A 288358-nucleotide genomic window follows, 5' to 3' on the forward strand; every position below is an offset into this window, starting at 1 on the left:
CCGCTGCGCCGCTCTCTACACCTGCCTGTCGGAGCTGCCTTGTGTGTCGCAGGTGCTGTGTTGATGCCATCCCCGGACGAGCAGACGAGACGAGCAGCCTCACGGCCCGGCCTCGGGAGCTGCCCGGCGCGGGCTGACGGCGGCTGCCCCGCGCTCCCCCTGCAGCGGGGCCGGTGCGGGCGCGCCGGGCTGGGCTGGGCTGGGCGGGCGAGGGGCGGTGGAGCCGCCGGAGCCGCCTCCTGGGGCGGCCGCGGGGCGGGACGGGCCGGCAGCGGCGGCGGCGGGAGGGCGCAGCAGGGGCCGCCGCGGCCGCAGCATCGCGGCGCGGTGGCGGGGATGGAGCCCTGGAAGCAGTGCGGGCAGTGGCTGATCAGCTGCAAGGTGCTGCCGCCCAACCACCGGGTGACCTGGGACACGGCCCAGGTCTTCGACCTGGCGCAGACCCTGCGCGACGGCGTCCTGCTCTGCCAGCTGCTCAACAACCTCCGCAGCCACTCCATCAACCTGAAGGAGATCAACCTGCGCCCTCAGATGTCCCAGGTGAGGCCGCTCCCCCAGCCCCTGTCCGCGCCCTTGGGGCTGCCTGCGGGGTCTCCGCGTGCTTTGCCTTGCGCCTTGTGGCGGCGCGGAGCGGGACCCGCGGGCTGCGGAGCGGGATGCGCCCGCTGCCCGCCTGCAGGGCGGTGAGCGTGGGTCCAACCCGGGGCAGTCCTCGCCGGGCACCTTCCCTGCGCCGTGCGGCCGTTCCAGCCCGGGCTCGGCGCGTCCCGTCCCGGCTGCTGGGACAGGGCGCAGCTGCAGCGCCGGGCCGGCGGCTCCCGAGAGCTCCGTGAGGGCTCGTCGCCCGCAGCCGGAGGCGGCTCGGCAGGAGTCCCTCGGGGCCGTCGTGGGGTGGCCGTGCTAAGGAGAAGTTCCCGCAGTAGTCCCAGGGTCACCATTTTAACATCTGTGTGCGTTACTGTTTAATGGGAGCGGTTACAAATCAAACGACCTCTCGCTTGTAGTTTTTGTGGCTACTCCTAGGGACATTGGTGGGGAGGGAGGGCGGCCGAGGACGCGGGGCCGGTGCGGCCGTGGAGCTGAGCCCGCCCGGAGCAGCCAAGGCAGGGCAGGGGCTGTGGGAAGCGGCGGCTGTAGAAGCCCTGGTAGCTCCAGTCAGCTGCTCTTCCCAGCTTTTTGTGACTTAGAATGGTCAAGTGAATGGAGAGGACTGGTGAGTAACGAGAAATCGTAATCTTGATAGCTGGTTGCCTGTGTAATACTGTTTTTTTTTTGTTAATTCATGCCCTTTTACTTTTGGCTTTTTAAGTTGATATTTGGAATCATTATTTAATACCTAAGTGTAATTCCTAATTCTGCCCTGTTTTAAATGCGTTTTTTTTTTTTTAGTTTGGACTGATGTTTGTTACTGTGACTCATAAAGTTGGCTTCAGATATCGAGATAAGATTATATTAATAATTCACGAAGAGACTATATATACTTGACTTCCTGTCACTGCTTCATGCACACCTATGCGTCGGCAGAGATGGTGGCAGCCAAGCAGATGTTTGGAAGGAAACTAACTTCTGAGCCTGTCATGCGTTTTAAAGCATTGAGAAACAGATACACTGTAACATTTCAGTGTTGTGGTTCTCTTTTTGATTTATAGAAATACAAATTGCCATTCATGTTTATGATGCTAGCAAAAAGCAGTGGAGTGAATCATACTACATTGTCCATGTCTCTGTCGATGTTTGCTTACAAACCCAGTTATTTTATTTCTTACTAATTCTTTCTTTTAGCAGCTATGTCTTACTACTAAGGCAGCGTTTTCTGGAAGCTCAGAGTACAAAAAGGAAAAATGTAGTTCAGCTAGTCAGAGTCAAAGCTCTGAGACTCTTGCACTAGATGTGAATGGTACAAAGGCTATCTCCGTGTACTTGAGAGCTCAAGTGCCTGCTTGAATGACATATGCAGAGGCAATACTTCATCTGAGTGATGGAGCACAAAGGATGGGCCTCTCTGAATGGTAGAAATCCAGTTCAGCTTTTTCTCTGCACCATTACAACTTGTGAGTTTCAGCATTTGCTACACCAGAGTCTTGGTTTATATTTGTGTTTTTTAATGAACTAGAAATGTGTTGTCATGATATTTTTGAGATGGCCAACTCATTGCATCAACTTGAATTCTAGATTAATATTGATTATCTGGACCACTATTACTTAATTTTATTTTTGATGAATTAAAACCATGGTGGTCTCCTGTCTACTGTATCTAAGTTATCAAAATGCTCTGTCTGCTTTGTTAGAACAGTTTTGGGAATCAAGATTAATATTTATTTCTCTAAGTATGTTTGAACTATGGATTATCATTGTAGATCTTGGATTATTTACAAGAGTTGTCTGTCTGCTGTATGCCTGAGGTACCTGCACTGCACAGGGCTGCAGACAGTTCTCTCCACTGGTGCATTTCTCTACCCTACACTGATTTTACCCTTTAAACAAAGGGAACTGTTGTTGGATCAAAATCTATAATGGATAACTCTGTGTAGTGTTGGATTTACTGGGAATGTTACCTTTGTTCTGCGAGTTCAAAATTCGGTGATCTTACTGAGGTTCTGTGAGCTTTTTGGAAAGTGGACACCCTTTCTGCTGGAAATGATCACTCAAGTGTAAATTTCAAAAATTGTTGAAATTTAAATTCTGCCAGTTGCTTGTAAATTGCTGCTGAGAGTGTAAAGAGCTCATAGTAATATCTTCTGGAGAAGTCTCAATGGCTTGAGGATTGGTCAGTTGGTGAGATCTGCTTGGAGTTGTGCCCTAAGCCGTGAGTTTTGTCAGCATAGTACTTGTCAGTAAACTAATACTGCATCAGAGTAGATTTGCATCATAAAGTTGCTGTATCATAGGATCTTGGGGTCTTATAGAAACACTAATTAGCTCACCCTTCCTTGTGGGGTAATGAGTTATAGGCACTGGAGGCAGAGCAGGGTTGGCATTGGGATGGGAATTACCAGAGTCTGTCTGAAGGTGCTGCTGTGCCTGTACTGCTTAGCTGAGCTGCTTGAGCTTCATAGGGCCCTTACCCCTTGTCTTCTAGAACTGAGCTGCAGCTCCTGTACTCCTTGATCTGATGTTGGTTTGTCCCACTAAGTCTCAGAATGGGTCAGGGGACTCTTAGTGCACAGTTCTCAATCCATACAGAGACTGAGAAGGGTGGATGAAGGCTTTGTGAATGGGCCTTATTGAGGGCAGGCTGTTTGATTTTTGGCCTTGTCTCTTACTGCAGTTGATGTTTGTCAGGCCTTGCTCTATGGACCAAGTTTTCATGTCTTGGGGGCTACTTACAAATGCAGCAGTTCCAAAGAACAGGAAGGTGAGAGGTGATGCCTCAGGCAGACCTAGGAGTAGGCGTCAGTCATCTGATGAAAGTATCAAGTCTTTTAGATATTTATTTTTTCAGAATAAATGTGGCAGATTACACATCAATGATCTGTCAGCTTTGCCTGGTAGCCCTTGGTAACCCTTTATAAGCCACATCAAAAGTGCAGAGGGATTGTGGCTAGTGCTGTGGTGCCAGATGCTGCTTTTTGGTGGAGCCTGGTTCAAACAGGTGTGCTGTTGCTTTGCTGGGGCAGGAGCAGGAACTGAGATTGATCAGCATTGCAACAGAATGTGCTTGACCAGATGGCATGGGCTGTCTTTTATGGGCTGGCTAGTATGGGGAACCACATGCCTTTGTCCCATCACCAGCCATGCACCTTGTGCCATAGTTGTTCTTGTGAGTGGGCTGTTTTATGTGTTTGAGATCTGTGGATTCTGCCCCTTTACCTTTTTAGAGATAATGCCTGTACAAGAGAAATGTCTCAGTGGCTTTAGGGTGTAAAACACCAGGGTTTGAACCTTTTGAATGCTTGCTGTTTTCATCTGCATTACTGTATGTTTATGAAAATATGTATATTTCTTTGGTGGAAGTTGTCCTTTGAAGAGCTGAAGCTGATTCAGTCAGTTACACTTTCTAGGAAGAGAGCCTCAGATATTAAAAGTATAAACCTTGCATATATAAAAGCTAAGCAACATTGAGTCTTTCTGTTCTGGATTGCTAACTCAGTGCTGCCAGGCTCCTGTCTGAGAAGCTGATATGTCTTGGAGAGGTCCCCTGTGAAAAATTACACATGGGCTTTGTATGAGGTTGGAAATTCAGGTTCAGGGACATGCATGTCCAGGGTTTTTTTTTTTCACTTTGAACAGAACAAGAAAATGTTGGTTCTATTAAGAAGGCTCAAACTCACTTTGCTGTTTGAGCTCCCACAAGCTAACAACTTGAGTTACTTTAACCTGTGCACGTGTGCCATCAGAGAAGGAAATGTAAGAGATGGATCAAATAATACCTTTTGGCCTTTTACTGTAGGGGAGCCTGCCTGGTTCAGTTAGTGTTGTGAAAGTGCTGTTACTGCAGGCACCAAACACTTCAGCACTAGCTGCTGGGAATGGAGCTAGAAGAGGGAATTTGCTAAATGAGAAAGGGAGGTGTGACTGTTGTGCTGGCGTGTTGCAAGGTTCCCCTGAAGTGGAGCATCAGTCCCTGGTGACAGAGGATGGAGCACTGAAGCTCAGTGTCTGTGTCTTCAGAGCTGTTCACTGTAGTCGTTCACTTGCCTCAGATGCTGTCTCTTGGCAATGTAGGCTGGTGAAAGTTATAAAAATAGAAGTGATCCATATCAGAAAGTACTAATCCTAATGTTTAATCATCATCAGACAAGAATTTAAGTAATTGATCACCAGAAATGTAAAACCTAAACCAATGGATTATGACAGATTTGCGGAAAATGTCATCTGTTTAATGCTTATCTTTTATCTTTAATACTTTGCAAGGTAGTTTTGAAACGGTTTTTGCAAGGCATTTAGTTAACTTGTGAGAGATTGCAAAACAGGAAAACAGCACTTAATGCAATACTGCCATGGGAGTTTACCTAAAGGGGATGCTGACATAGATTAAATATCAAAAATAACTATTTCTTATTATTCTAATAAAAATAAACAAAATACCCCTCACTTAGTATTAAAAGTTCAAATACTTTCTAATTTTAGGGAGTTACTTTTTTGGTGTGACCCTATTGTCCAAAGGAAGTTGGTTATCTTGTCATTCATGTCATAATTTGGTGGTGACAGAGCTTTTGTGCAGGGGTTTACTTTTCTTGATTCCAGTGGTATCAGATAGTCTCAGGATGTGGGTGTGCTGTGTGAGACAAGCCTCCCTGTTTCCTCTGATACTGCCTTTGCCTTGGAGCTTTCCCTTTCCCCCCAGCTGACAACCCTGGTCTCCTGCCCTGAGTGTGGACCCCCTGTGTAAGCTCCCTGCAGGTGGCTGTGCTGTGTTTGCTTGTTATGTTACATGCTAGGAAGTACCACAAAGCAGCAGTTTCAGAAAAACTGTGTTAATCTAAATGTAAAACTTCTTGGGCTTGAACAAGGGTTTAGAAACTGGTTCAGTTTTGTCAGTATTTAACTGCCCCCTATTCTTGAATTCTTTGAATCTTACTGTATATTCACATACATTTAAAATAATTCAGTTGTTTTAAAAATATTTTTTTCACTTTTCAAATGTTTTCAATCTCTTTGCTTACTTACTGGTACTCTGGTCCACTTAACATCTCCATCACATTTATTTTTATGATTCATTTAAATGAAAACTACATTGGCTGTAAGATATATTATCCAGAAAAGGTATATTTATCATTGTGTAAGTTATGTGTACATATGCATATCTTACATGTGTTGGACTTGGTAAAATATTTTAAATAAGTATTTGTTCAAAGCAAAACCTTAATATGACCTCTGTTTTGTTCTAAGAAAAGACTGATGAAAAAGTAGTGACCTGGTTTTTCTAGGTAATTCTTCCTACCTTAAGAAGGTGAGGAAAATAGCTCTTGAAAACTGATGTAATGATTTTAATTAATTCACATTGTTTCTTTTTTGTCAGGGGGAAGGGAAAGCTGTAGTTGTACTCTATGGTAAAGCTTATTTTACATGTTATGTTTATTGTATAGTTATTAAATGCAGCATATGCATCTTGCCAAGAGGTGTCTCAAATGTTCCCTTCTGCACAAAATTTTGGTGTGCTGACAGCTATGTAATGGATTAATAGAAAAAATATTAGTGCTGGTTTCTCACAGAGGCTGTAGCATCTGCCAGCAGTGGATGATATGAATTAATGTCTGTGTATGGCAGGCTGCTGTGTCATGTGGGAAAAGCCAAGTTTTTTTCAGAGCCTTGTCTGACAAAGGTGGGAGACCCATGACAATGGCAAGTTGAAGAACTGCTTATGAAAAGAAGTGAATCACAAGGGTTAGAGAAGAGAGATATGTATATAAAAAGTAGGAGGATATAATCAAGGGAAACAATATTAACTACAGAGAATGGTCAGTCATAAGAATTTAGGCAGCTGGTTTGAAAAGGGTATCAGCAAGCAAGACGCTTAAGAATTTTGATATTTATTGCAAGATAAGTACAAAAAACCAATCTGGATATGCTGTGTTACTCTTCAATGATAATGGCTAATGGCTTTATCAATGCTGGCATGCCAGTCTCTGCTGTAACATGCTGCCTTAGGCCTGTGAGGTGCAGGAGGTTGTTTGCCAGGCTGCAGCACTGCACATCAGGCTGGGTTAGCAAAAGCCAGCAGTACAGCTGGTGCATTGGGAGATAGAGGGTCTTGGGTTTCTCACATGCATCTCCTTCTGCTCTCCTTTGAAGGTCAAAAGAGTTGATGAAGTCATAGTTGTAAAGAAGGAAATACAGAGTGAAAGGAGAGAAAGGGCTGCAAGGCAGCTGCAGGGGATGGGGGGCAGAGCCTGCAGGGAGAGTGTGGTGCATCCATCCTGGCCATGGCAGCAGGAGCTGGCATAGCTGAGCCTGGCTGGCACTGGTCTGGGTGCTGGGGAGCAAGCAGGGTTAATGGGAGCAGCAGCTGGCAAGCTGGTGAGAGGCACGGGCTCCAAGGGCTTCCAGAGCACGGTTTGATCTTGGTGAAACAGAGGTGACCCTTCTGCTGAGGTAATGCTGGCTCCTGGACCAGCAGCTGACCCAGAGGGGAACAGGACAAGTGTGTGTGGCTGCAAAGGAAAGCCGCTGGGGTGTGCTCCCTCTGTGTGCTGCCACATGCTGGGGGACAGGGCAGCAACTGGCCAGAGCCGAGTGTGTCACCGAGTGTGTCACCGCCTGGAGCAGGCAGGGAAGTCCTGGCTCGTGCCCTGATTGTGTGGGTGTCTGAGTACAGAGGAAAATGTACTGTTTTATTAGGTCACTGACAATTTAATCTTCTTTAAGTTTTACTGAGGTGCCAGTTTTTGCACTTGTTCCCACAATACTGAAATTGTACCTCCAATTCTTTAAAGACCAAGCTGAACCAAGTCCCCCATCAGAAACCTTTGATTTTTTTCTTTCTGTTGCTGTGAAACAGCATTGCAGTACTTCCATCTCATTCCATAATACTTCATAGCAATGTTTAGCACTACCTTACATTCTATTATTTCAGTATTTAAAAAATTCAGTTTCACAGAGGAATATGAATTGATGTGCAGTTTATCAAATGGCTCTTAATTTCTTCCCCTGCACTTTTTAGTGTACTTGGCATCATCTGGAGCTACCTTTTCTTTCCTCTTATTTTCCTTTGACAAGTCATGTTTAAGACTTGAGGCATTGTGAAATACCAGCTGTTTGCTAAGATTTATGATGTGTAAAATGCAATCTGAACTGACATCTTTGATTTTTTATATTTAAGAGAAAGATGTTCTCTCAAAGCTCAGTGAGTGCTATTGGCTTCAGTTACCACATTGTCAAGTGAGAATATATCTTTTGGAAAAATATGGGTCAATAACCCTTTCTGTCATCCTATACTGAATGTCAATAGTGAATGTCTTGGTAACATGAAACACTGAAGGACTATTAGTAGGATATTTGTTTCTTTGTATATTCATAACATGAAACATTAGATACAAATTGCATACTATGGAGGTATTGTAGCAATTTGTATAAAAGCCACTCATGTATTGTTTAAAATGTTCTTGCAGACCTACTGGTATGGTTCAGCTGTCTTATATTACAGTCCAAAATATTTTTGGCCTTTACTTTCATTCATAATTTTATTTTATAATTGGTTAATAGGTATTCAGTTAATCTGTCAGTACTTCTTTTTCTGCTCATTCGATTCCTGAAACTTAGTTTAAATCATATAGAAATTATAGTATGATTGCCTTGCAGAAACAAACAAGGAAAAAAAAAACCAACAAAACAAAAAAAAGCCAAACAAATAAAAAAACCCACAGAAAATACATTGTTGCTTTAATTGAATATTTTCTGGAAAAAACTCCAATTAACCCGAACCAAAAACTACCAACAAAGCAAGGCATTTTTAAAGCATATTTTAACTGGTAAAGCTTAGCAGAACAAGATTATTTGTATTTCCAAAATCCTTAGATATGCCCTTTAATCCTTGGTGCCATCAAATTTACCTACTTGTTTCTGAGTTGTGTAATGGTATGTGCTGCATAATCTGTACTTAGGGTGTTTTGTACCATTGCTTGTTCCTTCATTCACACTGTTTCTACATGGAAAGAAGCCTGAGAGTCAACTAAAATAGAATGATTAGAACTTGGCCCTTAATGTTAATTGTCAAAGCAGTCTGACTTCACTGTTTTGCAGGAAATTTGATGCTTTAAGAGATGAACATGTTATTCTGCTTGCACATGGTTGAAACTAAGATACTGTAATAATTATAGCATCATCATAGCTTGTATAATTCTTTGTGCTCTGCTTGTGTATTAGCAGCCAAAATTTAAATTGTACTTATGTACTCCAGTGAGTGACTTTAAATTCCCATCAACTTCTGCCTCAGGTAGCAGTGATGCCTTCTATCAGCTGATAAAAGGCCATGAGGGCCATGGTATTTTTCCCTCTGAATTGCTCAGGATCTATGAATAAGGATGTCTGATTCCAGCACAGAGAAGGTTAAAGGCAGATGGAGAACCACACCTTCTCTGCACTAATGTCCCCTCAGATTTTAGGTGTCTCTGATGGAGGAATGGTGATGACATAGTGCTACCATGTGAGTTGTAACTTGAAGTGAACGCTCATTAATCCCACTTAACTCTGTAGGATTTAGATCAAGATTTGAATTTCTTTTTCCTGGAAAAAAGTAGTGTAGGAGAGAACACCAGAGAGAATGTTCGAATTATTGCTATTGCCTGCAGCATCTTTCACTCTCAAAATAGAAAGAGTGAGACTCTGAAATACCCTTTCAGGCTGCTGCCTTTGGGCTTATGGTCAGTTGATGTGTGGTTGGTTGGAAATGGATTTCTGCCAAGCTTTTAAAACCTAACTTATTTTGAGGCAGCTATTTTAAAAGCCTCTTCATCCTACTTTGTGGCTCAAATTTTGCATTTCACACTAGTACTAGTTTTGCTAAATTGTGTGAAGTTGTTTCCGGAAATATTTAGGTTTCACTTTGTCTTAATGGTTTACCCTTTGCGTATGCGCACAAAGTGTGTCAGGTCAGCCCATGTTCTCTTCTGAATTGGGAACTTCTTATTTTTAAACATTGTTGAAAAGTTCTGCTGAGCGCTGACTTTCCACTTTGCTTTTTTCTCTTTTTTTTTGTGTTTGGATCTCGCTTAATTTTTGGATGCTTGATTTGAAGAAACAATTTTTGGGCCATACCCCAGAAGGCTTGTTTGGGATGTGTGTGTGTCCTCTTAGCAGCAGTGTTTGGTTTGACTGAATTCTTGGAGTGTTTTTAAAAGTGCAGAACATGTTAAAATCTTAAGTGATTTTTAACAGGTGTGTCATGTCCTGAGGTTTTATGGGAGTCCCAAGCAGGGTTAACTTGAGCCATTTGGTTTTGATTTCTGCCTGTCCTGATCTTTGTTCTCTCCATCACAGAGGGCAGTGCACATTTACCCACCACCACTGTGCCTTGATGTTAATCACTACAAGTAGTCATGAGAAAGTTATTCAGGGTCTGTGTTCATTCACTTTGCATTTGTGGTTGGCAGCACTGAATATGGTGATGCATCTTCTCTGTGGATTGTGCTGAGGCCGCTGGTTTCACTGCAAGTATGCTGAACAGATGGCACTCTTTGTAAAGCTGAGGTTTAACTCCCCAATTGTTCTCAGTGATGCCTTCAAGCAATATTGTTGGTTAGAAGGACTGTGCCTCAGAAGGTACTGGTAGCTACTGGTACTGTGCTGTTGCAGGTTTTGTGAAGCTCTTTGGAAGTGACTCCTGTAATCCTATTGGAATGCCTCTGTAGTTGTATCATAGCCCTGTAGTTTCCCTTTCTGCTGAAGATCCTGGTGAAATGATGAGCTGAGATGAAAGGCTTGTGGGTGATGGGAGAGTGTGGATTCAGGGATAGCTGAGCCCTGCTGGCTACAGGGTGGGCTGCACTTCATGAGAAGCTCCTGAGAAGCACACTGGAAGGTATTTCAAATTTGTATGTCTTCCCAGCTATAATTGCTCAGATTCATAGACCCCTGGGGAATCTGCTTAAATTAAGCAATCTGCTTTCTCTTTTCTGAGAATGTGGGTTTTTGTAGCTTGGAAGCCCCATAGTGCATCAGGTTATTTCAAGAGCACAAGCTCTAGCAATATTAATGGAATGTGAATTATTCTCTAGTGTTAAAAAACCTGCTATGAATTTAAAAAAAATTATGCAATTAAAAAAATTATGAATTATTTGCCATGACCAATGGGAGAAACATAGGAAAACAACAATTGATTAACAAGTCCTGAAACAAGAGGGGGAATGTACTATGTAACACTGTCTCTTAGCACACCTTACAAGAAATAAACCTGAGGGGTGGATCCTTCCATCAGCAGTATTACAGTACTTGTGAGTGCATATGGCCTCTGCTTAGCAATGAAAGGCTTAGACATTCTTTTTTGGGGCAAAATTGCTGTCTTGGTGGGGTTTGTCTGTGTAGGTCTTCTAAAGGTAGTTGTTACATTAATAAAGGACTTGTTCCCTCTGGCACAGAACCTGTGTCCATTTCCATGCAATGGAACGGCTTTTTAAAAGTGTCTGTCTAAATCTGAGGCCCAAAATGCAGAACCACAAATATATTTTGCTAAATGTTTAGGTTGGAAATAACTCCTAAGTTATGTATTTTTTAATTCCAGTGAGAAACAAGTGATTTCATCTAATCTTCTGTCTATTCTAAAATTTGTGGTGAAGCAGTTCAGCAGGAAAGTTAGCCCTGAAAATGCCGTTCTTGGAAGATGTTTTTAAAACTATTTGGAAAAGAAATGGAGTAGTATTCAGCTTTTTTTGTTTTGTGCTCATGAATATTAGAGCTTGACCTCAAAATCCAGTGTTTCAATAAAGTCATGTTAAAGTTTAATGAACTTAAAATGCCTTTCATCTTGATTTGAAAGGATAGCAGAATTTGAAATGTTAGGGCTTCTGTAGAATATTTCATTTTCCTGATGGGTCTGCTAGTGACAACCTTTTTCCGATCTTCCCTGTTTCTCATATTTTTCTATCTTGACTCAGGTGATGTGATGTCACCTATCAGAAACCCAGACTGCTCTGTGATTATTGAGAAGTACTGCTGTGATGGGTCTGGGGTTTTTAAAATTATTACTGTTTTTCCCACCTTTCCTTCTTGTCTATAATTCTCATTTGTTTTGACTCGTCTGTTCTGCAGCGTGTTTGTGCCCTGTCCTCTCAAACTGGTCTGTATTACTTTCACCTTCTACATTTGCCTTCCCCTCCCACTTGTATTTTCTTTTCCTGCCAGTGCATCTGTTTCCTCCTTCACTTCATTCCTGATGCTTTTTCTTCCGTTCAACTGTTTCCCCTCCCCTTCCCTGTTGTCTCTGCTGTTCCTGTTGGCCTCATCCCTCTGCAGATTGTCTGAAATCTGTTTCCTACATGGTTAAGAGCGCGTCTCCTCCGGAAGCTGCGTGCATGAGGGAGCTGGGCACAAAGGCTCTGGTGGAAGTTGTGCTTTTAGGACCAGTGAAAATGGGATTCAAGGGACCAGACAGTGCTTGACCAGCCATCTCATGTTGGGCTATTTCAAACTGCTTTTCAGTGACTACTTTTGGTAAATGGTGATTGCTTTGCTTTCACCTGTTATTTTAAAAGTTTCTGCTGCCTCCCTGTTGGAGTCAGAGCTTTGCAACATATGTGAGCGTGTCCCCAAAATTATTTTGCTTTGTTCCAGGTGTTTTGGGCAGATCACTCTGGTGGAGTGATGAGGATAAAAGCTAGTGCTGGCAGCCTGGAGGGTGAATCAGACTGCAAACTTGTTCTTTTCAAAGGCAGAAGCTCTTGATTTCTGCCCTTGTCACCAACCTCTGGAGATTTGTGCCACCACACCAGTGCTTAAGCAATATTATTCTGTGGCTGTGTCCTGAGGAGCAGGTGGGGATGGAATGGTAGTTATTTTTAACTACTTCTCAGATTGATTTTCAAGGTTGCTTGCAAGGCAGAAATAGCCAGTCCTGCTAGCCAGCATGTTCATCCTGCATCTCCTTTGTGTTGGAGATGTCTCCTCCTGTGTTGGACATCAGTCTCAGTGGTTTCTGTGTCTTTCCAGTGAGTTCCACTCACTCTTCAGAGGCTGATAGACATGATAATTATGTTTTTGCTTCCCAGACTCACTATTTACATTCAAAGTGAGACAACCACTACACTGAGTATCTGTATTGTGAGATAGAAGCTGCTACACAATGATGTCCCTGAGGGCTTACCTTCATAGTAAACAGTTTGTTTCTTCAGGTTTCTGGGGTCTTGCTTGTTTGTTCTCCGTGGATAGACACAGTCTTCATATCCCTGGTATAATTCAAGGAAGTTGTGTGCAGGAAAGTGGGTGATGCCCAGCTGGTTATGCCATGGAAGTGGACGTGCTGTCAATGAAAGCTCGAGAAGGTCAAGGCATCGGTGACCAGTAACTGTCCTGTAAATGTGCACCTTCTGTCTTGGTTTGTTCATGTATTTCTCCACTTGAGGCTGAAGCAGCTCAATGTTACCATTTGTGATTTATTTTTTAAAAGCTTCTTATGGGACTATATGAAATTATTTTCATGCAGTTTCTTGGTTTAATGGAGAACATACATTTGAACAGTAATTACTGTCATACTCATCCCTTCATGCTAGCTGGTGTTATGGTTTTTCATTATAATTTGAAGTACTAGAGCAGCTTTAAACTATTTGTTTCACAATGAGATACTGATGAGAACTTAATCCAGGTCAATGATTTTTGTACTTTAGTATTGGATCTTAATCCAGGTCAGTGATTTTTTTACTTTGATATTGAATCTTTCATAACTTGTGAATAACTTGTCTCAGATACCTTTTCAGAACTGAAACATGCTGCTGTGAGGAAGTGGCTTTTGCTCAGTTTTCTATCGTGCTTTCTTCATTGTGAAGTCTAGCCTCCTCTTTTATGCTTCCTTTAACTTGCTTTACTGTATGTAATTGTGAGAATGACTTTAACTAGGGAAATGCCTTTTAAAATTTGTTCTCTAATCATATTCTTTTTCAACCATTCTAATTTCTCTGTATTTTCTTGCCAATTATTAGTGTTCCCAGTGGAAAATAAACTAGGGATCTTGAGTGTTTATAGAATTCACTGTGAGGACACATGATGAGCAGATAATTTGTGTGTGGTGTTTTTTTCTCTCCCTCAACTGGCTTTGAAATGGGTAGGGTTTTTTTTAATAAACTTTCAAGTTTTCATAATAGTAGTCACTGAGAAAAAGTGATTTCCATATTGTTCTGTTAGGAGGTCCTTGGATTTCCTGTGCATGTTCTTGAGTGTCCTCTATTGCAAACAAAAAATTACCACATTTAGTAGACAGTAACTTGACTTGTTTTGACAGATAAGGGAATGGGACAATTTACTTTTTGCTAGTTCTCTGCAGCTGTCAAAAAAATTAATCAGAAATACCCTTGAGTGGCAAGGCATACTGGTATTGAAAAGGGAATGTCATCTGAACCGCAGTTTATTGGTCCCCCTGCCATGCTTAGAGAGTCATTTTCTCTGTGAATTACAGAGAGCAGACTTGTGCAAACTTCAGGTTGTGTTTATTGATGGCAGGGTGTACTCCTGACAGAATTTAGGAGGTGTGTGGGTGCCCTGTGTCTCCTCCAGAGAGAGGGAGAGAAGAGCTCTGTTCTGCCTGGGGAGACTCTGGAACCAGCTGGGAAGATGTGAGTAGAGAGGCCGTGGGAGAGTTTGTCATGAATTGTGTGTGGAGGTGTTTTTGTCCTGATGGGGTGGGCTCTCACTGGTGGCAGATCTGGACGGATTTTGGTGGTGCTGTGAGTCATATTTGGAGGCTCTCTTGGGTCAGTTGTGTGTGGCACAGCTGTTTGCAGCGGAACAATGAGTCACAGGCTTGTGAGTTTCCAGTCCTTGCTGAAGAACGTACCCACATAGCTGCTCTTGTGGTTTCATTTAGAAATAAGTGAGCAGTGCAAGAGTTGAATAATTAGACTGACTAGGTCAAGTACTTACTGTATACTGATTTCTGGGGTTTTTTAAGAATACATATTGAGAAGTGGAATGTTATTGTCATAAATAGAAAAATGCTTGTTTCTGAAAAAAGTGAACAGGATCTGAATACTAATATTTCCTATAGCCAGAAAATTAGTTGCAAGGGTCTATTCTAATTGTTTTGCCTAATTACTCTCCTGTCCTTGTTTCACATAACCTCACTTACTCTGATCTATTAAAAGACTGTTGCTGAATATTTTTTCTGTCTAGTTGTTCACACTAAAATATCATCTTGCAACAAATCAAACAAGTTTGTCTTCTGCTACGTGGACTCCATGCTGCTATTCTGCTCATCTGGCTTAAAGGCAAGAATTAGCCTTGCAGTGTTGTTGTGTCCGTTTTTCTGGAAATCGCTGTCATTGCTTCTGCAGTGCTGAGACCTGTTTCCATAGAGAGGCAGAGAAAGATCTGTCATTGTTATAAATTCCCAGTTACAAATTGCATATGTATTGATTTTGTTTTTCTTTCTAATCTTGTCTCAATAAGCTATTATGCCTTTTAGACTATAGTCACTAATCCAGGATCACACTGTTTTATTTAGATTTCATTTTATTTAGCTGATTAGTCTGTAGAACAAAACAATACTAAACAAAACTAGACATAAAATGAGGTTTTCTAGACAAAATCTAGACATTCTTACAGCTTAGCTCCAACATTTACATTCAATGTTATTTTAAAAAACCACCTAAGGAACCATTTGTGTTGAAGTGATGTTCTGTTAGGCAATTAGTAAACTGATGCTTGTGCAGAGGCCTGGAAGCATGTTACAGCAGCTGCTTGTACTGCTTCTGTATGTGTCCTTTTGTATAACAGGATAGAAAAAATATTTGCCTACCGCTCGCAGGCAGATGCTTTCACTGTCCCTATATTAGATTGTATGTTTTCCTTTATGCATGCATCAGTGCTAAAACCAGTTATGGGTTACTGCTCATGCAGAAACTTTTAGCCGTGACAAGAGTGACTGTTGGTTTTTATGTAGATTTGTGTAAATAGCCAGTATCTTGCTGTGATTTTGGTGTGCCTCTTTAAACTGAATGTTATTGATGATACAACATTTAAGATGACAGGGACATATTTATACAACCAACTTAAATTGTGTTGTGCTATCACTCACACACTGCTGCTAAATTATAGAATATTTAATTAATTCTACATGTATGAGCATCTTAGATTTTAATCGGATTAATTTTATGAATAAAACAGGATCCAGCTCTCTTCACTAAGTTCAAAAGACCAGCAGAGCACTGAATGAGGACTTCCCAGGTTAGTGGTTCTCTGGTTGCCTTGGTAGATTAGTTTTTCTGGTACTGTTGTAAATTTCTTGTAAATTTAAGGGAAGTGAAAATACAAGTGTGAAAGTAATGGTAATAATTTACACAGCCCTTCTTTCAGGAATGAGGAATACCTTTTACAGGTGTTTTTAAAATGCTTCAAGAAATGTGCTTTTCATGAGGTCACCAATATGTGTAGTGTTGTTCTGAAGTCATTCAGCTGTGAGTCAGTAGCATAAAGACTGGGATGAGTTCTTCACTTTACATTGATCCTTAACATAGTTCGTCTACGGACACTTGGAATAATGTGCCAAAACTCAAAGCACATTGTACTTTAATAATTAAAATTATTATTTTGGTGCAATATTCTGTAGTTCTCTTCCCAAGGGGATTGTGAAGCAAGAGTGGAAACATGTGTGGCAAGATACTTGTACTTGACAAGGTATTGGTGGCAGGGTGCCCTGGGTGGTTATTGAGGTGGGGTTTTCATCTTCTGCCCTGTGCTCTGAACAGCTCCTCCTGGGCTCCATCAGCACCCCACCATTTTTGCAGTCTAAATCACAGGAACTGCCAAGATACAGTAACAGCAAAGCTTCTGCAGTATGGCTGGGGGCCTCTTGCACTGCTGAGGGGTCTAGTCTTTGTGGCATCTGAGGCGTGGGGCTCTGGGGAGACACTAAGCTTGCTCTGCATCTTGGGCTTCATGCTGCTCTCTTGTTGAAAAGGCAGCTTTCCTGTGTGTTTTTTCATGGTCTCCCATGGACTTTACCTGCTGAAGAGCAGCATATCTAGTCACAATTGCATTGGGCTCTTTACTGAGCCTGCCTTCATGTTGTTTATAATGAGCTGTTTGAAACAACCATCTATGTTATGGTTATTTAAGAACAGTTTTCTTAGTTGGATTGTAGAAAAATATGATATTAGTATCTTAAGACTCAGCACATAGTATTGTTCAGTAATGCAGACTTCTCACTGGTGCTTACATACTCCATTTGAAACCCTGTATCAAATTGCTCAGCAGACTAAGAGTCCAGATGATGCTAAATTATCCTCTGCTGCTCAGGTTCCAATGTATTTGGTTTATTCACAATTTGATTAATTTAGGCTATTACAAATACTCGTGCTCTAGGATTTTAATTTTTTTCTTCTTTTCATATTTTTCTAAATCCTCATTCTCATGAGACCATGCTCATTTTTATTTTACTCTGTGAGATTCCAAATTGACATTCTTTGAAATGTAGTTTGGGACCATTTCTTGGTGTACCTTAACTGTTATTGTGAGACCAAGGTATCAGTTCATTTAGCTGTCACATGAAATGGGATACATATAGAGGTGACAGATGAATTTCTATGAGCATCCACTTGCCTCTGCTGGGATGATCACAGCTGTTAATTCATTCTTGTGGAAGTAGGTATTTATGCAATTTTGACACATCTCCCACACATTTGTGTTGCCTTCAATGATGTGTTTCATTTTGGCGGGCAGCTTGGAGTGAGTGAATGCAGCCTTTTAGACAGCAAGTGCCTATGATGGTGTACAAGTGGAATGTTTTATGTCCACTTAACCTTTCTTTCACTGTTTGTCAGCCTTCTTCAGGAAGCAAGCCTACTGCAGTTTCACAAAGATTCATCTGTTTTTAAGTTGGTGGTGTAAATGAAGATTTTAAAACTTACCAATTCTTGTGTTATACAGATACTTCACTTCAATCCCCTAATTAGGAGGGTTGCATGTCACTGAACAAATGAAGTGCAGTTTGCCTAACACTAGCTGGATTTCAGAGTGTCATGGTGGGAAACAGTTGTGGGTAAAAAAAATGTTAGTTCTAAATTTTTAGATGTGTATTTTAATTGCCTGTTCCCTCAGAATTTTTGGGAGTTGAGAACTCTTAATGGTTTTGTGTGCTATTTATCACAGGAATTGCAGCTGTGGATCAAACCACTGTTTCATCTACTTCACCATTGGCATCCAGACCAGATTGTTCAGAATAGTAGTCTGTTCCCATAGGGAGCAGTGGAGGATGTAGTAACCCAGGGAATTTTGCAAAATGCATGTGCTGAAGCTTGTTTGTGCCCCAAACATTCATTATGCTGTTATGGCTCATTATGCCATTGTAGTCTGCTGCATAAACCACAGTACTCCAGTAATCTGTAGTTGTGGTCTTCTGTTTTAAGAAGGATGTAATGAAATGAAAGACGTTCAGACAAGGGCAGTAGAGGTTTTCGATTGTATTAAACAAGCAATTGAAAATGAAGAATTTGTCAGCTTTTGGCAAGAGGCAACATAGGGAGGGAGACTAAGAGAGGCCTAGAAAAGCGAAGATTATTTGCTATCCTTTCTAGTGTGGAAACAGGGGTTGTCCAGTGGAAGTGCTAGGTAGCACTTTTGAGATACCACTGTATGGCACTCAATGCAGGAAGGATGGCATTTGGTGGCAGGTCAATATGTTGAAGCTCCAGAGAACATCTCAAGTAAATCTAAAATGTAAAAGGGTAGTCAACTACACTATCCAGCCACTGAGTTTTCACCTCCAATCCTGCAAATTGACTTTTGGAGTTTATTTTCAGTTCATGGCTATTCCCACTGGTTTGTGGTTTGGGCTTCTGGATTTATCTGTTGTACTTAATTGACTTGCAATCCTTGAAGTATTCTCTGAATATATTGGAAACCCCTGTCCTTGCCATGGAGAGAATGGTCTAATAAACTGCAAACCTGAAGTGACACACCAGCTAAAATAGAACAGTGGGTTTTTAAAATAGGTAACTAGAGGACAGCTAGATTCATATTGGGCAATTTGTAGAGGGCTGTACTTGCATCCTTAAGGTCTTGTAGGAATTTATTCCATGACCTTAAGAGTTTGGAAAAGAATACACATATGCAATTTGAGAAAACATTTCAAGTATTTAATGAATGATGCATGTTAACAGTAAAGAGTGTTAATAAGAATATTGTTCCTTCCTCGTGGAAATCAAAGACCTAGTACATTATCTGTATCTGCTGGTAAGAAATGCAAAAACATAGGAGTTATTTGGGCTAGATTTACCTTTAATAGGAGCTGACAACCCTGTGTAGGTTGTCAGCACCCCCCTCCCCTCCCCAGGTGTGTTGAATTTCCATGCAGGATTTAGTGCTGACAGCTTTTGAGAATCCAAGTGCTCAGAAAAGAACAAGTTAGTACATGCTAACTTAAACATGCCCTTGAACCCACACTGTAGGTGTTTGTAAAGGGATTACATAGTCGAGGTCCAGGTCTGGCTTGTAGGGGCTGTGTTCAGGGCACTACAACCACAAGTTATTCACCAGGAAGATCCAGCTGAGATGGTGAATTCAGTGGTGCTTACTTTTAGGTGGGGGGTAGAAATAAGCAAAAGGGATTTTGTTCCTGTAATGGAGCTGAAGTCAGGTGTGGATCCCCCAGTGAATTCTCTGCCTTTAGCCCATGTGTCACACCAGGCAGCTTTGTGTCACACCTTCATAGGGCTCCTTCAGGACTCAGCCCAACATTTATTTCCCTTGCACAGGTATAGGGAAAGTAAGAGGTTGTCTTGTGTTGTTGTGCTTATGTTAGAGACTTTGTAAAACCAAGCACAGTCATGAATAAAAGATACCAAGATACAATGGAAGCAGCTCTTTCATGTGCCAAGCTAACATCATGGAACAGATTTGTTGGGTGTTCTCTTGCACAGATGTGAAGATCTGTGTTTCATACTGTTGCTGTAAGGTTTTTCATGGTTTCAGTGTGAATATAATTTTTGTTTTGTCTGACTGTAAAAGTGTTGAGAGCTAATTAGTTTGAGGCTTTGCATTCCTTTTGCTGTTTAATGTATTAGATAGGCTGGAGGCTTTAGGGTTCCCCCTGCCCTACTATAAGTTGAACTCCTTTAGGTTTTGGGGTTTCTGAAAACTACTAATTTTTCATCAACTAGGTTGAAATGTTAAGTGTTTAGAAAGCTTGTGTTGGGACCAAAGACAATACATCCAAGAAGGAAATCAGTGTCCTGAACAGTTTTGTCATTTACAGAGGCAGTTTTCCATGTCACAATTTTAAGTACACCTTATGGGACAGTTACTACGGTCTTATTTTAAATGGCACTTTCATAAACAGTTTTGCCTGCAGCATTTTAACACCAAAATTTTAACACATTATTTTCTTGTGTTTGGCTTTTATTTCATGTCTCACACAATCAATCAAGTATTTTATTATTTCAGTGCTCTTTGCTCCTGGATTTCTTTTAGTCTATTTTGATTTTCTTTTTAAAGCTTTTTAGTGGTGTCTGCCCTGTTCCTTTTCCTGGAGTCCTCTTTTCATTTCCTTGTTGTTGTCTTCCTCTTGAGACTATTTTCCATGTTCCCTTTCCCCTCGTTTTTGCATTTGCTTGTAAAACACTCAGATCTTTCTTGTGCTTCACGTGGTTAGTACTGTGTTCCAGCTGCTGTTTTTTTGACAAGATACTGCAGAGTAGATTTAGTTAAGTCTTGCTAGTGGGGAACAGAGGGCTACTCTAAAAACTGCTCTTTGCAACACGGTGTTGTCCTGAGTTCTCCCATCCTGTCTCTTGCCAATTACTCTTAGGGAATTCCTTAGTGGGGGCTTAATGGTCTAAGTATTCCCATATATTGCCAGTTTCATGGCTTGTGGGAGCACTTGACTTCAGGGACACAGAGAATTTCAATGTTTCTTTGCTCTCACCAATGCTTTAATGCCAAGGGGAGAATTAGTAATGTATAAAAAGTCTTGAACTTCTTTCCCTGCCCTCTATTCACTCTGTATCAGTATTAATAGAAGTGGAGCATCCTTTGTGCTTCCTCAGCTTTTTCCAAGTTTCAATTTCCATTTTCTTTCTTTGAAGCACAGAGAAGAGCAAACATACATAAACAAAACTTCATACTCAAGCCAAAATGCAATAGACACAATTGAATAGTAGTCAGTTAGGAATTTTAAGAGCTCTCCTATGAATATTTAATTACTACATTAATTGAGCAAATAAAGAACATGCTATTAATATTCACACAGTGTTAGCAGTGGTTCAGAGGAATTTTATAGTTCATGCAGCATCTTATGTTGTGCAGGCCTTCAAAGAATCCCCACATCTGGAAGGGTAATAACACTATAGGTCTCCCTGGCTGTTCCTTAATCCTGTGAATTAAGGTCTCTCTTCTTCTTTGCAAAGCACATTTCCTAATTTCCTAGTAAAATGCTTCAGTTATGTAATGCTATCAGAACCTCAAGCAACTCTACAAAGAGCTCAGTGTGCTGTCTCCTCCATATTTATTAGTGTACCTGCTTTGTGGCTTTTTGAGAGCAAAGTTTGGGAGGTATTTAACATTTGCTTGGCTTGCTTCTGCTTAGGGCTTTAGAAATATTGATCCTCTGAATGATTAAGGTGGTTTGCTGAGCAAGAGGTCAAATGCAGAACGTAAAACTGAATTCCTTTGATGTGAGTGACGTGCTCTTCCTGTGTGTGTTAGTTTCTTTTTTAAATGTAATTTGCAAGTTAATAGATTTTATCTAAGAGTAAGAAAAAGAAGAATGCTTACTTGCCTGCTAGCTTCCATTTGCTTATTGAAAATAGGAGCACTCATCCTCTTGTGTTGTCTTGCTCTGTAAATTCCTTATGGCCCTTTTGCCTTCATTTAGTAAGACTCTGGCTTTAAAGGTTTTTCCAAGAAAAGCTGCACACACATGAAGAAGAAAAATGTTACAAATGCCATTCCCGAGTCTGACATTGCTCTTTTCTCTCTTGCTGGCTTATGAAACGACATTAATAGATGTTGAATTAAGACTTCATCAGTGGGTCCATACTTCATTCACTTAGAAATCATTACAGCTATTTTTTACTGCATATAGTGATAATTACTCCTTTTGGCAGAGCAGAACTAATCTAATGTACTTTGGCTGCTGAAATCTGTGAAGAGCCAGGAATGATTTCTGTGTTGAATTGTTAACCCTGACTGTACAATTCTGTCAATATCCCAGTGGGGCTTTGTCTGTTTATCTAGTAATCTGGTGTTAATTAACGTACAGATAGTAGAAAGAAAATAATTGTGACATGTAGTAGAAGTATAATGTGCTCCTATTTTGGTAACCCTCCTTTGGGGATTGTTCTGTCAAAGATGGCATGTGATGGGGAACTGTCCAGCCTGGCTTATGGAAAGGAGCTCTTGATATACGAGCAGCTGTATCTCTAAGTACCTGATTTTCTCCCTTTATGGGATGTGCCTGAAAGAATTGTAAGGAAGCTGGAAGCTTGCTGTGCACGCACACTGTGTAGGCACTGATGAAACCCTTGGATCTTTATCTGTAGTTACTGTTGCTCTTTATGTGTGTAGGTTCAAGGTACAGTTTTGGTCTTGCTGCTGTGTAACATTGGCTTGGTGTGAATAGAGGTGATGGTGCTGTTTGCTCACAGTAGCCAGTTCTGGGATCTCTCTCAAATTCAGACTCAGCAGGATTTGAACAGTATTTTAATGAAGTTCATGCTGTTCCTATCAGCACAGTTGTTGCAACAAATACCAATGCAAATGGAACAAGTGAGAAGACAAGAATCTGCAACCCTCAGGGCATGAATCAACTTCTTGAAGGAAATTTTGAGGAGACAAGTTCTGTTTCAGTGCTTTCTTTCACTGAAACAACTTGCACTTATCAATCTTGGTGACAGAATGTACAAAAGCAATTCTTCCAGTTAAATCCATCATGGAAATGTTCACATTTCTCCTCTTGCTTAACAGGTATAAGTGCAGCATTTTCCTTTTTGCATGTATTCTCATGAACAGAGTTGGGAAAAAAAAAAGAGATTCCTAGCTAATCTGTTCTCATCATCATTCCAGGAACAGATAGGAAAGGTCAGGAGCTCATGTTTTGTAGTAAGTGCTGAGGGTGTATAAAGTGCATTTAATTGTTATGGCAATGGCTTGCTCTTATGTTCTTCTGACTTCTATTCTTGTATAATTCTGCTTTTCTAAGAGCATAAATAACCAATAGAAAAATCTCACATATTCACAAACATGAATATGCTTCCTTGCATGTAACATCAGTATTTCACAATTGAAAAAACAAAGCAATTGTACCTTCTGAGATGTGTGAATTGAAGCCAAATTTGCTCCTCTCATTGCTTCTTTATACATGTGTTTCCAAAGCCTGGCCTTTCCTCAGCTATTTTTGCTGTAACATGCTGTAATGTAAAATGCCATTACTTTTTGGTTTTGCATGTAAGGCTCTTTAGAGACAAGGCAAAGACAAATTGCTGCAGCTGTGTAGTTTGTAAAGTGCTGCCATTTAGAGGAGGAATAGGAGGGGAAGATTTCAGGACTTTCTGTGGTTGGCATGCCTTGTTTCATCCACAGGGTATGAAGTGTATTTAGTGAGAAATGGGCTAAGAAGAGTCCCTTTTCTATGTTTTTACTCTTTTATTATAGCTTCTACGTGATGGTGGCTAGGAGAAACTGGTCTCAGTCTTTTTGCAGTTATTGGGAGCCTCCTGAAGTCTGTGTGGGGCTGGGAGCACAACATGCACAAAAACCTGTGAAATGCGGTGTTGAAGGGATGGGTATTCCATGCCAGAAAAAGTGAATCACAGTGGGGGGAAAAAAACACCTTTCCTGTCAATAAGTGACAGTGATCCAGTCTGGATTTAATACCCCTTATAGCCTAGCATCTGTTTAGATTGCCTTAGATAACTCAGGCTTCAGTATGTTCCTAGTTTGTCTTAAGGCAGTGTGGATGTCTGATCCAGACAAGGGAGCTGCCAGCTTCCCAGGCTTGTGACTGAATATCTGTGCTTGTGACTCAATCATCATCATAAGAAGGAGGTGGAAGTTGAAACAAATACAAACAGCTTTTTTCCTCCTTCCAACTATTGGTAATTAAAATAATAAAAAAAGTGAATTAAAACTCTGTCTTTGCTGAATACTTGTCATTTCTTGGCCTTTCAGTTTTCACTTGCCTGATGTGTGTTGCTTTGTTGGAATTTCATTAAATGTCTTGTGGCACAATTTGATCTTCAGAGCTCTTTGTGTTGGTATCTGAACGCCTGTAGAAGTGCTTTTAGTACAAAGGATACGCCGAGTTATTGAGTATTATGGTCTGTATCAAAAAGACCTTTATTCCATTGAAGTACTTCAGTGCCCAAATATTTTTTGAGAAATACCTCTTAGATTATGGGCATAGAGGTTATATGATTTTTCCCCCTTTTTTTTCTTTTGCATTTCATCTTTCACTTCATTAAAGGTCTGGTTTGAGAAATCCTCCTTCCCTGTGGGCAGCTTCAGCCCTGCCTGTGCTTTTAGTATCCAATTAGTCATTTCTATTCAGTACCCTTTGTAAAATATTTCTATGCATTTCTGTCAGTGCACATAACAATGTTCTGTGTGGAAAAGCCTCAAATAAATGGTTTGGTGTGAAGTGGCAAATATAGTGGGAGAAAACAGTGTACTATTTCTGTGGGACCTGGTATAATTTGATTTGCCCATTGTCTTGTGTTTAAGGTTCAGACAAACACAATCCAAATTATATAAACCATACCTACTTTTTTTTTCAAACTTGCTTGTCATTTCAATAAATGCTTTGGTAGTGCCTCTTGCAAAATTAGATTCAGTGCAGAACAGACCAGAGGCCACTAGAACCTATTCCATAAACCCACAGTGATTTATCAGAGGAGTTACACCATTTCAGCAGCCCTGACAATGGCTGCATTATGGGTTTGTAGTGAAACATGAGGATGCTTTAGAAATGTTTTGATAATCTATAGCTGTTAATACTGAAAAGTGTGTTCAGGCTCCTGAGCCCCTGTCACAGAATCACAGAATGGGGATGTGTTGTGATTTCTGTCCATCTGTCTCTGGTGCTGGATATAGCCTCCTCTTTTGGCATGTCTGTGGATCAGCAAGAGAGAAGTGGAATTTCTTGCTAGTGTCAACTTTTTTGTGCTCATGGCTTATACTACCCTACTGCAATATTTACTGATCTGTGTACTGAGAAGTCTGGACTGCTGTAGTTTAAGCCATGTAAGCCATGTAGTTTAAAAAGGGGTGAAAAAAAAGCATCATTAACTATTCCAAGGGAATGTTTTTAAGCTATTTTTTTAATGGAGGATGAGTTCTTGTACTGGAAGACAATGTTTCCTGTGGAGGAGACTTTGAGTGAGGTTTAGCTTTCCTTGCATCTCTGAAAACTGGGTACCCAGCTTCTGTAATGATCTCCCTTGCGGTGTGCTGAACTATAATGTTTTCTTTGGAAAAAGAAACACAATAATGCAGTAGGCTTCCAAATATCCTGAGGACTGTACTTACTAATGAGAGGCTGCAGAGTGATGGTGCCTTTTTCTTACTGCCAGCGAGGAAGGTTGTCTTTTATAGAACTTCCTAGATTTTAGCAGTATGCTCTTTTTTAATTTGGAGGCTTCTCTTACTAATCTTTACATCTTCATACAATAACCACAGTGATAAAAACCTTTGTTGTCAATGAGGCAAACTGTTTCTTTAGAAGATTGTAGTATAAAGTTTTGGAGAGAATTCTGAAAGTTTTCTGGGTAATATAATAAAATAATTTTTCTGAAACATTAGCAGCACATAACAAGGGGTTTTTAAAGACTCTTTTCATATATTGTACTGCAAAATGGATTCATTAAAATATGAACATGCTTTTGGTTCCAGTAGTTTTGCAGCTTTATCCTTGTAGCTGCTGTGGTTAGCTTAATGGTATTAAGAATTTCATTTTGATTTTACAAGAGAAAACTGATGGACATGGAATCATTATAGGGCCAACTCAAACTCACTAAGCAGTCTTTGAAGTTGCAAGGGGTTAGACTGTGATGTCAGGACACCTCTCCTGCTGAAGGCACTGCCTGGCACACACTTGGTGATGGTGTGCTCCCATCTCAAGCACAGGCAGGTTTGACAGATGCTTACCATTGGTTTCTAGAGCCTGCAAGACACGTTATGTGTTATATGGCTATTGAATCTTAGATCATAATTAGCTTAAACCTGCTTAACATAATGATACATGCCAATCAATTAGTATTTAAAAAACAAAAAAAGAGGGGCAGAGGAAGATGAGGAATTAGATTCTTACTGTTAGAATATTCCAAAGAATTTCGTTTACTACTTAGAGTGTTGGTGCATTAACATTTCCTTGGAAACATGTGGGCTTGTAATTTCTTGTATTATGCTTTCTAATCTGCTTAGCTATAATTCATAGTAACAATAATTTAAACAAAAGGCTGATGTCAGAAAATTACTTCAAATTTCTTTAAATTTAGAGGCAACTAATAAATCTTGTTGGAAAAATGCTGCCATATTTATCCTTCATTGTAGGAGATGTCTGTTAAGAACAGTTGGAGAGGTTTTGCAGAAGGGAGAGGACATCTTGTTTGTGAAAAACTGCTGATCCCTTAAATGGTTCTTTTAGCTATATTAAGAAGCTAAATGCAACTCACTAAAATGCTCTTTAGGAAATCTAGGTCAGATTTTAGGCCCATGACAGCTCCTGTCTCTCCCTTAACTTCTTGTTCCCTTTAGAGGTAAACAATTTAATGCAGCTGTAAGCTTTGTTTGCACTGGGAGACTTCAGCACTAACTAATACAAGCTCAAAAGTTAGGTTTCAAAAAGGCAGCTGAATTTTCCAGTGGCAATCACTGGAAAATTTGAGAATTTTGATATAAGAAAATAGATGGGTATGCAAGTTGAATCAGTATTGTGCATTGGACAAACCTAGTGGCTATTGATAGCTTTTAAGAAAAATAATAAAAAATATGGGGAAAAATACAGCAGAAAATGATAATAACTTGTTATGTGCCATCTTGTTTCTAAAACTCATTTTAAAGACCAGCTCATTTTCTGATTATTTCTGCCAATGTGATGGAGGAGGAAGCACATATGTTGAACATCTGTGGCCTTCTAACCTTGCAATTTTGACTTCAAAATTATAATCACTGCAAAACCAGATAAGCTTGCCACATTGACTGAGCAAGCTAGACTGATTCTTAAAATTGTACTTGGCATAAAAGCAGTCTGGCAGCGTTGTCCTTGGGCAGCTCAGTGTGTAGCCCAGTGATGACTGTCCCATGAGAGCTGGGAGGTGCATGCTGGAGAGGCTCTTGGAAAGGGGGGAAAAAGGTGGAGGCTGCAGGTCCACCCAGCACAGCTGAGAATCCTTAATGTTGGTGAGGCCTTGGTCAGTCACAGGTGCTTTCCTGACAGCTTTGGGTTGCACAGGGATGGTTTCTGAGCAGTTTGGCTGTCCTAATGTCTACAGCCATTGACTGGAGCTGTCTGCTCTTGCAGCATCTCTTGTTGATGAGTGCTTTCAAATGTGTGTCCTTGCTGTAAATCTGGTCTATCAGGTGCTCTGCTGTTCTGTCTCACTGGGTAGCTCTGGAAGATGTGAAGTAGGGCTGCCTGTTGAAATGGTACAGCTGTGACACTCAATATCAAAAATACTGCTTTGATCAAAACAGGAAGATGTAACATAGCAATTCTATAATCCATCCTAATGTGAGTGATCCTCATGAATCTGCTAAAACATGCCCAACTCTGTTGTAATACTGAGTTGCTCTGTCAGTACTTTTAAAATGCATATTCAAAGCATGGTGCAGGGTCCTTTGAAATGCTGCTGCTTATAAATATTGTATTTGCTTTTTAGCTGTGGTTCATAAGACTACAGCAGCATCTTTAGGAAGCTGATGTCCTCACAAGGTCCTAGCACCTCATGGAGCTAATTGTTATCAAGAGTGCATATTACCCTTTTTAGCTATCCCTCTGAAGTTACTGATGCTCTTGACAGTTACTGTCTTTTGGCCTGGTAAAGTCTGGCAAACAAAACAATCCACAGGAAAATGCATTAAAAGCCTTTTAAGGAGATCATTGTGGCAGAGGCTTTATTCTTTTTCAGACTCAGATGATCATTGATGTATGTGGATAACTTAGAGGGAAATAGCCTTTGATTCAGTATGGAATTCAAGGTGGTCTGAGGATCTTAAATCTCTGCTAGGTAAATTTATATGACTTTACTGCAAGCTTCATCTGCTCTTCTACGCCAGATGGAGAATATGTATTCATCAAGTCTTTAGTGTGTGAAAACAGTGCACATGCATTCCTTAAACATTCAAACTAGAATTTAACCGATGAAATGATTGATTTATACATGAATAATAACTTTAGCATAATTTTTTTTAAGGTAACTTATTTGTTTTGTTCTGTGCTGTCTGTAGGGAGCTGAAAAGTAAGTCTGTCTTTAGACTATTATGTATTTAGTTGCACCTTGTCACATCTTTTTGTTTATGTAAAAAGAGGGAAAGTAGTTCCTGTTTACAAAGTGTCTACTCAGAATTTGGTTAATTGTGATTCTGGAGAGAATTCAGTTTATGGCTGAATTAGGACCAGTGGAGGATCACAGCATAGAGAAAGTGCTGACTTAGAACTAATTGTATTGCTTAATTATATGGTGTGTTTGGGACCAAAGTGAGCATGTATATTGCTAATTTACACACTTGACACTTAGCATTTCTGTTTTCTTTTCCCTAGTTTCTCTGCTTGAAGAATATAAGGACTTTTCTTTCGGCATGCTGTGAAATCTTTGGAATGAAGAAAAGTGAACTTTTTGAAGCATTTGATTTGTTTGACGTGAGAGATTTTGGAAAGGTAAGGATGCTCTTGATGGTATCCCAAGTAACACCTTTGTTCTGCTGCTTGCACAGAAAATACTTTTTTTGGTAGCTGTGATATAAAAGTTGTGCATAATGGATGAACATTAGTTATGAAAAAATAGTGGGGAAGAATTAGGAAAGCAGAAAAAGTAGGTTTGTATTGGAGGGGCTAAAAAAGGGCAGGGAAAAATACATGGCAGGAAAGTTCTGAGCATGTGAGAAGCCAAGATAAATGGTTTCAAAGATGCTGAGTTAAAGGGAAATGAAATGGAAGAAGATAAGCTGTGGGTGAGTGCTGACTGGTGAAATCACTTGGGCATAAGTTGTGTGGATTCGGAAACCCTGGGCCTGTACACTGTGAGCCCATGTGGCCCAGAACATGTTTCTGTACTCTCAGGTGCTTGGAATTCACCCAGATAATTTGCCCTTGTACAATTATTTTTTGACAGTTAGTTGTTTATTTTCCTTACCTGCTGTAAAGCTCAGACACAGCTATGATAGGTTAATGTGACTATTCTAATTTACACAGTATTTACAGTATATTCTCTAAGTCTGACTACTTATTCTACATGTAATGCTTTTTCCAGTCTGTTGTTCAGCCTCCTACATATCTGTTTGATCTGTCATTGCCAACATGTTTAGTTCAACTTCAGCTTCTGCTTTTGAGTCATAGTATCATTACCCTAATTTCACAGGAAAATGTCTAAAAATAACCTGAAGTAGCACTAAAAATAGTTATTTATTCAAATTTAGTGTTATCTTAAGCATTTTTTCTTTTTTTAAGAGATCATAATTTTACTATCTGATTTTTATAAACTGTTCTTTTTATAAGTAGGCATAGAGGTAAAGGTGATGTAAGAGTGCAAGAATGAATCAGGGCTGCAATGTGATTGTTTGAAATGGGTCTGTGATTATCACTAACCAAAATAGCTAATTATTTTTCTCAATCTTTTGTCTGGTTCTAAGTCTTTTGAGCATTAAATTAGATAACCTGGTAATTGCACCTGTTCTTCAGTTTTGCTAAATGTCTTGTCTTCATAAATCATATATAAGACAAAGCTTTTTGTTAAAATATGGTCCTTTTGTACAAATTTGGCTCATTAAAATGAGATTTGTTTTTGTTTTGATTGTGCAAGTAGCAGAGGAATTGAAAATGGTTGGATTTTATATTTTTTGTGTGCACTAGCCATGTCCTATTTAAGGTATTTGTCATATCTCAAAGCTTGATTCAACCTTTGATACCTATGCCTAAGGAATTAATTATAATATTGCATGTTATAATTGCTTGCTGAAAGTTTCTCATTTTGTGCCATGTAAAGATATCCTGTTTTTAATACAGTCTAGTTTTAAAAAAAGATTTTACAGTGAAAATTATTCTTGCTGCATCATTGAATACCCAGCAAAAACAGTTTCTGAATTAATGGTAAATTTAACCCAAAAATATTTCTGGTACCCTTAATATGTAATTTTAACAGAATTTATTTTGGAATATGACTTTATTTAAATAGAAATAACTGGTTAAAAAAACCCCTGTATTCCATCCATGTTAGTATTTAATTGCTCTTCCCAAGTCAATTTGAATGTCAAGACATGGATTTTTTTGCTGTTTGTGGCCTCCATATAGCACAAATAGACTAATTATCCCTGGAACTTGTTTTCCAGTTTTAGTGCATCCAAGCAATCATTTCTCTAGTCTAGGTCACCTTTATTGGAAAGCTATCAGGTGAAACTGCAGTGACAAATTTGAGAGTTGCTGCTGTGTGGGATTCTCTCATGAGATGAGCTCTGTGCATGGGAGCAGCTGCTTGAGCGGAGGTGGAGATGCTGAGTTGAACAGGGCTGTGCAGCCCTTGCCATGCTTGTGTTGGGCAGCTTTTAGGTGCCTGATGGCTCTGCTGCTGAGTTGAACAGGGCTGTGCAGCCCTTGCCATGCTTGTGTTGGGCAGCTTTTAGGTGCCTGATGGCTCTGCTGCTGAGTTGAACAGGGCTGTGCAGCCCTTGCCATGGGCAGCTTTTAGGTGCCGGATGGCTCTGCTGCTGAGTTGGTCCCACTGGGTGCTTGTGTGCAAACTTGCCATGCACAAGTGGAGCTTGGCATAGGCAGAGTTCAGAAGGGCTGAGCTGTATGTTTTATAGCCTGGGCAAATGAGTACATAGTGACCTTCTGAAAGGGGCTGTGAGTTTCAGGCCATCTATGGAAGTTGAAGGACAAATGGTAACTGTATTAAATTAATAAAATTGCAAGTAGAGAAAAGGTATGCTGAGTTATTTGTGTTCCTTTAAGTGTATTGTTTGTACAGTAAGCAGAAAATATCTTGAAGTGGCATGGGATTTCAATTCCATATCTAATAATGTATTTGCTACTTTGGAAATTGTGAGTGTTAGTAACAGTGGTGAGAATAGGAAAATGTATCTTTTTCAAGTTGTTCTTTGCTTTTCACTTTGCTTTGAACTTTCCCTTTCATTATATTTTCCTGTGAATAACAACTGTGATACAGCTGTACATGTCCAGCTTCCTTGAACAGAAGTTGTATGTATGCAAAAAGCCAAAAAAATAGTGCTGCAGATTTTTCCTGCTACTGCAAGCAAGTCATCCTGCCATTTCTAAAAAAGTTATTTGAACTGCTCTCTCTAAATGTGTGCAAAATATGAATGATCTTAAAATGATTACCGGTGTAAGTAACCAAAGAGGGGAGTATGATTTTAAACCACTGTTTTCTAAACTCTTGCTCAAATAGGTGATGCGATGAGTGTGTGCATTACCTTTTATGCATTTCAATGCACTGGAAGCTCTCTTCAGATGTCTTAGTTCTGGTGAGATATAAATAAACTGTTGCTGAAGTGTCTCTGTAACCCTTATCTGGGACTTTTAAATGTTTCAGTTTAGTTTATAAAGAAATTGCAATTGAATTTATTATCTTAAGATGGGCTTTTTTGTTTAGTATGGAGACTTTAGTGACTATTTAAACATGCTAGTGGAGGGAACAATAGCAATGTGTCAGCTGTAAATGAACAATATGCCTTCAAGGAAGTAAGGTTGAAGGGGAAAAATAAGGTGAGAGACCTGGTGAGGGCAACCAACTTTTTTTTTTTTAATATTCTGATATTTTTCAACTCTTAAATAAAATGGCAGACAAACCCCTGAGCATTGTAGAAGTAGCAGCTTTATCCTGCCAATATAGTCATAATACTTTTAACAGCCTTTTGAAATACTGGTTACAAAATGTTGTAATGGTGAAGCTTGCACTTAGTAGTTAGAGGTAAATGAGCTGTTTCCAGATGCTTTGACATAGTGTATGGAAATTTGACTTGAACTTTGTGCTCCACTTTTCAGAGACTTTGATCTCTTACTGATTAGAGAAAAACAAGGGTGTATGTGGAGTGAATGGGAATCAGAGGTGAAGCTGAAGTAGCAACATGTAAATAGCTAAAGAATAGGCTAAAAAATGGAAGCAGGTAACCTCATGTGTTTTTAATGTACATTCTGTATGAATATTGATATTAGCTGTTATAAGATTAGAGTTTTCATCTCTTTAAAATATAGCAGCACAGTTTCTTAGTTTTAGACAGTGGTTGAAAAAAGATGGGCTACATTACACAGGAGTAGGAAGGTTCTTTAAATCGTGCTTTTAAAAACTATATATAGCTTGGTTTTCTTGGAGTTCTGTGGTATTCACCCATTCCCACTCATTCACCTTTCTATCAGTAAATTTCAGTGTTATTGCATTAAGTTCCTGACAGAGCATGAAATGCTCTCCCACACACTGGAGGTGCCAGACAGTGTTTTCATTCTGAATTCCATGCTGGAGAGTCATTTTTCACTACCTCAGGGCTGTCAGGTTCTTCCTTTCTACCTGTGTGCCAGAATAAGCAAATACTGTTGGTACTTGTTCTTTCAGCTCGGAGCCCTGCACACTTCTCCAGCAGCAGCCTTTGTTGCTTGCTGCACCACAACAAATTGTTGCTATCCCTATTCTCTGAAGGAAGTTTGTAACTAATGTGTTGCAGAAATGGGAATCTGAGGATTAGTTCTGTTGATGTCAACAGATGCTCCCTGGATTCAGAGAGCTGTGTTTGGGGTCCTGTGGGGGGAAATGGTGTCCAGCAAGTGTCAGAAAAACAGCCTCAGTGTGCTGTGCTTTTAAATTTCCTAAAGAATGTGTAGCTGAGTGTGAAGTGTTTTCATGATATAACTGATCTAATAAAAACATAGAAATCCCCCTTGTAGGGATACTGCATTAGATGTCTAGAAATAATGTACAATATTCAATTGTGATTTTTAAAAAGACAACAAGGAGATCAAATATCAAGTGCCACCAATGAAATAAGTACCTAATTGTTTAAAAGCATGTAACAATGCCCAGTGTAGCTTACTCTGACACTTAAAAGGCTGCTTCATGTAAAAACAAGCAACTGCTGTGAAAATATTGAGTTGCATATACTCCAGTCACGTAGTTGGTGATCATTTCAGTCACTCCCTTACTGCAAAGGAAATCTGGGCAGTGATGCAGGAGAAAGTCATGCTGAAGTTGAGAATCCTGGTGTGTTAGAATTCCCTCAGGTTTAATGGATTCCGAGAAGATTGGACAGATGTGCATGAAATACACACACCAAAAACAACACAACAAAAAGCAACTGTTATAAAAATTAGACATCCTTCCAGGAAAAGTGTCTAAAAAATCTTCAGTAAAACTGAAACAGTTGTGATTATCGGCAGTTGTTTCATGCTTTGTTTGCAGAGTTTAATCAGTGGGATAATAGAGCAAAAGATGATCACTTCATGCTCATAGAGTTGTATCAAAACTGCAGAACATGCCAAAACATTGTAGTATATTGCTGTAAAGATACTAAAATGAAGAAAGACTGAACTGATAAAAACAAGCCTCTCATTAAATGCAGAGCTCTGTATCTTCACTGTCTGAGCTCTTTCAGTTGTAAAATAAATGCCAAAAAAATCTTAGTGGTTTGCTCAAGAAGCTAGCTTGTTTTCAGGAGTAGCATTTCAGTGAGATGGACTGGTTTGGGGTAAGTGACACTTGAACTTCTCCAAGATGTACTTCTGTGTGTGGAGGAAGGAAGAAACAGAAGAAAGGGACAGGTTTCAGCTTTCTTCTCCATGGAGATGCTTTAGACAAAATGTACAAGAAGATACTAGCCTGTTGCAAAACGGCTGAAATGCTTGGTATGCAGGGACCTTTTTTGTTAGTTATCACTGCTGTTTCTGTAGAAATAAATAAAATAAAAGTCAAGCACTTAGTAGACTCCCTAAAATCATCCTTTAAATGGTAAAAAAATCACTTCCAGCCCCAAAGAACATGAATCATGGTTTTGGGCAAAGCAGTGAGGTGGGTGAAAAAGTGGGATGAGTCATGGTATAGCTCATGAACCACCTTTTTGAAATGTCCCTGAAAAGTTGCAGAAATGGTTTGCCATGGTGTAACCAGGGAGACTATTAACAATGCTACATAAATTTAGTGTCATTAATTGTAACACTGGGTTGCAGTGATCATTGCCAGGTAGTCTACAAGTGTCGAGGCATTTATCTTCAATAAGCCTAAGAGCATTAGGAAGAGCTTATAGCTTCTGCATGAGCATGTGTATTTAGGCCAGAATATTTCAGGATTATGGTCTTGCATGTTTCTGTTCTAGAATACTGGTGGACTATCACCTCACTGGTCTTTCAAAATGGAGTTTTATTAATTTCTTTCAGGTCTGTCACAACTTTTAAAGTTGCATTGTTGGCTTCCAATTGATGAAAAAGTTAATAATGTTTGTGTTTGACCATATAACAAAGCATTGAATGCAGCACAAATATTTGATCATTAACAAAAAATTCTCATCCAAGGGAGTGCTTGGGATATTTCTCTTCTATAATGTAGTCATGTTAGTTTTCCAGCAAATGTTATCAGTTGCAAAGCCAAGGTTAACAAGAAACTGTTAATATGAGAGAATAAAGCTGAGTTTCTGTGCTCATTTCTTTGTTCTTAAGACCACCTTGTCCAAATGTTCTGTGTCTGATTGACCTATCTTGAGGACGCTGAACTCATAACATTGAATTCTGGTAGTGTAGATTTCGTGTTGAGGTGAAAGTTTTTGAGAAAGAGGAGAGTTGAAGCATGAGTAGCTTTAACAGGTTTTAAGACTTAAATCTTCTCACACATTTGTTTATACAAATGTTTTTAAACTTTATTAATTCCTTGTAGTGCTTGTAATACAAGCATTTCAGTAACCAGAAGGTGGTGAAACTGACATCTAAACCCAGACTTCCTGAATTTACAAGTACTGGTCTAAATAACAATAATATGAACTACAAATAAAAAACCAGAAGGTAATAAATGAGTGATTTGTAGAGGAAGTTCATATCAACTTTGAAGAGGTTGTGTGTGTATTTTCTTCTGTGATTGTGAAATTGTTCACTGCCAAAGAAGGGTAGGAAACATTTTTTGTCTTGAGATAAGGTTGTGTGCAAGATATAGTAGGATCCTTATTCAAAAGCAGTAGTAAAGTGGGCACCCCATTTCAAATGGGAAATGATTTTGTGCAGGATCTAAATAAAAGGTATTCAGTTTCTTTTTGGTTTATCCATGAAGGGGTTTGAGTATATCAAGCTTAGCTTAATTACTGTGGTGCTGGTGAACTGTTCTTTGCTAATGTTCAGTGTGGTTCCTCTGTGCCTGGCCTTTTGTCTGAACAAAAGCTGACCCAAGCAGCACTGTGGATTACCTGGAATACAGAGTTTTGCACTCTTCCCTGCTTTTCTAATTGCTTCCTGCAGTTCACTTTGCATCTTAGCTGACTGTATCTTGCAGGGAAGTGCAAACAAATGAAAATGGTGTTGAAAACTGAACAACTCGAAATATTTATCAATCCCCATGTTGCTTGCCAAATGTCTTCTGTTGTATTCATTAATGAAGACAACAGTAGTTCAAGTAACTTGTTATATTATTATGCATAGTTATAAAGTAATGATTTTATTACTTTTATTACTCTGTTCTAGAAGGAAGAATTTAGAGAATTACTAAGTAAAATTGCTAAATTTGGTTTTTTTGCCTCCTTTTTTCCCATTGGAATGATTTGAAGTACTGAAAGATGCCTTCTAACCATCCTCTCTCCCCTCTGCCTTTCTTCCCTCCATCTCTTCTATATAATGGGTTTCAAAGATGATTGAAGGGTGTCTGTGCTAAACCTCTACCAGAGAGATTGGGCTACTCTTGGGCTCTCCCTCAGAGGCACAAATTGGCAGGTAGGGGGATGTGGTTTAAACCATCACCTAGCCAATGTTATTTTCTCTGAAGAGTCAGGCATGAGGAGCATTCTCCAAGAGAAGATGGATGCTACTGACATCCTGGGCCACACTTGGGAAGTGTTCCTATGCTGGGGGGAAAGCCAGGCAGGCCAGGATTTCTCAGTCTGCAGAGATCCCCCTCTTCCTGCAGGTAAGGGGGTGACTGCCTTCAGCTCTGTACGGTTGGGAGGTCTATGGAAAGCAGGAGTGCACTTGAGTGGAAAGTCCAGTAGTTGCTCCTTGTTTCTTTGTAAGTATAAAAAGCTCAGGGTTTGTTCAACCAAGGCATGCTCTGGTTGTTAGATTGCTTGCAAATTCATTCACTGCCTTTTCTGTCCAGCTTCAGTAGAAAGTGAAAGCTGCAGTGAATGGTTTGCAGCAGGAAACATGGTTTGAGTATTTCCTAAAAAGGAAATAGGTATGAATTAATGAGAAATGATTGCAAACTGTTGGAGGTGGTGGCAAGGCTGGAGAAGTGTTTGCTAATCACGAATTGTGTTCTCTGGTTCTTAATTCTGACACAATAATTGTGATATGAATAAATGTCAGCTGCATGCACCTTTAGAAAGCATGAATACTTGAATAGATGGGTAATGGAAAAATGTCAGAAGAGTGTATTACAATTTATTTATCTATAAATCTGAAAAGCTTACATTGTATTTGATGAGATCACAACACTATCTTGCTGAGAAAATTAATGCATCTTTCTATGTAAACACTGAAACATTTAGGAAAATGTCTTTTCTTCTTTTCAAAATGTATTATAGCAGAAATGTGGGATCGTAGGTTTTGAGTCTTAGATGTTGTTTATGAAACTTTGATGTATGAAATGAGATTTATTTAGAAAAGTTCTATTAAAGAGGTTGTTAGCATTTTCATGCCTTTCTTCATGAGATTTTCAAAGTGAAACATTGGTAGTTGAACACTGAGGACTTAATTTCCAAACCAACCATTCAACAACTAAATCATTCAGTGTAAAATTTTATGATGAATCTGTTAGCTGATAAACTTGGCCATGTGTTTAAAACAGTTGTAAATAATAACAGTTGCTAAGTAGAAAGTAATATTACAGAGGAAATAAAAGTAGTGGCAAATAAAACTGTTAGCAAAAGTGAAATTAAATGGCACCCTTTAGCTACTGCTAACCTCTACAAGTAAATAAGGCCTTAGTATTCATCCAGTTAGAGTTTACAACTCTGATATGCCTGCATGGGTCTCTAGACCAGCCTGTGCAGAGCCTTAGGCAATAGTTAGGCTGTGTAAGGCAGCACCATGCTGAAGAGGCTGACAAAATGATATTGCTTGAATTTTTGGAATGTACTATTCTGAGCATATTCTCATACACAAATTTTAACTGTAATATGATAAAATTGCCAAATTAGAGCTGTATATAAGTTTGAGTAGGTTGCATTTAGGTCTTCAACTGGATCCCATTTTGTTCTGGGAACATGTAAGGAACACTTCACAGAATTACTTTGGAAAAGCCAACTGAGGGCTACTTCACATAAGTAAAATTTATTCCCCAAGTCAGCTTTAAGTTGCTGGAAGGTTTAAGGTGTTTTTCAAGTAGAACTAATTGCAGCAAAACTCCATCAGTGACACTGTGGAGGGACATGATGTGTGTTTCCTGCAGTGGCTAATTGAAATGAGCTGCATAATTCAGTGCACTATGTAATCCATTTTTTAACCAAAATATGTAAATTACTTGAGGGAAGGTTTACTGCCTGTGCTCTTGAAGAAGAGTAGAGCAAAAAACTGAATGTAGGTCACTGGTGGGTTGGGGAGTTTTACACTAATTCCCATTCAGCCTTCACTATTGTCCAAAAATCACAGCACAGTTTAAAGAGATGCTGTTGATTGCACAGTGACTCAGTAGGGCATAATATAGCTTTTTCCTCCTCCAGTGATAGACAAAAATAGAATGATCTTCCTGAGTGGTATGAGGCATAGCCCCAGCTGTGTGCCCTCTGACTGATGTACCTGAATATACTGTGGGAGTTGTGTCTGGGCTCAGGGAGATAACTAGGAGGTGACAGAAGCCTTGGAGAATAAAACATGGCATGAGGAAGGGACACAGTGCTAAGCTTGTGGCAGCCCTGTCCAAACAGTTGACTTAACTTGTCTAAATATTATCACTATCAAAGTCCTGATAAAGGGTTGTAGTTGCCATGCAGTGGAATGATCCCCTGTGATGTATTCATGCCTTCAAAAACAGCAGAACAAGGAGTAGGACCCAATTTCTTAATATCTATTTTACCTTCAAGTTTTCTTTCAAATGCTTTCCTCACTTAGATAATAAATAATAAATTAATAGCTGTTTGAAACAAGTGGCTAGCCAAGAATAGCTGTGCACATTTTTAAGACTGTTTACTTGGCTGTTGCAATTTCTTCTGAGTTTATCATATCTTTTGGTCACCACCAGCTTGTTTGAAAAGTATTATATATATATGTGCATAAACATCTGTTGAAATTCAAGCACTTGTGTATATGGCAGCCTCTTGTAGAACTTGATTTGCTCTACTAAATATTGTTGAGTGAAGTAGTTCTGGGTTTATTCTGAGACTGAATTTTAGTGTTTTGATTTGGGGAGGACCACCCTTAGACTTTTTCAGCTAACTAAAAGGAAAGTTGAGACCAACTGAGTACCTTAAATAGTGGTTGGACATTGTCTGTGATCTGTGAGAAACAATCTGGGTATTAGTAGACAAGCTTCATTATGAATCTTGAAGTTCAATTAACTCACAGAAGTTAATGCAAGTCCTTAAACCACCTGATTAGAAATGTCATCATACTGTTTTCAAAGTGGTGAGGTCTGCATTTTTTTATATGCTAACTTGGAGGATGGATATAAGATGGTTTTTCTCAGTTGCAAAAACATGTTTGTTAAAAGCATGATCACACCATATTAGAAAACAAACAGGTTTTTCCTGGCCAAGTTAGTACAAAGTTGCTTTAAATTAGGATAAATATTTTTATTTATATTAATATTACTATCAAATTTGATCATGTTGTTTTGTCATGGATAAAGTGGATTCTAGACCAGACATCTGATATAAAATTCTCAACGCTGTCTTTCTTTCCATGAACATTTTCTTATAAAACCAAACAAATTGGAATATGAGTTAATCTCTTTTTCAGACCACAGGGGAATAGAGTAGTTTTCCTATATCTTGCAAGCATCTAGCCAAAACTTAGTGAGAGAATTTGAATGCTAGAAACTTGAGCATAACATGTACTTTGATTTTTTTGAACTTTTGCAAGGTAATTGACATGTAGGTTTTGGGGTTTTTTTTGATTGTTTGCCACCCACAACTGGGTGGCATGAATTTGGAATCTGTAGGAGTCACAACCGAACTGATTTTAAATTTTGCTTTGTGTGTATTATTAATTAGATTAACCATGCTGATGCTGGATACAGAGTTAAATGGGAGTGTATGAGAATGTTTCTATTCAAATTGTGGGGCTTTTAGGTAATTGCTTATGTCTGTTTCTCTTGTGGAAGTGACTAATCCACCTGTGTCTTGAACAGTCTGCTAAATACTAGAAAAGGGTGCCACTTTCAGACTTAACAAAGCCCCATAATACAGCAAGTAGCAGAATGCTCTGACCCACAGAACTGCTGCTTTCATTTTTCCACGCTTGCCTCTTGGTGCTGCCCTGTGCTCACCCTTGCCTGACACCCAAAGAATGCAATCTGATCATTCCTACTTTGGCTTTCATCACTTAATGTTTAAACTAATTTTCTGTGGTTAGTTACTATTTACTCTTCATTGCTGCCTTGTCTCCTTTGCATTCCTTGCCTTTCTCACCACTCTGCCCTGCAGTCTGCTCTATGTCCCCATCCCTGCAGTTCTTCTTGGGCCTTTTCCATTCATGCATTTCAGGTTTGTTGCTGGAGTTTTGGTTTGTCTCTTGGTTTTGCTAGAAGACTGGTCTTATTATTCCTGTGCTTTTTAAATACATCTTCAGATTTTTTTGCATAGCAGACAAGTACACCCTACTCATCAGAGGGAGACTATGGCTCTGTTGAAATTCCTGCAGTTTTTTAGAACCTGAATATGAGAGTCTCTTCCTTAACTTTTCTTTTCTAAAGAAGAAGTATTCGGTTTGGTTTCATTGGCTTCCTCTTGCATTTTATTCAGAGCATATTTTTTGTATCTTCTCACTGTACAGTGAGAACAGTCTTTGTTGTCTTGCATTACCAGAACTCAGGAAAAAGAGTTCTTAGTACTGATATTTTGATGAAGTTTTATTTCCTTTGTCTAAGCAGAACCCCCCTTCCACCCCAGGATGAACTTGTGAGAAGGAACTTAGAATTTTGACAGCAGTTGTTCAGTAAAATTGCTTTAGGATTTACAAGCTATAAGATATTGTCATTTATTTGGAAACTGTTGAAAGGAGGTTTTAACTAAGCTGTATATTTTATTTAGAACCATATTTTCTTGAAGAAAGTTGATATTAAGCAGTAGTCAGTTTGTAATGCAACAGACAAGTGTTTAGGCAAGATTATTCATATATCTGTCCATGCTTCATCTATTGTTCTGTAATGTATTTGGATCAATATATGCATATATGAACTGCTGGGATGTCTCAAGAAATCAGACATGTGGACCTGTACCAGATTTACTTTTCCTCAATGTCTCAGAGCTTATTTATCAAATTCCAAGATGAAGTTAACTGATTCCTCATTTAAAACTGAAATAAAGAACATTGAGAGGAGGGCTTGACTTTCTATTTCTTACCAAATCAGTACTCACAAATGTGCCTAAAAACTACTTGAGGTGTTTGAATCCAGAAAACAGGGCTTGTGTCAGAAAAAACAAGGCAGTAAAAAATTTGAGCAATAGCACTTTTTAGAAGCCTGGATTATGAACTCCAGAAGCTGATCAAGATGAGCAGGCATTTACTTTGCAGAGTAAATTCTACATAGAAAACAGCAAGAGTCTTGTGCCAAAACACAGCTCTGGGCTGACCCAAAAAATGCCATGCAAGGCAGGGAAGCGCAGTGTGCTCTATGGTGTGTTCATGCTTTTATAGGGCATTTCTGCTTGTGTGTGTTTGCAGAAGCAGAGACTCAGGGTAGTGCTGGCAGTCTGAGCTGTCTGAGGCATAGAAAGGTCTCAAAGACAGGTCTTCATCTACTGTTGATGTAGGTGGAGTATGTGCAAATAAACCAACAGGAAATGTTGTCAGGATGTTTCTGGCTATGACTTAATGAAAAGATGTGTCTCCTTTAGGAAAGTGAGCACAGGTTACTGAGCATAGGCTTTTTTTCTCCTTAGATTTTTCTGGGAGTCATAAAAGATGCTTTATTGCACTACTCTATTGAGAATGCAAACCCAAAAAGCTGAATTATTTTCCAACTGGTTGCCCAGAAATGGAAAATGCATACAGATGCTGTTTTAGAGGCAGTTGTTTTCAGAAGCATTTGAGAGAAAGTATATTTTGTCAAGTAAAAATAATATAGGCTCATGGAGAAATTGAGCAGCTTTCTATGCTAATTCATGAGATTATGTGGAAAAAAAGATCAGTCCTCTAATACAAAGAAAAATATGAAGCTTCTAAATCTAAATTTACTAACATGAACTCTTGTTCTGCTCTTTATGTGCACATTGAAAACAGTTTGCTCAGGCAGTGAAATTGGTTGCTTTGGTACGTATGGTACCAGAGTAATGACTGCTTCTTTGCTTGTTTGCAAGTGTAGAACTCTGGCTATGAAGGGGAATTCAATAAACTTGTTTCATAGTGTAAGGTAAAATGTTAAAAGCAAAGTCAGCGCTCTCAGGCATGTCGTGGTGACCTTGTACCTTGGTTTCAAAGCTGTTTGGCCAGTAGGAAAGAATCCATCTGACAGGTGCCTCAGACCTTTTGATGGCTTAAAACTGATCCATCTTAGTTCACTTGGCAGACTAAAGTCTTAAGGGAAAAAAGTGCCCTTTCTGTGCAGCTTCTCATAGACAGAGGAGCCCTGAAATAGCAAGGCAGAGCTATTTTCATCATCAGAAGCTATTTTCCTTGCCTGCTCTGTTGGATCTTAATGAGCTGTAGTAGTTGTTCTGAAGATCTGTGGTGCGTGTTCTGAGTGTCACAGACAGTGAGAAACCGGAGTACATCAGTAATCAAAAATCCACTGAAAACTTACAGGCCAGCAGTAGCCTGGCCTGTTTGTTATATACGTAACATGTAATTTTGACCAACAACTAGGCCTTCATCTTAATATGAAATCAATAATTATCATTTGTTGTATGCAGATCTTAAGGGCATTTCTCCATAGGCTAGAGTGTAAAATTATTGGATGAGGGTAGTTTGTTTATGGCTGTATTATCCTTGAACAGCAGTAATTTAAAGTTTCCAAAAGCTAAGTCTAAATCTAGACTGTGTCTTGTCCTCATCCAGACACCTCACAAAGTCTCTGTTGTGTGTGCTCTGCCTGTGGTACCTCAGCCAACAGTGTTATTGCAGCTCTCAAAGTTTCTGTTGATATTTTTGTTCCTTTTGGTGGAAAACATGGATCATCTCTTTAACATATTACCATGGACGAAACTCTTATTTTCCTTGTTCTCATTTTGTTTCATTTGCTTTACAGGTTCTGTTTCAGTTTCCTTACCTTGTTTTCTACTTTTTGAGGTGATGTTTCTGTAATCTCAAACCCCTTCAGAAGCTGACTACATTAAGTCTTTTGAATTCTATTTTTTGTCTTCCACTAGTGCCTTGTTCTCCCTCCTTCAACTTTCTCACATCTTTCTCCTGTTGACATCGCTCTTATTTCCTGAAACTTCTATCTCTCTATAGCTTCTGACTTTGCTGTTGTCTGAAGATTATATTTCATGCATCTGCCTCAGTTAAGCTGTTTTTGATGCTGTTTCATTGCTACTATTTTTGGTATGAATGCAGTAAGGGAATTTTTGTGCTGTTGGAAATACCTATAAGCAGTAAAATGAGTGCCTGACAAGTAAAAAGGAAGATATGTTGAGGAACACAATTTTAAGAAACATTACAGGTAGTGTTGGATAAAATTACAAGCTGTAATGGTGAATAGCTTTTAAAAAATTGAGCACTGAGGCTGTTTCACTCAATTTAATGTTCATCAGCCTGTATATATTTTGACCCTGGTTTTAGATTTGAAGTTTGATGTAAAAAAAGAAGGTAGAGGTGTAATTCAGATTACTGCTGGATATGAATTGCAGCTTTCCATTTGAAATCTCCCCCACAATATTTGACCGATAAAAATGTAACACTCTTGCACAAATAGTGGCTTTCATTGAGACCATAAAATCTATGACAAAATGCTAGAAGAATGTTGGTATTGGACAAGAGTTATTTTTTATGTTGTATGTGTGATAAAACCACTTATGCAATATTGCTTAATTGAAATGGACTTTTTCTGAATTTTATCTCCCCAAAATGCCTTTCTGCATTGACTACAAATGATGCGAGAGCCTTTGTTTTTCACAAAGCATGACCTTTTCTGGTGTGTTTTCTAGGTGCATCTGCTTGCCTGCATTTGGCTCTTGCATTTGCTCACTGTAGGCTGGCTGCTGAGATGGACTTGAGCAGGACTAATAATGCTTGGGATATTTGGCTGGGTTGGGACTCACTGTATTGGACTGAAATGCCCAACTAAATTCATGTCAAGAGTTTCATTGTACTCATATGTGCTACTGGTGTTTTTATGATAAATAGTGATGACTGAAGTTGGCCTTAGATGAAGCTTTTTGACTTGCTACCAATCTGGGATGTGTTCAGTCCTGTGCCCTTTCACACATGTTTTGAAGCACAATTCCACAATAAATATTTGGACATGTCTATAAATGCTAGAGCAAAACTTATATAACCTAGAAATATAAAACCTAGAGCAAAAGTTAGGTACAATGCTGTGTGCGTCAAGAGGCAATATTAATGGCAGAGATTACTGCCTCTACCGTGGCAGATTGCCTCTTGAAGCAGCAGAGCTGGGAAATAAGCAGTGGACCTTACCTGCCCTTCAGAATAACATGCTAAGAAATCTGTCCCTTCCTCTGTCTCTGCCTGCCAATTCTCACATGTAGTTTATGACATGACCATAGAGTTGGGTTAGAACAGTGGGTGAAGAGCACAAAGTAGAGGACAAAAGTTTCTGTAGTCAGCAGAGCTGGTGAAATTCCAAGAGACATCTTAATAGTAAATATGACTATATGGTGAATAATAGGTTATCTCCTGGTATGCTCTTATTTACCACAGTATCTACATGTAAAATACATACTATGATCCCTGTCACAGACTTTAAGAACTCAAAATGTTCTTTTCAAGATCCAGACGAGTGAAAGCTACAGATGCGCATTTTTAAAAACATTAAAAAAGAAAGGAATCAATCCCACTTTCTCTTTACTTCTGCAGTGGCATTTTGGAAGGGTAGCATATAGATAACACAGCCTGCAAGCTGCTGCATGTTTTTAGTAATAAGACAGTAAAAAATAAAAATAGCAAGTTAGTTTCTTGCGTTCATTTTGTAATTTTCAGTATAAGGATCCAGCTCAAGGAGAATTGGGTACAAACATGATGGGAATGTATTTTTCTGCATATTTTCTTCCACTACTGCAAGTGTACTTAGTTTTTCTTAAATCTAAGTGAACATATGATTAGGGAGAAAAGCAAACCACTGCTCTGACCAAGTTTCAATAATAGAAGCTGACAATGCCACTTCCGTTGCAGCATGTCCTCCCAAGTTTAATTTTTTAAAATCCTGTATCAAATATGATGATTTTTAAAATGAGTGGAAGACAGTGAAATGTCAGAGTTAGGCCATCCTGTTGACTGTGTATCTTTTTGTGGTGTTGGAGACAGGTGCTTCTCTGTTGGGCTGATGTAATCCCTTGTCTCTTCTGGTAGAGAGATCTCCTAGGAGTGTGAGGCCTGAAAGAGTGCTGTGGGCTTTTGTGAGCCACTGTGAGCGAGCTGAGGTAACTGCAGCAAAGAGAACAGCTCACTTCCCTTTGCACTGTAACAGAGAAGGGTTTTTTCTTGCAGAGTATAAGGAGATATAAAGTGTGTAATTATGCCTACTAAATATTCCTATCTTCATTGATTAAATGGAGTAAATTCAATGCATGGTTCAGGTGTGACTTGTGTGTGACTAAGCAAAGGCACACACTAGTTAAATTTATGTAGTCAATGGTTAAAGTAAACTCAGAAAAGGGAGAAGTGTGGCAGTGACTGGCTCACCCAAGACAGGAAGAAAAACTCTTCCTCTCCTTTTAGCACAAAAGAAGAAGAAAAACTCCATTATACAGCCTCCTCTGAGTATTGTTCTTGAAAGGGTCAAAATTGACAAAGAATCTGTTTAAATATTAAAGTCAAATAACACAGTGGGAGTGAGGAAACCACATGCCATTTAAACTGCAGGATGCATACTTAAAACAGTATTGGAGGTGCAATCAATAATGAATATGTAAGCACTAATTTCCTTCTAAAATATCTGTATGCCAATTTTAAACATCCAAGGTCACAAACACCCAAAATATATATACGAAGTGTACAAACTGGTGGTTGCAGTTTAGAGAATTTGCTTGTTCTTTTTGAAACACGTAAAAATAGTCATCTGAAGTCTGTCAAAGGGCAGGGGCAAAATAAATGTAACTTTGGAAAACACACAACACTGATTTCTGTCCTTTCATATTTAAAAAACCCCACATGTCCCCACTTATCCACTTATACCTTTGATAATCTCCCTGTTCAGTCATTAGGGATTTTAAAAGGAATGCTTACATTTAGGTAAAAAAAGAAATTGTATTAAAATATTCTATTTAAAATGCAGGAAAAAACCCCATTTCTTTCATGATTGATTACTGTTATGACCTATATAAAATATGGTAAAAAAATTATGGTATCATCAGTAAGTGTTCAAAAAGCATTGAAAACAAGCACTTGATCAAAGCTGAATACAGCTTGAAGCTGAATACAGCTGTTTCTAAGTCTATGTTACCCTGTAGTGCTTATTCTGAAGGGAACTGGAATGACTTAATAGCAGATAGGTTTTGCTGTACTGTCCTAGGAATATCCTTTTGTGTTCTTTTGCCCTTCATGCAAAACCTGAAATGTAGTGCATGCACCAGAAAGGACAAGCTCCAATTCCACGTTTAGAAGAGCTCTGAGGCAGTCTGCGCTTTTGCTGTGAGTTGCAGTGTTGATAACACAGCAATGCTTAAAGGTTGTCATTCTTTAAGCAAGATCTTAAAAAAAAAGAAAAGAAAAAAAAAATCAAACCCAGCCAAAAAACCAGCCTCAAATTTAACACCCCAGAAGGCATGGTGAGGGCTGAAGGTATTCAAAGAATCAAAACCACGAGCTGCAGACAGGAAGCAGCTGCTCCAACTCCTTCCCTCCGAGCTTGCGTTAGGGAGTCTCTCGGCCTTGTGGACAAAATGAACCAAGGGCTGAGCAGGACTGTGCTGCTTGTGCAATTTAAACCCTTTTCATTTCCCTGTAAGAACAGAGCCATCTAGGGAACCTTTCTTGCTTTTGGATTAATGAGTGTAGCCTCATCAGAGACCTAAACTTTGAAAAATGGTGTATTAAATACAGTTTTTAAAACTATATATACATTTGTGTCCATTATTGGATATAGATTAGTCAAGACTTGCTCATTATAGTTCTAATAACATGATAGTGAATTTTACAGATTCCCAGAGAGCATTTGATTTTGCTTTTTCCTCCTTTAATGTTTAGGATTCTCATGTGCAGTTGTCAGCCAGTCCCATTGTTCTAGTTCCAGAGTTTGCATGACCAGAATCATCACTTCTGATAAAAGGAGTAAAATGTTCAGTGTGCAAAAGAGGGTAAATATTCTTGGCATCAACCCGTCCTTTTGGACACAAGGTCATCTGTCCTCACATCTTTGAGTGGTTTGTAAAAATAATGTTCTAGAAGCTTTGCCTGCCTTCCTGGTTCCAAACTGCCCATCTCTCTCCTTTTTAGAAGACTTTGGAGAAAAAGTTGCATGTTCTGTAGCTGTTGATTCCCTGGGGCTTTTGAAGTCCCAGCGGTTTGCGTCTCTGTATTTAGCTTATCTACGAACAAATCAGCAACACCCAGAAGGTTTTTTGTCTTTGCTATTTTTTTTTCTTTTTTTTTTTACTATGGAGGAACTTTCCTGCTGTGGAGACACTAACACTAGGGAGAGTGCATCTGAGATGAGACTTCCCTAGGGCACTGCGTGTAGAGTATGAAGGTCTGCATGCCCAGAGCCAGCCAGGCTTTCCCCTGCGGCACAACAGCACCTCTGAGCTCTCTTCTTGCAGCTGGGGCTCAGAGGAAACGTGCATGACTGCCAAAACCAGCTTTTACAGCAATTGTACCCTTGCTGCCTCTGCATGAAAGCATTTGGCACCTGGTTTCAAACCTTTTTTCACGGTTGCTGGCAGGCTTCTGTCAGTCACAAAGACTTGGCTCGGGGTTGTGGATTTCTCTGCCACGGTTCCCTGGGACGGTTGGTCTATTTTCCTTACTGCTCCCATGCCAGTGCTGAGCATTGATGGGAAGGAAGGATGAAGTAGTCCTCAGATGTGTTTCCTTAGAGTATAGTTCAGTGGAAATGGAAGAATGGACACGGACAATGAGACAGCCAGGATCAGGATGGCTGAAGGTGATGCCAGTGAGAAAACTGACAGCATCCCACAGCTGGTGATTACCCCAGTGGAAAGTAAATTTGTGCCTTTCCTTTGGATTGCACCTATCAGTGCTCTACACCCAAAGCCCGGATTTTGTCTGAATGAGGTGAAGATCAGGAATGTGAAGCTGTGTGTAATGAAACACAGATGACATTTCTACCTGCTGAAGGTCTGCAGTCTGTCCTCTTCCTAAGGAGGTGTTGGTGCAGGTGCCAAGGCTGTAAATTGTCTTTCACAGCTTTGTGTCTATATGGCTTTGGCACTTCAGTGCATGCCACAACAGTTATTTAGTAGAGGCATATTTGCATAGCTGGCATTTAAAAATTGGGGTTTTTATTTTGTTTTTAAAGGATGTGTTAAGATGCCAGTATGTGAAACAAATGTTTGCTTTTAGGTCAGGTTTTTTCTTCTCTCTCTCTTTTTTTTTCCCCCTCTTTTGTCTTCCCCCCCCATCTTTCCTTTCATTTTAAGGCGTTTTCATTCATTTTGCCTTTTGGAAAAGCCCTCATCCTTTCTCCTTCTCTAGAGGATTGTGGTTTGATTAAAACTAACCTGAAGCAACACAGACTACTAACAGGGTACCCGAACAAGGGCAGATGGAAAGAAAATGTTCAATTTAGCTTATGAACACGCTTTACTTGGAATAATATGCTCATTAGATCAGCAGCTGTGTAATCATCCTGGAGTTGTCTGGCTTAATGTTTGGGTTTTTTTTCTTTTTATCTGTTAACCAAGTAAAGTGGAAATGTAGGAGTTCCTAGAGGTCTTCTGGTTCACAAGTTAGTGATGAATTAGTGTACAATATTAATACATATTAATCAATATATGTATTTCAACTTCCCCCCCCTGTGCCAAATGAAGTATTGATCTAGGGTTGTCCAGAGGCTGGTAAATTCTACAGTAGCAAAAGATAAACCTTTCTTCATGTGAGCAATTTGAGACTATATTTATGTATAGCATTTTCATCTTGTCTCTGAGTGACAGAGACACAAAATGATGTTTCTCTTTCCCCTCCTCCTCGCTAGTCTGGTGAATGAGTGAAAACAGCTTCATGAGAACTCACTCAGCATGTGGGCATGACTGGCAGTTCTGGCTTTAAAGTGTCCTGGAGATGAGGCACTTAAAGTTGGCTTCATAAGAGCCTCACCCCATACTGCAGAGAATGTATGGTGTTGTGTTCTCCAGAAACATTGGATTTCTATATGCATTGGCTTTTTATTTTTCATGATCTGCCCAGAGCTCTGACTTTTACTGTGCTGTAGGAAAACACAACCTGATAGAAGTGCCTGCATGGAAACAACTGGTTTGATGATCCAACAAGTGAATCTTTCTAGGTTTTATTGGCATAAACTATGAAACTGATGCCATCAATATTTGTTGATCACTTAACATTTTCAGTTTAGGTAAATATCAGAAATATAAATATGGGCATAGTTGTTATAGTAGCTGTCAGTAGCACAGAGTTATTGCTTGTTTGTTGAGACAGAGTTGCAAAATCATTTACTTCTGTTTCTTCTGAAAGTGGAAAAATACTCTTAAAATGTCCCTAATCTGTTCTTTAATTGCATAATTTGCAAGTTCTTTTTAAAGAAATGAGATTAAAAAGAGACACAACTAAAATACCTTAGAAAGGGACATTTTAAACTCAGACACACTAATGCTATGGAAAGTTGTAAAATAGTCCCTCTAGTGTACTACTGCTGCTGTAAGCAGGCACAGGAATATCTGATGTGATTAACTGAAGAGTATGGCTGCAGGAAATTACAAAATAATGTTTTGGCAAGGCATATTAAAGTTCTTATGTAAACTGGAGAATCTGACCTACAACTGGAAGTCAAGTCAAGCCATAATAAATATCAAGCAAAAAAAATGGTGTTAGAGTTCCTAATGAAGTAAAGAGTTAATGATGTACAATGTGAGACTATTGCTCTTGCCAGCAGTGCCTGAAACATGAATGAGGAGCAGAGCCACTCACCAGGGTGTGGGCTGAGGTGTGCTTCCTCTTCCAAAGCTGTAGATTTGAATTTTGTGTCATATTTTGCATAAATTGCCTATGTACTGAGAAACAAACTTGGATGTTCACATCTTCTTGAAGTGAATGTGACTTTGATGTGACTTCTAAAGACCTGCTTAACCTCTGTCTCGTGGTGTTAGGCAGTGCAAAGGAGCTGTTCTGGGGTGGTGCAGTGAGGCTTCCTTTTATGCCTGGAAGCCTCTTGCTAATATCTCCCAGTGTCAGGCTCCCAGCAGGCAAATCACAGAGCTATTGTGCTTTTCAGTGCGAAGGAATGTATTCGTTGTGGGATGTTTTGGAGTATAAATGTTTCTTTTTTTGTGTGTTGTAGCTGGCCAGGATGTCAATGAGGAATCTTTACTGAGTACCTGTTTTTTGCGGACTGCTCCTGCTGGTCTTGTGTGTGCAAAACTCTGCAGCCCTTTGTACATTTGTTTGTTGCAGAGCAGCACCAGGCATGGAATCCCTGTTGTTCTGGACTTTGTACAGGCAAGGAGTGCTACTTTTGCACTTAAACTAAAATCCAGTTAAGCCTTATTCAAATTACAGGAGCATCTGTCAGAGTCCTTGATTTGGAAGAGAGCTGGGTGATCATTTAGGGTTAAATGCATAAAAGGGATTAAAGCTCTGCTGAAAGGAAGAGAGCAAAGCAAAAAAAGCACATGCAAAGTGCTAAATTGCATGTTAGGGACTTTAATGTGTATGGTACGTTGTAATTTTGGAGTTCAGAATATTATAGGTTTCCTCGCATCAACTGTATAGGGCTTCAAACAATCACTGTTAGGTTTCCTCGCATCAACTGTATAGGGCTTCAAACAATCACTGTTCTGAAAAACTCCTAAATCTTTCTTTTGTCAGTTATGGAAAATCGGACATTTTGCTGCATTTAAGTTAGTTTTGCTGAATGATTATTGAGATTCTGTTTATCAGACAATTCAGCCCATACACAACTGCAATCATCCCCGTGGACCTTGACATTTGGGAACTCTTAGTTGTTTCTGTAGTGTCTCAGAAGCAAAGAACTGAAATTTCTTGTAGAAGGAGAATCTTGCTTTGCCCCACCTTTTGTTGGAGCAAATACATTTACACACATGTGATACTGGGTTAGTGTGTTGACCAGAAGTGGTAATTCCATGTGTGATTACTGGTGTAAGTATTCTTGACATTTTCTCAGAATTCTTTAGGGAATCCGCAACTGCAAGAAAAATGCCTCTCGGTAAATATGCTTCTGTTTCTTGATAGAGCTGTTTTAAGCTGTGGTTTAATAGGAGTGGTTCAATGGGTAAGCATTATCTTTTGTTCTGTGGAAGTTGAATCTGTGTTCTAATCTTTACTAGAGACTGGAATGCTTAATGGTTTCTGTTCTAAGGGCAGGGAAGACTCTTGTAGTCTCCTGTTGTCTCTAGTCATACAGTTCCTTTCTCCACCCTTTTCTCTGCACATTTTCTGGTAAATGCTTCTCTGGCTTCCCCAGTGTGTGTGGGTGTCATCGTGGGCCTCTGTGCCCGCCCCCTCCAAGTTTTCACATCAGTTCCTGAAAAAGTTTTTCTATTCCTCTAATATATAAATCTTGCTTTTGTTTGTGTACATAGTGATAGTTCTAAAATGTAACTTGGCAGTGCACTTTGGGAACCATGTTTGCTAGTTACCTACCTAAAATTCATAATTTTATTTGTACAGCTTTTTTTTTTTAAATGTGATCTTGAAGGAGCTGTAATTAGCTGTGAAGAGTAAGCCATATGTCTACTGGGTTTGATTATGCTAGATAAGTGAGACTCCCTCTAAGGAAAAGGGTCTGTGTGGGTGGAATAGTTTGCAAGAGATTTTTGTATGCTGGGAAATATCATGTTCAAACAAGTAAGGGATATTCAGTTCATCAGACTTGCCCCTCTTTGTTTGGAGAACCATGAAGCCTCCTCTGTTTTTGCCAGTCAGTGCCCACCCATGCATCAGGACAGATCATTTAGCCATTGAATCCCACAGCATCTTGTCTTGTGTGGCTCAGGGCTCCTTGCAGCTGCAGGTGTGCAGGGGCAGGCTCTGGTCTGCTATGGAAACCAGAACTACCCTGACACAAAGACTTGGAGTCTTTTTTCCCTTTTGATCTTTTGATTAATATGAAATAGCTTTTAATTCATTTTGTCATTTATTTAACCAACTTTTATTCACAATTTCTAAAGCTTATTCTAGACCATATTGCATTTCTTCTGTTCAGAGGGGAAATATGTGCCCCCATCTTTGATTATGTTAATGGCATATTTATTTGTTTTTATTATTCTTTGCTGTTAGGCAAAACAAGATTTTTTTTAAGGCATTTATTTTCACAGCTGTTTAAATGAACTCCAAATATTGCTTTCACAGGATTAATCTAACATTAGTTCTTAATTTTGCTCATCTGCCTATGAATTATTATTCACTATGGAGACTTTGTAACTTCAGTTTAAGCTATAGTTTGTGATATTTCCCTGTGGTTTTTACTTTGTCATTCTCCTATGTAAACATGTGATTTTCCTTCCTTTGAGAGATGCACTTTTAACTCTCTTTTATAGTCATGGTAGTCTTGTAATTAAAACTTCAGAAATAAACAACTGAAATTGTAGTGATTATTGCCAAATGCCTGTGAAATGTAGAAATGTAGAATTGCTGTACTGAATTTTGATACTTCTGATAAAAAGCTTCTTTTGAGATTTCTCTTCAGCTTAATATGGTTTTTGATTTGAAAAGATACAGGCTGAAACTTCTGAGGAGTTCAGAGGAAACCTTGTCACTGAAGTGTGGACATTGAGGCAGGGTGTCATTTTGGGTCATTTTCTCTCTCTAGCAAATAAGACTCGCATGTCTGTGCATGAGTAAACAGTAATGATGGAGAGGGCTGGCCAGGCAGACTCAAATAGGCCTTGTATGAATTCAATTGCCAGCAGAACAACCTCATGTATGTGACCTTGTGTGTGTGTTCCACCCTTCCTAATGCTCCCCCTCGCTTTGTGTGTAACCTCGGCGCTTACAGGAGGTGTTCTCGTAGGATGAGGTTTCCCAGGCTGCTGCCGTATTCCAGCCATGAGGAAGAGCTCCGGGCTCCTCTGTCCGGCTCTGTCCGATGGGAGCGCTCAGCTCTGGCCCCGAGGTGGCGGAGCTCTGGCTCTGTGTCGCCGCTCCGCCACCCCGCCGGGCCCCGGGCTTCTGCTGCCTCGGCCTCTGGCTCCCTCTGCTGCCCAAACTCCTCCTGCTGCAGCTACCCAAGGAACCCAAGCGGTCTTAGTTAGGACAAAATTTAATTCCAAGCGCATCCAGGTCCAATTGCAAACTGTGTTTGGCACAGCCAGATTTTGTCTCTGTTTATATAATTTGACTTGAAGTAGTGCTGCTAATGAAACAGTAGAGAACAAAATGTTTTATTGCTTCTGTTCTACAACTAATCAGAGTTTGCTTCCCTCTCCTGCAGGTGATAGAAACACTTTCGAAGCTTTCCCGCACTCCCATTGCACTGGGCACAGGCATAAGGTATGTTCTTGCTATTGGGAACGGTGGCACTGATGCCTCTTGGTGGGATGCTCCTTGGCAAGGTTGTTAGAAGCAGTATAGTCTGTGTCCCCCACTAAGGGCTTCTCCAGCTGTAAGCCAGGGTGCCAGGTGGGCAGGTGTGCAAGGCTCTGGACCTCTGAGGAGCTCCAGAAGGTGTGTGCTGCCTCTCGCTGAAGGGCCTGAGTGGTGTGTACTGCTCATGCTGAAACAGGAGGTGAACAGAGGAGCAGCAGTTCTGGGATTGCAGAACTTGTGTGATAATTGTGACACAGGGATCAGAAGTCAAGCTGATGGAGTGGTGACTTATGTAGAGACAAATAGGGTTTCTTTTCTTTCTCGCTTCTAAAAAATCAGCAAAATTGGCCAAGTTTGTGAGATTCTTGTTTTCAAAAAGAAACCAAAATAACCCCCAATCAGACCTAACTTGAAAGTTTTGATCACTTTTTCCAGTTGAAAAATGTCAATGGTGTGTATTAGTGGTGATTAATAACAACTGTGCCCAGTAGGGTTTTTATTATATTAAGTGTTAATCCACATAATGAAGTATAAATACGCATACACTGCTCATCAGAGAAAGGGGGGAGCATATAAGCACATTAGTATACAATAATCTGTGTGAAAACTTTGGAAACCAAACAGAAATCCACTATATGACTAGGCTTGTGGTGTCTGTAATTAATGCTATTTTTCTTTCTGTAGGCCCTTCCCTACAGAAGAAAGTGTTGATGATGAAGATATCTACAAAGGTCTTCCTGATTTAATAGAGTATGTTTTAAATACTAATTAATATTAAACTGTTAATATTAATCTGTAAATTAATTACAGATTTTGGTCTTTCAGTTGCATGCTATTGTTTGTATTGTGTTGTAGAACATATAGGTTTAATGAGAATGGGGTATTTATTTAATTAGTAAATATTTTGTTAGTTATTATGCTGACCAGGAAGAATTCATTATGAAAACTTTTTTGAATTATTACACTACATTTGTGTATATAAAGCAGCATGTTTCACAGAGGGTGCTTGTAGCAAAGGAAATAAAGAATGCATTTCTAAGTTACCTGTCAATACTATGAGAATGCTTTCAGAAGATTGCAATATCACTTGTAAGGAAATTGTCTTGAGCTAGCAAAGAAAATGAATGTTTGGATCATAATTCAAGTGTATCTTTTCCTTAAGTCAGTGAAATTCTTAATGTGAGTGCATTTACCTCTTCTGGGTAAGTGTTTGCAGGATTGTCAGGATACTCTTGTGTCTTATGGCTGGGATCTCTCAAGATCCATGAGGAATCATGTTGGACAAGAGCCAGGTCAGAGCTCACTGTTCCAAGGCTCAAAGTTCACCAGCACTCCTTGCATGTTGCTTCCTGCAGTGTGGGAAAGAAGCTGCTGTTCACACCAGGGATTTGTTTCTTCAGTGCCTATAAAGAAGGGAAACCTCAGTGTGATTGGCATTGCTCAATTTACCACTTTCCCTGCAAAGCTTGTCCTTGTCTCTGCAGCTGACTGACTGTGTCATAGATAATTGCTTTTCACTCTGTGTAGCAGAGCATGCAGAAGGCAGGAGTTGTAGTCTCCTCTGAGACCCAAGTGGGCAAGAGGTGATGTCCTTATCTCTTAGATGTGGTGGCATTATAACTGTTTGAAAATATTTTCACCAGTTCTTAAATGGGTATGTAAATTCAGCATTGTGAGACAGCCTTTCATTAAAAAAAAAAACCTAACAAATCATACCAAAGAAATGGATTTGTAACTCTTCTTGTGTAACAAATTATGAAAATTATTAACAGAAATTTAATAGTTGCATGCTGTCTCATTTGTGGAGGAAGCAATTCAAGAATAAGAAACAAATGTGCCAGTGAATAATGCAAATAGCTTACATTTTTTAGTTTCCCTCAATTATCAGTAAGTTTGTTTGAAATTGATTTAATTTTCCCTGAGTTTAAATGGTGTCTAAAGAATTTAAAATTAAGTCTTTTTGTCAGAAAGAGCTGTAGTAGCTAAATGTTTCTATCCTTACTCAACCTTTTTGCCAGCTTTTGTTCCCTGGAGCAGAGGTGGTAGAATGCAGTGTGTGCTGCATCTGACAGCTGCCAGTGTTTAATGCTAAATGCCAGCACAGCATCACTGCTGGTGGGAACTGAAACGCTGGACTAACCTGTTGGTTTTTACTCTGAAGGGTTTCAGTGTTGTCTTCCAATAGGATAAACCTCAAAATTCTATATTGTTATTGTGACTTGACCGCTTTCAGTATCTTTTAGAGTTTTTTTGTAGACTTACCCTAAGGAATAGGAGTGAGAGTTATTATAGGCTTGATGCAGCCCTAGCACAAAGCAGGTAGCACTCTAGCAGGGCTGACTGTAATGAAGCTGAATTAGCTGAGGGCAGAGTTGAGCACTGACTTTCTGCTGTATTTTTATGGTCCCGGTAATCGCAGGGCATTGCTTGCACATACTTGGTTTCGTTGAACTGTCTGATTTTCAGTTTGATTGGTTCCTTTGTTCATTTTTGTGTAGCTGAAGGGTGTGTGAGATAATCCAGATTCTGGTTTATGATGTGGAGGTACAGTGCCTCAGTGCTGGCTCTGCAGTCTCTGGTGTATTTTACCCTGGCTCATCCTTTCTTCAGACAGGGAGAAGACCTGTAACAGTCTCACATCCCAGTGCAGTGTAATGACAGGCAGCTCCTCTTCACTGGATGTGGTGGGGAAAAGGTCAAGGAAAAGAGGGCAGCTGGATTGTAGCTTGTGACAAAACTGTCCTGAGGTTTTGCTTTTGCTGCTGGTTTAGTTCCCATGTAGTTCTAAATTCATTAGTCTTCAGTATTTTGTTGATTCTGTAAAATTTATTTTAAATGAATTGAGAAAAGAAAATTAATTAATGGACCTAATTTCCCTTAATGAGTTATTTTCATTAGCTATTCTATTAATTATTCTATTTGTTTACTGTAGAACCTTCTCCTATGAGTAGTCCCTTGCAGTGCTGGTGGTACTTTGTCTGTGCTGCACATTTTTTTTTCTTGTCTTATCTTTTCAGTGAAACTGGTGTTGAGGAAGATGAGGAGTTGTATGATTGTGTCTATGGAGAAGATGAAGGTGGGGAAGTTTATGAAGACCTAATGAAAGATGAAGCAGCACAGCAACCTGTATGTTTTCCAGTTCCTAGCTGCTTTGGAACAATAGCAGTTAACTTTTTGAAAGTTGAAATGATGTCTTTATAGATAGTTTCACTGACCCTCCTGCTCAGCTGCATCCAGAGTTCTCATGTGCAGAGTATCATCTGCTATGTGAGACTTTGCAGGCTTTTTGGGTAAAGGGGAAAACATTAACTATAGTAAGCCTTAAAAAAAAAGTGATTTTTAAATGAAATACAATAATTACTTTGATAGTTTTGAGTAGTAAAATTTACCAGCTATTTTAAGAACAGTTAATTGAATTGCTTACTTGAAAGTGTCCTACCTTCAAATTTGTTATAACTTTGTGAAATTCTTGTGTATAATATTATTTCAGCCATAGTTTAGGTGACTAGCCTAACAAGGACAACTCAGAATTATTTCAAAATAATGAATTTCCTGTTTATTCAACCATGTAGATTTATGTTGCGAAGTAAACTATTCCGCTAAGTTTTCCCTAGGTGTAGCTGAACTCCAGAGGCAGCTTTTCTTACCTGTACTGGTATCACACATCATTTCTTAGTCCCTCTTTCCTTTTATTTATTGCACTCAAATTCTAGATGTTTGCAGTGTGGATAGAAAAATTGGTATGTCAATTTCTGCCAAAAGTGTCTGTGTTAGTGATCTCTTTGGGTTAGGTGAGCACAAAACTGAAGTGAATGGTTTTAACTGGAATGCCAGGATTTGTTTGCATCGCTCATATAAGTACTGATGAACAACAAATGCCCAAGTTTTGCAAATGGATATAAACTATTGAGTATGGCGACTTCTGTAATGGGGCAAATATGCAAGCATTTTTTGGACAGTATTGAGCTAAAGGTAAAAAATAGCTGAAAGTCTAAATAATGTCAAATTTTAATATTTTATAGAAATTACCTACAGTTAACTGTGGCAGTGTCTTCTTCCCTGAACAAAAGAATTTGGGAATACATTTGAGATGAGGGTGACCATGATGATGCTTACAAAGCACAATTCTTCTGATAAGACTGCATTTTTGCAAAATGGTTACTTGTGTCTGCATCTGATAAAGACAGAATCTTACTGTTCATTGTGGGAAAATGAAGAACTGCACAAATTGGGTTTTCAAGAGTAGTTTCTGAAATGTTAAAATTTCAGTCTAGAAATTCTGCTATTCCTAGATAAATCTTTTGTTCAAAAGCTAAAGGTAGTTTTTCTGAATGGAAAGAACTACAGTGCTAAATTTCAACACCTGACTCTCTCTGTATTTGAACATCATCTAGTCATCTGGTCTGTGTGCAGCATAGGAATTCTCTACATTGGATGAAAATAAGTAAGATACAACCAGGGATATGCTGAAGGGTGTTGCAAGTTGATCAATAGGCTTCAGAAAGTATGTTGTAGTTCTGTTGCTTGTTAAGATACTGCTTCTTGTTGTTGGAGAAAACATTTTGGATTAGTCACTGCTTCTAACTGCAAAAGCCTATCCAGTTACTGTGTCAAACCTCCACGCTGACCTCTAATGTCTCCAGAGCTTCTGTGCCTTGCTTGACATGAACGGTTCCATATCATCTTCCAGTTATTTACTCTTCTATTTGAAATAGGATTTTATCGAAGCTGTAATGCTGTAAATCCTATCTTGGGTAAGAGTGCTTGTAAACTATTTTTATAGAGTCATGTAATTACTAATAATTACTTCCATGTCCTAGGAGTCTGGTGGTTTACATGGAAAAGTCCAGGGTCTTGTTGGAGGCACACACATACATATGCAACAGCTGAACTTTGAGGTCACTGCGCTTCCTGATCTGAGAACATACTCCTGTTGAGTCTGAAGAGAAAGCTCCCCTTGAGAAATAAAAGGGGAATAACTGTAAATAAGTACAAGGATTAGACTGAATCCAATATTTATAGCAATGCAAAGTTGCTTAAGTGATTTAGCCACATTAAGTTTAATAAAATTATTAACTGCTGGGTATTTTAAATAAGATTTCTCAGTCTGGATGTAAATTAAATGTGACCTTGTATTTCAGCTTCCAGAGTACATGCTGATACTTCAGTGTTTTATGTCTAAACATTAATTTTTCATAATTTACTTTGATTTTGATTTTACTAAAGTCATCATCTAATTGAACATTAAAATATTCTTGGTTATTTCTGTCGTCTTTGGAGGCTGCAGTACTCAGGGAAATTCAGGAAGCAGTTATCCTAATTGTGTAATTCTAAACAAATAAAACCATTTCTTATCCATTAGGTGCCTGTTAATGACTTAAACTTGACTCCATTGTAATTGCAGAAATGTCCTGAAAATGACATAAGAAGCTGTTGTCTTGCTGAAATAAAGCAAACTGAAGAGAAGTACACTGAAACCCTGGAATCGATTGAGAAAGTAAGATGCTGCTTACAGACTTGTAACATGCATTTTTTACAGCAGTCTAGAAGAAAAATTAAGATAGCCAATGTATATATAATTTTTTCTTTCAGTTTTTCATGGTGCCATTGAAAAGATTTCTGTCAGCATCAGAGTTTGATACTGTTTTCATCAACATTCCTGTGAGTAATTACATATTTAATGAACAGACATGAGGTTCATAGCTGATTGTGATATATTGGTGTTAACGTGTTACTGCACAAAATGATTCTTTGAAATACAATGCATGGTGTGTTTATGTGTATATTAGTTCATTAAAAAAGATGTACACTAGCAATTTTTTTTCTTCTGCTTGAGGGAATAAGGTAAGATAAATATGATTAGCATGTGAGATAGTGAATTGTTATAAACTGCAGTATTTTTGATCTTTAAAAGCTAATAATTTCTAGAAATGGATTATCTTCTAATAAATGCTGATACTTTAATGATGGTACGAAGTTGTGACTGCTAAGTTACCTGTCGCTGTGTACTGACTATCTGTAGCTGCTCTGCGATTCCTTGTAGCTGCCCTGGCTCCTACATCATTGAACACACTTGAAAGTTAACTCACAATTTTGGACTCAGAATCTGGTGCTGAAAGGATTAAGGAAATCTCTGTGAATCATCTAGGAAACCTCCTATTTGACTGAAACAATAGTGGTGCCTGTGATTGCTACTTTGTGTCATTTATTTTCAGCTTAATCAAAACAGTATGACAGTTTACATGTATTTTTAGTTGATAAGAGATCAGCATGTCTTTACTCAGTCAAACTTTAAAGAAATTGTCTGAGCCTCTCTCAAACCAGACAAATGAAAGCAATGTTCTTTTATGAGGCCTTTTTAAAGAAAGGGTCCCCAGAGTGTGGCCCATGAGCCACATCAAGCTATTACTGCTTGTAAAATATCACCTCTGGTTTGGCCATACCTGGCATGTCCAACAGGCTCTCAGGTTATAGGAGGAGGTGTTGGGGATTTTTTTCTGTTCTGCGAGAACCTGGCCTGTTGGTAAAAATGTTTTGGTTGCTGTTCCAGCATCATCCTGATAGCAGGTAAGTTCTGACAGTTATTATGCGGATGATGCCTGACCCCTCGCCATGTTTTTCCCTCACTGAAGTTTTTACTCTGCCTCTTGATTGCTGTCATGTCCTCCACTTTAAATATTAGTCCAAAACACTGTCACAGGTATCAGTAACTAACTTATCTTCTTGAATTACATCAGCTCCCCACAGAGATCCCTTTGCTTTTGAAAACAAATCTATATTCTGTCCTGCATTAGTGTTTCTTAATCATTGCAAATAAAGCCATGATGTGCCCTAAGTTACTGTAAACCTCTTTCCTAAGGCTCTGTGTGCCCAGGCATATTGACTTTTTTTCAAAGACCTAATTCCAGTCAATGGAAACACTGCACAAGGGTACAGAAAGGGCTTGAATGCTGTTAGCACAAGCAGGGAGGTCAGCCCACTCACTACTAGTTAAAGGATTGCATGGGATCACAGAAGATTAAAAAGAACAAAACCTGTATATTTTAGACTAGGGAGACACATAGTGAGCTTATATTTTGGTTGTTTTCTATTGCTTTTTGTTACCAGCATTCAGTATTCTGCTGTTAGAAGATGCTGCTTATTTCCAACTCCAGGAGCATTTCATAGGCATCCAATAACCTTAAAAGAAATACAGGACTTGGCTAAGCCAAAAATATTTGCAAATGCTTTGTCTGCTCAGGCCTTGTCTGTGTGGCAGTTCCTCAGCAGGAAGGCTGGAGGGCAGTGGAAGCTTGCTTTAGACTAAAAATAGCTGTTACACAGAGCTCTGCAGCAAAGTGAGATGTGAAGAGCAAGTGCTGTGTTCTCAGAACAGAATGGATTTTCTTCTGTTAAGGGGCTGTGGTGAAGGATTGTTTCCTTAGAATGATGTTATATTCCTTAAATAGACTCTAAAAGATGCTTGCTGATATCAAAATACTTCATTTTGAAGAAAAAAACCAATTACCCCGAATTACTCACCAGTCTAAAGAGAGTGCCTTTCATTGGCAGACATATAAGTTCTGTTCTTTTAAGTTAATGTATGGCTTTATATTTGCATCTGTATAGGTCTGTCTATATTGTGTATACATGCATTTGTATGTACATCTATGTGTGCACCCACATATAAATGCACTTAGAGGTGCACCTGTGCATGCCTGTGAATTATATATATGGACATACTTTCATCTCTCTTTCTCTCTGTATGTGTAACAGATACTGAAGTGTTGGAATATTCATTAACTTCAAATGATGTTAACATTAGTTTAGTTTAAAACTTAAATTGAATTGGAGATGGCAACCCAAAAAGACCCATTGTTCCCTTAGCATTAAGCTGTTTTTCAGGGGTATTGCTTAGCTGAGTCCCTGTGTGCTCCTTAGAAAAAGTGCTCCTGTTCCAAATAGATTAATTGGGAAGCATTTCTGTAATAATGTCTGTGTACTGCAACTTAAGATTCTGAGGATAAGGCCATACAGTTGCTGGCAACTAAATTTGATCTGTTTCAAGATTCTGCACCCTCATCAGTGATGTGGTTGACCTTGTATGTACTGTTAGTTTTCATCAGTGTGAAGTGAAATGTTTTAACTCAATTCACGATCAATGTTGAATATTATTTTTGTAGTGTATAATTTCTTGAATTAAATCATCTTCAGTGGCTTGCTCTGTTAAACAGTCCTGTTTTTCATTCCAATGGTCTATATACTACTTACAGTTACTCAGATTTCAAAACTTCTTAACCTGTTTTGACTTAATTTCTTATGAATTCTCTGACAGTGTCCATACAGTATTTAAGCTGATGCAGTCTCTTACAGTTTCTGTATGATGGTGTATAACCAAGGAGAGTTGCAACAGTAATCAAAGAGCAAATATTTCTGCAGTATTTTCTCTCAGACATTAGCTGCGTGCTGTATTGGGAAACTCGTTATGATTGCAGTTAATTTAGCATTAGGACATCACTAATCGACCAATGTAATGTACAGAACTAATTTTTCACAGCTCAGGGACAAGAATCATTACTTCAGCTTGTCACTAAAGCATTTACTTGACTTGCTTAATTTTAAAATTATCATTATAAAATAAAGGTGAATTAACAGTGCACGTTCCAAGCTAGAATAAATTAGTCTCTAATAGGTAGTTCTTGGAGTTTAGCTGTTCTTGTTGCAATATAGGGAAGATATGCCAAACCTTGAAATTAGATTCTACTCTCAAATAATCTGCTTTCCAATTTATTGAAATTAATGAGTCAAACATAATATAATTTATTTTTGTATTCAAAGCTTTAAGCCATTTTGTTTTCACAAAGCTTTTCCCCTCCCCATTACTGTTTTTAAGGATTTGGTGAAAATTCACAGGAATCTTACACAGGACATCAATGATTCCATTGTTAACAAAAATGATCAGAACCTATATCAAATATTTATTAACTACAAGGAAAGGTAAGATTTAAGAATTCTTACTAATTGTGCTGATATGTGCTCAGTTTGGTATTTTACTGTATTTTTATTTGATGAATATTTCTGAAACAGGGTTAAGTTCAAAGTTATCAAGCTAGTTTTTGTGTTTTGAGCTGGAAGTCACAATGCCACTTATTGTTTTATGAGCCCTCACTCTTGTTAGCCCAGCTTTGGCAATATTTCTACTTAGACAGGTAACAAATATATTTTTAAGGAAACTTAAATTTTTACCCTTTTTTTTCATGAACATAATCCTAGATATTTTATAACATGTACTAGTATTGTTTAAGAGATAAAATAAAGGATACTTATTAGGGATATTTCAGATTAAAGAAAACAGAAAAGGTCATAACTGGAAAGAAGAGGCAGCATATGTGAAAGAGAAGAGAGCAGAGACTATGGTCTTGCTTTACCCTGAGTCAGAGGTGTGATAGTAAAGCAAACACCCTTTGCCTTCAAGCTTTGAAAAGCAGCCAAGCTGATAACAGGATAGCTGGGGCAACATGCCATACCCTGTGGGCTAATTGCCAATTTTTTACCCACCTTTTCATATTGTTCCTTCTGCCAGCTCTGAACAGCTGTTGGACTCTCCAGATGAATTTATGTGCCTGTGGTACTTGGCTGAAAACACTTGTTCTGTTGGCTACATTGCTGACCTACCTTAAAGTAACCTTTGGGATTTGGTTGAAAATTAAGTCCTTCTGGGAGCAGAGTCAGAGCTAACTGGGTTTGCTTCAGGGTGAAGGACGATTATTGCAGTAATAATTAGTGTGTGAGAAATTGGACAGCAGCATCCCAAGGATGCTAGATGGGACAGTTTTCCAAGGGAGGAGGGTGTCCCAAACTGCCCATAAACAGTCCTGCCTTCAGAGACCCACTGTCTCAGCTTCTGGTTTGGAGCAGGACGTGGTTATTTCCCAGGCTGTTACACTTTCTGCTGCTGTAGGAGGGAATCAGGGGACAAGGAGTTGTTCTGGCAAATGCTTATCTTTCTAAAGTTGTTCTGAAATGTGTACTAAAAGAGGAACAAAGGACACTGAGAAGAAATACCAAGTTGATATTAGTAAAAGAAGGGAACAGAGATTGACGCAGTGTCTGAACCATACAGTGGTTAAAAGTAATCAGAAATGATAAGTTTTAAATCATTGTGATCGCCTTATTGTGAAAAAAAGAATAATAAAAGGGTAAAGGTTAGGTGAGAGAAGAATAAATTTGGGACACTTCAGTGTAAGGCTCATGGGAACCCACCAAAAAAGGTTTGAAGCATACAGAAGAAATCACCTCAAGAAACAGATGAAAAGGTGAAAGAAGGGAGCACTCTTGGTGCTGGGACTAGCAGAAAGAAGCCCTCCACAGAGAGGCAAGAAATTCCTGTTGTAAAACCAGGCTCCTTCAGGAAGCATTGCTTCACTTGACATCTATTGAAAATTTCTTGAGATTTCATACACTATTATTTTGATCTGAGAGCTCAGACCTGATAGAAAAAGTTGGAGATAGATGAGTTTGGATAACCTACAAGTTCTTTAAAGGATGGCTGTAATTAATCCTATTAGGCCTGTGCTCCAGCATTTATTCATTACAACCTTGGAAGTCTGCATTGCTGTAAACACTATAGACTGTTCTGTTCAACAGAAATTTTGCTGCTTTTTAATGAATCTTGTGTTTATCAGAACATATTTATATATATGTGACTATTAAAGGAAAATGCAATGATTTTGGACTATTTTGAAAGTAGAGCAAAACTGTTCTCCTGAATAGTATTCATTCATTCATGTTGTCCATTGAACACATGGTTAAATTCTATCCTTGCTTATATAGGCACTGCTCCTTTTGAAACAAGGGTTGTGAAAAAATGATCAAGGTTTGTTGTTAAATAAACAAATGTTCCTTTCATTCTTTCTCTTGCTTTGATTTAGGTTGGTTATTTATGGACAGTACTGCAGTCAAGTGGAGATAGCAATATCATGCTTAGACAATATCTCTAAGACAAAAGAAGATGTTAAATTGAAGTTAGAGGTATCAGTATTTTTTAACATGTATATATATGTATACACCTTATACCATGTGTTTCTGTGACTATGTGCTGCTTTCATTGAAGTCAAAACCTTTATGATGATGAAACTAGCTGGACTGATGAGTCTATGTGTTTGCCTTAATTATTTTGGAGCCTCTGATCAAATGAAAATGTGCTGCATGTACAAAAGTGCACCTCCTGATGCTGAAGTGAAGGGAGCTTTGCCCGGACATGAGTAGAGTTAGTGTTTTCTCTTAGGAAGTGACCATCAGTGGTACCCTTCCATTTATCAGTGTGTTTCAGCTGAACATAGAATTGCAGGATCAACAGGCTGGGAGGGGCCTGTAGGCTGCACAAGCCCTTGTCCCATGGCCTCAGGGTTGTCAGCCGTGATCCCATGGTGCTTTCTGCAGAGCTGCTGCCCGTCTGCTGAGCCCTCAGGGTCAGCATGTCCCTGGCTGGTGCCTGTGGGATGAGGAGCTTCATCTTTGCCTGGTGGCCTTCATGTGAGCTTTGTGCTGAGCCTGCCCCGAGCGGTGCCAGCTGCACCCTGGGCTGTGCTGCCTGCAGCCCTGCTGGGCTGTCCTGTGTCTTCTGCTGCAGGTCATTGCCAATGGCACTGAAGGGGAGGGGGCCTTGGACAGAGCCCTGAAGAGCTCTGTTTGCAGCTGTCCCTCAGGGGGTGCAGGAAACATCAGTCACTGCACTTTTTGAGCCTCATAATGCAGTCAGATTTTCATAGACCTGGAGCATAACATCCCAACCTGGATATTACTCTACTGTGAGAGATGAAGCCATGGAAAATTCAAGGCAGACTGTCCCCACCCATTTACAGATCTAGTCACATAGGTCAGGTATTAACTTACCTGTGGTAAATGCAGGTTGGATATTCCCATGCACCTTCCTCATGTGCCCAGATATTGATGCCAAGAGGACTTGCTCTGCGAGTTTTGCAGTGAAGTGCTGAAGTGAGACTGATTGGCCTGTAGTTTCCATGATTACCTTCTGCTTCCCCCTGCCCCCCCCCATAGGAATATATATTTTTTTCAGCTGTATGGAATGCCTAATTTCTGTTGCCTTTGTTCTACTCTCTCATGCATGTTGAAACATCTGAGAACATGTAACTAACATGCAGGTTACTTTTGCTTTTTTTGGTTTTGCCTTATCAACTGTTTTTCTTCCTTTTGTTGCTACTATTTGTCACAAGCTTAAGATAGTTGCTTCTATGTCACTGAGTATTCATATGTATCACTTGAATAGGTTTATTTTCTAGCTCTATTGTCTTATTCTTTCTTCTGCTTTGAACTAGGAATGTTCCAAGAGGGCCAATAATGGGAAATTTACATTGCGGGATCTCTTAGTGGTTCCCATGCAAAGAGTGCTGAAATATCACCTACTGCTCCAGGTACTTTATTTTTGAAATTTAAGGGGGCTGGGAGAAAAATTGTGATTGTTTATCATCAGTGGGTTGTGAAAATGAAAGCCAAATGTCTTTATCAAAGGAAGGTGATTGACGCTTCCCTAGATTTGTTAAGAAGTAAAATTGAGTCAAGTGCAGGGTTTCTCCCAGAGATAATTCCTTAGAGCTAAAGCATATCTGGGGAAAATAAAATAAAACATGATTGTTTCCTCAGTCCCTGGACCTTTTATTGTGGTGTGTTTAAATTGGTTAGTAGTACCAAACCATAAGCATGGCACTTGAAATGTGTACCATTACCCTCCAAAATAGGAAGCTGGGCCATACATACAGGATACTTTTAAGATACTTCTTCGCTGTCATAAATTGCAATTAAGCCATATTTATTTTGAAATGCTTCTTGTTATAACCCACAAAGCATTAGCTTTTGCAGTTAGTCCTATAATAAGGGTGGAGAGTCTTATAAATTTAATTTGATAGCTGTGCCAGGAGACTCATTAGTTCAGCTGAGAAGAAATGTATTACTATATTAGACTGTCAACCTGCTGATGCTTGTAAAATGTCATTTTAAAAAGATCTACTACTTATATAGGGAGCATAATTTTTACTCTGCAGAACAACATACATTTTGTAATATTAAATTTTTGAAATACTTCTGTAAATGAGTCATCAAGATATTGATCAATGCAAAATTGGAAAAAACCAAAATTAATGGTACAACTTCTTAAAAAAAACTTATGAGATATGACTCATGATTTTATAGTCAACCTGTATATTGTGGAAAGATGATATACAATGTCACTATGCTCTGTGTAACAATATCTGTTGTACAAGAAAAATATTTTATAGACTTGGAAAGAAAATGAGGAAATTATTAGAATTGCAATGCAAATATAAGAAATAATTATTGTTAGTTGCAATATGACTATTAAAAATACTATTCAATTTCTTATGATTTTACTAAGTTATCTAAGCTGAAATGTATAATTATTGTCTCAAATTATAAAGAAGAAATGGCCTGTTTCCCCAAGAGGTTGCTATTCTACTTCATAAGGCCCCAAAAAGACTCTGTATTTTCCATATAGGAAGTGGTTAGAAGAATTCTTTGAACATGTAAATTTGATTTCAGTATGTTTTTTGAGTCAGCTTCCTCTTAGGTATGATGAGACAGTGACTTTTAAGCTGTGTACACTTCAGCTGAAGTTTCACTGCCAGCCTGGATCCCTGTCTGTGGACAAGTGCGTGCTTTGGAATAGATGAAATACCATATAGCAATGTGTAAATGAACCTGAGTGTTGTTTACCTGGGCTTCCAGCACGCACATACAGTAATGATCTGATTTGGCAAGTTTTAAGTGCTAGACAGACCAAATTCACTTCTTGTGATGGTTCATTAGCAGCTAAAGTCAGTGTTTAGGCTGTGCAGCAATCATTCCTAAACACTTGCCCATTAACTGTTTGCAGTAGTCTGCACTCACTGATGGGCTGCTCACTCTGGGCATGAAAATGCCTCTTCTTGGGCTGTGTTTTCTGGTTTTGGCTTCTGTATTTTTTGGGGGCGGGGATGAGCAATGATGATTTCAATTTATAAAAATGACAAACAGTGGGTGGAAAGTTCTAACTGCTGTGTCCACAGGAGCTGGTAAAGCACACTACTGATGCCATGGAGAAGGCAAATCTAAAGCTGGCACTTGATGCAATGAAGGTGAGTATTTAAGGGGTGAAGTATATATGTCTGGTGGTTAGAATGGTAACTCAGAATTCTATTTCCTGGAGGAGATTATGTTCTTCACAACATTTCAAACATGTTTTCACAGGTTCCTGTGAGCTTTGTATGTCATGGCAAGTATAAAGTTGAGGGTTTTGCTCAAGTCTGGGAAACAAGTTCAGTAGTTTTCTGCAGCAGAGGGCTTGTGAAATGGAACTTCCCCATTTTGGGTTACTTTTTCATCTGCTGAAAAACATGTGTTTCAGTCATGTTGGTCTTGCTTCTGAAATTTAGGAGTATTTCTACTGCTGTAAGTCAATTTGAACCAAGATCAGTCATTTCCCAGTGAGATGGAGAGCTGTCTTTGTTTACAAGACCTTTTTCTGTTATCTTAATATGATCTCTGTGGCATTACCTTTGAAAGCAGTAGTATCTTTCTGGAGGTAGGGTACCTGTCACTATAGATTCACCTGCAAGTGGTACAAACAAATGCTTTATAGAATAACTGTGCTGCCTTGTGCATAAGGTAATATATTATGTGCTTTGCACAGCTTCAGAAGCAAGGCACGGGTCTGCTTCAGTTGCCTTCATGGCATGAATGGTGACATTCATGTACTGGAATTGGGAAGTTTTTTCTGTTCTCTGTGGAGAAAGGAGCCAACATGACTTAAATTATATCTCCTGTTGTAATCTGTATGGTCCACAGTAGATGCTGAAGTCAGGTGAAGTTAGTTTTGGGTCACACAGCTATCTCATATTTTATGGCTGCCTTGAATGCCTGGAACACAAACCAGCTCACAAATGTGATTTTTAGTTCCCTTTTTTTGTTATCCATTTTTGTGCAGTGAATGTAGAGGCACCATGATAATTTCCCTCAGAAAGGTGCCTGAAAAGAAATGGCACAGTGTTCATCCATCTAGTGGCAGGCCATGCATCCTGGTTGCTGCTAATTGGCTTGGAAAATAACTCTGTTTTATATTCACCCCTGCTTTTTCTTTCCAATTTGCTCGTTTTCTTCATTGTTGGTGTCTGTTGGATGTAAAAATCAAAGAAATCTCCTGCCAGAGTGGCTGTGGCAGATATGCACTGACTGGCAGGCTGTAACCAAACGAAATACCACAAAATCTCACCCTCACCCCCTCCAAACCCACAAACCCCTGAGATATAAGTGTCTTTCCTTAAGGTTGCAGCATTGTTCCCATTCTGATTTACTGTAGCCCCTGGTATTGTAGTAAAAATAACAATGTAGCACTGGTGTTTAGCTTCTAAAAACCCTGGTGTGTCTCACCAAGAGAGACAAAAAGAAAACGTCTTTGGAAAAACTGCTAGCAAAGTGGTAGTAGCCCCCAGGAAAGAAAACTCTTGGAAGCATGATGCTGTTGGATTTATTTTGGCAGCAAGAAAGGAGGTTATTTAATTGCTAACCCAAGCCTTTTAAGAATGACGTGAATGTATCCTGCACAGATCCATTTGGGAAGCTAACATAATGACTGCAGCTATTCATAGATTTTGATTAAAAACATCTTAGGGAGAGGATGTGTTTTCCTCCCACCCTCCAAATTTGTGACCATATTGAAGGGATACTGTAAAAGCAACTTAGGAAGATCAGAATGCCTTTTCCAACTGCTGCTCTCAGCATTCCTGACCCTACCAATTACCTCTTCTGCTCACTCCTCATCTCTAGCCATAAACACAGAAGCCCCAGCAAATTGTCACTATTACTCAGGCATCTTCAGAGCATTTTAAAGGCTTTAGTAAAATGTGTACAGTACATGTTCTGGTAAAGGGCACAATAATGATCTCACCCCATGACTTCAGGTAGTATATCCCTTCAAAAGCCCCTTTTAAAATCTGCTGTGTAATGGCTTCTCTCTGCTGTGCAGCAGTAAGAGCAAGATCTGCCTACTGGGGCCATAGATTATAGACACCCAGGTTTGATTAATTTACACCTTACATTCTGCTTTTGAGCTGCCTTATATATGTTTTCTGCTATATTCTCTATTAACCTCCTGTTTACCTCAGAGGTTTGATGTTGACTGCTTTTTCAGTAGAGAGCTGCATAAATTCCATTTCCATCTTTAATCTTGAAAATAAAACACTAAGGAAATTGAGAAAAAAAATCAGCTCTTTTTAAGAATTCATTACTTGTTTCCCTCTTTCTTGATAGTAAGTTCATGTTCCAATAGATATCATGAACAGTGTTGTAAAGATTTGAGGATAGGCAGACACTTTTTTCCTTCTTTATTTAGGCATGCAAATTGTTAATTCTTGAACGTTAAAGAGAGTTTCAAAAGAAATTACTAAATATGTAGATAAGACAAAGATAACATTAGAATTAAACTTGTCAAAATAATCTATTACAGCAGTCTGTTATAGAGAAGTTATTCTTTTCCTCCCTTTTGCTGTTGATACTCTAGGACTTGGCTCAATATGTAAATGAAGTAAAGAGAGATAACGAAACACTTCGGGAAATTAGACAATTTCAACTATCAATAGAGAATTTGGTACGTGATTTTTTAATTTACATATAATTTAAAATCACTTTTGATCAAACATATCGATAGATGTATTTTGTCCTCATTTCATAGGAGTTTATAATATTCTTGATAATGTTTAAGTATATTTTGCTTGGTTTAGAATGACATGCATGTTAAAGTACATATATCTTGCTGTTCTGATTGTTGGTAATTAAATATGTTTGTGTGTGTGTAGTGACTCTCAGATGTTTCTGTAATGGGCAAACCTTTCCCATTTGAAGACAAATATAGAATGGACTGATTCTTTATAGTATCTAGTTTCTGTTAGTGATGAAAAGATGTTTACTGGTCGGAGAAGTCCTTTATTGGGGTAAAAGGAGTGAGTGGTCTAACATTGGAATGTGTTGTTATCTTCACACTGTTGCTGTATGGAATCAAACATTTTACTTCTATTTCAGAACCATTCCCTCTTACAGTATGGCAGACCTCAAGGTGATGGGGAAATAAGGATAACGACACTAGACAAACGTGCAAGGCAAGACAGGTGATGGCATAACTTGTGGTGTTTGCTATTGAAAACCTGTGAAGTAACTCTTGCTAGAGTGGAGGTTGGCTTACTGATTCTTGGGGGCTTTCCATTCCACTGGGCATTCACAGAGCCTGTCTGCCATTGACCAAGTGAATGTGCAAAGTGATGAATGGAAAATTAGTTATTGTAATATTGTCTAAGATCACTAAGTCCCTTACAAGGAGTTGGTCTTAAGTACTCAAAAGAACTTTCAGTGTTGGTTGTTTTATTAGCCAGTAGTTTAGTTCTTCATCTTCAAAATTTAAAGTGCCACTGGCAAAAGTGTGTAAATTAAGCCTTTTTGGTGTTAGCTTTCTGGAGTGTTTTTAACCATCTCTGTATTGTATTTTCATAGGCATATCTTCTTGTTTGATCTAGCTGTCATTGTTTGCAAACGGAGAGGCGATAATTATGAAATGAAGGAAATAATAGATCTTCAGAAATACAAAATTACAAATAACCCTACTACTGATAAAGAAAATAAGAAGGTAAGTATTTGTTTCTAATTCGCATGAAATGTTTATTTTTAGCAAGAATTTGAAGCCTTTTGTGGGAGTTAAAAATGTAAATACAATTTCTTTAAGATGTTTTTCATTTTAAATATAAGCTGGAGTGAATATTTAGATTTCAACTTTGTTTATTTTGAGGTAATTAAAATGTTTGAGTGAGTCATTCTAAGAGAACACAATAAAGTAGCCTTACTGTTCCCAAAATTAATGAATTAAAGAATATACAAATGCTTTGTTATTTTTTAGAGTTTTTCCCCCCGTTTTCTGTTCTTCATAACTGATGACTTTTGTATTACCAATCTTCTTATGCAGTGGTCTTATGGCTTCTACCTCATTCATATCCAAGGTGAAAATGGTTTAGAAGTTTATTGCAAAACTAAAGACTTAAAGAAAAAATGGCTTGAACAATTTCAGATGGCTCTGTAAGTATATTTTTGTTAAGGTAGAATCACATTCATCACTCATGTAAGGATTTTGCTTAAACTATACTGAAATTTTTTCATGTTTTAATACAGTCTAGTTATCTATTTTATTTGACGTTCTGAGAAACAACTGATTGACATCTTCAACAGTGTTTCCCTGAAATTCCTCTTGGAAAAGGAAGAGGGCACTCTAGGCTATGTAGTATTTTCCAGCCTTGCTGCTAAAACTGTTTTAGTAATGCTGTCTTAAGCAACCATGGGGAAATAATAATTATATTAACAATAAATATCTATCAGAATAGTGACATTTTTCCTATCCCATTTTAATTTTGACTAATTGAAGTATGTTTTTGAAAGGTGATGCTGGTGGTTTGGGAGGGGGATGCTGGCATCTTTCCTGGGGATTTTATCTAATTTATTAGTTAGCAGCTGAATCAAGTTGCTTGGCATATTAGATTTAGTTTCAAAAGGCTGATTTCCTTTTTATGTTTATAAGTGAGAGGAGGTTGCATTAGACTTATTGAAAAGTGTTCAGTTGCAGCACTGCAGATTACATTATTGTTATGCAGCATGAACTTTATTTCCATTTCTGATTCTTGTCAGAAAGACAAACATGATTATTGACACTTTGGGTATTGTGATTAAATTTAAAGCATGCACCAGGGATTTGGATGACAGGTGATGCTTGCTTTATGGAAAGAAAAAGTGTGAGGGGGAGTGAGAGGCTCCCAGTGAACACAGCATTAGCAATGGTGGGTTTGGATGTGGTTGTAAATGGGTGTGGATTCAGGAAAAAGGCTATTGTGAGCTGATTTGAGTGAAACCTCCTAAAACATTATGTATAAATTTTTAAAAACCTCAGTATGATAAGTGTTAATGATATAACAGAAATATATGGAAGGTGAAGCTGAGCTGGACAGATACAATAAAGCCTGTTTACTAGGTTTCCCATCTTGCTGATTTTTATTGAAGCAAAAATGACATGTGTTTTGGCCAAAATTTCTGGGTGGCATAATTGGGGATGGAAGGAAGTATTTATTTGCATGTCTACCTCTTTCTGGTCCTCTGCTCTCCCTGCTGTGCTTTATGTAATATCATAATTATATTTACTTAACATGTGTGTGAGAAGTGAGGCACTCAGACTTATCAGCTTCAGCATTGTGACTCTTTATCACCCTTCAGGCATCCTGGCCCAGTGCCCCAAAAAACCAAACAAACCAGACGTCAGGCAAGGAGCTAAGAAGAGTGGGAAGAGCACTATGATTTTTTCCCCAGTTCTTCCCAGCCATGTCTATGCTTGTGTGCAGGACCATTCTCCCCTGCCCCTCCTCGTGTTTCTGTGTGAGTGCAGCTCTGCCCTCACTCAGTGCTGGGCACCAGCCAGCACTGCTCAGCTGCTGGGAATGTGGCTCTGTCACAGGGGTTATGGTTGCTGCTGGCCTGTGGGAGCAGAGCAGGCAGAACCTCCATGCTTGGCAAGTTCATGTGCTGCTCTTTCCTCTCTGGCAGATGGACTTGGTCTTTGAAATGGGTGGTGGTGCATTGCATGGATGTTTGTCCTTCTTGTACAGCCACACCTCTAGTTTAACCTCTGTCCATGTGGTTAAAGGCACTGAGGCTGGAGCAGCAGGATCAGGGCTGAGGTGCAACATGGTGCAATGGCATTATTGTTTTATCCTTTCTGGAGTTCTCATTGCTTATCCCCAACTCTGTTACATGGCCTTGACTTCACTGCGTGTTTCCCTCAGCATCTCTCCCAAAACATTCCTTGGTGCATGTAGCAATGATGATCATCTAGTGCATGGTGAGACACAAGAGTTGGAACTTAGGAACAAACTAAGCCAAGTGCGTTGAATGGTCACTTGGTTGGTTTCATTTGTAGTTTTTCAGGATTCTCATTGTCTACGGTGTAGATTAACTTTTCTGCTCTGAAAAGTAGCTGTGATTGAAATTGTGCTCTTATTCATTGCATTAAATATAATTACTGCTTCCATGGGCAAAATACTTCTCATTATTTAAAATTTTACAAGACTGCGAACCCAGCACAATTCAAGGGGTGAGTAACTTTGGGTTTTGATTATCAGAAATGATATTGTTTACTGAGTTCCAGGCAGAAATTTCAATGCCTTTCGGATAGCAGTGTGTTGAAGTCAGGTTTGTGCAAGTGTTAATCTAAGAACATAATGAGAGAACAAACTAGGATCTCTCTTATTATTTTTAAAGTAAAAATTAACCTTGTTGCTACTAGAACAGACTAAGAGGCATAATTATTTCAGCTAGGCTGTAATTTCTCTTTTTTTGAAAGAGGGAATGTAGATGTTTATACTGGTGTATGAAACTGTGATGATAGTTTATTTGCTGAAAAAGCACCTATTGTTGAGATGCTGGTTGAAATGAGTATTTGCCTCCAGATATGAGGAGTTTATTGATGAAGTATGAAATAGAGGAGAACACTGCTTTGCTGGCTGGACTTGATTTAGGTGCAGAGGGCAGGAATACATTAGGCATACTTGGTATGGAAAATCCCTAAAGGAAGGCTTGATGAAACCCCAGTGCTATTTCCGGAGTGTTACTTTTCAGAGTAGTAAATTTCTCTTGGAAAGCTAATTTCAAAAACCTGTGAAAATATTCTACCTCTTAGTCAGCTCTGTTAGTGTAGTGTGTGGTGAGTTTTGTTTTGAGGGAGGTTGGAAATGCTGGGTTACTGGTCATAGGAAACTGAGTAAATTGTTTTTATTTATTATATTTCTTTATTGTTTTATTTATGGCAGCTCTGTTCCTACAGTATGTGTTTGCTGTTTTCCTGAGACTATTGCTTTATTTACAAAATATATAATATATCAAACAGCACAATTTCTTTTTCTCCTAAGAATTTCATGGGTGTTCTTGGAAGTCTCTTCATACAGCATTTCCTTATACAACAATGATACTGTGGTCTAGCTGCACTGAGTTTGATGCTGTTGACCTAGACATAGTAATAGTCACAGCTGCTAATTTACCCATGGCTCCCCCAAAAAAGTTTACAGTGTACAACCCAAAATTGCTGCTTCTTTTGGAGAACTGGATTTTCTAGATCACAATAAACTGAAGCAGGACACTGGGGCAGCATAGTTAACATTGCAGTCAAGCTCTTAAAGTGGAAACTTTGGTTGGTGGATTGGAGAAGTTTTCCTAAAGCTGTCTGTCAGAAACCACTGGAGGATGTTTTAAGAGGAGCTATCATTGCCAGTGCCTGAGTTCTACCTTGATGTGCCTCTTCTCTCACTGCTGTGAATGCACATTCTGCATGCACAGGAGGGTGTAACCTGCTTATTGCCTTGGAAGAGATGTGGGGCTTAACTGTGACTGTGGCCAACTTGAGCAGTTGCTGTTTTGTTCTTGCTATTTTGTTCTTGTTCATAGCAGTGGATGAGCCTTTAGCTGCAAGGGTAAATTAAGCATCTTTTCAAACATAGTGCTGCAAAGACTCCTGTACCAGCCATGGAATGTTTAAATTTGGTCTAGCGTGTCAAATAGCATTGGTTTAAATGCTAAGTCATTCCATATCCAGAATAATACTGATGGAAGTGTGCAGCCAAATTACTGTTCCCATTCAGCCAAATTAGAGGCATCATGTATTAAATGCAAGTTTGTCACCAATGTGATAAAGTGCATGGTTTATTTGCCTTAACTAGGTCATTTAAAACCTCAAAAACTGATTGTGTGAGACACAAATATTTTATATTTTCTAGTAGCACATCTTGTCTAATTTCTTTCCTCCTCTACTGAAAACACCAGAAGAATCAGAACAAATATGTAATACTTTCATGTTATTTAGCTTATGCTAAAAGGTGGGAGTGTTGATTGATATTTTTATTTTATATTTAGGATATTCATGTCAATGAATTTATGGTAACCATTCTTTATAAAAAGAAAATGTTTCATGAAAGGTGAAGTGTCCCTCCTCTGTTGTATGCATATGTACATATTCTATGTATGTACCTCAGTTATATTGGTACTTGGCTGACTAATTGCAAGGCTTAATTACTTATTATAGAGCAACTGCTTTTCTCATCATTGTTGGGAAGAATTTAATTCTTCTATTTTCTCATGAGATGATAGAATAAATAGTGAAAGAAAATATGTTGATTGTTCCTACATCTATCTCATGCTGACATTTAACACTCCCTTCCATCCACTAAATACTTTATGTGTAGTTTGTTTCTTGATCACAGCAGAGCATGAGGCAGGTGTGTGTTCTCATCACCACAACAGCAGAGATCTTTCCCATGAAAGGCTGCAGATTATATTTTCCCACTGACAATATTTGAATCCATTAGTGTAATATGACATGTAATATCTTATGCTGGTTTGTGCTGAATTTATTTTGTCATTATGTTGTCCACTTTCCTAATTAAACTAAGCCTTTCTCAACTGGGTTTTGTAATCCACTGTAAAAATGACTACCAGCAATTTTGAGTTGAGTATTGAAACATCTTAGACATAAATGCAATTTAAAGAAGCATTTAGGTTGGAAGAGGTGTGTAGAGATTTTTGGCTTCAGTCTTCTGCAGGGCTTATGTTGCTCAGGGCTGTGTTAGCTTTAGTCTTGCTGGATTTCAAGATGCACAGAACCAATATTGTGAAGTCTCTTGCAACAGCGTTGTAGCACACCTTTTAATTAGGCTTTACTCAACAATTTCCTTTCACAAACTGAGAAATTTATGAAAAGATCTTGCAGGCAGAGGAACAGTTAAAATTTCACCTTCTGAAGTACTATGCTTGTAGTTGCTGCTTTGACATAGCTGAAATAGCAATATTAATGTCATGTCTAATTAGTAATGCCTGAAAAATCAGTGGGAAACAGGTTCATTATAGTGGTTAGGGTATGCATTAATTGTGTGGAGTTAATGAATCTGATTTTTCTTTTAAATACCCAAATAAAAGATTTCAGACATGAAAGCTGTACAGCCTTCACAAAATAGTGGTTTTAGTTTTAATTACACTGTACTTTGTTTTGGGTCACTAGAGAGTTTGTGCAGCAGCTCAGGTAGAGTCTAACATGTTTTTGAAAAATTGCTGCTTCAATTCAACATAAAGTCACACCTTGCAACTCAAGGGACACAGAACATATCATCTGATAGTGAAGAAATAATCCTGAGATTCAATGATGATCAAACCTGGTAAGTGTGTGAACAACAATTTAGATTAGGGAAACTACATAAATTGCATCCAGAGCTCATTGGTTTTCTAAATTTTAAAGAAAACTAGTACAAGACACAAGGTAGGTGCAAAGTGTCCTCTTACCCATTATCATTTGTATTTTCACATTTGCTTTGCACTCTGTGACTAATGACATTGGTCAGATTCCACTGCAATAGATCTGTTCCCTCAGATAGTGCATTAATAATGCATGTGCATTAAGCTTTCTTCTGAGAGAATATTTGAGCTCTGACATATTGAACACTGGCATATTAAATTAAAGCTTTCTTATCAGAGCATCATAGAAGCTTTAAGATGTCTGCTGCATTTTTTAAATAACCTGCAGAGGTGTTGCACTTGTACCAACGTCATACAGGTTACCAAAGCAATAAACAAACATGTCTGTCTGGGGTTTTTTCATCAGTATAAGTACTGCAATACTGCAGAAATGAATGCCAAGTTCATGTCTGTTAAAGAAGAATGCTTGCTTGTTCTTTGCTGTGACTCCAATTGGTTTTGATCAAATGTTTTTCAGGGTTATAAGCAATCATTCACAACATATTTATAGTTATAAAATTTCTTTAGATTATTCCAGACACAGCAAGAGCTGTGTGAAGATGCTGGATATGATTAAGAGCACAGTGTAAGGATAGTGTAAAATGTGAAAGCAAACCAGAATTTATGCAAACAGTGGGTAAACACCTGAAGATGATAAATATACTTCAGTATTATGTCTTCCAGTTCACAAAACCCAAAAATATCCCAATCCTTAAGTTTCTACAACTTACCTTACAATATCTGAGGAATATTCCTATGAAAATTAGTGCTTCTTAAAATTCAGTGAAATAAATTTGTAATGACACTACATCATAAAAATAAAGTACTGCCATCTTAATATTGGCTTTTTTTGTGCAAGGAGTTTTTTCAGTGTTAAAACATGGAATGCTGCATTACATGTTTGTCTTGATACTCTGGTTATATGAATAGATTTCACAGCTTCTCCCTGCAAACCAATGCTACCTTTTTTCTTAGCACAGGTAGGTATTTCTCTAATAATTTATAAGTTAATGGCTGTATAAATCCTGTACTTTCAGAGTTTTTGACTCCAAAACACAGATTTATTTTCAGATAAGTGTAAATATGGAAAAATATTTAAAGCTTACCAATACAGGCAACTTGGTAAATTTGGATTTGTAGGACTTAGAACTTTTGCAAATAAGGTTCAGCCATTGAATATAGATGTATATAAAGTATAGATGTTCTTGATTTGCAAATACTGATGTGTGACAGAGCTTTGTTCTTAGCAGGTAGTGTTCAAAAATGTTATACAGGAATAGATTAAGTCAAAGCAGTTCACCTCCCATGTTTTTTGGGGAAGTAGACTGATAAGAAAAAGGAAAGCAATTATCTTATTTGAAACAATGCAGTATGTTTCCAAAAAGTTAACAAGATTATTTCCTTGATCTCAAAAAAGCCACTCATCATATGATCAAATAAGCAAATTTCCTAGCAAATTCTTAGAAGTTGCGTGTTCTTGATCAAAAGCAAAATTTACTTGTGATATGGTTAATTTAATTTTATAACACGTCTTCTTGATGAAGACTCTTTGATGTGACAAAACAAAATGTTTGAGTATTAGCATATGGAGAATTGATTGATTGATTACTTCAGTAAATAGCATTCTCAAAGATGATTCTGATATATAACAGCTGAGCTGGAAAAGAGAAAATGAATTAGCTGTAAGTAATCAGCATTGCTCCTGAGAAGAGAAGGTAAAAAAGTAGCTGCAAATCATCCTTTGTGAAATGGCATGCTTACCACTAGTGAGAGTATCCCTTAGGAAAGCCTTTTTATTTATTTTTTGGTAAATAACAAAATCCTTGTAAAGATTCAAAAAGGAATACTTATTTATATTTTACTTATTTGTAAACTACTTATTTGTAGCTTTCTCTCTGCCCTCTTACTTTCTTGTTGAAGAAATGCCTTTCTATTAGATGACAGCATGTTGTGTGACCAGTTGAAATGGCGATAGTTGCACAGAACTGAAATGGTTGGAGTGTAAAGTAAGCAGAATGCAAATGTAAGGCTGGCTCTGTTTGTAGGGACTGGGATCCTAAGGGTGAGTCTGCTGCATGTTACAGCAGGGAGTGAGGGCAAACATGTCTTGGGACCAACTTTGCATGAAATTCTTCATATGAGGTTTGGCTGAGAGCTTTTAGCCCTGTTTGACAGTAACCTATTGTTGTGGGGTTGGTGGACTTTTTGGTTTGGTTTTTTGGGTTTTTTTTTTTTCCACTGTCTAGGTAGCATTTGAATATGTGGCAATAACTATATTTTAGTGCTGGTAAAGTTTTCCAAAACTTTCTGAGATGGTTAGTACCAGTTGTCATGACTGAATCTTAAGGTGCTTAAAGTTTTGAAAGGAGGTCACTTTGGCACAAACTAGGAATTTTAACTTAGGATGTCTTCATAAAAACTTTCTGTTAACAGCTAGTATTTTAGAAATAGTTACATTACATCTGGATTTACTGATGCATTTTCTGCAGTGAAGCCAATTATTTATACAATAAGTAAACCTGGAATAAAAACTTCCAGTATCTAGAGGTATTAACCTGTGCTGTTTCCTTTACAAGCTATGCTGCATGAGTACAGCATCAGATTTCACATCACATACACTTGAAAATGATCTTCAGCAGTTCGTGCTCAGGGTGTCCATAATTCTGAACAGTTCTGGATGGAGCATTTTAAATTATTATAAGCCTAACATCGAGTGTAGAATAACATCAGCTCTGAAATATAAAGGTCTAACTTGAGGTTGAGAGTTGAGGAGAGTTCAAGGTATGGAGTTTTATCAGAGCTCCCTGTAGTATTTCTTCTTTTAATACTTAAAACAATTGCAATTCACTGCAGACTCTTTATCTGATACTTCATGCATCTCCTTATTTGTTATGCTTCTGGGCTCACAGGTGGGCATACATGCATTAACTATTCTCTAAAGCCAAGTTTAAATTAAGTGAAATGGCTTTTCAGTTTCAAATATAATGCATTTCCAAAATGATGGACATTTTTCAAACATGTACATACAACTGAACCTTGCATAATTTCTTGTGACACGATTGCATTTCTTGGAGAAACTAAGGTGGGAAAATGATCTTTGAGACCTGACCTAAACAGTATTTCTGTGAAAAGAAGTCAACCCCAAAAAGAAGCAGTATAATTAGAACTTCCTAGCATGTTTTTTTTCCCCTTTTGGGGAGAACTGCCAACCCCAAAGGGCAGGCAGCTGTGGCACTGCACTGTTATGTAGAGGCCATGGCTGCTCCACAGCCTGTTTCCAGCCCAAGAAATTGCTGCTGTTTCGTGTTACTCAGAAAACTTCTGTGGAATTGCTGCTGGGGGAAGAGAAGGTTCCTTTGCTCTCCAAGATGCCAGTGCCACTGAGCTGTGGCAGACTGGAGGAACATCTCGGGCCTCAGTGATACCTGAGAGGTTTTTCATCAGTCCTCTAAGAACTACTTGATTCAGTCAATGTTCACAAGGCCTTTGCTTGCTCTGTATTTAACAGCAGTGATCGACCCAAGGTTATCTGGCTCAGCACCTGCTCTTGCTGATAACCCTCTTGTTTTGCAGCCAATTCACTTTTGAAAAGAACTTTCTTGATCTGTTTACAAAGGGTTCCTTTTGCATTTCTATTTGTGTGAAACATTCATTCCTTGTTTTCCTCTACACGCTGGGACTGAGCATGGATGTGCTTCTCATTTGCATATATCTGAGGAATACCAAACTTTTTCACAAGATTTTTTTCCTTCCTGTAATAAGTTTTCCTTTCCAGTTTAGGAAGAAAAACAAATTTAATTTAAAAAATATCTGAAGTTAGGGAAAGAGAAGTTGAGTTTTTAATTAAGTACTCCAGAGCAGCAATTTTTCAACATTAATTGAATTGTTTGTAGTGAGTTTAAGCAACACCTTTTCAGTGGCCTAGACCCAGGGAGGGGGAAAATCTGTTAAGGTCTTAATTGCTAAAGTCAAGCTGGTATTGAAAAGCTGCCTGGGAAGCAATAAAAAGAAATGGCCCTCAAAATACAGTGAGAAAGATAGAACTGGTCACTAGTGGAGGATAGCACTGGACCTTGCAGGTTGTTTAAACTGCAGTTACTAGTGGGCATTAAATGCAATGGTAAATAAATTTATAATAAAAGTAAGAAGTATTTTCCCTTGTGCTGTGTTCTGAAGTCTCCTTCCTTTAACTCCTTTCTGGAGGTGAAAGCCATAAGATGGTAGATTTGCAGTGCTCTCTGCTGCTGAATAGCTTCTTGTTGCTTCTTGTTGCTTATTTTGTGCTACAAGATTGACATTCCTAACCAGGAGCCAAAGGCTTCATGTTCTATTTGCTTCTACTCTTTGCATTTTCATGATGCTGCTTTTTCTCTTTTGTGCACTCTTTTTCAGTAAAGGCCCTGTGGTTGCAATTTATTAATTTCCTATTTAATATTTAAACTTGCTGTAAGGATGTAATTAATCTAACAAACGTAATACTTCATTTTATCCCTTGATTATATTTCTGTTAGATTTGGCAGCCTGTAAGTTTTCAGTAGTATGTTCATGAAAGACAAATGTGAGCCAATAGTTCTTGGTCTCCAAGGCTAATACTGAAATATCTGAACTGCTAAACATTCAAGGAAAGATATACTCAGTATAGAAAAATTTATAAAATAAGACTACAATACTTCTTTAATTTATAATAGATTCAGAAAGATGTCTTTTCTGGAAATGAAGACTTAATGGGATTTTAATATATTAATTTTCCACCTGGGAAAATAGGAGGAAGGTGCTATATACTAGGCTATCTCTCAGCCTTTTATTTATTCTCTTGGGAAACATCTGTATTAATTACATATTTTGTAGAAAGCATTGAGTTTTGTGGCTGAGTGTTCAGTAATTTTCCTGGTGCATTTTATTTTGTAAGCCCTACCTGTGTAGAGGAAGTTAAACTGACAGTAAAAGAAAGAACATTTGTGCCTACCCCCCCTGGAGATGATGTAATTTATTGGTTTATTCCAACCTATTGTGGAAGGTACTCTGTATAGTTTTCCTTGTAGGAAACAAACAGAACTAAACCCTAAATTGTTGCTATAAGAGAGCCAAATGCCTGTGGTATTCTACTGCTCTTCAGACACATGCTGATTTAAATGTCTTCTCATCAGAATATGGTTTTGTTATGTAAGGAAATTACAGTAACAAATCTTATCTAAGTTGCTTGTTACTAATGATGTACACTTCATTGCATATCATTGGCAACACTTTAGATCAAAGATAATCAAAGTTCAGAGTTGTGAAATAGGGCATAGGATTTACAGAGTTGGATATGTCAAGATTGCCAAGGTTGTTCTTTTTTTTGGACTTAAGTATTTGTCTTTTGATTGTGACATATTTGTGTTTCGAGGGTTAAGCAGGAGTTTTAAGTCTTTGATGTGTTATCCCAGCTGCTAGTGTGAGAAAATTGTAGTGTAAACAGTTTGATTTGTTTTATATGAACAATTATTTTTGGTATTTTGAGGCAGGCTAGTCAAGAGAATTTATTCCTTGTTCTATAGGCATCGGAATAAGCTCCTAGATGTCCTGTCTGACAAGACAATTTTGGGCTATCTGTATCATTAGTCTGTGGTCAGCTGTGCCATTAATCTAGGCAAAGATGATTACTGGAATGGATTTTGCCTGCAGAAGCTTGTGGGGGCCGGTTGATAACGTGACACTTCCTGACACCATTTATAAAGGTGTTGTATTATGTGGGTGGGATGAGATTGGCCTATGATCAATTTACTCTTCTGAAAAGAACAAGCCAGTAGAAAGAAATGGCACTGCAAATGTGGAGAGAATATTTTTAGAAGGGGAATATTTCATATGCACAAGGAGTGCTCCAAAGGCTGATGATATGAAGGGCAACTGAATAAGATACCTGGGTAACTCTTTTCTACATTGGACTTGCAAAACTTGAATGACAAAGGGACTGCTTGGAGATGGAGGACTGACTGAGGAAGGTGGCCATTCTGCCCCTGGAACCGCGGCTCCGTGCGGAGACAAGAATTGCATGTCCAAGTGACAGAGACTCGTGAGATACACACCTGCAGGTCTCTGGCTTGGTGGTGTAGCAGTGAATTGGTCCCAGTGGGACTAATATTCTGGGAGTCAATTGGAAAGAGACAGCTTTGCTCAGAAGGCTCAGGGGCAGCCCAAGGACATTGCAGTAGTGACTGGAGTAAATCTGGTTATGGGGTTCCAGCAGTGTGCAAGAGAGGATGCTTGTGGTTGTCCCTTATAAAACCTCTGGTGCTGAATTGAGGAGAGAATTGGAAAAATTGTCCTAATAACATATTCACATTGACATTTTGTCTCTGCTAGAGTGGAGAAGTTAAAACTGCCTGGGGAGAAAGTAGAAGAGAGGGAAACTACTTTTCCTCCCCACATTGCTGTTGCTCGTAAAAAAAAGTTTTACAATAGAACGAGGAACATATTCTGTGTCACTATTTACTTCAGATTAAGTATTTCTGGTGTGTGGGTAACTTCCTGCTCTGGCCACTCATCAAGATTGTTTGACAGCAAAAATAGAAAAATTTTTTTGCTGCCTAGGGTACCTCATAATAGCAGTGGTTGTGGTAGGAGGGACTGAGGAGTCTGCAGGAGGGCTTGGCTGTCCCACTGTGATAGTGGAGAAATCCAGTGTAAGACCCAAAATAAATGTTGTTAATTGTTTCAATACTTTTGAATTTTGCTAACAGTTACATCTGGCTTTCTTTTTTTTGTCTCCAACAAGAAATCCTTCTTCTAAAGAGGAAAATAATATTAGGCTCAAAATTAATATTGACATAAATACTCAGGGTTTTTTCTGTCTTGCAATATGCCCGCTGGTTGGAAAGTAGAAGAGAAAAGATTTGAGAAGGATGAAATGTTCCCTTTACTGTGTTGTGAGAGCTCTGCCCTCTCTTTTGAGGATATCAGTGTAAGGCTTCCATGCCGTAACCAAAAGAGCTTCTTTATGGTTGGACACGGCTTTGAAAAGTTGCGTGTTATGCCATGACTCTTTCACATTGTCAGCTTTACTTGCTGTATTTGAAAACTCGAAACACAGTGTGTAATTTTTAGTTTGAAATGTTTGGTGGGGAAAAAATTCCTCTGGTCCTTGTGGTATTTGGACTTAGTCACAGGTGAGTTGTGCTTCATCTCTAGTTGTAAACTTTCACATATTAATAAAGTTGGGTTATTTTTGTGTTGTATTTGATTTTGGAAAATAAATGTATTGAAAATTAAAATATTAAACCCACAGATTCATTAAGTTTTTGACTTTACATTTAAAGGCTTAGTGCTCCATACATGCTGCTATAGTGCCGCATCTCAGCCTTGTCTGATGTGACTACAGAGCTGCTTATTTGGCATAATGCAGCATTACTGATCTGGTAGCAGAATGTGCAAGAGTCTTCCTGCCCACAGCACTGCACTAAGTGTTCTTCTACAGAGCTTTCCTTATTCTACACTTGGAGTAGACAGCGCACATTGATTTTATTTTCTGGGTGTTGTTGTATCACTAATTATCTTTCCATGTTTACAGCACTCTCTCTCCAGAGCAAGCATACAATTTCTTACTTTGCTCTGTTCTTTTCAAATATTGCTTTTAATATAAAGAAGAATGAATACAGTGTATCATCTTTGTTCTGTTAAAGTAGGTATATTTTGAGTAGTTCATGTACTTGAATCTTTGTGGAACATAGCCTGAGAGAAGAATGAAAGAATTTTTACATATGGAAGAAAGTTGTGTAGTCACATTCATGTGTTAAACTACTGTCTATATAAGGTTGTAATGTTTTTTTCTTTTGATCCACTTGTGCTTATTATTTTTCAAGATTGATTCTGTTCTAATTAAATGAATGGAATTTTTTCTTTGGTTTGTTCTTGAAAAATGGTCAGGTTGTTAGGTTTAATTTGATATGCTTTCAATCTCATGAGTCTTGCACTTTTGGCTTATACTTTTGAACACAGTTATGCAAGATGTCCTGGTCTAAACAAAATGGTCAATAAAAATGAGCTTTTGTTGGGAGTGAAGTACTGCAACTTGTTCTAGGGATTTTTCAGGGTTGCTTGGAGTGTAGCCTAAGAAGCTTTGGCAGCCCTCTGGCAGGCACATAAAATACAGGCTGCACCGAGTTAACAGCCAAAAATAATAATTATTTTTCTCCTGGTTTGAAAACTTCTTGACTTTGAGATTAATTTTTTCCTGCTCCTGTACCTTCCTGCTGTGGATGGGTAGTATGCACACCTGCTTCAGTTAGCAGGAGTTGTGGAATTGACATCTTGCCTGTTAGAGCAGAGAGGGAGACACAGGTGAAGTAGTTAAAACAGTACTGATTGTAAGGTTATTCTCAGGCATAGAAGAAAAATTCCTTTTGCTTTTTGAGTACAGTTTCATTTTCAGCATGTTCATTTTCAGCAGGTGGATTTCAAGATGGACCTTTCTGACACTGGGTACTTAAACAGATTCTTTGAATGCTTTTTTGTAAGCCTTTTAATTCCATCCAGGAGGGAGTGATGCTTGCATAGTTATCTATGTTTCATTGCAGTTTGTGGCTGGTCTGTATTTTAGTCTGGAAGTTATTTATAATACATTAGAATGAAACTTATAAGTATCTCCAACTTTAATGGAAGAATATGTAATTTTCTATGTTGCAAAAAGCTTCTGGTTTTTCCTTTGAGTACTGTAGATTCTTGCATTCCTGCCCTCATTATTTTTTCCTATTTTAATTCCTATACATCATGCCTTGCTATGTTTTTGGTAGAAAAATACCAGAAATTTATGGAGTCCTAAGCATTCTAATATAAATAATAGTAAAAAATTAATTAACCCATACTATATTTTTTTATTGTCTGATACAGTCTAGATTAATATTATGTACCTAGCATTTCAGCATTACTGATTTTGACAGTGTTAAGCTAGTTTAGGGATCTTCTTGAATTAAAAAAAAAAGAAAAAAAGAAATTAATTGAAAATGCCTATTCTCCCATTCAGTCTCAGAAATGGGACAGATGACAGAAAAAATTGAATAGATTACTTAATACAATTTAAATCTGAAAACAGTCACTGTTTCAACAAATGATGAGTGGTTTACATTTAAATTATACTCCTGCTTTTAAAAGGGATCAGTAGGGAAGGTAAACAAAACACAAGTACAGTAGTGGACCAGTGCTTTGTATATAAATGTGATTTTTGGAAATAAGCCTGCTAGTAGTGTGTTGGTATCTTGGCAGTGTGAATAGTGATGTTTTATTTTAATTTACTGTGTGCATCTACAGCTGTGGGCACTGTGCAACACGTTTAAACAAGACTAATCAAACCCTGGTGAATATTTTCTTATTGCTTTGGAAGCACTCAGGTTATCCAGTATCTTGCTGCATAGTTATGACCTAACTGTGCTAAATTTGCTGCTAATGTTTTCAAATATGGTGCTTCTCAGGCTGTGAGCTGCTTTTCCTTGTGCATTCACATGCTAAAATATTGTTGAGAATGATCCTAGTTACTCAAAAATAAAAACCAGATGTTTAATTTTCTATTTATTGTCACAGCTTAGGTAGTTATAGGGTATATTTAAGAAGTCTGCATAATAACATAATCCAGATTTCATTTCAAGGTATTTGGTAAAGTCCATACTTCTGGTTCTTGTCAGTGAAAAGCATTAAAGTATAAATAAAACTAGTAGTTTGGGGATTAAGGTTTCCTGCTGTGAATGTTGCCTCATGTTCTAGATTTCATTTAATGCAAATTTTCAATTTTTGTTTTTAGGTCAAACATCCGGCCAGACTATGCAGACACAAGCTTTCATGAGTTCAAAATGCACACCTTCAGTCGGGTGACATCTTGCAAAGTCTGTCAGATGCTTCTGAGGTATTGTAAACATTTTTTTGGGTGCTGGTCTCCCTACTTCCTGCCCCTATAAGGTCACACTGGATGGGGCTTTAAGCATCCCAGTCTAGTGAAAGGTGTCCATACCCATGGCAGAGAGTTTGGATAATCTTTAAGGTCCCTTCCAACCCAAACCCTTCTATGATTTTATGTTGCATATTGTTGATAGTCTGAAAAATGAAACCACGGCATTTTAGCAAGGGCATTTGAGTGTGGGTGGTGCCTTTAAGTACAGGCATGGAATAAATGAACTTCAGGTATATTCCTCCTTGTCATAAATTTTTTCTTCCTTTAGCAATGTTTTCCCTGACTAGTCAGACTGACCTGTATTTTCAGAAATTTTTTTTTAAATTTTTTCCCCTCGATGCAATACAGTCTAAGTGACTGTGAACAGTGGTGCAGACCTTCTAAACTTAAAAGTCAGGAGGGCTGATTGCTGACTTTAGAGAAGTGCAGTTGAGTTCCCGGGTCTGCACCAACTGCTGATGCTGTGGAGCAGCTGTCTTGCATTCAGGACTCAGCCCCCAGGATGCTGCCTGCGTTCTCCATGGGCCACCAGCTGGGTATTCCCAAGTGCCACCCTGTGGTACAGAGACAGAGGAAGTAGCAGCTCTGAATATTACCTGAAGTGTCCATGATATATGTGTTTTAAAAACTGCACAAATTTAAAGTCAAGAATATTTGCTGTACAGCCTAAAAACGACTTAATGCTTAAATAGACATTCAAACTTAGAACTCTCTTGAACTGGATGCTGTTCTTCATGGTGTATAGGCACATTCCCACTGAGATGAAGTGAGTGTAGAACTGTAGTGGGATAGATGCATAATGGTACAATTTCAAGTGTACTGTTCTGAAGTAGCTTTGGCTTACATGAAAATGGAGGCTATTATTCTACTGGTAGTCTGAAAGAACTGTCTGGTTGTGATTTTTAAATGGCTAGTAGTGACAGAAAGCAGATGAGCTGCTTGTTAGTCAGTTGTCACTTTTTCTCAAGCCTTTAAGGACTATCATTATGCAGAACAACAAATGACTTCTAATACCTTCTGCCATGTCTCTTATGTCCTTTATGTGTGGAATTTGTCACCTCTAATGTATCACTACCTAATTTTATTTTACAGGGGAACATTTTATCAAGGCTATTTATGTTCTAAGTGTGGAGCTGGAGCACACAAAGAATGTTTAGGAAGACTAGACAATTGTGGCAGGGCTAATTTAGGTGGTAAGTCATTTTAATTGTTAGAATACCATTTTTAATTAGGACATAAAACTTGCTAGATATAATTAAGGTTTAATTTACCTCTAATTTGTGTTTATTGTAACATGCATACTTGTGAAGCTACCATTTATAAGCACAATTAGAATTGCATTTAGGATTCATACAGATTTTTATTGCTACTAAATTGAAATGTTCCAAAGCAGGAGAGGACTGTTACAGGTCAAACCAAATTTCTTCATCAGTGTTGTGTACAACAAGGAATTGCTCTCGTTTCAGTTGTGGACTGCTTATATATAACCCCTACAGTACAGCACCTCATCTATCATCCTTGTACTTCTCACTTTATGTCAATTTTTGTGTTTTCCTCTCAGTTCCTAAAGCTGTTTGTGTTGCCTCAGCTTCCTCTTTCATCTCTTTGGTTTCCATGGTTTCTGTCCACTCACAATATTCACAAAAAGGTGATTGATGGCTCTCTACTTCCCACACCTAAGAACTATATTTTTTCTTCTTTTAATCAATTGCTCTGTGAATTTCTTCTCTGGCCACTGTCACTTTGCACTTCCCCTGTTGTTCTGCTCTTTGGGACCTTAAGGAATCTTTGATTTCAACTACCATTTGGCCTCCCACAAATAACTCCAAAAATTTGACATCTTCCCGTTCTGCTCAGTATTATACCTGTAAATCTCTTTCTGACATCATCTGGATCTCTCTCTGCTAATGCTCAGTGTTAGCCCCCAGCACTGGCCACCCTTCCCTTCCCTGTACCTGCTCTGTTGGTGACAGTGAGTTTGTTACACTATTGCCACAGTCATAAAATCCTCGTGCCATTTTTGACTCTTCCCTCTGTCCAGCTTCTCAAATGTTCTTTTTTATAAAGATTATTTTGAATTGCTGTTGTGTTTAAAAAAGAAAAGCCATTGGGGGCACATATTGATTTCTGGAAAGTGGAGTTTTCTATGTTGGGCAAGTTTCTAGTCATGTATCATTCTCACTTCTTTAAAACCTTTGCATTCCTTTTCAGAATTATTTTACTATAATTTGTCAAGTTTCTTATGTCTCACATACTTCACATAAGCTAATGCAACCTCTTCCCTTGGGTTTTTTTCTTTTTGACATTAGTATCTACAATCTTTGTAAAATGCTGTTGCAGAGATGTTCTCTCTCCCACTTTTGAATTATGTGATGACTTCATGCACTGCTCTTTATTAAGCTGCTGTTTCCGAATTTTGACTCTAGCTTGTTCCTTTCAACATTGTATAAGCTTGTTTCTGTCATTGCTCCTGTGTGCATTACTTCTGACTTCTGCTTGGCTTTTGGCTCTCTGTGCTAATTACCTGTCCCAGTCTTCCATGAAATCAACAGGATGGCAGGCCCTGAATTTTGCTGGAGTCAGTAAACTTTTTTTTCTCAGCTGCTTTTCTATGTTACAAATCTTCCATGCTATCCTCCAAGTCTGAACTCTTTACAAATCATCTTTTTGTAGATCTAAAAACCATAGAAGCAGTCACAGTATTTGTGACTGAAACCCTTTTTGGAGCACAGACTTTTCACAGAACCTCCTGCAGATATTCCAAGGAAAGTAAATATTTAACATTATCTTAAAAATTGAATGTTTTAAAGCAGTTACTTGAAATTAATTGAGTGGAAACACAAACGCATACTGTTCTTTCCAAAAGAACTGTCTTCTGTGGTACAAACCACCCCTACTTCCATTTTTTTTCTTTGTCTTGCTCCTTTTCTTTTAATCACTTCTGTATTTATATTTTAATTGGATAGCTGGCACCCCAGGAGGCAGGAGCTTGTCTTTCTGTTCCTCTGTAAATATCTGTGGACACATATGGTGCAACACGCATCAGTAAGAATGACCATAAATGCCTAGACAAGAAAAGGTCTGATTTCTTTTAATGTTCTTGCATACTTAAGCAATGCTGTAGAGAGAACAAAATAATGGTAACATTCCTCCTTTTTAGTGGAATAAATTATAATTTTAAAAATTGAAATAAGCAGAATGGTGTTTTGAATTTTACTTTAAATCATCTTCCTGATGTTAGTAGAATTATACTGTACTGAAATTGCAAGCAACTGGATTGCTAAGATCCTTTTTTGTGTTATGTGTTTTGGTTACATCCAGATGTTCAGCCCCCTGTCCTCTCTTGAATCTTCACTTTTTCTTCTCAGTCTGTTTTTTCTTCTGTGCAAAGACTCTCTGATTGCTGCAGCTCTCATACAAGACAGGGCAGTTGTTTATCTCCTACCTGCTCCTGAGGCAGAAGGACAGGAGGTGCTGAGCTGTGTCTTTCCTTAGTCTGCTCTGTGATCAGAGCTGCAAAATCCAGCTCTGAAGTGCAGCTGTTGCTGTACCTCCCCTTCCTTTAACAAACAGTGAGCATGGAAAGAACAAGGGGTTTTGCTTACCTGGCTGAAAATGTGTCATCCCTCCACCTGATTAAGGGACTTAGGCCAATGAGTAGGAAAGGTCATCCTCAGGTTTTTCTCCACTGCTTTCCACTTTTACTCTTTATTTGCCTTTTTGAAGAAAGAGGTGTTGATTGAGCAGTGCTGGCTATTCAAAATGTGCACAGACCAAGGAATGGTTTAAGGAGGAGCTTTACTAGTATCTGCTTCCCTATGTGGGCCTGAAAGGGATGAGACAATAAAAAAATCTCTAAAGTATTGATTAGTGCAACTTCAAGTTTCTTTTGGAGCTGTTCCTTTAACTATTCCAAAGCTATACTGAGAAATGAGGTCTCCCATAAATTATCTGTCATGCTATGCTATGAAATGTCATTAAAGGCATGCAGACATAAAGATATAGTGTAAAATTCAACATCTTCACTGCACTATGTGGAAGAAGTATGCTCTAACACGTTTTTAATTTTGAATACTTTTCTTTTGAAATATTTAGAGAAATTAATTTGTAATAAATATAGTATTTTTTAGCAGTGTCATTTGCAGCTCCTGTGGGGAATGAGCAAAGGCTTGTACAGCAGCAAAATGCCTGGAACACTTATTGTATTGCTTTGTTTGGGTTGTTGTGTTGGTTTGGTTTTTTTTTCCCCACATTTTTTTCTAGGGGACTATTACAGCCTTTTCCACAAGGTATAATGTACATGAAACTGAATTCACCCTTTTGGGAAACTGGACATTATTATTCCCCAGTCATGTGGTATTAGTTATGGCCACAGACATGGAATATCTATCTATCTATCTATCTATCTATCTATCTATCTATCTATCTATCTATCTATCTATCTATCTATCTATCTGTGTGTGTGTGTGTAGATAGATGTATTTTCTGTTTAGTCTGGTGTTCTGTCATTCTGCCAGTGCCATTCCAGATGCTTCACAGCAAAGTGCAAATCCTCTGTGTAGTAGACAATGTCCAGGAATGATGCTCCTTGCTTGATCCTGTTAAACTTTCTACCTTCCTTTTTTGGTGTTTGAAGAGTTTTTGCATCTTGCTAATGCTTTTGCATTTCCCTTTTTGGAAATGTCCCACTGCAATTCAGAGTGTTAGAACAGTGAGTTCTCTGTGAACATGTTACTTCAGGCTTTTGTGAGAAGTCTTGACTGACTGCTTCTCTATGATAAATTATTTTGACTTCTTAATAGTGTATTCTCTATATGGAACAGTTTCATTTTTTAAATTATCTTTCTATAAGTGTAATTTTTTCTATTATTCAAATATTTTTAATTCCTATTCTGTAAACCTCTTGTACTTCTAGAGGCTTATTTGAAAAAAGGTCATCAGAATTCAAAGCACTGCAGTGGGAATATACCATTAGGTTTCTTAAAGGCTTTTGAATTTTCCTCAGCATTTTCTGGTTTTGTAAAGTTTAAGGTTCTGTTTCCTTTATAGACCATGAGCAGATGTTTTTGCCAGCCTTTCTGAAATGATGCTTAGAACTTTCCTGAGTGGATTAAATCTTTTTAAATTTCATTCCAAGTTGCACTTTGAGAAAATTCAAAAGATAGACATCCAAAGATAGATGAAACCTTTTGAATGACAAAATTATTAAGTGTCAGATTTAGATGATACACTTATGAGAGAAACATTGACAAAATCTGAAGATGAATTGCTGTGTTCTCATACTATGCTTTATACACAAACATATGCCAGTTCTTCAGATGTTTTGCTTCAAAGAAGGCCAGTTCAGCACATTGTAGAAATTTTAGTGATAAAAGATGCAGAGTTAATCAGTTGAATTAATAAACAGAACAAAATGTTTGCATTTAGCCCTAGGGTTTTTTTGGTTGCTGTTCCTGCCCTTGCTGTTCTAAATTAGCAGTGCTGGTTGAAGTCTTCTGTGCTTGTTACTGTCATTATTGTTTTAAGTTTTTTCCCCTCCCTAAAATGCTGTCCTTCACATCTTCAAATAGTCCTCTACATTTTTCATGTATTTTACTTTTCTGCCCTATCACTTAATTTTTCTGTGGTTTGGAATCCTTGCTAATGTTCTGATGAACTCCTTTGAGTCTTCAACAACTATATGAAATCCTTAAACACAAGGATTAGAAAATGGATGGACATACTTCTGTCACAGGCCATTTATAAAGACATATGTGGTGTTCTTTCCTCTGCTGACTAGGAGGGCATCTCCTCTCCCTTGTTACATCTTCTGGCTTTTCAACTGCATTCCTGAGTCTCATTTCATGGCCACAGAGCAATTTGACTCCTCTGGTGATGCTCTCCCACTGTCTGGAAGGGTTTGTGTCTGGGAATGCTTTAGACTGGGGCCTTGGGTAAGCAAGAATGAGTAAGACACACCTTTACTAGCCAAAGGGAGAAGCTGTATCCCTTGTTGTTCCCACTTCCATTGTACAGTCTGTTCTGTGTCACTTGCAATTTCTTCAGAGGCCTCATAGGATTGATAGGACAGTATCACTCTGCCCAGAACACACTGAAGAACTCTTCTGTTTCCTAGTCTAAACCAGCAGAAGGAACAATTCATTTTTATTTCCAGACTGGAGTTTTTCCAAGTCCGTCAAATTACGTTGAGTTAAGTATTTTCAGGCAAATGCTTGCTGGTTCTACTGACTATTGAATATTTCAATTAGAGAAACCGCCAATGATTCTAGAATCAGAAAGTGTTTTGAATATTTTAAATATAGTGCCAAACCCACAGAATTTTCTTCTTTATATTGCTTTTCCCAGGGAATGTTAAAGGCGTGTCTCATCAGGTCATAAATAGATTAGAAAAACATTAACTGGTCATTTTTATAGTAAATCTTACTTAACTTATGCACGATTTCTTTCTCATTTGGATAATTTCTTTTGGAAAGGTTTTATATTTCTTTCGATGGAAAAGAAGTTTCGTCAGCTGTGAGATGAACTAAAAGACAATGTTGGCATATGAATGGGTTAAGTTTAGAATTGCTTTCATACAGTAATGTGCATGCCCAGTGATACAGTCCATGCTGTTCATGTCCTAATTGCTTGCTACAGCACATTAGAGATTATTCATGAAAAGTCTGTGGTCTTGACATCTCAAAAGAAACCAGCAGCTTTCACTATTTACATTTTTGCTGACTTAATCAATAGTTGCAAAGTTGCTGGCTCCCCTCCAAACCTCTTGTGTCAACAGAATTGACAAGTAAATGCTCAAATCTCACAAAGTTCATTGGAGTTATAGCACTTCTTTAAAAACTGCAACAGAGGTTGAGCTGTATTGCTTAAATAATGATTCTTCCTCAACCTGAAAAAAAGCCATTTAGAGCACTTGATATTTTTTAGGGTTCTACAGTGTGGTACATCTGGGTCACATTTCTAATTTTGTTCTGATTGAGTAATGACTGGCTAAATTACTGGAAAGGAACATATAGTCCCACAGCTCCTTCCAAGGGATTTAGTTTATAGCTCCTGCATTTTAAATATTTTGAGTTTTGTTTTAAAATAGAAAGGTGAGTAGTTTATTACATACACTTTTTATTTACACTCTGTTTAGTTAGCATGTAGATCCAGCTGCTCTGTTGCATCCCTGAAGAACAGCTTACTCCCATTTTCTGAGCTCTGTTCCCTCACTTACTGGGACCAGCTGCTGCTCCTCTTGCTTCTGTAGTAAAATATAATTATCAAAATGTGACCCAATGGTAATGTGGCCTCAGTGAATAAACAAGAAAAACCCCAAAACTGTACTGAACTATGGCATTAATTGACTGTCAGAACTGAGAACTCAATGATTTCATTGGCACACTGGTGCTGAGCAGAAACTTTAATTCAAGTTGTCATGTGTAAAATATCTGCTGGTAGATATCCTCAGGCACTACTTTTTTTTTTCCCCTCCTAAAAATAGAAACGAAGGTTTTCTTGATCTTGTACTCGTGTAATGTTTGGAAAACAGGTCTTTCATGAGGACATGATACAAATATTTCAATACAGAATATTCCGAAACACAGGCCTATTTAAACTGCAATGAAATAACAAGTCTTAATTTTTTGAATAGGCTTTTAGGTGGAAATACAGACACTGGATATTGTTTTCTATTCCTGAAGTGTTTACAGGGAAGCCACAAATGGCCTTTTGGTCCATCAGTTTTGGTTTTCTTTTAATCCAAATCTCTCACTTCCCTTTTAATGAAATTTATGTTACCTGAATGATCAGGAGTATTTGTTATCTTCTTATGTAGTGATTTCTTGAACTCAGTTATTCAGTTATTTAAAGTTAATCACTGAATTTCCTAATTATTTATTATAAAAACCTTTGGGATGCCATGATCACCAGATGGAATTTGGTCATCTAGTTGGATTGGGGATATTTTCTAGAGGTAAAAATAATATTCAACGGCAATGTTTAAAAATCAGATTCATTCATTCCCATTGGAGGATAGAACAACATTACCATTTCAACTTTTTGATAAATGGTCTGCTGAAATTAATGTAAGTCTTTAGAATATAGAGAAGAAAGAAAACCTATAAGTCTCGGATAGATGTTTTGGCCTCCTTTGCAACTGCTTACCTGTATAATTTGCCTTCATTTCAAGTCATTCATAGTGCTGAGATCAAACATTCAAAAGGGGAGATTTTGGCAAAAATTCTGAAAGGAGTGTCAGATTGTAAGATACCAAAATTTCATTGAATTTCAGCAGCACTTGGGCAACTAATTCCCTCAGGCTGCTTAGAAAACCTCAACAGACTACGTGCATCTCCTCCTTTGGGCAAGCTTATTTTTCCTCTCTTTGCTCACTCTAGAAATGCGAAGGGATCCCTCTGGAAAGGTGACAATCCCAGAGGAGCTCTGGGTGGCGGTGCTGGCGCGGCACTGCGGGCGTACGTGCGCGCAGCGGTGCCAGCACTGCGGGGCTGTGCCCGCCCAACCCAGCGCGCAGCCGCGGGCTCGGCCCCGGCACGCCAGGGCTTCTGCTTTCCCACACTCACTGCCTCATGGAACCTTTCTTTGTGGAACAAAAGTTAAAGTTTATTATTTGTTTTACTGTGGGCATGCCTTCCTGTTCAGAAGTTAGTGCAGTAAAAGTTTTCCACTGTCCTGAAGTGCACAGAGACCAGGAACGTGCAGCTTGTGCTGGGCCTCAGCAGTCTGTGTACTGTGAGAGGCAGACACAGGCAAATACAGCTGTGTGTGCTTTGGTAAGGCACCAACCCAACATCTCGAGTGCACCCAAATACCTGCTATCAGATTAGACATTCAAAGGACATGTAGAAAAGATATTCTCTTTTGTGCCTTTTGTGATGTGTGGTGGTATGTATGTACTGAAGTGTTACTGGCTTTATTCGGTCTTTCTGATGTCCCTCAGGACTTTTTCCCTAATTTTTAAGTAGTACCATAAAATTTATAGTAAAAGCAAACAAAACAGCAGTGGTGTCAGTCTCTGGTATACTAATGCAATGCTGTATTGAACATGAAACATAGAACACTTTGAAGCTAAAGGTATACATTTAACCTTGATGCACCTTGTCACACTGTGAAAAGACAGGAGAAAAAAAAAAAGGCGTGAACTCGACTTGCAATCAACTGTAGCTTTGAGTTCCCAACGAGGCAGTATTTATGCAGCATTTTTGCAGTGTTCTCAGGGCTTGTCAGGGGTGGTGTCCCGGCCTGCCGTGCCGCTGCTGGAGCGTGCAGGTGCCCTGCAGCCGGAGCCAGCCCGGCCATGGGCGCAGCCCGGCAGGGCCAATGAGCGGCGCGAGCGCGGCGGGGTTTGCACAACAGCACCTGGCGCGCCCGGGCTCTGGGGCGGCTGCACGGATCAGGTGGCAAAGAGGCAGCAGGGTTATCTGGTACACGCCGCACAGGCTGAGATTGCTCTGTAAAAGGTGCACAAAAAAATTTGCAATCAACAATAATGCCAATTTTTACTTATGTTTCAGAACACGGAAACGTGAAACATGAGGTAAGGATTTATTTTCTTTTGCATGTGACGTTTGTTTTGTTGGTGACATAAGAGCTCCATATTACTCTGTGTACATGCTGATGGAGAAGGTATGTTTTTCTTCTGGGTTTGCAAACAGATTTGTTTAGAGTGCTGTAGAAGTTGTCTAAGCAACAAGGTATTCATGATTAAATACAGATGTCTTCTGCTCCAAATGCGAATTAAACTTGCAGCGAAATGACAGTGCTGAGAGCACTGAAAAGGGTGGAGATGCTTTTTTAAGCTACAGGTAAGAAAACATACATTGCTTCACAACTGGTGGTTAGATCCTTACTGTTCCTAGACGAAATCTGTCTATAGAGTTAAAAGTATTCTTTTTTTTTTCCTCTGCCATGCCAGAGAACTCTGGGGTGATGAAGGATTGGCAGGGCAGTGCTTGCCTCTTCATGTGAAAAGGCTATGTTTGCAGAGGTATCCTGTGGTATGGAGTTTATGTAATCTGGAGAGATGTTAAAATGGGACCTGAACAGAGGAGCTGCTGTGATGCACATAGTGTGGCTTGCTGTCAGCCTAGGAAGGCTGCAGGCCACCCGGGGTTATTTTTTCGCCAGCTCCTGGGACCTCTGCATTGTTTTGTCTGTCCCATCTGACAAAATAGAGGCAGCACTTCAGACTTGAGAGCATTATAGCTTCTAGCATGTATTTTAGATCCGGTGTTGATGGTAATTGCTTAAATGCCATGACAGTTATGAGCAGCATGTGAGTATAAATGTTGCTGCTCTCCATAAGCATGGCTGTGTTTGATGCTGTTACAGATAGGGGTAATGGGAGGATGTTATTGCTGACATGGCTGGTGCAGGGGTATCTGTTTGCAGAGCTGACCATGGCTGTGCTCTCTGATGTTTGAGCTGTTTGGGTGTCACTGTAGCCCCAGACAGCAGTGGGGCTGAGTGAGGGCAGCTCTGCACCCTCTGGTGAGCTCCTGGCATGTGCGCCCCAGGTGGGCTCCTGCTCCTGGGATCCTGCAGGGGAATCGTGTGGTGACAGGGGAGCTCTGGCAGAGGAGAGGGGTATGCTGCCTGTGCCCTGGCTGTGCCTGCTCTCCTCACTGCATCCTCAGCCATACCTGTGGCCAGGTCCTGCCCAGTCTGTCATGTCTCTGCCTTGACAGATGTGCTGAGTAAGGGCACTCTAAACTTTGGGAATCACCGTGTGGTCCATTTGCCTGATGCTTTTCCAGTCCTGCAACTGGCAGGCATGGCTGGAGAGCTGTGAGCAGATCATCTACTGGGTTTAGTAGACAAGGCTGCCAGGCTTCCTAAAGCTAATTGTGGTGACCATACTGTGTCTGGATGAAAAAATAGGTCTACTGTTTTTTTTCTACTTAGGAAAACTAAGACCTCCTTTCTGAAGCTATTGATTTGCTATTGCCTGTTGAGTTGATCCAAGACATCAGGATTATATTAATTTTTACCTAAACTCCTATTTAGGTGCCTGCTTTCATTCTCTCTGTGCAGAAGAAAACTTAAGCATGGATGAGGAACTGTCATTTTGAAAAACATAGATTTAGGTTTTATGCCAGTAAAGAATCTACTGGTAATTTATTATGTTTAAGGGTATTGAGCTCGTTTTTATACAGCTCAAGAACCATTTCCTTGAAACCATTTTCCAGCCAGTCCTTTGGTGTATATGGCTTGAGTTGTCACAGTCCCTCTGTTGTTTTTATTTCAATTAAGCATTTCTCTCTCTCCCTTTCCCTTTCTTGTGCAAATCTGTGGTTGCTCACCAATCTGCATCAGTCCATATCATAACATGGCTTCCATCTATAAAAAACAATAGAAGATATAACTGAGCATTTTGCTTTTATCTAGTACTATTATCTTCATTGTAGTATCAGCTTTAAATTTTTATTCTATCTACTACAGATAAAGCAAAACGTGTATCCTTTATTTAATTAGACTTCTGGGGTACAAAGAGAATACGTCCATCGACTTGAGAGTTTGAAAGCCATTTTCAAACCAGGCTTTTGATTTTGCTTGTCTGCTACAGGGTTTGGTAATTGGGTTATGCCTCAGGTTACTGCTTTCTGGCTTGCCTTGGTGTGTGTCCTGCATCAGCTTATATCAACGGCGAGTAAATCAGAGCAACCTAATTGTTCCCTTTGTTATGCAATGTGCCTTTCTCTACTTGGTTTGATTAAAAAAATAAATAAATGCATGAATCATCATGCAAGTTACCAGATAAAACAAGTTTGCTAAAGCAGATGAGTGGTTTGCAGATATGCATTATTGCACATTGAAATTTCCAGGGATCCATAGTAAGTGTCTTAGTGTTTAAAATATAGAAAATAAATTGAAATAGTTTGAATCTTGTCAGAGTTTCTGATTTCACACAACTCTGGTTCCTCCAATTTTACAGAGACAGACAAGTTGCTAAATATATTTAAATACGTGCCCAAAAAATAAGGAGATTAAGCATTCCAGGGGGAATTGTAGTTACCTTCAGTTAAAGTAGAAATAGTGAAAGTTTCTACCATATTAAAGTAATGAGTAATGCAAGTGGCTTTGACTTTTGTGTTGGTGGATGTTATCTGGGGCAGATAATGCCAGACTGCATGTTTTTCCTGTATCCTATTCATAAATGATTAAAAAATACATTTGTTCTCAGTATCAAAAAATGCTGATGTATGAACAAACCTTCAATGGACTCAGGCTCTTTCAGCCTAGTATCAGAAAAAATGGTATATATGAAAAAGCTATCAACATTACTAAGAATATTTTTCAAAGTGTGATCTTTTGACGAGATAAAGATAATTGTGTTGGTGGTTGGGGGAAATATCTTAAGAAAACCAGCTTTGCCTAGTAGATTGTGGTAATGAAAGGATTGCTGTGAGCCTCCATGAAAACATGTTTATTCATATCCTTGATTCTTATTTTTGCTCTGCAGAAACGAACAAATGGAATTAGAAGAAGCTCTAGACATGTGGACCCAGGTTTGTGTCATGACTTTTTAATTCTTAAACATTAAATAAAAAGAGTAAGAAAGCTCTAACTTGTGTTGTTAAGTTGCATTGTGACTACTATTGCCATGCACACAATGCTGAGAACTTGACTGCTGGAGTCAAGAAGGTCTAAAGCGATTGCTCTGTTTGTGATTTCAAAGATAAGGTCAGCTGGTTGAACTCTTAATTTTTTTTCCCTTGTTTTTTCTTTAAGTAGAGCTCTGGTTCTATTTGAACAACAAAATGCCTCTGGGCTTTCAGTTAACATGATCCACCCTACTGTACTCTGTAGTTTTATAAGAAGTAACTAAGGGATGAATAGCAGACAGTTGCTGATAAAGTTCAGGTTCTAAGTCTTCACGTTGTGGGTATTCTCAGCTCTTAACTGTAGTGGTGCTCGGTGTTTAACTGTTAGAGTTGCTTTTCTGAAAGGCATAAACCAATTGCAGTTTTATATTGAACTTCAAACTGATTTTATTTTTCCTGTTATAGTAGATACTTCTGTGGAATCATGGCAGCAGCAGCCCTTAAGAAAATTAAATGCTTGGTTATAGGTTGTGTACTCAAGTGGGTGAACATTTCCTCTGGAGACCCATTATGTGTCTGTATAAAATATTCAATGTTTTTCAGTGTAACTCTGTGATATTTTTAGTATCATTTTAGTGTCAGTAATTACATTTCTGCCCTTTATGTTTCTTGTATAGTTTAATTACTGGAGATTTGTTATGCAGATATTATTTGGAATAAAAGTAAGCTGTGGATTATTAAATATTTCTAGATGTGGACATCTAAGAATAGTTAGAGTTAAACATTAAACAGGATGGCAATTCTGTACACCACATTATAGCCTGGCAGAGCTAAGCACTTTTTAAAAAGTAGGAATGCTGGTTGTGCCACTAGCATTGCAGCTGCCTTGGCTTGGAAAGTCTAAATGTTGTAACTAGCTGGAGTAGACCACACCTTTCTTACTCACGTACCTTTGACATGTTTTGGAACACGTATCGTCACTTTGTTCCCTCTAGCAAAATAAACCTGCTCCATGATTCTAGAAATTGTTCTGTGTGTTGTGACCACTGCAGCCATAAAAGCGAAAAATGAGCACCCTGTAACTCTGAAAATTAATACAGTCAGAGGGGAAAACATCAAGGGTAGGAATTAAATAATGCAGAAGGGGATGATTTCTTCCAAGTGTTTGCTAACAAGACTGAGTTCTTCCCATTCATTGGTGCCTGTTGCAGTGAAGTGTAATTACATGCTTGCAGAATAGTCCTTATAGGTTCAGTACCTTTAAACACAGCTGTCTCATGCAGAGCCATAGAAGGTCAAGTAATTTAACTTTGAGAACCTTTTGAGCATGCTGGTGATTTTACTTGCTGTTGAAGTCTGATGGAAGTATTTGCAGCATCTTTATATACAAGGATACTTTAAAAGTAGTTTTTATTGAAGACTAAGTACCACTGAAATCACCAAAAATGGCTGAATTGAGTACGTGTTTAAAAGTTGTATGTAGCCAATGCCTAAAATACAGTTCTGCTTGCCCCCTGCCTTGTCCATTTACCTACACAGAACAGTTCTTTGAGTTGTTGGGATAATCTTGTTATGGAGTGAAGTTCTGGGTCCTCATATTTTGGAAAGCCAAAAGAAATACAGAATGTTTGCATGAATTTTAAGTCCCTTTCTTAGAGACATGGCTCTAGAAGAGTTCTTACAGAATGTCTTCTGAAATTTTAAAGGTTTTAAATAAATAATAATGAGAAATATATTACATACTAATGTGCTCTGTACGTATACCACATACTGTCAGTTTTCAAATGAAATGAGATTTTTGTTTTGCATTTTGTAAAGATAGGCATTCTGTGTCCTCCTGTAGCTCAGTGGGTATAACTTTTAAAGTCTTTGGTAAACTCCTGGCATCTATTTTGCATAATCTAAGTCCTACTGTTCATCAGATTGCACACTACCTTGAGAGACAGATGCTATCCAGAGGGCAGTGCTTGGAAGAGATCAGGCATGTCAGGCATACATTACTGCATTGAGCCTCAGAGCTTTCCAAGAGCACTGACGTGTGCAGTTCTGAAGAGTCTGCGTGCCAGGATGCTCTTTTTGCTGAGAGAGGTGGTCAGAAGGTTGACTGCCAGACTGCTTTGTCTTTAGGAGGTTTGGCTGGCTGCTGCTGCTGCAGCCAGTGCTGTGATGGTGCTGGAGCTTGGTGCCAGGCTAGGGAGCTGACACTTACTGTGAATCAATAACCAGCACCTGCAGTGACTAAATATTGATGGAGTTTGATATCAGCAGTAAATGCAAATATTTTGGGTTGTAACTTTTCAAGATTGTTCTGTTATGTCTGTCTTGGCTATTTTAGTAAAGAATGATGAATAGCATGGTCAAGTTAATGCATTGGTGCTTCTCTTTTTATGCTTGAAGTCAAATTCAACTTTTGCTGACCCAGCTTAGCCCAGAATGAAAAATCATTCAAATTTGATGAGAAGCAGTGCAAGTTGAAGGATGGTCTAAACAAAACAATGGGAGGATTCTGGATTAAAATATCTTGTTTTCTGCAGGTAAAGCTTATTGATGAAGGAACCTATTTAGCTGAAGGTACCCTAAAGGCAATAAATTAGTTTATAGCTTTTTTATTTTTGTTTCTTTAAAGTTGGGTTAAAAGTTTTGACAGTGACAGTCTCCTCCTTGAGATTTGCTTTGTGCTGGATAAGAAAGAAAGGTAGAAGAAAAAATGATTAATAGATGATGAGTCAGAGAAATTCCCATGAAATGAAAGCAGTGATGAGAAAAATATGTGCACAAAAAGAGCACTGTGCAGAAACTGTACAGGTGAAGAAAAGACTGGAAATCCTACAAAATTGGGCTTTGTCTTTACACTATGCACTAGGCCTTCAGCCTGCAATCCAGTTGCAGAGAGCCTCCTGATTTACTTCATCTACTAAACTTTAGTGGGACAGGTTTTAAATAACCTTGCTTTTGATTAAGCAGGAGATAATAAAGGCCATCGATGAAATGAGCTGGTGAATACACCTGCAGCTATAAATCCAGGGAAAATTTGGTCTACAGCTTGCATGTGACTGTAGAACAACATGATTCTGCTTAAATACATTTGAGAAGTGATCAGACTGATGTCAGTTTTTGCATAGGATGGGCATGTGAAATTATAATTGACATTTTATGCTCATGTAGGGAATATGTTTAAGCATGGAAAATACACCATTGGCTTAAATGACCAATGAAGCATTCATATGTATATTCATAAGCACCAATTATTGTGTGAATTCTTGAGAAGGATGATGCAATCTGACCAATGTTTTTAATGGAAATAACTTTATATTTATTTTAATATGAGTAAAAATTACTGTCTTTCTCAGCTATTGAAATAGTACAGTGTATGTTTGCTGTTGTCTTTTTTTTTATGGTATAAAGAGTCTAAATGTGATAGATTCACAGCTTAGTGTTTTTGAAACTGGTTTTACCCTAAACACTTCTGCTAATATAAACATGGGAATTTAATCTCTAGAAGTGTGAAAGTATATTTCATATCCGAAGGATAAACTTGGTAAAAATAGAATACTTGAAGCCTTATAGTCAAGATTCATTGTAGATTAAACTCAAAATCTGATCTGTGAAAGATCACTGCTGAGCATGTTCTGACTTCTTAAACAACTGATTTCTTTATAAGCAAGGAATAAAGATTAGAAAGCTTCAGTTCTGAACAGAGGGCCAGAACCAATATTTTTCCCCTCACAGAAAGTAAAATATTTAGTAAAATATCCCAAATATAAGTAAAATATCCCAAATTTTTTTGGGATGCAGGGAAACAATACTAGCAAGTCATGTATACAGTGCAATAGCTCGGGAAAGTGTATCTTTCAGCCCACAAATTCGAAGTTGAAATAATAATTTTAAAAAGAGGTATTAATATTTCTGGTTGCTGTCTGGTCCATACTTGCTTTGTGAATCCTCTAATATTGGGTTTACACAGATTATTAAAAACCCCTTGGGATCTGAAGAGAGTCACTGGTTTTAGGGCCTGAAGTATATGCATTAAACAAGCAGCAACAACAGTCTGTGTAGGGAGAAGTACAATACTGGAGCTACGTTTATTTCATTAGATGTAGTGGGAAATAAGCTACTCTGTGCTTCATATTTTGTTGAAGTTGGATTTTGGAATCTTTTAACTAGGTTGTGTGTGATTCCTAAGCAGTGAAACAATATTTGGGGGTTTGTGTAGTGTGGTAGTGTTTGCATCCTGTCTTTGGAGTAAAAATTAGGGGTAGTGTCATATTGGCAGTTTAAATTTTCTTTTGTTAAGAATGAAGCATGCTAGACTGAGATATTTGCACAAATTCTTACGCAGTGTGCTCTGTGATATGCAAGTCTAACTCTGATTTCCATTTCAGTGCTACTCCAAGTGTATGCCCAGCCAAAAGCAAAATCTGGCTCAAACTCAAAAGCTGGGATATCCCAACCAGCAGATAATTCTTTGGCAAGTATGCAGTTGTCATAGATAAAGCTACCCTTTAACTAAGAATTTGAAGCATGTCACCCATTTTCTTGTTTCATTGAGCTATCCAGGCACATCCTCAGTAGTCCTGATTGACTGTTGTCTTCTCATTCAGCCCAGTATAGAGAATAGCCAGTTTCATGGATGAGAAAAGATAACGTTCTGCAGCGTGAAGCCCAGTGCTGAAAACAGGCATTCAGGAATTTATTTCTCCACTTGTACAGTGGCAGCAGCTAGCTGGGAGTCTGGCTGTGGTTTTGGTGGCCCAGTATTAACTAACTGGCCATCAATATCAGTGTTGAGAGCAAGAATTTATCTTGGTTTTAAGCCGTAGAAAAAGGTCTACCTAAAAAAGCATTAAATAAGCCCCCTGTATTTCATGAGGAGTTGACTGATGTAATTTATAGTATCTCCTTATTAGGATTGTCTTCATCAGGATGAATTAGACCAAGTAGCATCTTTTTGCTTTGGTAAAGGAATCCCTGTATAGACTCAAGAAATCCCTTGATTGGTGTTTCTCATATACATGTAATACTGTTATTTAATTACATTTCCTGTAAATAAAATGTAGAAATGAATAGCAATCCCTCAAAAACTTGAATATACATATGGCATTCTTTCCAGCTTTAGATACTGTTTGCATGGAACATGATGTGTTTTAATGGCTGGACAAAATGAGTGTGACTGTAAATTAAATTGAGGAAAGCCAGGAGCAATACTGGAGCAAAGAGAAATGTTTCACATAACTTCCTCTAGTGAAGAAATAGTTGTTTGACAAAGTTTGAGGTCTTCTATAATGTTTGTGGAGCATTAGATTTACGGAGTAACTTAGGACTTCTCTGCATGCTAATGTTTTAAGCAAGCTACAGAACAAGGTTTGATTTTACATCTACGTGACACAGGTTTAACTTTTGGCTGGGTTTTATTCAGCTAGGGATACTTCTTCCTTTTTTACACAGCATCTAAGCACTTTGTTCAAGGTGCCTCTATTGTATCCAATACCTGTCTCTAGGAATCTTTGTGGAGCAGAGGAATTGCAGGGTCAGAATGGGTTTTAGGGGGGCAGCTGGGAGCACACTTGCTGCAAGGAGGGCGCTCCTTGGCAGGAGGGATGTGCTGCTGCTCACTGACACGGTGTGGAATCCTGGAGCTCTCTGAGGGACTTGGATTGCAGCTCTAGCCTGACCATCTCTTGGTATTGATAGACATGTTTGAGCATGTTTTACATCAAGTGGCTGGGATGGGGGTTGGTGTTTGAGACCAGAGTCAGTGAATTTCTTTGTGGTCCCACGTTCTCTCAGGTTCTTGCAGCTGGGCCTCAATGGCTGTGAATTCAGAGACATTGAATTGTGTAGCCTAATTTGTGAGATCAAATTAATTTATCTCACATATTTATTAAAAATATGTATTACATTTAAGATCTTTGCTTTTTTTTTTTCTTTCCTCTGCAGTGCTTCACAAAATAATGAATTCATCTTTGTTGTGTTACAAGAAAGGACATGTCTAATGTTTTGCACCAAGAAATTTTCCACTAATATGTTTCTGGAAGGTGAAGCAGAGTTTTGTCTTCCAATGAAGCATTTCAAATGCAGTTTAATGATTTTTATTTGGGTTGTTTTATTTTAAACTAAAATTATTTTTATATTCCTGTTGGGGAGAGGTATTTGAAAGGTGCTGTCCCCTTGGCATCTCAGCAGTGAGCTAACATTCAGAGAAGAACATAGCCTTTAGCCTTTTCTTTTAATTAAACATCAGAAGACCCAGATGCCAAAGGGTGAAATGTATTTATTTTGTCAAACTCTTTCATCCTTGTCGGGTTGGATTGCAAGATTAGTTCTTAGTTGAGTGATTTAAACTCTTTTGTCTTACTGGATGTGTTTTTGGGACTGTCTCTGTATCTTAAGCAATTAATATTTCATTTTTCTCTTAGAGAAGTAATGGTGTTCAATACATACTTAGCCATATACTAACATAACTTTTAAGCTGAGATGGATTAAAAATCCTTCAGTATCTTTCTCCTTTTCTGCATAAAAACACTCAGCATCAACTATTTAAGGAAAACATCACGGTTCAGAGATAACTGCATGGAAGTTGTCAGGAAGAAAAAAAGAAAAGGTCAAGTAGAGGTGGACAAAATGGGCATACAAGTATGATCAGTACAACAAAAAAATACACTGTTTTGTGTTTTAAACACATACAAAAGTAGTGCAGTGCAGCACTATTTAAAAAAAAGGAAGAGACCTGTGCTGTGTGGCCCAAATTTGCCTTTACTTACCTTGGCAAATGGAAGTGAATTGCTTGGTATTTGGTAAAATTTATTGGGACTTACAAATCTCTTATTCATCTTCAGGAGGACTATTGCATTTACCCATCTATTTTCATATCTGATTTTAATCTTCAGGGTGTTGTAATTCTCAGAAGGCAAAACAAAGATAATAAGGCAATGAATGATTAAAAACAGTCAAAAGTAACTGAATTTTAACAGTACTCTAAAGCATATGGTTTCTTTTTTTGTGGCTCACTCATTTAACTAAATCAGTATTTGATCACTACTTCAAAGTAATTCTCACACAAAGAATTTGGGAAACATTGTAAAATTGAAAGCAGCCATCCCATGGGAGAAAAAAGACTGCTGAAAATTCACACAAGAGAAGCTCCCAGAACTGCCTCTGCCTTTTGCCTGAGGAAGGTTTTAAAGCTTCGTAGGAGAGGCCAGAGGCAAGATCCTGAGAAACTGATGCTGCTTTTCAGGAGACTTTTTAATCTGCTCACCACTTTGAGATTGCCAGAGAAGGGAACAATGAGGCTGAGCTAGGCTGCAGGCCAAGCTAGCTCAGGATCCCTCCAACAGCAGCCAATTAAATGGATGCTGAAGGATGGAATTTGGGGTAAGGTGCTGTGGTACCTCCCTCCTTACCTTGTGTATTCGTTCCTTAGCTCTTAATTTTCCTTCCATGTATTCCATCCTTCCATCTATTTTCATTAGCACTTTTTTAACCAATCTAAAATCTTCGCAACATCCTTTAGCTGTCACTCTCATAATTAGTTGTGTGAATAAAGCACATCTTTTTGTTTGCTTTTAACCTGCTACCTATTGCTTTGACTCCTGTCTATTTTTGGCTCAAGAAAAAGATTAATAAATAAGGAAATAATGAATACTTTTTCCCTGGTCGCTATTATGCCACTCATGAGTGGTCTGTCACATCCCCTCCAGTCATGTGTCCTCCAGCCTGAAGGGCTATTGTGTGCTTCATTCTGCTGATACAGAAGCTCTTCTGTATGTCTGACCATCCTGTTTGCTTGTTTGTGGGCTTCTAGGTCCAAGAGTTGTCAGTCTTTCTAGTTCTGTGTCTGCCGCAAGAAATTTCTTAAGAGTTGGTACGGAGCAGAATCCGATTATGATATTGAAGAACTGATTGTAAAAAATACTTGGCAATTATTCTGAGATCTGTCGTCTCTGTGATGATGCCTGTTTCACACTCCATCATTGTGTCTGAGTATTCAATCCATATGTTACTTTAAGTCTTTTATGAAGGTGTGACCAAGTGGCCTCCAAAGATCCTTCCAGCCAGAGTTATTCTCTGATTTTGAATCCTGTTGTTCATGAAATCTTCCTTCAATCCTTTGCAAGTAGTGTTCTTTTTAAAGAAACACTTTTGCACCTTTTCTAAGACTTAATCCACTTACTACCATTTTAATAATGCTTATTAAGTTTTTGAACAAGGAAGGGCCAAGCACAGATTCCTTTAGGTGACTCTTCTGGACACTGCCTTCTATTTGAAAAAAATACTGTTGTTCCAGCCTTTTTTGTCCTGTCCTGTTGTTGTTTATTTATTGGGGGCAGGGGGGAAAATTTCCCTCTTATATCATGTAAACTGGAAGAGAACCTCATTGTGAGTCCTGTTAAAATTAATTTGCTAATCCACATTAATATATAATCCTACTTCATTGTCTGCTTTAAAGAAATCGAAACAATGTCCCTGACTGTAATCTTTATATTATCCATATACTTGTAAATTGTTTCTATAGTAGGCTTTACCAGTCTGTCTTGTACAGCTGTCAGATATTTGTGTTGAGACATCTACTGATTACAACAGAGTTTCTCACATATAACCACTTATTTTTATGGTACAGAGTTGTTTTAAGAAATAGCTTGCAGATCATAATTAGCAGCTCGGCGATGTAATGTTTGAATTTATTCTGTACTTAGCATGTTCAAGTAGTGACATTATAAGACCTGATCTGATGATTTTTCAGTAGAATCTATTTATTTGGTTGTTTTAATCCTTAGATGTGGTTTATCCAGGAAAAAAGGTAAGGTGCTTAGGCATTAAGTGAAAGAACTTGGAGTTCAGCCCTCATTGTTGCTCTTGCTGACCTGCAAATAAATAGAAGACATGTTCAGTCTTGCTCTTCTTAGAACTTGTGTTTCTTAAGCTTAAGTGTGCAACAGGGAATTAAAAAGTAACTTCATTATCTGATACCTTGAAAACGAGCCTCAGTCCCTTAACCGTAGAGGTTATTCTTTAACCAGCCTGTTTGGAATGGGGCATGTGGAGAGGGGGCAGCATGAGGCACTGTCTTGTAGTTCAGACAATAAAGTGTGATGTTTACTCTTCTTGAACTTTTTCCTTAATTGGGTTTGACAGCAACAAATAGCATGAAATATGGTACAAGAAGAGCTGCATGTATGGATCACAGCTTTCCTTCCAGAACAACATTACATTTCTGGCAGTAGCAGTCTTCTTGTGACTGGCAGGGATCATTTAATACTCTGGAATTCACTTAATGCTGGTATATTTTCAGCATTTTTTTCTTATTTCTTCTTTACAGAAGACCCTACATGTTGCCCTATAATTTTCACCCTCCCCTTTTTTGCTTTATCATGGGGACAAGAAAGGCTGAAAAGGAAAAGAGTATGAGGCTTAATGATAGGGACTTAAAGCTCTGACTGCTCCTGTGCATTGTATGCCAGTTTTGTTATTTGTCCTTTTCTGGAGGTATTGATTGAAACCCTGTAATTGTGTGTTGCTCTGCACAAGGCTCAGGCACCTGAGAAACACTGAAGGATCAACTAAGCTCAAAGAGCCAATGCTGGGACTTAAGTGTCTGAGGTGTATTCTTTGTCAGGGCAGTATTTTGGGAGAAAGAACTGTCTGGGTGTTCTGCTGGTGTCAGTTTGATCTCTGGTGATTCTTTGATGTAACTACAGGCTATTGCCACAAGGTGTGGCCTTTTTTCCCACTGAGGTGTCCCCTTACTGCCTTTCTTTTGAATCTATGGATCACCCAGTCACAGGCTAAATAACTTCAGTAAGGCAATAGCAAACTGGTCATGGGGGGCAGCTGCAGTGAGGAGATAAGTGAGATAAGTCAGCCTGACTTACCTGAGATATCAACCCATAGAATTTATTGCTTTTGGGTATGGTTTCTGTCTTTAGAAATCTCATACTTTGCTGGAGGATATAAGCCACATTCAGACTGGAAACAGAAAGTGGAAGGAGAACCTTCACTATTGTGCAGATATGTGAGGGTTTCTTGACAGGGAAGGAAAGAAGCAAAAATATGTAAGATGCAGTGTGATTATTATGGCAGCATTGATGTCTTGACAGGGACTAAACTTGATACCCATCTTTATTGCCTATGATAATTTACCAATAATGTCTTGATTTTGCAACAAAGATCAAGTGATGGATTATTTTATTGTGTTTTCATTTCTGCATTTAAAAGAAGGTCCTTTTACAGCTTATTATTTATTCATCATGTAAGCAGTCTTCAAGTTAAGAACTTAATTATATATAGACATAGAAAATTATTCTACTGGAATTTGTAAACTATTTTGAAAGTTGTAACTAAAAATTGAAAATATTTTTCTTTGATAAAAGGGACCGTATCAGAATAGTATAAAATTTGTCGTATGCTAGTTGTGCTAGAAAAGAAAGGCTGGCATAAATGAAGACAGTAAAAACTTAGATGTAAGATATATATTTTTATACTCAGTGGATATTTTCATTGTAGTCTGAATACCTTTGTCTAGGTATATTTGCTAATTGAGACTAGGGATACTACAAATTCATGGGAAAGTTGGAGGCATCACAAAATGGGGATGCATTTTGCATTTTCTATAATTTGTTGTCATAGATTGCCAATACTTCAAATATGCAAAGTGTGCAGCATAAAAACAAAATCCCAAGTATATACTATTTAGGAATAAACAATTTTAACTGCATTGGGGTGTTAACAGTGAAATACATATTCATCTTTTTTTACTTCTATAGCACAAATACTTTGTAATGAAAACAAATTTTGTTCTCTTTTCTCAAAGAAAATAATTTATTTGCTGTAGCCCACACAGACCAGAAATAAGTGGGCATATTTTTTAAAAGTTTTTTGTTTTAGCCAAAAAACATGGTGTCTTTTTGTGGCTTTAATATAATGCCTTAATTCTTGGCCACATTTGTCTATTGATGCTTGCATGCAAAGAAGGTGTCTAAGGCCTGAAATTTTTTTGCATGTGTGCTAAGAACTATCAGTTAAGAAGTAAAAGAAGTATCTGCTGTAATCAGGGTAGAGGCCACAGTGAAGAAAAATTGCTTGAAGAGTAAGATCATGAGAGTGTTTAACTTGAAAAGCTGAAGGATTATACAGCATTATGAAGAGGGTGCGTGCAGGCAAAATTATTTGTCATGTGCTGGGACCTGCCTGCTTTGCCAGGCATCAGCCTCTTCCCTTTCACGTTGTGTAATAATTTAAAATGCTTCTCTTGCCAGAGAATTTAGTTCTTGTAAGTAACACAAATGGGAGACAAAGGCCTTTCATCTCAGAGGCAGATGGTATTAGTCAATACTGAGCACAAAAGAAATTGTCTGAAAGAGAATTGAATTCTTATTTATGCAATTCTTGATGAATAAAATGTCAGCACATATTCAGCAATGTGTGTTTTTAAATTTGATACCTATGAAAGATTCTAGGTGGTGTAGGCATGTATTTTCATGGAGTCTATATTGTTAAAATTATTCAGTCTGTGAATTCTCAACACTAGGAAAAAATGTGTGGGTCCTGTACAAGATTCATGACATTTTGCAGTATTAAATTCAGTTTCCAAAGTGGGGTTCCTGTTTTCAAGCCTTTCTCATCTTGCTGCAGAATTATCCCTGGGCATGGGGAAGTGAGTATTTAAAGTACAGCTCCAAATAGTTACTTCTATGGAATAATGGACTTGTATATTCCAAGATTTGTCCCTGTTTTTCAGAGCCTTTTGCTGCACTGTAATCTACTGTCTGGACACACCTTCATAGCTCATCTGTAGTATCTGCCCAGTGCAAGTTGTTGGCCCCTGGGGGCAGGTACATGTTTGAGCAAATACATGAATTAGAATGCCATGCCTGTCTATGGCATCACATTAAAAGATGCAATAATTAACATTGGTTAATCTTCATACCATGTGCTTTTACAAAAAGCAGCACCACATGTACCACACTTTTAAATTCATATGCCAAAACTCTATTTTGCTTAACTTTAAAAAAAAAAATGAAGCTGCTGACTTTTGAGGCAACACGATTTTTAAAGTTTGTATACCTAATTCACCTCCTAGACTACATTAAAAGGATGAGATTTCATTACTTTGTCAAAACAAGTGAAAACTGTGTTTTTGAACCTGATTATTCTTTGTTGTTTATTCCCATGAAACATTTAATGCTCAGCTGTTTCTAACACTTGTTCAAAATGCTGAGACTCTTTTCAATCCAGGCAATTCCAAAATCCCTTCCTCTCACAAGAATAGCTGCCTGTGTCACTCCAAGTAAGGAGTAGTTACCCGAATAAACATTTGAAGTTAGAATTGTAAAGACCAACAAGAGCTTGTCCTTAACACTTGTATGGAGGAAGACCTGCTGGGAAGAGGAAACTAAGGTCTGTCAGTGAAGGAAAAATAGTTTTCACTGTAAATGAATCACAAAAAGTATGTGGCAATGACCATTAGCAAGTCAGTGACTTTGTTAGCTCTCTGCTTTCAGTGCAGTCATGGAGAGAGTCCTCCTTCTCTTTTAAGAAATTACCTGAGTTTGAGTGTAAAAACTGACATAATTTTGGAATTGCACTAGAAATATTGGTTATTTTAGATGTACTTTCTTCCATTTGCAATCTGAAGTTCTCAGCCTAGGGCATGTTCAGGTTTTCTGAATTGATATGGATCTACAAAGACAAATATATGTATTATAGGGGAAGACAGTGTTTGAAAGATGCAGATACAGCTTATGAAAACGCTCGCTGTGCAAATGGGATTGGGTTAGCATTTGTAGATTCTTTCAGCAGTGTACTTGACTAATTTTTTATATTTCTTCTGTGTTGTAACATTTTGTTGCCTGACTTCCCAAAATCTTCAGAGTTTCTTTAGCTTCTGTTTTGAGATGCAAAAGTAAAGTAAACTCAGGAGTGAATCTGTGAGAGTAAGGAGCAGAACAACCCTTAAGGGGGATGAGAGACAAATGGTCATCGGCCATCTAAATAAGAATAGGGTCATTCTTTCCTAAAAGGCAGCCCTTGTGAATTTCTCTTCTGAAGTTTAAAAACATGGCTCTTCAGAAGCATTTTTATAGTGCCAGTTTTTTTTCTTGCACAGGGATGAGCTTCCAGGCTCCTTAAAATGAGTGTCACAATGTGCCAAATAAATATCCCTGCTTAAGAGTGAAGAAAATGCTTTCTCTTGGAGTTATTTTTTTAAATTAAAAAAGAAAAATTATTCTGAAACTTAGTTTGGATTTTGGATTTTCTTGGCTAAATTTCTAATTTCTGATCAAAGTACTGTCTTTAAGCAGCAAAACTACTGTAATATAAAAACAAAAAAATGTGTAGAAATAGAACTCATACAGTTTCAAAAAGCAGCCTTGTACATTGAATAATATTGCTAGTCTTGTTTATTTTCCTTGCAATGAACTCCCACTATGATCTGCAATGTAGTTCCAAGTTCTGTGTGGATCTTAACTAGAAAATGGAGATATAGCAATTTACCAGGGGGCTTTTTGCTAATGATCAGATCTACAAAACCTGGGGAAGCACGACGACTTCCTGAGTTGTGGTGTTTTTCTGTTTCTCATAACAAGTTGTTGATCAGACTGTTGGCAGACAGATTTTTTCCTCCCACACATCTTCATTTTGGTTGATGGTTGACCATTTTTGCAGAGGTCTCTGCCAAGAATACAATTTCTATAAGCAGCATTAAGAAGAAATGGTGGAAAATTTGAGTCTTCGCAAAACATAGATTTTGACAGGTAGTAAAGGACTGAGGGAACCGCAAATCCAAACACAAAACCACAGTAAGGTTTTTAGGAAGGAAACAGTTGTTAGAAGAGAGGGGAGGACAGCGACAGAAAGCATGGCTAGGACTGTGAAAAAAAAGATGTTTTTTCCAGTAGTTGGAACTCATGGAGTTCAGGAGGATGACAGTCTTTAAATCGTCTATTTTGATGGAAGAGAAATGTGAATGTTTATCAGATGTGGTTTGGAGTGCATTTGTGAAGATTATTTTGCCCTCCCCATGTCCTTCCCCCATATTTGCCCCAGTGCTTGCAAGTTTTCTGTTTATGGAAGAAAGGACTGCTTTACTTCTATAAGCAGAAACTTAACAGTTGGCTTAAGGCTTATGGTAGCTGATCCATGTTTTAAAAATCAGCCTTGTGTAGGTTTTTGATTTCAAAATTAGGTGGCAAACTCCAGAGTTCTGGTTATTCATATGCCAATAGTGAGACTTGATTGAACAGTACACAAAGGCAAAGCAGTTAAAGAGAAGACAAGTGGAATACTCCTGAGTCCCAGGCTCTGTCAGCATTTCAGCCACCTTGCCTTTAAAGTGGAAGGAGGAAGGTGTGGTTAGGAAACAGTTCTTTACTGTGAGGGTGGTGAGGCTCTGGCACAGGTTGCCCAGAGCAGCTGTGGGTGCCCCATCCCTGGGTGTTCCAGGCCAGGCTGGATGGGGCTTGGAGCAACCTGATCCAATGGAAAGTGTCTCTGCCCATGGCAGGAAGGTTGCAATGAGATGATCATTAAAGTGCCTTCCAACTCAGCCCATTCTATGGTTTTATGAATGTTAGGCTTAAAATCAGTATCTAAAATTAGAACTTTTAATTACAATGACATACAAAAATAATGACTTAAAACTGGGAGAATATAAAGTTCAATTAAAATATCTTCTTTGAGGTATATGTACTTATTAATTGTGTTAATTTTGTAGTAGTAATTATTTAAATCACTGCCATTCTGAAGAGAGCTCTTAATAGACTATACTGGCATCTTAATGTATGTGAGTTCTGTAATTTTTGTTATAATTACTTGGCCTAAAATTTAAAAAATCCTACCCCAATCTAGTCTCTTTTGAGGCATTAATAGACTGCCTCAGAAATTGAATGTAAGTGGGTTTTTTAAAGTGATTAGTAGTGTTGCTTTCCTCATGTCTCCTCCCCAGCTGAGAAGGCCTTTAGACAAGTTTTGCCTTGGCAGTAACAAAGCCATTGACTTCTGCTGGTTGTAGGGATAGATGACACTGATGAGGAGTTGGGAAGCTGCTCTCCTGACAAACGCAAGAGAGAAGAACCAAGTTTATGGTTTATTCTGCAATAAAATGATTATGAACAGGATTTTTAAAAATGAAGGTAGCAGAGCCAATTGGAAGAACCTAGAATGCCAAAGGACTTTGTTTTCATGCTCAGATTGGAGCTTTCCTTTAAATAGCTTTTAATATTAGTGTTGGACCTAGATGATGTTGCCAAAAAAACGTGTCAAAGCTGGTGATTTTGTGTCATGGATGCTCAGATTGTGGGTATAACAGTTCCACCTGTTCTTCACACTGCTGTCCTCATCAACCCATCTGTTTTTCTCTTTCTATCATAACTCCTTGCTACTTTATTATTTGCAGTTATGCTTCTTGATCAGAAGCCTTCAAAGTGTACTTTTACTTACCATGGTGTAAATACTAATTTTTTCTTTCAATATGAGTTCCCCTTTGCCTATGTCTTTTTAATTTCTTCTTTTTTAAAATTCTACATGACACTCTGGGCCCACTGTTCAGACATTTAATCCCATGAGACACTGCCATGAGTTACTTAGCCCTCACTTCCTGGTTGGAGTGTGCAGAGGTATGGAGATGTATCTGCTCAGAGACTTCAGGTGGAATATTATCAACCACTAAATGTCAGCTTCTCTCTTAGCAGGACTGCATTCCCTGTGTTAGTAGCTGCAAAGATATAAACCAAAAAAGGTCAAAGCAAGTTCAGAGGTTCCAAACAGACACCCAAAATGCTGTTGTGGTGAAACAAAGGACAGAATTAGTGAGCCTTTGTGCCATTTCCTGTATGAAAGGCAGTGTTGTTTTCTTGAGATTCTGGAAACATCAGGATGTGGCCTTGTCAGATAGTCTAAAATTCTGTTTCAGGTTCAAAGCCTCATGAACTCAGGAGGCTTCATTCCATTTCATTAGTGGGTTTTTTCCAGTCAGATTCTAAATACTGGTGACTAGGCTAACTTTTTCATAGAGAAAAAGAAAGTCTACAATTTAACTAAGAAGAGATGTTTAATGCAGACAAAGTTGTTTCATGTCTTTCTGGTAATAGGATAAAGTTTATCCACAAATTCACCTTTGAACCCTGCAGTCCTATATGCTGTGTCATTATTTTCTGTGTTAGAGTGATCCCTGCCTGAAGCCTAAACCACCTTTTACATTGCTTGGAAATAACAGATGCTGGAATCAATTTTGACAGATAGAGGTCATAATAGGGTGTGCATTATGCATGTTGTTAGCAAAAAATAACATTTTTGAATCTCTGCATGAAGCTCTGAGGGTCATTCAGTGTTGTTGAGAAATGCAGAGCTGCTGTAAGGAATACAAGTAGTTTACTTTTTCTGGTTTCATATATAAAGGATATTCTAACTTATTATGTACTATGTTAATTCTAAATTGTAGCCTCCTTCTCTGACTCATAATTATCAGATGAAATACTCAAATGCATGGTGTGGTTTATGAAAGGCTTTATTCTTCTATAATATAACCTAATTGGTACCTTTTAAATCTTGATCTATCATGCTTTCTGTTTTTCTCATGAGCTACAATTTAGATCATTAATTTATGTTAGCTCTGTGACCCAGAGCCTGCCTATGAAGACTTTTCTAGGAATCTGGGGTTTTTTCCTGGTTTTCAAGTCAAGTAAATTTTAGCTATTTATTGGTGTCATAACTGGATAAGTTTCGTTTTTGATTTCAATGTTGGAAACTACCAGGTTCGTTTGTATCTTTAAATTAGAAGGTTTCCTGATAAAAAACTTTGTTATGTGGAAATCTGACTTAATGGAAACCAATGGGATTTTTATCATTAATGATAATATATGGATGAAATCCTGATCTTGTCCTTTGTGTTGGAATTTTAGCCTCTTTTTAGCATGTTTGTGAGTAACATTTTTGTGCCAGTTATGTTTCTGCAGTTGTCAGATACTGTCAGTACTGCAGCTATGTACATTGCAATGGCAGTGTGTCTAAATGCTTAACATATCTCACCTTTCAGTAATTAATGCATAGAGGGTCTATACTGTTTCTGTCACAAATAATCCATAATTATACTCTAAATAATTAATAACTCTAAAACATTTCAGGTTTCTGTAGAATACCACTTTTTCTTATCTGCATTATTGAATTACAGCAAGTCCTTAGGATTCTTAATGAGTGTATTTGTTACGAATCTATATGCCAATTAAAAATGAAATGTCAAGAATGACAAGGAAAATATCCTAGACTTTGCCTGTCTGAACTTCTGTAAAGCAGCTGGTGTACTGCCTCAGAGGAATTGGTCTCTTATGAGAGGAAGCTAAAAGAACTTGGCTCGTTTAGCCTAGCAAAATGAAGGTTAATAGGGCTATGATTGCTCTCTTTAACTGTAGTGTGAAAATAAAAGCAGACAAGGAAAAGAACTCTGCAGGCTCCTGTTTCTAAATGGAGGTAAGTTGGCCATGAACTAATTTACACTGAAAAGTAGAAGATTCTTGTTGGTTTAACCCCAGCCAGGAACAAAACACTAAGGTGAGAAAACTCATGGGTTCAGATAAGGACAGTTTAACAGCTAAAACAAAAGCTGCACACTCAAGGAGAGCAAAAGAGAGATTTCATTCACCGTGTTCCTGGGCCGGTCTGTTGTGCAGCCATCCCAAGGAAAGCTGGACTGCATCATGTGTAATGGTGACTTGGGACCCAAAAGCCATCACTCCAAACGTCCCTTCTTCCTCCTCCTTCCCCCGCTTCAAATCCTGACCATGATGTCATATGAATGGCTTATCCATTTGTCATTTGGGGCCAGCTGTCCCAGCCATGCCCCCTGTCAGCTTCTTGTGCACCCCCAGCCTACTGCCAGGGTGGTAGAAGATGCAGAAAAGGCCTTGACAATTGTGCAAGCAAGCCCTGTTTTCGGCACAAACTCAAACCATACGTAGCCTCATATTGCCTTTTCTGAAGAAAACTATCCCAGCCAAAGCCAGCACAATTGTAAATGCTCAGAGTATAGAATTCTAGAATGAACAGTTGGAACCAACAGTTTTGTTTTAGGGTAAGCTTGTAAAACTCATAGATTGTTTGAGATGGTTGGTGTATTAATGATGGATAGGTCTGGATGCACCAAACCCCAGTGTTTGTCCTTGTGTATGTTAGGAGGTGAGTGCTGACCAATTTCTGCCCAAAATGTCCACTAGCTCACTGTTAATCTGCTAAACTCTTTCTGTGCTACTATAATGAAATCTGTAATTGCATGCTGAAAAGGAAGTTAAACATTCTATTTGGAGCTTCTTGACTCTTTCCCTTAATTTATTATTTTTTCTGTACCCCATTTATTTTTTCTATGCTTAAGGGAAGAGAAGAAGACTTACCTGTGAAAATTTAGCTATTCCAGAATAGTATGTACTTGTTTTTCATTGATGATTCAAAGATGTCATTTAGTCTTTTGTTCCTGGAAAAACTCATTTAAAAGAATGTTTAAAATGATATGACAAGGATAAGTAATTTTGATATTTTCATATAACTAGCAAAACCTATTAGTTATGCACTCACTGCTTTTCTATCTTTGATACAGGCTGTGTGTGCATGTGTGCTGTTATTGATACTGAAATGAATATGGCCCTCAGTGACTCAGACACTCCTGTTGTTGGAGAGTGAATTTACCTTCAGTTGTTTTACTTGGAGCTATAAAGTACATTTCAGAATCTGAGTCAAATCTAACATGTACTAAAATAATTAGCACCAAAATACCATTTCCCTTGTTCATCCATGCATTTTTTTATCCATGGCCTTGAAGCTAGCAGGCAGTATCATTACAGAAGAGTCTAAATGAAGAAGACATGGCAGTGTCAGTGATTACTGTGTGTTGCAGTGTACTGGAATCCTGGCCCTGCACCCCAGTTACTGCAGGTGCTGGTTTATGTGAGAGTGGTGACAGTGCATGTACATTGTGCTAGGCAGTGAGGATTCATAGCAATGACAGTGCTGAGCATGAAGAACTCCCAAGCAGGCCAAGGACAACAATTGGATAAAATAGGTGGTAAAATTCCAGTAGAAAAATAAGATTTGTGTGTCACCATAATATAATGTAGAATTATATGTATTACATATAATACATATAATGTATTATATGTAATATAATAATGGAGACCAGCTACAGCAAGCAAATGAGCAGTATAGGTATCACAGTTTCTGTAGGCATTACAAAAAATAAGTTTTAAGGAGGGTTCTGAAGCAAGATAATAAACTCCATTAAGGCTGTAACCTAAAAGCCTATTTAAATGATGGGATTATTTCTAGTGATGTCAAGAGGTGTTAGATCAAATCTTCCAACATTGTATCTGCCACGGTAACTTTATAGTCAAAATTGCCATAGGACTTTACAGAATCAAGCATACTGAATTATACACAAGTCTTCTGGCCATGGTACATTTTAACAGGATTAATTTTGTGTTACCTTTTGAATAATTCTGCTAGTTGACACAGCACAGTTTCTCCCTTTTTTCCATAGTTATCTTGCCCTGGTTTTCAGAGATGCCAATAATCATAGAAAATAGAATAGAAAATAGAAATAAAAAGTACTTTTATTCATGTTTATGATTAATAACTTAAAAACTATAGTATCTTAAAAAACCACCAGGATTTTAATTGAAAAGTACATTATTATTTTCTGAGCATATTCTGATGAGCTCAATCCAAGGGTGGGGTTATAAGTATATTCTATCTTCACACTAATAATATGATAAACGAAATCACCAAATACATGGTTTTATAATGTGAATAATTTTTTGTGCATTTTTTTGACTTCCATGTATGTCTCTTAGATGAGTACCTGCTGACAGTCTGCTTGTCACATACACAGACTATAATTCAGATTCTGATGGGGCGTTTCCTTCCATTTGGACAAAGTTGTCAGCTCTCAGTAGACACTTATGTGCAGCATTACTTCTGTTTGCCATGCAGTGCATGGAACATGTGTTGGTGCTGAATCAGTATATGAAAGCCTGAAAGTCTTCAGTTTGGAAACAAAGTAATGTCTAGTATTTGCCTAAGTGGAATAATGGCTTACTAATAATTAGGTGCTCATTTTAAGTATGCCAAGTAACTTGCAGAAACAGTAAAAGTTAAGGTGTCATTTGGGTTGAGTAATGTAAGAGCTAGTATTACTTTGCTTAATGTTTCATCAGCACTTAGGATTAGTATTTATTCATTAATACAGAGAGTAGTAATTATGGAAGGTGATTTCTTTCATGTTTCATACAATTTAGCAGAGATCATGGATATTTGTGTTTGTTGCCACCTAAATTACAGTAGTGATCTTGCAACAGAAATAAGTCTTCTGTGGGCCTGCTGATCCTTTGTTGTTAGAATGAAGTTAATGATGACCTTCCAGCAAGAAACACGTTAAATATGGCAGCCCAGCAACCTTGACTTTACAGCCTGTCACTCTTATCTGTAATTATTAATATATATTATTACAAAACTCTTACTTAAGCAAAAACTGCCTGGTTAAGGTTTGAAATTGATATACCCACTTAACGGTAATCTACAGTTTTATCTTCTGGCTGAAGATACGGGGATTGCCCCCATATTTGATACACTCCTGTGGAGGATTATTGAACTGTAGTTACTAACAGTGCTGTAGTTGTTTGCACAAGCAGACAGAAGTGGGTTGCTCCCTTAAAAAAAATATATTAAAAAAATCCCCAGCACAGCTTAGTTGTCTGTGATGCAGTCAGTTTGATGTGCAAGGACTAGTGTGCATCTAGAGTTCTTGACTTGAAAATGAAACCTTCAATTGATCCAGGCTTTGCTACAGGCACCCAGAAATCGTGCCATAACATGAAAATTAAAAGAAAAAAGTGTCGTGAGAAATCTAAAAGAATTGTGATCCTGACTCTCCTGGCTGTGTTCACATCATGGCCATAGGTTTTTGGTAATAGCATTCTAAAGCAGATGAGATTATTCATATTGGTGTCTTTAATGCTAATCATTGAAATCTTTGCCTTAAACTATAAAGATAGCCTTAATATTTGAACCCTATGGAGATCCATGGGTATGCATGTACAGGGAAGAGTCTCCATAGGAATGAAATCAACTTTACTCCAAGAAGAAAGGGGGATAGAGATGTTTTTCCAAAGTGATTGTTTTCTATTTGGTTGTGCCTGCTATAGTACTAAGTACTAGTGCCTTAGTCAAATACCTGCTAAAGACACAGTGTTTCTTTGCTTGATTGCTCTCATGGTTTTCAGATTCTGTAGATTGTCATTAAATAAAAATTGATTCTGGCTTTTGGGATTTTTTTTTCTGTTTGTTATTTATTTTTTTTAATGTTTTTTTCCCAGGTTTACCAAAAATGCAGGTCATTCGGAACTACAATGGAATCCCACAGCCAGCAGCACAAGATGGGCCACCATTGCATATCCAGATTGGGGACACTATTGAACTCATTAGAGGAGATGCACACAGCTTATTTTGGCAGGTACTGGGTCGTTTAGCAAATGACTATATTCTGTTTGTCCAGATATCAACTTCTTATTGATATATTGCTCTCCTATTTTTTTTTCTTTTTGAACAACAATAACAACACAATTCTTTGTGGTTTATCCAAATAAATGCCTAATACAACTAATTTTGCTTTGAAATTGCCAGTAGTTCCTATATGATTTAAATCTTCATTCTTGCAACCCTAAAGTAAGAGTCCTGGTGAAAAAATCTGCAAGAACATGACATTGGTGGCAATCATAGTGAAATTATAAGAGTTAAGGAGAGTGTTTGCAATTCAAAAAAGCAAAGTTTTTGAATTTTCAGTGTCTGGTTCTGTAACACAACATAAGTAAAAGCTATGTTGACAAAACCCAGTTAGTGAATATTAAATTTATAAGGGAGAGAAATAGCTCTGCAAAACAGAACCACACCTGACCTACTTGCTGCTGCCTCAAGTCAGGTAAGGATAGGGGTTTTTATATACATGGGAAAAGTATATTGTATTGATGGCAAAATTTGCTGTCATGTGATTCACATCACTACTTTTGTTACTAAAATTTCTTCTTAAATGAGTACTATAAACGTTGAAAATGCTGACTTACATTCACTTTAACAGTAAATGCATTAAAATATCTCATTTTTCTTGATTGTTTTCTTAATTGTTTGTATTATTGGATACATGGAAATAGAGCTAAACAGAACTATCAGGAGATTACTAGAACAATGAGTGGAAAATATCTGTCTTCTTGAATTGATGTTCCTGTTTTGATCTTCCTGATTTTTTATTTTAAGCTATAATAAGGTAATGAATATAATATAAAAACTGCCTGGTCTGTTTCATGAGTTAGGTCATACTTTTTCTTGTTTCTATTGGCTTCTGTTTTTCTGGCTACAGTTAGGATGGAATCTTCTTCAAACTCTTCAGGACAGGATCAGTTAACTCTCCCTATTTCACTGTATCATCCTGAACATTTAATTGGGGGAAGTAATAAACAATAGAATTACTTTATGTAAAAAATATGTAAATAGGCATAACCAAACCACCTTACCCCCTCCCAAAAAACCCTCCAAACCCAAAGAACCAATCAACTCCCCTCTAAACCCCCCAACCTGTTACTTAGCACGCCATGGGTACTTTGCATCACTAAAAATAAATCTTTTTAAATGACAGAGTTTGGCCTGTATAGTTTTGTATGTAGGACTTGGTTCTGCAAGGTCTAGAGTTCTGATCTGGAGAAGCATTTAAACCTGCTCTTGACTCAGGACTGGCTAGAAGGTAATCATCTGACTAACACAATTAGTACAAGCCAAAATTACTGCTACCGCGTGGGACTGATTCTATTGCCATGTTCATACACATCTGTCAGCTCAATTTACTGGAAATTGTCTTAGAGGTAGTTTGTGATTATCATGCTAAAGAATTTAGCTAGAATCTCATTGTGTTTAACTAGCAGAAACCAGAGAGTGTGTTAGGCTTTTCCCTAGAAGCCTCAGTAATAGATTTGAATCCTAATGGAAATTGTCATCTCCATTAGCATCATTCAGGATTTTTTTTTTCTCTCTTGTCACAGACTGCTTAATACAGATTTTTCTGAGTTTTTTAATGACATCTACATTTTAAAATGCATATTAAGAAAGAGCCTGCAAAATGCAGTTTATATTAAAATCTTTAATTATTCAAAAGGGCTTTTAGGGTAATTTACAGCTGACCCACCAGACTAATATTACCATGGTTTTCTAAGTTGACCATTCAGAAATTCATATGATTGTAGTAGATAAGTATGTGTGGTTTAGGTAAAACTTTTTCATTCTTTACAGCACATCAAATAAATAATACAGATTACTAAGCAGTGCTTGAGCTGTAGCTGAAGTGTGGTCAAACATGTCTTGATAGACATTAATATGTTTTGTTCAGTGGCTGCTCTTATTGAGTGTGGTTCCACTTGCTATTCAGGTAGGATTAGTATTGAAAATAAATATCACTTAGATGGCAGACTGTTTCAGAACTCTGTTTAAAATTAGGTCTGTACTTGAGTGGGATTTCTGTTTCAGGAGTAAATAGAATATATGGATACAAAGGGTATTCAAGCAGATGATGTGAAATGGTGTAAGGCTTTGCTTTGCTGAACACAGGTTCAAATCTGTGAGATTGTCACTTGTTTGCACAGAATTATTTTTTAAAATATCACTGGTATAAAGCACTTTTAGCTTAAATACTGCCTATGTGATTTTCCCTCTGCTGCCTCTGCACTTCTCTGTATTTTTAGTTAAAGTGGTAGCTACAGTGTGTGATAAATTGTATAGTGATCTACAGAGAATGGTGCACTCACTTATTGTGCTTAGGATAGTACCAATCAAAGAATGTTTTTATTTGTTTTCATAAACCCTTGTTATTTTTTACATTCAGCTCCGCTCTGTTGAATTTTCTGAGCTCTATTTTTTGTGTTGATAATATGGTAGAATTACACATTTAGTGTTACAGAAACAAAAGGATCTAAAACCCTGAAGAAATACTCATGTGTGTTTATGAGGGTTTTTCCCTTTAATTATTTTTATTTTGCAGGTATGCCATCAAAAATAAAAAAGAAATATAATTTGCATGATTTCAATGCTTGTCAAGTACTCATGTTTAATCTCATTGCCAAATGCTGAGAGTATATTATTTACAGTCAGTGTATTACATTTAATAGAGGTTAAGAATTTATGTGCTTTTAAAAAATCAGTTAAATTAAGACATTTGTTTGCCTAAATACACATTTCGATGCCTCCATTTTATGAATCTGTGTTCAGGATTTTAGGTATGTGCTCTCTTCTACTCTGCCATGTGTCTTCATTGCCAAATATTACTACTAGGAATAAAATGATGCTTTAAGGTGCTCTTCAGAAGAGCTTGGTTGGTGTTGAACTGTGTGTGAGCTGCTGATGCATGGATTTGTGATGGTCAGGTCACTTTTGGTGCTTAAAACCTGGAGTAAATTGATGGTCCTGCCACTCTGGGCGGGCAGCCCTTGTGGTGCAGGAAAGGCTCAGTTTAGGCCCTGCTGGATACATTTCTGCCCCTGCTCTCCCCATTGTTGTGTGGATGCATCTCCAGCATGTCAGTACATCACAGTCAGGGAGTCATCTTTAATTCTGCTGGTGTTCCCTGCCCAGTCGGTTTCCACTGATGTGCATCCCTTACGGAAGTGTTTAACACTGGCTGTTGGATCACGAGCTCTGAATCCCACTGGAATTTGGTCTCTCAGGTGCTGCAACCACTGCTGCACAGTGGTGTAGCCATTTTGGGGATCTGCAAGGTTGCAGGTGGCAGCTTTCTGTAGAATGCCAGCTGAGGAGGAAATAACTTGAAGGAAATAATTAGCATTAATGAAGATATCAAACACTGGCAGACATTGACAGAACTGGGAATCACATCACAGTCTCTGAGCTCCCTTCTTGCCTCTTATCTCTCAGAGCTTTCAGATCTATCAGTTATAATTATTACTTAATTATATTAAAACCCCAACGAAACAACAACAAAACCCACAGAAATATTGAGCAACACTTTATTAGAACAGCATTTTATTTTAAAGACTCTTGTCTTAATTGTCCTAAATCCGTGGGCATGCATTATTATTTACTGTTAATCCCAATTATGTCTCAAAAATTGATTTTTTTTTTTTTTTTTAGGGAAGAAATCTAACAACAGGAGAGCTTGGATTCTTCCCAAGTGATGCAGTAAAACCTAGCCCATGTGTAAGTACAATTATTTAGTTCTGTTTGCCACCTTACAGGAAAACTGCCTAGTTCATTAGTTCATCAAGATGAATTTTATCTTAAAATAATATTATTTCTAGTTCCTTGCTGCTTTCATGGTGGGCTCAGTATTGCTTAAAGTAGAGAGTTCTAATACTTTTGGTTATTGGGTGTAAGTAGGGCATGTCAAGAAAACAAGTTTGATAAGCAGGTTTCACTTTTGGGAATATTAATAAATTGAACTGTCTGAAGAGTTCCCAGAGTGTAGATCAAATACATTTTATGTGAAAGTGCACTTTCTCCCTTCCCCAGCAGAAAGGTGAGAGTGCTGTGACTCTAATCTATTCCCCAGTCACTTTGGGTTAGAGAGAGCGATTACAGCCTAGGTAGTAAGTATAAAAATTGTAAAACTAATATAAAACTTGGAATTCTGACTGCTTGATAAATTTTCTTTTTTTCTTCATGCTCTTACCTGTCTTTACTTCACACAAGAACCTTCTCAATCTAGAAAAAGTTGTGAAAGTAATAAGAAAAATAATTTTCTAATATGTACTCTAATATGTCCTCAAGAGTTTTCTGTACAGATGTGATGATATATTAATATACAATACACTTGTTCCTTCTCTGCCCTCTGTGACACTGTGCATCAGATTACTGCCTGCCTTTGTTGAGGTTAATTGATAAAACCCCACAAACCCTGTAATGAATCCTAGTCCTTACTTTGCTTTAAGGTAGTTTTCACTTACTTGAACCTAATTCTTAACAGTTTGACTTATTAATAAAATTCCTTTTGTTACAGCAATCAAGATATGCCACTTCAATGGCTTTTATAAGTAGGTGGGGTCAGCTCTTAGTAGCTGCATTTTGATATGTCTTTGGGGCTTATTGTGCCTTGATTTCCAGACCAAGTATACATGAGATCCTAAAGAATATAAGCATATTAAAATACCAAAATACCATGGATTTTGTTTGAAGAGGAATGCACAGACTATTTATAGGTACAAGTTTTTTTAGTTTGGGTGAGAGGACAAATCTGAAATAAAGATGAAATTGTGTGAATTTAGCTTTCATCCCTCCACCCTTTGCTTATTGTTAAATTTGTGAATTTCCCACCCCTTGCTTATTGTTCAAGGGTGGACTTCCCATTCCATGGTGTCACTGTCAGTGACCCCATCAGTCATTGTGTAGTCATTGACCCCAACTGTAGCAGCACTTTTAGGAATCACCAATATACTTTAAAAGCACTGTCAGTGTAATATCCTGAAGTTAGGAAAAATGCTGCTGGGGTGTTATGTAGGTATCTTTCTAATGGTAAATCTTTCTGCTAAATTTAAAATATACTATTTAGAGGAGTGTTGAAAATAATGCAGTTTTACAGAATGAATAAATACTATTCATGAAATGTTACCAACTGGTGTCATGATCAGAACAAAATGATAAATTGATGCTTCACCACTGTTAACTTGGAAGGATGAAATATAAACATCTTATTATGATAAACGATGCAGTTAAAGATACTGAAACATCAATCAGGTTTTAAACATGCTATAACTTTTACTGTTATTATTAAGTCTAACAGTCTTTACAACCATCTGATATAAAAATGCCCAGAAACAGCATAAAATCCATATATCAGAAGACTTTAGGAATGAATATTGAATGAAAAACTGCTGAGCTCCAGAATATCTATATTCCAGACTTTTCACAGATGTCCCTATAAACAATTTTTTCCCTTTAAAATAAGTAGTATATGTCAGCAGACATTTTATGCCCTCTGTGAGTAATATCTGTTTCTTCCTAGCTTTCCTCCATTTTTCTAGTTTCTGTAGAGGCATTGAATACATAGCACAGTAGGAGCCAAGAGCTCCTGGAAAAACATTTGATTTTATCCTCTTTATACCAGTGAACAACACTTGTTATAGGAATATATTTGTCCATTCAAAATTTACAAAAGCAACTACTCATCTATCATTTAACTGCTCTGGAGGATCGACTTAAACAATCTTTGAATTTTTATATCCTATATCCTTTCCAGTTTATTAGCACTGCTACAAATATTGAAACAAATTTGAAATATTTAAGGATATCTTGCAACATGTAAAAAACATGTTAAAACTTTGTAATTTTTGAAATGGTGGCATTGAAGGTTCAAGATCACAGGTTGGTGATCAACTTGTGTCATCAGGTTGATCACTTCAAATGTAACATTTGAAGTGAAGCATTTCTCTTAGGAATTGTGTGTCAGCATTTACATGGTCCATTTTTTGCCCGGTCTCCCCACTAGAGGCAGAGCTGCCTGAATAACACCATCAGTACCTGCAGGGATGGGCAAGGCCAGTGCTGCTGCCAGGGTGACCCCTGGCTCTCCTGGGTGCCCTGCGCTCCTGAGGGCTTCGTGGGCTGCCAGCACTACAGAGGCTGCTGAGAAAAGAGCCCTTTCTCTACTCTCTCTGGGAATAATGCACGTTTCCTTTCTCTCTCTCAAGAATTAGACTAAATGACTGTTTAATACCTGTTAAGATTTACTACTACAGAAGCCAAACACATGAGCCTGCTTTTGTCACAGAGACCTTTAATGTCTTCCAGACTGAAGTTTATTTCAAGGTCAAGTCTAGAGACTTGATAGAGATCTTGTTTGATACCTGAGGTCAAGACAGTGGGAATTGTAATTGATTGCAGTTCAATCAATTGAAGTTTTGAGGCCTTTGTAATAATATTTTCCTGACTTGATTTGTTTTTGGAAGTCTCTTTTGGTGACATTCCATATATCATGAATAAAAAAATTTCGAGAAGAATGTTACTGTAATTTCCACCCTATTAGAGTCCAGAAAATAAAATATCCATTGGTTTTACTTGAAGGAAAAAAACAAAACACATAAGAATATGTGACCTTAAGTTATAAGTGTGTGAGATTTATGTTAACCTTTCACTAAAATCCATTTTTCAGCACTGTGCATTTTCACACATTATGTTAGAAGAGTAGGGTAATACTGAGTTTTCACAAACTAATGGGAGATGATACTGTGCCTCTTGTGCATGAATAAACATTATCTATACATATGTTTGTGTACATATAACATCCATTTTGCAAGCTGATTACAGTTTAATTTTTAAATTTAATTTCAGAATCAAATGACATGTTTAGCAAGATACAGTACAACAGCTGCCCAAGTCAAATACAAAGGAATGAATGATGTCATGTGATAGAAGTTGTGGAATATTCTCAGGTCTCTCTGAAGATTATAGAGCATACTTCCCAGTGGCCAGTCTAAGGCCACACAGTCCTGAATACATGGCATGAGGTTTATACATTACTGTAAATTGATTGCATGCCTTAGTGCACTTTTCTACAATACAGAGCACTGAGCTGTTTTGTGTATGAAATTTGAATATAGGCACTGTCAGAAAAGCTTTGTTTGAACACTTCTGTGAAGTAAACCTACCCAAAACAAACACAAGAAAAGAACTTAAAATATTCTGTACTACTTTCAGAATGATACAGAATATCTGTCCTTTATTATAACTTCCTCTAAAGAAAATAGACTTGTGGACAAATTAGATCACCTGGATCTGTATCTTTTGGTATCCTAGGTTCCTAAGCCAGTAGACTACTCTTCACAGCTGTGGTAAGTCTCTGTCTTTTCTTACAAGAATCTCTGAAAGAAGCAGTCACAGAAAGCAACTGTGTTTACTACAATTTAAATTATATTGGTTTAACCTTTCTAGGTTTCAGGAGAAGACATTATGTAATGGTTTGGGAAAGCAATACCATGCATTGCCTAGAAGCATTTCTGGTATAATGATTTTGATGTTTTGTTTACATGTCTGTGGCTGCACAGCCTTAGTCCCGGAGGTCTGAAATAGAGCAATAAGAGATGGGTATAATATGAAGCATGGAAGTATATCTTACATGTTGAGTGAATAAAGGAAGGAATAATATTAAATACATCTTGTATCATGAATAATTCTGCATTTCCTTAAACCCCCCCCCAACACTGGAGCTGTAGAGATACAGGTGGCACCTGGGGATATGGTTTAGGGGTGTCTATGGTGGTGCAGGGTTGGACTAGATGAATCTTGAAGGTCTCTTCCAACCTTGATGATGCTTTGAAAAAAATGTTGTATCAAAACTGCAACCACTGCTGCTCTGGGGTTTATGAAGTGTGTGAACTCCTTCCCACTACTCAGAAAAGACATGGTGGTTCTGAGAGAGCAGAGTAAGCACCACTTGTGTTCTTTCACTGATTTTATGCCTTGCCATTTAGACATGAGTTCTGACTTCCTCTTAACTTGCTAAAAGTGAAATTAGGATCATACCCAAACAAATACTGATTTTTCATAACGAGCCAAGTAAAGTGTTTATTATTTAAAATTGATATTTTGAATTAATTTCTATCATATGGTCTATTTATAATTTTGTTAGAAGAAAGCATATTACTGGCTTTTATCTTCTATGGATTTTTATCTTCTATGGATTTTTAATTAAGAACTATTATTTTACTTAAAGCTCCTTTCTAATTGGTTGTGATGTATTGGTGTGAAATTTTACATAGTGGTGGGCTGTGGTGGTTGACAGCCTTGGTAAAATGGTAAGATAAGCATAATTTCCCTGGAAGCTAGGTCACTTTCCCTAATTAACAGTTTTGTAACCTGTGGTTTTGCAAATGAGTGTCTGCCTGACAGCCTCTCATGATGTGCTACACACACCACAAGGCAGAGCAAGGGCACAAATCTGCTCGTGCAGCCAGGCTGCAGAATCAGTGATTCATTTGTCTTAGCTTTCAACACTTAGCATCAGCTTTTTCAAATTTGGATGGGTTCGGCTTATTTAGTTTTTTTTCCTCTGGATGTTGGGTATACCCATTGCACTTCAGCCTGTAGAGGTTATGCATAATTATGAAATGAAATAAAATCCTGTCTTGTGTAAGTACCAAATTTTCAATTAGGTCTTTTGTTGACCGGATCTACCTCTGGTGGCTGCTTCTCCATTCTGTTGCAATAAATCTCCCTAGAATTCAGGGAGGTTCAAAGGTTCTGGACCACTGTTGTATTGCTTCTCTTGCAGCATATGATGCAGATAGGCTAGCTGGTTTTATGAACTTTTCAAGCCAGTAGTCATTCAGCTAATGCTTGGGCTTGAGCACTTTCCTTAGCAGATATTCTGTTCAAAATCCATAAAAGTGCTTTTCTAATTAGGAATTCCACAACCCCCAACCATGGAATTTTTTCATGTTTTATTGTTCATTCAGAAATCTGGAAGTGGTATTCTGTTGCAATTGATTTATTTTTGGTCTTCATGATATGTAGAATATTTTCACTCTCTATTGCATATTTAATAGACCTTTGGAGCTTGGGAAAAAATCATAGGCAATTTTTATTTTCCTTGTTACAGGTTTGCAGGAGCAATGGAACGATTGCAGGCAGAAAGTGAACTAATTAACAGAGTAAACAGCACTTACCTGGTGCGGCACAGGACCAAAGAATCAGGAGAATATGCAATTAGCATTAAGTAAGTGGAATTGGATTAAGAATGCCTCAAGAAAGCTTCCCTCTTCTCATTTTTGTCTAGATAGTATTTGAAATAAATATAGAAAACAAGCCACTGTTTCCATTATATAATTATGTGCAGCCTTGAAGAGAGTCAACATAGGAGAACTGAAGTGCTGTCAAAAAATATCCAGGATTTATGGGAGGAAAGAAGCAATGGTTTTGTGATGCTGATGTAGCAAATTGGGGCTACAAAAATAAAGGTTGAGTCTGTTGGAGAAGAGTAAGAATTGTTTGCAGTACAGTGAGATCTGTTCGATTGACTTTGGTGAGAATTCAAAGCCCTTTGCATCTCAGACTGTTCAGTAAAATGTGGGTTTGTACATTTTGTGGGTGCAAATAATTTTTTTGCCTTGGTGTTGTTGATCAATATGAATATAAAAGCAGGAAGTACATGGGAATTCCCAATTAGAATAAGCAGTTATCTGTGACTTTTTTTCTGATGACAGATGACTTCTTTAGCTGTACTTTAATAAATATGTTTGGTTGATTAGATGTCAACTTTGTTTTGGCAAGATATACATTTTGTCTTAAGAATTTATGTGTGTGGTGTTCTAGGGGCATGCCCTCAGGTAATTATTGATTGTGTCTGATTAAAAACACATTTATATTCATAAGTTATTCATTGCCCACAGGTACAATAACGAAGTGAAACACATCAAGATTTTAACAAGAGATGGCTTTTTCCACATTGCAGAAAATAGAAAATTTAAAAATTTAATGGTAAGCATTGATTAGCTTTTTAACATTGTGAGATTTTCTTTGTAGCTGTTTCTGTTAGAGAGAGCTACTTTGGTTTATGAAATTCCATAAAGCTATGTGAGTGAAAGATTTCAATTGTGTCCACTCCTGCTAATAGGATAATTTTTTATGTTTATGGTTTTAGCTCTAAGTGATAATTTTATGTGCTTAAGATATTGTTAGGACCGGACTGTGTCCCTTGTAGTGAAGGGGAAAAGAGGAGGAATTTGAATCCTATTCATCAGCCCACTCTGGAGTTAGGCTGAATCTGGAAAGAAGAATTTGATGTCTTTGGAAATCTTGGTTTTTAGGAATCAATTGGATTAAAATTTATGCAGCAGCCTTCCTGAATGTATAATCAAGTATGTGAAAATGCTAAATAAGAATGAAGGATAATACAAAACAAGAGCAGGGGGAAGCCTTAAAACCAGGAAGCCTTGGAAATTATTTTAGTTTAACCACTGATACTCTTGTAAAACTAATACTCTGTAAAACAAGAGCATCCTAGAAGTGTGGAGAGATTAAATGATAATCTGGAAGTGCTCATTAGAACAGGAAGAACATAAACATGCATTTCTTGATGAGGAATGCACCAAGCTGTTTTTGCACTCTTATCTTTATTTCACACTTACAAGCCAGTGAGTTGTTTAGTTTTAGGGCTGGGGACCCTGAGATCTTTTCATTGTTTAGCAGCAGAAATGATGGTGTTGCTCACACACACAGGGAGGTGGCTGCTTAATCTGTGAACCCTGCAAATGATTCATTGGAAACGGATCATGGCAAAACATGGCAGCTGGAGTGCCACACTGCCAGGTTTCTTCTTATGGCAGTGGTGCAGTTTAATGCACTGGTGCAGGCTCCAAAGTAGAGCAGAAATATAAATAAAGGACCAAGTTGGATGGAAAATGAGCAAATAGAATGTGCATTGCATCGCAGAATTAGGAGGACAGAAGAAATTTCTGGTGTAAGGACCTCGCTGCTACCAACTTAGCCTTGCTGACGTTCAAGTAGGAAAGAATTATTTTATAATACAGATATAGGGTATTATGAATTCTGCCCTTGAGAGTTAAATACACAAGTGGTGTGGTGTTTGGACATGCTGTGGAACAACTGCTTTGTCCTGGATAGATGCAAGAGAAAAAGTAAGAGTGTCTTAAAGAAAAGAGGAACAAAAGTAGATTGAGTAGAAGTGGGAGCAGAAGAGACACAAAGGCAGCATCCATGGAAATGTTAAGTAGTGATCTGCAGTTACACAGCGTTTTGTACTGCTTTGGAGGGGAAAAAAGTAGAAGAATTCTTGTGTCTACTTTTCATAGTACATTTGGAAAACTTCCACCAAAGTAATTAAAATATGCTGAGTGTGTAGAGCAGGGTGCAGTGAAAGGTCAGTCTGGCTGCTGCTGTGAATCAGGGTGATGTGACAGGCTCCTGAGGCCCCCATCCATGCTGCCACGGACTGCTTAACTCACTCATCTGTTTGTAAGCTTGCTACTGTGATCTGTGAAATTCATGTTTTAGAGGCCAGTTGTCAAGTCAACCATTTTCACGGAAGAATGGAATTAAAACCTAAGCTTTAAAAGTAACTCTGTGACATGAAATTATTTTTTCTTTTTCCTCAGTTTAAAACCATTTTACTTATTTTGCCAACAAACAACATGTGTCCATTTGGAATTCTAATTACTTTTACCAAACAAAACAATCCTTACAGACTTACACTGTGCAAAAAGATAACAAAAGTTTCATACTAATTATATTCCATTTATCCAGATATCCTACCTTGAATGCTACTTACTTACAAATCACACACAGTATTGTCATGGTAATTTGAATGTCTGGATATTCAGTGATGATATGGGAGTAAATTTCATTGCTGACATTCCAGTTTGTGTGATGTGCTGATATCAAACAGCAAAGCCCAAAGAGTTCTTACTATCACTGATGTAAGCTATTATAGGCTAAGCATTTTGGTAGCTTTTTGTGGTGCTAGATGCTTTTTGTGTGTTTTGGTTTGTTTCCTGATTTTCTGGTTGAGTTTTTTTTCATAGAATAAAATGATTAAACACAGTATGAGCTCCTAATTTTAAGCTTGGCTTGGTCAACTCTGATTTTGCAAGTCTAGATGTAAATAAGTGGAATGAATTGAGGGGTTTATAGTAAATACATTGCTTTGTGCTTGCATTTCTGAAGAGTGAAATCCCACATTGGAATGGATCAATTGAAGTACATTTCCATTGAATTGTCCAGTCACTTTTAATCTTATTCTAGCTCCATGTACAAATGATGTGATATTGAGATTTCTAGGTATAATGAAGCTGTCATTGGCTGTACACCAGCATGTTGAATGGTGTGTGATTTCAATTTCCAATGCAAGTCTTCTTCCTTTCCGAAAGGAACTTGTAGAATACTACAAGCACCACTCTCTCAAAGAAGGTTTTCGAAGTTTGGATACTACTCTTCAATTTCCATACAAAGAGTCTGAAAACTCAGTGGGACAGAGGAGTAACAGAACAGGTGGCAATGGTGAGGATTATAAATTTTTGTGGATTACTTTCTGTCATATATATATATATGTTGGGGTATGTATATATATATATTAAAAGGACAAGGTACTTGAAGCGTTTTCATTTTCCATTTTTGACATATAACCAATTACTATGGCAATGCTTTTAGCTAGGATTTTTGGAAGCTAAGCAAATTCAGATCTGCCAGGAAATTTATAAACATGTCTAGCAAGCTTGTCTTGCTGCCAAACTTAAAATCTCCCCGATATTCAAAAATTCTATTAGACATGCTGGTGAGAGATTAAACTGCATCTTGCCTAGTTTCTTAAGAAATTTGCATATGTGCAGCTACAAGTGTTAATATCTGTGAAAATTTCTAATCCTTGAAAAGAGATTTAAATAAATCAGTCTTGTAGCATAGCCCTATGAAGTAGCATCTCAGTAATGCCAAATAGTTGTGTAAAAAAATTAGATTTACTATATAATAATTATTTTTATGCATGTTTTTTAACATTGAATGTTTATTAGAGTTCCCTTACTAAGCCTCAAAAGTTCATGAACTACTATCCACTGTAAATAGCAGTTAAAAAGTTGTGAAGTGTAGAGATAAACTGAGAAGCCTTGCAATGCATATGCTGTCCTTTATTTAAGCTATTACAATGTAAGTGGAAGTTAGCATGATTTTTAGGACAGGTTCGATGTTAATGATAAAACCTTCCACAGAGGCTGGCCTCTGGAAAATATATAATGTTTCTGTCAAAGAGCAAATATTAGATTTGCTGTTCTGCAGTCATTGGCTGCGTCTTTGTACTGTAAGAGATAATAAGAGGAAAATAAAAATTAATGGGGATTTTAACAATATGGAGACTGCTGTAAAAGCCTAAAAAAGCCCAGTCTAGTCTGTGTGATGATGGTGGTGGCTTTGTTACTTTCATTTGCTGTGTTTGTGAGCTTTTGTTTACTTGCTTGCCTCTGTTCCATAACATTTCTGTAACTTCGGAGGCTTTCTTCCTCTCCTAGTTAAAGTGAAGATAATTTAGGACAAATGAATGTGAAAAAACAGCATGTCCCTGGCATTTCATTTACTGTCACTACTTCCCAATTCATCTTTCCATTTCTGTTCTCCTTCACTGCTTCCCAGGACTTCTGTCAGTTGTCACCTCTCTGTGGTGTTCGTGTCCATTCCTGGTGAATTTCTCTGTCCTGTCCTTTCCTCTCCCTTTAGCTCATGGTCTCCCTGTGCTTCTCTCTTGATTTACTCTGCATTTTTTTTGAGTTATTGACTGTGAGCTGAACCAGATTGTTTTCTCTTTTTTCCTTAGGCCAGTTAGAATGTATCTCAGTTTGAATGTATCTATACTGTCCACCAACTTCTTACTCTGCAAGAGCTCAGTAATTTTCTGCTTTACAGGATACAAGATTTATGGTACATTCTCATTAACTTCAGTCATCATACAAAAGAAAACATCTTCTTTAACAAGATCTTTTAGGCAGTATGTGGGAGAGCAAGAGAAATGACTGAGGGATGCTCTCATTTTAGTCCAGGGGATGAGGAAAGGCGTCTCTGCTACAGTAACTATCAGCCCTTTGCTGCTACAGACTGTGCTGGTGGAAACTGCAGGTTTTGTCTTAGAGCAAACCTTTCAATTCCCAAACTCCTCATGTAAAATCTAATAGATTTCCATAATTCTGCTGCTTTATCTAGATTGACTCTGAATGACACTTCCTTTAATGGATTGGACAGTAAAGTGTGTCCCCATGAATGTGGTGATTTATTTTTTGTTTTGTTTAACCAAAATGTCCATGATTATCAGTCCATCTGTGGGTCACTCTGCTTGGTTTTAAACTGTCTTGTTCATTTTATCAAGCTGATGTAAGAAAAGCCTTATATTTATGCAGTGGGAACCCTGCTGGGCTGAATTTAGAAAGAATTTGGGAAGGTTGAGGCTGCAGTTTGGTTTAGTAGAGGAAGCAAATAAGTCCCGTGGGGCAGCAGTTGGACATGGAGGTTACTCACAGCCTCAGTGAGGACCACCACACAGCTCATTTTTTGGGATCTCTTCCCACATAATCCAAGTGCAAGAAAAACTGTTGGAAGGAAGCTAGACAAAGTAGGTGAGGAGAGAGGGGGCACTTGTCTGTATTTTTTCAATTTTGCACCTACTCAGCATGGGGCTGAAGGTAGTGAATACAATGGGCTTTGACAGTTTGAAGCTAATTTAGAGAAGGATTTGGGTTTAATGCAGTATTTTTCTCTATACTATTCACATATCTGGATTTTTTAATGAAGCCATCTTTTGAAAAGACTTCAGCATTTTTTTCAAAACAGTGGATCTTTAGGATATATAACTTACAGAATAAGTGGGAAAAGTATTTAGAAAAAACATTAGTTTAACCACTGCAGACTTTGACAGAGTTTTATAATTTCCTGCTGCCAGGGTCTTTGAGCTGTTGTGAAATTGGATGGCAATACTGAATTGACTTTACTTCCCAGAAAAGAGTGAGAAAGATGTATGTTAATTTATTTTTGGTATTTGTTATGTTTTCATTTAAGCCATATGGGAAAAGAAAAACAACTGGTATTTCATTTAACTTGTGATTTCTAATATGAATCATAATAAGTCACTTTGTAACTTCTTAAATTTTCAGGGAATTTGATTCTTGCTTCAGCATCTACTTGATTTTTAGAATAATGTTTTAGAACATTAATAAAAATCTCCCAGTGGGATAGTTATTTTGCCTTTCCAGTTTTTGGCTTCCCACTTGGGTTAGAACTTTGCTTTCAGTCTCCTTGTCTTGCAGATGTCACCCGTGTTGTTCTCATATTCATTGTACACTTCTTTTAATGTGGTTGTAAAAGCTGTCAGATATTTACTTTTGTCAATATAGAACTTCAAGTTAATTGGGAAGATTTTTTTTTTGGGAAATGGTATATTCTTCCTTCTTAGTTTTTCAATCTTAGGCTTTTCTAGGCACACGCAGTATGATCAAGTTTTGTTTTGCTACACAGAAAAATACTAATTCTTACATTAGATTATAGGAATGATCAGCCAGTTAATGAAATAAAGGCAAAAAGGGAAGAAAAGTGGACATTACTCTGTGGAGTAGAATAATGGCACTTTATTCTGATTTGCTGATGCAGAGCACAATCATATAGAGAAATTTGAATCTTTATGAAATTTAAATTTTAATGTAACCTAAATCATGAAGCCAAGTCCTACCTGAGGGATATCTTTCTTTGTCAGTTAACTAGGAGTAGGTATATTAACTAGATATCACATCTTACTTATGCTTGATGCATTAACTGCCTACTAATGCTTAATGCATTATGTGTGTAAAGGTATCTGTTAGTAAAGTAAAACAAAGCAAGTATCCTCCCAACCCTTAGGGAATCAAAATAATTCAGTCTTTCTGCTTAGAAGCCAACACCAACACCCTATTATCAAAACAGATCAGTTATCTGTAGAAATCTAGTAGGATTTCTTTGCCCACATTTACTTGTTCAGAGTTTGACACATAAAACCAACCCTCCAGCTGTATCAGAGAGAAAAATCGGGATAAGGTCTGCTCAGTTAAGGACCAGCCATCCCCCATACAGCACAGTGTGTTCCTGTGGGCTGCTGTCCCACTCTGCCATTGTGCTTCTGGAGAAGTAAAGGCAAGTGTTTGCCTCTAAGAATGGGCACTGCTTTTGAGTCAAGTGGCCCTCTTGGTTTGTGTAGCACAATTCCCCATGGAGCTCTTACTTGGGGTTGCTGTCTCCAGTATAAAGGAGCCCCTCATTCATCCCAGATAGTCCATTCAGTGTTAGAGGTGGAGAAAGCATCATCACTGGGAAGGATCAGAAGGGAGTTTCTAGAGAGTAAGATGCCCTGGAGCATGGTTTTCTTGTCCTATGAGACACTAACTTAAAATGCTGTTAGTTTGTCTTGTGGGATATTTTTTTATTTCTAAACCCAAGGTTTATGAATGTTAATATACAGTATCAGTTCTGTTTATTTTATTCATGCTTTTAGTTTCCTTGTCACTAATGTATCTATTGTCATCCAGGTAAGATGCACAAAACAGTACCATTACCTCCACCATGGATTCTTGCATAAAATCATTCTAGTCATCATTCCTGCAAGTACCATTTTGAGGCCAAATTACTGTGTTTCATGTGTAGTCAGAAGAATAAATTCAGAGAAGTAGCTGTAAGTGATAAATATAACCCTGTAACTTTTGGAAGGAAAATTCTTGTTCAGTAATTACAGATATTATTAGCTATAATTTAGAGGCTGTATTATCATTTTTCCAGTTGAGATGGAGGTACCTTTCCAAATCACAGCTGAGAGCCAAGATCCCAACTTCATAGGAGATGCATACTATATATCTTTATTGCCTCTTCCAAAGAGGGACAAAATGTGAGAACAGGTCAATAAACAGTAGTTTCACTTGAAGCAATTCTAGTTAATTTCATCTAATTTTTGCATTTAAAAGTGCCCTAGTTTTATTGACAAGAGAGCAGGAGCACCTGTGGCTTTCACCCAGGGAAGCTGCTACAGGGGCTTAGGATGATATGCTAGTCCTGCCTAGGCCAAGCTCTTTTTGCTTGCTCAAGGGGTTTATTGCAAGTAGGGGAAACTGCAAATATGAGCAGTTCTGTTTGGGCCTTAAAGGATGTAGTTTAGCTGTGGAATGCCTACAAATGTTAATGATTTACAGGGCAGAACGCATGCTTTGTTTCCATGCTTAAGGTTGACTCCAGGTCAACTTCAACTTTATCCTAATTAAGGGCATGTGACTAGTGTTGCTGGGCTTAAGAGGATTTATGTATGCATGAGTTCTTGCTTTTGTAATGGTAAGAAGTGGGACACACAAAGAATTAAAAAAACTTTTGTTAAATCTGAAAATATTTGCAAGAGGCTGCAGTTACAATTTACTTCTCTGAAACCCTAAATGGGTGACTTCTTCCTACTTTACTCTTTGAAAAATGCAATTGTTAAAAATTAAATCACAGATCCAAATTTTCTAGTTATTACAGTCAATTTCCTTGCAGACATCCTTAGTAGGGAACCTTAGTTTCCTTATTATCAATGAATTATATAGTTAAAAAACTATTATTTAAATTTTATGCCAATATTTCAATGTTCTTTTGCTTTTCTCTTTTTCTCTTTTTTTTCCTCTAAGCCCCTTCTTTGTTCTGTGGGTTTTCTTTTGTAACTCCTCCAGACTACAGCTTTGTTCCCCCTTCCTCCACTCCTTTCTGGTCAGGTACTGCTTTACTGCTTTTATATTTCTTCTAAATTTGCTTCTGTTGTTTCTGTGTGCAGCAAGTGAGGGAAGGGACGAATCTAATACTTCAGCTCTTCTCTGACTCAAAAAACTGAGTTATTACTTGTTTTTCTTGAAATGTAACAAAAATAAAACTCTTAAACTTTTGAATTATTCCTGCTTATTGCAGTAAGCAGTTTGAATAGGAGTTGCGAAGCTCAATAGTTGCAGCAGATTCAAGACCACTTGACTGTTAATTTGCTATGCAGTTGACATCTATGAGCTACATATTTTCAATGTATTTTTTCAAATGCACAAACGTGGAAATCTCAGTGCTTGCTGGTAAATAATACATTCGTCCCATCCCTGCAGCAAACCATACTGCAGTAGCATCTTAGAATACAGTAGGGGTTTTTTTTTGTAGAGAATGCTTTCTTTAAATTCTGCATTAACATTGTTAATTAATTTTGCCCATCTGTTTTCTAAATATGGTTTTCTTTATTTCCGTTTGACCATCTCTGGCTTTAATAGATGCAATCATTTCAAACCAAGAGGCTGCATAAAAATGCTAAAAGTAGTAACATTGGTGGCCTCAGTCAGTGCATCAGTATGGGTATCACTTGCTCTGATGTCTAAGATCTGGTCTGCAAAGAGGTGAACTGCACCACTGGACAATTTAAGAAGAATTTTGCCAGTAGAAAGGTGAATGCCTTTGAGGAGCACATGGAAGGAGCTGCTGATGTGGAGAAAGCAGCACTTGCTCAGGTTACACTGGCCTGCCTTTGTGTACAGGGGTGGAGGACACTGCCTGGGGTGTGCAGAGCAGGAGTGGGACTGGCTTTTGCCCTAGGGAAGGGAGGTGTCCAGCACAAATGCAGATGGAGTCATCAAGATCTCAGTGGGCAGTATGTTTTACACCTGCCCCACAGAGACTGTCCAAATTACTTAGTGCTCTGAGGAGGATTCTTGGGGCTTTCCATAGTTTCCTGAGGGGAAAAGGACTTAGGTGGCAGCTTTGTAGAAGAATCTTTACTGAGCTTACTTGTGCTGAGAGCATCTCTGGTGACCTCTCCCTTGATTCACCCCAGGGATTTCAGTCTCCATGTCTTGGACTACACTTGGATGTTTTGCCCCTCAGTTGTTTCTTCCATTTCTATGCCCTTACATATAGATTTTCTTGGGGCAGATACTTCCTTTCAGTAGTCACAACAATGACTGAGAATCCAAGCTAGAGGGTGCCCTTCCAGTTGACATTTGCTTTTATAAAGGACACATCTGTAGAAAGCCATTTTGGTGTAGCTGTTTGCCCTGTGGTGGTGACGCTCAGCTGGACTCCCTGAAGCACTCATCTGATCTGAAACAACACGAAGCAGTTAAAATTTAGCTCTTTGCTCAAGGTAAATACTCTGAGCTTTTGTCCTTTTGTGCAGGGATAGGAGAGGACATCTTGCTGCCCAGTACTTGACTGTAAATTCCATTTCTACTGAAACTGGTATCTGTTCCATGAGAGTAAAATTGTGAAGTGGCCTACGGTGATAGAACAGCAATCAAGACTCAGTTATTTGAACCTTATCACACATTCCCATATATTCCCACAATGAGGTTTCAATAAATTATAATGACATTTTTTTAATATGAAAAATTGCTGTATCAGAAAATTCATTAATAACTATAATAATAGGTATCAATTCAATGTCTTATATATCACAATATGCCAGTTTAAGTATTTTGTTACACAAGTAAAAAATATTAAAGGAAAACATTGATCTGCAGTGCTTAATTAAGCATATCTACCCGTTACATTTGGAGTGCTGAGCTGCATTACTTCATATATTTAGAGCAAACCTTCTTTTTAAAATTAGCCCAATAATTTACCTACATTAAAAGACCAAATATTTATTTCATGATATTACAAGTATTTTTTTCAAAAGTATCTTCAGAGCTGGCTTAGTTCTGCTGATCTGGAAGCTGGTAACAGAGGAGAAGGTTAAGCTGACTGCTGAGCACTACTGAAGGTGCTGCCTGTGCCTGGATAAGGGCACCGAGGCTTGGTGAAACAGTACATGCACAAATAAATGTACATGGCTTCAAGGAGCTTGCAAACTAATACACAGGAGCAACCCTCAGGGCAGTGGCTGCAGATTTATGAGGAGGCCAGAGCACAAGGAGAGAGAAACAACTACTCTCAGCTTTAATAATACTACATTGACCTTCATGGAATTCAAGCATGTGAGCTAGACCAGCCTGCTGTGATCACAGGGAACCTCTGTGGTTTGCACCCTAGATGCATCATCAGTGCCTCAAACTAGTATTAAAATTCATTTGCAGCACATCTATTTCACTGGTAATGTCCAACATACTCCAGTGTAAATCAAAGCTGATTATAGTTCCTGTAGTCATCATCTTCTGTTTGCAGAAGAAAAGGCTGGATTAAGTAAAAGCACATTTTTCTCATTCACATAAGCACTTTTCATTTTCCTCCTTTGGATTTCTCACTCTATTTCCAATTAGCTCTCTGAGTATCTCCCTTCTATTACACAAGGTTTATTTCTTATTGCTTTTTAACAGCTTCTTTTCTTTGTTAACACTTTCTCTTTCCCTCCCCTCATCCACCTGTTGGGCCTTTCTTTCCATCAATCTATGCTGTTAATCCCATTCTCTCTCTGAGTTCTTCCTGTAGCTATCCTCTTTCTGTCCTTCTCTGTGTTGCTTCTCTTTCCCATCTGTCCAGGTGTCCTTTCCATGTGTTGTCTTCCCTCAATTTTATTTATCCCTGGACAGCACTAATTGGGAATTCAGGGCTGATAGTTTCTACTCCAGGTATTTTTGTGATTGTGTCAGCAGAGAGATATGGTTAATATTTTTTTCCAAAATTAGCACTGTCATTTTCCTGTATTCCATCACTCATCTGGCTTCCTTTTATATATTTCCTATCATGAGCTTCACTTTTATTTGAAAATATGGATCTTGGATTCTAAATTAATCTAAATTCTGCTACTTTCTGCCTCAAGACTTTTGAAGATATATGGTTTTGATTTCTCTTGCTTCTTTCTCCTTTTCCTCTCTGCTTTGTGACTTAAAAAAAGAGTTAAAAGTCCTCCTTTCCCCCAGATGTACTCCTCTTTGTTCTCTATCCTAATTTTCCTTGCTATTTTCCATCTTTATTATTCCTCTATGCATTTCTTTCTTAGTTATTTTTTCCCCATTTTCCCAAATTTGTTCATCTTTGCTTCCTGTAGTTTTTCCTTGCCCCTTTATGTTTCTAGAATCTGAAATTGTACCCTGCTCCCCAGAATCCCACCTTGCATCCTGCAATGCTTCTCCAAATCTGTCAGTGAATGCTGCACACCTGGGAATGCTTACTGACCCTCCAATCAATAACTGCTCTTTTTTTCTTTCTCCAAAACAATTGCTGCCCATGATGTGCTCTTTCCCTGTAAAATTGATTACTGCAATGCTGATAAGGGATAGGACATTACATTCATGTCAGGGTCTAAACAAGTGCCATCTACATCGACTGGCTAAGAGGGGGAAAAAAGCATGTTTGAGCTTTGATGTGCTTCATATAGCACCTAGATTTTTGCAACATCAATATAAGCAATAAACTGAGAGGCTGGTTCTCTGTTATATGGCATCTTTTACATAATTTATCAGGTGTCTGATAAGCATACTCTACATAAGCAGTCAGAAGGGTTGGACTAAGCTTTAGTGACATGATATAAACATCTGTTATCAAAACTGGTTTTTAGGCATTCTATTTCTGTGATATATCTAATAATATTTTAAATGTAGTATTCCATGTTAGTTTAAAATAAATTGTTTATATTTTCTCTTTAAGCTGAAAGTATTTGAACATATTATGATTTTCAGATATTTAATACTATTATGTGTCTAGGATCCATTTGAGTCAGAAGAAAACCTCAACACAAGCAGAACTGAAACTGTTAAGGTTTCTCAGCTCATCTGCTGTGTTTTGGGTTCTTGATTTAAATTAAAGGCACCTAGATATGAATTCATGGTATTACATTGTTGAGGGCACTCCTAAATTAGAATCTTAAAGGCATTTCCTAATGAAGATTGGGCATTTCTAAGAAATGTCCAAGGGTTCTGAGGACAGAGATGATTCTATGTACATTATATCAAGTCATCCATCATGATCATATGAATTCACCTGAAATGTTTTCAGAGGAAGCTTGCCTGTGCTCCTGAACTCCTCTTACAGTAATTTATGTAGACAAACAGTGGCATTAATGGGGAAAAAAAGCTGAAAAATGCCTTGGCCAAATAATCCAACTACAAAATGCCATGGAGTAGTAGATGTTCTTTCTAAAATGCTCAAGTCAGAGGTCTTTTATCTGTTAGGCCATGCCTACTCTCCTCTCATTGTCCTCACACTGGAATCGTTGAGGATTTCTTTTGCAAGTTTGGACATTCTACATCAGCGTTGGAACAATTTCCTATAATACTATTTGGAAAAATGATGGTTTTTGAAGTGCCTTTGCTTTTTAAAAATTCTTCACAGCTTTTTATTGTTTAAAATGTCTGGGCTTTACATTGGCAAAATTCTTCTGTATTGATGTACCTTGAAACTTTAAAGTGTTAATTTCACTGAACCTTAATTTTATAGAAAAATTCAATGGTGATTTACAGAACAAACTCCTGAAAAGAATAGATTTACATCAGTCAATATTAATGCAGATTGTGACAAATGATCCGTGGAAATTTCCTGTAGAAAGTCTGTAACTTTTTGCTCATGCTGATGTTAGTTTCCAGTTTTAAGTGCATTAATATTTAACTTGGGAGTTGTTTTTTGAAAGAACAGCACCTTATTCTGTTTGTTTTGCTTCATTAGAGGTCTAAAGTTAAATCAACTGTAAATGCTAATAATTCTTTTGGAAGGAAATTAGTGACCTGTAAAATATGTTGATGTATATAACTGGCAGCAAGTTTTATTATGAAGCACAAGAATAAAATAATTGCAGATGTATTTAGCAATCTTAGGGTGGGGAATATTTTATTTATGGCTCATCTAGTTTGATTTTTCTTCTAAAAATAAAGAGGACTTTTCCAAAAATGACCAAAAGAAAAATCCCTTCAGCTTTTATACCATTAACCTATATTTAAGTCTTATTGATGTTTGTAGTGCAGATGTTTTGCATAAAAGGAATGCCAGTGTATGTTGCCAGTGTACGTATGTTGTTTTATATTTTACAGTATTTCTGTTTACAGTAGTTTGAGAGCCTTCATTTTACCAGCCCTAATATTAATGTCACCATGTGCTTCCTTTCAGTGCTGAGCCCGAAGGTGATCGGCATTGCCATAGCCAGGTACGACTTCTGTGCGCGAGACATGCGAGAGCTGTCCTTGCTCAAAGGGGACGTGGTCAAAATTTACACCAAGATGAGTGCCAATGGCTGGTGGAGAGGTGAAGTAAATGGAAGGGTAAGGCTATTCATTTTCCTTTTCCTGTGTTTCTTTCTGCCTTCACTGACAGTGATTTTGTTAAAAAAAAAAGTGTGATCCTACATTGTGTATTTAAATTCAAAAGATGGAACATGTTCTCATCTTTGTTTCATAGCAGTGAGGCAGAACTCTTGCCAGGTAGCTTTCCCAGCATCTAAATTATTGGTTATTTAATCTGACCTACCAGGCTGAATATTTGGGCTAGGTTATATGTTTGGAAAATAACCAGGATTAATAGCACTGCTACAGTTGACCTTTTTTGAACTGTTTTGCACACAGATACTTGGGGTCAGGTTCCTGGTGCTGTGGAGCTCTCTTTAGCACTTTACCACAGAATGATTTCCCACATCTTTCTGCCAGAACACAATGCAATGGAACCAACCACCTTTTTATATAAGGCTGCTGCTTTGATCTCTAGGAATGTGGCCCAGATGAAGTGACACATTTAGCAAGGATTTTTATGAACTCACTTTACACCCTGCTCTGAGACTTGGAAGTGAAGTTTCAGTTTTGACCTATAAAGGGTTTACTGTTTCAATCTTAGTTTACTGCCTTATAATGCAGATCAGTCAGAAGCATTTGAGACTGCTGTTTCCATGTTTAAAGTGCTGAGTGCAGGGTCAAGGAATGTGAGGTAGAAGAATGTAAATTGTCTGAAGCTGGAAATGATGGTTGCAAGTGCAGTTGAAGTGAATGTCCAGACTTACTGCTTTATGCAATTTGGAGAATCCTTTTTATTGTGTACATGAGCTTGGCTATGTTAAAGTTAAATGGTTACAGCTTTTTAAATAGTCAATTAGACCAGAAGAAATAGGGAAGCAGAAGAAATACCCATTGTGCTATATGCATTTTACATGTGAAGAAAGCTGAACAACTCATTGTAATGCAGCTGCCCACATTCTAACAGATGCCCTGTTAAGTGCTGGCATTCCTTGGTAACTTTCATAACCTGGACTTGACATTATAAACTCACCTCTGGAGATATTTTGGCAAGGTAGTCTAAAAATGTCTGCAGTCACCCCTTCTAGTCATGCTCTAGGTTTGGTTTTGAGTTCTTTCATGTATATTAAATTGACTTTAGGTATAAAGAAGTCTGAAGAAACCTAAAGCAAATACATAAAGTAAGGAATATGACATTGTGTCACTCTATGTCTTAAATAAATCTTATTTGGCACATCATTAATTTCAGAATGTAGATAACTTTATAACTTCTGAAGTGTAGGACACTAGACTCTACAGTCTTTATCTTTGTAATCTTTTTAATATATGTACAGAACAGACCCATCCTTGCTGTGCCTAGGTCAGCCATTAACAAAAAACAGAAAACCCTTGTGCATCTCATGTATTATTTTGTTTTGCTTTTCCCCTTTTTAGGTGGGCTGGTTTCCATCAACTTACGTTGAAGAGGACGAATGAATTAGAAACTATCCTCTGCTGACCAGCAGTTTCAGGGATTGTAAAAATTTATATCTTCAATGTGGTATTGGTCTTGTTAAGTATTTAAACAGCAACACTTTTGCCTGTCTGAACCTTCCAGTCTTAATGTTGAGATTTAAACAGATGTTTGGGCTGACAGATGATTACCTTCCCCAGAGCTGTGCAAGAAACAAGCTGCCAGTTTGCCATCACTGGGGATCAGTACAAAGTCCAACCCTCACCTTCCCAGAAGATCTCTGGAAAACAAAATTCTTTGTTCCTTTGCATTTCACTCTGTACTACACCATGAGTTCTAGCAATGGCTGAATATTTAACGTTTCTCTTCCAGCTAACATCTGTGATGGTACAAGGAGATGAAGGCTTCTTATTTCTTATCTCACTGCATGCAGAAAACAGATTTCAATCATTCCAATGGGCATAAAGTATAGTCAGTAGAATTGTCTTGAGACATCAAACTACTTTACTTACCAGCTTACAAACCATTTTAAACTCACAAAAATATTCTGAAGGAAATGTATAGTAAATATGAGTAGCATTCATGCATATGTAATTACTTAACTGGCTACTTTGAGGCCCTGCCTAGATCTTCTAACAATCTGTTTAAAGACAATCTAAAAAGGTGTAGTGATTTGGTATTGCTTTAAAAAACATTCACGAAGTGGAATTGTGTTATCCTTTTATTGTCAACTCAAGCCTTTTTATGTGAGGTTTTTCATTTAAGCAGCTGACAATAAAAGTGCAACTGTGGGGGGATAGTCATGACAACATGAGTTGAAAGTTTTCAGCGATAACATTAAATAAATATTGCAGATTTATTCTGAAGGAGAAAATACTAATGCAAGATGATGTTATTTCTCAAGAAAAAAGTGTTTATCTTAACCTCTTGATTGACTTGGATGAGCTTCAATGCTTTCAATTCAGTACTGTCTTTTCCTAGTTATACAGGAGTTTCTATCACCTTTTGTGAATGCAAATGGAACTTGCAAACTTCCTTCTGCCCTTTCCTTTCTTGTTGCCTAAGATGTCAATGGCAGTTCAATGAAGGAGTTGTCTTGTTGCAGGGTTCTCAGCATCCCCAAATGCGTCTAGGTTAGCCAGCATGAAAGACCAGGCCTTGTAAAGTGGTGTCCACTGCTTGGTGTGGCAGTGTTTACTGTAATTATGAAGAGGTAGAAATGTAGTTACGAGCTTAAATAAATGTGGATGATGTCTTCAGATATTCAGTTCTAAATATTTAAGTAATGTCTCTTGAAAACTTGAAAGAAAATCAAGCTCTTAAATGAAGTTAATTCATCCTATCCTACATCCTCTCTTTTGCTTTTTGCCTGTTCTCTTTTTCTGCTGGCATCTTAAAGTTAGTGTGCACTGTCACTGCACAATTTAACCCTGCAGTGCTTTCCCAGTCTACAAGCACCATAATCTCCACTATTTGTCCACAGAGCAGAATCTCCTAGTACATATTTGGGTTTTTCTTTGGCTACCCCCAGGATTCCTTGCTTCTTTCTGGCCTTTCCTGGCCATCAAGAAGAATTGAGCACAACACAGAGTTCACAAAATCCCCTTCATCTCTGCAACTCTTACCCACCTGCCACACCTGGCAGGCAGTGCTGTGTGACCAGGGCAAAGAGAGGAGCTTCTCCTTAGAAACTGGAGAGATTCAGCCTTGCAGATGAAATTCTGCCCATGCTCTAACTTTTCAAGGATTTACCTCAAAATGATGTAAACTGTGATTGTGTTGAATACATTACTTGATGGAGTAATTGAGAGCATTTGTAAATATGTAGATGATGCATAAAAATTTTGTAAATGATGTGTACAGCAGTGTAGGCTAGAGTATGCAGTCTTTGATCATGTTTTGCCATGCAGTTTGATTGTCTGTTGAGAGCTTAATCCTATATTCCTTAAGGAGACAAAGATGATTCTTTCCCAGTTTTGCCTGCTTAAGGGGTAGAGGAATAGGCTCTATGTCTGTGAAGTGTTTAGTGCTTTACTGTCGTATAGTTCTGAGCAGAGGCAGTTAAATTCAGTATGAGTTGAAAAATATAGCAGTCACTTTCAACAGCTTGGATTTAGAATAATTTTGAGTGTTCTCTCCATCCTAAAAATGTGTTAAAGCTTTTAAGCAATTCCTGAGTCCAGTAGTCATCCTTTGAGAAGAATGAAAGCCATAGGTAAACTTTACTTTTGTGGTGTAAATCTGCATATCATTGTCTGTGTTTAATGCCCTGTATTGATTGAGTTAATGCTGCATCTTAAACTATATTTTGAGTACCAAAGACTTCCTAAGTATTCTGGAGCATCTCTTTCATGTGCTGCTTTTGCCTGTATGGAGTTGTTTTATGTCATGCAATAATGGAGTTACAGTACTTTAATTTGTACTATTTTGTAAATATGTTAAATATAATAAACTGGTTAATTTTTTTGTTTAATGACGTGTCAAAATGTGTAGTTTGCTGCTGTGAAGGTTGTGCTTCATTTGTCTCACCACCTTCTCATTGTGAGAAGTTGATAATGGTTTGTTTTTGTCTCCAAGGTTTATATAATCCTTATTTAGCTGTAAAACTGAGCTGTCAATGTAAGTGGGATAGTATAGCTTTCCTTGAGAACTTTTTATTGTCAGGATAATATGACTTGTGCCAGGAAGGTGCTGAGGATTCTTTGTTTTGTGTGGGTTTTTTTAAAATTTATTATTATATTTTTAGCTATACAGAATCAGTCATATATCATTGATTTTTGATACTTGTACTTCTTTTGTTTGAAAAGAAGTTGTGCCTAAAAAGTTTGATGTGTGACTTGTCACAGCAACAGCTTTTCCACCTTCTTTTTTCTTTCTCTCTTGTATGTGAATTAACATATAAATTCAGGCTGAATTGAACTCAGATTTGAAAATACAGTCTGTGTCTGATTTCAGGGGCTACTTGATAACCTTTGTGATGTAGCCCATTCATGTATTTTTTACAATGTAACATGCATTATTTATGTGTTTATAAAAATATTTCTGGACAGGTGAATTAACTCAGCAAGGACAGTGATGATTCAGTTGCAGTGGGTTTTTTTTGTGTCCCTTTCATTTTTCAGTAAGAGAGATTTTCTTGTGGAACTGCCCTTCTAACAGATAATTATTAAACCTAATGAGGCATTTACACATCTCTGCAGATGTAAGGCATAATTTTCCTGTCACCCATGAACATATCACATAACGAAGAGTCACACCTAATGTGGGATGCAAAAATGTGTCCCAATTTAATGCTCTTGTTAACAGTATCACACTCGGTCACAGACATTCTCTCCTTCCCCTTGTATGTGAGAAGAGATGTCCTCTGATGGGTGAGAAATTGAGAAAGCACTGTAATTAGGGAATAAGAACCTCTTGTGGCTGTGTTCTCTCAATAGTTTTTTTTTTTTTTCCATTGTAAGGCTTGGAAGCTTGAAAATCTCACCTAGAAAAAATCTATCCTGACAATGAAAATTATGCCAACCAGGATTCCTTTCCCTTTGCCTGTCAGGCAAGCCTGAGATGCTCTGTGAAGAAGAAGAAAAGGACAATACTTCAGGTTTTAGCCATTTATAAAGGTGAGACAGAGGTACATCTAGAAAGAGGTGGTGCTTGTTTATACAAAATACCCAGACTCAGACCCAGGTTTTGTTCTGTTGACTTTAATGTTCAGTTCAAAAGTATTTGTTTCTATTAATTCTTGTCTCTGTGCTGGAAACTGGGCTGCTGAGAGCCTTACATTACTATTTTTCTCTGACATTCAAGTTGTCTCAGAGCATGGCTTATTTCATTTGAGTGACAGAAGAAGCACTCCCTCCTCTCCATTTTATTGCTGAGCGTATATAATAATATGACAGAGTATTTCTTTGGTTAGTTTGGGTCATCTACTTCTTTGTGTCCTCCAAACTTCTCTTCACTGGGGGTCATGGCAGAGAGTTAGGAACAGAAAACCTTGGTGGAGTGCAGTGCTGTCCAGCAAGAGCTGAGCCCTCAGTATGTTGTCAACCCTGTTTTTGCTGCAGATGTAAAATGTGAGGCTGTAAGAGCTGGGATGATGGCAGTCAGCACCACCAGGGGCTCACCCAGCACAGGCATGAAGGGAGCTGCCAGGCAGGGATGCTCTGCCAGGCAGGGATGCTCTGTGTGTGTGTGTGTGTAATGCTCAGTCCTGTCCCAGGCTACTACAAGAAGCAGGAGCCAAGCAGTGAAACACGCTGTGGGGTTTTGGCTCTTGCCTTCATGTCCACTCTGTGGAGGAGGGGTAGTTTTGGGTAATTAGGCGTCCTAAAGACGTGAGATGAGATGTTAATCATATCATACTTTCTCACAAAATGCTGAAATATATGATGCATAGATAATTAGCAAAAAGAAATATAGAAAGGATTAAGCTTCAGAAATTGACTGCGGAAGGGTGATTCACTGCATTATCTCAGCAACTTCCTTTTGAAGAACAAAGAGCCATTTGTTTTTATAGCAAATGAAATTTGGGTTTCTAATTTAGTTTTATAATTCCTGATCTGCTGTAGTGTATTCTGCCCATTCATTATGAGGATCTCTGCTGCTTACATGACTGTGAAGTTAGATTTTATTTAATAAGCCTCCTGGAATATTTAAGTTATTGGTGATTTTTTCTGGGTTCCAATTTTCTACCTGATAAATCTGCTTTTTGGAAAATACACGAGTTCATTATAAAAGGTTGCAATCTGACCTTAAGTAAACTTACAGGTACAAAAAATGGCAGGTTCAGAGGTGGCTGTTTACCAAGGGGCATCAGGCTGGCTTGCTTCTTTCAGAGATGGTTTTTTTTATGATGATAGTGGCTTTGGGAAGAACAGAAATAGAGAAGACTAGAAAACAAGAAGTAAAAAGTTGATGCCACACCATAAACAACCTGGTATGTGGTAACTTTTCGAAATCATTGCCCAACATATTATATGTCTCTTGATACCAGTGGATTGGAAACAGAAATTCTCTTATGTCACCCTGTGGGAAAACATTTGCTAATGTGGTCCTAAGCAAGGACTCTTACCAGATAACTCTCTGTTTTCAATTAGTTGTCTTTTTTCCCAAAGCAATTGAAAGGTCTCCTCAAGGAGATGCAGTATTATTTCTAGGATTATAATTCTTACTTCTGCATAGGGCTAATGGAAATATGTATAATTGAAGAAACCTTTTCTCTGGTAGTTTTACAGTTCATGTCCTTATGGCCTGTAGCTATCAATTGTGTCCAGTGTGCCAGGAGACCCCCACCCTCCTCAGTTACCTGGGTATGTACAAAGATCTTTTCTGCTTCTTCTCCCTTCCCTGTTACAAAGTTCAACTGAGGTGTGGTACAAGTCCCACAGATATTTACACCACTTGTGTGGGGAGAAGAAAAATACAGGCAGATCATAAAAGCAATCATGCCTGATTTTTGCTTTTGTAGCATTAATTTTTATTGTTCGGGAAAGGGCAGGATGGGACTTCTGTTAGCTTTTGTATCAACTGCTATATTCCCAAGAACTATTCCAAGCAGAGGATGCAGTCAATGGCAGTTGGAGAGATTGTTTTTTGCAGTTGTGTTTTAATGTAAGTATGCGGCATGTAAGCATTATTGCAGTTCACAGTATTGGGTCAGGTAAAGATGGAATTAGATGATTAAGAGGCCAGTTGATCTCCAGATCAGAATGGCAGGATATGGAAAATCAAACTGTAGAAATCTAAACAAAGTCTAGATTCAGCTTCTCAGCCTTTGCAATTTTGATTTGTACTTTAGGAGAACATACCCTTTTTTTGTAAATTCTCCTGAATATGGAAATGCAGGTTTAGTCTTCCTGTTACCAGAACTTGATTGCAACTCCTCAAATTTATACAGTAAGACCAGATGCACAAAATCCTTTTGATATCTTCTGGGACATGCTAGTAAACATTTTCTTTTATATATATCTACAGGTGTAAAAAAGATTGCTACAGAAAATATTTGATCATAGTTGTCTTTTATGTGCTACTCTGAAGAGTCACACGGCTTTATAAAAAGTAAGTTTCCAAAAGCAATGGTTCCCAGCCTGCACATTCTTCCCTTTCAAGTCACTGATGGTCGGTCTCAGTGTGTCTCTAGAGAGTTAAGATCCCATGCTAGGGGATGTCTTTTTCACATGTACCCGTCCCCACAAAGCATTCTTGACAAATACTTCTTGGTTGTGTCTAGAATAAATTGAAAATATTTTGAGATAATATCATGCAAGCATGGGCTGTGAGTGGACAGGAGGATTGGATCACCCAGATACTGATAAACTGGTAGTTTAGGAAAGAGTATGCAGTTAAATATCCATGAAGTTTTATTTACAGGTGGGAAGAATTATCTGTACCAGTTAAGACTGGGCAACTTGTGGCTAAGCAGCTGAAAAGAGTAAAAGTGAACCATGGACAGAACAGAAGTGTTGACAGGATTTTACTTGGAAGAAGGTAAATACTGTATTGATGCCTAGTAATGGGAACATCATCTATAAAATGGGAAGTCACTGTTTAGTTGATTTCTGGTAAGGCTCCAGCTTAAGTTCTTTGTCCAGCCTTGGCCACTAAGGCCTGTAAAGGATACAGGGAATAGGATACATTGAAAATATTCCTGAAGAGACTGGAATTGTCTGAATGGAAGCATAGAAAAGGCTAAGGGGGGGTGTGACAATAGCATCCAAATAACTTAAAGGTTTTACATAACTTAAGAGACTGAACCCTTAGTCCAGTCCTAGTCAGTTTAGTGAATTAGTTCAGTTCCTAGTCAGTGTGAACAGTAACAGGAAACACAGCCTTGAACTGAAGAAAGGGGACTCAGTTTTTAGGAAAGTTTTCTGAACAAGCTACATAGATACAAAATTACCTGGGCAAGTTGTGTTATCCGCAGCCTGGCGGTGTTTCAGATGTGGTTAGCTAAATGTCACTCGGGGATGGTTTATGTGGAGTTAGAGGTGCCTGAGACACACATCACGTGTTCTTTGGAGCTCCTACTGTGCTTCCTCCCTGTAACTGCCTTTGAGCTGTACAGGGCTGCAGCTGCCTGCTGGTGTTTACCAGGATCTCATGGAAGTGTTCCACCAACGTGTAGAGGAAAAGGTAAATGAAAGGTAATGAGGTGAACATCCACAGCTATCAGGCTGCTCAAGATGCAGAGTTTGAATGTTGATGAATTAAAACAGTTTCTTCAGGAGATGCAATTGGCTCATATTTAGCTCACAGTGTAAAAATGTTGTAAAACCACAGTCTTTAAGACTTGCTTCACAGTGGGAGGCATGAGCTGAAGAGCATTATTGCAGTTCACAGGTTTATTTTTGATAGAACATACTGTTGCTGCAACATATGTAGGTTTGTAAAATGAAAACTTTTCTTAAATATATATTGATTTCAGGGAAAGTTAACAAAAAAGGCAGCTAAGGTATCATGTCTTTCTACTTTGTTCTGAACTTAAAGAAAATGGCAGATGTAAGAAAGAAATGGCTTTGCTTCAAGCCTTTTTCCCTCATATCATCAAAGATTACATTTTTGTAAAACAAGCCCAGTTCATTTAGTTCTCAGGCAGAATTTGTAAAAGTACTGCAGTATTGAAATTTGTCCCTAAAACACAGAGTAGCAAACAAGCCATCAGCTTGACTGTGCTCTTTTTTGAAGTCAAATGGTTGAATACTAGTGCTAAGATTAATTCTACTTGGTGTCTAAAAGCATCCTTTCCTTGTTTGACCTTCTCTAGATAAATAACAGCGTTAGCTCTTGGCGTGGCATCCTTTTTCTCTGTTCTAAATGTGTATAAGGAGATGCAGGGACTTGTCTTAAATGCAGCTGAATTTAGTCTCAGTTTTTGGATTGTCATGAGTATTTTGTAGGTAACAGTAAAATAAATCAACAAGCTGTAGTGTAAATGAAATGCATCTAATAAAATCTAGCTTTTTTCTCTTTTTGGCTCTTCATAATGAATGCACTCTGAAGAGGAATTTTATTTGAATGTCACTGCATGAGCAGTTCTAATTACTAATAGAATTCATCAAACAATCTAGTAGTGTAGTGACATTAAGTAATAATTAATGAACTGTGTGATATGTGGGTGCATGAAGTGACAATGATTAACCTGTGGCCTAACAGGATGTGCTTGGAAAACAAGTAGCATATGAGATGACACTTTGTTCTTCCCTGTGTCATTGGAGTTTGGCCCGTCTCCACTCACAAAATGAACCTGGATTCAAAATCAACAACCAGTTGATGTGGCTGGTGTTTGGAGCATGTACGTGTTTCACTACACTTCAGCCTGGGTGTGACATGGCTGCTTATTTTGGAGCTGGTATTAATGGGTCCTTTTGTGGCTTCACCTTACTTTCAAAGAGTTGGCAAAATATCAGGATTTGCTCTAGTGATATATTAGTTTTTTAATAAATTGTAAAACCTTTGTTATCTAGACACTGAAGTTACAGCTATATCTGTGTGATATGAGGATGTGACATAATGCATTCAACTGTGCACACAGAATATTCTTTAGCCAGTGTTGAGAATCTTGTTGCTTCTAGGAGAAGAAATTGGTGGGAAAAATCAAGTTTTTCATTGGTACGGACAGTATACTTACAAAGAACATACAGATTTTTCCATTTTCCAGATGAACAGTCAGTTTTCTTTCCAGAGATTGCTGTTTCTGGCAAATCCTTTGTCTTTTATTCTCATTTGTGACTTTCTTCTCTGCCTGTGTAGTGTTTCCGTGGTTCCTTATGCTCTTTTGTATCCTTTGTTCCTCCCCCTCTTGTCTGATGACATCAACAAAAGAACACTTCAGTCAATTCCTCATCCTTGTTTCAGCAGACAGCAGCAAGAGGCCTTTTTCCAGCATGTGTTAAGTCTTCACAAAGAGTACCTTGCCTTGGGCAGTGGTTTCTTATTATACTTACCAGTGCAAGAAACATGTAACTTGTAATTCCCCACATAGTGTGAAAAATGCTTAGTAGAGCATTAACTTCAACTTGTTGAAATATACATAATGGAGCAGCTTTCAGAACACTTCCCAGCACAGTAACGAGCATGGGGCATATATATAAATAAAAGAAACCCTACTGTAGTAGGAAATCCAATGGCAAAACACACACTTAAAGCATAATCAGGATTTGCCCTGGGTATTTCAAAGGGAGCATTTCTAGTATATATTGTACTTTCCACTTCTTTTCAAAAATACCAATGTTCCATATTGCATGCTTTGATGAGGATAGAACCTCAAATAGAATCACCATGTCACCTACTCATTGGTGGCTTTTGCATTTGGAAGGGTTTATAGGATACTCTGAGTGTGGCTTCTCGTGAGGCAGGGAGGAAGTTTGTTGTAAGAGAGAACTGAACACTCATTTTAACAACATTCTGTTAAGTAATAGAACTTTACAGAATTTTTATATTATTTCAGAATATTTTATACTATTCTTCAACTTCAATGATCCATTGTGATCATGCAAAAAAGTAGGCTATTATAAGAAAGTGAAGACTGTAAACTCAAATGCCCTTTGAATGTATGTGGTTCTTTCCAAGATCAGAATTCACTATTACACTTCCTGGAGTGTGGTTGGAGTCATGTTATATTTTCTTCTAAGCTTTTGAAATGAAAAAATGTGTGAAGCAGAGACCATGGAGGATATAGACTATAGTCAAAAACTTCAGAAAAAGCTCAAGCTTGACTGGCACTGATCTCCAGGGCAGAGAGAGGAGCATGAGCATCCCTGTACCACATACATGAGGTTTGAAGACGTAACTGAGTTGCACAGACTGCAACCTGAGGTACTGCAGTGGGAGGTAAGCATTCCTAACTCTGAGCCTAAAACCTATAGTAATCCTACAGTGTCAGAAGTAAAGCAGACTAAAATTCAAGATCTATTGCTTTTACCTGGTTCTAGCTGTCTATCAAAGGAAATGCACTGAGAGCAATTTTTTGTATGCTGGAACCTGATGCTTTTTTACAAAACTCTCTTAAGATAAAGAATCTGCTGAACAAAGTTTGAGATGCATTAATGGTGACTGATTCCTCCCTGTTTGTTATTATTTGTTTTGGCTTTCTGATTCCAACAGTAAATGCAGAAGAAATCCAAGTTTTTTCACATTTGTTGGATTCAGTTACAATTTACCCAAAGGGCAAGACAGACCTGTTAGTTGAAATAATGCTACTTTGTTTCACTGTTCTTGAATTATTAGGACTGAGAAATGAACAACATTCTTATTAAGCATGTTAGTATGACTAATTTTAAAAAGCAACACTCCATCTACACTCTTTCATAATATAAGGGATAGTCAACAACTGTGCTATGTGTAACAAAGTCAGAAGTTTTCAATTAATCTTGCACCTCAGTGCAAGCATACTAAAATGTTAAACCTGCAGTTACCATTCTTAAAGAGTTTATGTTTGTAGAAATGTAATGCACTAGTAGGTGAACAGAAGGTAGAACCTGGACTATTGCAGTCTATAGGTGCCCAGGCAATTTGTTGACTTGAAGAGAGCCAGGGAGACCTGATACCGCTGTTAGGGGAGCGTCAGACAAGGCTGTATCTGCTTTAGGCACACTCTAAATATTGCTGGGAAGTTGGAATTGATGGGTATTGCAGACATGGCCAACAAGGATTCTGAGATGTTCTGTTTAAATCCCATAGAGAAAAAGCTGTAAACTCTCCGGAGTAAGATTCCACTTTTGCTGACTTTTGCTGTTTCCTTGTTCTCTAGCATGGCCAGAAATGGTCAAGGACAGACTCTTTCAGTGGAGAAAACTTTTCACCAGTGAGTTCTTCTCCCTGGAATGCCTTGGACAAATGAGTGCTCACTGGTTAGTAGTTAGATAGATAAGTGTTTTCCTGTTTTTTCAGAATTCTTCATGTACCTAAGAGTTTTAGTAGGTATATGTAGGCACACAGTTTGTGGTGGTTGGGAGTGGGGCTGGCCCAGCCTCATCCCCAGTGGGTGCAGCTGTGAGCAGCAGGTGAGCAGCACTGACAGCAACGAGCCATGGAGTGCCCAGGGGCACTGAGCAACCACCAAAGGGAGCAGAGGGCACACAGGTGCAGGGCATCAACAGGAGGGGATAAAAGGCTGGGACAAAGAACAAGAAGGGCAGAGCTTGCAGCCTTCTGAAGTGGTTTGGTGTTGCTCTGTGTGGGGTGAAGGTTTCTGATATTCTGTGGTGACATGGTGTGTACTGTGGCTGTCTGGACTGCAGCATGTGCAGCAACAGGTATGCAGAAAGGACAACGTAGAAAAAGTTGCTGGAATAGTAAGTGGTTATGTTTATCACACTTCTTTTATTTTCCCCCTATTTCCCTTTCCCTCATCTTCCTCTTAGGAGCTGTTGAAAAGCTTGACATCTTTTGTGTTATTTATATTGCCAGACTTGTAAAGTTTCTTACCTGACAAAGAACGTGCTCAGTGCTTGCTGTGTGAGCTGCTGCCATGTTTAGCTTGCTTGCTCTGAGGCATGTGGTGTTACACTGGAGTCCCTGCCTGTTTACAGACAGTGTTCACAGTAACTAGGAATCCCTTGTAAACAGGCAGTACTTCTCCCTGCTATTACATACAAATCAATAGGCTTTTTGCAGCTGAGCAGATCATGTAATTTCTAATATAACCAAACAGGCAGCAGCATGAAGATGATATTGCCTAAAAACAGGTGCTAGAACAAAACAAATGGTTTTATTGATTCTCTGAAGTTAAATTAAATTTTCAAATTATTTCCACCCCATCACTTTCTTTGGCCTTAGGAATTGTTGGTACAGTATAAGCACAGCTTTCTAACTAGTTTCTGGTACTTTAAGAAAAAATAACATCAGATTAAAGGATATATTCCGCCATGTTTATACATGGGAAGAATAGGTATTTGTAGTGAAGAGATTACTATCCCAAAGGCTTTTCCTCTTTTAAAGTCTCAGCCTGCATAAGACTGTTGGAAATAGATTAATTTAGAGATTTTGAGAATTCTGTTGCTGAAGAAAAGCATTGTATTTGTGAGGGGTGGGTAAGGGCTGTGTGCGTGCAAGAACAATCTCTGTGAGTAGGAGTGATGAAGCACTGGGTCTGAATGCTGGACTATTTTGGAGGCTGGGTGGAATACAAAGGGATATTTTAAATTCATTTTTAGAAAACACCTGTTTCCAGCCATTGCAGAACAGGTAACAGTTGATGAGTAAGGTGATGCTTAAGTCAGTGGGTTTTGAAGAGCTGCTCTGATGATACTTCTATCATCCATTTGCCCCACAGCTGGCACAAGGCTCTTCTCACTTGTTTGGCAAAGATTACTGGCTGGTGTAGGAAGAGCAACCCCAAAGTCTGGTTAGCCTGTACTGCAGATTGGTGGGAAAAATCCACTCATGATTTGGATCCATTTTTCCTTGAAGGGAGACAAAGACTACAACTGGTGCATTTGAATGTAGGAAATCAGACACTGCTCTCACAAATGCATGCTGGAAGATGTTTAATTCCATTAGTTATGCTTAGTACAGTTCTACAGAGACAGGATTCAGGGGAAGCTTTTGTTCAGTATTCTAATCATAGCTGTGGTGGAAAAACTGCTATCTGGACATTGCTACTGGGACTGGAGAGAGGATAGATCAGTTCAGGGGCACTCTGCAGGGTACAGCCTAAAACTTGTACTAGAAGGAAAGAGAGATTTTGAAGAATGACATATAATTCTATCACACAATGTCCCTGTAGGAAATACAAGTCAAGTGCACCAATAAATGAAGAGGAAAATGCCATGGAAGGCAGTAAATCAAAATGTAATTGATTGGAATATTTAGAGAGCTTAATTTCAATTACTGAAAGTGAGACAATGGCATACTGCAAAAGTCTGAGGTTTGGAGGGAGATACTTGCGGCACTTAATGTTCAGCCCTCTTCTTTACTTCCCAGAAAAGGTGTGCTGGGGGAGCCCAGCAGCTGACCCTGAGGGACATGGCCTTATTGCTCATTTGGAACAGTGTATAGAGCTTCAGCCTTTTCAATAGTTTGACAGTTTAAAACTGAGGAATTGGGCCATTAAGCACAAGATTTGGTGAGAATGGAAACAGTCTAGGAGCTTGGCTGTTCTCTGGTTAGCAGTGAAGCTCTTAGTCACTGAGTCTGAGTGCTATAACTACCATTTCCATTTGCTTTTGTGGCTTGTACTGTACTGAATCCTTATTAGAACTAAGGCAATGCCAGTCAAGCTACTGATAATTCCAGTGAAGTTATACACTTCCATCATCTCTCCCACATTTTTCACGAATAATTTCATGTCTGATTTCAGTTATATTTTAACATTTTCAATTGAAATGGCAATTATTCGTTGTCAGAACCCAGCTATTACTCTTGTCAAAAAGACATATGATGCATTAGCTTAAGGGCAATTGGCAATAACTACAGAGGTGACATTCGGTTACACAGGATGGGCAGGTTCCACATAGATCTTCCTCAAGTGGTCGGGGTTTGCATGCCCTGCAGTTTGCACTGTTTGGGAGTGCTGCCCAACTAATTGTGCAAAACCAAACCAAATTTCAGTTTGGCTTTGAGACCATTTTGCTGTAATTAACATCTGCTCTCCCCTAGTTTCATTGAAGTCTTTTTATGTTTGTGTTTTATTACTCACTGAAACGAGGTTGCTGAAGGGGGTGGAAGGGGGAGCACTTTGTTGCCATGTAGTCTCCCATAGCATTTGTGATGACAAAGCCTTCTGATTACTGAGAGGCAGGGACCAAATGATATTTTCTTGCACTATTTCAGTTTGTGCAAGATATCCTTTGCTTTTCTAGATCCTGCTATCCTTCCTACTGAGGTTATGCTTGCTTTCACTTGTTACCTCTTGAGAGAGATTTGCAACATGATAAAACATCCTTTGTTTTATTTCATTGCTGCTGGACTTGTGGGACAGATTTTAGATGCATTCAGGAATTCCACATAATTTCTGCATCTTTGGAGCTTTAAAAATCCAGTTCCACTGATGCAGCAGAAAGAGGCCCTCGTGTTTTCTCTCTTATAACAGGAAGAGTGGGAGTTATAGTCAGCTGTGCATGAAGGGAGGGGAAGAAGCTACTGGGATGGGATGAGGCAGAGGGATTTTACTTTCCAATGACAAAAAAAATTCTCACCACAAAGATTTTTTATTTAATATTGAAGTATGCAGTGTTCCTCACTCTGTTTTGTGACACAGTTTGACCTGATACATTTTTCTGGATACATTGTAGTTAGTGGCAGAACTCATGAAAGCTCAGGAGAACAAGACTTCACATGCTTAATATGGATGCCTGCGTTTGCTAATTCTGTTCTCAGTTATTAGTATACAAGCCTTGTTAACCATGTAATGTAGGGGGACAGAATATAAGAAAATAAAGATAGTGTAGAAAGTAATCTCACCCCTAAGGAGTTGCAGCTGGGCCAATTAGCAAAGATCAGGAGCAGACCTGACTTTAACAGGCCACAGCTGTAACCAATGAGAAGAAGATGCTATAAAAGAGTGGGGTGGCTGGGTGAGAGGGGAGTTGGAGTCAGTGGCTGCTTTGTGAAGAAGAAAGAGTCAGTGCTCTGAGGAGCTGTCCATGAGAAACACCAAGGAGGTGTGGAACTTTTGTGATAAGGAGACAACAGTATGGAACCCCTGCAATACGATGACAACAATGTAGTTTTTCTCTAATTCTGTGCTGTTTTACCCTTCTTTGCCTTATTTAGCTGGGAGAAGGCAAGCAATGGATGATTTTACTTTGTGGGTCCTTTTCATTTTTTGCCTGCTCTTAGACAAGATTTCTCTGTTGGAATAGCAGTCACCACAGGGGAGTGATAAACATTGTGACATTTCAAGTCCAATGAACAATATGATAATTTCCATCTAATTATCTGAGCTAGTTGTACCTATAACTTCCCTTCAAGGCTTCAGGAGCCTATGTATATTGCACCACCCTTGTCCTGAAGAGTTCCTTGGCTTATCAGCTTGTGCCTCTCTGAGTGGGAGGGCTGGGCTTGCTAGTCTTATTTTTATGTACCTTCCTGCTTGCTGCTGGTGCTGCCCAGTCTGTTGTCAGCACTCACCCAGCCTCCCTGTGTGGGGCCAGTGCAGCACCATATCTTGTCTCCTTACAGGGAGTTCAGGGCTAGGAACAGACCATTCCTCCTCCTCCTTAAACCATGTGATTACTGACCAGCTTCTGCGATCACTTGCCTTGCAAAAGCAGTGCTCCTTATTTATGCTTTTAGTTATCTAAGATAATCTAGCTAACCCAGCATTTCCATATTTAAAATGTCCTTCTGGAGAGTGGCAGCTTTCAGCTGATAACCAGCGCCCTTTGTTCATCTCTCAATGCTGTTTTCCACATGATCATCCCCAGGGAAATCCTCAGATGCATACTCTGAGAACCCAGTGGCAAAAAATCCCTTGGACAGCACTGTGGATATACAGCATCATTTCTTCCCTGCTGTTACTGCAATGCCTTCACCAGCATATTTCCACCTCAGATCACCTTCAGTTTGCATCAAAAAAGCATAAATCCTTAATGAAAAAATTCCACGTGTGTCTTCTGCAACAAGACACATAAATTGTGAAGACAAACTGGCTGCAGAATTTATACAGATACTGAGTTCCTAGAAATGCAAACATGTATAATTGCCTTCATAATAAGATATGAAGGAATAGTAAATGTTTCTCTTTTTTTTTTTGTGTGTTACAGGAAGCCACTCACTCACAACCAGAGCAATTAGAACAAATCCCAGAGCTCAAAGGCTGTGGCAGTTTTCTTGTCACTATTATGTAAGAACATTTTTTTCCCCCAAATGAACAGAAGCTGTAATTTATTGTAATGTGCCCACTTGTGAGCTGAGGGGCTGGCTTTTCAGCCACTCCTTGCCCTGACAGGATTTTCCTGAGCCCATGAATGTGCTCACCATCTGGGAATGCTCATGTCCACCTTTGAGGTTTATTCAGGCAGTGCTACATTAATGAGTTGCAACTTTGTACTTTCCATTTCTTGAAATCTATGGTCATTAAAGTTGAATTAACAAACAAGCGACAGTTTTTACCTGTTGTGGTGCTTCTGAAAATTGCCACTGGAATCTGTTCCACAAAGAATGAAAACCCAGAGCTGGCCAGTGAACAGCTGCACAGCCTTCTGTACCAGCAAGAAAATGAGATGGAAATCAGAGGCTGGAAGAGGTGCAAGTGCAGGTTTGTAAGAGAGTAGGAAAAAAAAAATCCCAGCAATGTTTTCTGGCTCTCTGAAGATAATGAGTGCAATGATGCCTTAACTTCAATGGGAACAGAGGCAGACCCCTGGAGAATAGTGGTGGGATCTATAATGTAAACCCCCTGCTAATAACTTTGTTAAATAGCTTTGGTGTTGACTACAGAAGTAGCAGCTGCACACACTCTTGGCTGGAGAAGGAGAGTTGTGGAGATGTGAATATATGTGGGAACATCTGGTGTGGGGACTAATCAAACTGCAGAAATTATTTTCTCTGTGTTATTGCTTGATTGTTGTTCTCTATGCCAGAAAAGGAGAACAGGAGGTGAGTGTCAAACCTCTTCAGACAGTGCAGCAAATCCTGCTAAAAGGAAGAATCTTTTTTCTTCCCCTGAGTTTTGAGTTGTTTTGCTTGAAAATGAATCAACAGCAAAACTTTTTTAGGAAAAGAAAAAGCAGTTACTGTTCCTAGCATGGGCGTTTCCCCTCTCTCCCCTGCTAGGCAGGTATCCATGCCATGCCTATGTATATTGGCAAACCCACTCTTTGTTTCTCCATTTCTCTTCCTGCCTGAGAAGACATTCATTTTCCTTGTGCAGCCTGCTGCACTCAAATTCTGCTCTTGCAGCCAGAGTGGTTTCCTTCCTGTGGAAAAAATTGAACTAATATTTAGTAGTATCAAAAGAATAACTGCAGATATTCCAGAAATTCTTATTTCAGATTAGATGGCTTTACAGTTTTGAGCAAAATATCATCTGGTGTAGTCCAGCTAACCAAAGCTCTGCACTATTTGTAACCGTGGTTTAGCTTTACAATGTGTGCCAGTTTGTCTTATCAGAACATGATGCTGACACCACATCTAAGTAAATGAAATAATTGTCTTGCATTGCTCAAGAGCGGTTTTGTATTTGCTTAAATTATACATTATTCTGCTCCTGTGTGTGGGGATGGTATTTGGTTCAGCAGTGTTATGTCCCTCACAGCCACAAGATGTCAGGCTGAGGAGCAGTGCTGGGCTTAGAGTGCTCTGCCTGTCTCTGTGTTTAAGTGAAAATGATGATGAGGGGAACAATGAAATCGTGGATTTTAAAGGCTGATAAAGAAGCCAGATGGTCAGTTCTTTCTAAAGCCCAAAGAATTTGCTTAGAATTATTTAAAACTCTCAGCATTTCCTGTTTTGTGCTAAGACATGATTAGAAATAAAGTGCACAGTGCCCGTTTCTCTCACTGGGTGCATGGATTTGGAGTTTGGCCTCTATTCCTTTGAGTCAGTGCCCCACTGGGTACTGGGAGTGGAGCTATGTGACTCATGAGTCTAAAAATGCAACCAAGGCACGATTCTAAGAGGGCTTTATCAGTACTACTTCCCCTTGCTCAGCACTGTTGAAAGAAGTTTATAAAGTTCTAAGGTGTGTTAGAAACAAGATGTCTTTCTGGATTGTGCAGTGGAGGAGGACAAGTTGCTGTGTTTTTGTGGGTGAGTTCTTTTAAGTTTTGGAAGACCTGCTCTTTTGCAAGATATCTGCTCTCCAGGAGCATTGGCGTGCGGGAAAAAAACCCAGGGGCTAAACTAAAAATTTTCTACTTTGGTGAATTACTTAAATAATAGACCTACAGTTGAGTCCATCCTTAAAGACTGCCTTTGTTCTGCTTGTCTAAAGTCTATGCATTCCTTTTTCCCCAGGTTTTGTTGTTTTGCTCCTTTGACCTGGGCCTCCTCAGAGAGTAGCCTTTCTGTCTGTGAAGAATTCCTAGCCCAGTGTGACAAGATCCAGGGGTACATCAGTTAAAAGTAACTGAGGATGTGTTCTGTCTTGAACTGTGTTGCAGAGTTGGAAGACTCCCTTCCATGTGGTAAAGAAGCTTGCACTTATAGACACAGAAAACACAGAAGGTGGGAAAACTATAGGTAGGCACACTAGAATCTTCCTGTGTTGGTAGAAGTACAGACCCTGGATGGAAGAGGAACTTCAGAGATGTGGAAAATGGTCAGTCCCATGTAGTGCAGACTCAAACCGATGACTCATTATAACTTGTGTAATTTATGGAACAGATGTAGGTTTTTGAGTCCTTTTATAAATGAATTGTGGTTTTGTCACTGAGGATTTACATGAGGTGCTAACTGGTGAAGTGATAGGGAGTTTAAGGTACTTGCTTCTCAGGCACTTGGTAATTTTGATTTATACTATTCCTTCTTGATTTAGTGTCAGTCCTGAAGCAGCCTGGGGGGCACTGTGACCTCTGACAGAGATCATTTGGTGCTGGCTCACGCTGTGTGTGTCTGGGTACTGGGTTCTTAATGATACAGCAGTCAACTCCAATGCTGGCAAAGATACAGAGAACATGAGTGGATTTGGGACTCTTGATTTGAATCATTTTATCTCAAGTCCATTTAGTTCACTTAGTTGTGGAGTCATGACAAATTGGGCTGGAAAGGAGAAGGTTTCATATATCAGCTTAACAACCTGAAATGTCATTATTTTCCTTGTGTTCTGCTGAACCCTTGCTGATTTTGTCCTGCTGCAAGTGTCTATCTCTGTTCCTTGTTCTCAGTGGATACCAAAGATATTCCAGGAAGCCTTTTACCAAATTTTAAATGTTTCTATAAGAAAAATGATGCAGTTTTAACAGCATGTGCAGGTACTTGTGGAAAAGCAAATGTCTTTCCCTCTTGGCTGTTTAGTTGTCTGTAACAATAATGTCATAAATAAATAATGTTTCTGTGAGGGAGAAGAGGAGATGTTTATCAGATAGAATACATGCCAGCTAGGATAACTCTGAACAAAATGTTAACACGGATTAAACAGGGAAACATGCTGCTGGCAAACAAATTGCTGGTGAAAGCAGCTTCAGCTAGGGAGTTCCTTTCTCTGTTGGATAGAAATGGTGCCTGCCATACAGACCAGCATCTTAAATTAAGACATTTGTCACCAGAAATGCTGGGTCTGTGGAAACATCCAAAGAGAATAATTTAAGTGCTGCAATAGAATAATGCACAATAAATAGTACATGGAACTGTACAAATGCTACAGATTATAGTAGGATCAGGGAGATAATGCCTAAGGGATTACTTTTTCTTTTCCTGAAATTATTTTTCAATCTAATTTAAAACCTGATTCTGTTTTGTTGAAATCAAGGTGAGGTTTTCCTTTGCATTTAATGGATTCTGGAACAGGCTGTTAACAAATGCAAACTGGTCACTCCTTGAAGAATGAAACCTAATTGTTCTCAGAATTGATGCACCATTTCCACTGAAGTTCTGTGTTTTTCAGAGTATTTTCTAAGCGTATTTCCTCCTTCTCTGAGGCCTGGTTTTGAGATATGCAGGGTTAGCTCATCTTCATTTCACTTTCCCTTGGCTTCCTTTGCTAAGATTGACAGCTGAGGAAAAATCCACTGATAGCTTTTTATCAGCATGTACATCTCCCTTAGCAGCTGTACCAAGGCTGCTGACTAATTGCAACACAAGAATTACCACCCACAACTGAAGTGTCCAGAAGTAATGACAAAGCCAAGCCTGCCTCTGTTTGTCTGTCTCCCTGCTTTTGGTGTTTTGACTTTTAAATTTGGAGCAGGCTGGATGGCAAAGAGCATACATCTCACAGGTGATACTGTCTCAGAGTGATCCTACCTCTTCTTAGCCATTGTGAGCCATTTGAGAAAAATAAAGTAGACTAGGAAGAAAAAAATACACTAAAGAGGACTTTGGTTTTATAAATTCAGCATGTGCTTACACTTCATTTTTAAATTTGGTTTCCATGCTGAACTGACTTTCAATTCAGACTTTGACTTCTGTTACCAGAATTTTACATTTGTGGTTTTTGTCTCCCGTCTTTTAGAGACATTTTTTGGCTTAAGTGTTGGCACAATTTTATTATCAGTAAATGGCCCTAGTAATGTGAAATTGGAAAGCATGTTAAAATTCCTACTACAGATTCAAACTGATTACTCTGTGGTTATCTAGTTATTTATTTATATACTTTGTCAGCCCAGTGTGCTTGGTTCAAAACACAGGAAAAATCTGGTGTTTAATACAAATAATGCTTATTGGCTAAATAATCTACATTTGAAGAATAGAAAGAGAGAAAAGAGTGGCCAGATAATGTCTGAAAGCAGCAGAAGAAAATACAGATACATTGAAGATAGCTGAATTACAACGAAAGTAAGTACATTCAATCAGTTGCTCTCTATTGGCTTGAGGGTAATCTCTGCCATATTACAATGTACTGATTTATGGACTAATTAGTTGTACAAAACAAAAATATTTAGAGAAAATATTTCTCTCAAGCAGTCAGCAAAACAACTAAACAATAGGAAAATGGATTTGGTGTATTAAAAAATTAAATTCAATATATATTTATGAGCCTATTCAAGATGTAGAGTCTTTCTGCAACCAGATTTCCAGTAAGCAAGAAATATCTATGTATCAAAATCTAATTGGGTCAGTATATAGACATTCCTAGAAGAAATTAAATGCCTAAGCTATAGGTATTTCAAGTCATAAAAGATATTATATATATTTATCAAGGCATAATATTATTATTATGTGAGCTCTAATATACCCAGTTAAATAAAAATCAGACAAGGAGGGGGAAAGGAAAACCCATAATATCTTTACTTTGGAAGGGAATTGTAGTGCTCAACTGTCTTTCTGTATGCATGTCTTTTAATTTATCAGACTGTTAAAATGCTTCCAATTACTTTGACTCATAACATCCCTTCACAAAACAGTAGTTGTGGTTTCCTTCTAGTCTTGAACTGAAGTGCCAAAGAGAAAATACCAGACCAGCAAAATTGCATGTGGGAGTTAAATATCACAACATTGAAACTCCAGTGTTTTGGGAGGTGTAATGTAAAATGGACTTGGATGGGATAATCTGAAGTAAGTAGGTGGCAAAAAGATGCAGATGGGAGGCTATTTAACTTCAGATTTGTGTAATTTGGATGGAGTAGGGAACTGTAGGTCTCAGTACTTATTGCGATGGACGAGGTGTCAGAATTAATCTCTTTTTCTGTAATTGAGTTTGTAAGTCTCCCAGCATCTTCAAGCTTCAGTCCTTATGAATAAAATGGAAATAACATACTTCCTTGCTTTGCAGTAGTGTCATGAGGCTAACCTCAGTACAGTCTGGGAGATATTCTGATGTTAGATATTGTCAGTAAATGAGAAAACTGTCAAAAAATTGTTCAGCACTCCATCTACATAGTTTAGTCATCGTTCCTTACATCCTACTCAACGAGTGAATTGTACAAGTCGTTGTGCCTCTATCAGATCTGGGAAGGCAGAGGAGCACTGCCAAAATTAATTCATAGGTACCAATCCACCTACTTAGTGCCTGTGGGAGATCTGCAGAGCAAAGGAAGAAAAATAATTTATGAGGGCATAGAAAAAACCCTGACATGAGGGAAGAAAGCAAGCTGGAGTATGGCAAAAGAAAGCAGTATAATAAATGTAACTACCAGGGTGTTCTACATGTCAGCTTTCCCATCCTTCCAAGCAACAGTAATTAGAGGTAAGAGCTGTTAACAAGACATGCATCAAATGAGTCAGTGCATCCAGGGCCTTTCAGTCCCTTCTTGCACGTGGTGACTGCAGATGCCAATAGAAGGGAAAATATTCTCTTCTGAACACATTTAATTTTCTATGTCCTCATAAAAATTACTTTTAGAGATTTCAGAGATGTGTGGCAAAGAGCCAGAGTAACTGCTGGCATTACAGATTGTGGCAAGGGGATTCCTCCTGCACTGTGCTTACTGTGCTGTGGCCTGAGTCAGGCCTGTGATGTGTGGAAAAAACATCTGCTCCATGAACATCTGGACTAGATGGCCAGACTTGTGTGAAGTGCACAGCTGGAGCAAAGACAAAGCAGAGGTGCTGATGGGCCTGGGCTCTTCCAGCAGCTAAGTGAGCAGAGTATCACCCAGACACAAGGGGAAACCCTCAAGTGAAGACTTGTCTGTGTGAGGCTCAAGTTCTGCAATTTCCAAATCAGGGATTACAATGCTAAAATCTGTGCCTACAGATTTGTGAGCATGTATGTGGTGCCTAGACTGCCTTTTCCCTGAGATCTGGCATATTTTTAGTCTGGGCATGGGCTTATTTTCTCTTTCTTTTCCTTCTCCTGGTGTTTGGTTTTCCTCATTTTACAATACTGTAAGTCTTGGTAAGAGTGGACTTTGCTTTGTTTCCCTCTGGATTCTGGTACCTTTCATGTAGACTTCTGTTTGGATTGAGGTAAAATTTGTGTCTGATGAGTAGTAAGAACAACACTTTTAGTTCTTCTTGATCTTGCTGGTCTGCATCTTCAGTAACCTGTTTCTGCTGCATGGGCTCCAACATTCATTTCTGTGTTTAACCTTTAAAGTTTCTACACTGTGAAGCTGAAAACCTTGTTTAATATTTGAATTCCATTTCCTGTGAATGCTTTCTGGTGCTATTAGATGAGCAAATCTCTACCTCTGTACGTAACTGTTGCTGTATTTTAGCTTACTGGTTTTGGGCATACATAGCTTTTAGCTGGACATGTATTTTGCAGATCTGTTTTGAAAGAAGAATGTAATACACTTTGCATAAAGTCAGTAAAACCAGCAACAAGTAAACAATATAATTTATTTTAGTACTTGCCTAAATTTTTTAGTGCATTTTTGTAAATACATTAAATTCTCCTGCAATTAAGATGATGAATATTAAGGTATAGGAAATAATTTGAGATATCATGATAGTTAAAACCATGATTGTAATCATTAATTCATGAACCACTACATGTTGTTTATTCTCATTAAAATACCAGTACAGGAATACTATCTTTTTTATGACCTTGGTATTCATAACTCTTGATAAAGTGAAGAAAGAATGAAGTTAAGTAAGAATGGTTACCTGTTCAGGCAAGGAATAATTTCACACCATTTGGGATACATCTGTGTCTTGCTTGTTACTTGTGAGAACAAATTTGGTTTGATCCTCATTATAAAATGAGGAGGTGTGAAGTTGTATTTTCTGATTAGAAATATAGGTTATGCATAAAAAGATTATGTTATGTGTATACTAATGCTATACATAGTGGTAGTTGTAACCAAAGCTACCAAGAAGTTTTCAATACTCTTGTAGTGTAACACTGTTCACATTCCCTGTGCTGCAAAGCTTGAATGTGGTGAATTTGTTCCTTGGCTTTGCCAGCTGCTTCTTGGGCTCTTTCAGGCAACTTCCTTTACCTCTCTGAATCAGTTTCTTCATCTCTGTTAAAAGATACCTGAAGTATCTGAACATTTACAGACTGTAGAGAATAAAAGTCTAGCCCTATTGTAACACCACTGAGAGTTTTTGAAGTATCTCACTTGTGATAAATGGAAGTACTTTCACTTTGAGTGTCATTAGAATCTTGTAAGAATGACTTAACCTTGTATTTATTTAGTTATAGCAAGCAAATACATTTTTTCCTTCAATGTGTTTGCACAATCCAGTCAAAGGGACCCAAGCCTTTGAAGCAGATTTCTTGGTATTGTCAATTGCAAACAACTAATATAGGCAGCAGCCACTACTTTTGCATCTACAATTATTTTCAGGTGCAAGGTGAGCCATGTTCCCAGTAGATGTACAAGGCTTGGAATGTTTTCATTGATCTGTTCAGGTAAGACTGAATACAACCACTTAAAGATGTGAAAGCATCAGCTAGATCAAGGCTTCTTAAAACCAGGGAACTTAGAATATGCCTTACACAAACTGTCAGGGTAAGGGCCTGAATGATCTACATCTCATCAGGTAGTTTAGTGGAGGAATGGTGTTGCACTTCTGAATGCAGAGAATGTTTTGAGATTAACACAATGTCCTAACCAGAAAAATTTATTCAAAAATACATTCATTTAATGGAGCTGAATCAGAAATCAGAGAAATTTTTTTGTTAATTCATGAGAAGTCATGTTCATATATATAAACATTAGATTTTATTTATTCTTGGATGTCACAAAGACTTGCAGAGAGTACTTGAGTGAAAATCACACTATATGATAAATGGAAAATACTCATCCCAAACCAGCCCCATTTTCTCTAAGCAGACAAGCATAGCCCCAGAACCCACCTCTTCCCCTCCTTCCCCTCCTAGAAAACACTGCTATAACTTCAGTTTCTCAACAACGGTTTGCTTCTAGTACCAGAAGTGCATTTCCAGTAGCAACAGTAGACTTGAGGATGTGTCCAGCAGCTGCACTGGGCAGCACTGTGTGGTGGAGGTGTCTTGGAAGGGGCACAAGCACCTCTGCAAGCAGAGCTGCCAAGGCTTTGATGGGGAGTGGTGCCTGCTGTGTCCCCATGTGAGATGTGCCCTGCTCCAGGCCCACCCCCTGCTGGTGGGCTTTCCCTAACTGGGCTGGCACTTTGGTTCTCTCCCATACGTCCCATGGCGTGATCTTTATCCCAGTCCTCCTCAGAGGAGAGCACTGGATAGCAATGTGTGCAGAAACTCAAGCCCCAAGCCTTTACGATCTGCTTAGGTCCCAATTGCATAAATTAGCCTTCCCTGTACTATTTGAGGCTGTAAAAAGTCTCAAGCAGTATTTCATTGTCTGTATGTTTGTGTCTGTATAGATAATGATGGCCAGAAAAACAATTAAGGGAAACATATGCTTTGTACTGGAATTTTATCTGTTGCATATTATGGCAAAACGGTGTCTTGGTGAACATACTGCTCTGGTGATGAACTTTCATTTCATTAAATGAAATGCACCATATGGTGCAAAATGCTGCCTCTCTACTTGTTTGTTTTGCATATACTTACAGCCTCTTCTTTCTGACACTCTGTGAGGGTGGGAAAGGTATTGTTGGCTAATATAAAATTTCTAATTTATAATACTAGATCTGCATTGTAGCAGATAAATGTTTGCCTCCATAAATAATTAAATGTACAGTTTTTCTTGGGAATGAATTGATTATGTCTTAATATTTACATCTGTAACTTTTGCAAGGACAAACATGAATGCTTGGCTGAAGGTTGCATGAAAATCTGGTCTTGCATATTCTATGAAAAATATTACTCAGATTTCTCACAGGTGAATAAGCTTGCACGCATGGATGCATCTAGTTAATTCAATGGTTTAATAAACGTAGAATCCCAATGAGGTTATAACAAATCCCCCTGGTGTCTTGGAGTTATGAGAGAGATGTATAAAATTATATGCAACAGAAGAACTCTTTCTAAATTTGAAGAATCTTTTGCACATTATTTTTTTTTTCTGTTCACTACACGAAATAACTTCTCACCCGTGGCTCCGTCATAATAAAGTATTAGATCAATTATTTTTTTGAGGGCAACATCTGGGGTCGATTTGCATTTGACTAAATTTTTTTTCCATCTGGATAGCTTGTTTATGAAACAATTAGGTAGCAGGAAGACAGGTGCCTCTCTCTTAACTTCCCCGTGTTAAAGATGGTTGGCGTGAAGTGGAAATATCTGCAGTTCTATTGTCAGGGAGAAGCATCTCGCCCCATTTTCAGATGTTAAACACATGTGGATCCTGGATCAGAACCAATTCTCTAGGTACAAACACATGAATAGCAAGTTGACTAGGAGTGACTGATTTAGCAAAGCAGCTGGAACTAATATAACTGAATAAATCTATGATGATGCTAGTTTTAGGGTCACTGTACTCTGACCTGTTATCTGGACAACTCAGCAATCTAAAGCCTGGTCAGAAACCTTCCAGGAAAGAAGTATCAGGCAGAAAATGATAATTCCGTATTAGGTTTCTTTTGCTCTGTTTTGATACAGAAGCAAAATCCTAGCCTAGGGATTGGGTTGGCCTTTTTCAGTATCATGAATGTGTTGCTATTTTACAGGCATTTGCAGGGAGAGGATACCCAGTCCAAGAAACCTCAATATGTTGGAAGGGGTCTGTTTTCTGGTGAAAAATAAAACAGATGCTGCGACTGCACATTATCATGGAGAGATCCTACTGCATGCTCAGGAAAAGGAATCTGTTGTTTTTCACAGCTTCTGAAGTGCGGAACAAGTTCTGGCTTCATTTTACACTGAGTTAAGTAAAAGATTGCAGGTAAAGTAATGCTGAGTGCTGTAATCTCTCTCAAAGATGCACACATAATTTTAGAAATATACCTGTAATACAGTAACAGAAACTTAAACTCAAATTTTCATTTAGTAAAGTTCTGTGGAGTTTAGAGGAAGAAATAATGAAGCTGAAGAAAAGCATGGTTGATAAGAAGATTTTCCACTGAATGTATTCCTGTATAAAATTGTAATTTTATTAACAGGTAAAGGAGGATAAAATGCACAAAATGGTATCTAAATACGTGGAAAGCCATATACTCTGCCCTGGTTTAAAAGATCCCAAGTATATGAAATTGAAATGTAGCTGAGTTGATTGTGATCTTATATTCATTACTCTTCAGAACTGCTGGCAGAATCCCTTCTAACCAAATGAGCATAACATGCTCACTTAGCACTTTCACAAAGCCTTGAGTTTATAATCACAATTAAAGTACTTCTTTTGCAATAATTACACAATCTGAATTGGTCTGTGGTAATAGAAGAAAATTTTAATTCCCCATCTTATATCAGAAATCCACTTAGTTTTAGGTAGTCTCCAGCTCTGTATGTCACCTGTATTAACATTTGTATTCCTCATTGAGTCTGCTCAGTGTACTCTTCTGTTTTTATGAACATACTTCTAAAATATACCTGCAATCTCACATAGGCATGGCTGGCAACCAGCAGAGCACTCAATTTCTCTCTGCCTTACCTTATTTAGCCCACAAATGAGTGCAAGTGTGAACAGCAAACTTGGTACATGATGGAGGGTCAGGGCGACAGCCTGAAGAGGCAGCAGCTTGATGTCATCAGCATCTTCATAGTATTCTTTTAGAATCCTATTTCTTTTTAGAAATGAAGACCTGGTTTCCCTACCCACTTCTGGAGGCTGGGTACTGTCCTGCAAAACTTGCTTCCTCAGCAGAACGAGGTTCTCCAAGAAAGCAGTGGCCTAAATTCTGCAGTTCACCATTTGAAAGAGGCAGCCAGGTAGAATTTATTTCTCTCAGGAGTTTTTCTTTTGCTGATTAATTGTTTTCTACACTAGGCTATTATGTTGGTAAAATATTTATAACCATTATGATGAAAATTGCCAGGAAATGAATTCACACAGTCCTGCTACCTTTAGAAAATTTTTTTTTTTCCTAGGACTTTGAAACACTGCTGTGGTTTTGGCTTGCCTCTCTAGTCTTGCTATTCTTTTCTGTCACACTCAGTAATTGGCCTAATAAAAGGCAGTAACAAGAATTTATTACACCTTGGGCGATACTTGAAACAAACTTTATTTGCTGGAGCAGCACTTTTTATCTACTTGCTGCTGTATATTTTGACAGTCTTTCTAAATATTAAATCTGACTTTATTAAAAGTTAAATCTTGGTGCTTTTTTGTGATTGCTGCTGTTTTTGCAGTTTCTTAAGCAGAATAGTACATATATAAACATATCTTTTTAATGAAGCTTTTGGAGAAATAATGTAAGCTGTAGATCTATCTGCTTATTGCTAGAGTCCACAAAAAAGGTATGAATTAAAGACCAGCTTCTGTGATATTAGAATTTAGTTTTGGAATTTAATGTATGTGATTAATTGAGAGAACAAAGATGTGAACTTTGCAGAGCTTGTTCAAGGTTCAGATTTGATGAAATCTTCCTCGAGCAAATGATGCCCTTAACATTTTAAGTTCACAAAGTAACAGCAGTAAAATTAAAGCGAGATTAGATCGCTGTGATGTAATTTCCACTTTTAAATCTGGGTTTCCTCCAGATACTGAATGGTAAAACCATAAACTTTTTTTTGTTTGTTTGCTTTCTAAAAAGGCCTTAAGAAAGAGCAGTAAGTCATCCTGGAACTGTTTATGCAGGAATTTTTATTCTTTGAAATCTTCCAGTGTTAAAGCAACAAGAAAACATTTATAATGTCCTTTGGTGGAATCTTATTACACTTGTTATATATGTAAACTGATATTCTTTGATGCCAGCACGTTGCCCATACAGAGAAATCTCTGCACAATTAAATGAAAGGAAAAAGAAAAGGACTAAATAAAAAGTAATAGTTTTCTCTTACCTGATTAGAATTAAATACATTAATAAATTGTCTGGTAACACAAATAGGCAATAATACAAAAAATCTACATTGTACATTATTTCAAGAAAAATAACTTCATTTGAATACAAAAGGATAAATACACTTTTTGTCCTATAGCCACTCTTGTACGGTAGGTGAACACAGCATCTTACTGATGCAGTGCTGCTAAGGTATACAAGGATATGACTGGCTCGAGTTGTATTGAGGGGGCTGTTACACATGTGCATCACTAACATCAGACAAAGAAATCTTTCAACCAACAAGGGTTACAGAGCAACGTTCACTAAAGCACAGGTTGGAAAGGATTTGGGGACTGAAGCAGGCCAATATGGCAGCTTTTACAGATTTCCTTATACCCACAATGCACTGACAGCAAAGAATGCCTTGGTTCGGTCAGTCCACACACCGGGCGGAGGTACAGGAGCGCACCAGAGAGGAGTAGCGGATGTTGTTGGAGTTCTGGGCTGTCAAAGCCATGTCAGTCCCGCAGCCGATCGATCTGACAGAACAGCGGCTGCCAGCGAGTCTCGAGTCAGAGGGGAGCAGTGTCCGCTCGCAGCCCTGTCCGTGACTGAGTGATATGGCTTAGTTCAGTTCGGCCTTCCTAGTTTGTGTGGTTATTTTGACTGCGTTTTCCTTTAGGGATTCCAGTGGCGAACGCCGGGGTTCTGTCCCGTTTCCCGCGGCCCAGGGCCGTGCACAGTCCGGGTGTGAGGCCCGAGGCGCGGCCTCAGCAGCCTCGGGGCGGGCGGGCCGCGAGCAGCGCCGCCAGCAGCAGCAGCAGCGGCAGGAGGAGCCGCGGGCCGGGCCCCGCTCCCGCCCGGCCCGGGGCCGAGCTGCGGCCGCCGCAGCCGCCCGGCTCCCGCTCGCAGCGCAGCTTCTCGCACAGGATGCCCGTGTAGGCCGGCGGGCACTGGCACCGCACGTTGTTGATGCAGGTCCCGCCGTTCTGGCAGTGCAGGAGCTCATTGTCGCACACGTTCGCTGCAAGACAGCAGGGGAAAGGGGGACAGAACAGAGAGCCAGTGTTAAGTTTGTTTTCAGCAGAAATTCACTAGAACCGAGGCTCCACCTCCCTCCTCTTCCTGAGACATATAAGGGACTCTGCTTTTTCAAATACTAGGATTCTTTTTTTTTTCCCCTACAGGCTGTGTTCTTGGAAAACCATCGAATTCACTTAACACCACTGACTAAAGTATTGATTAATTTTATATGAAGGACCATTTAATAATGAAATAATAAGAATTTTAATACGTGCCTTGTGCTAACGTCTGCATCGTTATTACTGAGCTGGAACTGTAGGCGGTGTGTGTTATTTGAAAGGGGCAATGTATCTAGAGCTTTTGGAGACCACGAACAGTGGTTAAAAATGCAATGTGGCTTTGCTAAAGTAAAAAGATCTGCATGAGAGGGAAGGTTTTATAATCAAGACCTGCATGTATTAGTGATCTGAAAAAATTGTGCAAAAAAGATAAGGCAAGCACAGGCAGGAAATTCAGCATGCTGTTGGATGGGGATTATATGGTACAGACATGTGGAAATAAAAGATAATGTTATTTCCATTATAGATCAAATATTTCATCCTAATTAGATTTGCTACTTTGGTACATGGCATCTTAAAGCTATCTTAGATATTGTAGCCTGATAATAACTTCAGAAATCAGATTTGACAAGGGAGTTAAGAGACAATAATACAGGCAAAACTTTTAGACATGCATAATATTATAGTATTTGAAAAGCTGACAGCTTTACTTTGTATTGCTTAATATCAATTCAAATATTTCATGGGTGAAAATGCGGAGGTATGAGCAACATACTAATTAGATGTGTCAATCTGTGTTGTAGTTCAGATGATATCACTAGTATGATATGTGTTGGATTACAGCCCTGCCTTCCACAGCGAGGCAATTTTAGTAAAGAACTTGCACCTATGATCTAGGTAGAAAGTAACAGTAAAATTTTTAACTTGGAGAATTAGGGAAAAGATTATTTGGGTAAGAAGCAGACTCAACATCATGTGATATTTATGTATACCTTAGCCTAAAATACTCTAAATAATTCATAATATAGAAAGTATTGTTAATTTAATCTTAAACATTACTGTTTATTGCTACAAAGAAGTACAGTTTTGCAAATATTAATTTAATTACTTTTAAAAGCAGTCCAAATATCATGAGAACTACAAGTGAAATAGTCCAAGTTCTTAAGTGGTGTAGTTCTACATAAATCTGTACAAATTTGTGCACCACTAACCTCACTGGTAATCTTATGTGTCCTGGCTTGCTTTCAGAAAAATAATTTTCTCATCCTAGAAGATCTCTCAAATAGCTGCTTTCTGATGTTCTGCACCCAAGTGGGCCAAATAATGCAATATGTTGAAAACTTGTAGATGCAATTAAGAGGGACCAGTAAATAATTAATTTTTTAGTGATTCCTTTAGCAGTCAAGGGTTTTTACTAAGAGCTATGGATTTAATACCGTTGTCCAGTTTCTGAATTGCAATGGAAAAAAATTGAATAGTAAGGTACAATGACACATTTTGTTGATGATTCTGTGTCTGAATTTCAATGTTCTACTCATACATTAGGAAAAATGTGTAAGAAACACTAAGTCCCCACCAAATAAATATGATGAGATTAACAACCCAAAAAATACCATGGTAACAGGCAGAAAAAATTAACTGTATTTTAATACAGTCAATATTTGCATTATATCTCTTAGAACTGAGGCTATGTATCATTGAAGTTGACTTTATTATTTAGATTATATAGATTTAGTCATCTCAATATGCAAACTCAAAGTACTTTATCTGATGGTACAGCTACTGGGGCTGCATGTTCGGGACTACTCGTTGCTGGGATGCTTCCTACAGTTCAAGCAGTGAAAATTGTGAAATATCTGCCCCATCAATAAAGACCCTTGTTTGCCTTGACAAACTCAGTGGGAGTCAACAGTTCATTAAATGCCACTTGTTAAACAGCAGAGATGTTTCACTTCACATTTTGCCTGGAATAATTTATCCAAGTTTTCTCAAGTATTAAGTAAACCATATTTTTAAAAATGTATTATAAAACAAATATCTTTCCTATTTTAAAATTTATTTTGCATACTACAGCCTGTTATTTGAAGAGGTCCTTAGCCCAGATCTGGTCTGTAGTTATAAGTGACTGGAGATGAGGGGCTGAAAAGGTATTTTGCTCCATGCTGGCTGTTCTGCCTGACACAAAATTCTGGATACAATGTTATAGATGCTGATTTCGAAGTCAGACCATTTCATTCTCATTAGGAAGTTTTTGAAATGTGCTTAAAGAAGGGATGGATCAAAAGCTTCATCGTTATTCTTATATGAATGTTTTAAATGTTTGCCCACAGGAGTGCAGGTAGGTTTTATTGTTCTCAGCAAAATAGCTGAAAATTCTGGAATTGTTGATCTTGTATTGTCACAGCTTTCCTAATTTTGTGCTTCTCTTTCTCTTGCACACAGACATGTATGCATATATGTATCATGCAGATAGCAATTGTGAGCTGGAAGTTATATGAAAAAAAATCTGGAAATGTTATGAAATGCCATTTTTTTTGCCAATTTTGTTTTAATTTTATTCTGACCCACTCTAATACCATTTTCACCTTTCTGAAAGTATGGTCATGATTACTTTCAAAACTTTAGTATTGACTAATGATTATCTGAATGGCATCAGATACCAAGTTCTGACCAAAGAATGAAACATGGAGAAGTGACACAAGTAAAAGACTTAATTCTGAAGTCATCACATGGTAGACCTGTGGGGCTGAACTAGCTGTGGATTTGCTGGCAGATCCTCCTTACTTAGAAGCCAGAACACTAAACTGGTCACTTATAAACCAAAACAGGAATCTCATTTGTTTTGGAGAGCTTTGCAGGCCTTTTTGAGGGATGTTTCTGAGCACAGTCTCCAGATCTGTGCTACTGCATGAAGTGAAATATTTAAAATAAACTAAAGAAAATTGTTTAAAAATTATTCTCATAATTCATCAATTTGCAATCTAACTATGGTTCAGTTATAGGATCCTTAAAACACTTCACAAAGAAGACAGAAAAGAAGGCACAACATGCCTTGCCATATGTCACAAACTATTCTTGATCTTTAATTGCAATGTTAATGAATTTGGGAATAGAACAAAAAAGGAAAACAAGGGGAAAATACCCATCTTTGAGCTGGCTCAAGGATAGTCTTAGCCTGCCATAAATGTGCTAGTGTTTCACAGAATTTATATTGGGTATTAAATGAAATATTGTGGGTAACACAGCTGTTTGACAAATTACTACTTTCCTCTTAAATGTTCAAGTCTCAATAATACATGAAAATTCCCGAGTCTCTCCAAAACTCAACTTTAATATCTTTGCAGCTTCTTGAAAGAAAAGAGTTAGACAGCTCTGGCTGATTTTAGTTCTGAGGCAACAACAGAGACAGAGAAGAAGAAATGCAGGGATTGCTCTCTTTAGTCTGGAGGGGCACCTCAGGCACAGCCTTGTGCTCTTGGCTTACGGACCTTCTGTTGCTGTGTCTGGGCAGCTGCTGAGCACATGCCCAGGGCCTCAGGTTCTGTCTCCTGCCCAGACAGAACAACAAGATGCTACAGAGCTTAAATACAATTTCTTCTACACTCCTGTCTTTCCCAAAGGCCATCCAAGAGGGAAGAAAATAACATTTCTACCTTTCTTTGTGCTACCTTAATTTTTGTACAGCAGCATCTTGTTCAGGTGGGATAGGCTATTGACACATTTTTTGAGCTGGGATAGATTGTATTCTCTTTCCGCATCAAAATCTGGATTTATGATGAAATTTTCTTTGTGGGAACAACATAAAGATCATTAATGACAAAGTCACAGAAAGAAAAATTTTTATGAGAGGTCCTTGCTTCCTTTCTTGAATTCTTAAGACTTAAATTTCAAACAATGTTTCCTGCAATCGCTTCTATCACTATTTTCCTTCAGTGTGCACTTTTTGTCACATCATTTGTTACAGACTTCTCTCTCCCTCTCTCTCTTTTTAAAACCATCCCTTCACTTTCCTCCTTTTTTTGTCTCCCAGATCATGAGTATCACAGTCCCTGGACAGGTTGCTGGGTTGACAGCTCTGAATATATTACACAACATATTTGTCTTTTCTAAAGCACTGATGCAAGCTTTGCCCTGACTTCTGCTGCAGTGACTTTTCCATACTATTTGTCAGTGGTTTTTGTTACTGGCACCACTGAATTTTGACCTTGGATTCCATCCATTGTTCATAACTTTGAGAGCATGCAGGTCTAATGGCTGAAGAAATTATTCTTGGCTGTTTTTTTCTCTAATGCATTTGTTGCCTTGATGCTTCCTATTTAGTAAAGAATATTACTTGAACTCATGAATGAGGAAGATTTCAGTACACATGCTAACAGAATATTCTATCTGTGCATAAGTGAGTAAAAACCCAGCACAGTGAAACCCATGTTTTCAGTAATGATGCTTATAGGTAGCTCCAACATATGCAGTGGCTGTCTATATATAGACACTGAACAGCACATTGAAATGCCATGAAAAAATTGGGAGGCTTCATCTCACTGCATAAACAAGTACAGTAAATCCAGGCCAAGCACAAGCGATTTCTTGTCAAATGCAGAATTAGTTCCTGTGAATACTATGAGGAGCCTGTAACTAACATGCATTATTCTCTAAATCTGTGATCATTTAATCAATAAATGGTAAAAACAATCTCAAAATATAAAAGAAATTGCAGTGAATGAAGCTTGTGTGTATGCCTAATAAGAATGTGAGCATCTGCACATACATATATAGTTAGAAAACCTCTGTGGTTGTGACAGTATTAGCAACATTTCCCCCCCAGTTTGTCAAATAGGCAGAAATGGAATTGGGGAATGCAAAAGACTTAGTCTCATTCGAATGCAAAGGTGTGAAATTCTTTCCAGGTGTACCCAGTTGCATGTTCCAGTGGAACATAAGTTACTGCAATCAAAATATTTCAAATTGCCACGGTCAGCAATGAATACCTTCAGTATTTGGGAAAAAATCCTGAAAATACAATATATAATTGTGTATGATAAGATAATACAGTATATAATTGCTGTGTGTTGAAGATCTGTACATGGAATTCCACTGACTCATGAGATCTGACCCATGTAGCACAGATGTCAGGTAAGAGGATATAAGGGCATGGGGAAAACAGTAGTCAGGCTTCTCCTGAAAGGTTACAGCTGCTGCTGTTACAGTTTGTGTTGCACAGCAGATGACAATACTTCAGGTTTTTATAGCTTAAGTATCTTACTCCTTTGAATAACCAGTGAGTAATAACTGAGTTGAAGGCTTTGTCACTGAGATTTCTTCCCCTGCCTGCCTTCCAATTAGAAGTACTCATTTTACTTATTTTATTCTAATGTTTAGAATTTAATTTATTGTTACTGTTTACATTACTGCCAAATGGCTTTAAAATGTTTTACTACTGTGAATATGTGTCAGTGTTGATCAGACTTCTTCAATGCTTTGAATCCACAAACATACCTGATATGAAAAACAGCTACTGTTCTTATAAATGAGATATTCATAATAATTTGTTTGGAAGTGATACTAATTCAACATTTGCTGTAGTAGTAAAACTATCTTAGGATACTATCAAGACAAGGCAGATGCTTTGATAGCATGAAAATAAAACTGGTTTGCACTTATCTACCAAAGCACATTCTTAAGCTAAGACAAAATAAATCACTGCAGACAAGTACAAGCCTAAAGCATATCTTACTGTGTCAAAATTATGGTCACAAAATGACAAACATTAATACAAAGATCTCTGGTGCAAAGTTGAAACAATGTTGTGATTAATTATACTGCCAGCAATACAAGGAAATAAACATTGACCAAGTAAGAGTAGTTTCTAAAGGCAGACATCTCCATCTTGACTTGTCTTAGAAATGCCTGTTAGAAGCACAATTGAAATGACACTTGATTTTTTATCAAATCACTTTTATTAAGTTATCAGAGATTAAATGAATAGGGGAGTAATGGAGATACTGTCTTCACTGCAAATTTCCAGTAGAATTTTTGGATTGTTTGCCTACATATAATTTCTGTTTTTTCTGCACAACAGGCAGTTCAAAGCCAAGCCAGTTCTAATCAAATTGCAGGCGAAGTCTTCAGAGTTTCTACAAGATGATGTAGCTATTACTCAGAGGTCTGCCCAGCACACAGCCAGAGAATGGATGGTGATTCCTCTCTCCTACAGATAGGCAGTAATTTATCCTAGCATCCACATGGGTAAGCTTAGTTGATTATCTCTCACCACTGAAAGTGCAAAATCCTGTACAGAATATGTGGGAGTTTTTAACCATGGTATGAGGATAGCTGAGGTAGAAAGTTACTGTTTTTCACAGGTTGTGTCTGTGCTTTCTCATTTTTCATCTCTATTCTTAATCTAAAATCCTTGGGTTTAATTAATAAAGAATAATGAGAAGAAATACATCTAACCTGTCAAAAGGACACGAGGAAAAACTGAATTTTGGAATTGATACTCATACACGATAGCCATAGTAGCTTTGGTAAAACTACACGATTGTGTATTAAGATGGATAAAACAAATCCAGATTTATTTATCTAAGAATTATAGTTGAACTAATACCTTTCAATCTTCGATGGTTTCAAGAAATGAATGATTTAACCTTTCAGTTTTCCGATTTTTATGGTTCCAATTTCATACTTGTACAAAAGAGGATGATTCCCAAAGTGGGGGGAAGAAAAATTTCCCTATTCTTTTTATTGCTTTGCTTATAGAGGAGAACCACTGAATTGGTATGACCCTGATCATACTTTAGGGTAATCTCAAGAGAGCAATAAACTACATATCAGCTTTAGTTGCTCAGAAGGGACTACATGCCCCTATCATTCATATTTCACTTACAAAGCTGTAAGCTGCAGTGCCATTATTCCTCTTTGCCTGGAGAAAAATGAACATTCTTATATGACCTGTCTTCTCTTCCCTTAACTAGGAAAAGAAGCAGTTATAACTCCAGAGTTGTTGTTGGTTTTTTTTTTTTATTTTATTGCCAACAGCAAGGGCAGGGTTTAGATGTAACCACTATCAGTAAAACTGGTTAAGCACAACAAGTGCTCAGATGCAAAAGATGAAGTCATCAAAGGGCCCTATGAATTGGGGGATGGGATTTGGGTCCCTAAATACAAGCAGCTACTGCCATTAGCTTTCCAGAAGTCACTGCAGACAGGTACACGGAGCTGGCAGGTGTGTCCAGGGGCTCTGGGGGCTGTAGCTGGGGGGGGAGCAGTGCTGCCAGGGGCTCTGGGGGCTGTAACTGGGGAGCAGTGCTGCCAGGGGCTCTGGGGGCTGTAACTGGGGGGGGAGCAGTGCTGCCAGGGGCTCTGGGGGCTGTAACTGGGGAGCAGTGCTGCCAGGGGCTCTGGGGGCTGTAACTGGGGGGGGAGCAGTGCTGCCAGGGGCTCCTGGGCCCTGCTCTGCTGGCAACCTCTGCCTGCTGCAGATTCCCATTTGAGGCACAGCTTCCCTGCTCCTGCTGAGCTCTGCAGGCTGTGCCTGACCCTGTGGCTGCCACTGGAGCTGCTCTGCTGGCCTGGCCTGGGGGACTGTGTGCAGGGAAACTCCTGTCCTGCTGTCCCTCACCCCTCCTGTCCTGCTGTCCCTCACCCCTCCTGTCCTGCTGTCCCTCACCCCTCCTGTCCTGCTCCTGGCTCATTTGGGAGTGCCCAGCTGCCACTGCTCCTGAGACATCTACGGCCACTTCAGTCCTATCCAAAGGGCTGGCAGGGTGACCTTGCCTGCACAGCAGCATTTTCTGCTTCATGTGCGACAACAGGATTTTCTTGGAACTTGATTTTCCCAAGAATTATGAAACAGACCTGCAACAAGTATTGCTTTTACAGAGCACAAAACCATAGGAGAAAATCTGGAAAACAAACCAAAGCAGGATCTTGCAAAGGTCAGCAATTCAAATACATGATTATGAATTATATAAAAGGCTGAGTGTTCCTGCTTCCTTGGCTGCTAAGGTGTTTGATTTGGAATAATGTTATGGGCAAAAAAGAATGCAAAGAATTTGTCTTTGCAGAGAAAATAGTTTCTCTTTTGGCTATTCTTCCCAGTGAACACTACACTGAAGGCTTTGAAAATCCATTAAATAGCCCCAAACACTTGTTACTGTATTTGGCAGCAAAACCAAAGGCAAGATAATCACAACTGAAAATACTTCCCCAATGATCTAGGGGATTAGAATAATTTTACTAAGTATTTTCCTAAATTTTTTTAGGGAAGGGGTAAAAGAGAGTCACATATTGTGTTGTTGGTAGCTTCTGTTAATAATTACTGCTATCCTAAAGCTATTTGTAATCTAAAATAATTTGAAAGTTGCAAACTTTCTTCTCACATTTGGCTTTCATTTGTCTGAAAGCCAATTGCATGGGAGCTTTTGAACAATAGGAAAAAAACCTACTGGAAACATATGTTATGATCAACTTTTAAACTACATAAAACCGGCATTTGTAATGGAAGCACTAACAATCTTTAACTGCACTGTAGTAATTATCAAGGGTATTAAAGTGGGAAGGGTATGAAATTAAATGGAAGTGTGACTGATCAGCTCTTTTACAGGCAGTAGACCACAAGGAAAGGTAAAGCCAACTTTGTATCTACATGTCACTATATATTCCTTCTGTGTGCATTTGCCAAAAGAAAGGTTTAAGAGATCAGGACAGTGGTCTCCTACAGGATACAAAAACAACAGTGTGCCAAGTTAATGGTGTAGAATCTCTGAGGAGATGAACATTCTGAATTTATGTGAACATTGGTTACAATGCAAAGACAAAGGTAAAAGATTTGCATAATTCCTACAACATGTACGAAGTGAGGGATGGGGTTTTTTGTTCAAGTAACAATGCTGTGAATCAGGAGATCTTTCTGAATGAATCTACTTTGATTTATTGTTTTGAGTGTCAATGAAATGCTGCAGAGTGCTTTTGCTGAGCCAGCTTTAGAATGGGGATAAAAACACTTCCCTATAGGTGTCAAAGCTATTCAGAGTAAAACTTCTTATTGCTAGTGAACAATGGGGAAGTTGATGCCAAGGGAAGTCCAATGAGTTGCCTGTGCAAACAAAAGGAGGGAATGATGCAGGCCCTGTGAATTCCTACTCTATTTATTACATTGCACTGCTGATTAGATAAATGAAACAGCAGAGTTGATTATTGTTTCCAGGGGAGTTTGCTGACAGTCAGCTTTAAAAAGGTTTCTAAACTATGCAGTTTAAAAAAGGACTATGCAATCTTGTCCAATTGTCATATGTGATTGTCAGAGTATTTAATCATTTTATGCAATCTCAAATACCAATGTTGTGTATTGTATCTCCTTCTAATCTCACCTATCAGAACTTCAGCTGCTTCATATTCATACATAAGGTACACACTAAAGATATGCAAATCTTTTATCCACTCTGCTTCATCTGACCAATACAAATATTACCTGTTATTGTCTATTTTTGTATGACATCAAAATTAAAAAATGAATTCAACAAGCAGATTTTTATGTCCTAATTCCTGTCTGAGATATACCAGATGATAACATGCTCTCTTGTGAGAGGGATTTTAATTGGTGCAATGCTTTACTTTTCCACTCTTTTCATCAGAATACCAATAAGATGATTCAAACAGCTGGCATGTAGCACTCTGCAAAAATAAGAATGAATAAATTAATGTATCAAATAATTAAAGCTATTAGTTGCTTCATGCTAGTTTTCATCAACAATATTTATTGCTGCACACAGACTTGCTTGGGGTTATCATTGTGCATTTATCTTCATGACAGAGCAACCATTAGATGGGAAACCCCAGATAACAGCTCCTCTCTTTCCAACACAATCTTCTCAGGCACACCAGTTTTTCTGTTTTACCAAGTGTAACCAATGTCACAGTCTTAGCCAGTGTTTTTTTACCTGAAAACGTTAAAAAAAACTGACTTACCACACAGTTCAACAAAAATGTCTGAAAGATGTTCATTATTACACACCAACCAATAGAGCGGAAGCAGGCATACAGGCAACCTACAGATTTTTCACAATATTGATATGCAGGCTACCACTAATAAGTTGTTTCAAGAGTAACAGAATTTATATTAATATTTTTTAATCAACTTTAAAGTTTTGCTATAATGTAGAAAAAGATCTGAATAAACACAGACCTTTCTTAGAGGGTACATAGCATGGTTTGTTTGGGATAATATCTGAAAAGTTCTTTCTATCAGCATACAAACTAAAGATAATGCCTCTAACCATGGATGTTGATATTGCATACTATGACAAACTGTTAAGATAATTCAGGATATTAAAAAGACCAGAGTTATATTCTCATGAGTAAAAGCTGTTTCCCTGTGAGCTTTATATGGTTCTAGCATTACGTTTGGCATTCTGATTAATGTACTTATATTTCTGTTTATCAATTGTGATGCACAAAGGTGTTAAAATTTAATTATTAATGAAGACTGAAATAACCTGGGATCCTTGAGGAATAGATAATTGCCAAGTGTGATTTCACTTCAAAGTACTTTACTTATTTTGTTTAAAATTATTTTCTCCAATTTTAATTTGTCAAGTCATGCCAGAGTTGAAAAATACCAAGGATATCTCCTTTAATTGTTATCTAATAAATTACTGTAGATAATGTGCTAGATATTTCTAAAGATTTATTGGATCAATAGCTTTAAATCTAATGATGGGAAGAAGTAGTTGTGTTACTTAAAAAGACTTCCACCTGCACTTAAGGCTGAGAAACCAAGCCCTCGGTCATTTTCTCCTGCTCCCGAGAGGCTGTGTGTACAGCAATGTCACAAACCTCTGGCTTGGAAAAGGAAGGGTCACACAAAACCCACTCAATTTCTATGAAAATGTACTTTTAGAATGCACTCTCAAAACATCATGTCTGACTCTATTTCTTTTAAACCTCTCAGTGAAAAAGGAGACAAATTTCGGCACAACGGACCTGGGATGATGACTAATCTGTATTTCCTGGCAAGTTTATCTCATTGGGTCCAGTCCTGTCATCTGCCCTAGAGAACCCTCTACATTACATATGAGATCTCACAGCTCCTATCATGTTTGTCCTTCTCTTCCAGCAGCCTTGGCTGGTGGCAATGGAAATCTGGCTGATAAGATCCCAGCTCTCTGAGAACTCTGTATTCCGTGACATTGACTCCTATGGCAAGAGGGGATTTGCAACACGCCTGTGCTGCTGGCTGCATGTGCTAGTGGAGGGCCAGGAAAGGCTCTCATTCCAGGTAGGATGAATTTTTGTAGGCCTGGAGCCTTGTGAGGGACCAAACCTGGGGACAAACAGCAACAGAGCCTCCTCCTGCTCCATGGAACCACAAGGCAAGCAGGGCCAGCCAGCACAGTGCCTGCTCAAGTTTCAAACACAGCCCCAGAGTGTAGTGAGGGTATGACAGGAGTGTGAAAGGCAAAGGTTTTCTGCTGTGAGACAGCATTTCTGAAGTGGTAACATGGCAGATCCGAGAGGGATGCTGGTTTTCTGGAGACTGCCAGAAGCTACAGATTGAGTAGCTGTTTAGCTAAAACAGCAGGAGGAATGCTGAAGGGAAGTAGCTGGAACGGGAACAGTTCTGGAGAGGGGTTTGGGCTAAAGCCAGGGCGGGTAGGAGTAGGTGAGGGAGGTGCTCAACACATCTTAGCTGCCTCAATGTTTTGTATTTGCAAAACACTCAGGGTCCTTCTAATGGTGCAGTGCAGCGTGGGCTGCAGCATCATCACTAAGTTGTCATGTTGCCACTGAATAAAAGATATAACTGGAGTACACTTCTCAAAGTGGGTTTGCACTTGGTTTTAAATCAGTAATGGTTTAGCATGAACTAGCAAAGCTCTCAGGTCATTGCAGGAAAATTATTGCAGGATATGGCTTTATTTTGACAGGTAGTGTAAATCTTGACCCAAATTTTCATACCTTTGCAGAAGTCATGCAGTGTACATGCCACCTTTCATATTTCTCCCCAGTTGTGTACCAAAGGGCACATATGCAAACGTAATTGGAAGCATTTCAAAGCATCCAGCTCAATTTTTGAGATGTTTGTGTTGCAGTATGTTGCAGTATGCTGTTGTAATCTGTCTCTAAGATAGGATAGGATGGAATAGGATGCTCTTTCTGAGAGTAGAAGCCTCCTTGCAGAGATTTGTGCTTTGCTGCATAATGTCAACATAATGGAGCTGATTTAAGGATGCTACGCTTGCCCTCAAGATGAATTTCCTTGCACTAGCAAGTCCCAGTTTAAAACTCATTGTGGGATTCTCCTGTTCCTGAAATCAGTAGGAAGTAAGTTAGGTTTTTGAATTTTGTGAGTGTAACTTGTCTGCCTTAGATGCTAGTCACTGCTTATTGCCTCATGATCAAAATGCAGCTTCAGCTCTTTAAATGAACAGCTGCATGTGATGAAACCTGTTCACACTCCTTGGAAATGAAATTCTAAATTCTTCAAGGTAAGAGTCCTATTTCAAGGATCCTTTGGCTTAAAAAGCAAGTTGAATTCCCATTTAAAGTATGTGTGCCATTCAGAGCTCAGCGGTGCAGCCTCTCATGAACAGAACACCCTACTGAACTGTCTCCCATGGACTGCTATTCCGTACTGAGGACAGTGGAGTTTGTTCCTCCTGCACTTGTCAGTGTATCTGGGGACTGGGTAGTGCATGTGGGAACAAACCTGGTAGCTCTTTATTTTAGCCCCTGTGTGCCCCTGATCTGTAGCTGCTTGGTGCTGCTTCTTAAGGCTCACCTAAACACCTGTTAAAGGGAGAATTCCTCCTCCAAAGAGATTATGGCTGAACTCCTTATAACCTAGAAGTTTTGAAGGGCAAGAATAGATCCTTGGGTCTATTGGAAAAGGTTTCAAATTTAAGCAGGAAAGAGATTAAGAACAGAGGCTAGTTGGATGCTGGTTCCATGAGCTGGAACAATGTTTTGGGTTATCCACAGAGAGATCTGTAAATCTGGAAAATACAGATCAATGTCTAAAAAGTGTGAAAGATTTGGAAAACTATTCCACTCAGTCTCTAGAAAGGGAATAAAGTGGGTAAATTGATCTACAGTGCAAATCAAAATACTGGCTCTAGATTCAGCCAATGGCATCAGTGCAGTTGTTACTTTTGTCCACCTGTAAGTTTAAATTTTAAAATGCTCGCATGTTTGATAGATTTCAGAGTTACTTTAGGTACAGGGGCACGCCTAATGTTAAGGTGTATTTCTGCTCTGAATTTAAACATGCTAAATCAATGTAATCCTAAAGTAATCAGGTTTTCTAATGTCAGATTTGTACTTCTGTAGAGCTTACTATTGTAGTATCTAACAGCTTTCCATGGCTTTCCATGTCCATCTGAACAAAAAGACAGACAAGTCATTGGCAAGAAGAAAAAAGCATATCAAGAAGTACCTGTCCAAGATGTAGTTATAAAAATGCAACATAATTTTGGGTATTACACTTAAATCATCCTGGACTTCAGCTACCTGTTGACATCAGTGGTATTAATGAATACAATCCCTTTAATATAATTATTTCAAGTTGATTTCAGATACAAGTAGTCTTCTATAGAAATTAATTGCCAACAACTGAATTATGATCAAACTCTTCCCTCTCCTCTGTAACATCTTTAAACTTCCAGCACTGTCACTTCTCACCTGATGATTACAGGTAACAATTTTATTAACAATTTAATTATTCTCTTTAGAAGCTAAGGTAATTATAAGGAGGTTGGATTCTACCAGAAGTCGTTTTAAATGAATTTATCATTGACTGTAGTCCAACATTAGAGAAGAACATGCCATAATCACCAAAACCATATCTCAAAATTGTGTAGTGTTGGGAGAAATTGAAAGAGCAATGCTGTTAATATTTTACTGAACATCATGGTCCTTTTGTATGGGCTATGAATCCCCTCTAAATTTATACTGTAAATCCTGTAAAGCTCTATTCACTTTCACAGTGAGTTTGTGCTATGAAAGCTGGTAGTCAAAGATCTGACGAAAAGCTGGACTGACATTTATGAGATCAACCTTTTGTTCCTGATTTTATCATATCCATGTGCCTTGTCAAAATCTTTCCTTGCATGCTTAACCTGAAGAGGAATTTGAAATAGCTGGAAGGGCTGGTCCATGTCTCAGGTGTATGGATCTGGGAGAAGATGATCATGCAGACACTTACTAGAGAGAAATGCAAGGAAAAGCTAAAGGGGCAGAATGTTGCAGGTGATTTGGTGAGCTGGTTGTATTTGAGATGCAGAGTAAAGTGAGTATCAAAAAACCCCCAAACCTATTTAAAAGGATTCTTATAAAAATTACATTGTTAGCAGCAGATTGAAAAGTACTTTATAAGAAAGTACTTTTCAAAGGGTAAAGAAAAACGGTGCAGTTATGGTGAAATGAAGGAAAAAAGAAAAGAGTACATGTTCTCACAACTTAGCTCTAAGAACAGGTTAAAGTACCAAGGTAGGCCAGAAATGATTGAGAAATTTAGTAAAGTCATAAAAATTAGCCATTAATATTTTTTTCTAAACATAGGAGAAGCCAGGACTTCTAGAAAGGCTGTAGGGCAAATAAATGCTGTGTTAGGTAGGGAAGAGAAAAATCTATTAACAATGGAAGCTCTGGGAGGTTACCAGACTCCTGCCTGTGGTGATGGGGGCATGTTCTGGAGGTGTGTCTGAATGTTTATACAAACCATTATTTAAAAATGGAAGTCTGTTGCATCAGACCACCAGAAGCAAATATTGCTGCTGAGAAATTTTTAAAAAATGGAGAAATAACATTTTCACTGCTGCTTGTGATTTTTCTAATTTAATTTTTCTTATTTTCAGGATGGGCTTGATTAATTACAAAAAAGGACCTGTGGCAGGTGTGATTTTTATAAAGATTTTCAAGGAGATGGAGAGGAACTAGAGACTGGAAATGAGAACTTCTGCAGCAGGCAAGTTAATAGAAATTGTGATGAAGAACAGAATTAACAGTTAGATGAGTGAACATGATGAGTATGTAAGAGAGAAATAATAATGTACAAACCTAGTAAAGGATTTTTTTAAAGAATCAAGTAACTATATGGATGCAAAAGATCTGGTTGACAATGTATCTTACTTTACACAAAGCATTTTCCAAGATGTCTCAGCAAGGATTTTGTTTTTTCCTCTTTATTTTTTTCTTTATGGAATAATTAAAGCTTGAATAATAAGAAGCAGCCTAATAATAGATGTCAGGAACTACTAATAAGTCTTATGAGGACTTAGACATATAGAATTCTGCTAGAAAAGTGAACGAAGCATGGTGTAATAAATTTGCTTAGACTACAAAGGTATTGTGGCTATAAAGACCTTCAGAAGAATTTCTAAGGTGTGGGTGACAGAAATTAAGTGTTCAAGAGTAAAGTATTCCTACAGATACTTGGCTTTACTATTTAGAAAAGGTATCCTAAGAGTAGTTCAGGGTGTTTTATTGAAAATTTTGACTTAATGCTCTTCATCAGTCAGAAAGGCAAATAGATTATTGAATTTTTCAAGACAGGAAAAAGAGTGAAGTGGAAACACCACAATGTCACTATATAGCTTCATGATGTGCCCACCTCTTGAACACTGCATGAAGTCCTGATATTGAAAAGATATATATATATATATATAGATAGATAGATAGATAGATATGTACTACTACCATAAAAGGTAGGATGAAAAGCTGTCACAGCTATAAGCAGACCATATAAAAGAAGAGATTAAATAGATTATGTTTCTTCAGTGTAAGAAAGGAAAGACAGATTGAAGAAAAATATATGTCTTTAAAATCACAGATGTTATGGAAAAGGTGAATTGGAAATGATTATTCATTTATTCTTCCTCTCAAGAACCAAGAAGGAATAACCAACCAGTTAAACAAAGATATTTAATTATTATTGTTGTTGTTGTTGTGAACTTGTGCCCAGAACATTTGGATAACAAAAGTCTGAATGTCTCAAGAAGTTATTAGGCAAATTAGTGGCTGAAAGACTCACTGAGACCAATTAAATATGAAGATACTGGTGAATTCTTTGGCTGAGAAAATCTATAAGCTGCACCTTCCAGCAGCTGGATGCCTCTGCTGCCTGAAGCTCATACAGCCTGCAAGTGTCACACAGAGGGCACTGGTCCAGCTCAGAACAGCTTTAGTTTCTATTGTGAGGTGTTCCATTGCCTGCAAGCATGCAAGCATGAAGATAAACACATGACTCACAGGAGTGAAAGGTTTTGAAGACTAGCTCTAAAATGAACTAGGTAAAATGGTCAGAAAATAGGGTGAAATGGGAACTGGGAAATGCAAAAAGGCACTTCTGTTAAGTGTTTTAGTTAAAAGCTCAGATCTTGAAAGTCTTGATTAGATTCAGAAATTCTTTGCTGAAGCACTCAATTTATTGATACTAAATAATAACACCCTAAGTTTGACTAAATTTCCTTAAAACCTCCAGTCTGAATTTTTTAACCCCACCTGTACAGATTACTCATAACAAACACTATCAGGTAATCAAGACATCCAAAATATTTTGAACAAGTACGTAAAATAGTAGTAGTATGTAAAAAAGGTCTTGAATTCCTTTGCTGTTAGATACTACAATAATCAGCTCTACAGAAGTACAAATCTGACATTAGAAAATCTGATTACTTTAGGATTACATTGATTTAGCATGTTTAAATTCAGAGCAAAAATACACCTTAACATTAGATGTGCCCCTGTACCTAAAGTAACTCTGAAATCCATCAAATATGCAAGCTAGTATTTTAAAATTTAAACTTACAAGTGGACAAAATCATAGTATACCGACTTCTATGGCATCCATTTATTAATGGTAATTAAAAGGCATTTTTTAACTTTAATATCACTGGGGAAGCTTAACTTCTGTTAGTGGAGGCAGTCAGCACTTTGCAAGTTAAAACCCATCAGCTTCTTCTAAATGAAACTTTGGTTTCCATACTGTTGTATCTGCACATGTGTAAAGGAAGTTAAAACAACTGCTGAAACCAGTTGATAATGATAATCAGCATGTGCTGGTTTTCAGCAATGCCATCAGTTGCATCAGCACCAAGAAAGGAAACCTTTGCTATCTTTATTTGCCTCAGGTCAGTAATTTTTATCTGCAGTTAAGTAGGATGGAGATTACTTTACTTACTTCTAAATGGTCCTTTTAAGGCCCCTTCATAAAAATGCCCCATCTGGGTGTGTCTGTGCTGCTACTGATCTCTTTATTCTGTCCTCATAAAAAGGCAGTGAGCAGGCAAATTACACAGAATCTATGGCCACTGAGCAGGCTTAAAAGGAAAGCAGGACAGATTTTTCAGAGGAAAAGAAGTCCTGCTCATCACTGTTCAAATGAACATTTAATAATTCATAACAACTGAGTTATAAGTTTCCCCTTCAATACGCTTCCAAATGTGAATAGATTAAGTAGTAATTGCTATCAAGCTTTATGTTCTATTTCATGTACCTAATAAAAGTTTATCTAGTGGAGCTTACTTTGTATCTTTTTGATCTATTCCTAACTGACTGCAATATACTCTATTAAAATATTTATCATAGTGCTATCAAATATTAACCATTTTAAAATCATCTGACTGAAGAAAACAAATAATGTTACTTGCTTAAGTTTTCATGAATTTCCTGATATTTAGTTGTTCAGAACTCCCCCCGATATAGCACTAAAAATACACAAGATGCTACAAATTGTGTTCACTCTCTTTGAATTGGGCTGTTTTGGAAATGCACTCTGCTCACATCCATCACCACTGTCCAATTTGGCTCTTCATGCAGAATTTGAGTTTTGTTGTCTGAAAATTTTTGATTCTGCTACAGTACAAGAGAATATTAGAGAGGTGTTGGTTTTTCTATAGCTTAGTGGATTTTTAAACCTATTTTAGGAGAGTACAGAATGTTAGGGTTTTTTTAAGAGTAACATTTTTAAGACATTTCCCTAATTATCCACCTGCTCGTCCTTCTGAAATTCTGTGGCTTTGTCAGGTAAAAATACTGGCAAGTTCCTAGAGTGTAGAATGGTCTAGTGATGGGGAGTGATGTGCCACAGTTGCATGGCAGCCCAGCCCAGCCTGACTGGCTGCCAGGCTTCCATCTCTCCCCAGCTGAGTGGGTTATGCTCTCCCAGGGTGCTCCTGCTTGTTCAACCAGTGGATGATTCATATCACAGAACTAACATAGCAAAAAAACCTATTCTTTTTTGGTTAGTGTCCTGCTGAGTTAGATCTGAAATCATTCAGTGAAAGGTCAAACAACTGCCTGAGAGATTGCTGGGGGTGTGGGACTAAATAGTGGAGAATTGGGAGAAGAGGGATTGCAGCACTTGCAATTAGAGCAGTTTGGACAGCCATGAAATAGCAGCTTTGAAGCTGACACCTGGGCAAGATCAAGAGGAGAACAACCTCTCTGCTCCAATCCAATCCCTCACCTTGCTGGGGAAAAATTGTTCTGTTAAAGGTCAGGTGTATAAATGTTGCTACTGAACCATTTCTTTTTGCTTTGGAGAAAGCAATTCCTGATCACCAGGTTATCAGAGTAAATCTCCTGAAGAGCTGCAGTCTGTCAGGAGCTTGGTGCCTCTCAATAACATGGTAACTATGCAAGCTAGTCCGCTCTTTTGAGCCTCACTCTCTGCTTGGTTTTATTTACTTGTTATTTTCTTTGTCTTCTCCACACACAGGTATTACCCAATTCACAACCCCATCTGTTCACAGAGGCCTTCCAGCACAGAGGCACTGAGATAAAGTCCTTGAGCTCTCCCCAGTACCCCTCTAGTCTATTCCTTCTGCAGGTTCTTCCATTTCCACAATATCCCACACACTTTGTAGGCAGCAGCACTAAAAGAAGAAAATTAAAGCATGGTCTCCAGCCTAGACGTGCTACAGGAATTATGCAGATCTGTATATCTCTCTCAGAGCATCTTATGTTTTCATCTCCTTTGTGCTCTTCATAGAGGAGAGGTGCCTCAATCATTTCTGTTCATATACAGTGTTTGTGTTCTGACATGTTTACTCTGACTAAAATGTATTCTCCCCAGAGAGAGAGATCAACCTTCCTTTTCTCCTTCAAATCTAGCATCTCATTAAAAAATAATAACATTCCATGATATTCATACTTTGATGAGCAATTTTCTATGTATCCTGGTATCTGTATGAGTATGCTGTGGGTTGTATATTCTGGAAGGAACGCATTAATAAGCACACATGCATTGTTGTTTCTCAGGTTTGAAAAACCCTGGTTTTAAAAGGATATCAGGATGGCATTACACCTGTAAGTCACCAGCACGCTTCCCCTGAGGCAAGCAGAACTAGTGCTTTGTATCATCTGAGGATCAGGTCTGATAATGCTGTAATTTTGTTTGTATTCTTCCCTTGCTTGTCTTACATCTGTAAACCATACTTTGCTGTGAGTTGCAGAAGTTGGATTCTGGGTTAATGTAAAGAGAATTATTCTGGATTTTAATTTGCAGCCATTTGAAGGAGAGTCTGTTCCTCTTGAATCCAAACCCCTGTACACACACAAAATTTCTTTAGTCTGCATAACAACCATGTAAAATAGGTATTTTGAAAGCAGTATAAAGATCAGGGACAGATGACTGTTCCCTGAGGACAGCAATGCTCAGCTTCAGCAGAACTTTATCCTTTTCCATAAATTCTTCTTATATTTTACTTCCCTTCAGCTCCAAGTATAGCAGTGTGCTTACTAGTACCAGCCTTGGCACCAAACCATAGCAGAACTGAAATATATACAGCACCTGTGAGAAGGAAGTCCTACTGTATCCTGACCACCTAACAGCATTAAAACTGCTATTGGTAAAAAGATATAAAAATAGATAGGTGGATCTTCTATGGCTCCCACACAGGCAGTTGCAATGGTGAACTGGAAAGCAGGGCACCTTGATTCTGCATTTCTGTTTCTTTTTTTTTTCTTGTCCCCTAGGCACAGGTTCAATGTGTAGGTATTGGATACATCTGTGTACAAATGTGTAAAAGATCACTAACCTTCACTGGGGAGACCATTGCATTTATATGTATTTAATCTGTCTAGAAAGAAGTGTAGGGTGTATTTTTTTGAAAAAAGATTTTAGAAGAATTAGATGGTATACATCTTTTCCTCTTTTCTTGCTGAATGGTAAATCCAATCTTCCAAAAGCAAATGTTAATATTAAGTTCCAAGTTTACAATTTCAAGTCTGATTTTCTTTGGCAACTCAATCTGCATGATGATTTTGATCAAATGCCCCATCTTCTAACATTTGTAACACATGAAAAAATCCACCCCTAATAAGCTCATATTTAAATAATCATAAAATAAGTTAAATGCATGCTGTGACAGAATATGAATTATCTGACAGGCTGCAGATTAATACAAGTTTAGTCTGGAAGACAGATACAAGTACTGAGTCCAATTTGAGCATTGAAGATAAGAGTGCAATCCTTTGCTTGCTTCTGTTTAAATGAATGAGAAAGGGTAAAATGAGATGGATTGTTCAGATGCCTTGATATAAGGCATCTGGCTGAAAACTCATTTGCTAATTGTTTAAGATTAGCACCATTGAACCAAGATAATTTAAAACACTGATTTGCTATGGGGTGCCAGCTACCATTGGTAACTCTCACTCACTCTAGCCTTTGTAGTGCTGTGGGTTCAATATGTTTACTTGGTTTTTGTATGAAGGGAGATAGAGAATATTATTAGTCATTGAACCTTCCCTCACCTTTTCCCCCGTGAGGAACATGCCTAATGAAAATTCGAGCTGTGCTGCCAAACTGATATTGGCAAAAGATCTTTTCTTTGCCTGATTGGATAAATATGCAGCTGGTTTTGGAATCAATGCTTCTGTGAGTGAAATTAAAAGATGTTACTTTAAACTGCTGCAGTATGTATGCAGTGGACTTTAGTCACCTGAAATGTCATGGCCAAGAAATGCACAAGACGCAAGACTGTGAGCAATACACGTAGAAGATCAAGTGAATGCTCCTATTTAATATTTTCGTGGTGTTTAAATATTTTTGCTTTTGATACAGGTTCCTTTTTTCAAAAAACACTATGTTCAATTAAAAACTGGCCCAAATCAACTGTAGTTGCAGGTTAAATTTCTTGCCAGGCTTGGAGCTTTAAGTTCTGTTTTAATGTTCATTTTTAAAGGAAGTAGTTCAGTTTCTATAAAATAGAAAAATCAAATATATGCTGTGCTATGTAATTTCTCATGTTCCAGGAGCTCTAAAAGGGTTACAGAACCAAACTGTTCTGTTCTGAATTCATTGCTGTGCTTTGATCCTGGTGAGAAAATCCATTGTGGGTATGTGGCAGGGAGGCCCCGCTGAGCCCAGCACGTTCCCGCACGCCCACGCCTGCGGCCGCAGGGGTTCTGGGGAGGGCTCAGAAGCTGCGCCAGGCACAGCCACATCTATTGTGCCTCTTCTTCTGAGGGCAGCAAACCTTCCTGTACCAGCCAGACCCCGCTGACCGCTACGTCTCTGCAGCACAAACCCTGAATGCAAGAAGATAACAGCTGCTATCACAGTGCTTTTTATCTGGGAGGCAAAGTCTAAAATTGCATCTGACCTCGGTGTGCGCAGAGACACCAAGAGAGGAGCGCTCTGCCTGCATCCTCAAAGGGTTTAGATTAAATCACTAAGAGTGAGGTACCTAAATAAATAGTTCTGAGGATAATAGCTTCTGTGACTTCTACTTTGTGTGGTACAAAGTAGACTCCAAACTGTAATTTATCAAATGATATATTGCAGGCCTTAGAAAACACAACTCAGCTTTGGTGTTGTTTTTTTCCCTAATAGGTTTACTAATATATAAAATTATGACACTACATTTACTTATAGAATCATACATGTAATTAAACTAGCTATGGTATAGATTTAAATAGTTTATTTATAGTCAAGCTTTTGTTTGCACTAGGTCAATGGATCTTAGCAATAAAGCGCCACAAGAATAGAATTTCATAATAATGCCAATAGCCTATGTATAACAAAAAGTAAACAAGCACATATTGGTCTGTCGAGTGAGTGTGTGTATCCATCTTTGCATATCTGTGTTCCTGTGCAGCACAGGCTTAGGGAAAAGCAGATCAAAACCACATGCTACGTGTCCAGACAAATAATCTTTTTGAGCTTTGCCAAGGCAACAGAATGAGTTCTTATTTTTCTCGTATATTGGGGTCTGCTTGCTTGCCTGGTCATTTGTTTAGAATTCAATGGGAAAATAAGAAAGCTAAAACTGATACTGTACAAAATTAAATTAATTGGAATTCTGTTCCTCCATGATAAGACTTGAAATGAGATTTAAATCAGTTTGTGGTTGGTAAAACATGGCAATTTGATGTCTGTTCCATAAAACTGACAACTGCATCTAGTTGTTTTTCTTCTGAAATTGATCAGATAATTTGTTCAAACTTTGAGAATATCTGACAGTTACACAATCAGACTGAGATTTGTTCAGAAAATTACAACATAGTGAAAGAAAACTCAATTAGTTTTGTCAGCAAATATAAAGGCACTAGCTTGCATTTCCAGAAACTGTCCAAAGCTTTTACAGATACTCTTGATTCAGCTAAAATCAGGCTAATTATATGCTGGGCTCAAAAAAACTCCTCATTAAAAGAACATTTTTTGTCGTATAATTTCCAAACTCTAAAAGATAGGAAGTACTGAAATGATTAAGTAATTGCTTTGACAAACTGGTGTATATATATATTACTGTAAAATTTGCTCAACAGTCCTCCAGACTTGTTCAGTACCTTAGCTACTTAATGTCTTTTTTAAACCCACTGGGTGGACACAGTGGTAGGTTTTCTTTATTCAAATTCTATGCAGAGAACCATACTGATTTCTGGTTTTGCTTTTTTCCCTTGTAGTTTGGGTCAATATTTGGGAAATATTGCAATATTTCCAATGCTTCATAAATCCCAATGGTTATTTTGCCACTGTCTGTGATAAGGTACAGGGTGGTAACAAACTTCTTCTGCATATGGGGTGCAAGGCAGAGGGAGACCTCTTATTTCTGAGTGTGTTGTTTGGGAGGTAACTAGGATCTGATTTGGTGAAGAATTAGTAATAGAGAACTTAGAAACTTGAAACATTACTTCACCTGCTTTCTGCTGCAATTCTAACTGCCCAATAATTTTGTGAATCATAACTCAAGTAGAAGCAACTGGAAAATGAGAACACAGTCAACAACCACGTGTGAAAAATATGGTTTAAATGCCCTGCTAAATACAGGAACTTGCTGGTAGAAGCTGAGGAAGTCCAGTTTTTCTCAGGTTGCACTGAACATTGTTGCCCATGCAAGCTTCTTTTCTTTTCATATACTATCTTTAATGCTATTTGGTTAATTATCACAATATTACCTGAAATTATTTATTGGTTTTCTTTCCAGATATAATTTGTTGAGTTATCACAAGTCCAGCTTTTCTGCTTCAGAGGTACTCATCACTTGGAGAGGCAGTGGTAATCTCTACCATTATTGTCTTTTTTAAAAAAAATTATTATATAAGATTTGTGTTTGGTTTTGAGTATTTAGAGCACTTGTATGACTGTTAACCAATTTATAGTACTCGTCTAATTGGTGTCAGTAATTACATTTTCTTGGGTTTCTCACTGTTGAGAATCCAAAGCAAGCTCTTGTAGAAATCTGTCTTTAATGTGTGTGTGGTTAAGAAGGCAGAGAGGCAGTGAGAGAAGGTGAAAGAAAAATGTCAGAGGACCCTCCAGAGTTTCTGGAAGTAGATGATCAAAACTGTTAAAAGAATAAGTCTTAAGAATTTACTACGAACAAAATTTGCAGTAAAAGTCTAATCCTGTATGTACTGAAGTGATATTTCTACTCACTTGTTTACAAGACCCGTTAACCAGAAGAGAAGCAAAATATATAAATAAGTATTGAAACAACATGTGTTTCTAGCACCATTTAAGGAAAATTTCAGCTCTTATTTTTAAGGGTATTAAGTATACTTCCATTTTTTTCCAACCATTAGCTTTCATCTAGTTTTCACTAATTATTACAGGTACCAAGCCAATGTTTTGCAGTTATTGTCCAGGGATAGTTTAAAGGTATGAAAGCATAATTAACTTAGTCAAGAAGCTGAAGTTTAGGACAGAAAAAAGTGAACATGCAGAGAAATCACCTTCTTTCTTTTAGTAGGAATTCTGAATTTGGAAGTAATATGCTGATGTTTTAGTATACAAAACTTACTTCACAGTTGCCAACACATGTGTATTTACCTATGCCAGCGGGAGCTCCTCCGGGTATTAGTGGGAGAGAGGGAGGACACTGCAAGTGCATTGAATTAACTGGGTGGCACAGTCAGTGCCCTCAGCTGGGAGTCTCCCAAGGTTCAGGCATTATGGCACTGGTACAGCCCAGAGCTTTCACTCGTTCTCTGCTCCCAGGAATTGGCACATGACAGCACACGGACGAGAGGCAGCGCAGCTGCAGGAGAGGGGCGACTCTCAGAGTTACTTACGTTGGCAGCCCAAGCTGTGCCAGATATATCCCGGCAGACATTTATCACATTTAGGCCCTGATGTTCCCTCCTTACACTCACAAAATCCTCTGTCATTACAGCGATCATGGACTGAACCAAAAGGGTTACAATAACAGTCTGCAGAAACAAGACAACACATACACACTGGATTCAGGTCTACATGTGGAGATAATTCATTCAATACCAATAAAGGGTGCATTTCCAGTGCTAAAGGTAAAGGAAGACTGTCTATTTAGAACATCTAGTGTAGTGAATATAATTACGACATGTCCATTTATTTGTTTGCATGTGTCATTTCAGGAAGAGACATTTTATGGTGCAAAGAGAAAAAGTAGACAGAAAAGATATAAAGGCAGAAGATAGCACGGTCTTGAGGGTAAGTGATTGTAACAGATTCTCTTTGGCAAGAATATTTTTGACAATTTAATGAACATTAGAAAAGCTTTGTATAGTATGGATATATCCATGTGCCATCAGGGTGAAATGTTTTGCTTTATTAAAATAGGCTTATCTGTATTACTCAATATTTTCAAAAGTGCTAGATGTCTTTACAGGGCTATATAAATGCACTTAACTTATTTCCAAGATAGTCTTCCTTTATAAGTTTGAGCAGTATAATAATTTAAGTGAATATTTGCCATTAAATTGATGAGATTGATTTATCAGTGACATTAATAAACCTTTTGCATATTCTGCAATGAAAAGCTTGAGGTGAGCACTAATGTAATGTAAGAACAGGCTTTATGCAGCCATTTTAATTTCTCTCACCTCCCAGTGTGCAGATGGAAAATGCAGTGAGGCTCATTCCCCGCTGTATATTTTTCACATGTGTTCAGCTAATTAAAGAATAAGTAGGGTAACACATTTCCTCCCACAACACTTGCTGTGTTGTTCATTCACAGCCCTTTTCTTTAATGCGATTACAATATCTGTGTTCAGCTTTCAGCCAGCTGAACAAAGGCAAGGAGCTCACAGAGCTCATTTTTGGCATTCCTGTTCTTCACCTTGGTTATTCAGATTTTGTTTTCAAATGAAAGGTTATCTCATTTTTATGTAGACCCATGTAGACCCAGAGTAACTTCACTGTTAACTGAGACCACAGACTCCTTTTGGAAGCATCTGATCTCTGCTTCTTGCTGATTTGGGGCAACCTGCTGGGAGTCTGGATTTATATGTTTGTGAATCAGTGCTGTTGCTTTGATGACTACATCTGGCAATTGTTCCCTAGCATTAGGTTAAACCTCAGTGGTACTATAAATGAAAAAATAGACTTGAACTGGGAGGTTACGTATGTATACATCTCCAATGAAAAAAACTAACAGGAAAAAAAATTACCAGAAAGACATCTGTCATCTGTTGTCTCACTGTTTATTAACTATAAATTACAGATGGCACTTTGAACATTTGGGATGCTGAAGAAGAGTAGTTACCTTTGGCAAAAGGGTTCCACAATAATAATAGAGTCAATTAGCTGGCAACATTCATTAATGAAGCAGAAAAATGACATGCCAAAAATACTGTGCAACGCTGAGTATTACAGCAAAGTGAGTGCCATTTGAAAAGCTGGGAATTCTAATGTTAATCAGATGTATCAAATGTTCATGTAAACAGGCACAGACTTGAGATACATTCTGAATGCAGGAAGTGAAATTTGCTTCAAGAGTGCTTACAGAAAACCTTGCAAGACAAAAGCTTGGAATTACATGAAAAACAGAGGGCCCAATTCTTGTTTAAAATAGCTTTGTTAGATATAATGAAGTTACAGTGCTTTAAACAAGTATTTGTGAAAGAAATAGCCTGTGATTCTGGATGTTATATTTTCCAGAGAACAAGACCCTGAACCCGTGAAACCTTTCCTACTGAACTCAATCATAAACGTGTAGGAAGTTCCAGGCCCATATCATGCTATTGAAGGGAAAGTAAATAGTAGAAATGAAGTTTTAAGCCAGGCCATTTTGCAAAATTAGTAGATTCAATCAGAAACCCAACAGACTAATTCTAGCTTCCATCTTTCTCAATTGATACCACAGTAATATAACCTACAGAACATTCAGGGTCATTGTCCAACACAGTATCACAGTTTGTGCAACACTTCCCAAGGCCTGCCAAATACTTACGACATTGCAAATCTCAAAGGTCACAATTTCAGTGTGCCACAGGGAGGCAGCGAGTATCTCCAATGCCCTTACAACAACAGGGCACTAAGTAACACTAAACTAATATTCCCAGATCACCGTAATAAGCAAACCACACACAGGAAAAACTCCTGCAGATCTGAACTGAGAAAGAATTTTCATCCTAAACTTCATCTGGCAACTATTTGAAAGGATAGGAAGATAACAGAAATGGCAACCTGTTCACTGGGGTTCACTCTATCAGTGTGATGCTTCAAACAAAACACAATGAGCATAAATAACAAAGGAGGTGGGGAAATGGGCTGAGGTTTGCTGCTCTATTAGTCTGGGCTGACAGTGGCTCCAGGACAACCCCAGGGTTAACTTCACGTGTCATTAGGTGTTAACTGAAGCCTAAGCCTGATTGACTGCAAGGGTGGCTCTGTTAAAAGTGTGACAGCAATCACCAGTTGAGTATTTATGCTGTGAGGCAAAGGCCGTGTTTTATTACTCTGGGTCTACCTGGTGGTTTCCATGCTATCCTTGCTTGCCAGTGTGTGCATTCACTGAAAGTCACTCGGGCTTTATCAAGAAATAAAAAACTTCAAGCTGTTAAATTATTTTTCACACCGAATGAATAATTTTAAACTTCAGAATACCTTGATTTATTCTGAAACTGCAGTTGCCCATATGAGGTAATTTTGCAGTTAATGTACAAATCCACAATTTTTTGATGTTTCATTTTAGGAAATAAAATCTATTTTGCTGCTAAAGAAATTAAGGGCATCAAGAGTTTAGATTTAAGCCCACTGTATAATACATTGCATTTGGCTCACTGGTAAAAAAACCTTCTCAGGATTTGAATTCTTTATTCTTAAAAATTAAGCATTTTACATTTTCTCCATTGATTTAGCATCAGCTAAAATTTACAGATTTGTTATCCATGTACTTACCATATGTATTTCAGCAAACTGTGAAGCAGTTTTGATAAATCAGAGCCAAAGCCCTATTAGCTGCCATTAAACTAGCTCATCCAAACATTTGTTACCTTTCTACATACATGGCTGAAGAGGAAAGAATTAGCCTGAAAAAATGACTTTCATACGGGAATGAGACTTGCACATATCACTGCAAATCTGCTTATTAAAATGTTCATGCCAACATTTCATCGTAGTTAAACCACAGAACACTGCTTTTAAACTCAGAGAAAAGAGAAATGAGCGTTTCCAATAGAGCAAGACTGTGCTTGACCTAGAAGGGTGGTGAATCCATCAACTCTCTCACAGGTGAAAATACTCCATGTTTTGCCCAATTAATCTTAGGAGCCCCAGATCAAGACAGCACTTTAAGAACAAACTTCTCTGTTTTCTGAAAAGTGCTTAGGTGTCTGTTCATTTCAGTGACTTTACACAAGAAGTAGGAAAGACCTCTTAAGTTGGCAAATCAGCTAGGACACATACATTAGAAACATACATTTTGTATGGTAACTGTGATCTGGAAAACTGTCTTAGTCCAGCAAGAATGATTTATTTCAAATTAATTACCTAATGTATAGAAAACCAAGGTTTGATCCTATAGTTATTTCACATAGTGCAATTCTCATGGGAGTCCAAGAGAATTCTGCTTGCATTAAGGTGGAAAGTCAGCAAATGCTTCACATTGCCTATCTGTTTTGCTAAAGAAAAGATTTAAAAAATTTATTTCCTCAGTGTCTTGGCAATTTTAAAATGCACAGTTGTCTTACCATGACATTTTAAATATATCACTTATAAAATAATTTTAAAATTACTTATTTTTGGATTATTGTTTACTAACTTCCTTGTCTTATGTAGCTGCAGCTGCTGTCTTAGCATTTCAGTGTATATGGGAAAACAACATACTGAATGAGCTGATGAAAAATTCCAAACAGACCAATTTAGAGTTGTATTCATTAGGCCTATTTAGGCAGCTGAAATTATACAGCCCTGATGTCATACCAATTATGTCTGTCATCTACATCAAACAAATATGTGGGACAGTAGTTTTTTCCCAAGAACATTTGATTGTGTTAATCTCCTCAGCACAGTCATACAAAATCATGACTTGCCTACTAAAGTTCTTATTAGCTCTGACTAATTACTGGTAAAGGAGATCATGCATTTCCTGAACGCATTGCCAAGCAAAGTTAAAAGAAGGACACATGAAATGCAGTGCATGGATGGATCTGTGTGTTTATCATAAGATAAAAATGTAAATCTGTCAAGTTACAAACTCAAATAATAGCAACTTAAATAGTTTCTGGCTTGAATCTCAGCAGTGGATTATAAATATAATAAAATATAATTTATTCACCCGTAGTCTATTTTGATTTTACAGTATCTGTTAACTACTCTTTGCTTCCTGGAAGATGAAAAGGAAAAAAACATCACAATGAAAATCCAGAACAGGTCCTACTGGTGCTTATGTCTATAAGAAACATGGTATTATTAAATTCTCCACCTCTGTTTGTTATTAGAACAGTGTTTTTAGTGATTATCTGTTAATTACTGGCCATTGTACAAAGGTTCCTTTATTGACTATGTTCAGGCTTCACCTAAAGTGTCCTAACTTTGTTGTATACTCTCTGTGGTGACATGAGAACAAATGCATATTCTTCTAGGGTGCTAAGATCTTAAATTTTTTCCTAATACGCTTTTCTTATTATGTTCTAACATTTTCTCTAATTCTGCAGTTTGAATATTTATAGCAGATGCTTGTTCTAAAGCACTGTTTTCACCTAGGAATCCCTTTTCTAAATTGACATCGTGTCACACTGATTTGACAAATTCTCTTTCTAACCTCATGGGCATAATTTCAGTTGCTCCTCTAAGTAGCGGGGAGGTGACACTGCATTTACAGCCCTGTGTCTGGGAGCAGAATTAGCTGCAACATGTGAAATTTAGTGAATAAAAGGGATTAACAGAGGTCCCTCCCCATGTCCTCTTGATGCAGCTGGCAGCTTTTGTAGGTATCCAGGCAAGTATTCAAGAATATGTGCAAGTAATTGCAAAAGTCAGATTGGGACCAGGTATTTAAGACTCAACTCTTAATTTTCATGTGTGACCCCAGTGTGGCTCCCTCCTATGTAAGGAGAGCACATCCAGTTTCTCAGGGGTTTCTGGGGAAAGTCTACCCAGGACCCATAGCCAGGGAGGTTAGTCATCATGTACAGATTCAAAATGCCTCCTTGGGGCTACCAAGGCAATAGAAATGAAGTGAGAAGTCTACACAGATTTTCTGATCCATTGAAAAAGCTCATTCTGGCTTCGGTGGCAAGTAAGCAGCAGTGGTCCCTAGCAGCTGCCAGGAGCTGAAAAGGCACAGAAGAAAAGGCGCAGTTATCCCGGGACTGACCTATGCACACATTTTCATCGTCCAGCTCTGCAGAAGCATTTCTGAAGTAGCCCAGCCTGCATAACTCGCAGTGCTGACCTCTAGTGTTGTGCTTACAGCTCACGCAAATGACCGTATTGAGCAGCTCGATGTAACTGCACCGGTTGGAGTGCCCGAAGCATTCACAGTCTTTCAAGGAAGAACAGAAATGTATACAAAGTGTATACAGCAGCAGAGTAATAGCACAATACATGCTTAGTAAAAATGAACCATGAGCAGAAGTATGAATGGATAGCACATACATGTTAATCAATGTAACATGGACAGCAGCAGATGTTTATCTGCAATGGAAGTGGAGCTGGTTTCAGGCAGGTTAGCGTGACCCGACAACCATGGCATGACGTCGGAGGTTGGCTGTTGTTGGCAGACCTGATGGAACTGAAGCATTTGCAGTTGTAAACCTTTCAGGGTTACTGGAGGTTCAGTTTCCGCTGAGAGAAATGCACATATTTTTGCACATTTGAGATGAGTATAAATCAAGACTCGGGAAAAAACCTTCTCATATTAACAATGTTAAATTCAGTGGACAAAATTGTCAAACCTAATTACGATTAAATCCACAACTGTAAGTAAAATAATTTTTTTTTTTTTTCTGACAGAAATGGAGAATATTCAAAAATGCTATTGAACTTGGGGTGCTCTAACTGGTAGGCACCTTGAGAACCAGTGTGTTTTATTTTTATGGCCAAACAAGTCTCTAGTTTGACAATTTTGGCCAACACCTCCTAAAACGATTAACAGTGAAGAAAAGGAAGGAAGACAGTTATTGGAGAACTACATCAACTCTACTTTTGAGGTAAGCATTAACTGGTTTTTGTATTCTGAGATGAAAACCAGTTGGGCTAGAAACGATTATGAAAATTCTGAAATGTGTACTGACTAGAAAGCATGCTTTTTACAGCCATCTGAAATGAAGTTGGCATGACAGCCACTTAAAAAAACCCCTTCATTAAATATAGAATGCTAGTGCCTTTTAGTCTTTAATCACGAGCAATACTCAGCTTTATGCAGAACAAAGAAAAAATCAGAAATGTATCAATAACGTTACAGAAGACACAGCTCTGCTTTGTGTAGAATACTTGTGTAAGCCTGATCGCTCAGCTCTTGGGATTATGAGCCCAGAATGAATGCAGGAAAGGTTACTAGGATGATAAAAGAAGTTGAGTCTATTTAAAAAGTCAAGACTAGGAAAATCTGACTTGTTAGTCTAGCAAACTGATGATAGAAGGTATCACCTTCTTGCATAAATACAGCAAGGAGCTAAGCCTCCTGCCATCCTAATGGACAATACTGGCACAAGAACAAATGGGTGTTAACTGGCTAGTGGGAAATTTCAGCTGGAAATTAGAAGATGGTATCTAGGCTTTAGGGCGGTGAGGTTGTTGGACACTTTCCATTTGTCACAAAACACACTGATGCTTTACAGATGTAGTTTATTAACTGGTAGAATAAATTGCAGTATGTTTCCTGCAATAATGGAGCATTGGATGCAGTGACTTGGAAGAGCTTTGAGGTCTTGAAGTTATCTTGTAATTAGATAAAGGTCTAGCAGGGGGTGTAAAATGTTTCTATATATGACAGAGGCCAAGTCCCCTGTGCTGCCTTTCCTCTGGTATGCTCCTGGTTATGCTGGGGCACCTGATCATCCCCCTGACTGGTGGAGTGGGCTTCACATACAGTATTTGAGCGTGTCTGTATTTTTGTAAAGAAACAACAGTTGCAGAAGATGTTTCTGAGTATGCTTTGCACTCCCAATACATGGATATTTCTTTGGCTTTTGTCTGATGTACTGGACTGTAAATAGATTGCACCGTAAATGGATTAAATTTTTCTAGACACTTAGCACAACATATGTTTCAATCTTGAGAGCTGCCTTTCTGCTGCCAGAAAACATTAATCCATTTTACATATATGCATTTAGTTAACATATATTTCTTGTTCTCTTCAATGTTATTCTGCTAAACCGGTGTTTTGTGGTTCATGCTATTCTGGTAATTTTGATGCTGGTAACTGCTGGAGTACAGGAAAACATTTGGTATCAGTATGTTACCACTTGACACAATTAAGTAAGGAGGAAAAAATGTTAGTTTGCTGTCTTTTGCAGCTGGTCACTCTGATCTCAGCCAGCCACCCTGCAGCATTTCTCCCCAAGTATATCCATCTTGCTCAAGTGAAAACTGCCTCTGTGGAACAGATGAGATCTAAAAGTGGAAAATAGCACTAGCAAACAGGAGCAATGGAAAATTGGTATGATTTTGTTTGTGTTTGATTTTTAAAGTAAGAAAGACTGACTAGTGATAAGCAATCTGATCTTTCTGAAGCCAAGATTCAGAAGCAAGGCTGTCAGTCTTTCTGTCTGACAAAGGACCTGTCTTCTGCTAGCAACAGATAATTTGTTTTGGTGAGGTAATACTATATTGGTATGTTGGTCAGACTTGTTGCTAAACATTTTCATATTCCAGATGAATTTAGAGGAAATAATTTGCTTATATACTATAAAGAAAAGCTGACTATGCTACATTATCTTTTGTATTTAAGGCAGCAGAAGAAGTGAAAATAGTTCATGAATGAATGACTGCACTACTTCCACTCTGAAACTGCAATACAACTTTCAATTATCTTACTACTACACGTAATTAGCCATAGCAACAGCACAAAAACAAAAGCTGCACATTAAGCAATTCACTCTCAACACAGGGCCTGCTCCAAGTTATGATTTGGAGTGAAGAAACCTCTAATAATTACGAGCACTTGGATGTATGCATGCGCTGTGAAACATAGGCAGGAGGACTGCTCAAGTTCAGAGGGGGGTCATCAATACTTAGGGTAAACAAAGAGACCAGTTTTTAAACTTGGTTGCATTTCTATGGGTATTGCTCTTTTGTAACAACTGTGCTGTGTGAAACCAAATCTTTGTCTCAAAGTTAACTAAGGTACAGGAGTGCTCTAGCAGTCTTGGTCAAATAAGTAAATGCTACATAGTGTAGAAAAAGCCACAGTTAACTCAAAAACAGTCCATGATCTGATCAAACACTAGCAAAGGAAAAAAAAAAAGAAATGGCAAGTAATGATTAAATCAATTTTGTGATAGTGTTTGCTTCTCCCCTGCCTCCCCTCCATCTTGTTAGTGCAATAAATTGTTGCTGTTGGCCTGGTCAGTGAATCATTTTTACATCCCTCTGTGCTTACAAAAATAAGCACAGAGGGATGTAAAAAATGTAAAGTCCTCCTATGATTGAAATGGAATTACTTTTTCTACTGGCTACATGAGGTGCTACCCTAAGCCACTCAGACATAGCACACAGAATTACATTCAGCACCGTGCCAGCTGGGAAGCTGTCAGTGTTATATGGCCCTTCCAGCAGATCATGTGGTTCACCTTAACCAGAAAGTATTCTGCTTGTTAGACCTGTCAGAAGCACAGCTTAGGGTCTTTAGGCACACAGCTCTGGCCAGCAGCCTAAAGCACTGTCATGCACTGGCAAAGTCATGCAAACACTGAAGAAGATGGGGGAAAGTCTCAAAATCAGGCTGCACATGGTTTACCAACCATTGTGAAATGACACGAGCTTCTTACAGTGCTAGAAAATGCTGCTTTCAGTTCTGAGTACCACATGTCAGAAAAGACACAGATAAGTTGAATAACAATAAGGAGTGAATGGTTCAGAAACTAAAGATCTCAGAGAAGAGGTAATGACAGCTAGATAGGTTTAATGTGAAGGAAAAAGGGATTGCCATGTTAGATGTGATCATTGTTTTTGGCTGATTCAGGAACTCTCAAATCCCTTACAAACTCACAGAAGCATTGACTCTCTGAGCCTCCCTAACTATTTTCCAGTGCAATGATTTTATTGAAACAATCTTGATTCTGTTGCAGAAAGCATGATAAAATTACCCACTGAAGCAGGCTCATGAAGTTGATAATCTAATTGTTTTGTTTCTATAAATTGAACAATTTCCCCCCATTCTAATGCTATGCACTTACATCTTTGAGATAACATACTATTATTGTAGGGATGAAGTTCAGCTGAAGCTTCAGCTATTACAACCATTAAAACATGAAATGTCATCACATGAAACAATGATAAACACAAGAGGAAGGGTAGCATCATTTCTAAACTAAGGTTGCATGAGACAGCTATTAGTGTCACTTTTTAATTAAAAGCGCAAAGCATATTTCAAGAAAAGTGCATTCACAAATCATTAAATTATATTTTCTTTTTCATTTTCCACTCACTCCGCGCTCCTCCTCCATACACTAAGGCAAACAAAGGAGATTTCATTGTAACCTTAGAAATTACCTACTTCATAACAAACAGTGTGGCTCATTACCATGATCTCATCAAATGGGCCAAACTAAGTTCACACATTTCTTAATAACCCTTTTCCTTGTTCATATGTATTTCATGAATAATGAGATATTCACAATAGCTGCAGAAAGACAAAACATCTTCATACATACTCTTTACAGATAAATTGATGAGGAAAAACAGTGAAAAGATCTCAGGGTTCAGACTGTGAATGACAGATATGCAAATGAAACAGGTTGCCTGTAAGTCAGAAAGAATATTGGCATCCTTTATTATATTCATAAAATTCCATTACTTTTATAGAACACTAGAACATCAGTTCCAAATGTAATGCCTGCACTCCGAATTTGCACACTTACAATAAAATGAAGACATAAGGCACACTTACAATGCATTAAAAGACACAACAATGCATTACATTCCATGGCATTTACAGATACTTCTTGAGGACATGGACAATTGATATTTTATGGATTGTTTGCCCTCAACTAATCTGCTTATGTTTCCTCTTTTACAATTTATGCATATCACTGAGGAAAACAAGACTCTAGTAAACATCTGCTTTCTAGGCAAGGATCTGAATAGTCATATTCATACATTTATCTCCTTTAAAAATAAATGCCATGTCACTTTATTTGCCACCAACAACTGTCTAAGAAGCATATTTATTTTTCTTTGTATGGCTTATGTTTATGTGACTTAATGCTTCTGTTGTATTCAATGAAGATGCCTCACCAGTAAACTAATGGGTACACTCCACAGATATTCCAGATTCATACAGTGCAATGTTTTCACAACACAGAGCACTATGGGATCACTGTATGAATCCCAGAATTCCTACCTCTCTTGTGGTTTGCAACTTGAACAGAAGAAACAGTTGACATAGCTAATTTGGGAGCAACTGGATAGGTAATAAAATGAACAGCAAATTAGAAAAAGTATCATATAGGAACAAATAAAAATATTAAAATAAACATTTTTATTCTCTAACTTTTGAATTTAACAATGGTTATTTTTTTGTAAAGAAAGGGTAAAGTTTCAGAAAATGAGTTACACATTATCAATTATTGAATTATTTGAGCTGCAACATCCAAGATCAAGATAGGGAATGTAATTCACATCTATGCACTTTGGCAGTTTTGTGTTAAGAGTTTATTTGGCGGTTTCTCCCAATCCATGACAAATGACTATATGATAACCAGAGTGGTCTGAAAAGGGTTTTATTGAATTTGAATGCATATTTATTCTGGCCAATTAGCATACACCTAAACCCCACAATAAAATATTTAGATATAGATGGATTTTATAATCATTCTTTTCATACACTATCCTTAAATGAAATATTTAATCTACAACTATATGTGAAACACTGTAACAATTTGCTGCAAACACACAAAAGCTGAATAGAAATGCTTTGAAGTTTTTGTGTTTTGTGCTCCCTACCAAAACATCAGAACTAAATTTACTTAAACTCTTATTTTTGGGGAAGAAATACTGAGTAATTCTGTGCTGTTCAAAACATATTTTCCAATGAAGTTAGGTCTTAGATCACACACAGTATAATTAAGCAATGAAATCCATTAGAAATGCTAAGTATCATTTAACTGAGAATGGTTTAATTTAAAATTCTTCTGAATAACGTAGGCTAATCCTTACAGAGAGCAGAGGAAAAGAGATCAGTCTGGGCAGGGCTTTTTGTTTGTTTAAAAAAGACATGCAAAAACTTGGGAAATACAATGAGAGCTAAATCAAATTGGAATGCTAGGTATTACTTTATCAGGGATATTTAGTTTTAAATATATGGTGAATAATCCAAACTAGAGTACATTTCTAATCCTTACATAGAGCACAGATCAATTAGTATTTTCTGTTTTGTTGGGCACATAGAAACTTGCACGTATAGCATGGCAGATTTCACATGCACATGGGGTATGTTTGATTTGGTGATTGTGATCCACAGACTTAATTACAGCCCTTCCCATGTAATTCCCAACAGATTCCCAATACCTCTCATTTGGTGTAGTGGCCATTTTCTAGATTGCCTTTTCATTAATTTTATCCTCCACCTCTGTGTGTTATAGCACAGAAAGGACATCCTTTGAACATGAAAGTAAGCCACAGGCCAGATTTCTGCAGGGACTTTTGGGGGAGGAAAGGGCAGTAAATAAGAACAGAAGGAAATTATTTTTATAATGAGCAATCACTTTGAAATGTGAAGTATAGCTGAATACTTCTTCAACTAGCAAAGAATCTTAGTTTTATTACTCATCTTAAAAGTAATTTTGTTTCTTTCAGTGCTAATCATCACATCACAGTATGAAAGTAATTTTTTGTGTAGCACTCAAATTGTAGAAAACCATAGGTCTTTCCTGCAGAGAACTTGCTTGTATTGTGGGATGGTATGAAAGCTGAGAATGCTTCTCAGCTCACTTGGGAAAACAAAGTGGAAACAAGACATTAAAAATGCGTTTGATGTTGACAGCAACAACCTTTGTTCACTGAAAAATCTCAAAATTTACTCAAAATACAGATTGTGCTATCTAAACAAGTCCAAAATTTTCCTGGGCTTTCAGTGTATCACAACTTTTAGTCTGTATGTCTATTATTCCCATATTTGCAGTAATGTGCACAGTCTGAGTGTTGGAAGACTCCCTTTTCAGGTGAGGTTTGTTTTATAGTTATTTTCTCATAGGATAGCATTACTTAGCACCAGAGAAAAATGAGTTGGAGTATCATTGTTATTACTTTTGCCACCCTGTGGGACTTGTTGAGAGCAATTTCAGTACCTTTAGACCACTAGGAATTTTACAGCATCCTACCTTGGTTTGGTTTAGAAACCTCAAGGGAAGAAATATTCGGCCATATCCTATCAAACTTTGGAGGATCTGCATGCATCAGGAAAAATCAGGTTTTGTTATTTACATCTGTGATATTGTTCTAAACAGGCAAGCATATGGACAAAGACAGAGATTACACACAGCTATTACTGGACTAGTCTAAGTTGCACTAGAACAGAACATGACTCCACAGTGAACAAGAAAACAAGCAATTCATGATTCCCAAAACACCAAATGGACATAAAATACTGTGCATAACAATTTCTCTTCTATGGCTTAAAATATAATTTTTCATGACGAGAAGATATCCTAGACCAATATATATAGTTTTAACACCAGGAACAAAACAGGAACATATTGTGTTAAATCTGCTCTGCAGAGATAAAACGACAGTATCAGACAAATATGGACTTCTTACCAAAGACACATATCTTACTGTAACATCCTGTTTCAGGGCCTTTTGAGTGAATTACATATCTGTTATCAGAAGAAATATATTTACCAGTAGAGTGGGCCTCTTCTTTGGCTCTCACACTTTTGTGCGTTTCATCTATTTCCTATCATCTGATATGTCTGCTGATATATTTTACAGCTCGATTTTTTTTGTCATAATGTTAAATATCTAAGTTTCTTATAAGTTCTACAAAATGTGTTACATGCATGAAACATTTTGTGTGAGCAGTAGAATTAGCTGTGTCTCTTTAGATCTTCATCTCCTTTGATTAATATGTTCTGGGGCTGGGGAAGTGAGGAATGACAACCCTTAGCAGACTGGTGCTGGGTCTTGGAGCTGAAAGTGAAGGGGATGGGGTTCTGGGGAAGGAAAAAAAACTTTTTCCTCTGTTGCCACCTGCCTAGCTTTGAATATTAGACTTGGACCATGTTTTTATAATATTTTCTGAGTACTGCAGTGGTTGTGTCTTGTCTGAACCAAACAGAATTCTTCTTAAGGGTCTCATCAGCCTTTGTCCCTAAAGTCCTCCACACAAGGAACAATGAAAGGAAAGGATGGGGACCTGCACTGTGCCATTTGCTGTTAGGCAGTCTTCTGCAATTGAATGGGTCAAGTTGTAATTTAATCACATAATTACATCAGATTCTTGCATTTTTGTGCTTTTTCCTTATCAATCCAGAAAACAGAAGAAAGAAAAATGGAACCAGTTTGGTAGATTCTCAAAGAGTCTACATATTGACTGACATTAACCTGCCTCTACAGGTCAGATCCACCAATTCCCACACATAGGAAGCGCAAGTGCCCCAGTCAGAGTGGATGACAAGAAGGATCTCCAAGCTGTCCCTAGTGAGGTGCTGTGGTAACCCTCACCACTCCACTGACACACTGCAACCAAGCACCTGACAGACCACCTTCCTCCTCATCAGACACTCACTGACAAATTACTTGCACAGTTAATTCCCTGTCAAATTTTGGTCGATTTAGGAACACTTAGACTTGACCTAAACATTTAAAAGTGACTGGACATTAGGCATAACATAAAAATCAGGAGTTAAAAAAGGAAAAGCAATCATTATGGACTATGTTGTCCTGCTGTCTCCTGAGCCTTTTTTTTTCTTTTAGCCATTGTGCAGCATCAGAGTTGTTGCAGAAAACTGGTAACATTTCAGACTGGAGCTTCCAATATCCTACTTGTGTTGTTGAGTACAATGTGGCACACCTGCTATAAAAATTCATATGTATAGTGGTCTTCAACTGAAAAGGCCTAGGTATTATCAAAGGTAAAATTAATGGTGTCAAAGAACTTTGTAATGCCTTAGGACTAACCCTCTGGAATTTGTCATTTCATAAACTGTAGGTCCTAGATAGTAAATCAGATACTTTACATAATCAAACTGATATAATCAGTAATATTTACTATATAATTTATCCTGATCATGATTTTTCTAAATAATATCATTCCTTGTAATGCAGAAAAAATTATATTTACTATTTTTTAGAAATTCTATAAATGCTATAGATCTGTGCTTGTTTCAGCAAACTTACTTAAAATGGAGGTTGTGACTTACTGCAAAATAATTAAAAATTCCCTGACCCTCTAAATTAGGTAACACTGAACTGAGTTTCTTAATGGGCACCCAAAACAATAAAGTTGGAGTTTACGGTGCCTGGAGATTACCAATTAAGTATTATTACTAGTGATTATTACTGGTTATTACTGATAATTATAAACATATTAGAAGGGACTTCTGGAGGTCATTTATTTCCACAGTTTGCTCATGGCAGGGTCAACTTTAAAGTTAGATGAGGTTGTTGAGGGTCATATCCAGCTGAAACCAGCTGCTGCTTGGTAATGTGGTTAATGCTCCTTAGGTTAATGCTTCTGTCAATGTGCTTTTTTCAATCTTTGGTTAAGAGGAAATCTTCTACTCATATCCTTTATTCATGGCCTGTATTTCTATCAAGATTACAGGCTTCTTCATAAAGGTCTCTCTTTGTATCTTTGAATGGTTTTTTAAAGGCAATGACTTAAAATGCTTTATCTGAAAAGGTAGGTGACAAGTCCAAGTCCAAGAATGCTGGATGTCATTCCCACATGTACATTGGAGCAGATGAGTCATCCCTTGAACAGACACTGGGAAGATTCATTTAGCAGCTAGTTATTCTTTCACAGCAACCTGTGAAAATATTTCTAGTCCTTGGTGATTACCACCAAGGGCTTTATTTATAGAGGAGTTGACTAGATAAACCAATCTTTTCCAGAACAGTTCCATGCCTGGAAACTGCATTTTGTAATAAGAGTAATTATTTACCAGAATAATAAATGAATCTTGGGGTAGGTCCTCTATAAGATGTGCTATTTCAATCTACTGTAGAATATTCCACGACAGTTATTCTGGGCAAACAAGGCTAAGAAATGTGAAAGAGAGTTTCTAAATGTATGTTTGAGTGTTATTATTAAAAGTGACGCTACTGTACACATCTTTAAGAGTGGAGGTATGTGACTGAGCAAAAAATCAGATATGACATTTTAAATTTGCATTGGATATTTTTGCATTTTTAGTTACTATTGTTCCAAAGCCAATTATATGTAGAAAGTAACAACTGAAGAAAATTTAATTTTTATGAAGTAAGGAAAAACTTACTGCATTATATTTATTAGATGTATGATAATTTCCTTTTTCTCCTCCCAATCTTTTTTTATTTATTTCCTCCCTGACATTCTGTATCAGAACTACTTCCAATAGTAAATGAAGAAAATCTGTCTCAAATATTCACTGGAAGTACAGTCTGCACCATGGGCTCTATCATGGTTTCAAATGGGGGAAATAAAGGAAATGAATGGGGAGTTTCAGCCTAATTCCAACCCGACAGCTGCACATGAAAAAAACCTGTCACGATCTTGGCAGAAATTAATGGGCATTTTGTTGGTTTCTCACTCCAACCAAGTACTGAGCTGGCAGTAAAAGGAAAGTGTATTCCCAGAGAGAGGGGCTGTCCCTGCTCAGGGATGAGGGCAGAGGTGATGGAGCACAGAATTCTCTGCTGCTGCCTGTGCACCTGCACTCTGCAGCCAACAGTGCCTGATCCCCTCCTCAAGTGATCCTGCAGGCCCAGCCCACAGACAGTGCAGCTGCTGGAAATTACTACCCATAAATCTCTAAGTCTTAAATAATGCTCACTAGTGGCAGACAGGGAGCACTTGTGTTGGCAACTATCATTATTAATTTAATTTTTAATAACAATAAGGAACCCCAGTGGGATATGCTGATTAAGATGTTTTCTAACTTTCTTTCCATTTAAAAAAATTAAAAATGTATCAGTATAAACTTAATGATTCAGTAGAACTTCACGTCTCTAGCCACAGAAAGCTGGCCTTGCTGCTACCTATTTTAAACTATGAGTAGGCAGCAGTAAATATCTGTTCTCAATTAGAGATGCCTGCTGAGGACAGTGGACTTATTACAGTTGTTTTAGGTGCTAATATTGAATAAAAAAATTAGGATTTTTAAGAAATAATGCTCACTGAAATCACTGGCAGATTTAGTAGCTGCTGGAGTAATCAAGTGTGTTTATATCAGCTTGTATTCCACCATTTCTTGCAATCATCATGTCATTGTTACAGCATTTCTACCTCCTATGGCCTTTTGGAAGCTATGGTAATCTGCCTCACATAAAATTTGCCTTTTAGCACTTTCATTAAACTGCAAAATCTAAATCACTGAAAGAGAGAAATGCTGATTTTTTTATCAACCCTTTATTAAGTTAAAAAAATAGTAGGCCAATATAAGGCAATCTTTCTTGGAGCAATGTAGGAAGTTTCATACCTGTTCCTTTGAAGAAAGGAGAATTCTGCATAAATGTGAAGATGTGGTTGTTTTATGGTAGCTCCTCAGCCATAACAGCTTTTATAACTGTTGGAAGAATTTAAATGTAATTAGTCTTTTATGTGTCCACTTGCAGAGTAAAAAGAAAGTGATCTTTTCAGAGGATTAAAAATAATCCAAGGATCCATCTCTGGAAACCTTCAGATATCAGAAAAAATATACCACTGATTTGAACAAATTTTTGGCTGATTCTCAAAATAGTGAGGGCTGAGGGAATTCTTCAATTTTAAGTATTTCCATTAAAATGTTTAGAGAAGTGCACAATGAATGCCAGTATTTTTGGAATGAAACATTTAGCTACCTTATCATGAAAAAAATAATTACTTTGTTGATAGTTTGCAGGGGTTGTGTTGTTATTTTTTATTTGGACTGGTTATGCTTTTTCCTCTAAAAATAAATTTGTCTGATCACCTGGAATTACTGTACAGTAATTCACAACTGATGAACAGTAAATCAAGATTTGTTTTTTAAAATCACAATGCTGATTTGGAAACCTCATTCTTTGCTTTAGTCAGTGAAATAAACAGATAACATGTCTTAAGGAACAGAAAGAAAACTATGAGAGGGTAACACAGAAATGCATTTTTTCCTGGCAATTTCTCTCCAAGTTTTATAGATAATTAGATTTCAAAATATCTTTTTGGGTCATCTCTACTCTCTATAAACTTCCCTGAGTAACTGAGCTCAACTTGCATATTGCAAGTGCCATGTGTTTTGCATGGGTACCATGGTACATATTGGAATATTGCCATCTTATTTTCTAGAGTATCCTATCACTGGATTATTTATTAATGGTTAAAAGAAAGATAACTATGAACTGAGTAGTTCTCTATATATTGCAGCACATCAAAAAGCATTGAAAACACTGTGTGATTGATAGACTGATTTAAACTAACTCAAGATGATGGTAGAAAACTGGAAAGAGGAATGAGAAACAACTCTAAACTGCGAGTGGCTGTGTCTGACACTGCTGAGCACAGCTCTTCTTATCTGTTAAAATTGGTGGATCTGGCAAAACCAAAGCTGAAACAAAGGCTCCCCCAAATCCCACCCAAGGACCTGGCAGTGCTCCCTGGGGCAGCACTGGTGCTTTCTGACCCTGCCCTTGAAATCACTTGATTTATTTAGAACTTTGTCACAGCAATTTTAGCAAAGAGGCAGTTCCTGCTCTGTGCTGGGCTCAGTTCTGCTTCCTCACCTTCAGGGGTCACACCCTAGCTGTAGAGCAGCAAACTGGCTTTGTTGGGACTCCCACCAGGTACAACTATCCGTAACGGAATTATTTGGAATGTAAATTTCTCTCAGATCCAGTATTCAAATGAGCACATCATACCACAAAGGCCGTTTGTACTTTCTTTCAGCTCAGTAATGTTTTAATATAGTGTAAAATCGAATTTTTAAAGCAAAAGATTTCAAGAGCTTCAAAGCATTAAAGGAGGGAAAACAACTACTGGCTTGCTATTATAATCAGTTACCCAGATAAGGTGACTGCCTTAGACTAGAAGCCTGATTAACAATATTATTTATTAGAAGGTCAGATTTGTATGAAATTAAATTGAAATGAGAATATTTTACTTATATGTCCAAAATAATAGATACAGTCTGAAGACAATATTTGAATGTTTTAGGGAGATAAATATCTTAATGGTTCCTCAACAGTACAGCTTTCTGTAAACCTGACCTCAAATAATGATAGAAAAGTAATGTACAACCTAGTTATGCATGTTTACGACATGTGTTGGGTATAGACTCTAGTCTACAGCTTGGCATGGTAATGGCTTTGCTCACACGACTGAAGATTTAATAAGAGAACTTGGTTACTGCAAAGGGCAAAATCAGGTCCAAAATACTTTGTGTTGTTATTAAAAAAGAAAAAAAAATCCACTAGTATTTGCTCTCACCACCTTTTAAGATATATATTTACCACATTAGAATTTCATTACAAATGTGAAAAACAAATAAAGCTACACTCATCCAGACACTATTTTAGCTCCAGAAAAATACCTATGAGATTTTTCAAGGTTAAGAAAACAATAAAATAAGAAAGTGCTTATTCAGTCTTTTTTTTTTTTTACTACTTCATCTTGCATTCATTATCATTTAAAAAAAGTTATCTTAATTTAAAATTGACTATAAGGAAGAACAAAAACATAGAGAACAAAGCAGAAAATACTGTTTGGTTATTGTGATTGCATCTTGCACTTGGGTGCATGGTCTGTCTCTAAACTCTGACTCATCTGCCAGCAGCAGGCTTTAAGGTGATAATCGCCCACACAGAGCTATTTGCACATCATGTCTATCTTCTCCTTTATCTAATTATACCCTCTATAACAAACTGTTTAGCATAATTAGTGGAGTTATGCTTTGCAAAAAAAAAGAAGCAATAGTTTAGAAGACTCAACTTTTTGAAGGCATACATGTACAGATTAGTAATGCTGGTATTTGGTCACAATAATAAACATTTTGATGCACTGGTCTATGTAAAATTGTACAATCATTATTTTAGCAAGTAAAATAATGCAGTTTTCAGAATATTTAAGTACTGTATATAAGTATTGATTAAAATTATGAAATGGTTTTGGGACTCATTAATTGCTAACACTTTCACCAGTATTTTTTCAGACATAGCTGAAAAATGCTGAAAGAGCCAGCACTGCAATCAGGAATGCTGGAAATGATCAGAGAACCTATTATTCAACTGATAGACAACAGCAGGTACAAATGACCTTAATGGGAAAGCTCTGGGTTTTTTTTTTTTTTGTTTGCTTTGTTTTCTTCTAGATGATCAGAAAGGATGTTTACTAATGACCACTGTTTTTTGTGTTCAAATTTTAGTGCTAAGCTGCTTTAATACAAAATCCTTTGAGGTAAAAAAAAAGGAAAATAGAGAATAATACATATTTGTGCACACAGGTGAATATATTTTATTCTTTGCTGGCTTTCATTGCAGTATCAAAAAAGTGTTAAATGAACATTGCTTGAAGTGGCATCTTCTTTGCATGCTGGAAATTTAGTGTTTCTAACCCCCTGCCCCAACCTCATCCTTTTATAAGCTAGAAAAAGCTGGGAGCACACAAAAGCCAATACGCCCCTGTAGGTGTTTGCTGCCAGTAAAATGAAACCCAAACTGTATCTCCTGAGAGTAACTTCCTGCCCCCAGATGGGGAAAAACTCTGCTGATATGAAAACAAATACTGTGTTAGCATAGACAAAACAAAAATCATGCAGAATCCATTAAAGCAGCCACAACTAATTAATCTTGTTTGGTTTTGTGTGTTAATTGGACTTCTGTTAAATTCTGTTTGAGAACAGGATAAATTTATGGATTCTATCCTTGTTTAACAAAAATTCTGCTATTCCTATGTTATAGGAGAGGTGTTCAGAACATTAAGCAAGTAGACTTATTTCTCCCCTGAGATATTTAAGAAAAATCACATGGAAAAAGCAAGCAGAGTATCAGTATTTACTTGTGCTCATGAAGAGATGCTCATACTTCACCCATTTCAGGTAGGCAAAGAAACATATTGAATTCTACCACATATTATCCCAAGACATTAACAGCAGACTAAAGATAAAACACAGATTTGCATAAACTCTTCTATTTCCTATAGAATGTTAAACAGAATTTTCTCTGTCTGTAATAAATAAACTGTACTAATCATCCCAGTGTAAAATACAAAGAGGTCAACAATGCATCCTTTCAGCTCACCATAGTTCAAAAGGTATTTGAGTTTCCCTATTAAGTTTTCAAAGGCCAACATCTGCTGATGCTCAGAAATGGTAGATGTGGTGACGAAGGCTGCATGGAGGATGAAGTGAAAACACAACCATATAGACCATGCAACACAGTAGTACTAAGAAACTATAGCACAATCAAACTCCAAAGAACTATTTCCCATTCATCCCATTTCTGTTATTAATGGCAGGAATATTTCTGAGAATGGTGACATAAACTTATTCTCTTTCATTTAGTTAATTTTTTTTGTAAAGTATATATGTATAAACACAAAGTTTTGAAAATAGCACATCACTATGAATCTGCAGGCGTGCAAATACCAGAGCAGACACTAGAGCAGGCAAATGACATTATTAAGATTGAAGGCTTTCATTTGCACATTATTGTCATTGATGCTGTTTTTCTATTTAAAGCAGAAAACAGATGCTGTGGCATTCAGCTGCTAATGGTGCTTGCACTTGCAAGGGAGATAGTTTTGATGGCATTTAACTTGCCTGTCTGGAGCTTAACAAATCAGTGCTATTCATCAGCTTAAGTAAACTGAATTGATTAAAAATTGATAGTCCTGGCCCTGAATCATAAGAAATGAGATAGTTTTACCCAAATTGTTAAAAACTTTTCACTTGGGTATCAGGTATGGCAAATTGCATTTAACAACTGTGGTACTTTATAACTGTGATTGTCCTGTATTATGCAAGTTGTGCCCAAACTATCTGCAAAGCTAAGGCTGTGGGGAATATTCTTTCCTCGAGCCACAGCAGGATCCCATTTCTCCCTCCCTACTTTATTGGCAATTAACTAACGTGCCATGACTGTGTGCACTCCTCAGCTGTGGAGCTCAGCCAAGGCTCACAGCTCAGCTGCTGTGCACTTGGTCTCTCCACGTGTTTTGTTTAAGTAATCATCTGTTTCATTGATAAGTAGTTCTTTATGTAATGGTGTCATGGTTTTGTTATAGTTTGAGTTGCATTTTGGTACTTTGATTACATACAGGAAAGCATTTTTCTGTGAAGGAACACGATTCTATTTATTTTGTGGAGTAAAGCCGAGTTCAAAGCCTGCTAGAGTTAATGCAGATTCCAGCAGATACGCTGCATTTGCTAATCTACTTCATAGAAATGAAAGCTATTCCATTTATAAACTTTTCCATTTGCTCTTTGAATTTACACACACATATACATACATGAAAATTATTGGTCCTATACTTCTGTTATTAGCAAACACTTTTCTTCAAAATGCTCAACAAATATTTTCTCTGCAACAGTGTCTTAATTCTTTGTGTCACACTAGTTTTATAGGACTCGGTGCTCATCTGCTGACAAGAATCGATCAGAAAATCTGGGGCTGAATGCAGATGTAAGGAGTGACATTGTCTCTGACCACGTAACAACAGTTACATGTTAATGCCAGAGAGGAAGGCCAATAAACAGCCCCTGCACCACAGGGCATGCTGTCAGAGAAACATTATCTACACCAGAAAGGGATGTTGGGAAATCAGATCCATGAAGCTGAATGACAATGCAGAACAATACTGGTTTTATTACTTACTACCAATACTGGAAATACTGGGTATACCTGCAGAGAAAGAAAACACAAAGAAGTGTAGTTAGCTGTTTGCTATAGCTGGGTGAGCTATTACACCTAAGATTCTGAAAACATCTTTAGAATACTTTATCAATACATAGTTAAACTCAAGCATCTGCCATTACGTGCCCAGTCCTTTATAAATGTAGTCTTTTAGATTTTGCAGTATGGGGCTGCAGGGACCACTAAAATGCATTGACAGATGGGATCTATACCAGCTCTCTGAACTTCATGAATTTGTTCAGAACAGTTTTGTATTTCAACTAACCAGCCATTAGGTTTAATGCTCTAGATAAAAATATCAGTCATGCATGTATTATGCAGATCCAGGAGAGTAATTTAACCAAGGGATAGATGCATTGCTAACTGCTTTGGCCAGCTGCTTAAATCAGTTGGTACCTTCTGTTGCATTAATTGCATAGAACTATTTTTCCCCTCTTTTACCTGACAGTTATCTAAATTAAGCTATGTAAAAGAAATGTAATTGGGTGAAACAATCTAATGCAGTAGGTTGGCCTTATTGATTAAGCCTCTCATTGATTTATTTTTTTTCCTGTGTTCATTTCAATTCCTTAACCGAATTAATGCAAAGAAACCATTCCAGAGACAGGTGAAATTTACCATAAGAGGTGGGGCTGTTAAGGAGTAAAACTCCTTCACTGGATAAGCAGTGTGAGATCTCATGCTGTATAATGCAATCTCAAGAACTAGCTTCTTGTCAGGTCTGCCCTGAAAGCTAGGCTTTGTGTGTAGCACAAAACTATGGATATGAAATCTTTCCTGAAATGCCATTTTCTTAAGAGTAAATGCCATTGTTAATGGGACTGTGGCTCATCACTTGGGTTAGTCAGAAACTGCAGATCAGTATTGAAATCCTGGGTATTTGCATCCTCTTCCTTAAATACAGTTTGCCTTTTTAAAGTTTTATTGATTTTGTGGCATGCATTTTCTAGCAGAAATCTGTCTGTTTCTCCATTAAACATCTGCTACACTTCTTTCAACATCTATCCTAAAGTTCTGCCTTACTCAGAGACGGCATGGACCTCACTCTGCAATTAAGTGAAGCAATCTCTTGAGAATAAATGATGTTCAATGTAAGCAAGGTTGCAGAGTCAAGCTGGGAAAAATCCTCACTTGTGGCATGGCTAAGACAATGCTGAAAGTAAGAGAATTTGCAGAATGGGGACCAAAGCCAGACTTCTTATGTTTCCCCACATCAATCCTGGGACACAGAATTGCAGCTCCTGGGTTTCATAGCCTATGGAAGCTGTGGTCTGGCAGAGCACCATGGACAGCACTTGCTGCTCACCCAGCCCCACACTCAGATGCTGTTTGCAAACTTAATTATTTCTACTTCTGCTGAGATTAACGTGTATTTTCCAAAATTTTAGCACCATGAGGTATTGAAAGCTAAATGCAAATATCAACATAATAAAACAATGTGGTCACAGTTCTAATAGTAACAAAAAGTGCTTTTTTTTTGGTTAAGATAATTAAATGAACATCTATCCCCTTATTTTACATGTCAAAAAGACAATCAATTTTCAAATATTTTTCCTTGAAGTTTCAATAGCAGCTTGTTTAAAGTTTTGCAAGTCATTGTAGCTGGTTTAAATTAGCAGGATTAGCTTTCCTTTATACACTTATGGAACCTACACAAATATTAGATAAAAGACAAAAACTGTGTTCTTGCACTCACACTTGCGCTGTGAAATGGTATTTGTATTTCCTCTGGGTATACTCCCCCGCCTCAAACCTCTCTGTCTCCTACACACACATACAAATATCCTTTCCTTTCTCTCCTGAACAGATTGTAGCAAAGGAAGAGGTTTTCCTCCAAGTCTGCTTGCCTCATATTATCGTACTTCAAAATTTTCAATGAACTCATAGTGATAAATGCTTCCTGGGCAGAGAATAATGAACACAAGATGCCTGCTAGCCTGAGGGCTCTGTATTAACCTTGCAAAGATATCTTCAGGTTCTGTTTCAAAAGCTGTTTTGCTATTTCTGTACAGAGTTTCTTAGCTGGTGTGGTGTTCTGTAACCAGACTGGTTTTTGTACTACCAGGTATCCCTGTGTGAGGTGACTGGCCTTTACAGTGCACTACTTTATGCCCTTCTTACTAAAGAGAGTGAGAATGACACTTCTGAGTTTGTCTGGAAAGGAGCTGGTTATGTAGGGCCACGAAGCAGGATCTATTAACACTCTGTGAAAACTGCACATATGATGGGGAAATTATTCTTAGAAGGAGTGTTTGTGTGAGATCTGGAGTTACATATTGAGGCTAGCTCTTGAATTCAGCTGAGCTGGATTTGCTGCAAGTCCTTAGGTAATCAGGCACAGGAGGTGTGATTGTGCTCTCCCTCTCTGTCCCTGTGGAGGCAGGCAAGGGCCTTAGCGCAGGGTTCTGCCTGTGCCACCACTGCTGGGGACTGTGGGGTCTTCCCCCCACTGTTGGGGACACCCACAGGCTGCGGGGTCATCCCCCCACTGCTGGGGACAACAACAGGCTGTGGGGTCATCCCACCACTGCTGGGGACACCCACAGGCTGTGGGGTCATCCCACCACTGCTGGGGACACCCACAGGCTGTGGGGTCATCCCACCACTGCTGGAGACACCCACAGGCTGCAGGGTCATCCCACCACTGCTGGGGACAACAACAGGCTGTGGGGTCATCCCCCCACTGCTGGGGACAACAACAGGCTGTAGGGTTATCCCACCACTGCTGGGGACACCCACAGGCTGTGGGGTCATCCCACCACTGCTGGGGACACCCACAGGCTGCAGGGTCATCCCACCACTGCTGGGGACACCCACAGGCTGCAGGGTCATCCCACCACTGCTGGGGACACCCACAGGCTGCAGGGTCATCCCACCACTGCTGGCCCTTGGCTTGAACCTGGTCTGTTACATGGTGTGGATTGTTTCCAGTCAGCCTTGTACTGAAATCTGTGAGTACTCTGCAGCAGTGAAGTGATGGGGACAGGTTAGAGAGATGAAGGATCAGGCCTCCTTTGATGGACAATTCTATTGAACAAGGTACAAAAAGGGATTCAATTAACATCTATTCAGTTGTTAAACCAAAGCAATGTTCAGCCTAAATTATCTTCCAGTTGAAATCACTGGGATGGTTATTAATGGTAATAGATTTATAGTGAAGGGACATCAAGTAAAGCATGCAAATAAGTTCAGAGGTTGGTACTGCCCCTGAAATTGCAAATATTGCAGGAAAAAGTCACTAATACTATTTATTATTTTTGACTTGACTTGAGGGCGGTGGTTTGGTATATTACATGTTCACTGTAAGTGCATCTAAATATATATGCATTACTTGAGAGGAAAAAAATCTGTTGTTTTCCTTTCGTATGATCTTCTGCATCTGCCCTGTAATTTTCTCATTTCCCCTACTTCCAGAAATGGGTTGTTTTAGCTCTTAGCTACCATGGAGCTGGCTATTGAGATGAAGAAAAAAGCAAATCAGATGCTAGCGAAGAAAGCAAGTTTTTGATTCTGTCTCTAGTTTGTGTCAGTGTGAAATCCTTAACACAAAGAAATAGATCAAGCTTTCGGTGAGAAGGACCACACTGCTGCTTCCAGTGTCAGGGCAGGTCATACCCTGCAGACTCTCTTAGCACCTCCATTGTCAATGCCTGCATGTGCTTCTGGCAGGACTCTTAAACAGGAACAAAATACAGAGCTTTTCATAGCAGAGTCAGAGCAGGGATGTTAATGCCTCATCCAATCTTTTGCTAGACTATCTGCCCTGCAGCATGACAGCACTCCCTGCAGTGAATCTTTCTTTCCTTTGCAGCTCTTCCATTGAGGAATGATTGCAATATCAGATGCTCAGCATCAATTTCAGAACTTCTGAATTCTCTAGCAATTTAAAGCCCTGAGAAGCTCGATGATACTGGTGTCTTGTAATCCCTCAAAGGGAGTTATCATTATGATCATAGGAGTAAACTTTTCATGGATTGTTAAACCTGTAGTCAGACAAAGGATTACACACAGTGAAAGAAAATTCTTTGGAAATTTCATCTGTTTCATTGCAAGAGCCCCAGAACTTCTGCTACTGTTAATTTTTCCATTGTTCCTCTGTATAGATTGAATTCATAGCAAAGGAACTGCTTTGATGAAGTTTGTTATCCCTCATCTCTGCTTTCCCAAGCAATATCACCAGAAATAAATGGGACAGAGGAAATAGCTATTGTTTTATTGGGTAACATCTTTTAAAATTTGGACTTCTTCATGTTATGTTTATGAGTCCAAACCAGTATTGAAAACTCTGCCTAGGAAACACCCAGTGAGATCAAAAGATTTTCTTTTTCAAGTAATCGTAATTTATTGATAGAATATTAGAAACTTTGAAAAGTCTGAAACTCAGACTATTTTTAGCACTTTGAATATCTTAAAACAGACACTTTGCCTTTCCATGCTGCTGCTGCTAAAGGACCAGAAGTCTCTTTCATTTCACCTTTTCACTGTATATGGCAAAAACAGAGTTGTTTGAAACCAGTGACATACAGAAACAATTCATTTCCCAGCAACAGATGTCACCACAGCCAGCACAAACAACCAGCTCAGCAGGGTCATGCAAGAGGGTAGAGTGCTGAAGGATAATTTTTCAAGCCCTATTTTAAAAAAAATACAGCATGTTATTTATAATGTATTGTTTTTAGGTAGGTACCTGCAATGTTTTGCTGGCTATTGCACTGGATACCCAGTTGAAGGAAAATGAGTTTATCAGTTGCAGATTTTGCAGTTTTTCCTGACACTCCTGTTTACCTGAATGCTCTTGATACACTGCAGTTTTGTCCTCACACTAAGTTTCCCAGCCTTCTGTGTGACATGTTCCTGTGGCCTTATACCTTCTGTAAGCTTCATGGACTAATATTAGTATGTAATATAAATATAAAATAGGAGCAATATGAAGCTTTGCTGTTTTGTAACTTATTGATTGATATCTTCCTTTTTCTCTTTGAAACACATTGTCAAAAGCATCAAGGAGCAAAATTTTATAACTTCAATATAAGTGTCCCATTCCTTCAAATCAAGTCATAAAGAAGACACTGGAAAACTTCCAGGTACTTGGGAGAATGGGCCCTTAGAAAATGGGACACTGTCTAGTTTATGAGTCTGCTTTGACTGGAAAGCAGGATGTGTGATTCTTTCAGTTAGAGGGATCCTTGTTACCTGGATTCCTGACTAAAAAGTCCTACTTCTTGGACAACTTCATTTATGCTGGTCCTTCAGGATGGCTTTGTGCCAGCAAGTATTTATGAGGAAAACTGAACATCAGTGAGGGTAATACCAGTGCACTTCTGGAGGTGCCGTAAGTTTTGCTAGAAACTGTTTCTGTGGCAGCTGTGCTGCACGGATGCCTTGTAAGTCTTTTGCCTTTCAGGGAGGTTTAAGGCTGTGCTGCTGAGACAGAGGCTGTACCATGGGAGGGGGACCCACTGCAGGAGAGATTTGGTAAACTGAGATTGTCTGCCTGACTCTTGAGTGAAAAGAACCACCAATGTTTCCCATGTCCTGGTCAATCCTTCGTTTCATGTTGAACAATGAATTATGAAAGTTGTGTAACGGCTGGGAGGGAGTTCTGCTGAGTGTGGGGCACTTTTGATAAAGGTTATTGGTGGTGAAGGGACTGACACAAAGTGAGCAGACTTTGATGAAGGGCAGCTCTGTGGAGTCTGAGACAGCTCTGTCTGATGGAGCAAAGAACCTAAGTGCCAAAGATGATCTAAACAATGAGAGGAAGAAAAGGGCTAGTGCTGTCAGACACACAACTGCTGAGGAGAAAAGCTATCCTGTAATACCAAGTAGAGAGAAATTCAATAAGTTCACTTTGTGTGTCAAAACGTATTGCAGAAAAAACTATCTATAGAATGTGGCAGCACAAGGGAATGAATGTAATCACAAAATAGTCAATAAGATAGAGTTGAAATATAAAATAAATGCTGTGTGGAGACAAATGGAGAAATATTGTTAGTGCCAGTAAACAACAGAGTACTTGCTGTTACTTTACCTGTCTTTCACAGGTAAAGCATGGAAATATGTTTTGCATTCACCCTGAAGAACTCAGGGTGACTTAAAATGGTGAAGAGATAAATGGATAAAGAAAACAGCTTTGAGTCAAGGTTTCCGCTATGACTACAGAATAATCTGCAATGGTCTTCTGTTTCAGGAGTGTAGCTTGAAAAGGTATGATAAAGTCTTATTGGCCACAAAAAATGGCAGAAACTGAGCAATGGAAATAAAAGAAGTTCCAGCTGGGAAAGATTTGGAAATAGTCATTAAGCTTCTTGTTGAATCTGAACAAATTTCACAAATTCAGAGAATCTCATGAAAGAGTGTATTTTTATTTTGTGGAAAGAAGAAAAAAAAATTTCAGAGTATTTCATTTATACAGCTATTTTTAACTGTATGTTATTTAAGCATATTCATGTAAACTTCAAATATATTTAAATTTTAAATAATTTGGTATTAGATGAAAAAGATGGTCTTTGAAAATTAGAGGAAGGAGAAGTATCAAAGGAACACTGTATTACTGGATTATACAAAGTGCCCCAGAGAACTGAAGTAATATATGAAGGGAAGTTATTTCTAGCAACACGTTCCAGGAACTATTTCAGAATCCACACCTGACTAGGGAGAGTACACCAGCAGGGCTGCACTGCTGACCACACGATGGAGATGGTGACATAAAGGCAACAAGTTAAGTGAAATTACACTGGCTGTGCAGAGAGTTTACACAGTAATGTAAAACTTCATATGCTCCAACACATACAGCCTTAAATCAGGAAGTGGCAAAAGAAACTAAGATTTACATACCATAAATGATTGCTGCTTGTACCAAAGAATTAGACAACCCACGAGAAGAGAAGCTGATTTAGTTCTGAAGCAGTGCATAGGACACAATTCAAGAAGTAGTTATCAGAGAACCACTTCTGGACTGAAACTCAACATGCTTGTTGAGAAGGAAAAGGATAAAAAAAATCCACTGCAGTAATATTTAACTTTGAGAGAGCGAGGAAATGAAAATGAAGAAGTTAGATAAAAGAAAAGTGAAAAGAACATCTAAAAAGATATGCATGCAAACAGCATGGAAGCAGCTGGAGACAAGTGTATGAGAGGCTCAGAATAATCATATATAACTCATTTCTTTTTTTGTAACTTATAAGAATTAGCTCTCTTATAAGCAAAAAAAAAAAAAAATCCAAACCCCAATGCCAAATTGAAAACAACAGAATGTAGATGATTTTGGAAAGATACCATTCAAGATGTGTAAGTCTTCTCAATGGAGAAAGATATGGGAAGAAAAGCATAAAATCTGCCAATTTAAATATAAACCACAGTATTCTGAGAATCAACTTCCTATGAACACAGAAGTTAGAAATTGTTTTTTGTTAAAATCATCATACTAGAAGCAGGAGGCCCAGAGAGATAACTGGGAAGATAGGCAATTGAGGTATTATTAATGGTATGAAAAATTAATAATTAATTTAATTTTGAATGCTAAGTTAATTGTTTTCACTGATGTTCACAACAAAGAAAGCGATTCTCACCGGCTGAGGAATTTTCTCTAAGTCTGTTAGCATCGGAAGTAAAGGGTATTGAACAAGAATTGCTATGAGGAAATGTTGCCCCAAGAAGTATTTTACAGGAACTCAAATATGATGTTTCTGAACTAACTATTGTAACATATAACCTGTAATTTAAGTCAGCCTTGAGGCCAGAAGAAATGTTTTAACTGCGGTACAGTCTTAAAAAAGGACTCAAGGACTGATCTAGAGAATAACAAAACATAAAAGAGGAACATTTTTATGTTATTGTAAAGAGCCATGTTGTTGTCATGTCTAGAATATCATGTGGAGTTTCAGCCTCACCAAATAAAAAAATGACATCACAGAACTAGAAGAGAAAGCACAGATGACCAGAGATGTGGCATGGTTTTATGATAAGATCAGAGAGATCAGGATTTGTCATTTAAAAAAGAGTGGAGGAGTGGATAAGGTCAAGTCTATGTAATGATAAATGGTGTAAGAGATGTAAACAGAAATGCATTATTCTTTGTTCCTTCCTTATCTAAGGAGGTACTGGCTCAACCGTTGAAAAATATTTAAGGCAAGCAAAATAAAATACCTCTCACTCATTGTCTCACTAAAATTTGAAATGTATTGCCATAAGGTATCACTGAGGTCAAGCTCATGTCAGTTGGGTGTCTCTCTCTGTTCAGCAGCCAGCAACCCCAGCAGTCCAGCTCAGAAAGCCAGTTTATTTCATGGTAACTGAGATGAAGAAGAAATCCTTCATTGCTTCTTCCTGTTTGCCTGGAAATTCCTGCTGCCGATGACTGCTGAAGTCAGGATTTGAGGGTAAGTGGAGTATTTGTCAGCTCAAACAAGGTTATGTTTTCATCATCACCATCAACCCCAGGAAGGGCTACCTATTATTTACAAAACATTTTGATTTTTGCATAAACTGTGTATTTGCTGAAATTCACTGACGTTTTAACATAAAGTTGATTTAACAAGCTTCAGACACACTTTCAGTAGGTGCTAATACCACTGTTCACTGTTCTGTCTGGTGCGTGCTCAGCTGACTGGGAATGAGGTAAAACTCACAGCAAGCTGAATTTAGCTAAAATCAACCTGGTAAATCTCACCATATTTCCCAAACATAGCTTTAAAGTATTAATTCTGTGAGCCAGACTCAGTTTTTATAACAGGCGAAAAAAGTGAATACTCTTACAAAATGTTTTTCCCTGCTTTTTGGAAGTTCATTTTTTTCTGCTCAGTAAGAATTTTATCATAATTTCATGCCCCCACACTTCATGGTTTGTTACTTAGTCTATTACTCTCACATTTTACTTGATAAGGTCCTGCTTCCTATGATCTTCATTTCTGAGTTTTGATTCTTCACAGCTGCTGCTTTGAAGTCTTAGATAACATTCTGAGCATTGCACATTGCTCCTGGTTTTAAACTTTTCCTTCCACTGCATACATAGCTCTGTTTCTCTCAAATCACCTTTTCAATAAATTGTTATATCTAATATTTTAAAATGAATGTTTTGCTTTTAATCAGGGCAAAACTGTGGACTTTTTTAAAAGGAAGCTAGTAACTTCTGTCAAAAGGTATCCTGATTTTCAGTCCTTTCTTCAAAGGAATTTAAGTCTGTTACTCAGTTCAGGGAGATTCTGAATCACTGCATATTTCATATATGCATGAAAGGGAGAACTGAGGGTCATACTTGTCTTTGTGCCCTCTCTTTCAGTACCATGTTTTATTTTGGCCCAATCTTGTCCAGAACCAGGAAATAGAGCTGTCAGTAACTTCTTGCTTTGGATAATATGGAAGTGTGCTGGAACAGTACAGCTGTGTGTTGTGGAGTGGCTGTTAGCTGGAAACAAGCAGATGTAAAGCCTCAGGTTGTGCCCTCGCTTTCTCTCTTCAATACTTGATCTACAAGAGTGCATCTGAATCTGGACTGCAGGTCAACATCAGCGAAATGTTTCCCAACCTTTAGATCTTTAGTTAGTAATATGAAAAATCTGGTTTGAGGTGTTTTTTTTCCTCCCCTTTTTTAAATGGAGAAAAAATGAGCAAGGATCTCACTTGTTGAGCTGAGAGTGTCACTAATCTCAAGACAACAAGGATGTATGAATAGAGAGCTGAGGGCACCATGGCTGGAGCAGTACTGCAGTTATTCCCACTGTTTTCTCTCATCTGTGTGTGTTTTTTTATGTAGAGAGTCCTAATTTTTTCATTCCTTAGCTCTTTCTGTGCAGTGTCCAGGGATGTATACTATGGGTATAAACATGTGGTTCTCCTGGAAGTTATCTATAACCATGTAAGAGCACAGATGATGTATACTTACAATTAGCACTTACAAATTGACACCTTGTCCAATTATACACACAGAGTCAGAAAGAAATGACAAACCTTTGCAAACATTAATCTTCCTTCAGAGTCATGATATGGGGCAGAATTGTAATAATGAAATATCCTTATTATACAAAACTACTTACAGATATTAGCAGTGCCCTTAGGTATAGGCAGATAAGAACCAGGGCTCCAGGGTCGGCCCTGATAATTCTTCTTGCATTTTCCACAGTCTGGGCCCGTTGTGTTATGCTCACATTCACAAAGTAGTCTTTTGTTTTCTTCTTTACAGCCAGTAGCATGAAGGTTGCACTTACACCTAATTTTAAAAGGCAAAAATAAAACAAAGTGGGATATTATTTAGAGGTGAGGTGAGTTTAAGCTCAAGTTTTAGAAAAGCACGTCCTATGGCAACAGCTTGATTTCTGTGCTGTCCCTCTGGTATTGTTCTACCATGAAAGCATGACATCACAAAGCATCCCTGCAAAGAGCAAGCTGCAGATCTTCAGCTCACACAGGTCTAAAGGCAGAAATGTCACTAAGATTCCAAGATGCTGAATTTTGTTTTCACTAATGCAGCACCACTGAGAACAAATAAATGATTAATTTTTTTTTTTACAGATAAGTCTTGCAAAAATTCAAGAGTTACTATTTCCAGGAACAAAACAAGTCCTCTGCTTATGTCCTTACAGAATCTGGTCCAAACTACACCCTGGAAGCCTGAGAAAACAAGACTTCATTTAAATATTCTCTGCAATACCACACTTCAGTAGAAGAAAAGCTCACTATAATTGTGTCTTGCCATTCTTGTTCAGCAAGTACTGTCTTGTTCAGAAAGGAAATTTCTTTTCCTGCTTTAATTTAATTTAGCTGTAGTAGCTGAAGGTCAGATGAATTATTTTGGTAGGCACATTTAGTTTTACTTGGGAAAGAAACCTAATCAAGCCTTGTGACAAAATCATTAGATAAACCAGATTCTGCATCTGGTCTTAAAACAATTTTATTTTCCTTAAATTCCCCTCTTTTCCTGAAACTAGGACACTTACAGAATGGGAAGTTAGTTTCATAAACAGTAAGGTATTTTCACCTCTTTCCATCCCTTTCCAATGGATGTCAAAACCAGCTAAAATCTATTTCTGTTTGGGGCTGGAGAGAAAAATCAGTATTTAATGACCTTTCCTGTTTGTTTTCCTAATGACCATACATCTAGTAATTTACAGGGTTCTCATGTGGGCATTTGTCACCTGTTCCATACAGTGACCAATAATCAGAGCAGAACAACATGTGGAATGGCCAAGTGCAAATTAACAGGTGTCAAGCTGACTTCCATTTGGAAGGAATATGACCTGAAGCAATTGGCCACATACATATATATCCCCAGGGTAAAACAAGCTTGCAGTTGTCATAAGAAGCTGTTGGAGAAAATCCACAAGAATATGTAATACAGTAGATGGTGGAGCATTCTCCTGTGTGCTAGAAATGAATGAAACTGCTGTTATTTGAGCAATGCTCATTCTAAAGACAAACAGGTTCAACACTTTTAAAATTGAAATGACCAAAATGTATTCATTTTGGACAAGAGAAAGAGAGTAATTTTTACACAGTTTACAAAATATGTGTGCTTGAAGACTAAATCAATTGTGACTTTTCAGTGAGTTGCCATAGCAGAAGGAAAGATGCTTGTCTGGGCATCAGTGAATGACATCCATCTATTCACTAGACACTGAACCTTTTGGTAAAGGGTACTGCTATTAAAAAAAGCCATGGGTTTTACTGTCCACAGGAATATGAAAATGGAACACCCCAAACAGGAGAGATATACAGTAAGAACAAGACCAAAAAATAGAACAGAAAAGCAGGAGAGACTGTCAAGTAACTAGAACAAATTAGAGGAAAGGACTTGATTTCTTTTAGGAGCAGATTTCTGTTCTATTGTAGGGACTCAGTGTCAGAGGCAGCAAACTGATCTAGGCAAGAGGAAAAAAGTGGTTGATTCTGAGGAAAAGCTGTAGTACCTAGTGCTCTAAAAGGGTGCTGCAGATTTGTACAGGAACTGAGGTGGGGGAAGATAAAGGTATGTCCATCTGCTAATTGGAGTAAATATTCACAGCTCTTTTAACAAGTGCCCGAAAATAAAGAACAGTTGTGTCACAAAATCTTGTGCAAAATCTCTTTGCACTTCTTAGATGCTATGCTTTGTCAGATGTTCCTGAAGAGAGACTGACCCTTCCTTAGTTTTGCTTGCATGGGTAAAAGTCTTGGATGGACTCTGGCCTTCTCCATCCTCCTCTGCTTCTATCCAGTCCTGTGCTCTGCCTCTTCACATATATATGCAAAAAATATGCATGTACTTATATGTATGGATATATACATGCATACAGAAATAACTCCCATAGAGCCTCACCATTTCCTTTTACTGCCCTAATCCCTCTGTGTCCCACCTCTTTACTGGCTGCCTCCTCTTTTCCCTGATTTCCCAGGCAAGAGAGCATGGGCAGCACAGCTCTGCTGCCTGTTCTGGTGCCTGTTTTTTAAACTCCTTAGAGCAAGATGCTGCAGAAGAAGTGATTCTCAGCCCAAGGTGCAGCCCCCACACCCACACCAGGCAGCTGTTCTGGGGTCCTGCCAAGGCATCCTGTGTGACTGCAGCCACTAGCCAGAGACAGTGAGACATCCTGCAGGGCTGTGTTTGTACCAGGTACAGGCAGCTTTGCACAAAACCAGCAAAATGCATTTATTCGAGAAGTAGCTGGCAACCTCCTGTCAAAATTTTAAAACCCTATTAACTGAGATTTAAAACCTACAGCCCCCATATAGGCATTCAGACTAAACACACACAAAATAAAGTAGGGACATTTTAGCCACTTAGCTTTGTAAATGGAGGAATTGCTAAATAGCTTTTCTTTCCTAAACCAGCAGAATAATCAAAGATTAATTCAATCAATGCCTTTACGCAAATCAACTTATTTATATGCTTTATATGTATTTTTGAAAGCTTTCCCAGCAGAATTACCCAGAATGCTGCATCTCGTCTCAAAAGAAAATTCCAAGTAATAATAAAAAACTGAAAAAAAAAACCCCAAACCAAACCCCAAAGCATTGCCCCCCCCAGGAAAAAACAAAAAACAAAAAAGGAAAAAAAAAAGCTATGTGGAGAGACGAGAGAGTAGTGTAGCCTTTTAGGAGTATGATTTAAAGAGAATAAGAGAAACAATAAGTTCAGTCACTGGAAAAAAAATAAAGGATTGATCTAAAACTTTTGTAGGCAGAGGATAGGCCAAATCTAACATTAATAACTGAGCAAAAAAAGAACCAACAATGGTGAATTACCAAATAATCCTCAGAATACTTCAAACTTAGCTGTGTACACTTTCTAATGAGAAGGAAATAATGAACAAATCTGGTCACTAAGTATTACTACAAGACTAGCAAAAATTAGGGTTAAAAGTATATTCATATTAAAAATGTAAAATTTGACTTACTAAGAGTTAGTTATACAAGGCACAAAAATAAATGTGTAAAACTCCCCCTAAACCCAAACCACAAATATCAGATTATGTGTGGTAAAAACTTTGCCTTCTTAGTGTCTAGTCAACAGAAAAGTTGGGTTTGGCTCATTATTATTTTCATACGAGTATGAAAAAATCTGTAGATTAATAGAATCTGAAGCAACTGAACTAACAGTCTTTTAGTGTAAGGAGTAAAAGAGTGGAAGCGTAAGTAAAGATGATGTTCAGAAGACTGAACCAGAGGCTCTGATTTTCCTCTTGCACCATTTTTTTTTGTGGAAGCCACTTGATAGATCTTGAAGAGATTGATCATGATTTCCACTGCAAATCAAGGACATAGCTGAACAGTGAATGTGTGTAAAATGCAGGCAATGCTAAAACTGAAAGAGAACAAGAAGCATCTGTAGAAAGCAAACTGGAGGGTACCGTGTCTGGGGAAAACCAGGCCAGTATCAAAATCTGTGGTGTATGTGGAGAGAGAAACAGGGAAATAATATTTCATGTGCTTTTGGTTTTTTATGAAGGGCGCACTAGGAATTGGGCAGTATGTCCCAGGGACCTAATCAGAATGTACACATGCAGTCTCAGAGACTGCTGCAGAGAAATGTGTGTTGTGCTTGAGGGACAGACTTCTCTGGATGACTGAGAGAGGTAAATGAGCGTAGCGGGGCTGAGAGATGACTAGAGTACAATAAAAAAGCTGCTTCTATTTGCAGAATAGGCAATAAGGAAAACAAATATTTAGGGTTACAGAAAGAGGGCTATTTTGGTAAAAGTAGCACCCAGACAGACCATGAGAGAATCACTCTTTGGATGAGATACACTGGATTGTCAGTGGTGTGAAAACAAAGCAGCACAGTCTGGACCTTAGGAATTCCAGCTGTCAATCAGCTGAGCACCACTGATCTGGGAGCTGACCTGGGCTCCCAGCAGATCACTCAAGATGTGCAATCAGCTTCCTATGGAGGATAACCAAATTCATCCCTTTCTTATGGAAGATTACCTTTCTTTTCTACTCCAGAGAGAAGGAAGGATTTTGTTATCTTGTATGAATATCCATGGTGATAAATTATTACTGAAAATCCTAGGTACCATTTGTAATTTCATTAACCACTTGCTTTGAAGGCTGTTACTGCTGTCAATCTAAAATACTAACAAAAGGTTTAATTACATACAAAGCACATTTAACACAACAATCCCATAGCCTGTGTTGAAGCTTCCATTGGCAGAATGTGCTTGTTTGGGCTGCTTGTATAAGAATGGAGAAGGTCTGAAAACCTAAAAAACTGATTTCACCTCCAGTGTACTTAGTTCCATATGACAGTATTCCATGCCCATTTAGAAATCCAAAGAAGAAAGTCCAAGTCCTGTAGAGGGTATGATGTACACACACCCAGAAAGGCAATTACTGGGTAGCAGTGGGTGGGTAGCAGCTGCTGGCACACTAAGTGGATTTGCCTGCACAGAGAAGGGGATGACAGAGGGAGCTCTAATCAGTACAGCAGGTTTGAGAGCACAGGTTAAGGTCTGGAAAACAGAAGAGGGTCTGTGCTGCAGCCTCTGCACTGCACTGACTAACAGCTTAAGGGCAAAATCTCATGTAAGGACACAGCAAATGTTAAGGGCAAAGTGCAGTTCTGAGATACAGTACATGCTCACTGTAAATGGCACTGCTGAGGTCTAATGCTTGTATGACTTTACAGAGAATGACTGAAGCTCGTGATTATAAATATCAACAACTCCATGGACAATTAGGTCACGTATGGAGAGATGTAGGCCTTGCAATGGCTTTCTACCTGAAGGAAAAAGCTGTCTGCCATTTCCATCTGGTGACAGTTTTTGCAGACTTTTTTATTATTGCTCCTGGTGGGGCAGATCTGTCAGTGCTGAGCTTGTGGAAGTGAATGCCATGGCCCCACAAAACTTGTCTGCATTTGGAAACTTCCACCCTGATGTTTCTGCAGCACAGTGGATATCCATCTTCCCAGTTCAACCTGCTAAGCAGCCTGGTTATAGCACACGCAAGAACACATTTCCCTCAACGTGCAAATTCAATTTTGAATCACTGGAGATTGATATTGCTGTCCAATGCTATAAATCCTAATTGTGTGGGAGAACAAATTTGTTTTTCTGACCACTCATCTCTGACAGACTCATTATTTTGTCATAAAGCAATTGCAATGATATTTTTGGCAGTTACATAAGGCACAGGAGCGCTCTGGCGCACTGACGGAGCAGTGCTGTTGTGGTGGGAGCCCTGGGTGTGCTGTGCTCCTCACAGACTCTATTTACATACAGGCAAGTGACATTAAAATGCTGTAAATATCACTAAGGTAATTGCTAATAGCGTGCTGACGCTCCCGCAGGGGAATGCCAACCAACAGACTGGGGGCACGTGAGGGGATCCTTGATGTTCAGGAGATCATTCACGAGAAAGAAAGACAAGAGGAGCTCTTTGATACATTTTTAACGACTAGCCATATGTTCCTCACTTAGATACATCTTTGAATCATTCTAGGTCATTGCCAAAGTTTAGAAAATTAACTTGAAACGAACTTGGAAGCCTTCTGCACAGACTCTTCCCTTCTGCATGCCACGAGTCGGCTCCCTGCTCCCAGGTAAGCCAAGCCTGAGCTTGCAGAGGAGTTGGTGTGTTTGCTCTTCACATTACTGCCCACACAATGAAAAATACCACCCCCACACAGTTTTAATTAGGCATTTTAAAACACTGTTGGCAATGTTAGGAGCCTTAGTCAGCTCCCCAGTGCTAGCAACTACTTCCAGCACCTTGTTACGGTTGTCCTAAAGGACTTGGCCGTGTTTATCATGACATCAAACGTGTTAAGGCTGTCATCTACATTATGCCTCTCAAGCTTACTAATGACCTTGAGGCAGCTTCCCCAGTGAGGTTTAGTTTTCTAATGTAATGTAGAAAGAGGAAAATTCCACATTACAAATACATCTGAAGTGATACCCCAGCCAGGAAGGAGGATGAGATGTAAATTGAGAAAGCAAAAGTCAAAATATACCATGAAATCTTTGTCACTGAATCATTATTTTTCAGATTTAATTTTTTTTTTTACTCTTTATGAGACAGATTCATCATAACCTGAAAAACTATATGTACAGGTAAGTTACAAAACTCTTGCACTGTTTGTGCAAGTGTACAAGGTAAACATCAATGCTTAGGTAAGTCTGGTTATCCTTTAATTTTCTCTGATAAGTGAACACATTTTCATTGAGGCTCACCATCTCAGAACTCACCATCTCATGTTGGCTGAACAATATTATTCGTTATATTTTAAGATTTTTCCGTGTCATGTCAAAACCCCAAAGTATGCTGATCCTTACTGTAGTTTTCTAAGCTTAATAGATTTTGTGGAGATAAAAACAAGTATAAAGGATACTGTTGTGAAGAAATAAAATGACTGCTGGCCAATTTATTTCCGTGAGGATGCAGCAGACACACTTTCATCAAAATGGTAACAAGATAATTACTGCAGTCTTGGCTACCAATACTCACTGTAAGGACTGACCCCTCTGAAGTTTTGAGCTAAAAGGGTCAAAAACACCTAAGGACAGTTGACACTCAGAAAATGGCATGGCTTGCTGGCTGCAAGTAGGTCTGCTGAACACATGTTCTGGCTCACATGAAGCAAAAAAGTAGCTTCTCTTTTCTATTAATATTTTTTTTAGTCATATGAGTATATCAGGTCCACAGTGATGTATGGAATCTAAATGCAGAGAGGGCACTGCGTCTTTTTCTGGACATTAGGAATAAGACCCCTGTGGTCTGGTGGTTAAATGTAGCTGCTATAGTGAGAGCAATGAAATGTGAGTCCTTTTTTTCACTTGTTTATTTCTGGAAATGCATTTGTTCACCAGTTATTTCCCTGTCCTTTTCCCTGAATTTATCTAATACATCATAATCTCTCACTGAAAAAAAAATTCCTTTGTGGAATAGGGCTACATCAATAATAAGGGATAAACAAATTCAATAATAACAAATATAACTTTGTATAGGTAGATACATTATTCTTTCATTTGCAAAGCAAGGACTAATGGTGGATCAGGTTTTTAAGCTTCTTAAATCTGTAAGTAGCTTTGTGGTTAGAAAAGAAGTTTAACCTGTGCTCAGTAATCCTGCTGCACCTTAGTACCTTAGAATCCAGAGATTTACAGAAGCCTCTTCAACTTTATTCTTTACTGTTTCGTTTTCACTGCTAAATTTGGGAGGAAATTGAATTAGATTCCCACAGGCAGTATGGAAAATTGGGGAAAATAGCTTCTTATTCTCCCTCAGCTGAATATAATGTATCTGGTGGGGAACAGCAAAGCCAAGGCACAGAGAGCAGGTTTGCTTTGCTTTCTCAGCGGCCTACTTCCAAGCAGTTTGGAGAGCTTGAAATTAAAAAAGAAAACAAAGTCCAAAAGGGCAGCATAATTCCCTTTCCCTCAGTCCCACGGCTCACAGAAAGCTTGCAGGGCATGGAATTGCCCACTGTTTGCACTAAGCCAACCCAACAATAAAAGTATGCAAGTGCTAAATTTAAACATTAAAAACATTTATTGTGTTCATATGCTAGTAAGCATTTCTATATACTGTCAGGTAAATGCTGGCAATACAAACAACTACAGCATCACTGCTGATCAATTCATATCTCAACCTGTATTTGATTAAGATTGATTATTGTCTGATGCATACTATCTTCCTTTTGAAGCAAAATATCATTTAGGCAGGTCCTTCTGGCTTGGTTTCTCCTTTTCCCCTGCCTCTTTCAGACAGAGAGCCACAAGCTACCATACCTTGCCAAATAAACTATAAATGTTTCTGAAATGCAGTAGGTTACCAAATGACAGCCTTCCAGACAAACTGCACTCATCCCAAACCTAGCAAGGAGGAGGCAGTAAACTGAGCAAATGCCTCAGTAGTTAAGCATTTATAACTGTTCTGATTTTGTGACTGCATAAAGGAGTGTCACAGACTAACAGATATTCTGGCTTCAGAAAGTATTCAGACTTTCTTCAGTTTCTTAGATCCAAAGTCTAAAAGTAATCCACTGATGCATATGTCTAATAGAACAGAACAGCTCATTGAGTCCAAGTTATTCCAGTTTACCACATAAAAAAATACCTATCCTTAAACACTTCTGTAAACTTAGCCAAGTGGAGTGGACACATACTTTTTCTAACTTTGATTCCATATTCTCTAAGTGTTAGAAATATGTGTTAGAAAGTGCAGAAATAAATATCTGACTATATAGCTGCTGTTAGCTGCTGTAGAAAACTAACTTCCATTCCCTTCCTAAACATTCATTTTTGCATTTTCTTCAGAGGTATTAGTTTTTATGGAAATGTGTCAATAAAGAAAGTGATTATAAAATCTGCTCGAGTTTGCCAGCAGCGTGTTCTGCAAATACTTTCACTCGTGAACACACTTTGTCAGATTCTTAGCTGAAGTAAATCCATCTGGCTCCTGTAAATTCAATGAATTTATGTTAGTTCACACTGCCTGAAATAAAGCCTAATTTGTTTCCAGCTTTCATTCATATTATCCTAAGCTTGGTGGCTGTATTTTTAGGTAGCGACAGATAATCTTTTTATAATTTTCAGTGGCAGGTCCAAGGCCTTGAATAATCATGGGATGGAAACTGGGAATCAGTGGAGGATAAGGAACCCAGGTGTGACGTGCTTAGGGACAGGACTGCTGTCAAGGCAGGATTCCAGTATTCCACATTGTTTCCATGCATCTGTTTTGCTCTACTCTTTAACCTCAGAAATAGGAAGCTTTTCTTACCGACATGAAAGATGCTGACAAACGTGGTCATGTCTTCCCCAGAAAAGAAGCAAAACCTCTTGCGAAGATGAAGATCAAGGTCAAGAATGACAGTTTCTTCCAGTGCTACCAACTGGTCATTTAACACTAGCGATTGTTTTGGTAGGCTCCCAGACTACCAATGAAGAACTGAGAAAAAGTAGCTGATGTAAACTCTAAGTACATCAGTGTTACAAGTAGTTTTGCTTTTTCATTCTCTCTCACTTGAGAATTTTTTTCTTTCTCACTGGAATCCCTTTGGTTTTACATGCTGAATTGCTGTACTTCACACAGCAATCAATGTCTTGACGCAGGGATGGGATGAGAGGGCAGAGGGGGAAGCAGGTGTTGCAGAGGTACTACAGAGCTCAGGTGTTCTGAGTTGCCATGATGTATCTCCTATTTTAATTGGTTTGCTCTAAATATAAAGAAAAACTAGGAGATGGTAAAAACCTGAATATCCTCAGCTCCCCATAGTGTTACATATCAGAGTGGCAAGGTGTACTGGGACAAGAATACATCTCTCTCCACCCACCAGCTGGAATAACACAGTCTGCTTGGCAGTACCCTGCCATTGTCTGTCTGATAGTGCAAAGAAGTTAGGGTGCATGTTAACTGAGATTTGACAACTACTCCTTGCCATCAGGATATTAAAAAAGAAAAGCTTTTGATATTTAAAATTTTTTGGTGCTGTCCAATGTCCTTCTTATCCATTCTTAGTTTGCTATCCATCATTGGGCAGTTATCATTATCAACAAGTCAACAGACATGAAAAGACACCTGAAAACCACCTTCTATCTTAATCACAATAATACCACCAGGCAGGATTTAACCACTGTATTGCAGCAATTGTAAAAGAACCTGCTAGATCTAAGAATGTGGTACACAAATCTTGCATGAAAGCTGCAGCAATATATCACTGCAAAGTTTTATAGCTTACAAATTTAAAAGGAGAAGTTAAGAAATCCTTAGGAATAATTTTTTCTCTTTTCTCCTGATACAGATCTGACCACTGGATTTGAAACTCCCGGCATTGTGCTAATGTGCATCACCACTTTGAAGTTTATTGAGAAATCATTTTTTCTGGGTTTAGTTTAATTAATAAGTACCAGTCTTACATCTGCTCAGCAGCACTCCCAAGAAAGCTGCTCTAAGATGCCAGTGATTATGCCAAGCTTCCTGTCTTTATTTGTAACTAGTATTTCACAGCATCAGCTGCCAGCTGGTCCCAAATTCTTTTTCCCAGCACAACACTGAAAAGGAACAATTTGTTGTGTGGGAGGTCTAAAATTGTGGCCATTAAATTACCATCCAAGTGGACATGGTTTACAAATCCCATTCAAAAATGTCATTTAACTGTCTGCAGTGGGAGAAATTTTATTCTTGCATGCAGCAATACCCCAAGTGAGCTGTTAGGAATTTGTATCCATGACTGATGCAGGACAGACCTGGCTGAAGCAGAAATAACTGTAGTAGCTTAGAAAAAGACTCAGGGCATAGCACCTATTGTGTCACAGTAGGGAATTTTTGTTGTCAAGAGAGCAGTGTTTCTGCTACATGAGAAACAAGCAAGGTTAATTTCATACTGATTTTGGTAACCTTTGGGGGACTATAACCGAGAAAAGCAGCATAAAGATATCCATGGTGCACACAGAATTCAACACCAGGGAAACCAGCTCTGTGAAGCCATACATCTGCTGCTCTCCTTAAAAGGTTTTAAAGCATTTCTGTTTAAGAGACCTCCCAAAGACTCATTTAAAAGCTCAAACGTGTCCCCAGTAGTCACTGCTGTGGATGGTACACATGGAAGAGTGGGATATGGGCTGGAGCTGGTTGCCTCCAAGGGAGAGAAAATACACCTTGTGCTGCTCTGAGCAGTGCTCCTGGAGGGGCAGGGGCTGTCCAGGGCTCACTGCTGTCCTTGCTGGTGGAACCTCTGCACCCCAGGCAGCTGCAGAGCTGGGAGGGCAGGATCCCTGCAAGTAGGCACAGAAGGGGTGCAGAATAGCCCACCCCACCCACACTGGCCTTTGGCACCAGCTATCACCTGAAAAAGTGAGACCTCTGATAGCTTAAATGCAATGAATAGCCAGGTCCTGCTCCTACTGCAGTCAGTAACAGGAAAGGTTTCCCTGTGGGTGCTGCTATCAGGATTCAGTGAGGAACCTTCTCCCCTGCTTATTCTCTGATAGGCATCTGTTGTGACCAGACCTGCTTTAAATCCCTCTGGTTATGCTTGTGTCTGTAGGTGAGAGGATTTTACAAATCAAAAAGTCCTGAGGAGATTTTCACCTCCTTTCCAAATAAACACAAAGACCAGGGAAAAATTTGTTTCCAAGAAGTTAAGTTGTATTGAGAAAAAAGCAAACACAAAGCAGAATGATTTCTGGAGGCTGTCTAACCCTGCCAGAGGTGCTGCTTCAACCCCAGTGACAGGAGCCATGCAGGACGTGCATATGGAGCTGGAGCAAGGGAAAGGAGCCAGCAGAAAAGCTTCAGGCAGGTCAACAGGAGACCCACTTACTTCTCTTTGAAAAGAGCCAGGAAGAAGTCAGACTTTTATCCAAAGATAAAAGGTCTATTGAACATATGCCCATTTTTTTGCTATGTATGTTGGCCACCTTTTGCTTCAGGTGAACTACCAATACACACAACCAGCAATAAAGAATACCAAAAAAGAAAGGCTAAGTTCTCTTTCCAGTTAAGTTCTGCTAATGGTTACATATGACCTAACAGTCCCTGAAAAGCCCAGGTTGTACGTACTTTAAACAGAAAAAAATCAGATTTCCTTCTTTTATTTTTTTGTTTGTTTTGTTTTATAGGAGGTGTGTTGGGGAAAGGTAGAAAAATATTGATAAAAGCACTCTTTTATTTTCAGTATCACCATGAAATGTCTGGACACTGTTTGGACATTTAGAAAAACTGCTGGGGTAAGTGAAGGCACAAATAGAGATGTAATTCAGGAAATTGTCGTTTTAGACTTCTGAGAATCCAGACATGAAAACTTTTGGCATATGATTTAGTGGCCTGTCCTCTTAGTGGATATTTTAAAATGATAAATATCTAAAATATTTTTGAATTGTGCAGACTAATGCTTGATCTGAAAACCACCTTAACGTTTCTCTTTTCAGGCTCATTGCTACCTTGACCACATCTGCACAGAAGCCACTGCCTGATGTTCAGTGCTGTAATCACTCTGAAAGGCACCTTTTTACCCAGGTAAACTGAGCCCTGCTGCTCTGCTGGTTGTTGCTCAGGTGCTGCTGAATCAGTCCTTGGTGCCCTCTGCAGCCCAGCCCTGGCTGCAGGGTGCAGCAGGAGTGCAAGGTGCTTACATGGGGGCACGTTACTTGGTCTCTTTTTGAAAAACCACATCACTGAACTTCACCTTTAAGGAGAATTATAAGGCAGCTCTGTTTGCTTCTGGACTGTATTCCAGGGTATTCATGATTAAACCAGCAAAGCTGAGAGTGCTTAATGACCTGTTCAGAGTAAAGGAAGCTGAGTAAAGATTTCAAATCTAGTTTTGTCTTGGTGTTTTCTTGTGTTTCATTAGGGTTGACTTTTAAAATGCTTAGGTCTTATAGCTCCACCTGAGGTAACTGGGAATTGGTAGCTGCTTATTATCAAAGCAGACACTCCCAATCCACTTTAAAATACATAGAGCTTTTACAGTTCTTCTTTTTGCCTTTTTTTTTCTTTTGGTTTTTCATCTTGATTGGAGTCATAACTTGAAAGAGAAATGTGTACAAACAAAACAACATTTCTCAGTGTTTATCATGTTAGCCTCAATTTTTTTAACTTCTAAATTCCATGCAATATAAGCTCCTTGTCACAGAATAATTCCCACTAGAATGATTATGATATGAATTATTTGCCACTAGTGCCATTGCAAGTAATTGATTTGATTTTTTCAGCTCACTGACTGAACTGAAAAAAAAAAAGCTGGAGGGAAAAATAATTTGTGTTAAATGAAATTTATAATTTTATTTTCAGATTTTAAACTGCATTTTAGAATATTTTGGACAATTTTTAAAGAAAAAATATTTCCAAAGGAAAAATTGTACCACTTTTGAGTTTTTAGAAAAATTAGTCAAAAGTATGTACTAATGTGGGTTAAATTCTAAAGATACTTTCAGCCATCCTGGATAGAAATTTCTTCTGTGAATAATTTATACTTCAAAAATACTAATCCTTTCTCCTGCTGAAGAAAATTCGATGAAAAGTGAGCTGTTGAGGTATGCCAAAAGCAACTTAGCATCCTATAGCTAACTTAAGATACTGAAAAAGAGATACTGGGTAACCCTATTTCTAGCCCTGTTGGTTATAACAACACAACAAACACAATGCTATATGTTAGGAGTAATTTTAAACAGTTTAGGAAATAAAGTCCTAAGTGTATCTTTTTAATTTGGGAAAACAATTCCTTCATCTAATGTACTTCAATTACTGATTTGTGTAGAGAAAGCTTATTTTCTTTCTCAGAAATACCATATGATAGTACTTTTTAATTATAGAGAGTATTGTTATCTTGAAGCCAATAATCTGGCTAGAACTGCAAATGTTTTATTATGTTGTATTAAAGTCAGAGGAATTATACTAAGATGGGAAAATACTTTTTAGTATTAGAATGCTTGAGACAGGTGATAAATGGTCCCATTTTCACTTGCTTTTTATCAAAGAAGAATTTAAAGGGAATAATTTAAGTGCAGAATCACAGAACACTCTGAGTTGGCAGGGACCCACAAGGTGATCCCTAGATGGTCTCTGGGTGTGACCTCTAATGGCTGACATGGATTTTTCAGAGGCGGGTGGCCAGAGCTGGGCAGTTCTGGCCAGAGGCAGCTGGAAAGGAGCTCTGAGACCTCCGATGGTGAAAGGCAGGGGGGACCTGGCTTCTGGCACTGGCCTTGGAGCAGCGAGTGGGTGACGTGTGGACACGAGCAGGTGACGTGTGGACACGAGCAGGTGACACGTGTGGACACGAGCAGGTGACACGTGTGGACACGAGCAGGTGATGTGTGGACACGAGCAGGTGACACATGTGGACACGAGCAGGTGACACGTGTGGTCACGAGCAGGTGATGCGTGGACACAAGCAGGTGACACGCGTGGACACAAGCAGGTGACACGCGTGGACACAAGCAGGTGACACGTGTGGACACGAGCAGGTGACACGTGTGGACACAAGCAGGTGATGCGTGGACACAAGCAGGTGACAGGTGTGGACACGAGCAGGTGATGTGTGGACACAAGCAGGTGACACGTGTGGACACAAGCAGGTGACACGTGTGGACACAAGCAGGTGATGCGTGTGGATACGAGCAGGTGATGTGTGGACACAAGCAGGTGATGCGTGGACACGAGCAGGTGACACGTGTGGACACGAGCAGGTGACACGGGTGGACACAAGCAGGTGACACGTGTGGATACGAGCAGGTGACAGGTGTGGACACAAGCAGATGACACGTGTGGATACGAGCAGGTGACACGTGTGGACACGAGCAGATGACACGTGTGACATGCATACAGGCCTGCCCATCGTGGTAACCACCAACGCTGGTTTTCCCCCAGTGCCAAAACAGCTCTGCCATTGGGTTTAGTAGTTGTCCAGGCCACAAACTTATGTGACATGGGACAAGAGACTTTGTGTATGTCACTGCGAAAAGGGGTTGCTGACACTGCTTTGGGAAGCTGAAGTGACAAAGGGCTGGTAGTTTTAGAGCCTTATATTTTAAAGTCTTAAAATTCTGACCTCGTGTCAGATAAGAATAAAATATGGATCACTTTTGGCCTTCAAGTGCTCTGGAACATTTATTATTCATGTTTATTTTTAACAAATACTGGGTAAATCAAAGAATGTTCACACAGACACTGCAGTGTCCACTGAGAGGCTGGGAACGTGCTTTTGTTGTCTATGAAAACAGACATGCTGGGGGGTCAAATTTGATCCAGTGACTATAATATTCCATGTACCAGAAGAACTAAACAACTTCATTTATATTTTAAATGTTTCAAATCAATACTTCCCTTCATATTCTGTGACCCCCGCCAGGAAACTCTTATAACTGAAAATTTAAAGAATAGATTTTAACTTATGAATAATGTAAGGCTGTCATAGGGGAAAGCAACAGTGAAATACTGCTGACAGAAACAATCAGTACATGTTTATACTGAAGAACAAACCTTAGCAATTCCATCTTGCATAACACAGCTTTTAAAATCCCATACAAACTTTTCAGTTTTCCCTGAAATGTCAAGCAGTCTTCCTCAGCCTTAAACTCTGCTGGAAAATATACAAACTGTTTATCAAAGACTGAGCTAATCTGGAAGTAAAATGTATGCATCTATAGAATAAATATCTCTATGAAAAATAATAGAGAACTAATAGATGCAGGTAAAGAAAGAGCTTCGATTTGAAAAAAACCCCCAAAGTCCTTAATACAGGGAGGTCTAGCAGTATCTGTTTCTCAAGCAGCAGGTTATTACCAGGAATAGATCTAGCAAGATAGGACAGGATCCATTTTGGGGCACAGACACTCAGATGGTGAACCAGAGCTTCCTTGCACTAAAGCATTCTTCAGGGCATTAAGTGTGCTGTTTGAGTCTTGTCTGCATACTGACAGAGAGTTGCCATCCATTGAAAATAAGAAGAGGTATTTGTCCTGTAGACCTGATGAGTATGAAGAGCCACGGTGCCCTGAGAGAATCCTTATAAAAATGCTTGCATGACACAGAGCTTTATCTTTAATGAATTGGGGCATAATTATCACAAACTCCTTGAATTATGCAAATAAAAAAATCAAGAAGAAAAACATAACGGCCACTTCATTAGAAAATATTTTTCTAAGTAATACTTCTGGGGATGAAGGAGTTATTGTTTGTCTGATGTGTTTATAGCTGTGTTCTCTCTCTCAGACAATGAGGGCTGCAGGGGGAAGGAGGGAGACAGCTCACTGGAATTTAGAATGGTGCCCACAGCAGTCATGACCTCCTTTCCCACCACTGCTGTTCATTGTCGTTCCTCAACTATTCTCATGCCTGCTCAGCATTTTCTCCTGTTGACCTACACAAGCCAGGAGGGGGAAGCATTATGCAGGACTCAGAAGTCTCCCCAAATCTTGTTAAAGCAGTTCTCTGCTTGCAAACTGGGCAAAAAACATCAAGAGAGAAAAAGGGCAACACTTGTAGATTTTCTGGTATACACAGATTTATCATGATAAATAGCTTGACTGAGCCAAATGACTTAGTGGCCATATAATCATATCACAAAGGGGACAAGCTTCTGGCATCTGTTCTTCTAACAGAAGTTGAATGTAGCTTTTTTTTTTTTTTGAGAATCCAATATTTCTATTACTGTTCTTTTTTTTCTGCCTTATGCAAATCACTCCTGTATTTTGTCTCAGTATTACCCCTTCATAATATTCTCTGGGTTTTCAGATGCTGACCTACTTGTGAAGGTAAAGAACTCTATAAAATAAGGTAAAAAGTCTTAGTCTGTAACAGGTTTCTCTTGAAATGTAAGCATTGCAGAATGGGAACTCTGAGAACACCTCTGACAAAACAGCTGCCTCCTCTCAGTCTCACCAGCCCCTGCTCCCGTGGCTGCAGGGCAGGACAAGTGCCCTGCTCTCCCCTACATCTCTGGGCAATTAGTTCTCTTTTCTTGCTTGACTAATGTAGTTATAGCAGCTGTTTCTGTGGTTTTTTTTTTTAACGTGCTAAGCTTATGATGATATAAAGAGTACACATTTTATTTGTTAGGAATTAGGGGGAAGCTCCTGCATGCAGGACATCGAGAGTGGACTTTATGGTGTATGAACTGTGTTTGCATTGCAGCAATATTTGCACAACTGTATAAAAGATCTCTCTCCTGTTTGGAGAGAGATACTTCCTCCACTCAGCCCATTTTAAATTGCTGAATCTTTTTCAGTGACAGTAAGCTTTTTTTATTGTGGTCTAATATGTGCAAGAGATTTTTCAAAAGCCCTGGTATAATAAAACAGTCAAAATTTCCAAAATCTCCAATTTTTTCTAAGAGTCAGCACTCAACCACTGTTACATAATTTAATTTTAAATGCCAAATGTTTCTAAAAATCTGTGAGTGATGCATCAAGTGATGCTCTTTGGATGAAGCCTTTAGAGCATATGTATCTCCTCTGCAGAATTCACGAGCAGGCTGAATGTCAGCCACACACTTGTGCATTTGTTAGTCAAAGCAGGGGTATGACTGTGCAGGGAGGAGAGCAGGGAACATTAAAGGTAGATCCTTTGGAATCAGAGCACACAGCCCTTTGTCATGCGCGTGGTATCGCTGTGTCGCATCTCTCCTATTTAAAGCATCTATATTTTATGAAGCACTAACAGACAAACAAACAAACCAACATACAGACCACAAAGTCAGCATTAGTCTCCAAAAGCAGCCATTGGAAAGATGAGGTATTGCAGGATCTGCTCTCTCAATACAGTGATTCAGTATCTTTAAAACCCTAAAGCTCCAATATGTATTTTAAGGCATCAAGTCTGAAGCATGAGATATTTGTACATGGCAGAATGGAGGCCGTTGCTGTCATCCACCTGGAAGGATTACTGTTGGAAAGAATCCCCACACTGAGGCTTACTCCTGCAGCGTCTAAGTGACCTACCTAAGGAGAAGGTACAATGATGCAAACTGCTTTGGGTGTGTAAGGGTTCTACACTATTGAAACTTTCAAGACATGTACACTAGAGGGGAAATGAAATATTATTTTTCATTTTAATTTTCATTTCATCCAACTCTTTCTCCACTCCCCCTTCACCACTCAGGAATAAAAAAAATGGAAAAGGAGGATGAAGCCCTTTATTCATACCTGCCCCAACCCCCCTCCCATCTAGCTTCTGGATTAGGTTGAACATTTTCAGTAGCAGAATATTAGTAGCAGATTATTTGATTTTCAGCTCATTAATAACTGTAACCCACCATTCTCAAACCACAGCTTCCCATCTTTTAATTCTCCTCCTGTGTTGCGGAGGGGAAGGAGCTGCCCTTGCTGGCAGACTGCAATTCCTAGGGGACACAAGTGATTAAAAATGTAACTGGCTCCTTGCTGTTTTGCTGTCCTGCTGGAAGAATTATTTCAGGGGCATTCAAAGGAAGGAAGGCATGGTTCCATAAACACAGGATCCTTAATGAAGCTTGTTAAATGATAAGCAATTTTCTGCATTGACAAAGTAGAATAGCTTGACTTTTTTATTGCAAAGGGAGACATTCCTCCTGAAGGTTTCCATTCCTTCTTTGAGGCACTTGGGCAGGGACTCCCCATGAGCTACAACTGAAGGAGTGATGATCACATCATGGAAAAGAGACTCAGAGACAGTGAGAAATGAGCAGCTGGAGGTATGCGGGGTGTGGGACGGGGGAAGGAGGATTTCCCCAAGTGGGTCACTGACAAAGCAGATGCCTTGTAATACCGCAGCTCTGTCCCCTGGCCTGACTGCCATTGCTGCTCCCTGTTCCTGCTGGCTCCACTCCCCCAAGGGAACAGCAGGTTGTGGGACCTGCTGTGCTCTAAATGCGGGCCAGAAATGATAATTTTTTTAAAAAACAAAACAACTTTTCCAAGTCAATTCATGGTTGTGCTTACATGGCAGAATCAACAGCTCTAGCTCTAAGAGAAGAAACAGCCCACAGTTCAATAAATATGAGAGAAATCTAAGGCCAAAGGAAAAGATCAGCTACTGAGGGAATGAATTTCATGTTTCCTCTCCTGCACAAACGGCTGCCAGAGTTCCCTGGACTCCAGAGCATGTTCATGTGCTTGGATTGGCTTTTCCAAACAGGCCTAAACCAAAGCACTATAGAACCATTACCAAATCAAAGAAGTTAAATTACTATGGTTATGACAATTTCAGTAAACACCATCCCAACATCTAAAGATCCTTAATACACAAGATAGTTGAAGGGAAAAATAAGTAAAATCTGTTTTATCACCTATAAAAGTCAGAAACAATAAACAGTCCTGCAACCATTCTGTATCTGGTAACTTGCATTAAAATATATATAAAGTATTCTGGGAACTGAAGCAATGCTTCAGTTCAATAAAACTAATGTAATTAAAGAGAAAGAATCCTGTTTTTCCTCTGCTTGCAATTTCAAATGAGAGCTTCTTAAAACTTGTGACCATTGCTGGAATCCAATTCAGGACCTCAGCTTATCAAATTCCCTGCTCTGGCACCATGCCTTTGAGGTATTATGAAGCGCTCCTCATCAAAGCATCCCTGTCTGTAAATGCTCCCAATTACTTTAAAGAGCAGACACCCCATTTTGAAACAGGCAAGTGTTCCCTGTGAATCAAAATGGAGTCACCAAACCTGTGCAGCCTTCAGCTGGTGCTTCTTTTCTTGAAAGGAAACAAAGGAAAATGTGTTAGCACAAAAAGTCTCCTTGTAACATTTTAAACTTGAAAAGCTTTGCAGGACAGCACACCTACACAATGCCACAGCTTTTTGGGACCCTACAGACCACACATCTTATCCTGTAATTCATTCTGGGACAGGGAAACTGCCAGGCTAATGAGCTCTCCTGCAGCCTCTTCCCCTGCAGGTGCTTCCCTGGAAGCACAATCTTAAATCAGACACGGCCATGCCAGATGTAACCTCCTGAACAAACTCCATCCTCGCTCCCACTGTGGTCTTAGCAAGCCATGGCAGCACTAATGTCTGACTTTGATGAAAGCACAAACTTCTTTTACATTCAGACAGTGGAAGCCAAATTAATTCCTCAGTTTCTTTAATGCTGAGAGCCACATCTCAGGAATTCAATACAGGAACATATTAATCTCTCTGATAGGTGATAGTGCAATATATCACTGATGGGTGAGCCAGCACGTCAGCACTGTGACAGTGACCCTGACCAGCAGATGACTGAATGGGTAAGGAGTGAAGGAGCTGCTCTGGCTTGAAGGCACAGCAAAACTTTGGCAGGCAGTCCTTCACTCTTGCCCCACTGCTAATTTTCCAACGCATTACTTTGTGGCTTGGTATCCAGGAAACCTCATTATGAAGGTATGTGACAGCCCCTGATAATACATGTCTGTGGCAAAATAATTGATCCCTCTTTGCAGTGGTGATCTTTAATGCTCATAGGGCATAGGAGGTTATTAGATGGCAGGCACCCTTTGATGGTCTCCAGAGTAATACGTTACCAGACAGCAATGTGCCACCTATCTATCATTTACAAAGTAATGTCATCCCTCAAAAAGGGCCTGGCAGTTGGGGTTAGCAGAGGAAGGGGGTTTAATTATATTTGTGGATGAAAAGATGTCCTGAGAAAAGTGTGCAGCCTGATTATTTATTGGCTGTTCAAAAGCACTCAGCACAATATAAGGAAAACATCAGGCTTTCCAATACGGTGGTTCACATTGCTGTTACAGACTCTAGCCTTGAAATCAAGTTCAAGCTGAAGGACAAAATTACCTCTTACAATATGTGGTTTACTTCTGAAAATGAAAAGGGTAAGAGATGTATTAGCAGTGTTGGCATTAGTGGAGACAGCTGTTTTTAGATATTTGGTATTTCAGGGATGTGAGTTTAGCATCGTTACTAGAAGTACAGCTTACTATATTCCTCTGCTAACTTTCCAACAGTGAGCAGATGGTTACCCTATTACCAACCATTTGCATTTAACATATTGTAATGATTTATATACCACATGTCACCGAGCAAAGTAAAAACAGTCGATGGTAACTAATTAGTTGAGCGTGAAGATGTATATCTCAATGTATATATCCTTATTGTGATAAAATTTAATCTTCTTGGTTGTTATTAGGTTTAATGTGTGGTGTAACAGAAATACTGGTGGCAGTTAAATGTGAACCTTCATGTCACTTTACCATTGAGACAGTATTGGTATCATTGATATTTCCACCAGCACTCCTTTACATGCCATTTTATGAATGATGGTGCACAGAGGGTAGATTATAACAATCCATTGTTCTTTTCTCTTCTTAAGTGAATTTCAAAGTCTTTTATAAATCCTAATGTATCAGATAATTGGCTCATATTACAGGACAACACACATGTGGAGAGGGTGGAAGTGGGAATGCTGCTTAGCAGAGAGGAAGTATGCTCAGAGCTACCATAAAGACAGAAATGGATTTAAGAGAGAGAATGAAAAGAATCACAAGGTCTTCAAGGGAGTTTGCACGGAACAAGCTGACAACTACTGACATTGACATGAACATCAACATCAGAAGATAGACTCAAGGGTTCAGAGGAAGAATATAACTTTAGAAACCTGCCCTGCACAACTAGAACATGGGCAGGTCTATATGCCATGTATGGCACTATCCATGGTATGTCCCAAGGCCTGATCAGATGTAACCTACAGTATGAAGTGTGAATAATCCATAGTATGAAGCTATGGATTATATGCCTTACCCTGAAATGGTTTTTGTTCACTTTTTGGCTAATTTCAAAATGGTGGCTATCACCCCAGCTATGTCAAAATAATTAATAGTGAAGTACAGCTGGGTTACTCCAGAGTACAGCAGCATTTCCAGCATAAAAGTCTGGATGAACTGTTACGTGAGCAACCAGGTACTGTTGACAGACTGACTCTAAGGCTCCAAGGACTTGGTATGCTGCAAAAATTACAGGTGGTCTCATTCGGGAGTTGCAGTATGTCAAGATGTTCAGCAGTTCCTGCTCCCTCCTAATGTCATTAAGACACCTCTTGCTGCTCAGCATCCTTTCATTTCTACCATATCCCACAGATCTCCAGGGACACAGCCTGTTCTCCTGCAAAGGGCTGCAGCCAGCATTCTGCTTTCCTGAATGCGTCAGCAGCCAGACTTTCTCTTGGGAATTTGACCTGCAGTGTAACTCCTCAGCTCCTTTTCCCTGACACTATTGCTGCCTGCTAAAATTGCAGCATTGCCATTTGTTTCTGGAGCTCTTTCCTCCTTACTTTTCCATGAACTAGATGATAATCTGTAGGAAAGTGTTGAAAACTTCTGCTGTAGCTCAGCCCAGTTAACGATACGCATCACTTGTGTTTTACTGAGGATTTTTCACCACAGCCTGCTGTGATCAAATAGGGACTGTGATGATTCCCTTTGAGCATGGGTCACTCCTACTGCTGAGGCACAAAAATCCCTGAGGTGGACTCCAGAGGGAATGGCAGGAAGGGTCTTGCAGACCCCACATAATGATACCATTAGACCTTGACTTTTACTAATTCACTTTCTATTTCTGAATAGGTGTGACTGTATCACTGGACTTGACAGAACCGGCTGCTTTACATCAGCTCTATCATACGGACATGAGACAGGATGAACAGACTGAGATGTGTGAGTTTTTTCTCATTTTTTTTTAACAGAAGCTGGGATAGCCTTCTGACTTCTGTCCTCCCTCCCTTCCTCATTTTCCCCCCTTTTGTTCGTTCTGTCCTCCCTTCCTTTCCATCACCTGTTTTCCCTCATTCCTCCTACATGCATTTGGAACTCAGTGGGTTAATAAGAGTAACTTCATTCAAATTACTCCTGACTTACAGGATGGCATCTGAAACGAGTATCAAGACTGGTCACTTGTTTCAATACTTACCTTCTAACATACAGGGAGTGATACAGAGCATATTATGGCACCATTCTAAAGGGAAATGGGAGGAAAGGCAGTGGGGTAACTCTCTTAATTTCAGATGTTTCCCTAGATCACAGCTGAATGATGGGTTATTTATTACAGCTACAAAAAAAAACAAAACACCAAAATAAGAGAGAGAGAAGGACACCTATGTCAAGAGAAAGTACGTGGATATTTTGGATTCAGCTACTACTTTCTGAGGCACTTCACACACTGAGAAATGTTGAGGAAGAATCAGCTCCTAAGCAGAAGCAGTCAGGTACTGACATGAACAAAACTAATGGCAGGCAATATCACACACTGGTACCATGGAAAGGATCAGAATGCAAACTTAAAAAAACCCCAAACCCATGCCTAAAAAATGGTAGCTCCTATTACTTGTTAAATAGTTGGAAATTTTTAAACTTTTAATGTGATAATATGTTGTACCACTCCAGCTTTAACTTCAACCAGAAGGACATCTCTGTGCCAGGAACCATTTATATATGTGATACAGGAGATCCTTAAGCTTATTTCAGTGTTTGCATTAAATTGCACTCTTTTCAAATGAAAAGCTTAAAGGAAAGAAAGTTTCTGCAAGCTATTGGAATCACTGAATTTATTCAGAAGGCTCTTTGGATTGCTTCTCAGCATACAAAGCAATACAGAAAGAAAAATCCTCATTTCTTTCATCAGGATTTTTATCTCTACTCCTTTAATATTCAATGGCAAAATGAATTATACTACAAAAGGTTTGGTGCCTCTCCTCAATAACCCTGATCCTGCATGATACTGAGCTTCATTGAAAGACAGCTGGGGGACATCAGTAGGGAAATACTTGATGTCTTGCAAAAAAAGAAAAGATGACCAGATGCTAATGAGCTAAGGTGGTGAGTGAAACCTGGGGATTTAAACCCACTGATTAATTTCAAAAGCATATAGCAGAATGAGGGTCCTAGACAGCATTCAGACTCCACTGCTCTGCTCCCCTTCCAGCCACTGTGACTGAAGCCACACTGAGCTGATGGACAGGACTTGTGCCATCAGGATCCAGGGTAGAAATCAGTATTATCCAAACACAGGCACCAGTAAAACCCACCCAGGATACCTGTACTGAGTAAACCCCTGGAGACTGCTCATGTGTGAATAAACACCATGACCATTTATTTCAGCTCCTGATGACCCTAGATTTGCTTACAGAAAATGAAGGACCATTTTCCTTAGTGACATACTACAGTAGATATATTAAAAAAGCAAAAATTGCACTTGGGACTTACAGATCAATTGACATGCTCTTAAATACATGCTTCTTTTTCTTTCCTGTTCTCTAATGAGTTTATAATTTAATCAGAGAAACTGCTAGATTCCCTCCAAATACTAGTGAAAATCTCAAAGGAGAAAAGCTGCTTATGCAAGTGTTCCTGTAAAACAAAGAGTATTCAAGTATGGTAAATAACTACTAGAGTCAAGAATGGTATCCAGTTGTATCCTTAAAAGCTTGAAGCCTACATATCTTAATATTGATGGTCTGGTTCTGAGCTGAACATCAATTAAAACATTTTCTATTCTAAATAAAACTACAGCATTTCTATAGATTGTAACTTCCCTCAGGCAAAGCTCTGCTTTTGGGTAAATTACAGGGGACATTATCATATAGTGTTGCCAAGTGTATGACAGAGTAACATAGACATTTACTCCAATTAATCCATCTACAGACTGCACCTGCAGAATAAGCCAGAGGATGGCACCCAGTAGAGCCCAGGCTGCCTGGTGGAACCGTGTGCCTGAAGCTGCAGGGTGAGCTCCCACTCAGGGCAAGGGCCCTCATGCACCCAAATCCACCACAGCCTCAGGAGCAGTTCAGCCTCACAGCCAGCAGGAGCAGCGCGCTGACCAAGGAGACAAAAAAGCCCCAACCCCCTCAGTAGCAAATATATTTTCCTTCAGATTAATTTATTCAGATGCTGAGATGGATTTGAATTTCAAATAGATAAAGTGAGAGCAAGGAAGTGCTAAAACTGAGGTTACTTTTCATTTGTGTATTGTGAGTTAGAGGTTTCTATTGCAGCTGGGACTACAACCGCAGCTGAGACGCGGTCAGAAAACCCTGGGGCTTAAATACAGAAGCTTCAAGGCGAGAAGAGTATAAAAATAAATTCCAGAGGGCTTAATAGCATTGTGCAGAGACTGGATATTCTGGTGTCACAAAGAAACTGGTGGCTCTTAGATCAAAACCTAATCATTCAAAAGCAATAAGAGCCTTTGTTTTACCCAGCCAGTCATTCTGTTACCCACTGGGACCACGGATTTTACAAGCATCCTGAATTACAGTTAATTTACAGTGTATAAATGTACATGTCACTGACAATATAGAAGTTAGAGCAGAACTACTTTAAAATTAACATGGTTAAACCTTCAGCAGTCTGATCCAAAATCTGCTAGGAACCTTGAGCTTGACTTCAAAGGAATTATTATCAGCATTTTAGTGAACTTGAACAAAAATAGGTTTAAAACTGGGAGCTGTACCTCACTGCTTACTGCCAGGACTGTCCTTCACACGGAATTGAACACAGGTAGAGCCTGCAGACGGGTCAGGCCACCTCTGCAGGCAGCACAGTGAAAGAAACCTTCCTGAGGCTGTGGCACAGGGCACCCTCTGATCTTCTGCAGCAAGGCCAGATGAGGGAAAAATGTCTGCTCCTTCCTAGCTTCCCATCCCAGAAGACTTTATTTATGCATTAGTTGACCTTTCTAGCTGTTAGGACCATCTTGCTTCAGCAGTTAATTAACACAAGTGCCATAATTTAATACAGTTAATGCTACTTTATGCCCTTTAATGTACCTTCCATTAGTGATATTATTGTAGTATTACCCTGTAAATTAAAATAAGATCAAGAATAAGAGAGGCTCTCTTTAATTAAGGTACTGGCACACTGCATCGTCCATTATTCACTAGAAAAAATCACCCTGATTTAGTGAAGCAGACCATCAGTAAGTCAGAATTAGTTCATGTGGATTATTAGGTTTCTTGAATAATGGGAGCACAATGGGGTTGCTGAAATTGCTAACAGCCACGTTTCCTTTTTTTCATCACCTTAATAAATACACAATGGAAGTGGTAAATTGAAGAAGAATAAACAGGTGGTAATAGAGAAGGAAAGGCATTCATTGAGAGTACACAGGTTTTCATCTCTAATGCAACATACATCAGGCTTATTTCACCAAAATGCAAGCAATGACAAAACAAACCTATATTAAGTGGGCAAATCTCCTGCCTATAATTCATTGTGAAGTATTAACCACCACATAGTCCTGTATATTAACACAGTGGCTTTAAGATAGATGCTTTTCACTGTCATTGATGCTTAAAACACAGTGTGAAACAAATTACATTTTATGCTGCCTTTAGAAATATGCTATTATGAGCTTTGGTGATTTTAACTGTATTTGACCTACAGGTTATGTTTTTCAGAAAAAGGAACAGCTTTAAAGTGGCTGCCAGCATCTTTCATCCACTATATGTCAAGCTCCTTGGTAACCTCCTGTCTTCATGGAATAATCTAGTCTAGTTTTACCAAATTTATATAAATAGCTGGGTCTCAAAGCCCAGAATATGAATCTTGGTAGCAAAACAAAATAATTTTGTAACAATTTCCAGTATACATCCTCAATTAAGGAGCAAGAGCTGGAAAGCTCAGCTGAACGGGAAACTGTGGCACAACTACCCTGGTAACCTTTGCTTCCCTCCTCGGGTTCCCATGCTCAGGCCATGCCAGGGCACATGCTGGGAATGTTGATTGGGAGACTCTGGTAGGGAGAGGCCATAAAGTTTCTGGAAGACACAAAAAATACCTAAAACTAGGTAACAGTGGGCTCATTGCAAGTTACAACGGGTGCAACTGAATAACCAGGAGCTGTGTAGTGTAGCCCCACAGCTGCTCAGCAGCAAGCAGGCCCTAAAGACTTTAACAAGGAAGGCTCACTAGTTATTGAAGGAAATGGCACCAAATCCCAAAAGAGCTGTTCTTCTCATTAGCAGAAAAGTGATAAGAATTCACATGAATCTAATCTACTGAGGTACTATTACACATCAGATATTTCTTTTAAAGTACATGTCCAATTACTGCAGCATTTAGACAACAAGCATCAGCATCAGATAAGTTCTCTGTACAGTCATGCTTCATTTCTACAGATAATTTTTCACAAGATTGGTGAGCCCCAGATGTGCTCAGAAGGTTTCTGTTTCTAATTTGCATGCAATGCACTCTTTTTTAATCCTTCAGATGCTTTCTTTGATAAAGTAATGATAATCTAATTGAAGTCAGACTAAGCTCCAAATGGGTTTTCAGACAGGGAACAGGCTTTCCTTAAAGCCTAAGGACCTACAAATCCTGAGCTTTGATATGATGCCTCAGTAGAGCTAACCTATGTGGAGGGAGCCCAGAGGAGAAAATATACACATTAAATAGGTGTTATTTTCCTATATTGAGGTTAATTTTACCAAACTATTTCAAACAGAGTATCTTAAGCTGTTCATGATCCACTTAGCCCTCCCAAGAGACTTCTGAAAAATAATTTACAAGGTAACTAATGAGCATTGCAAGAAGAATTCTTAAAACAGCAACATTTATTTTAGGTTTTCAAATGTTAGACTAGTCATTTTGTACATGTGGATATATAGTTGATGTGGACACAGAAGACTGTAACTGCATGTTAAATCTCCAGTCCTAAGAAATGTATTTTGATGATTTTGATTTTCACTACAGGAATAATAAAAATACAGTCAGCACTGTTTTATATAATCACTATTTTTTTCACTCAGTTCTGAGTCTGCAAAGGAAGTCCCTGACCTTCCAAGACAGATTAGCTTTTCTGTTTGTTTTGATACTTAGATTCTCTTGAAGAAAAAAAGTTTTTAAAAAGGAAGTCTTAAACCCTCTACAGGAGAAACAGAGAAGGAACAAAAGGTGTATTAGACTGGCAAGTAAATTGCTAATAGAGGTGATCCCACTTATTTCCTCTGAACAACTTGGCATCCGAGACCCATACAAAGGGATCATTCTCCTGCTTGAGGGCATCAGTCAATTGCTAGCTTGAGCTGGGAACAAAATTTCTGATAGGAATGTCACTGCAATTATTATTTTTGGGACTACAGCACTTGATACCAGCCACCACTTGCCCTAGAGGTAACCATTTGTCTTGAACCCAGCTGAATAATCATCTTTGTTATATTCAAATCAGTCTATCTAAAACACTGTTGGGTTTTTTCCATTTTAATTCAGCTTCTCTGCATTTCAGAGCTAATTAAAGTAGAAGGAATGGGCTCTAATCTCCGCTGCTTTCCTTGTTCACAGCCAGACCTAGTGGGAGGGGTTTGGGCAAGGGTTGCTGTATCAATCACAGCTCACATTAGAGACCTGGAAAGGTCAATTGATAAAACAGAATCTCTGTTTTTAGTTAACTGACATTGGATCAGACTCCACCTACATAAGGGAAGAAAGTGTTCGACTGCTAGGGTGAATTCCTGAGCCAACACGTGAACCGTCCTGCCTGTGAGACCCAGGGCTCAAGATCCAAGGTGAGTGCCAGCAAACACCCAGACCTTGTGCCACTGAGTCAGAAACTTCTGGTATGACAGCAATGGCCTTCAGTTGAGCCAGATTTCCTATGAACACTGACAGAAAATATTATGTTCTTTTGGGAAATAAATAGCTTTGAATACCTTCTCAAATCAAACACATATGCCTGTTTCTAAAGTTATATATTCTCTTACCTTCCGTATACCCTTATGTCTGAAATTGCATAAAAGTAGCGTGCCAGGTGTTGCTCATCAACATATATTTCACCAGTTGCTGGCCTAAGCAGTCTTATCCTCAGATCTGTGATGGTGAAGAAATCTCTTAACTTCTTGGTGGTGTCAAGCTGGCCATAAAGAGAAGCCATGTTATGCAGCCGAGGTCCAGCAAAAAAAGCAAATCTATCTTTGATTTCAAAGTGGATTATTTTACTATTTGTCATGTACCCAGTAGAGTATTCCTCTGTGCAAATGATTTCTAGGACTGTGTGCTGTGATAAATCCCTCACTGATTTTGGATCCATGTGAAAAGCATCTAAGCAGTCTGTGGCATAGTACTGGTAGGGCTGCCACGTTCGTCCATAGTCGAGTGACTTCTCCAGGATCATTTGGTCAGGACGGCCAGATTCAAAGGTGATGACTATGTTATCTGTAAGCTCAATGGTTTTGTTCCAGGAGAGGGTAATATTAACATGAAGAGGCTTTGGATAGTCCTTCCAAGTTGTGGACTGCCAAAATGTGGAGGGATGTCTTCCTTCCAGATCGAACATCAGTTCTGGAGGATGAGCCAATTCTTGGGTACTTGCATCACATTCATTATTGCACATGTAGGGATTCCCCTGGAAAAGAGCAAAGCAGTGTTACAAGGGGCACCACTGAGGTGAGTGTGACACACAAGAAGTTTCTTGACTGAGGACCGCTTTTCGCCAGGAGGGAAGCCAAGAAAGAAAAAACAAATGCCTGCAAGTAATAACTTTATCTTAATGAGATTAATCCTGGCTGTTTTACCTGTTGAAGTACAAACACAAAATAGACAGCACCCATGTGTCTGTACTGTAGACATTTTTCTTAATATATGTTAAAGAAAGAAACAAGGTTATTTACCCTGAACAACTTGGACCAGAGACTGAGTCACAAAAGACTAAGAACGGTATGCAAGTCTCTAATAGCTCAGTAACTCCAACTCTTCTTAGAAAGATTCAGCAGCCAAAGAGGGTATCTTTTTGGAACAAGCATGTTCCCCAGAGCTCTGCCCAAAAAAGTACTAATTTTTAGGGCAAGTGTATTTTGTTAGCAGTGCAGCCTGTGTGTATTCAGTATGAGCCAGTATTCAGTACACTTTCAAGTTTCCTTTCACCCAGGTGGGAAATTTATCATGCCTAACCAGCTCAACGCTGCCCTGCCTTAAAACATTTACACTTGCAACCAAAAGCCATTAGAAAAACAGTGCTTTGTCAGCTCTGGGACTTGATTCAGGTATCTGCCGTCTTATTACGGGGTACCAAAGTACTTCAGAAAAGACTTTTCATGAGGCACCAGGTTCAATTTATCAGGACAAGATAATCCAGCACTTGATTAGGTGGGAGATGTCAGTGGCTCCAGCTGGAACACTGCCAAGGTGGCAGGAGCTCTGAACTGAGGGTTGAGTTAAAAACAGCAACAAAAAAAGCTCGCCAATAGTGTACAGATTTTACTGCTGCTTGTCCTCTGGAGCAAGGTGAAAGTGAATTATTCTCTTTCTGGCCTTTTGATGCATTAACTTTCACACTACAATCTTCTGCTTCTTCACAAAGGCTATTTTGTCTGCAGATTGGGGATATCTTGCAGCAGTTGCCAAGATATCAGACCCTGTAGGCTGCACTGAATCACGTATATCTAATTTCAGCTTTCAACAGTACGTTAGTATTTTGCTACTTGTTCATTCTGTGTTTGTTCCAGAAAGCAAGTGCTGCTCTCTCTATCCTTCCCTCCACCTGACACTCAGATTGTGGAAGAAGCCTCTATTCACTGACAGTCAGCACTGCTGGGGGAAAATATGCACATGCCTATACCTGGCAGAGCTCAATGAGGTCATTAATGTAGGTGTTATTGTCATTATTCAGACTTCCCTGCACCTGCCCTGAAAAGAGAACAAACCCTGGCATGATGATCAACCTTTTATTTTCTTTTAATTGCAGTTATACTTCTCTCCATTTCAAAGAGCAATGAAGTGACTCAGTGCTATCCAGTGTGGAAAACAGGTTTCAAACTTGAGTTTTCACCTTGGCCACTGCTCTGCTCCTTGATATACTCCTACAAAACACAAGCAAAAGAACTTCTGCACTCACTTTGACCTCCCCACTGGCAACTTCCTCTTACCTGGTTTGGAAAATGCTACTTTCTTTCCCTGTCTTTCTTGTTAATACAGCTGAGTGCTAAAACTGACAACGATTCACTGGGACTGGAAGTTAGGGAAAAAAACTACATGACAACAAAAAGGGTTATTTGAAAACCAGCTGTAACTGGAAATACTCTGCAAAATTTTGTCTATAATCTGTTACAGCTCTGATTTCAAGCTCATGGTTGCTATTTCTATGCCTTCCTTTTGAATAAAACAGTGAAAATTAAAAGTAAGCTTCAAGCAGGAGAGAGAAAACACAGAATTTTTAAATATTTAAGCTCCATTTAATATACCAGATACAAATGGTAAGAATCTGCTAACTTACACAAGCCTATTTTCCTCAGGGAAAATATATATATTGTGAAATCTGTCAAATTCCAGATCCTTTGGCTATATGTAAATATCAGTTTATCAGAAGATGCTCAGATTGCATAAGTCACCCCTGCCTGAGGTTGCCCAGAAAAATCTGGTCACTTAAATCTGTGTACCTCTAATCTATATAATCTATACACTTTATGCTTCTGCTTTGGCAAAAGCAACTGCACTGGGCAGTCACGGGTATCAAAACCCAACAAATAAATGCTCCTGTGCAGCCAGATAGGTGCATTAAGCACTGCTGAGGGATGGCTTTAGTTCCCTGCTCCACAAGCAACTGCTGAGTCTGTTGTGACTCTTTGTGCTAAAAACTAAAGCCACTCTGATCCCTTAGTCCCTGGATGCTGGAGGAAACATGTTTCATGACTTCCAGCAGCTAACCCAGGTTGTATGGGATGTAGTGTTTCTTTCTCTCTATTGGTTGATTTATTTTACTCCCATTGCCTTTTATCTTTTATGTTTTAGCAAAAGCTGAGGTGCCAACACAATCAGAGAATAACTGGGAAGGGGGGTTCTAAAAACACCCAACAAGCTAATGTGAATACAGTATGACAGTGAGAGCTGGCAGCCCTAGCTTGCAACTGAAATGCAGTCTACAACTCTGTGCACAGAGCTTTTTAGGGAAAGATGAGATTATTCCAATTAATGGCAGAGCATTGTGAGAAATAGGTCAAAATCACAGTGCTGTCCTGTCCTGCACCTGAAACTCTTCCCAGTGGTAACAGCAGTGTCACAACCTGCCACTGAAACACTGGGGTAAGGACATCACTGCAAATGAGAATCCTAATGAAAGCTTCAGGTATATCCTCACCAATGAACTTACTTATTCTTTTGATTTTATGGCACAGAATTCTCTTTTAAGAGGTGAATGATTGGATGACACCAACATAACCTGTGTGGAGTTCAAGTGCTTGAAAAAGAAAATTAGGAGAAAAAAAATCTAAGCTGATAATAAGCCAAAAAAATAAGTATCCCGAATTCTAACAGGAGAAGAGAAATTATGAGTTTATGTAAATTCCCCTCTGTCTACTGACATGGCAATTGCTGATGTAATTTTGAAATATTTAATATAATTATTGCTTCAGAGGCTTGGAATCAGGTTCCCATTTTCTCTGCTTGCAACTTGGCTTTCAACTGCTTCTAATTAATCTTAAATGTAATTTGCATGGTAAGTCATACTTACATTACCAAAACAGTCTAAAAGGGTCTTACTCTACACAAATGTCCCTCAGTACATGTTATAATGAAAACAATTAATGTAACTGGGATTAGTTACATATTTTAATGCCTTGATCTCTAAGATAATCCTCTTTAAGACTTTTGCCTCAGTAAAATGAATACAACAAAGACAAACTTTGTCCAATTTGTGAAAACCAAGCTCAGTCTGTGTTGGGGCCATCTGAAGGACCAGACCATTAGCATCTCTAAGTAATTTTGTGCCTAGCAGGCAGCTGTAAATAGATCTTCATTTAAGCCTTCCAAGAAGCAGCTCTTCAATAGGACAAGGTGGAAAATATTTGTAACTTTTCAAAATGATATTTGGGCCATTAGGAGAGTTCTAAATAATTAAATACTGATAAATACTTCTAAACACTTCAGTGCCAATTAGCATAAAAGGTAGCTGAGTCTTTCCCAACACCACAACCATGACCACCTAAAACAACATACTATTTTCCTGCACAGCAATGGGATATTGATATTAGATGGCTCCTTGCAGGCAGGCAAATTAAGCTGCTATTAATTTTGGTTTTGGCTACTCATGGAATTGAAAATATTACTGAAATTACTGCCATGGTCTAAGTGTTGGCTTTAGGAGGAGGTACCTGATTTGCAGGCACAGTGAGGACATGTGGCCATATCACATGACTTGATCACATTCAGCCCAGGCTGGAAAAAGCAGAGTTACCTGAGAAGCTCCTGAGTAGGCTGACTGGGCCCAGTAGGTTTCGCCTCAACCAGCTGGATTTAGCTTGTTTTAGGACACAGCAATGTCTCTTTGTGCCAGGCAGCTTGAACTTTTATACTGGTGTTGGAGGTGCTCTGCAAGTGTCCCTGGCTGGGACACTTGCTTAGTCCCACAGCTTTTTGCTTGCAAACAGCCTGAGCCCTAGTCTGCATTTACTGCCTAGGGTTAGGGGTACACTAGGGTTAGGGTTTTGAAAACCACAATGCCCAGAGCTCCAGGCACACTGCAGCTGCAAAAGGCATCCCAAGGGAAACACAAAACTGCCACAACATGCCTTCCTCCACCTGGCCTTGCTCCCCCTGGGCAGCAATGTGTCCTACCAAAAGCCTCTCCAGGAACAGCACAGTTACCCTAGGGTGAGGATTTAGGTCAAAACCAGATGTCCAGCAGCAGTGTGACCTCTGAATGTCAGCAGAGGAGCAGCAGCAGTGCTGCAGCTGCTGTTCAAGGGTTGCAGTTCGACTGCTGCTGTTCAGGTGAAGCCTCTGGTCTCTCACCTGTGCAGCTCCTCAGTGGCACCCACTCAGGCTCAGGGTTCAGCTGAAGATGTTGCTCCTTTCAGTGTGTTCCCTGTCCACATTAAGACCTCATGGACTTTCTCAGGAACAAAGACAGAGGGGCTTAAATCTTCTGTAGCGTGAAGACTGGAAGCTGTGTCACAGATTTCATGCTGTAATGGACACCTGGCTAAATCCCTGCAGAGGATTATAACTTGCATTTTCAAACTGGTGAAGGCTGCTGAGGTCAAGCTGGCCAAGACTTTAAAAAGAACCAAAGTAAATTTTCAAGGAGTGAGTCACTCCAACTGATTTTTATACCACTGCCACAAGGTAATTAGATCAGATGCACGAGACAAGAAATAAATACAGCCTCACTTATTTCTGGAGTGTGGCTGTGTGGTAAGTTACCACATTCAAGTCACACTTTTAGAAATAATAGAGTATTTCTGTTTTCCTTTTCAAAAGATCATTACAATTAATTCACTTGGTGCATGCTGTACATTGTAGGTGATTAATTAGACAGCAATAGCTAACAGCAGCAATTGCCCTAATGCTTACATTTTGCGTGTGGTTTCTAACCAGGAATTACTTGTTTACCATGACAGAGCCAGATTATGAAACCATTAATTGTGAGATACTACTGCACCTAATAAGGTGTTGTTCTGCTAAAGGCAAACAGTCAGTGAGGTGGAGGACTGGCAAGGTCCAGGATCTGGTGCATGATAATTGATGTTATCAAAGCCACTACATCCATTAGCTGGTTTGAGAGCATCTCGGTCAATGTCCGCAGAATTATTGCTGTGATGATGACAGGAATGGCTGTAGACAAGAACATTTTACCATCAACAGCCTTTCATCACTGCAGTGACAGCATTTTAAGTTAAAGTGATTTAAGTTAAGAAAGAAAAAGTGCTAAAATCTGAGTGGAAGATTTGATGCTCTTTCAAGAGCTCCCAAGCGAGGGCATCTGGATGCCCAGACTAGCACTTTGAACTCTGAGCTGCAGGCTGAACAATGTACATTCTTCAAAATGAGCAAAAAAGAGAATAAAAGCATGTTTAAATCAATACCTTCTGGGGAGACTTAAAAAGATTAAACCAGGGAGGATGTGACTGGCCAAAAATAGACAATAATGCTTAACAACTTCATGCACTTTTAAGCTTGAAAGTACATTGTAGATTATGGTCCTGATGGTGAAACAAACTCGGTGTAAGAAGGCCCTTCTAACTCAGATTTAGAAAAGATATTTAAGCCTCTGAAAATCTGGCACTTTTGCTGTGTGGCACAAAAACGTAGCTAATTATTCTTCATGACAACACCTCCACGAGGTATGGAATCCTACACCAAATTTACATATAGATGCAGAATTAGAGAGAAATGCTTTTGCATGATGAACTCAGTAATCCCTGATTATATTGTACTGTTGCTTGCAAAGCCTTTTGGTAGATCATGTGAAGGTATTCCTGGCATACAGAGTAGTTCTCAGATTACTGCCTCTTTTCAATACTATGGATTGAAAATGCTGCATAGAAACATTTAATATTTGCAGCACCAAATGCATTGGTGCATTTGCCAAAGGCATTTACTTCCTAGCAGAACATTCTCTATTTTTAGTAACTTTAGTTACTTTTTGAAAATTATTTTCAATTTAGTCTGTGAGTCAAATGGAGTTTTGTTTCCTCTGAAATATTTCTACCCACTCTGGAGAGTGAAAATCCTTCTTTTCCTCACTGGTAGCTTTCTGCTGCTGAAACTGTCTCTGACTTGGCAACCTTGCTGATGTAACTTTGGCCACTTGATCCTTCTGGCATAACCTTATGGCAGATCTTACTGGCACCGACCCCAGTGTGGTTTTGTTATTTCAGAAACTCAATATTGGTGTTTTCCTCTTGCATCAGCAGGTATCTGGCAACATAATCACTTTCTTATTTATAGCTTTTGCAGTGTCATGCCATGCCTGATGCTGGGACCCCACTGTGCTGAGCTCTGGCTGAACAAGACAGCAAATGTTCCAAGAAAAACTGAGTTTCTTTTATACCAGATACATACCTGGACTTAAGGAACTGAAATCCAGGGGGTGTAATATCCCCTTCTCTCAGAACAGTGGCACTTGTCCTGGCTAAAGCAGCCCATCCATGAGAGCCCTCCTTGGACAAGGCAGCAGAGGGTACCCATCTCCAGCAGCCTGCTCAGCTCAGCACTTTTGTCTGAGCCAGTTTTCCAGCCATCCTGCTGCCCTGCAGGAGCTCTGGCAAGGAAGTTGTGCAGGAGATACAGGGGGTGTCCTCAGCTGGGAATAGCTTATGCTGCCAGAAACAGCAGCTTGGGGTGTCCCTGCCTTAGCTTTTGTGTTCTGATATAGCTCTCATCTTGCTCACTTTCTGATTACTTTGGACTATCCATGCATTAGAATGGGAGCCATTGAGAAGGGAGAAAGAAGTCTAAAACATTACAGCTGAAAGGTGCCATTCCTGAGCAAGGAAAAGCAGTGCAGAGGGAAGTTGGTCCATTACTATGAACAGATGTTATCAGTGATCACAGTGATCATGGAGGGAATGTGCGCATCAAAATCTGAGAAATTAAATCATCCTGGTGGGGACAGGAGAAATCAGGGTGCTGGGAACACTAATTTTTTTTTTCTTGTTCCTTTGTTGTTATAAATGGTTTTGTTCAGAGTTTTGGTCCAAAAAGAAAACTGCATACCAAAATGTTTGGGAAACAGGTTTTGATAGCATGGAAGAGCCCTGCAGGCCTTAATGTTGCCCCTCTCCCAGCCTGGGAGCAGGGGTTGATGTCCCTGACCAGCCCCACCTGGGCCCCAGGCCAGACCCTATTAAAGCTCAGTCTCTGTTCTGATGCACTGCTTGGCTAGAAGAGTACTGGTACTACCAGAAGGAATGCAACAGCTGGGAATGAAGTGAAGCAGTGCAGATAAATTGACTGGCTTAAGGGCAACATGAAAATGCACCCTAAATAGGGAACAAAGAGCTAAATTATGCCTGTGCTGTTGTACTGATGCTTAAGTGACTAAAAGGTCACTTACATACAAAAATAGCTACTTGCATGTGCAAGTGTTATGTTGTAGAAGACTACTCGGGGAATGTATGTGTCTGTTGGACTTAGACACAACCATTTCTGTCCCAACAAAATGAATTTCACTGCATATGTCCCCCCAAGGCATCATTACAATTTTATTCTTACAGAGAGCAGCAGGATTGAGGACAACAAATTCAGATTATTTCCTTTCTGACAGATGTAAACATAGCACCTGCAAATGCTTACCCTGGTCTGCACTGCAGGTATTGCTGTTGCAAACTCAACAATCTAAATTCAGGTATGAAGAATTCTGTTTTTTCTACTGGCAATATTTTACTTCCTCTGTATTTACACATCTGTGTGAGCATACTGTATATTTTTAATTTGTTTTCCCTGATAATTTTATTATTTCACGAAAGTGGAACTGTAGAATATGCTACAGCTGGGAAGTACAGCAGTGTGATGGAAGGCATAGCTTGTTATGCCATTGTGATTGTAGGTTTTATGTTTTACTCTGAATACTGGCAGGCTGTGTTAGTGCAGATAGCCAAAGGCAGTGTACCAAGCTATTCTGATTGACAAGATTTTGCTATTGTGCTATTTTCATGCACAGAAAAGCACAACTCCTTTACTAGGAACTAGTTAAAAGGGAAACTAACAAAACCAAATCCCAAACCTTTCCCAGCTTTGTGAAGACAGAGTTCTTGTTTAAGTATTCACCCTCAGAAACAAGATCTTACAATTTATTTCTCACTTGTGATCTTCACCAACTTAAAAGGTGCTATTTGATTGCCTAGATGTGCAGCTACACAGTCATTCTGCAAAATCTGTGGGATATTGACTATGAATTATGGCAAGACAATGAGCAGAAGAAAACCAAATCCTCCATGGTATTCATTAATGGTTGCCTGTGACAAACCACTGTCAGCTTTAATAGTTTTCCTGGGGTGATTCTTGCTTCCTCTGTGGGAGACTTTTGAGATTGCTAAAGAGGATTCCTAACTTGTAGCAATAGTTAAATAACTTTCATCAAATGTAATGCAAAACAGTTAGAAAAAAGTTATCTTTGATTTCATTTTATTTCTTCATAAAGAAGTAATCTTTTTAGAACAGATGGTCTAATCAAATACCTGCACAACCAACACTAAGTAATGCCTATATTCACTAGAGCATTACCAGAACAGTGAGCTGACATTTTACTAATCACCCCAATGAGAGAAGTGCTGAGTGCCATTCAATAAACAGTTAATTTCCCAATGCTGGACTAACTTTTCCTTTGTTATCATTGAAATTAGACAGCCTTTCCAAGCCAAGGCATGCTGGCTTCCCCAGCTCTGATAGTCCTCCTTTATTTTGCATGCTATCACACCAGTTTGAATAGGATGCAGTGTAGTAGCTGTGAATGAGGATAGCAAAACCAGGTCACTTAAAGCTGTAAAAAAACTTTCAATCCATGTTTATGTAATATTGCATGTTTTGTAATGTTTTGCATACTACCTTTTAGCTCTAAATCTCCAAATTACTTACAACCACGTTCAGCTGCCCACAAAGTTACAGGTGCAGGAGATCAGACAAAGAGGTGAAGTAATTAGTGCTCAGATGAGTGGTGGCTAAGCCAGACCCTCTTCCTTAGCCTCAAGGGCCTTTGTTTCAAAAAGAATTTTTTTTATTAATTATTTTTTCAAAGACAAATCTTTTAATTAATTCTATGGCTAATGCCATAGAGAAAAGACAGTGCAAAGCCAGACGACAAATAAAAAGGACTAAAGAGACAGAAGAAATTATTTTCTTGCTAGGGATATCTCAGCTATGTTTTTGGGACTGTCTGCATCTGTAGACACTGTTCATCCTACTCCAGAGTGTTATTGGTTCTGTGTGCTCGTGGACCTCATGCAAATTTGTATTTCTACAATAACTGTAATTTTATTTCTGATTCTTAACATCAGTATTATTTTTGACAATTTCAGACCTACTAATACATCTATTGCCATTCTTAATAAGCTTTAGAGCTGATGGATTGACACTGAATGTCAAACACCACAATCAGAATAGCTGATGTTATGCAGAAACACTGTTCCTAATATCTATAACCCCCTTCCTCCCCATCTTATTATTGCTACCAAATCTGCACTCATTTCTGTTGAATTTGCTAAGTGTTTTGTGGCAGGATTTCCAGGCTTAGAGGACCTTTGCATGTATGTGAATGACTTAAAGGAAGAATGAAAAAGAACATAAACAATAATGACAGTTGTAAATGAAATCCAATTTCACCTCATGTCTCTTAAAAGGTGGGTCACATTGTTTTCCTTTCATTTGATAAAATAAATATTTTTAATGAGTCACAGTGTATACCTACATAAGGTGGAATTGTTATAGAGACAAATTTGAATGTTGAATTTCATTATACAGTGAAGGGATGTCTTATAAGTATTCACAATGAATTGTGTGATGTCTCTCCACATTCAAATTAGAGTACATAGTGCTTTGAAAAAGAATAAAGTCACTCATCAAATCCACATTAGGATACTGCACCAATATAAGTAATTCAATCAAAAAAAAAATCCCCATATATTATCTTTTGAGGAAGGGTTGCAAACTGTGATAAACTGGTAATTTGTTCAGTTCTGTGCTGGAGAATGTCATGTAATTTCCTTCATGACATATGTCCATAATAAAAAATAACCACACAGCTCTGAAAAATATACAATGACTTCCTAAAATTATTAATATGTTATCTGCGAATTTATACTTCAAGTTTGGTATGTGCTTGCAGTGCCTCCTAACAGCCTGTCATTTAAAAAACTTATTGCATCATAGCACACTGGAATATGAAGAGCCCAACTGGTTGTGTGGCAGCGCTGCTGAAAGGGGAAGGAAAGCAGCTGCTCCTGTCCCATGCAGAGGGCAGGGTGTCATGTCTGCGTGATCCCTGCTGCTGCCTCGGTGGGCACCTCAGAGCAAATGGCATAAAAGCACTCCCAACGAGATTTCGTAGCCTCAAGTGTTGTCCCAAATGATACAGAGTACCTCCCAAGCCTGAATGTGAATCTTTTACCTAAAGTAAAAAAAGAGCATCTCCAAGTGCAAGCAAGGCTTATGATAAGGTATGTAACACTTTCAATTAACTCATCAGATATGTAGCATGCAACCAGCTCCCCTGAACTGCTTCCTGGCAAACTTGCTTCCTGGGTTGTTTATAATGTAATTCAAATCTGAAGAGGCTTCTTTCCCTACAGAGCTGTGGCAAGACTTCTGCAAGCTGGGGTCTCCTCCTGAACATCTGCCTCCAGTGTAACCAGGAACAGTCATGAATTCATGGCACATGGCCTGGGCTAACCCAGGTAACTTTGTTAGTAAGACCAGGGCAGCCTGGGCCATGCAGTGGTCTGGGCATTTCCATGCTGCTTGCCTATGGGGGTGTTGTGCTGCCAATTCTTTTTCTGTGCTGTTAACCCCCCACAGAAATTAAATCTGCATGTGTACGCTAGGACAAGACAACTGTAACTCACGAGCATTGTTGAATGAATATAACCTAAAAGGTATTTGGCTTTTGGTAAGCATTAGGTGGAGGAGTTTCTCAGAAGATGAGACTGAATGTGATTTTTCTATAGTGGTAAAAATAGACTTTCTACAGTCGCCTTCTGGGATGCCTGAAGGTAAAGTTTATGGACAGGGTTTCCTTTTATCCTAATACATTTCAATCTATTACAGAGCAAGTTGATAAGAAAAGCTCTAACTATGCTTCTTTCCACTGTACCACCCTGGGAAGCAATAAATTACAGCATATTGTGTTCCCTATCAGTCCTACCCATCACACATCTTACAGAAGATGTGATAAAGAGAAACACCTTGGCTAGAGTAATCCAATTAACTGCTGCCATTTGAAATGTGAAAAATTACATTCTCTTATTCCAGCCTGCCTGGTTGCTCAACTAATTTTGAGCAAAAATGCTGTTTAATGACTTAATGGTTGACTGTATGACTACTTTCCAACAGATTCTGTTTCCTGCAGTAGGTGCAAGCAAGGTCAAAACCTTTCACCAGCCTGCAGTGTCCTGGCTGTGCAGCCCAGAGGTCAGGGTGCTAAGGGACAGGAGAGTACTGGGACAGCCCAGCTCCACCTCAGCTGCCTCTGTGAGGGGCACAACAGGGACAGCCCCTCCCCAACACCTGGATGTGCTTCTGATGTCAGGTGGCAGCTGGGCAAGGCAGCATCTGAAGCCAGAAAGGGATGAATATGAGAGATATGTCTCCATGTGTTCCTACAGAGACTCAGTAATTCAAACAAGCTAGCACTGCTCAGCATTTATCTTTAAATGGAATTTTAGGTTCCAGCTAGTATGAAAGGAGCTGTATGAAGTGCACTTACTAGAATGCAAGTATCTGTTTATAAAATGAGTCGGTACTTGTAAGGGTGCAGAAATAAAAGACCTCAGAGCAGGTGAGGTATTCTCTCATCTGACAGAGAATTTAAGACTGTACTGTGCTACAAACCAGAGCCATATGCCCCTTTCTTTAAAGGTATGAAACATTTACATTTTCTCATATAAAAAACCCTTTGCATATAGCATCTCAGTATTTTCAGGCCCCAATAAAGTGTTTTACGGATAAGAAGTGGCATAGCTCTGCTTGTAACAATGTCTTTAGACAGCATACAAAATCACCCTGTTCCACATGGCCATCTGTGATATGTTAATGCAAAAGTAAAAAAGAAAAAAGCCACTTCAAAAGATATGCCCTTGGATTTTTTTAATTTTCATTTCTTCTGATTTTTCACTGGGCATTTACTGAAAGTGCTGCAGTGAGATCAATGGAAAATAACTCCAAGTTTTAGCTTATAATGGAAGTGAACATAAGGCTGTAAATAATTTTAAATGGATTTGAGATTATTTTTGTGAATTCTGTTATACAGCACTTGAATGCACCAGTTAATAGTATTTTGTGGGCACATGCAAGTTCAAAAAGCTGGTCAATAATTAAAATATATATAAGAAAAAAGCAAGCCTCTTAAGGCATCTTTGATTTTCCTAACTCACAGTGACATAGTAAGGTTATGGAAATTATGTATTAATGTAATTTATTCAAGAAGCAGGAGAGATACTTGTCTTTGCATGGGAGCTAATAAAGAAAAAAAATCTACTGTTTACCTCTCATCTCCTTGCAAACATTTGTGACTCTGTATCTCTCTACTTATCTGTATATATTCTGCACCACAGTACTGACTAGCTTGTAATCATAAAATCAATTCCTCCATGTGATATTATGCCTACTCAAGTTCCTTCATATTTCGCAGACTGCTTTTTTAGGCTTCATTTTGTAATCGTTATTTTGCAGATATAGGAGAAACTTATAATAAAAAAAAAAAAAATCTATATTTACGTAACACTTTCTTGTAGGGTCCTGTAACCCCCCCAAACCTGGAGAAACTGCCTGCATACTTGCAGGTGTCTGAACTTGGCTGATACCAAATGGTTGGATATGTTGCTCAAAAATAGAAACTTCTGACTTTTTTTTTAAATCTGCAAGCAGGTAAGAAAACCATTTAAAACTCTGTGTTGAATATATGAAGGGATATTTAAGTAGTTATAAAACAACCCTATGACATTAAAAATATTTTATTAGGACTTTATAGTTTATTTAAATTCTCTGAAGTTTCTTTCAATGAGGCAAATCCTATCCAGAGATTCAATTAATTTAATTCCTAGACATGAATTTGCTGAAACCAACAGATGTTCTTACTGAATAATATGTGAACAGCAATTGAACAAAAGCTCCAGGAGGCATCCCAGTGCTTATGAAGCCCCAGATCATCCTGTCACCTCCCAGCAGCTTTTAACTCTGCACACACTGAACTTCTCCAAAGCTGCTTTGCCATCAGCTGCTCCCCCAATGGCAGTGGAGGAAAATGAGAAGGCAGTTTTTGACTGAGGGAAAACTGAAAAGTCACTGCTCTGCTCCTGGAGCTTGCAGGTGTGGCAAGGCTTAGGAAAAGATCCCTGCAGCATCCTGGGGCTGTGGGGAATCCATGAAAACAGAGAGCAGGGGCCACAGCCCCACCTGAAGGCAAATAAAAAGGCAGTAAAACAAGTATGACTCAAACAAGTCTGAAGAGTAATTGTGTTTCTCTGAGTGTAAGGCAAATGTGTTTCATACCAGTGCTTGCCTTCTCAGGTGCTACCTTTGTTAATTAAAGAAATGCTTTATAATAGAATAGCTGCCACAGATGATATAATGCTATCACTTTGATATCTTAATTAAATTACACTGCAGGTTCTAAGTCCTTCAGGACACCTTCATTGCAGATGCTCTGTGTTTGTCAGTCACCATCACAAATGGGATTTTGTTTTGTTTTGTTTGTTTTTAATATCTACACCTACAAATGCCTGGCTTTATTAGTTGAGTCTAGGCTAGCAGAATGAAGGTAGCTATGGGATGATGTAACTACAAGAGATTAGACTGAAAAGGCAGATTTGTTGAGGTTCTGACTAGCTTTTATACAATAATGAATCTTATCACCCTGCAGGAGAGTTTAACGTATATAGCAGTGGTGTCAAAATGTGGATTATGTACTGGATAGTCCATATTTTCCATTAAAAATCATAGATGTCAGAGTGTCTCAACTCAGTGTTTGTCATCCTGATTCTTATTTGCAGCAGAGGAGCCAATTTTTAGCTTATGCAGTGGTCCAAAGGGCATAACTGTGTTGAATGCCAACGGTCTGTGTAAAATGTTTGTAGCTCAATTACATGAACAAGATTTATACAATGGTTGAAGCTAAGTAGAGGAAAAAAAAGCTTTCTGCTGGCTGTCATTCTGTTGAATGTCTTAATTATTACTATTTGTTTACATGTTGGTATTGCAGTGGCATGGCATGGAGTGGTGCAAGCCCACAGCTTGCTGAGGGCCATTGTCCAAACAGGGGTGAAGACAACCTCTGCCTGGAGGCACTGCCCAACTTGACAGCATTTTAATATCTCTCATTGTCAGTTTTATTATTTTGTTGATGGCCAGCTGCTCTTTTGTCACTATTACAATGACAAGCTGTCAAGCATGTGCTGGTCTTGGCAAAGCTCAGGTGTTTGCTTGTTGCTGTGCCTTGGAGAAGGGGATGCAAAACAGCCCCATCCTACACTCCTGAGTAAACCCAAGTAGCAAAACTTCAGGAAGCAAAATAAGTATAAGAAGAAAATATATTCATATATACATATATGTATTTGGTGCTGTTACTCTGGCATTTGTGATGGACAAGTCCTTCATGTGTCACTCTTAACTCCCACTGAAGACTGTGGGAATCTTTGCACTGATTTAAATTGAAACAGACTTGCTCCTAGATGCTCCAATTATGGAAACAGCAGCAAGTGCTTATGAGACAAAATTTTCTCACACTGGGAGAAAAAAATAATGAAGGGACACACTGTATTCGATGTGGGACATGGAACAAAATGAGTCTCTTAATGATGAATAGTTGTAAAGGTTAAAAAAATGACATTGCAACAAACAATGTGCCCTTTTAGTCACCTCAGATGAGGACTGATCTCCTACTGTGCTTCATTGTTTGGTGTTATTTTATTACTGGACTTAACTTGATTTAAAATTAATTATTCCTTAATATATCTGCATTAAAAAAGTGCCGAACACCAATTATGAATGATGACATTTAAAATAATTCACCAAGTGAGTGTAATTAAGTTACAAATAGACTGTTCTGCAAATAGAACTGCTGCTCTGAGGGCAGGCTGCAGCATGCTGCCTGCATGGCATTAGCCAGACAGGCACTCCTGATGCATGTGTGTGCTAGACTTGGGAAACAAAACTTTTCTGAACTGGTGAAATAACCAAGAATAATAATTGCCTGTGAGTGTGATCTTGTAAGAAAATACACCATTATCTATAAAGGCAACACCCCAGACTGCAGTGTCCTAAGTGATTTCATGCTTTGTATTTTTAAAATAATTCTTTAAAAGGCCATTGCAATATAAACCAACTTAATGGTGAGAAGGCTGCAGGAAGGATTTATTTGAGTTTTGAATCGGTAATAGAGCAGTTGAGTAAGAAGGGTTGGGGAAGGCTTAATAATTTTTGCAATGATTCAACACAAGCAAGTACTTCTAAGAACAATACATTTCTCTTCTTGCAGTACAGTTGCTTTTTCAGTTTTAGAAGAAGCTCTTATTTTTTAACACTCCTCCATGACAATACAGAAGTTACATACAAAGGAGATTGTCTATTGCATTCCTAAACTGCTCCAGAGTTTGAGGGAAGATTATGTCTAGCTTTCTGGATGATATCAAGGGTGACTGAATAGAATCTCTGGGAAAATACACATTTACTCTTTAGTGCTGTGAAAATATAGATAATTGGACTATAGTGTCTATATTCTTATCTTTAATGAAATGCTATGGGAAATCTGTGTAAATCAGGATAAAGTGGGAATAACTCTTCTGACTTTGTTAAAGCTGCAACTGACAACAAAACAATTAGGAAATTAGAGCTTTAAACATGTATTAAGTTCCCTGCAGTGCCTGTAATCAAAATTAAATTTCTCTTAAAAATACATTAAGATTTTAGAAGCTGAATATTTTGATATTTGAATATGTGAAATAAATTATATTTTGGATGCTTGACCAATTACAACTGATGCTGGCATCATTTTCGGGATTTTTACTTTTCAAAGTGCCTCAGGATGGGTAACAGCCGCAGAAGTGGAAGTTTCGGGGACAGAGGAGCCGTGGTTGGGCCATGCTTTCCACAGGCAGCATTTACTGACACATGCTGTTGATAATCTGCTGGCCAGAGAATTAAATGTGAATTCTTTATTTACAGCTCAGAGCCTTTGCCCCCCACAGCAGTGAAGTTACTGCAGCTGTACCTGAGAGCTGACTGTGTGAGCTGCATGTGCCACTGCACAATGGGATCAGTGACTGCAGTGTCACAGCAGTGATCCATTCCAGGGCACTGCAGCCCCTCCTCCTGCATTTCTACAGGTAGGCTTGGGCTGTGTCCTTGGTCAGGAAGGAAGTTTGAAAAGCAAGTGGTGGGGAGCAGAGGGGGAGGAAAATGCACAACTAAGTTTTGAAAAAAAGTTAGTGACAACTGCCAGTAACACCAGGTAAAACTGAAACAGAGAGGTGGTAATGGTATGGAACAGGAAAGGAGGGGTCTAAAGCACTGAGATCATCAGGAAAAAACATGCAAAAGCCAACTGAAGTTTAAAAAGACAACCTTTTGTTACTGTTTCCTTCTTCTTTAGTTCTCAATTATTTCAGGTTATTCCCCTGAATATATGTCATGGTTTAAGCCAGCTGACCACCAAGCTCTATGGAGCTGCTCACTCAATCCCCCTGCAGAAGGCGGGGGGAGAATTGGAAGGGCAAAAGCCAGAAAATTCGTGGGTTGAGATAGAAGTGTATGGGGTAAGTGAAAGCCATGTACACAAGCAAAGCAAAACAAGGAATTAATTCCCTACTTCCCAAGGGCAGGCATTCCTGTCCTTCTTTGTTTTAAATCTCTGCTAACACAGTCCAAACTGCTGAACTATGTTCATGCATATAAAATCACACCTTCATTTCGCTGGGTATGAGGCAAAGAATTGAGTGTCCAGTCTGAAGGCAGTGGAGGAATTTTTCACACAAGAAGAAAAGCAAAAGGAAATAAAAGGTCACTGTCTTAAGATGTGTAAAGAAAATGGGATGTAAACGGGCTAGATTACAAAAAAAGTGAGTTACCACTAAATAATTTTCCCTACTACCTGATTTCCTTTTGCTCCTCTATCTTAGTAGACATTATGCCAAATGACAAAACAAATGGTAAAGATCAGGACAAGAACTTCTCATGTAGAACTGCCAAAAGTGCAACTTTGTAAAGTTGTATTTTTTTCCCTTTTTCCCCAATAGTCTAAAGATGCTCTTATAAAGAGTATATGCTTGTGAACAGAAGTGGGCTTCTAATGGAACTAAACTGTAATTTATTTTTATGGCTTGCAATGTTAAGTAATTTTACTTAACATGCCATTTTTGAAACTAAATGCATGACAGGAGAAGTATGAGACACAACAAATGCATGAAGGAAGATTTATACTGAAAAATAAACTGCTAGTCTGGTTCACTGACACCACATTCCTCCAGCATTAGGCAACTCCTGCAGGTAAGTCTCCTACAGTGTTTCACAAATAAGTCTACTTCTTAAGGTGCTTCTAAAATAGTTTTTTCAGATGAGGGAAAGAGGTCACAGTTTAACACTAATTGAGTTATTGGATGCACCAGTGTGAGAGTTTGCACTGACCACTGCATTGAGAGGTACTGCAGCACAGCATTTTGTCTGCTGCATGCAGCGATTTAGCAGCAAGTCAAAAACTCGTTAACTATCTGTTTGGTGTTACTGTGTCACATCCATCATCACCACATCTACTACCCTCTACTTGACAGTTTATCTCATTATAACAGCTAAAAGGAAAAGGGTCCTTTGAAACCCTTCTGACTGGGGCTGCTACTGGCTCCACCAGGAAAACAATTAGGAAACAAAGCTGCTATTGGCAATACTACCATCTTAAACGCTTGCTAAGATCTTTTATCAGGCTCTAGTGATTATTTTTAAGTTTAAAGAAATTTTTTTTCTGCTTTATTAGCCTGCAATTAAAGTGAATTATATGAATGAACAAAGACGAACTTCATGTCTGCTGCAAAGTTATATACAGCCTAATAGCTTATTCCTATTTTTTAAGCACTACATTGCAAGACAATTAAAAAACCTATTTAGAGCATGTATTATTGCTGAATTGTTTTACTTTTTGTCTTCTTTTCAGTACCTCTTAATTTTATTGCTGCAAACAGCAGTATATGATCATGTGTTTGGACAAAAAAGATGAACAGCAGGAAATATGACCTGTGAGTCTATCTGGTTAATAAACATATTTCAGAAGAGGTACAGGAGATAAACGAAAACCTAATGGTTCCTGCCTTTATCCTGTGCCAGGCTCAAGGATGTCTCCTAATTTGACTTGAACATATTTTTGAATTCCATTAAAGCTAGTGTTCCTAAAAATACCTGTAAAATCATTTCGATACTAATTGGAACATTGTGTTTTTTCTGCAGGAAGCTTCATATTCCTACTTCTGCCTCAAACCAGCCAATTTCTAGGAGAAACATCATGCAAGTCATTGCATTTGCCTGCAAAGCCTGGGTCACTCTGTTGCCAAATGATGAGATTCAAGGCCTAGAAACTTGGATCTTTGCAAATTGCGTGCCAGCTACATCCGGGATTCAGGTGGGCTCTTTTGCAAACCATTTGTCTCATCTATACAAATCTGCCATTTGGCATTTTCCTCTAAGTTTTTAAATTTATTTTCCCTTACTTTATTATGAGAGGTACATCAGTACCAAGGGCCATGTTACTGTCTCTACACTGAGGCACTTTAAAGTAAATGCTTGTTTTATACGCCTTCTGCTTTCTAACCTGGTTTACATAAATTACTGCTACTACATTATTACATACATTAATGTAGATGTATGTCATGGCTTCTTGATGTGGCAGGTGCAGGTATTCTCACTTCTCAGGGGCCCTGCCTGGCCTCAGTATGTTTGCAAATGTTGAAGACTTAAAGATGTTTTCCCCACAGAAGCCACAAGGTAAATGTAACAAGTAATCAATCTTCAGAACAACAATCAGGAAATCTCCTAACGAACATCCTACACACATACAATAATTAATCTGAGCTATGACCTGAATGGCAATCAATACAGTCAGCCTGAAATGGTGGCCATACTGTATTCATGGATTTGGCTTTCACAAAAGACAAAATGTTTGTTATATGCAATACAAACATATGGGCTGTTTTGAAGAATACTAATTTCAGGAGGGGAATGTGACACAAGGGGTGCATGCAGATTAGGTTGTCTGTTCTTACATGTTCAGAGTAAGGCAAAACACAATGTCAATGTCAAAGCAGAACAGGAAGGATATAACACACTCAGAAACCAAAAAACCCCAAGCCATCAAACCTATAGCACAAACCACACAGCAAACCCAGTCCTTTAACCACAAAGCCTCAGACAAGCAATTGAGGGCTGTGAGCAATAAGTGCTGGAGAAAGAGAAGTGTTTGGCACAGGTTCAAATTAGGCAGTGTAAGCTCTCCTTTATTAATTAGGAGGACATGTAATTTGAAAATTGCAGGCTGATCTTCAGCCAGTGTAAGTCGGCCTAGTGCCATCTTGCTCAGTCCAGTTAAAGACAGTAATGTAATTTTTTTGAGACAATACATTTTTTAATCTGAATTAGTAACACATCAAGATTCTACAAAATGAATGTGTTTCTTCTTCACTTGGCATCAGCATTGGGCATTAGAAGCAGGTGGGCAGGTTTCAGTCCCCAGTGAGCAGGCTGGAGGCTGTTGTGCACAGTAATGTTTCCAGGGCAGCACTGCAGAAGTGTTTTTAAACAAGAGCAAAAACATTTCCCTAAGGATTAAAATAATGCATCTTCTAACAGACACCTCTAACAATCTTTTACACAGATTTTCTTTTTTTTAAGTCCATCTACCAAAATTAACCTAGGAATTGCCTAAAGAAATGCAACCAAAAAGAAACTTCTCCTGGACAAATACAGGTAATCCTTACTGACTTTCACTATCAGACATGTAAAGATGGGATTTATTAATTTATGTATTTACTCTTTATTTATTTTGGCTGTCATTTCAAAATTATGCAGGGGGAAAAAAAGGAATTCCTTGTACTTTTTCTGGTGGTAGCTCAATAGTTGAGATTGGGTGGATGCTCCTTTAGGACTGGTGAGAAATGCTCATCATGGCATCTTTCTCAAATGACACTGAAATTGTCTTGTGAATCATTAGATCCAACACTTAAATTTAACTGCATTAAGCATATTATACCAGGTCCATGAAAAGGTAGGGCTGGCCAAAGGATGGAAAAGTCTGAGAGGCTAACTATTGAGCAGTTACATGTCAAGAAGAAAATTAATTGTTAATAATAACCTCGCTTACTCACAAAGAAGGAGCATGAGGAGCAAACAAAAAAATTGAGAATTTCATGCAGAAGAAAATTTCTACCAACAATGATTTCTGTATCTAGCAAATACAACTTTTTAAAAACGTTGACAGAAAACACTTTAAATTATTTCAGGTTTTTAGAGGAGGGAAAAAAAAGTGGGATACAGAGAAGCAAGGATTGGCAGCTCTAGACAGACCATGCCTTCTATCTGTGAGATTTTTATAGTTGAGACATAACCAATCTGAGGTTTTATTTCAACAGATAACATCGGCTATTAAAAACCAAATAAACCAGATCTACAGACAATCTCTCACCAGTTCAGTTGCTCTGGTATACATGAGTAGATGAAATGTTAAGGGTATCCCTGCTGAAATGTAAAATGCAAGTGCTGAGGAGCTAACCAAGCTGTATGAAAGCATACCAGCTGGGCTGAGAGGCAAAGGAGGAAGGTCAGGAACTCTGAAAAGAAGAAGGATCAATACCAAAGTCTTGAGAGGAATGCATTCAAGTCCTACAGAGAAAAAGAAAACTACCTTAGGTGAATTGTCAGAAGCAGCTGCCTGTTCAAAAAATAATGGTGCTTGCTCTTTTGCTCAAGTTTCTTTTTCTTTTTTTTTTTCTTGTCTTCTCTTTTCCTTTTCTTCTCTGCATTCCCTTGATTGATAACAGAAAAAAAAATGGTGCCTCTATATGCTATTGCAAAAATGTTGAAATCTGGCCAAATGGAACAAGGCTAGAAAAAGATTAAAAATGTTAAAGTATATTCAGCAGCCAAGAAGCTAACCCAAAACCACAGGTAACAAGTTCATGCAGATGTCAACTTAAAGTTCAGATGGATCAGCATTTAAGTGAATATTCTGCTGGGTTTTTAAAGAGAAAGGTAAGAAAGAAGATAATAAAACTGGAAGTATTTTTTCAAGCTTTCTTTGGCCTTGGAGTCTTCTCTGCAGTTCTACATAATGGAAGAGATATATATTCAAATAGTCTAGTTTTTTGGGTTTTTTTTCCCTGCAAATTTCTCAACTAGAACTGGTTTATTAATTAATGGAAATTAGTGAGAAACCTCACTAACTAATAATCTCCAGCTCTGAAAAACGAGTTGCTTTCCCTAGACATGGCATCAACGGAGAGCTTCAGTACCAATCCTGGGCTAGGGGCAAGGTGCAGGAGGAATGAGAGGAAGCACAGTGCTCCCCCCATCTCATCCTCTGCTCTCACATCTCTCCATCTTTCCTGAGGCTCAGATTTTGATAACCCTTGCTATGGTACGAGCTGAAAAAATACTAATAGATAGAGAAAATAAGAGCAAACTTTTACTAATTCTGCTAAAGCTACTGATGTTAGTCTGGATTTAACTGGTGCAAATCAGAGTACAGCATGGATGTAACCAGCTGAAGAATAGGAATTACTGTGCAAAAGGCAACACTGCATAAACTTAAGATCTATAAAGTCTCTTAGTTCGAAGGGACTCTGTATTTTTAACTTAGTTACAGTTATGATGTGCAATGAGATATGATGCATGCTAAAGACCTCTGCTATCAATTAGTAGCAATAGGCAGAAATGAAAGATGAATATCTAATGTTTGACTGATTCAGTCTCCAGTGAGAGTGGCTGGGTATTTTAAATGCGTGCCTGCATTTCTGGGGAAGATACAGTGAACGGCTTGATGCCCACAGCAGTTGGCACCAAACAGTTGGCAGCTTCTTCATCTGCCTCTCAGGAGGGCACCAGCTTTACACCAGAGTTTGGTTTCATGTTTAAACCTGCCATGGAGAATGACACTGATGATCAGCAAAGAGACAGTCAGCAAAGGCACCCATGTCAGGCACAGTCAGAGAGAAATGCTGTCTGTGTAGTTCGAGTGACTGCTCAGAAATAGGTTAAACCTCCTGAGGCATGGTCACCATGGATTCCATGGGGCTTGGGGGGCTGTGTGCTCACTTGCACAGGCAGGAGCCTGTCCTCACCACCTGCCACAGACAGGAGCACAGTGAGCAGGGCTGCTCTCCATCCCCACTTTCTTAAGCTCCTCTGTTCAGAGATAAAGTTATGTCTGAGGGGGCTTAATGCTCTGAGTGTGTGAATGCCTGTGTGTATCACAGACCTGATGATAATCTAATCCCTCAGGTATTTAGACATCCTTTTAAAAGAATAGCCCAAATAATGTTTAAACACCTGAAATGGAGACCAATGAAGTTCTCTACAATAGATTTTTTTAAGACACACTTCATTACAAAAAGCCACTAAGATCGTGTTCGTCATAAGGGTAGCAGCAGCTAAAACATACAGCACAAATAGATCTATTATTTACTATCCACCTAAAGCTTTATCAGTGCCAGCAGTGAGCCAGACTGAATCTTATCAGCAAAGCTGCTTTGACATCAAGCTGCTTTTCTCACAGAGAGTTTTCCTGGATTCTCCAGGCCCTGCAATGAGAAACATGCAGGACAGTGTACAAGCAAACAAGGCTACAGAAGCAGCCTGTGCTAATCATTGTAGCTGTTGGCACACTCTTGACCTCTTGCCAACAGCTGTGAAATTATTCTTTTTTCAGATCTGAAAAAAAAGGAAATAATCACAGTTTTATTTTTTCCTCAAAAAGTTCCAGAAACAGTGATATGACCTTTAGGGGAATGCTACAGAAAATGGGAGAGATAATGGGTCCTTTGAAACAATGAATCAATGGGGGAAATGTGTTTTCTTACATAATCCATCACCCTGATAAAATTTGCACTTGCTCTGTTAGGGAGTAAACTGGCTATAAACTGTTCTGTGCTGGGAGCGTGGCTGGTGCGTGCTGCAGTCTGTAACGAGGACACACAACTTGGGGATATTTTGAGCTGAGTGATTTACATAAGCAAAGAGCCTGATCCTGTGCATGCAGGACTCTGGAGCAATGGTGCAAGCAGGGAAGCAAAAGAAGGAAGCACCTAACTTCCACGCATTCCCATGACTACGGTATCCAAAAGAAATGAAAGGAAGATATCTGGCTGTGCGTGCCATGGCTGGCACGGGGGCTGGCCGGGACACTGCACTCTGCTTGTCTGCCTGCTGGTCAAGTAGAAGGCTCTGATGGTTGTGAAGATGAAAACTTTTCATTTGTTCTTCTCTGACAGTCTCACACCTTTTGTGAGATGTTTTGAGAACTGTATATCAGAGCTGAGGATTTTTAAGCATGGTCTGTGGAATTTGGTGGCAGTCAGCAGAAACAGCAAAGGTACCCAGGGCAGGATTAATGCAGATTGTCTTGGACTGCAGATACAAATCATACAATTGCACTGACACCTGAAGAGTTATGCTTGTAAAATACCAAAATATTACAGGTACAGAGCATCAACCAATCTAAAAATTACTAAAGCCCATACAAATATAAAGTTTTCCATACAGTCTTATAGCTGTCATCTTCCAGCCAGAATCCTTTGGGAATCAGAAATACTTCATGCTTTGAAAATCTTTATGAATCCACTATGGAAAGGAATAATGCACAGCAGTATGTCTAGAAAAAAACCTCAAAACTGCTGTTTTTTTTAAATGCTCACAAAACTAATAATTCAGGGTAATAAAACTCAAAATCATTGCCTTTTTAACCTCATGGTGACAAAGAAGCAAAACAACTCAGATTTATCTTTGCTTGATCATCTGAATTTTAGCCGATTACTGTGAAAGATTAAACCCCCCAAATTACCACCAGCATAAAATGAAAATAATAGAGGATTTTTTCCCTCTGCTTTCTCATCCCTTCATCATCTCTCCATTGGACAGCACTGTGGATTTAGTTCATATCACTGTGGCCAGTGCTGGTTTGCCACAGGTTAGGTCAGGCTGCTTCTCTTGCACAGGGTGTCAGAAACAAACACAAGAGAAAACAACACAAGGGAAAAAAATGCTCTACAGTAAGAGTGAGGGAAATTGCTGGGAGTGTTAGGCAGGCATCACAGCTGAAATAATTTCTGCCTATTTAAAAAGATAATGTTTCAATTTGGTGCTGTCACTTCAAAACAAACAAAGCAAACATTTCCTTGAACAAATAATGAAGAAAATAATTTATTATAAGACTAGTCTTAAAGTTTGTTTAGATGTTCCCTTTTCAGAACAAGAGTAATTCATAGCAGAGAGATATGTTGAAAGGTCTGTAGTTTGTCAGCAGTAAACAGTAGTAAATACAATCCTGCTCTTTTCATCCTGCCATTTATATAGTGAAGCTGGCTGGGATGCCAGCTCTTCTGTCCAAGAATACATTAGCAATTCATCAAAAGAGCAAATGTCGCTATGGGAAGCACAGGGAATTATTCTGCATTTGATTTCCAGCTCTGATAGCATCATTATTGATTTAAATATTCTCCTGCATAACATGCACTAGACACAAAGGATCATTGTATTTTTGAACTTCCAATCACAGTCATCCTGAGTTGCCCAAATACTGATGGCTTTACTACAACTGAACACACAAACTCCTTAGGTCAGACTTCTGGCCTGCTCACAGATGAAGTTCAACAGAAGCACGGTTTCTGAAATATCTAAGAATGCAACCTTAGAACAGCTGTATGAGTATACTCTATACCCACAAAGCCAGGCATGAATCCTTTAGGGCAAAAATCTGGTTTAGGTAGAAGTAGTGAGAAAACTAGCAGAAAATGAAGGAAATGTTTCTTTGCATTGCCTTTCTCAAGCAAGTAATGGCGCGGTGGAGCCAGCACAGCGAGGTTGTGTAATCACAGCTCAGCCTCGCCAGGTGACAGAGCCTGAGCCTCCCTGTGAGTACAAGGCTCTACCACCACCCTTAGAAATGCCCATTTTAGGAGAAAAATGGGAAAAGACCACCCTGATAGAGAAGAAGTGTTATAATTTTCTCTCTAAGTGAAAAGGCTCTTTACTGTATTCCTTGAAAATGCAACTTTATGATTTATCTAAAGCACAATACTATCTATCTGCAGTGCTGGCTGTACAATGGGAAATAATGCACATGTTGGGACTCCTGGGTTCTAAGAAAGGTGTTCCTTTGAATGTTTCTGACAGACAGCATGTGTCAGACCCCACCTGACAGGAACTGTGATGAAGGGTGCCTCTGGTACATGGCCAAGCATCTTCAACAACCTCCCAAGCTGCATTAGGAAGCTTACAGTGCTCCAGAAAACAAGGACTCATGGACAGCCTTTGGTCCTCTTGAAGAACAAACATTAGGTCATCACCTGAACGTGAAAGAGACTTGGCAGGAGTCTCGGGCACAAAACAGTTTTGGCAGTGGTTTGCAAGATGTCCAGAAGAAAGATGAGGAGTTGTTTCTGCAGCTAGTGAGACACTATGTTTTGCCATGGCTGGAACAGGCAGGAATACAGCTTGCAGTAATTTAAGGCTGTGTATGGATTTAAATCAACAGGAAGAAACCAGGAAAAGGAAACAAAAAGACCTTATGACTCCATGTGGCCATATCTGAGAGGACTAGCTGGGATAGTCCCATAAGGTCAAGATAAAAAGGTGAGGGTGAGAACTTGGTATAAGAAAGCACAAGTTTACTATTCCTTGGTTACTCTGCTTGTAACTAGTATTGGATTTGAAACAGCAGAGAACTGGTACTGAAGGAATTTGAACCCACCCTCTGTTTCCAAAAAGCAAACAAACACACAAGAACCAAAACAGAGAAGGAGCTTTGTTTAGATAAATGCACCCATCCAAAACCAAGAGACATGAAGTGCTGCAGGGCTCAGACACGATGACACTTCCAGCTCACAGAGGGCTTTGACATCTGCTCCCCAGTGACTCTGGCTGAGAGATGAATTCATGGCCCCTCCCTAGAGGTCACAGACCCACAGCAGTTGGCAGATGAGACTGGCTGTTCATGTCAGCACAGAATTCATCAGCTCTGCTGACTGCCCTGCTGGCTGTGGTTTAGAGCTAAACCAGGAGACCTCAGGGCTGAAGCAGAGGGGAAGTCATGTGTGGCCTCTGCTGAGGGGAAATGGGCAATAACCCCAGCAGGCAGAGGAGGACACTGCAGCACAGGACAATCTATCTTCAGCCATGTGGTGCACTTGTTGAACGAGGATTAAAAGACACTTGGAACATCAGATTCCTTCAGAGGTGGTGGCCCATAGAGAGAACAATAATGACAAACAAGATTACCACCTTTCTTCCAGATGCTTCACTAGATTAGCATCTGCTTTATTGAAAGGTGTGTCTAGCTTCAGCCTCCATTCCTGGAAGTGATGGAGCCAGTCTTACTTTTATCAGCAACGAGAGAGGACTGTGGTCCCAAGACAAGAGAGGACAGGACATGTATACCCATTCATACTGCAGCTTTCCAGACCCTGCTGGCACAGCTCAGCTTTGTCACATTTAGTCACAGACAGGTTACAATTATTTTCTGTTTTATTTTTTTCTCACTTAGCAAATTGCACTGGAAAAGTTTAGTAATGAGAACTAACTCATTTCTGCCACACTGGTAATGACATACATAACTGCCTACATGCTATATAAAAATTCAGTGATCCCATACCTAGAAAAACACATATATGTGGGCTAGGGAAAGAGTGGGATGAGGACAGGTACAAACAAGCATGATTTGGTTAGCTTGACTGAAAGTTAAGCTTCAGTGTCTTATTCCAAGCTACCTACTTATTTGTAAGTTTGGATTTTTGATCATACGACTTTTCTATAAAATTAATACTTTTTATAAAATAAAGTATCCTCTGTTGAGGAAGCATCAGAACACACTCCAGATATCCAAGGATGACAGTGGATTTGTTCTGCTTGATTTATTTATTGAAGTTTTATCCACCAACATCTTTCTCAGGTACTACCATTCTGCTTCCAGTTTCACATTTTAAAAGGAGCATTATCTTTCTAAAAAGAGGCATTCTTCAAATCCTGTGTAATCTCCAAACTAGACTATTACTTCTAAAAATATGTCTAAAAATGCAGTGCACAAATATATGTTCATCACATAAAAATACAGTACTGATGGACTGCTCCATTCCAAATTAATTAAAGTGTGAGTATTGTAACATTCATTAATTTTTTTCAATTCCATTTTTTCATTTTTTAGGTTGACTTCTTTTGAGAGCCATGGTGAAAACTTTGCCTCACCATGGACCCAGCTTTCAGAAGCGAGGTGATAATTAGGCATGGATGATTCTTGTGTTTGAAAACCTCCACAAACGTACCCAATTAAGGTTCGTAATGGTGGTTGTTAACGAAGACCTTAAGTAAGCATGTCAAGGGCAGTCTGTAGATGTTACTACTGTTGGGAAGGCTGTGGTGGCTTCTAGTTGGTCCTGAGCAAGGTGAGTTTCAAATTACTTGAACAGGACTTAAGGTTTTTTTTCTTCTAGAACTCTGCAGCTTTTTTTTTTTTATGGATAGTGTTTTATTGGCAGCAAATACAATTACTTTTTATGCCGTGGCTACCTATTGAAAGTGTTGTGTGCTAGCCTCTGCTGTGTGTTACTGCGTCTGCTCCGGCTGGAAGGGCTCTCAGCACGTGGTGATGGTCAGAGGACAATGCTGGCAGGAAAGAAATGGATTGGCTGATGTTGAGCCTCTGCTGGAGCTGGTGCTAGTGCCACGGATGTGTTCTGGAGCTCCTCAGTGGCAGTGCTGTGTC

The 288358-nt window shown here is 38.5% G+C and overlaps 2 protein-coding genes across 11 annotated transcripts in view; one reads left to right on the forward strand and one right to left on the reverse strand.

The window, feature by feature from the left end:
- The first annotated feature begins 282 nt into the window (after positions 1 to 282).
- VAV3 (vav guanine nucleotide exchange factor 3) lies at positions 283 to 147344 on the forward strand. Of its 2 annotated transcripts, XM_036387985.1 has the most exons (28): positions 283 to 540; positions 28334 to 28450; positions 52842 to 52900; positions 53621 to 53686; positions 55954 to 56062; positions 58341 to 58433; positions 58529 to 58597; positions 61809 to 61912; positions 63847 to 63946; positions 65254 to 65349; positions 66997 to 67065; positions 69486 to 69572; positions 70004 to 70089; positions 70469 to 70601; positions 70935 to 71044; positions 86052 to 86153; positions 87291 to 87391; positions 95714 to 95736; positions 98662 to 98707; positions 120097 to 120233; positions 123908 to 123973; positions 127565 to 127599; positions 129366 to 129482; positions 130156 to 130243; positions 132652 to 132781; positions 137932 to 138015; positions 143306 to 143457; positions 144853 to 147344. In XM_036387985.1, exons 1-28 carry the CDS (start codon positions 337 to 339, stop codon positions 144892 to 144894), a joined length of 2625 nt encoding a protein of 874 aa, XP_036243878.1. In that variant the 5' UTR covers positions 283 to 336; the 3' UTR covers positions 144895 to 147344. The 2 variants fall into 2 exon arrangements, with proteins under 2 accessions (XP_036243878.1, XP_036243879.1); XM_036387986.1 differs by lacking the exon at positions 137932 to 138015 and having other exon boundaries at positions 284 to 540.
- A 25618-nt stretch (positions 147345 to 172962) lies between these two features.
- NTNG1 (netrin G1) overlaps positions 172963 to 288358 on the reverse strand; it is a 149063-nt gene continuing 33667 nt past the window's right edge. For 3 of the 9 annotated variants that reach the window (XM_036387391.2, XM_036387393.2, XM_036387392.2), the window contains exons 3-8: positions 259695 to 260335; positions 231148 to 231320; positions 221075 to 221101; positions 204264 to 204431; positions 198757 to 198894; positions 172963 to 174185 (exon numbers count right to left, since the gene is read on the reverse strand). In XM_036387391.2, the coding sequence (XP_036243284.1) occupies positions 173932 to 174185; positions 198757 to 198894; positions 204264 to 204431; positions 221075 to 221101; positions 231148 to 231320; positions 259695 to 260335 (1401 nt within the window). In that variant the 3' untranslated portion in view covers positions 172963 to 173931. Of the gene's footprint in view, positions 174186 to 198756; positions 198895 to 204263; positions 204432 to 209453; positions 209514 to 211431; positions 211498 to 221074; positions 221102 to 231147; positions 231321 to 259694; positions 260336 to 288358 lie in introns of all 9 variants that reach the window. The other 6 variants (XM_036387400.2, XM_036387397.2, XM_036387396.2 and 3 more) reach the window with 6 other exon arrangements.

Source organism: Molothrus ater, chromosome 9 (genome assembly GCF_012460135.2).
Source record: "Molothrus ater isolate BHLD 08-10-18 breed brown headed cowbird chromosome 9, BPBGC_Mater_1.1, whole genome shotgun sequence".
Lineage (NCBI taxonomy): Eukaryota > Metazoa > Chordata > Aves > Passeriformes > Icteridae > Molothrus > Molothrus ater.

What these genes read in the sequence shown, in the direction of transcription:
- VAV3 (XM_036387985.1), top strand. Translation starts at nt 337, where the DNA reads ATGGAGCCCTGGAAGCAGTGCGGGCAGTGGCTGATCAGCTGCAAGGTG. An exon ending in GGTCTTCCTGATTTAATAGA is followed by an intron (nt 53,687 to 55,953) that starts GTATGTTTTAAA and finishes TTATCTTTTCAG; the next exon opens with TGAAACTGGTGTTGAGGAAG. An exon ending in ATGTTAAATTGAAGTTAGAG is followed by an intron (nt 63,947 to 65,253) that starts GTATCAGTATTT and finishes GCTTTGAACTAG; the next exon opens with GAATGTTCCAAGAGGGCCAA.